We start from the raw sequence: 246,918 nt of genomic DNA, 5'->3' as shown, positions 1-246,918 counted from the left end.
AGTTGTGTCCAACTCTTTGCAACCCTATGGACTGTAGCCCGCCAGGCTCCTTTGTCCATGAGATTCTCCAGGCAAGAATACTGGAGTGGGTTACCATGCCCTTCTCCAGGGGATATTCTGGACCAGGGATCAAACCTGCATCTCCTGTGGCTCCTGCATTGCAGGCAGATTGTTTACTGCTGAGCCACCAGGGAAGCCCATAAGAATCTAACTATATTCCTGGTCAAAAGTGATAAAGAGGTAGTCAAGTTCTTGATCTGGGTAGTGACTGCATGAATGTGATCACTTATCAAGCTGTGGGTTTTTGTTTGCATGATGTATTTCAGTTAAAACCCTCTAACACAGTACTGAAAAATAGTGACAAAAGCATTGCAATCTCTATTCAGAACTCTGTTCACAAAGGCTTTATGTCACAGGCCTCTTCCCCTAGCTCTCCAGAGACATCCCTCAAAGGGAGCAGATTATTCTCTGGAGAAATTGAGTAGAAATTGAAAAAGAGAGGCTGAGGATTCTCCAGATACTGGAGAGGCCTCATGTGAGGTGGGCATACAGCTGAGAACAGAAGCATTTTGCTGAACTCAGGGATCCTTAGTCCCTTTTCCATAGCTGATCCTCAGAAGGATGACATTGGGGCATATTCTTCCCCATGCAGAGATTAGGAGACTCTTCGCTGGAGAAACTGAATTCAACCTAAAGAAAGAGACAAAGTCTGAAAAAACAGAGTGCTGCCTGATCATCTAAAGTGGTTTTAGAATCATGTTTGCAAATCCTTCCCCTTCTCAGAAATGTAGCTCATTTGAAGCTGGTAACTTCATAGTTCATTTAAAGCTATTACACACTTGATGAAGTATCTCCTCCTCTATACTGGGATTCAATTCCCTTTCAGCAGGGCTATTTGATTCATTTTCTACCTTGTACATGGATTTACCTTGATGAAGAAGGGCAAGCACTGAGTGGTTCTGAAGCCCCCTAGATATTAATGATGTTGCACCTAGTCCTCAGGCTTCCTCTTTACCTTCTTCTATCACTAGCAGATGAGTTATTTTCTAGCAAGAGAAAGCTCAGAGACTCTTCATGGAATACAAGAAGGCTTGCTCAAATCTGCCAAAAGATGAAACAAAGTTTTACATTTTTCTTTTTTTTTAAAGTTATTTTAATTGGAGGCTAATTGCTTTACAATATTGTGGTGGTTTTTGCCACACATTAACATGAATCAGCCATGGGTGAACATGTGTACCCTCGTCCTGAACCCCCTCCCACCTTCGTCCCCACCCCATGCCTCTGGGTTGTCCCAGAGCACTGGCTTTGAGTGCCCTGCTTCATGCATTGAATTTGCACTGGTCATCTATTTTACATATGATTATATACATGTTTCAATGCTATTCTCTCAAATCATCCAACCCTCACCTTCTCTCACATAGTCCAAAAGTCCGTTCTTTACCTCTGTGTCTCTTTTGCTGTTTCACGTTGTTGTCGTCTTTCTAAATTCCATATATATGCATTAATATACTATATTGGTGTTTCTCTTTCTGACTTACTTCACTCTATATAATAGGCTCGTTTCATCGACCTCATTAGAACTGACTCAAATGCATTCTTTCTTAAGCTGAGTAATATTCCGTTGTGTATATGTACCATAACTTGCTTATCCATTAGTCTGCTGACAGACATCTAGGTTGCTTCCATGTCCTAACTATTATAAACACTGCTGCAATGAACATTGGGGTATATATATCTCTTTCAATTTTGGTTTCCTTGGTGTGTATGGCCTGCAGTGGGATTGCTAGGTTGTATGGCAGTTCTATTTCCAATTTTTAAAGGAATTTCCACACTGTTCTCCATAGTGGCTGAACTAGTTTGCATTCCCACTAATAGTGGAAGAGGGTTCCCTATTCTCCACATCCTCTCCAGCATCTATTGTTTGTAGACTTTTTTTTTTATATAATTTATTATTTTATTCAAGGATATTTGCTTTACAGAATTTTGCTGTTTTCTGTCAAACCTCAACATGAATCAGCCATAGGTATACATATATCCCCTCCCTTTTGAACCTCCCTCCCATCTCCCTCCCCATTCCACCCCTCTAGGTTGATACAGAGCCCCTGTTTGAGTTTCCTGAGCCATACAGCAAATTCCTGTTGGCTATCTATTTTACATACGGTAATGTAAGTTCCCGTGTTACTCTTTCCTTACATCTCACCGTCTCTTCCCCTCTCCCCATGTCCATAAGTCTATTCTCTATGTCTGTTTCTCCATTGCTGCCCTGTACATAAATTCTTCAGTACCATTTTTCTAGATTCCATATATGTGTGTTAGAATATGACATTTATCTTTCTCTTTGTGACTCACTTCATCTGTATGATAGGTTCTAGTATTGTTTGTAGACTTCTTGATGGCAGCTATTCTGACCTGTGTGAGATGGTTCTCCATTGCATTTCTCTGAAAATGAGTGATGCTGAGCATCTTTTCCTGTATTTGTTAGCCATCTGTATGTCTTCTTTGGAGAAATGTCTGTTTAGTTCTTTAGCCACTTTTTTGTTGGGTCATTTATTTTTCTGGTATTGAGCTGCATGAGCTGCTTGTATGTTTTGGAGCCTAATTCTTTCTCAGTTGTTTCATTGGCTATTATTTTCTCCCATTCTGAAGGCTGCCTTTTCAACTGGCTTATAGTTTCCTTTATTGTGCAAAAGCTTTTAAGTTTAATTAGGTCCCATTTGTTTATTTTTGTTTTTATTTCCATTACTCTGAGAGATGGGTCATAGAGGATCTTGCTGTGATTTATCTCAGAGAGTGCTCTGCCTATGTTTCCCTCTAAGAGTTTTAGAGCTTCTGGTCTTATATTCAGACCTTTAATCCACTTTGAGTTGAATCCATTCTTGTGTATGGTGTTAGAAAGTGTTCTAGTTTCATTTTTTTACACATGGTTGATCAGTTTTCCCAGCAACAGTTGTTAAAGAGGTTGTCTTTTCTCCATTGTGTATTTTTGCTTCCTTTGTCAAAGATGAGGTGTCCATAGGTGCATGGATCTATCTCTGGGCTTTCTATTTTGTTCCATTGATTTATATTTCTGTCTTTGTGCCAGTTCCATACTGTCTTGATGACTGTAGCTTTGTAGTATAGTCTGAAGTCAGGAAAGTTGATTCTTCTTTCTCAAGATTGCTTTGGCTATTCAAGGTTTTTTGTGTTTCACATACAAATTGTGAAATTATTTGTTTCAGTTCTGTGAAAAATACCATTGATAGCTTGATAGGGATTGCATTGAATCTATCGATTGCTTTGAGTATTATACTCATTTTCACTACATCGATTCTCCCAACCCACAAACATAGCATATTTCTCCATCTATTTGTGTCATATTTGATTTCTTTCACGAGTGTTTTATAGTTTTCTATATTTAGGTCTTTTGTTTCTTTAGGTAAATCTTATTCCTAAGTATTTTATTCTTTTCATTGCAATGGTGAATGGGATTGTTTCCTTAATTTATCTTTCTCTTTGTTCATTGCTAGTGTATAGGAATGCAAGGGATTTTTGTATATTAATTTTATATCCTACAACTTTACTATATCCGCCAATTAGCTCTAGTAATTTTCTGATGGGGTCTTTAGGGTTTTCTATGCAGAGGATCATGTCATCTGCAAACAGTGAGAGTTTACTTCTTCTTTTCCAATATGGGTTCCTTTTATGTCTTTTTCTTCTCTGGCTGTTGTGGCCAAAACTTTCAAAACTATGTTGAAGAGTAGTGGTGAGAGTGGGCATCCTTGCCTTGTTCCTGACTTTAGGGGAAATTCTTTCAATTTTTTGCCTTTGAGGATAATGTATGCTGTGGGTGTGTCATATATGGCTTTTGTTATGTTGAGGTATGTTGCTTCTTTGCCTGCTTTCTGGAGCTTTTATCACAAATGGGTGTTGAATTTTGTCAAAGACTTTCTGCATCTATTGAGATAAACATATGCTTTTTATCTTTCAATTTGTTAATACGGTGTATCACATTTATTGATTTGTGAATATTGAAGAATCCTTCAATCCTTGGAATAAAGCCCTCTTGGTAATGAATAATCTTTTTAATGTTGTTGGATTCTATTTGCTAGAATTTTGTTGAGGATCTATGCATCAATGTTCATTAGTGATATTGGCCTGTAGTTTTCTTTTTCTGTGGCATCTCTGTTTGATGGACATGAGTTTGAGTGAACTCCGGGAGTTGGTGATGGACAGGGAGGCCTGGCGTGCTGCAATTCATGGGGTCGCAAAGAGTTGGACACGACTGATCAACTGAACTGAAATGAAATGAACTATTTGATTTTGGTATTAGGGTGATGGTGGCCACTTAGAATGAGTTTGGAAGTTGACCATCCTCTGTTATTTTCTGGAAGAGCTTGAGTAGGATAGGTGTTAGCTCTTCTCTAAATTTTTGGTAGAATTCACCTGTGAAGCCATCTGGTCCTGGGCTTTTGTTTGTTGAAATATTTTTCATTACAGCTTCAATTTCCGTGCTTGTGATGGGTCTGTTAGGATTTTATGTTGCTTCCTGGTTCAATATTGGAAAGTTATACTTTTCTATGAATTTATTCATTTCTTCCAAGTTATCCATTTTATTGGCATATAGTTGCTCACAGTAGACTCTTATGATCTTTTGTATTTCTGTGTTGGCTGTTGTGATTTACCATTTCCATTACTAATTTTATTGATGTTATTCTTCTCACTTTTTTTCTTGATGAGTCTGGCTAATGGTTTGTCTATTTTAGATATCTTCTCAAAGAACCAGCTTTTAGTTTTGTTGATCTTTGCTATAGTCTCCTTCATTTCTTTTTCACTTGTTTATGCTCTGATTTTTATGGTTTCTTTCCTTCTACTAACTTTGGGGTTCTTCTGTTATTCTTTTTCAAATTGCTTTAGATGTAAAGTTGGGTTGTTTATTTGATGTTTCTCTAAGTAGGCTCATATCACTATGAACCTCTCTCATAGCACTACTTTTATTGAATCCCATATGTTTTGGGTTGTTGTGCTTTGATTTTCATTTGTTTCTATGCATATTTTGATTTCCTTTTTGATTTCTTCCATGATCTGTTGGTTATCCAGAAGTTTGTTGTTTAGCCTCCATATGTTTATATTTTTTATAGTTTTTTCTCCTGTTCAGTTCCATTCAGTTCAGCCTCTCAGTTGTGTACAACTCCTTGTGATCCCATGGACTGCAGCATGCCAGGCTTCCCTGTCCAACTCCAGGAGCTTACTCAAACTCATGGCCATCGAATCAGTGATGCCATCCAATTATCTCATCTTCTGTTGTCCCCTTCTCTTCCTGCCTTCAGTCTTTTCCAATGAGTCAGTTCTTCCCATCAGGTGGCCAAAGTATCAGAGTATCAGCTCCAACATCAGTCCTTCCAATGAATATTCAGGACTGATTTCCTTTAGGATGGACTGGTTGGATCTCCTTACAGTCCAAGGGACTCTCAAGAGTCTTCAACACCACAGTTCAAAAGCATCAGTTCTTCAGTCCTCAGCTTTCTTTATGGTCCAACCCTCATATCCATACATGACTACTTAAAATACAGTATATTTGACTAGACTGACCTTTGTTGACAAAGTAATGTTTCTGCTTTTTAGTATGCTGTCTAGGTTGGTCATAGCTTTTCTTCCAAGGAGCAAGCATCTTTTAATTTAATGACTGCAGTGATTTTGGACATCTAATCTTACCATATTTTGATCAAAAAGATGCTTGAAATGATTTCAATTTTTAGAAATTTACCAAGGCTAGATATGGCCCAGGATGCGATCTGTCCTGGAAAATGCTCTGTGTGCACTTGAGAAAAAGGTGAAATCTACTGTTTTGGGGGTGAAATGCCCATAGATATCAATTAACTCTAACTGGTCCATTGTATCAATTAAAGCTTATGTTTCCTCACTAATTTTTTGTTTGGTTGAGTGGGGTATTAAAGTCCCTCACTATTGTGTTACTGTTAGTTTCCCCTTTCATACTTGTTAGCATTTGCCTTCCATATTGTGGTGCTCCTATGTTGGGTGCATATATATTTATAAATGTTATATCTTCCTCTTGGATTGATTCCTTGGGCATTATGTAGTGTCCTTATCACAGTCTGTATTTCAAAGTCTATTTTATCTGATGTGAGTATTGCTACTCCTGCTTTCTTTTGGTCTCCATTTTCATGAAATATCTTTTTCCAGCCCCTCACTTTCAGTCTGTATGTGTCCCTAGGTTTGAGGTAGTCTCTTGTAGACAGCATATATGGGGGTCTTGTTTTTGTATCCATTTGGCCAATCTTTGTCTTTTGCTGAGCGACTTCACTTTCACTTTTCACTTTCATGCATTGGAGAAGGAAATGGCAACCCACTCCAGTGTTCTTGCCTGGAGAATCCCAGGGATGGGGGAGCCTGGTGGGCTGCTTTCTGTGGGGTCACACAGAGTCAGACACGACTGAAGTGACTTAGCAGCAGCAGCAGCAATCCATTTACATTTAAAGTAACTATTGATAAGTATGATTCTGTTACCATTTACTTTGTTGTTTTGGGTTCATTTTTATAAACCTTTTCTGTGTTTCCTGTCTAGAGAAGATCCTTTAGCACTGGTTGAGGAGCTGGTTTGGTGGTGCTAGTTCTCTCAGCTTTTGCTTGTCTATAAAACTTTTGATTTCTCTTCCATATCTAAATGAGATCCTTTCTGGGCAGAGTAATCTTGGTTGTAGTTTTTCTCTTTCATCACTTTAAGTATGTCCTGCCATTCCCTTCTGGCCTGAACAATATCTATTGAAAGATCAGCTGTTATCTTTATGGGGATCCCCTTATGTGTTATTTGTTGCTTTTCCCTTGCTGCTTTTAATATTTGCTCTTTGTGTTTGATCTTTGTTAGTTTGATTAATATGTGTCTTGGGGTGTTTCACCTTGGGTTTCTTTTCTCCTGTTTGAGACTCTCTGGGTTTCTTGGGCTTGGGTGGCTATTTCCTTCCCCATTTTAGGGAAGTTTTTGACTATTATCTCCTCAGGTATTTTCTTGTGCCCTTTCTTATTGTCTTCTTTTACTGGGACTCCTATGTTTCAAATGTTGGGGCATTTTACATTGTCCCTGAGGTCTCTGAGGTTGTCCTCATTTCTTCTAATTCTTTTTTTCTTTTATCCTCTCTGCTTCATTTATTTCCACCATTCTATCTTCCACCTCATTATCCTCTCTTCTGCCTCAGTTATTCTACTGTTGGTTCCCTCCAGAGTGCTTTTAATCTCAGTTAATGCATTGTTCATTATTGATTGACTCTTCTTTATTTCTTCTAGGTCCTTGTTAAACATGTCTCTCATCTTCTGATTCTTTGTCTCTATTCTATTTATCTGTAACTCCATTTTGTTTTTAAGATTTTGGATCATCTTTACCATCATTGTTCTGAGTACTTTTTCAGGTAGACTCCCTATCTCCTCCTCTTTGGTTTGGTGGGTTTTACCACGTTCCTTCACCTGCTGAATATTTCTCAGCCTTTTCATTTTGCCTAGATTGCTGTGTCTGGGGTGCCCTTTCTGCAGAATGGAACTTTGTGGTTCCTCTTAATTGTGGAGTCTGCGCCCTGTGGGTGGGGTTGGACCAGTGTCTTGTCACAGTTTCTTGGTTGTGGGAACTTGTGTCTGTGTTCTGGTGGGTGGAGCTGGATCTTGTCTCTCTGGAGTGCAATGAAGCATCCAGTAGCAAGTTTTGGGGGGATCCATGTGTTTGGCATAGCTTTGGGGAGTCCATCTTTTAATGTTCATGATTGTGTTCCTGTTTTGCTGGAGAATTAGTTTGGTGTGTTTTTCACGGGGACTTGTTGGCTCCTGTGTGGAGCTTGATTTCAGTGTAGGTATAGAGACTTTTGGGTGAGCTCTTGTCTATTAATGTCCCCTGGAGTCGGGAGTCCTCTGATGTTCTAAAGTTCTGGAGTTAAGCCTCCTGCCTCTGGCTCAGTCCTTCTCTTACAGTAGACTCAAGACTTTTCCATCCATACAGCACAGAAGATAAGACCTCTATGTTAATGGTGAAATGATTCTCCACAGACAGTAACACCCAGAGATATTTACAGAATTATATAGAGAAGAGGGAGGAGGGAGATAGAGGTGACCAGGAGGAAAAAAAAGGAGTCAAAAGAGGGGAGAGCAATATAGCCAGTGATCAAATCCCTAATGGCTCTCCACAGCCTGGAACACTCAGAGAAATTCACAGAATTATATAGAAAAGAGAAGAGGGAGGAGGGAGATAGAGGTGACCTGGAGGAGAAAGGAGTGAGTCAAAAGAGGAGATAGCAATCAAGACAGTAATCAAATCCCTAAGTGAAAATGGATACTGAAGATTAGATTCTTAAAGGTACAAAATTGATAACAAATCTCAAAAAGCAAAGATTAAAAACCTAGAATAGAGGTTAGACTCTCAAAAATGCAATATAAAAATACAAAACAAAATCAATCACAAAAATTAAAAAATATATATGGAATTTGTTTTAAAAAATAGTTTTTTTGAAAGGTAATAGTAGGTTATAAAAATGAAAGTTAGAGGAGTAATAAAGAACTAAAATTTTTTTAAAAATTGAAAAGTGATAATAATAAAAATATGTCTAGGAATTTCTCTGGAGCTGTGGTGGGCAGTGTGGGGTTGGTTCAGTGTCAGATAGTCCTTTGTTCTGGCTTGTACTTGTTCTCAAGGTCTATAGGTGTCTATCAAATGTACCGTCTCAGCATTAACTTCAGGTTTTTAATCTGTTGCATCTGTCACTTCCAGAGTGGTTCCCCCTTCTTTGCTTATCTTGGCTTCCTCTTTTTGCAAGTCTCTTCAGTGTCTAATTTCTTCCCTGACACAAGGGAGCAAACATGGCCACTTACTTACACTCACTTGTTCAGTTGTGTTGTGGGGAGGGAGGGACACTACAGACAAATACTGCTGGTATGTGTGGGGAGTGCTTACAGTGGATGGACCACACTGGGTTTGCCACAGCCCAAGGCACACTGCTCAGGCTCCAGCCTGCTCTGCAAGGGCACTGTCCCAAGTGGACCCTGTGTCTCAAGCACTTACCAGCTCTAAGCTGTTCAGGTTCTCAGGTGCTCTGCAAAGGCACAGACCCCTATGGGCTGTGCATTTTGTGCTCTTTCCAGGTTCAAGCAGCTCAGGCGACTGGGTGCTTGTTGAGCACCCCATCCCAAGCGGTTCGTGCATCTTATACGCTCGCTGGTCCTGGCTGCTCAGTTCCCAGGTGCACCACGAGAGCACAGTCCCAGGTGTGCTGTGTGTCTTCTTTGGGGAGCTGATCTCATACTGTGACACTCCTGGCAGATGTGAACCGACTAGTATACCAGGAAGATGTGGTTAGCAACTGGCAACCTGCTCAGAGTTTGGTGGAAGATGCAGTTTCTGGGGCCAAGATTGCAGCAGCCTCTTGCTTTCCAGCTCTGGCTGTCACACGCCTGCCTTTCTGCCTCCAGGGAGGGAGGACCCTCCCTCTATGGCAGCCAGCTTGCTCTCCTTGGGTATTTGCTCACTCCTTTGTTCTGTGAGTGTGCCAGGGGTCACTGTGCAGCATGACAGCCTTTCTTAGAAAGGTCTTCTTTTTCTGTCTCTGAGGCGATCCCACAGTTTGGGTTGCTATCTCACATTAGCTTCCTCAGATAGCCCTCAGGGCATTTGGGCCCAGTCTTTAAGCTAAGGACCAATGATGAAGCCTGTGCCTCCCTGCCCAGCCCCTACTTGCTGGCAGTGGATGCGAGCATCAGTGTCACTTCTCTGACTTCACTAGTGGTTGTGGTTAGGTGCATATTCTGTGGGTTTTTTGGTTTTTGTTTTCCTCCAAGTTATGTTGCCCTCTGAGATTTCCAAACTCCCCACAGACACGCCTGTAAGAGGATTTCCTACTGTGTGGAAACTTCTTCTTCACAGCTCCCTCCCCAGGATGGGTGTCCACCCTTAAATCTTTTGTCTCTATTTTCATCTTTTATATTTTTTCCCACCTCCTTTTGAAGAGATTGGGCTTCCTTTTTGGGTACCAGGTGTCCTCTGCCAGTGTTCAGAAGTCATTTTGTGGAAGTTGCTCAACATTCAACTTATCTTTTGATAAATTTGTGGGGGAGAAAGTGGTCTCCCCATCCTATTCCTCTGCGATCTTGGGGCCACCCCCCTACATTTTTCTTGTTCAGTTCAGTTCAGTCACTTGGTCGTGTCCGACTCTTTGCGACCCCATGAATTGCAGCACGCCAGGCCTGCCTGTCCATCACCAACTCCCGGAGTTCACTCAAACTCATGTCCATCGAGTTGGTGATGCCATCCAGCCATCTTATCCTCTGTCATCCCCTTTGCCTCCGGCCCCCAATCCCTCCCAGCATCAGAGTCTTTTCCAATGAGTCAACTCTTCACATGAGGTGGCCAAAGTACTGGAATTTCAGCTTTAGCATCATTCCTTCCAAAGAACATCCAGGACTGATCTCCTTTAGAATGGACTGGTTGGATCTCCTTGCAGTCCAAGGGACTCTCAAGAGTCTTCTCCAACACCACAGTTCAAAAGCATCAATTCTTTGGCGCTCAGCTTTCTTCACAGTCCAACTCTCATATCCATATATGACTACTGGAAAAACCATAGTCTTGACTAGACGGAACTTTGTTGGCAAAGTAATGTCTCTGTTTTTGAATATGCTATCTAGGTTGGTCATAACTTTCCTTCCAAGGAGTAAGCATCTTTTAATTTCATGGCTGCAATCACCATCTGTAGTGATTTTTGGAGCCCCCCAAAATAAAGTCTGACACTGTTTCCACTGTTTCCCCATCTATTTCCCATGAAGTGATGGGACCAGATGCCATGATCTTAGTTAGGTAGGGTTTTTTGTCAAGTTAAATACATATGCCCTCTAATCTGTAACTTGTTCCCTAAAAGAGCACATCAAACTGCATATTCCATGAGAATTTGTACCAGTGATATCAAACTTTAAGATCCTGAAGAATTAGCACAAAGACTTCAGCTGGCCCAAGCAGCCCCACACCTAGCTCTGGTGTTGTCATGCACTTCAAACATCCCTCGTTCCCCTCCTGCACCCCCACTATTGGCTCTTATTACTTAAAACACTCTGAATTGTTTAAATGGCAATATAATTGGCAAATCCTATAAGTTCCTATTACAATAGTCTCCACTTTTTTTAATTAATAGAACATTTCTTGATCTCCTATCATGTACAAGGTATCATGCCAGGTGTACAGAGGATATGGGAGGAAAGATGGAGAATAGCAAGGTCCCAGCTCCACAGTCACTCATGACCTGCATGACTTTGACCTTAGTAATAACCCTCACTGAACCTCTTAAAGGCTCAGAAAGAGATTAGCAAGAACAATGTTACAGGAGAATGAAAGTACATAGAAATCTTTGGATTAAAAGAGGTAGCAACCCAAGGCAGAATGTGCTGAGGCATGACAGACAGAGGTTAGTGATCCAGAATGGGGAGGAGGGAGGAGGGTTGGAGGCTGCTGTTCCCTGAAGCAGCACAAGACCTCAGTGAGGGAGTCAGGGCTGGTGGGAGGGGGCTGGAGCTGGTTCAGTTAGAAAACATGGCGGGAACTTAAAACACAATAGCTAACATTTATTGCACACAGCAACACGTACCTCACGTGTAACATTTTAATGAATTCTCACAAACTCCCTATGAAACGTTATCATCCTCATTTCAGGATGAGGAAATTGGTGTAGAGTAGCAGGAGAGGGAAAGGTTTTCCAGCAAGTGGATCAGTTACTTGGAGCAAAGGGACAAGGCCACAGCTCAGTCCTGCCTGGTACTGGGTTCATTCTCCTGTGAGCAGTAGCCTAGGCTCTGAGCCTCCAATTGCACAGTGAACTCCACCCTTTTATTTTTTCAATAGTTTGAAAGTAGCATTTTGTATAGTGGGTTCTACCCTCTTACATCCTCTTCCTTTCAACATGGGGAGCACAACAGTACTCAGTGTGTCCTACGACATTTTACCACAGTCTGGTGATTTTATGGGAGAATGTCAGCATTTGACAATCACTTGCCACAGCATCTATTTGACCAAAGGCATAGCTCACTCTTCTGAACATTAACTGGAAGATTTTAATCTTTTCAAAGAATAGATTGGGACTAAATCCTCAGAGACAAACATACAGCCCTCTGTGCATTCACACATGAAGACTTTGAACAGAGTCTTTCTCCAACTTGGGAAATTTAAAAGCTCTAGGCTTTATGTGAGTTTAGGAGTTAGAAGTTGAGATAGGAATTTCTTTAAGTATTGCAGATCCAAGCTTTCCCAAAGGTTAAAATGTCTTTAGCCAGATTATATACAAGAGAGTAAAATACTAATTGTGTGCATGCTCAGTCACTTCAGTGGTGTCTGACTCTTTGCAACCCTATGGACTATAGCTCACCAGGCTCCTCTGTCCATGGGATTATCCAGCCAAGAATACTGGAGTGGGTTGCCCTGTCCTCCTCCAGGGGATCTTCCCTACCCAGGAATTAAACCTGGGTTTCCTGTGTTGGAGGCAGATTCTTTATCACTGACCTACTAGGGAAGCTCAAAATATTAATTAATTATAATATTATAGATACTAACTAAGCGTATCCTACACTCTCATTTTAATTATGATATTAACTTTAAGTTTTCAAATTACTACTTCAGCAAAATTAAAAATAGAAAATCTAGGAAACAGAGAATCCCTTGTTTTCTAGACAGATCTACATATTGTTTTTGTACTCTAGTCTTCATATTTATTTGTTTCTATCCCACATCAAGTGCTAAAAAAAGACAGCTTAATTCAGGTAATCTTAAAAGAAGTCTGGTCAGTAAATCATATAAAAATTCATTTGTACTGAAGTGCCTATTAATGAGTCTTTCTTTCTGATGGCTACTGGCTTAGAACTTTTTCTCTCCTTTCAAAGCATCTGTCTTCTCAAAAAATTGTGCATAAGGGGGAAATTCTGGGAAGCATTTTCTGAGATTTTATAGAAGATGCAAGTCTGCAGTGTGTGCATGTAGTGGCCACAATCATGGTTTCTAAAGTTAAAAGTCTGGCCCCATACATCCGGATTAACTTCACCTCTGAGACAATTCCTTCACATATGAATAGAAGAAAAAAAAAAAAAAAAGGCACTTACATTCCAGAGCAATAAGTAAGATCAAGCACAATTCACAGTAAAAGTTATCTAGTATGAAAAGATAATTAGAACATAAGTTGTTTAAAAATATTTAGCACCATTTTCAACAGTAGGTGTCACTCTACTCTTAGTTCAGACCCCTGTGTTCCAAGAGTATTAGGGAATGAAAGTACATGATAAAAGAATTCCCTTAGATACCTTACAACTAAACAGCATAGTTTTAGGTACAGCCTCAAAATTGTTGTTTGAGAGTTAAGAACAGACTTATTAAACACACACACACACACACGTTGGAGGAGGGTTGGAAAGTGACCCCCCAGGTCCGTAGGTGTCTACTATGCTACTGGGAGGAGCAGATAAATAGCTCCAGAAAGCATGAAGAGGCTGAGCCAAAGCAGAAAAGATGCCCTGTCTGTCTGGTGAAAATAAAGTCTGATGAAAAGAAAAAGTAAAGTCCAATGCTGTAAAAAAGATTATTGCATAGGAACCTGGAATGTTAGGGCCATGAATCAAGGTAAACTGGACGTGGTCAAGCAGATGACAAGAGTGAACATCGACATTTTAGGAATCAGTGAACTAAAATGGATGGGAATGGGCTAATTTAATTCAGATGAACATTACATTTACTACTGTTGGCAAGAATCCCTTAAAAGGGATGAAGTAGATCTCATAGTTAAAAAGAGTCTGAAATGCATTACTTGGGTACAATCTCAAAAACAACAGCATGATCTTGGTTCATTTCCAAGGCAAACCGTTCAAATATAGTAATCCAAGTCTATGCCCCAACAACTAATGCCGAAGAAGCTGAAGTCAAATGGTTCTATGAAGACCTACAAGACCTTCTAGAACTAACACCAAAAGAAGATGTTCTTTTCATCATAGGCAATTGAAATGCAAAAGTAGACAGTCAAGGGATACCTGGAGTAACAGGCAAGTTTGGCCTTGGAGTACAAAATGAAGCAGGGCAAAGGCTAACAGGAGTTCTGCCCAGAGAATGCACAGGTCATAGCAAACACCCTCTTCAAACAACACAAGAGACGACTCTACACATGGACATCACCAGATGGGTCAATATTGAAATCACATCGATTATATTCTTTGCAGCTGAAGATGGAAATGTTCTATACAGTGGGCAAAAACAAGGCCTGGAACTGACTGTGGCTCAGATCATAAACTCTTTATTGCAAAATTCAGACTTAAATAAAGAACATATGGAAATCCACTAAGCCATTCAGGTATGACCCACATCAAATCCTTTATAATTATACGGGAGAAGTGACAAAAAGATTCAAGGGATTAGATCTGAAAGACTGCCTGAAGAACTATGGATAGAGGTGAGTAATATTGTACAGGAGGTGGTGACCAGAACCATCCCAAGAAAAAGAAATGCAAGAAAACAAAATGGTTGTCTGAGTAAGCGCTAAAAATAGCTGAGAAAAGATGTGAAAGGCAAAGGAGAAAGGGAAAGATAGACCCAACTGAATGCAGAGTTCCAGAGAATAGCAATAAGAGATAAGAAATCAGCCATTAAAAAGAATTCATTTGAATCCGTTCTAATGAGATGGATGAAACTGTAGCCTATTATACAGAGTGAAGTAAGCCAGAAAGAAAAACACCAATACAGTATACTAACACATATATATGGAATTTAGAAAGATGGTAACAATAACCCTGTGTACAAGACAGCAAAAGAGACACTGATATATAGAACAGGCTTATGGACTCTGTGGGAGAGGGAGAGGGTGGGAAGATTTGGGAGAATGGCATTGAAACATGTATACTATCATGTATGAAACGAGTCGCCAGTCCAGGTTCAATGTACGATACTGGATGCTCGGGGCTGGTGCACTGGGACGACCCAGAGGGATGGTAGGGGGAGGGAGGAGGGAGGAGGGTTCAGGATGGGGAACACATGTATACCTGTGGTGGATTCATTTCGATATTTGGCAAAACCAATACAATATTGTAAAGTTTAAAAATAAAATAAAATTTTAAAAAAAATGAAAGAAAATAAACAAGACTACAAAACAAAACAAAACAAAAAAATAAGAAAGCCTTCTTAAGTGAACAATGCAAAGAAACAGAAGAAAACAATAGAATGGGAAAGATGAGAGATCTCAAGAAAATTTGAGATACCAAGGGAATATTTCATGCAAAGATGCGGCATGATAAAGGTAGAAATGCTAAGGACCTAACAGAAGCAGAAGAGATTAAGACGAGGTGGCACGAATATACCAAAGTGTACAAAAAAGGTCTTAATGATCCAGATAACCACTATTGTGTGGCTACAAATCTAGAGCCGGACATCCTGGAATGTGAAGTCAAGTGGGCATTACTACCAACAAAGCTAGTGTGGGTGACTGAATTCCAGCTGAGTTATTTCAAATCCTAAGATATTGCTCTTAAAGTGTTGTACTCAATATGTCAGTAAATCTGGAAAACTCAGCAGTGGCCACAGGACTGGAAAAGGTCAGTTTTCATTACAATCTCAAAGAAGGGCAATGCCAGAGATTGTTCAAACTACCATACAATTGCACTCATTTCACATTCAAGGAAGATAATGCTCAAAATCCTTCAAGCTAGGCTTCAACAGTATGTGAAACGAAAACTTCCAGATGTACAAACTGGCTTTAAAAAAGGCGGAAGAACCAGAGATCAAACTGTCAACAACTGTTGGATCATAGAAAAAGCAGTAGAATTTCAGAAAAACATCTACTTCCGTTTCATTGACTATGCCAAAGCCTTTGTGTGGATCACAACAAACCATGGAAAATTCTTCAAGATATGGGAATACCAGACCACCTGACCTGCCTCCTGAGAAATCTGTAGGCAGGTCAAGAAGCAACAGAACTGGACATGGAACATCCAACTGGTTCAAAATTGGGAAAGGAGTACATTAGGTTGTATATTGCTACTCTACTTATTAACTTACACGCAGAGTACATCATGTGCAGTGCCAGGCTGGATGAATCACAAGCTAGCATTAAGATTTCTGGGAGCAATATCAACAACCTCAGATATGTAGATAATACCAATTCAATGGCAGAAAGTGAAGAGAAACTAAAGAGCTACTCCTGATGAAGATGAAAGAGGTGAGTGAAAAGGCTGGCTTAACTCAAATAACTTAATTCAAATAACTAAGATTATGGCATCTAGTCCCACAACTTCATGGCAAATACATGGGGAAACAATGGAAACAGTGACACTTTTATTTTCTTGGGTTTCAAAGTCACTCTGGACAGTGACTGTAGCCATGAAATTAAGACGCTTGTTCATTGGTAATAAAGTTATGACACACCAAGACAGCATATTAGAAAGCAGAGACATTACTTTGTGGACAAAGGTCCATCTAGTCAAGGCTATGGTTTTTCCAGTAGTTATGTATAGATGTGAGAGTTGAACCATAAAGAAGGCTGAGTGCTAAAGAAACAATGCTTTTGAACTGTGGTGTTGGAGAAGACTCTTGTGAGTCTCTTGGACAGTGAGGTCAAACTAGTCAATCCTAAAGGAAACCAACCCTGAATATTCATTAGAAGGACTGATGCTGAAGCTCCAATACTTTGGCCACATGATGTGAAGAGCTGACTCATTGGAAAAGACCTTGATGCTGGAAAAGACTGAAGGCGGGAGAAGGGAGCAACAGAGAATGAGATGGTTGGATGGCATCATTTACTCAAGGACATGATTTGAGCAAACTCCATGAGATAATGAAGGGCAGGGAAGCCTGGCATGCCACAGTCCATGGTGTTACAGAGTGGGATATGACTTAGCAACCAAACAACAGCCAGAGTCTCAGCTGTAACTTTCTCAGTCCTTATTTGAACCTCTTTACTGTATAAGTATTAAAAAAAAAAACAAAAAACGGTGCATGTACATGTGCTCAGTCATGTGACTCTTTGCGACCCCATGGACTGTAACCCACCTCACTATTCTGTCCATGGGATTTCCCAGGCAAGAGTACTGGAATGAGCTGCCATTTCCTTTTCCTGGGGCTCTCTCCAACCCAGGGATTGAACCCATGTCTCCTGCACTGGCAGGTGGATTTTTTCCACTGGGCTACCTATTTGAAATTAAGTCAGCCCCATAAAGTTTGTCTCTATTCTCCCATCTGTATATTTTCTAAGTGGAGTAATGAGCTATTTCAGTATCCTCCATTTTATTAGGTCAACAGAATTTCCCACAATAGCCTGATAAATACATGTTGAAACTGTCAAAAAGTTTAAGAAATGAAGCATTTAAAAAGATAAAATTATTCCTTTTGTTACAAAACAATAATTTAGTGATTTTTATACTTTTCCTGATAAGAATAAATAAAAGGTGAAAAATGATGTTTTAAATTGGAAACGGAATAATCAAACAAAATCACATTTATTTCAATAGCTGCAAGTGCAAATACAGCAAGCCAGTACACAGTTTCAGGACACTGCTTTAAGTACAATGAAAACTTGATATACAAAAATGAAAGAGGAAATAGCAGAAATAAAGCTCGATTTTTTTAAAAAGTTGAAGTAACCTGAAAACCTTTAGACTAAAAGAGTCTTACATCAATTCATAAATGCCTTAATTTATAGATAACAGTGGTACATTGTAATCAAAAAGGACTTCCCAAAGAGTCATTTCGAACTGATCAGCTCCAGATAAGAAATTCCTGGCAGTGGCTACTCTGGGATTCGGCACTCACTCATACTGTACAGACTGGTATAGTTCAATCCATGGCATTTGATTTTTATTCAAATTCCAAAAAGGTAAATACCTTTTTGGTAAGTTCAATAGGAGGCCAACACCACTACCAAGAGTTCCTGAAATGGCCACTATATATTTAAAAGGTTTAAAGACCAATTTTGGCTTCAGGCCCATGGTACAATGTTGGGGGAAAGACTTCAATTAATACTCCGTTACTTAAATCCTTTTTGTAAGATTAGCAAAATGGCCCTTAAAGCTTCCTCAGGAAAACTGTATTTAAATATATGAAAGCTCCCACTAGGAAATTAATTAAAAGTTGTTAATAGTCTTTTTAATCACTTAGTGGCCAAGTCATATGTATATTTCTGCTCCCCAGAAGCAATGTTAGCTACTAGCTTCAATTCAGGAAATGCATATTTTCCGGAAGGTTTATATGACATGCTTATTCAGTCTTTTTCTCAACTTTCTTCATCTTTTCATTGTAGGCATTAAATTGAGAGTCTGTTCCAAAAATTCTGTCCCACCATGTAAATGTTGAAGCATAGTTTCCAATGAAGTTCATGTGGTGGAAATCGTGATGCCGAGAACCAGCATAGAAAGGAATGAGATTTAAAGGGTTGAGAGGAATGTCATAACCACTGAAATGAAAATGATAAAGATTATTAAGGAAGTAAGTACACCTTCAATAATTAACTTGTTCATTGACCATAATATGCTTGTTAACCATTCAAATAACATTCCACTGTACCTAAGTCACTTATTTCTGATGTGTACAAAAGTTCACAGCAAATGGTACATACTCTAGAAACCACTTTCAGTAATTAAAGAAAAACTTGAACAATTTATAGAATATTAATGTAGTATTAATGTAATATTAATATTTTAATATTGATATTACAATCAGGAGATGAAGGAAGGATTATAGTAATGAATTCTTAGACACAGATTTTCATGAATTTTTTCTCTTTTAGAGGAATTTGCTTACCAAACTTGTAACACCCATACTACTACATATGTCTTTTAGGAAAAGTTGTACAAAATTAGCACCAAGCATTACAAAGGTTAAATCTGAGGATTACTGTTTGCAACTTCTTTTTAGAGTACCTGTCTTTATTTCTAACTACAAGTCTAAAATCTGATATCTATAATTATACCAGTCTGAATCACCCCAATCCTTCCCTCCCTTGAGCAGGCTGAGAAGGAAGGAAATAGAAAGGAGCAATGGAAAGAAAGAAAGAAGGACACATCATCTACCACTTCTCTGCCTAAGACTGCTGCTACTGCTAAGTCACTTTAGTCGTGTCTGACTCTGTGCGACCCCATAGACAGCAGCCCACCAGGCTCCTCCATCCCTGGGATTCTTCAGGCAAAAACACTGGAGTAGGTTGCCATTTCCTTCTCCAAAGGGTCATTACAGAAGAATAAAATAATTGCTGGCCTGAATTATACTATTTAACCAAATTTTTTATTAAAACCACAAATATATTTCTTTCAACAGTGTTTCAGGAACATTAAACCTGCTTTTCAATCAAGGCATGAAATCCAAAAGCCAGAAAAAAATAAAACTGATAGATTTTACTATATAAAAATTTAAAACTTCAGTACCGTAAAAGAACCATCAAGAGTTAAAACTGAAATGACAGATGGAAGAGAAAATATTTACAACATATGTAACAAAGTTACCTACTTTGTAATTTCATGTAATAACCATGAAATTAAAAGATGCTTGCTCCTTGGAAGAAAAGCTATGAGAAACCTAGATGGCATATTAAAAAGCAGAGACATTACTTTGCCAACTAAGGTCCACCTAGTCAAAGCTATGATTTTTCCAGTAGTTATGTATGGATATGAGTGTTGGACCATAAAGGAAGCTGAGCCCTGAAGAACTGATGCTTTCGAACTGAGGTGTTGGAGAAGACTCTTGAGAATCCTTTAGACTACAAGATCAAACCAGTCAATCCTAAAAGAAATTAGTCCTGAATATTCAATGGAAGGACTGATGCTGAAGCTCCAATACTTTGGCCACCTGATTCAAGAACTGACTCCTTAGAAAAGACCCTGATGCTGGCAAAGATTGAAGGTAGAAGGGGATGACAGAGGATGAGATGGTTGGACGGCATCACTGACTCGACGGACATGAGTTTGAGCAAGCTCTAGGAGTTGGTGATGGACAGAGAAGCCTGGCGTGCTGCAGTCCATGGGGCTGCAAAGAGTCAGACGTGACTGAGAGAACAAACTGAACTGAACTGAACAAAGCTTACACGTGAACCAAAATGTTATAAGTCTCCCTGGTGGCTCAGGTGGTAAAGAATCTGCCTGCAATGCAGGAGAGACCTGGGTTCAATCTCCGTGTTGGGAAGATTCCCTGGAGAAGGGAATGGCTACCCACTCCATCCCTCAATATTCTTGCCTGGAGAATTTCATGGGCTGAGGAGACTGATGGGCTACACATCATGGGGTCACAAAGAGTAGGACACAACAGAGTGACTAACACTTTCACTTTTTTCATAATAGGTTATAAAACATATAATCTAACAAAAAGTAGGCAAGGGAAATAAAAGCTAATTCAAGGAAGAAAATAACTGTTGTCAACAAGCACACAGGCGTGCAGCCTCACCAGTCCCTGGGGAACACAGATCACAGCCCTGAAGGTTCTCTGCTCTCCTAATAACCAAGATTAACGAGACTGTAATGTCCAGGCTGGAAAAGGTATCAGAAGCAGGGAAAGCATTCTTGCAGGCTCCTGCTGGGCATGTAAAGAGGGGCCCTTTGGAGAGCAGTTTTGCAGCACTTCCAAAAACTTTGTTTCATTTTCCCAAATAATACATGAATACAATCTCACCATAAAAATGACAACAGTTATAGACAAGAATGCAAAAAAAAAGTCTATTATTTGAATTTGTCCCAATGATTATGTTCTCCTGTTTTCTTAAAAACAGTAACATTAACAATGTTTAACTTCTCTTACTATTAGTCTACTTAAAAAACATAATCTATGACATTGACTATGAGTGTGTAAAATGGGTGAAAGTGGTCAAAGGTATGAACTTCCAATTGTAAGATGAATAAGCCTTGGGCATGTAATGAAGAGCATAAAGGCTGAAGTCAACAGTCCTGTGAATTTGAAAGTTGCAAAGAGAGTAAATCTTATAAGTTCTCATCACACACACACAAAAAATTATAACAATGTATAAAGATGGATCAGCAATATATATATCAAACCATTACACTGTATACCTAAAACACAATATGTCAATTACATCTCAATTAAAAAAAAAAAGAAAGATAATCTATGACCATGAAGAAAGGATATTTTATGATACCTTCTACCTGAATAGAAACCAAACCTTACCTATGGACATCAATAGTCTCTATCAAACGAACAGTCACCCAGGCCCAAAGAAGAATAACATGATCACATAAAAGCATGATTCCAATGAAAAATCCAGTTCCAAGAATTATGGTTTCCAGAGGATGTGCATATTCAGCTTCCATTCCAAATGGAGCCTAAAATAAATAAGAATTGCTTAATATATTGTGATGGTTAATTTTATGCATCAACTTATCTAGGCCATGGTGCCCAGTTGCTTGGTCAAACACCAGTCTAGATTTGGTGTGAAGGTCTATTTTAGATGTGATCAATATTTAATACTTAAATCGGTAAAGAGGATCCTCCATAATGCAGGTGGGCTTCATTCAATCAGCTAAAGGCCTTAGAAGCAAAGACTGAGGCTTCCCAAGGAAGGAAGGAATGCTCAAGACTACAGTACAGAAAACCTGTGTGCTTTCCAGCCTGTTGCCCATAGGAATTCAGATCCAGGCCTGCAACATCAAGTCTCTCCTGCATTTCCAGTTAGCTGCCCTATAGATTTCAGATTTGCCAGCCCCCACAACTGCATGAGCCAGTTCCTTAAAATAAATCTGTGTGTATGTATCTCCAATTGATTCTTGGAAGAACCCTAATATACATAGGTATTTTTAATTTATTTGTGCATATCATTTTATAATACTATATCCCTTCTATATGTTATGATAATACAGTCATCCCTCAGTATTCTAAAGGGATTGGTTCAAGGACCTCCATGGACACCGAACTTTAATGAAAAGGCAGTATTTGGCAGTATTTGCATATAACCTATGCATATCCTCTCATATACATCATCTACAGATTACTTACAAGACCTAATACAATATAAATGCTATGTAATTGTGTAACTGTTGTAAACACAATTTAAATGTTATGTAAATAGTTGCCCATTCAAGGCAAGTTCAAGTTTTGCCTTTAGGAACTTTCTGAAATTTTTTCCCCAAATATTTTCAATGAGGGTTTCCAGAGGATGTGCATATTTAGTTGGTTGAATTCATGGATTCAGAACCCATAGATACTAAGGGTCAACTGTATATCTAGTCATACCTATATAAACATTAACAGTAATTCTCAATAAAGATATCTCTCTGTTTTTACCAAACATTAAAAGGGCTAGGGATGTCCTTAATATGATCTATTTTAATGGTTTGAGATAAAGGCATTAAAACAACTGGCTTGAATTCTACATTTGGTTTATGCACCTGAATTTGTTCTGTCAAGATAGGGATATTTGATTTATCATATCAGGTAATCAGGATCAATGCAGAACATACCAGCGTAACAAATCTGACAAAGCTAACAACAAAGCAGTTCTGATTAAAAAAAAAAAAAACAAAAACCCTGTTTTGTGGGAAGAAGTTAGCAATGAGGTGGAAAAGCATTAAAACTAAGTTGAAAATTGTTTTAGAAATTTAATAATTCAAGGTTTGTTGTTTTGGGGTCCCACTTAAATAATCATAACAGCATTAGAGCCTCCATCAAACTGCCAGGTACCCAGCTGTGTGAGTACAGTGCTCTGAACCAAAATACAAAAATGAATTATTTTTCTTTCAGGCCTCAATTTACCACAAAATCAGGATACTAGAAAAAAATCTGTAGAACTAGCTTTGTGTTCATGTTTATGTGTGTATGTATTCTAAACAATCATGCAAAGGAAAATGAAATAAAGACATCACTGACAATTTTTTTTAAGTTCAGATTCTTTAAAAAAAATAACATTTTTGCCTCAAAGAGTAAAAAATATATTAAATATAATTCGAACATACCTGAAACTCATGATGAACTTTATGAATGTATTTATATATTCTTTTGTGATGTAAAAGCCTATGCAAGAAATAGTGCCAAGTATCCTCGATCACTGCACAGCCAAAACATCTTGCCAAAAGCATGTACCTTTAAGATGAAAATACTGTAATGAGGATAAAATAACTTACTAAAACAATCTAGACTTTTACCTAGGATCACTGCTGGACACTGCATAAAATCAAATACTATCTTGACTTAACTGGTTATATTGATCAACAAATTCTCAAAACAATACATATAGATACAAGCTAGATATATGATACCACCTGAAGAAGGGTTAAAGAGGCTGACCACCATACCAATTCTATTATAAAAAAAAAAAAAGTTATAAAATCAGAGCTAAGAAAGAAAACTCAAAATTTCTAGGCAAAGAGTAACACTGATAAAGGACTTACTACTCATAATAGTAAAATCACTTTCTTCTGCCAAAGAGAAGCATGTAAGTGCAATAGGCAAAAGTATTTTATTTATATAGGAACAAATACACAAATTCTCTTATATGTTGCATATAGAGTAATAGGAAAAGCACATATCTATATATTGTACATCTGTATTCAGGTTTCGTCAGAACAGAAAGCTAGAATACAAAAATTATTTGAACATAAATATGCTCAGATAATATACATACATATATATATGTGTGTGTGTGTGTGTGTGTGTGTCTATATGGACACAATTTTTATAAACTTTACCCTCACTCATTTTTTTCATTCATTTTAGACTTAAAATATATTTTTTCTTGCTATAAGCCCCTGTATCCTGTACATAATCATATAAAGGATGCCATGGAAACTTCTGATGTAAGAAACTCACCCTCCAATAAAGATATTAAAATATAGAAACACATAAAAATGGGAACATTTCAAGTTTCTACTGTAGTTTTCTATATTTTATTTACTTCAAAGTTAAGAGCAAACATTAACCAAATGAAGAAAGAAGGTAATACTAAGGATATTTTAATTGGATGATAAACCATAACTGAGTATAAAAATCAAATCTTTATCTACATACCATCTTGGCATTGTTTCCCAATCATAGGGAATACTGAAATACTCTGTAAAATAATAAGTTCCACAAATCAACGGAAGCTGGATACAAAAGTGATTAAAGAGAAGCACTTTAAAACATTTCCATTGGTTTTCCCATGTTTCTGGTTTATCCTATGGAGAAAAAAATTAAAACGTTTAGTATTAGCCTCTGCTATCAGAAGTTTCACCTGAAAACTAAAAGTAAATTCTTAGATTTTTCTCTAATGTCTATATGGGACCTGGAATTTATGTTATTTAATTAATCTTATGTTATGTAGATTCTGTATTATAATTGCTAAGTTACAGTAACTAAGGCCCAGGAACTATAACACTCACTCCCAATATTCTAAATTCTTGACAGCTATTATCACTACTATAAACAGATGAAGAAATTGTCAAAACTCAGGCCCAGGCATAATGGTCCGAATGATCTTTAAGCAACACTACAGAATAAGTAAGTCTTGTTTTTGCTGCCCACGGATCATTTACTTTTATCAGGAATTCCAGAGATGAAGACATGTAGATGTGTCATGCTACAATCACAGCTGAGTTCTCCCAAATGCTGAGGGAGCTATACACACAGCATTGAAAGCCTTACTACACAGGCAGGCAACACCATTCAGTGGTTTTCATTCCCAGAAATAAGTGCATTTTTCTTCATACACATTGACAGAATTAGAAACTCTCTGAGCTGAAAGAACTCCAGAAACAAATGTGTCCGGTGGTTCCCAAAGAATGGGAACAGATGAAGTTCACAGATTAAAGTCAAATGAGGAAGTGATCAATGTAGAGAAATGTTCACAAAACCCCATCAGGATTATCAACTTGCTCAGCAAGCCATAAAGAAAAGTGAATATGTATTCAATTCAAAGGGCTGTACTTAGTTAAGAAGTGCTTTTGGCTTTACAAAAAGATAGTAAATAATAAACAGTCATTGCTCTTTTAAATGTCCTTACTCCTAAATTCAGAAATCTACAATGGAAACCACTGACCTCAGCAGAGGCCCAGAGGTCAACCATCTTGCCCAGATCACACAGGCAGTTATTAGCAGAACTTGTGACGAACTAAAATCTAGGGTTCCAGTATTGTTCCTGAAATTCTTTAGAAGAGCTTCCTTCCCTGACAAAAAAGGAAGAGTTCAACTGGTAATCAGAGTTGATTCTAACCTCAGGGTCTCTGTGAAGCTCATATCTCAGTCTCAACAATAAAATGAAGGAATTAGGCAAGATTACTTTATAATTGTCTATTTCTGCTCTGAGCATGATCTGACCTTTCTCCTCTGAACTTCCAGTCTGTGACTGGGGACAAAATAAATGAAAGGTTCTGGCTTGGGTGGGAAAAGCCACTCTTTTCCCCAAAGAACTATGTTTAAGTAACTGGTGATACCTTGGCTAGAATCTAACACTGATGTCAGTTATAACTACAAAGAAATCACATGGTTTACTATTTACGAGGGTCATAGATTTCAGAAAGAATGTTTTTAATGTATAAATCCTTGAGGAAAGTTCCTAGAGAATTATTAAGATGTATGACATAAATAAAAAAAAATCCTGCAAGGTCCATTTCTTTACTTTCACAGAAGTGAATATCACCCTTCCCCCTAGCAAGCATGTACATTAACTGTCTATTCTATTTCAAAGCAGAATTTTTGGTGTTGTTCCACCAGTGTCAGTGTTTCAGGGTATCTGCCTTCAAAATGCATAACTCTGTAATTAACTTATACTGACTTATTGGCTTGTTTTTAAATCCCTTTATATTGTGAAAACTTGTATTGATTAATCTTCAGTTAATTTTATTATTAAAAAATCTCAAAGCAGGGACTTTAATGGTTGCAAAACTCAAGAAACATATGCTAAGCACAGACTTGAAGGCTTTCGATCTGTTTATAAGTAACTAGTTGTAAACTAGATTATTGCTTGTCCTTTCTTTTGTCACATTTTTCTCTGGAGTCTTCATAAAATCTTAACTGAAACAGGCCTTTCTCTCTGAAAAAGTTACCACCTCTGACCAGTGAGTCAACTGTAGAGGGCAGAAGGCAGAGAGGGATAGTTTGGCCTGGACAGTCAGTCATACAACCAACCAATCAGCCCCATAAATAATGCAGTGGGTGACCCACTGCAGTCCAAATTCCAAACATGCATGAGAATTCCAAACACGCATGAGAACTTAAGACACTCAAACACAATTCTGCCTTTCAAAGCAGGCCTTTTTATAAAAATCATTTCGGAAATGTTGTGTCCTTTATTTACAGTAACAGGATACTCTTCTTTAGGCCACAGCCCTTTTAATTCCTCCCTTTACTCTTTGTTCTTCCCTCCTTTGACCTGGAGTCTATAAGCAGCTGGCCCCATGCAGTATCCCCAGAAAGGATCAATGTTAATAGTTGCTTAAAGTTGAGACTCACCAGGAGAGGCTACGAAGTGAAGAGACTGATTACAGAGGATGTGTGTATTGACTGCCATCAGACATGAACTCAATGAGTGCAACCAGTCTGCTTTAGATGAACATTCCCAAAATGCCTACTTTACATCAGGACTGTGTGCCTGAGTCTGAGTTTGGCATCACTTTTTGAAAAAAAGTTAATAGTAAGCATTAGAAACTATTATAGGTTTACCAAGTGTTGATAAATTCTTTCTTTGTCTAACAATATGGTACAGACTCCTTCCTGAGAACTGTGTCAAACTCTTTAGTTAAAAGAGTTCATTATTTTCCCTATGTTTAAACTGAGAAGATGTACCATGTATGCAAGCTCTCAAGAAACACTTAGTGTACTGAAGCAAATACTGAGAAGTTAGGAACATCATCATTTTTGGGAAGATGACATGAATGCTGCAGAAATACCATGCTATATTTGGAATAAAAACAAAATCTTAACAGTCTTGATCAAAGTCTTAACATATTAACAACACTGAAGAGTTGAGACATCAAGAATCGTAGTGAACTGCAAAATAATACTCACGAATCCCCATAAGATTCCCTTCTAGCTTATTCAAAAATTACAATTTACATATGATAAAACTTCTCCATAAAGTGAGTATAAAGGGAGCATAGCTCAACATAATAAAGGCCACAGATGATAAGTCCACAGCTAACATAGGTCAATGGTGAAAACCTGAAAACATTTCCTCTAAGATCAGGAACAAGATAAGGATGCCCACTTTTATTCAACATAGTACTGGAAGTCTTAGACACAACAATAGGACAAGGAAAAGAAACAAAAGGAATCCAAATTGGAAAGGAAGAAGTAAAACTGTCACTGTTTGCAGATGACATGAAAAATCCTAAAAACACCACCAGAAAACTATCAGAGTTTATCAATAAATTTGGTAAAGCTGTTGTATACAAAATTAATATATAGAACTCTATCAATAGATTTTTATACACTAACAATGAAATTAAGGAAACAATCCCATTTACCATTTCAGCAAAAAGAATACCATACCTAGTAATAAACCTACCTAAAGAGATGAATGATCTGTACTCAGAAAACTCTTAAGACACGGATGAAAGAAACACAAATGGATAACACAAATGGAAAGATACATCATGTTCTTAGATTGGAAGAACTGTTATATTGAATTGAATTATTATTAAAATGATCACACTACCCAAGATAATCTGTATAGTCAATACAATCCCTATCAAAACAACACTGGCTTTTTTTTTAGAACTGGGACAAATAATTTTAGTATTTGTATGGGAACACCTGTCTCCTAAAGCAAAGGAAACAAAAGCAAAAATGAACAAATGGGACCTAATTAAACTTTAAAGCATGTCTTCACAGCAAAGGAAACTCCTGACAACACAGGCAACTATTGAATGGGACAAAATATTTGCAAGTTATTTAATTTGCAAGACTGATTAGGGATTAATATCTAAAACATAAAAATAGCTCATATAATTTGATATAAAATTAGCATAAGACTTGAACAGACATTTTCCCAAAGACATACCGATGGCCAATACACACATGAAAAAATACTCAACATCACAAATCATTAAGGAAATGCAAATAAAAATCCCAATGAGATATCACCTCACACCTGTCAGAATGGCTATTATCAAAAGACTACAAATACAAATGTTGGTGAGGATGTGAAGAAAAGGGAACCTCAGTATACAGTTGGCATGAATGTAAACTGGTGCAGATACTGTGGACAGTATGGAGGTTCCTCAAAAGACTAAAAATAGAATTATCTTATGACCCAGTAATTCCACTCCTGGGTATATTTCTGAAAAAAAAACAAAAAAAAACTAATTAGGAAAGATACATGCACACCATACATTCATACCAGCATGCTTTACAATGGTCAAGATATGGAAGCAATCTAAGTGTCCATCAACAGATGAATGGTGGAAGAAGATGGGTTATATATACACAATAGACTACTCAGCCATTAAAAAGAATGAAATTTTGCCATTTGCAACAATGTGGATAGACCTGGAAGGTCTATTATACTAAGTGAAATAAGTCAGAGAAAGACAAATATGTATGTTATCACTTAGATGTAAGAAAAAAACCCAAACGAATGAATAAAACAAGACATAGATTCAGATATAGAGAACAAACTAGAGGTTACAACCAGCAGGGAGAGAGAAGAGGGAAGGAGTGAGATAGAGGTAGATTAAGAAGTACAAACTACTACATATAAAATAGTTAAGTAACAAGGCTATTACTTCCTTGTTACTTCCCTGTTATTTGTTATTTTCCTTGTTAGCTTTCCCTGGTGGCTCAGATGGTAAAGGATCCACCTGCAATATGGGAGATCTTTGGGTTGGGAGGATCCCCTGGAAGAGGGCATGGCAACCCATTCCAGTATTCTTGCCTGGAGAATACTCATGGACAGAGGAGCCTCAAAGGCTACAGTCCATGGGGTTGCAAAGAGTTGGACACAACTGAATGATTAAGCACAGCAAAAAAGGATAGCATAGGGAATATAGCCAGTATTTCATAATAATGTTAAGTGGAGCATAATGTACAAAAATTCTGAATTGCAATGCTGTACATCTGAAACTAATTTATTGTATATCAACTATAACTCAATAAAAAGTTCTTTTAATTAAAACTTATAAACTCAAATTAGATAAACATCACATCTATTGAAGGCACAATTCAACCAATTCTTTCTGAAACCTTATCAGCAATGACCTAGGGTTGTGCTGTGTATATGGTAGCAACTAGAAATGTGGTGAACATTTTAAATACACCTAGTCTTGACTGAGATGAGCTGAAATTAGTGTAAAATATACACTAAATTTTGAACACTTATTGTAAGAATAAGATCACAATATATCCCATTAAATACTTTTTAATTTTGATTACTTACTGAAATATAATTGAGATTTACTGGATTAAACTAAATACATTGTGAACATGGTTCCCCCCCCTTTTGTTACTTTTTAATATATTCTAGTAGGAAATTATGTATGTGGCTTCATTACATGTCTATTGGACAGCCCTGAGGTACAGTCTATTTTCAGTTACAAATTATATTTACTTTAAAAATATTCAACAAGACTAATGATAATATTCCAATGTAAGTCCATTATACTCACCTTTTGAATTTTGTACTTTTTCATGTAAGGTATAAATTGAAACAAAAATCCAGGTAAACAGAACAAGAAATAAAGGACCTCATGAACTATGAGAGATCCCCACGTTGCAATCTGGAACTTTGTATAATTATTCAACATATAGTTCCAAGCATTTTTAAATGGTTCCTGCAGAGGATTGTCAGGCAAAAGTGAATCTACATATTCCACAGCCAAGGATGCTGAACTAAAGACGCTGATACTTTCATTTGTTGCCATTTTTCAAATCTTTGCAGACAGCCTTATTATTCTGTAAATATAAATAAATAAGTAAATAAGCAAGCTAAACAACAAAAGTATAAGATAACAGTTTTTAAAATGCTTCTGATTAATTTTTAAATTGCTAAAGGAGTGCCAATCTCTCAGGTCATCCTAACCCCATGATTAAAAACACCAGTCTACAGGATGTCATCACCGCCTCCATTTGTAGATAGGATTTAAAAGCCACATGTTAACGTTCAACAGCAGCATCTAAAGAATAGTGGAATAAGAAATTTCAAGCCATCTTTAAGGAGATTTATCAGTGTGGTCTCCCAGGAAAAACTTGTAATTTCAAAGAGCAATAGCTGGGTTGAAAAGTATCACTTAAGAACTTATTTAGAAAAAGTCTGCCAAATATGACTACATAAATACTAAATATTTATAACTGGGAATACAAAGACAACCATAAATAAAGTCAAAGATCAAACAACAAACTGGAAAAAATATTTCCAAGAATTATGACAAAGGCTACAATGAGTGCTTTAGAAAAAGCCTAAAAACCCAATAGAAAATGACAGACTACTCACAGAAAGTTCACAGAAAAATACATACAAATACTAAGCAAATAAACAGCTCAGTTCGACTCAAATAGGAAATGCATCCTAAAACAAAAATTTAGTTTCACACTGCGCCTTAGCAGTAACAGTTTGGGGAAACCAGCACCACTGTACATTGTTGATGGGAGGATTAGTTTATTCTTTAAGGAAAAAAACCACAGTATTTATTACAATTCAAAATGAATACACCTTTTGATCCAGCAGTTTTCTCACTTAAGTACACAAAGATGAGCACACTAAGACTGAAGGAAGCATTGCTCACAATAGCAAAAACAAAGGAAAATACAGCAAGATGTTAGGGCCATCAACAAGAAATGAATTAAATAAATTCTCTCAGGTCCTTCCCAAGACACTGCCACCTAGGAGGAAGATCTACATATTCTACATGGAAAGACATCTAAGTGAAATAGCAAGTTGCAGAATGTATAGGAAGAGCCTCACCTATGTTTTTGGGAAAAGGTTATGTCTTTATCTATGCACTTTACACATATATACATAGGAGAAACACACAAACAGAAAATGTACAGAAAATGCATATGCATACATGGTAGGGAGGGGTTATGAAGAGGAGAAAAAATTTACTTTCCATTTTATACCTCTTATAATTTTAATTTTTTCATGAGTATGTTTTACTTATAAATAACCTTAATAGGTCACCAAATCAAAAAACAGAGAAACTTATGAAGAATGTCACTTTCCTAAAAATATTTACTGCTGTCCCTAGTTTATAAATTATGATGGGCCACTCTAAAAATAAATATATTAAGCCTCAAAAGCATTCTTAATATTGTTTAAAATGCTCCTTTGTCCTTGTGCACCACCCCATAACCCACTCAACTATGGCCAACCCTTCAATAACACAGCTTTGAACTGTGCAGGCAGGTCCACTTAGACTTAGGTTTTTTTCAAAAAACAAATTGGAAAAACTTGGGGAGATTTGTGACAATTTGAAAAAAACTCACAGATAAACTGCATAGCCTAGAAATATAAAAAAAAATAAAGTTAGGTATGTCTTGAATGCATAATATATGAAACTGTGAAAGTGTTAGTCTCTCAGTCATGTCTGATTCTTTGTGATCACATGGACTGTAGTGTGCCAGGATCCTCTGTCCATGGAATTCTCTAAGCAAGAATCCTGGAGTGGGCAGTCATTCCCTTCTCTAGGGGATCTTCCCAACCCAGGGATCAAACCTGGGTCTCCTCCATTGCAGGCAGATTCCAAATCTAAATGTTGAATCAACACCACTTACTAGCTGTGAGACCCTGAGCAAGTTAAGTAACTTCTCTAAGCCTCAGTTTTATTATTTGCAAAATGTAAAGAATAATAACAATAAGTAGATTATGGGAATCTTTTCATGATGTATATCAAATTACCACAATGTACATTTTGCTAACAGAACCTCAATAAAGTTGAAAAAATAAGGAATAACAATTATAGTTCTTCTAAAGAGTCCAAGAAATGATACATGTGAAGTACTTATGTTGAGGTGACACATAAGCCAAAAGAAGCTAACAATTATTAAGTGCTTTATATACACCAGTAACTTCTAAGAGTGTCACATGCTCTCTCTATAGTATAGACTTTACTCCTTACCACAGCTTCAAGGTAGGCACTTTTATTATTTTCATTTTACAGACAAAAACTGAGGTTTAGAAAGATTAAGTAACTTTCCCAAATTACAAAACACTAAGTGGGGGAGTCTGTGCTCTCATCCATTGTATCATACTGTGATCCTAAATAATAAAGCACACAATAAATAGTATAGTAACAGGGGAATAATTCTCAAAGTTCACCCAAGCCTCCTGAAAGAGTATTCCATATAGGCTGTCTTCATTTTCAGATTTCACATCCATTCTCTAGCAATTAAAATCAGTTTTGTATTCTAATCAATGCACTGAATTTATTCTTACTAAATAAAATCATTAAGTTTCCCAGCTGCCAGAACCAACAAAAATATTTTGGAGTTTATTTTATCTGGCCCTTATGGAAAATTTGATACTTCTCATCTTGATATATCTGCCTTTCTCGCTTCTTGGGATTCACATGTATTCACTCTGATTTAACTAACATGTGGTACTATTTGTGGCGACTGCACTTCCTGCTGCTCTCACCCTTGATAAATAAATATGATTTATTCAAATGATAAAATAAATATTATTTATTCAAATCATAAAATAAATATGATTTATTCAAATCATAAAATCTAGGGAGGAATACAAAGAAGTAACAAGACTGTCACAACATCTGCGATAAGAACAATAAGAGGTTGGAAATATAAAACAGAGAGGCCCAGGGAACAGATCCTAGAGAAAGAGGCATGTAAACTCAAACCTGGAGTGTGGAGGGAAGGCAGTTAAATCTAATTTAACTAGATTAAAAGAGAGTAAAGTAGGCTGGATGGGGTCGATGGGTGGTTTTGAGCAGAAGAAATATCAGTTCTAGAGACTCAACCAGGAGATAAGAAAGGATACAGCAGTTTCCCATTTAGTATGTCTGTGGTACAACTTTTGAGAAAGAAAGGCTCAAGAATTGAGGCTGAACAGTTTCCCAGAGATGCCTGATTTACTCCTTCCAACTATTCTAGATTGTCAGGAGTGATCATATCTACTCCCTGTTGTGAGAATATGCTGATATCCTCTCTCTCTCTCTAAAACCCCAGGTTCTGATTATCCAAAAGTATACTGGCCATCTCCAATGTAGGCAGTTTGGAGGCATGGCAAAGTCAACATGTCCCAAAATTCGGTCCTTACTGCTTGCAACCCTGCCTACATACTCCCTCCCGCCTACTTTAACTTTGTGAACTGATGCCACTACCTAGTCATCTAGGGCAGAATATTCCGGATCTCTATCTCTGCTGCCTGGATAGCACTTCCCAACTTAGAAACAACTGGTTGAATTAACACTCAGGACTTTACTCTCTAGATTTAAGGGAGGGAAACGGATACACTACTGCCAACCGAACAAAAGCAAAAAATAGGTACTAAGGAAGAGAGGAGAGGGGAAATAACGAGCGAATTTTCTTTCTTTTTCTCATCCTTGCACAACTGGATTGACTTGAGGCAGACTCAGAAAAAAAGAAATGTAGTTGTCTGTGTATCACCGCCCCGCCCCCCCCACCTCCCTCCCAGAAACTTTGAAGTTTCCCTGTCTCTGAGACCTGCCAGCAGTGCCTGGCCTTTGCCCGGCCCGGACGCCTGGCACCTCCATGTGTGCCCTTCTTAAACCCTCCCTCTAAAACACGACGCCAGCATTCATGCGAACAGCAGACAGGGTTCAGCCCTTCTTTAGACCCTTACAGTGTGAGGGAGCGCCTCCCCACAAGATGAAACACCTGGGCCTCTGCTCTCCTTTACTCTCACACTCCGTATTGACGCACCAAGGCCTCTGACTGTCCTCCGCTTCGGGCCTCTCTGGCCACGAAACAGCATCTCTTGCTGGTATAGTTCTCGGCCCAATTGCTATTCATCCTTTAGAACCCTCCCAGGGCGCCCTTCCCACCCGCGCGCCCCGCCGCGCATACAAACAGATCTTGCTTCTTCCTTCTGTAGAATTCTGGTCACTCTGTGCTGTGACCACTGCCTGGTTCCGACATTAAGAGATTTCACTCGTTTTCACCCATACCTGCCGCCAGGCCGTCCGTCCCGGCCTCTACACGCGGGAGCCAACCGAGGGCCACTCCACCCCAGTCCCTCACCTTGCGCGCCACCCACTGCAGCCGCCGCCTCCAGAGCTGCGCTAGGCGCTACCACTCGGGGTCGACCGGCTCCTCCGCTGGTATTGGCTTGCATTGGCTGCGTTCCGCCTTCTGAGAGCCGTGATTGGCCTACGCATCTGCCGGCATCGTGTGACTCATGAGAACGCGGAACTGGAAGCGCGGCCATTGGCTGCTCAGATGGAGTGAGGATCGTGAGAGCTAGGCGTCCGGCCAGTAGCTGGTCCGCCAGCCGGGCTAGGCTGACGCAGGGCCTTGAGACGTCGCCTAGCAACCTCAGCCCCGCCCAGCACACGCGACCCCTTCCAGGAGCATGCGAACTCGGGGAGTTTGCAGGCGCACCGGCTCTGAAATCTTTACTATGAGCTGTATTCACTGGCGCCCCTTTAACGCTGTTGCGCCGAAAGTTTAGACCTCTTTCTCGTCCCAACCCCAGCGTCCTTTGAGAACCCCTGTATGTACGTGGGAAATGGGGAACTCCAAATGCAGCGCGATTCCTGTTTGAGGACAGAAAGCCAAGAGTCGGAGGTTTAGAAGAGACAACGCGCAGCAGTTGGTTTTGCTGCCAGGGTCGGCCGCCTCGCCCCTACGGGGATGCAGAGGTGTGCACGGATGGGGGGTAATCCACGAAATTAAGCTTTCGCTTAAGAGAGCCTTTTAAAATTTGCACAAGGGCACTACTTGCTCTCGTTTAAGGCACTTTCTATGCAGGACTTTGTGCAAACGGGACGCTGTCGCTTCTCATGGCTGTGATCAGACTGACTCTCATGCCTAACAGGCCAGGTGCCATCTGCTTTAGGAAATCCCTCAACCCATTCATCTAACTGTCCCATGTATTTGACACCCACGTTCTTTGTAAAGTATCACGACAGAAAAGTCATATCAAATGGATAGAAATGGGATCTGTCCCTTGCGTGCTCAGAGCTCTGTCTTCAGGAGGCCTGTGGTATCCTGGGGTAGATGCTGTGTGTCTCTTCAGGACTGAAGTAGGCCTTCAGTAACCGAGTATGGGTAAAGCCATTTTCCCATGAAGCATTTTTCTTCCCAGGGGGAGTATAAAGGCCCAGACCCGCAACCTAATTTAGGATTCCTTTGATTGGCCAGCTTAGCTCCAGACCACCACTACCCACAGTCCCAGTGACTGAGGTTGTGGGTGTAACTGGGAAGCAGCCTATTTTTCCCTCTGTTTAAACATGCTGCACTCTTTTAAGGGAGGATTAAGAGCATATGCCATGGGGTGAGACCTACCAAGCTTTGCCACTTATTAGCAGTGTGCTCTTAGATAATTTACTTCTCAAAATTTTATCCAGTACTTATTAAAGTGGGTATTATAACAGTTTGTGACAATAAATGTGACTATGTATGTAAGTCCTTTGCACAGTATCTGGAATACAGGAAGTGCTCAGTAATACCAAGTCGGTTATTATCCCTGATTTAAGAGTCCTACTTACTACATTCAGTTCAGTTCAGTTCAGTCGCTCAGTCGTGTCTGACTCTTTGTGACCCCATGAATAGCAGCACGCCAGGCCTCCCTGTCCATCACCAACTTCTGGAGTTCACCCAGACTCACGTCCATCGAGTCAGTGATGCCATCCAGCCATCTTATCCTCTGTCGTCCCCTTCTCCTCCTGCCCCAAATCCCTCCCAGCATCAGTCTTTTCCAATGAGTCAACTCTTCGCATGAGGTGGCCAAAGTACTGGAGTTTCAGCTTCAGCATCATTCTTTCCAAAGAAATCCCAGGGCTGATCTCCTTCAGAATGGACTGGTTGGATCTCCTTGCAGTCCAAGGGACTCGCAAGAGTCTTCTCCAATACCACAGTTCAAAAGCATCAATTCTTTGGTGCTCAGCTTTCTTCACAGTCCAACTCTCACAACCATACATGACCACAGGAAAAACCATAGCCTTGACTAGACGGACCTTTGTTGGCAAAGTAATGTCTCTGCTTTTCAATATGCTATCTAGGTTGGTCATAACTTTCCTTCCAAGGAGTAAGTGTCTTTTAATTTTATGGCTGCAGTCACCATCTGTAGTGATTTTGGAGCCCAGAAAAATAAAGTTTGACACTGTTTCCACTGTTTCCCCATCTATTTCTCATGAAATGATGGGACCAGATGCCATGATCTTCGTTTTCTGAATGTTGAGCTTTAAGCCAACTTTTTCACTCTCCACTTTCACTTTCATCAAGAGGCTTTTTAGTTCCTCTTCACTTTCTGCCATAAAAGTGGTGTCATCTGCATATCTGAGGTTATTGATATTTCTCCTGGCAATCTTGATTCCAGCTTGTGTTTCTTCCAGTCCAGCATTTCTCATGATGTACTCTGCATATAGGTTAAATAAGCAGGGTGACAATATACAGCCTTGACGTACTCCTTTTCCTATTTGGAACTTATTACATTAAAGATATATTATTTTTGATATTAGAGAAGATGCAAGTATGTGAAAGGGTCAAATGATTATTTTAAATCTTGGAGATTTAAAACTGAAAGGAAACATAGATATAACTCCAAAAAACAAAACAGAACAGAAATATGCTCAACCCAGTTCCTTCCAGTGAAGAATTGGGAGGCTTCTTCAAACAGAAGGTAAGCTCAAACAGGGGCTTTGTATCAACCTAGAGGGGTGGGATGAGGAGGGAGATGGGAGGGAGGTCCAAAAGGGAGGGGATATATCTATGGCTGATTCATGTTAAGGTTTGAAAGAAAACAACAAAATTCTGTAAGGCAATTATCCTTCAATAAAAAAATAAATTACAAAAAAAGAAATGGGCAGTTCGGAGAACTTCAACAATAGTGGTAATTTATTGAAACACATCCCTTTGCTGACAAAGGTCCATATAGTCAAAGCTTTGGTTTTCCCAGCAGTCATGTACAGCTGTCAGAGTTGGACCATAAAGAAGGTTGAATGTGGAAGAATTGATTGCTTTCGAACTGTGGTATTGGAGAAGACTCTTGAGAGTCCCTTGGACTGTAAGGAGATCAAACCAATCAATCCTAAAGGAAAGCAACCCTGAATATTCATTGGAAGGCTGATGCTGAAGCTCAACTTTGGCCACTTGATATCGAGAACTGACTCATTGGAAAAGACTCTGATGCTCGGAAAGATTAAAAGCAGGAGAAGGGGACAACAGAGGATGAGATGGTTGGATGGCATCACTGACTCAATGGACATGATCAGATCAGATCAGTCGCTCAGTCGTGTCCGACTCTTTGCGACCCCATGAATTGCAGCACGCCAGGCCTCCCTGACCAACACCAACTCCCGGACTTCACTCAGACTCACGTCCATCGAGTCAGTGATGCCATCCAGCCATCTGATCCTCTGTCGTCCCCTTCTCCTCCTGCCCCCAATCCCTCCCAGCATTAGAGTCAACTCTTCGCATGAGGTGGCCAAAGTACTGGAGTTTCAGCTTTAGCATCATTCCTTCCAAAGAAATCCCAGGGCTGATCTCCTTCAGAATGGACTGGTTGGATCTCCTTGCGGTCCAAGGGACTCTGAGTTGGAGCTAATTCTAGATGTGGAGGAGTGCTGATAGAGAAAAGCCTGGTGTGCTGCAGTCCAGGGAGTCTCAAAGAGTCAGATACAATTTAACTGCTGAACAACAACATGGAGGGTCTTTGGTATTTCAAGCACACTACTATCCATCATTTCTTTCAAACTCCACAATAACCTTGTAAGTGATACACTTTCATTGTTTTTTTGTTGTTGTTGTTGTTGTTATTCAGTTGAGTCCACTTCTTTGGATCACAGAGAAAGCAAGGAATTCCAGAAAAACATCTGCTTCACCGTCTACACTAAAACTTTTGACTGTGTGGATCACAACAAACTGGAAAATTCTTGAAAGAGATAGGAGTACCAGTCCACCTTACCTGTCTCCTGAGAAACCTGTATGCGGATTAAGAGGCAATAGTTAGAACTGGACATGGAACAGACTGGTTCAAAACTGGGAAAGGAGTATAACATGGCTATATATTATCACCCTGCTTATTTAACTTATATGCAGAGTCCATCATGCGAAATGCCAGGCTGGATGAATCACAATCTGGAATCAAGACTGCTGGAAGAAATATCAACAATCTCAGATATGCAGATGATACCACTCTAATGGCAGAAAGTGAAGAGGAATTACAGAGCCTCTTGAGGGTGAAAGAGGACAGTGAAGAAGCTGGTCTGAAACTCAACATTAAAAAAAACTAAGATACAGATACTTATGTTGCCATTTTAGAGAACACAAAATAAGGGTCAGAGGTTAAGAAATGTGTTTAAAGTTACAATTAGCAACTGACAGATAAGTTAATTGCTCAGTTGTTGGGACTCTTTTGTGACCCCACAGACTGTAGCCTGCCAGGCTCCTTTGTCCATGGAATTTTCCAGGTAAGAACACTGGAGTGGGTTGCCTTTCCCTTCTCTAGGGGATCTTCCCCACCCAGGGATTGAACCCAGGTCTCCTGCATTGCAGGCAGTTTCTTTACCATTTGAGCCACCAGAAGAGCCAGTAACTGAAAGAAGGGGATGCAAACTCAGAGCCATCTGATTCCTATGCCCATGAGCCCTGCAACACTTACACTGCTTTTTTTCCCTTTAGAATTGTGAAGCCAGAATTAGAATGCCAGAAACTTGATTCAAAGTGTGATTCTACAGTACCATCTAGCCTTCTCTCCGAAATCAGACACAGTCAGCCATATAAACCAGTAGGAGGGAATCTGTTCAACAAACTGAAACAACAGGCAGGCTAATCCATTATATCACTATGTACTATGCTAACTCATCTACAGCTGAGATTATAAATACATGGGCCCTTAGGCTATCTTTAGGGATGGTAATAAAAACCCGGAATCATATACCAGAGTTCATGGGAAGGGAAGTGAAAATATACACATCATTTATCTAAACCCAAATCATCACTGCTTTTAGTTACGAAGGTGCAGAGTCAAGTGGAGCAAGGAGCAGAGTTGCTTTAAAATGTATTTTCATGGAACTAGCCTTGAACTCTGCTCATATCTGGTGGTTCTCCTGGCAGGATAATACTTCTGACCTCTTTTCTGGACAATAATCAAACAAGCCAGGAACACTTGTATAAGCTTGAAGAGAACAAAACAAGATGTTTCAAACTGGAGAGATAAAGACTGGCATAGAGGGGAGGGGAATAAATTCAAATCCTTTGAAATCAAGAGTTATGAATCTAGTTACTAAACCTTGGCAAACTGTTTTATGGTATAGCTGTAGAGCTTATTAAATCTTTAAGGAGAGAAAAGATAAAGAGGTATCTGACATGCTAAGTATTTAGAACTTTGTCACCCTAGGAGATTGTATTTTAAGAAAAGCTTTAAAAATTTTTCGATAAATCGTTAATTGACTAATTCATGGAATATTAGTGTTTGGAAGTGATCAGGAGAGATGACTCTTTTTTTGGTGCCACTGTCTGAAGTACTTAACAGTGCTCCAAGTTCATTAGATCCTCAACATGTTTGTTGACTACGGATGTGCATGGAGCAACACTAATGCAGAAATTTATTTTCATAAGGTGAGCATAGGCTTTTGCTTTTCCTAATTATTTATAATTCCACTTACAATGGAAAATTCAACTAAGTTGGTAATAATAAAATAAAGGTGGTTCTATGTTTAAATGCGACTCTATTAACTACACAGAACTTTCATCACAGGTATAATTCTCTCCTCTTATTGACTGTTCTGGCAAGAGCTCAGGTCTACTACCTTCTAAATCCCCGAGGAACAGCCACCATATCCCATCACCCCATCCCATCTCCTCCTCCTGTGTTCAGCACCTCAGGTATCCACCCAACTTCCCTATGTCCATTTCCTCAATTCCTTCAATTTGGTATCAAAACCACAATTTATTTCTCAGTTGTGTCAGAGTAGATATTTTTCCTTTGGCTTCCTTTTGATTCAGTGCTATTTCTTTTACTTTTATCTTGTGTCCTGCCCATATTAGGGAGAGAACACTATGAAAACTTTAAGTTTTACCAATCCTTGGGAGATGTTCTCCTTGATAATTAAGGTAGTTTTTTCTTGGAGAACAGTTTTCAGTGACTTTAGTTCAGTGACTTAACTGACTTGCCCTGTAGGTTTCTTTGACAACAAATTTTAAATACTGATTTATGAAGTAGAAAATGCAAATTTTATAAAAGAATACAAGAAGTGAACAGGCAACTTTCTTAATAACAAACTAGATAAAAATCAAGGACAACGTGAAACAAATAATATACAAACTTTTATTCAAAGTTAATTCAATAAAGACATATTTTGGTCATTTTGAAGGTGAGATTAATTGAAGATCTCAGAAAAACTATCTTATCAATGCATATGGCTACTCACAGAAAGTTCTCTCTTCTGTTAATAGCAGCTAAATTTATACACACACAGAAAAAATCCTTAAGAGCATGCAAATTCAGTTGAATTCCATACATTCATTATATTCATCAAAAACCTGCAATAATGTTCATGCCAAAGTGTTAAGAAAAAAAATTTGAAATTCACACCAAAACATGACCAATATTAAACCAAAGAAAATAATAAATAAGCATAATTTATATTTTATTTTAAAAAGTTTGGCATCACACAAGTATTCAAGAGTGTTACACCATGTTCATTCCTCAGAAGTGGCATTTTAAAGTGTTAAGCATTGTTAAATATCAAAAAATACAACTCTGTTTTACAATGTAGTACTGGCATAATTCAAAGTACTGTGCCAATTATAAATAGTATAATCAAGTTTCAAACATCTTTTCAAACATATTTAAAGGAAAGCATATAGACACACATTTATATGCATACAATTTATTATACTCATGTAATCAAACATATTTTATAAAAGCAAATGGTTTTATCCCTCAACTAGTTTATATACTTACACAGAGTTTAATACCTGTTCAAAGATTTTCAGTTCCTGTGCATACAGATTTTCAGAAGAAGGAATAAAGATAAAATTTAATTTTACAAGAACACATATTACTTTATCCCCCTTCACAAAATAATCCATAGTTATTCAAGGTTGATAACTACTCTTTGTGAAAGCAACCGTTGTCCAAAGACTACAGAATAATACTGCAATCCAAGTTTCTTATTAAAATTCAGTCAGCTGCTGCTCACTGCAGAAAAAGCCTACACGGTGCATCTACCAAAAATAATCTTCAGTATCTGAGGCCTAGAGAGGCAGATGATCTTATCCTCTGCAGAGACTTAACGTGCAGCTACAAGTGGAGAAGTGCTAGACTCTCAGTAACTTCAGAAGTACTTGTTGAAGTCTGCTTCTCATGTGTAAATGCGCCGAAAATGTCCTTTAGGCTCATAATGGTTTATCAATAACTGTGACCCCTGAACAAAGAAACAAAAAAAATAAAACTGAAGTCACAGGAAGCATTCTCTGAGAATATCTTGAATTTTTTTATGTTATAACTTAAGTGACAAGGACTGAACAGATCATGATGTTTCAAAATCTCTAAGAAACTTTAATATTACTATCATTTTAATCTAAATGACAATGAAATCTTTGTTTAAAAATTATGTACCAAAACTATGTCAGACTATTTAATCCAGAACTCATCTTTTGCTCTTCACAGTTATATAATGAAGAGAAAACAATTTTACTCAAGAAATACTAAGATCCACCTAATACTAAAAGGGACACAAAGAAATTTGTGAGAGTGATGAATATTCATTATCTTGATTGTCGTGATGGTTTCATACATATGTCAAAACTAATAAAATTGTACACTTTAAATATAAGCTATTTATTCTATATCAGTTATATCTCACTAAAGCTGTTTTAAAAAATTTTACATAATTTTGATGAATGCTATCCTGGAAGCTTACTGTATATAGTTCTATTACATGTTGTTTTGGATGATACATAAATAACAGTGATGGTTAATTAGTATAAATTTCTTTTTTCTCCAGTAGTAAATCAGTATTAGAATGTTACTGAAACATTCTAATATTTAAGGCAATATAAATATAGATACCAGAAAATTCATATGCAATAGTTTTAAAGGCTCATATTATAAGAGTATTACCATTTTTCTTATGAAGAGAATGGACCAAAATGATTATTTTATAATTCAATCAGTGCTGTGCTTAAAAAAAATTACTCTGTAGCCTCACCATAATACCATCACATGGAGCCCTGCAAAGGGAGATTTCTTTTAGCATGCGTGACGAGTTGCTCAGTCACGTCTTGACCCTTTGAGACCCTTTAGACTCAGCCGATCAGGCTCCTCTGTCCATGGGATTTTTCAGACAATAATACTGAAGTGGGTTGCCATTTCCTCCTCCAGGGGGATTTTCCCAACCCAGGGATCGAAACTGTTTCCTGCATTGCAGGAAGATTGTTTACCCCGTGAGCTATCGGGGAAGCTCCCATATCTTTTAGATATCTGAGTAATTAAAGCCTTGCTACATAGTTAATTCCCTTCTACAATGGAAATATTTGTAATTTTGAATACAAATGACCGCTGCTGCTACTGCTGCTAAGTCGCTTCAGTTGTGTCCGACTTTGTGCAACCCCATAGACAGCAGCCCACCAGGCTCTGCCGTCCCTGGGATTCTCCAGGCAAGAACACTGGAGTGGGTTGCCATTTCCTTCTCCATTGTGTGAAAGTGAAAAGTGAAAGTGAAGTCACTCAGTTGTGTTCGACTCGTAGCGACCCCATGGACTGCAGCCCACCAGACTCCTCCATCCATGGGATTTTCTAGGCAAGAGTACTGGAGTGGCTTGCCATTGCCTTCTCCGAATACAAATGACTACAAAATGACAAAAGAATACTAGTACCTTATTTTAGAAAATACATATCTGACATTAATTATTTTGAGAATAAGAAGTAAGATATACTTTGAGAAAAGACTTTCTTCTTATATGAGAAAACCATTCTTAATGGAAAAATCATAATGATTTTGTATTATAATAGAAGACTGTAAGAAAACTGAACAATCATTACCTGCATAACTTCTCCCTGTGCTCATACAAGATGATACAACTGTCCATTTATCAGTTGTTGGGTTATAATATTCTACTGATGCCAAGTTACAGGAACCATCATCCCCTCCAACTACGTATAACAGACCATTAACTGCACAAACTCCTTTAAAAAAATTAAACAGAGAGAAAACAATTATTTAAAAAATTCGGATGACTATAAATGGCTCTGAACATGTCTGGTCAAGTGATCCAGATATACTTACTTCTGTGTAAGAGGCAGGAAAAGAAGATGGGGGAAGCTGAAAAGAATTGCTTTATGCAAGGAATTTCTCTAATATCAACTGTAAGCTTCTATTCAAGTTACTTATACAGCAGTTGCTCTATATATGCATTATTTCACTTAATCTTCACAATAACCTTTATAGGCCAGAAACTATTTTATTTCCCACTTTATTAAAAACAGTAGAAAATTTAAAAGTCAAAGAAGTTTAGTAATTCTCCCAAAGTCAGCTTCTAAGGAAATCTTAAGGAAAAAGAGAAAATAATAATATATATATTCGTAGAAGGTAAAAATGATTCTGAATTTTATTATACTGACTAGCTAATTATTTTATCTTCTTTAAAGGGAGAACAGTATTATTTATTTATTATGAGAATACTATGTTTTGCTCTTTTTTGGAAAAATTCAAAACCCCTAGAAAAGTACAAAGAAGAAAAGACCACCACTAATCTTATACCACTTGGAATCCCGATCACTGAAATTTTGGCTCTTTTCTATGCATATATTCTCAGACTCTTTTTTAACCCCAAAGTAGTTCATGCTACATAAGCTACTTTTTACACACTCACACCAAACAATATATACCTGGATATTTCCTCAAGTTAATAAATACAGATTTATATTATTTTTAACGGCTGCACGGTATTCCATGTATGCTGCTGCTGCTGCTGCTAAATCGCTTCAGTCGTGGCCAACTCTGTGCGACGCCATAGACGGCAGCCCACCAGGCTACCCCGTCCCTGGGATTCTCCAGGCAAGAACACTGGAGTGGGTGGCCATTTCCTTCTCTAATGCATGAAAGTGAAAAGTGAAAGTGAAGTCGCTCAGTTGTGTCCGACTCTTCGCGACCCCATGGACTGCAGTCTACCAGGCTCCTCCATCCGTGGGATTTTCCAGGCAAGAGCACTGGAGTGGGGGGCCATTGCCTTCTCTGATTCCATGTATGATACTACCATAATTCATTTGTCTTTTATTTTCAGCTTTCTTGCTCTTGTTGCAAATGAATTTCCTAATCCAGGAAGCACAAGCACATATGCTTTTGTAACTTCACATGTGCTGGGGCCCAGATTTGTGGGGTTTTACTAGTTTTGGACTATCCATAGCTGAGAGAGCTTTAGTACTTCACCTAGTACCACTGACTGGATGAAGTACAAGAGGTCAAGTGAATTATATATTTTGTTCTGCTGAGTGAGTTCTTGGAGTCCCACATACTTATCTTCCTTAGTGATCCCATTTAAAGTAAAGAGAAATAGGAAGAGCATTTCTGGGGTGATGGAGGGTGCATCTTGCAACATCAATCAATGGTACACAGTGATTCTGAGAATCATCAGGATTATTTTGGATTATAGGACCTGGCATGAAGACAATGGCATTTTTAAGAAGATGAGCATTTCCCCAAAAGACTATCTAGCTATCCTGAATCTATTTTCCTATTTCCTATTTCTATTTCCCTTCCATGGATTTTCTTTTTAAGATAGTACTTCCCTGGTCTTGAAGACCTCAGGTTTCTTAAAATTGCTGTCGTTGTTGTTTTAGCTTTTCCATTCTCTAGAAACCCTGAACTGTATTAAATTGTGGTTGCCTTCTTTAGGCTTCCCCTCCAGATTCAGATAAACAACCAGCTTTTTAATCTAGTATAAGTATTTACTTAACTAGACTAAAGTCCCTGAAAACTGGACTCCAAAATATGATACAGGCAGACATTCAAAAATGTCTGTGGTACAAAAGAATGAATTCAAGTATCACATAGAGTTCTTTTTCTAACTTAGTATTTATGGTCATCACCAAAAGGTAAGCTCTGATGGAAGGATGACATTAAACCGCATGCCCCACATCATGCTTGGCATTTACTGCCTATGATCATTGTGAGTTTCTGCCTTTACAGGGCAAATCTATTAGGAACTCAGATCAGTAGAAGAACAACGGAAATACACAGTGATATCAGTAAAACTCTGAATACAATTCAATACAAATTTCATAATCTTAAATTAGATACCTGCATTTCTTCTGCACATGTTCATATCTGCAACCTGTCTCCATGTGTTGGTGGCAGGATCATACACTTCAACACTTTTTCGTACTAAAGGGCCATCATGACCCCCTACAGCATACAATAAGTTGTTTAACACACCAACACCTATAAAACACACAAAACCAACCTATAGTAGTAGAGTAAAAGGGTCGGGAAATTTGTAACATTTTAGGGTTTATTCAAATGACTTGTAAATAAAATTTCTGAAATTATTCATATTAAAAATCAAGATTAAAGCATTCAACCTAGAAAACAGAAATGAAAATAATTACAAATGAGAATCTTAGTAAGAACTATTGTTATGGTCAAATACAATAAAAATAATGTCTAGGTGAAAACAGAGGGAAGTCCTTTACAACAAAACCCTTTGAAAACAACTTTCATGATAAAAGGAAATCAGTATTAAGAGTATTAAATCTGTAAGAAATGGATATGAAGGGAGTTGATTATTAAGCAAGTTCTCCAATAAGCACTAAAAACAAAAACCTAAAAGTAATGCCAAACAATATGAATAATTAAATGAAACTGAAGAAGCCTTTAATATAGCACATGAGAAATTTTACAAAGTGAATTTAAGTGCATCTACCTACCACTCCACCTGTATAATGCAAAAGACATTTTAACAGTGTCACTAGAATCAGTATACACTTTCTGATAATATAAAGAGATGTCATTATTTCACTTGTTTAATTCTTTTCCATCATTTTTGTGTTTCAATTGCTGAATGAGGTTCCTATTCACCTGCTCCACTCCGTCTAGTGCTCATTTCCGCTATATAGGTCCACTCATTTGCCGTGGCACTGTAGCATTCTACTGTGCTGAGACACTGACGTGAAGCTCCATCATAACCCCCAACAGCATAGAGCAGACCTAAACATGGAATCACAAAGAAAGTCAAATTCATAAACAGCTATTTTTCCAAGTCATGAAATGTTGAATTTTCCTCCATGGTAGCAGAGTTGACCTTTAAAGTATTACTGATTTTTATGAACTATTTAAAATCTTGCCTAATGGTGACAGGTGGAGTTACCAAATCACATTATAAAGATCTGTAGAATATACATGATATTAATTTAACACTTTCATCAATAATCTGACAGAAAAGAAAGTACATTTATTATATCTTTGGATAACACTAACTGCTAAGTGAACAATATCCTAGAAAACCAAATTAAATAGCAAAGTTATCTTGTATGTGTGCGTGTGTGCTCAGTTGTGTTTGACTCTTACAACCTCATGGACTGTAGCCCGTCAAGCTCCTCTGTCCATGGGATTTCCCAGGCAAGAATACTGGAGTGGGTTGCCATTTTAAAAAAGTAATATTAGGAGTCAGTACAGTATACAATGAAATTATTATTTGCTAATAAAAAGAAATGAGGTATTGGTAAATGCTAAAGCACGAATAAATCCTGAACATTATGCCAAGTCAAAGAAGCCAGCTGCAAAAGGACAACATACTCTATAATTTCATTAATATGAAAATGTCCATAAGTGGAAAATTTATACAGAGGCAGGAATGTAGGGTAGTGTTTGCCAAGGGCTGGGAGGATATGGATGATAACTGAGGGCAATAGGGTTGCTTTGGGGGTAATAAAAATGTTCTAAAATGAACTGTTATGACAGATGCACACCAAATTGTACACTTTACTGAGTGAAATGTATTGTATGTGAATTAAAATACAATACATCTGGTTTAAAAAAAAAGTCAGTGCAGAGAATTATACCCACCATGGAGAGGTAGGTGGGAAGCCACAAATCTGCCCAACAAGTAAAAAAAACTCATACTTACAGCGCTAATTCTTTGGGGGAACAAAGTAGCATATACACAAATAACTGTGGCAACCCATCACTTAAAAGTTAAACAGCCCTTCTCTAAATGTAAAACTTCATATTCATGCCATCTGGTTTGCTTCCCAAATGATTATACTAAGATCAGTTAATAATTTTACATACGTTATACAAAGAGATGAGAAAAAGAGGGAGGGAGGACAGAGAGAGGCCAGGGGACAGGCAAAAAAGGACGACTAACATTTCATAATAACCACTGTATGTTTCCCTTTTAAAATCATTTGCTTGCCCATTTAGAAAACTGGGGTCTGGGTTACTGGAAGAAACACTCTTAACCACCAGAAGGTTGCCCGCACCTCCAACAACACCGACACCCACACTGCTCCTCCTGGTGTTCATGGGAGCCACGTGGAACCACTCGTTGGACTTGATGTTGTATGCTTCCACGGAGGACAGCCCTGTAATGAACAAAGCACAATGTGCTTCATCTCCTCCTCAGGTTCCTTATATATACATTAGGGAAATACTTCAGTTGCATTAAAATGGGCTAACATCCAATTATATGATGAAGAGAATTAATTTCTTTTCTAGAGAACACCTACACAAGCGACTGACATTCACTGGCTTTTTAAACTTGAGAAGATGACTGATACTGAAGCATGAGAAAAACATATACTCAGCACTCTTAACATCATTTAAAGGAATTCTGGATGGAAATTTTAAACTTATGGTTATAATACCTAGTAAAACACTCAACTCACTCCTAACTATGCCAGGCCTTGTTCCATAAATATGATTGCTATGTTAATTTCTAACAGTAATTTAGAAAAGATGAAAGCAAATTGCCTGTACTCCCGTCAAAGCCTCCCACCGCATATAACAGTCCATTCAACACAGCAGCCCCCAGAGTGCTTCTCCGGTCTCGCATGTTAGCAACGCTGGTCCACTGATCTTTCACAGGGTCATAAGAATCCACAGTGCGGACCCTCAAGGAACCATTAAAGCCACCAACAGCAAAAACGAGTCCAGCCATGTAAACCATCCCTGCAAAAGAAAAAAAGCAGTTAATAGTGAGTGTGCAACTCAACTGCTGCTGCTGCTGCTGCTGCTAAGTCACTTCAGTTGTGTTTGACTCTGTGCGACCCCATAGACAGCAGCCCACCAGGCTCCCCCATCCCTGGGATTCTCCAGGCAAGAACACTGCCACCACCTAAAGACTGCATTCCAAACAGTCTAAAACTGTTGTCAGATTTTAAGTTCCCCTAAGGAGAAGCTTGGCTGAATAGGTCCTAAGAAACACTATTCATTAGTGAGAATACAGAACAATAACTAGATTGTGCTCCTTTCTGCTATGAAAAAATGCAATGGCATGGGGTGAGGTATTACTTTGACTCCTGACTTTTTCAAAGATATACACAGACTTAAACAATGAGCAAGAATTTTCCAACCAACTGAACATGTTTATATTTAATTTGCATAATGTGCTTCTAGTTTATCATGTTAGTGGGCTAAATCTGGGGTTAGCAAATTATAGCCAGTAGGCTATTTCAGTAGAAGCTCACTGAGCTGAGAATGATTTTTACATTTTTAAATGGTTGAAAAGCAGTCAAGAAGAAAAGAATATTTCATGATACACAAAAAGTTACATAAAATTAAAATTTTAGTATCCATAAATAAAGTTTTATTGGAACACAGCTCCAGACATTCATCATGCTGCTTTCAACTATGGTGGCACTTGATTAGTTGTGACAAAGATTATATAACCCACAAAGCCACAAATATCTGCTCTCTGGTCCTTTAAGAAAAAGTTTGCTAGCCCCTGGGCTAGTGAGGTGCTGGGGGTCCCTAGGTGGAGAAACTAAATTGCAGACTCTGGATTTCACCACTTCTTCACCTTCCCAAACTTTTTCGTGCTGCTGTCCTGTTCTGAGAAGCTCCTCTTCAAGTTGGAAATCCCAATGAAAGTTACATATTTTCTATGAGGCCTTCCCCAAACCACTAATCCTGAAGGGATTATCACTAACTCCTGAACCACCAGAGCAAATAACATCTATTTCAAGGTCAATAAATCTTACACATTTTGCAGTATCATTGTAAAACATTCTTCAAAATATCTGATCAAGTGCTCTTCAAAAGGGCATGAAAATACAGACAGACTATGGAACTGTCACAAGTCAGAAGAGATTAAGAAAACATGACAACTAAATGCAATATTACAAGGATCAAAATGGCAAAGCAGGAGGAAATGGAGCTCATCTCACCCACAAATGCATCAAACATGCATCTACATGTGGAACAACTCTCACAGAAAACTCACTGGAAACTGGCAAGAGATCTCTTTTACAACCAAAGCTGCAAGGAAGGTTTCCATGTAACCAAGGAGGATGGGGGGGAAAAAAGGCATTCAGAACAGGCCTAGCACACCTGAGAGGGAGCTGTAAAGAAGGAAAGGTTCACATGGGCAGGACCTCGTCCTAGGGAGCCCCCCTTGCTTGCTGCAAGGTCTGCTAGGACAAAGAGAGGGGCTGGAGGTGTTACAGATGTGGGTTCCTGGACTCTCTAAGCAACAGAAATTGATAAGAGGCCAGATCAGGAATTCACGCAGGCCTGAATATGTGGGATATGTGCTTAGCAAAAGGGAGCAAAAACAAATAACAGGTTTCCTTGCTCACTCCCTGAAGAGAGGAGAGCTGATTTCTTAAATGGTGTGAAGGTGAGAGAGGATTGGTGGGCTGCACAGGGCATGTGACTTAGATGGTCTGCCCACCCCTTGGTAGTGTTGTGTACAGGACCCTGCCTTTGCTCCCAGCATGTCAGACGTGGCAGTTGTGTTTTAGCCTTGTTCATAAGTGCCCTGACTATGCATGTGTGAAGTGGGCTTCCCTCATAGCTCAGTCAGTAAAGAATCTGCCTGCAATGCAGGAGACCTGGGTTCTATTCCTGGGTCAGGAACATCTCCTGGAGAAGAAAATGGCAACCCACTTCAATATTCTTTCCTGGAGAATGCAGGAGGAGCCTGTTAGGCTTCAGTCCATGGGGTCGCAAGAGTTGGACATGACTTAGCAACTAAACTACCACCAGAGTTTCTTTATATTCTGCTGCTAAGGGTGTTTCCAGATATAAGGACTACAGAAAAGGATGCCATGTCCCAGGTCCCAGTCTGTCTCAAAGTGGCCTGGTCTTTGCTCTTGAGGAGTGTATGGGTGCTGGTTTACTAGCAATCAGAGCAGAGACACCCTGGAGCTGATCACTGCAACCTCACCATGCTTCCCTGTCTAAATTAAAATGCACAATGGGTGGGGATGCCAGTATGCACAGCAGCTAGATGCTGAATCTTGGGCAGATGGGCCCAGGTTGAGGACTCAGTCTATCTGCACGGAAACAGCTTGGAGGGCCTTGTGTATGGCCTTATTGAATCTCAGAGCCCACTGTCAGTACTCACACAGTGAGGGCAGGTCCAGCCCCAGCGGATACTCTTGGTGTATACACTGGGTGACACCACAGAAACACATGAAACAGAAACAGTCCCTGGGGAGGAGTACACAGGGGTTCCTTTTCTGGATGGAGCACTCTGGTTCTGCCCATCTGACACTGAAGCTTGGAGCCAGATCTAAAGCAGATAGGTCCTGGGAGAGGCCTGTCACAGAGGCAGCCCAAGTATCAGCAGCAGCACAACCATCTTGATTCCTGCAGCTACAGCACCCTGGCCCCAAGCACCAGCCTACCCCATACCACACACCATAGCCTAGCAATAGATCTGGGATGAACGCCATGGAGAAAGGGACATGACCATGGGCTGTTTCTAGGCAGAACCACAAATGACTGCACAGGGGTTCACACTGTGACCGTATGATCCTCACTTGCTTCTAGAGCTCACTTCCTTTGGGACAGAGCAAGGGCAACGGTGCCATATTGAGCCTGAGACTCAGGGCTTCTACTCAAACAACGGGGAGGGGGGCAGATCCAGCCCCTGACAAGGCTGTGACAGCCAAGAAGAAAAGAGGAGGCCCCACTCAACATCTAGAGCAGGTTCTGGACACAACAACTCCAATCACATCTCCTTATCAAGGGTTAACAGCCAGCACATTCTGAGGAGAGATGTGGCTGGCATACAGACCAGAAACAGCCCTCACACCAAAAGTATTGGACTTACACAGTCTACACAGGGATTTGACAGCTCTCTGTGTACGTGCTTCATTGCGTTCGACTCTTAGTGACTCCACAGATTACAGCCCACCAGGTTCCTTTGTCCATGGGATTTTCCCAGCAAGAATACAGGAATGGGTTGCCATTTCCTTTTAGGGGATCTTCCCAAGCCAGGGATTGAACCTGAGTCTCCTGCATGGCAGGCAGATTCTTTACTGCTGAGCCACTGGGGAAATCCTAATAAGTACATACCTATCAATAATTACTTCAAATGTCAATGGGCTAATCAAAAGACATATAGATTGGCAGACTGAATGACAACAATAAAAAATATAACAAGAAATTACACTGTATTGCCTACAAAGAGACCCACTTCAGTGTGAGGGACACAGAGATTTAAAGCGAAAAGATGAAAAAAGATACTTCATGCAAATGGAAATGACAAGAAAGGAGAGGTTGTAATACTCATATAAGACAAAATAGACTTTAAAAGTTCTAACAAAAGACACAGAAGGACATTATTTAATAATAAAGGGATCAATATTGGAAGAGGATACATGTACCCAATATAAAATTAAAAAAAAAAATACTAACAGGCATAAACGAAGAAATTGACAGGAATATAATAATAGTAGGAAAATTTAATACCCCACTGCTATCAATGGACAGACATTCCAGACAAAAAAATTAATAAGGAAAGAGGGACCATAAATAATACAACACATTAGTTGGATTTAACTGATATCTATAGGACACTACATCCAAAAATACCCAAGATATACATTACATTTTTTTGAAGTGTGCACAGACCATTCTCTAGGATACACCATACACTAGGTCACAAAACAAGCCTCAACAAATTTAAGAGGACAGAAATTATTTCATGTATCTTTTCCGACCACAATAGTGTAAAACTAGAAATCAACTACAGAAAGAAAACAGAGGAAAAAACATATGGAGATGAAACAACATGCTACTAAAAAACCAATGGGTCAATGATGGACTCAATTAAGAAATCAGAAAATGCCTTGACTTCAAAGGACAATGATAACAGAACCTTACATCCTATGGGATGAAGTAAAAGCAGTTCTACAAGAGAAGTTCATAGCTATAAAGGCATTCCTCAAGGAAAAATTCAAACAGCCTAACCTACCAACTAAAAGAATTAGGACAAGAAGAATAAACAAAACTCAAGGTTAGCAGAAAGAAAAACAACAAATGTTAGAGAGGAAATAAAGAAAATGAAGATTAAAAAGAAAAACAACAGAAAAGATCAATAAAGCCAAGAGCTGGTTTTTAGAAAAGAGAAGCAAAAATCAACAAACCTCTAGTTAGGCTCCACAAGAAGAGAGCAAATCCAAATAAACAAAGAAGTAAAAGAAGAGAAATAACAACCACAGAAATACAAAAAAATAAAATAAAATCATTAGAATACTGTGAACACTTACATAATGACAAACTGGACAGCCTAGAAGAAATGGAAAAGTTTCAAGAAACGTGTTGCTGTTTAGTCGGTAAGTCATGTCCAACTCTGGTGGACTATATGTAGCCCACCAGGTTCCTCTGTCCATGAGATTTCCCAAGCAAGAATACTGGAGTGGGCTGCCATTTCCTTCTCTAGGGGATCTTCCCAACACAAGGACTGAACCCACGTCTCCTGTATTACAGGTGGATTCTTTACCACTGAGCCACCTGGAAAGCTCAGCCAAAACTGAAGGAACAGATAACAATAGAATCTGTAATAAAAACAACTCCCTGCAAGCAAAAGTCCAGGACCATACAGCTTATCTGTGTTCCTCAAACTATTTCAAAGTGAGGAATACTTCCAAAGTTATCCTATGAGGGCACCATCATCCTGATACCAAAACTAGACAAAGATACTACAAAAAAGAGAAAACTACAGACCAGTATCTCTGAAGAATATTGATGCAAAATTATTCAACAGAATATTAGCAAACCAAATCCAGCAATACAGAGAAAGGATCATATTGATGTTGCATTCATTCCAGGTTAAAAAAGATGGTTCAAGATAAGTAAATCAATCAATATGATACACCATTTAACAAAAGGAACCAAAAAAACTAGATGATCATATCAACAGACACAAAGAAAGTATTTAATAAAATTCAACATCTACTCATGACAAAAAAATCTCATTAAAGTGGGTATAAAGGGAACATATCTCAAAATAATAAAAGTCATTTATGACAAATCCATAGCAAACGTAATACTCAACAGTGAAAAGCTGGAAAACTTACTGCTAAATTCAGGAAGAAGACAAGGATGCCCACTTTTACTGCTTCTGCTCAATACTGTATTGGAAGTCCTAGTCTTATCAGTCTGACAAGAAATAAAATGTATCCAAATAGGAAGAAAAGAGGTAGAACTGTCATTATTTGCACATGATGTGACATTCTCTATAGAGAACTCTTAAGACTCCACAAACAACTATTAGAACTATTAAATAAACTCAACAACATGGCAGGATACAAGATTAATACACAGAAATCTGTTGCATTCCTTTACACAAACAATGAAACATCAGAAAAACAAAGTTTAAAAGATAAGTCCCATTTGAAATTCCAACAACCTAGGAATAAGCGTAACCAAGGAGGTGGAAGATCTATATGCTGAAAACTATAAAACAACAATGAAGGAAACTGGAGATGATTCAGAATTGGAAAGAAATCTCTTGCTCTTACAAAAATAATATTGCTAAAATGACCATACAATTTACACGTTAAATGTAATCTGTAATACTCAGGACAGTTTTCAGAGACTAGAACAAACAATACTAAAACTTATATGGAACCATAAATGACCCAGAAATGCCAAAGAAATACTGAGGAAAAAGAATAAAGCTGGAGGTATAACTCTTCTAGACATCACACAAAACTACAAAGCTACAGTAAACAAAACACTATGGTAATGGTAAAAAACAGACATATAGATCAATGGAAGAGAACAGAGAGCCCAGAAAAAGCCACATACCTATGGTCAATTAATCCAACAAAGGAGACAAGACAAAGCAATAGAAAAGAGACAGTCTCTTCAACAAGTAGTGTTGGGAAAGCTAAACAGCCACATGTAAATCAATGAAATTAGAACACTCCCTCATATCACCTACAAAAATAAACAAAATGGTTTAAAACCAAAATGTAAGACATGTTATGCCTAGAAGAAAAAACAGGCAAAACATTCTTAGAAATAAATCACAGCAACATTTTCTTAGAGCAGTCTCCCAAGGCAAAAGAAATAAGAGCAAATAACAACAACAGGACCTCAGTTCAGTTCAGTTCACTCGCTCAGTTGTGTCCGACTCTTTGCGACCCCATGAATCGCAGCACTCCCTGTCCATCACCAGCACGACCCCATGAATCGCCAGGCCTCCCTGTCCATCACCAACTCCCGGACTTCACTCAGACTCATGTCCATCGAGTCATTGATGCCATCCAGCCATCTCATCCTCTGTCGTCCCCTTCTCCTCCTGCCCCCAATCCCTCCCAGCATCAGGGTCTTTTCCAATGAGTCAACTCTCTTTGCATGAGGTGGCCAAAACTTAAAAATTTTGATTTTTAAGGAATCAAAGGAAACCATCACAAACACAATCACAGCAAAGAAAACCATCAATGAAATGAAAAGGCAACCTATGGAATGGGAGAAAACATTTCCAAATGATGCAACTGACAAGGGGTTAATATCTCAAATATACAAACCACTCATACAAGTCAATACAAAAAGAAAAAAAAAATCAACCCAGTCAGAAAATGGGCAGAAGACCTAAATAGACATTTCTCCAAAGATAAATAGATGGTCAACAGGCACATGAAAAGATGTTCAACATCTGAGATTATCAGAGAGATGCAAATCAAAACCACAGTGAAGTATTACCTCACAGTGGTCAGATGGCTTCATCAAAATATCTACAAATGATAAATGCTGGAAAGGATGTGAAGAAAAGGGAACCTTCCTACACTATTGGTGGGAATGTAAATTGGTACAGCCACTGTGGAAAATGGTATGGAGTTTTCTTTGAAAAACTAAAAATGCAAACTACAATATGATCCAGCAATCCCCATCCTGGGCATATATCTGGAAAAGATGAAAATTGTGATTTGTAAAGGTACAGGCACTCAGTGCTCAGAGTAGCACTATTTACAATAGCAAAGACATGGAAACAAACCAAGTGTCCACCAATAGATGATTGGTTTAATGTGTGTTACATATACAGCGGAATATTACTCTGTCATAACAAAGAACGAAATACTAGCATTTGCAGCAACATGGATGAACCTAGATAATATCATACAGAGGTAAGTCAGAAGACAAATACTACGTGACATCACATATGTGGAGTCTAAAACATGATACAAACAAATCTACATACAAAACAGATTCACAGACACAGAAAACAAACTTATGGCTACCAAAGGGGAAACGGGGAAAGGGATAAATTAGAAGTGTGGGATTAACACATACATACTACTACACATAAGGTAGATAAGCAACAAGGATTTACTGTATTCAATATCTTGCAATAATGTATAATGGAAAATAGTCTTAAGATAAACATAAGTGAATCATTTTGCTGTATACCTGAAACTAACACAATATTGTAAATCAACTATATTTACTTCAATTATAAATACATGCATGCATGCAATGTGAGGTCTTGAAACAGAATAGAAACATTAACACAAAAAATTGTAAAATACAGTAAGCCTGTAGCTTAGGTAATAGTAATATACCAATACTGATTTCTTAAGTTTTGAGAACTATCACAGCTATATATTAATACTACGAATTATACACACAAATAATTTTTAAGTAAGACTTTTCTATACAAGAAAGAAATCCATAAGTACAAGGACAAAAGTCTAATGGTACAGGAACACATAGAAAGTAATAGTGTTACATGGCAAAAATAACACAAAAATAATGCAAATAAAGTCAAAAGATTAATACAAATAAATATTCACACCGCAACTGACAGGAAAAAAGGGCCATTCTCCTTAACATATCAAATCAATAATAAAACAATGGCAAAAATCATGAAACCATGAACTGACCATTTAGAAAGATGTTTAACTTTCCTCAAAATAGAAGTACAAACTAGATGTGAAAGAATTTTTCACCTACCAGCTTGCAAAACTCAAACATTTAATTATAAGGTGTTACAGGGGCTCCCCTGATAGCTCAGTTGGTAGAGAATCCACCTGAAATGCAGGAGACCCCATTTTGATTTGTGGGTTGGGAAGATCCCCTGGAGAAGGGATAGGCTACCCACTCTAGTATTCTTGGGCTTCCCTTGTGGCTCAGCTGGTAAAGAATCCACCTGCAATGCAGGAGATTTGGGTTCAATCCCTGGGTTCAATCCCTGGGTTCGGAAGCCTGGAGAATTCCATGGACTATATATAGTCCATGGGGTTGCAAAGAGTTGGACACGACTGAGTGACTTTCACTTTCATAGGGTATGTAGGGAAATTAGTACCTTCATATTTACTGTTAGTGGAAGTAATAATTAGCATATCTTAAGATACCTTTTTAATAATTATTCCATTTCTAGAGTTTTATCCAACTTAAATCTATTAGCACACATACATAATGATATATGTATAAGGAATTGCAGCACTGTTCATAAAGATTAAAAACAATTTTAAGGTTCAATTAAAAACTAGTAAAAATTATACTACATCCAGAACCCCTCCTCCCACATACTAGACAGCTATAAAGGAATGAGTTAAATCTATCATCTTATATAACAAGCTCCAGGATGTACTGTTAAAGGACTACCACAATAGAAATGTTCTGTTACGCTTACAACTCATTTTGCTATGAGAGACATGAATTTACAGATCCAGGTTTGAGTCTCAGAAAGAATTCTTAGAAACTGCAAACGTCTTTTTCTGATTGCAGTTTTGGCTAAACTAAGGTCCATTTCAACAAATGCTTGAAAAGCAGATGCCTGGAAGAAAGCAACTGTGGCTTATAGCTAAGTTAGGAATTTCTTAGCAATAAGTGTCCCAAGCTAAAGAACTGCTTCTCAATACTTCAATAAAGGTAACTAGGAAAATATCCAGCAAATTGTTAGCTACTCCACCTTACATTAGAATCAGAAAAATATGTAAATTAAAGAAAGAAGCTGCTAACTTCATCAATGTCTTGTGAGTTGTATGAGGCTCCTGAATCACTGTTTAATCACATAGCTATTTTAATCAAAGTTTTTCCAATAAAGATTCTTCTAGTTAGTAAGATAAGACCTGAGAGGAAACTCCCAATGACCCAGCAATAGGGCAATGATCACAATGCATCATGCTTACCTGCCCTACATCTCCTAGAAGGCAATTCTGCTACTTGGTGCCATCTCTCTTCTTTGAAGTCATAGCATTCCACACTTCGAATAGCCTTTGGTGCTTGGCCCCCAACCACCACCATTAACTGGAAGGGCAGAAGTATAAGCACTTGAACAAATAACTACTGCATACTCAGGGATTTAAAATGTCTTACTGACACAAAGACAATGACATGGAGAGTATTAGGATGAAGATGGTAGGGTGAGCTGGGGGAAAACAACCACCTAATAAACATTTAATAAACATCACCAAGGGGGCACACATATGTTAGAACTACAATTCTATTTTCTAGCACATTTAGTCAAAAATAAGGATATCAGAAACTAAAATAAGTTTCTGATCCTTCAAGCAAAAGCAGTATTTAAGCCAAAAACAGCAGGCAATCAGCACTGGCAAGGCTGCAGTATGTCATAGGGCTTGCTAAAAACTAGATCCCAGCTTTGTAATGACTAGGGATTAGATCTCCACAACCTAGGAGAGCAGACAAAAGTGAAATTTATGTTAGTGGGTAGATGAGGTGAAGAGGACAGTATGGTATTAAAAGAAAGATGGAAGAAGAAAAAAAAAAAACTACTGAAAAAGGAGCACTAATTAAATTTAAATTCACGAGAGAGTACAGATTCCTAGATATCAAGTAAAGAGATCTCCATGGATGTCCCACAAATAAAACAAACAAGAGGCCAGATAATGGAGATACTAGAAATCATAACAAATGAATGAGCAGAGAATAAGTGAGTTCAACTCAATTCACCAACTATTCATTAAGTGTCTATCATCTGTGTTTAATCAGAACTGTGCTAAGGTGTTCTACATAAGAAATATAAGACATGGTCTCTATCCCTAAGAGCTTATAGATTTCACTAGGGAGACAAGATTCTAAAGTAGTTCAAGAATAATATACAATTATATATGATTATAGACATTAACTGCTATTCCTGATCAGAAATGTAGCCATAATTTAGTAAAAACTTCCTGGAGCGGGGAGAACCTTTAGAGATAGATGGGACTTAGCAATCAATGTGTTTGTGTTTTAATGAACATAAATGAGCACACTGAGTACTCTTTGGATAGCTGTCAATTCAGAAGAATGTAAAAGTTAATGATGTCACAATTAGAACACTGTAAAGAACGGCAGGGACATTTCAAGCAGAAAGTTAGATAAGCACAGGAAAAAGAATGTTCAAAAGAAACACAAACTCAAACAGAAGATGGAATGTTTCATAGACACAAAAAGGGGAAGTTTGCACCTTGACTGAGCAATGGTCTACTTGTACTTAAAACTATAGAAAAGATGGGTACACAGAAATCAAAGTAAGTCCTATTTCCAAAAAGAAGCTTATTCTAGTAATTTACAGGAAAGGAGAAAGAATTTTAAAGGTCTTAAAAAGAAGATCGGATACAGCACAAATATATAAGATTTTTCAGACCTGTCATTCCCCTAGTGTTGAATGCAAATAAATAAAAGGCAGAATTAACGAAGAAAATCTGCATTACCCTTCCTTACTATTCTTAAAGGAAAAAGAGGAGGGGGAGAAGTTGTGAAATCACAGAGGTGCAACAGACAGTAAGATCAATCCTGTATCTAGGGATCTATAGAAGATCTATCTGTGCTTAAACTTTTAAACTCTGCCCAGCAGTTAAACAATAGTTAGAAGAGGCTTGGTTAACATCTGATGAAGATCAGTTAAAAAAAAATCTCTAAAGGGAATACTTTTCAAAAAATCCTTGAGAAACATAATAGTTGAATAGATTTCATGATTTGCAACTATGAATCTTATGATTTCCATGCAACATTTCACTTCTTGTAGATCAAAATGGGAAGGGAAAATGTGCTACTGATTACAGAGAAAGGTAGTAATATCTGTCCTTTACTCGCCCAAGAGAAGTAAAATGGGTTGAGGATTTGGAACTCCAAAAATCAGAGATAACCAGGAAAGGAAGAATGTATAATGGGAAGACGAGAGCAGGGATATTTGTATGAGATCAAGAGACAGTGCCACTATCAACAAAAATGTGTCATGACTCTGACATCCCAATTGTTTTTAAGAGACAGCTGGTTTCACATGAGAAACACCATACTTATGCTGCTGCTGCTAAGTCACTTCAGTCGTGTCCGACTCTGTGCGACCCCATAGATGGCAGCCCATCAGGCTCCCCCGTCCCTGAGATTCTCCAGGCAAGAACACTGGAGTGGGTTGCCATTTCCTTCTCCAATGCATGAAACTGAAAAGTGAAAGTGAAGTCGCTCAGTCGTGTCCGACCCTCAGCGACCCCATGGACTGCAGCCTACCAGGCTCCTCCGTCCATAGGATTTTCCAGGCAAGAGTACTGGAGTGGGGTGCCATTGCCTTCTCCGACTTATTATGCTAATATAAAGGAATTGAAAACTATGAAGACATGTGTATGGAAAAGTTAAATATGACATATTTAAGGAAGGTAAGAAGTAGGGAGTTAGTTATACAAAATCAAGTGAGCATTCTGAAATGTAGATCAATTAAACTTTGTTCTTTCATTTTCTTCACCTATTAAATATTAGTTTAGTTTAAATTGCCTCCTGAAATATCAAATTTAGATATCCTGGGTAAAATAAGGAAAAATAGAAATAACATGATAGCATTTACAAAAATACAGATTCCAAATAAAAAAAGAAGCTAACAATAACATGTGGTGTTATAGTTAACCCTGGTGGTCCAGTGGTTATTGTTAAGCCTTGTCGTCCAGTGGTTAAGAATCTTCATTGCAATCCAGGGGATGTGGGTTTGATCCCTGGTCAGGGAACTAAAGTCCCATACGCTAAGAAGCAACTAAGCCCACACAACACAACTACTGACAAACAGTGGAAACAGTGACAGACTTATTTTGGGGGGCTCCAAAATCAATGCAGATACTGACCACAGCCATGAAATTAAAAGACGCTTGCTCCTTGGAAGAAAAGTTATGACCAACCTCGACAGCATATTAAGAAGCAGAGACTTTGCCAACAAAGGTCCGTCTCGTCAAGGCTATGGTTTTTCCAGTGGTCATATATGGATGTGAGAGTTGGACTATAAAGAAACCTGAGCACCAAAGAATTGATGTTTTTGAAATGTGGTGTTGGAGAAAACTCTTGAGAGTCCCTTGGACTGCACAGCGATCCAACCAGTCCATCCTAAAGGAAAGCAGTCCTGAATATTCACTGGAAGGACTGATGCTGAAGCTGAAACTCCAATACTTTGGCCACCTGATGCGAAGAACTGACTCATCTGAAAAGACCCTGATGCTGTGAAAAATTGAAGGCGGGAGGAGAAGGGGACGACAGAGGATGAGATGGTTAGATGTCATCACCGACTCAATGGACATGAGCTTGAGTAAACTCCGGGAGTTGGTGATGGACAGGGAGGCCTGGCGTGCTGCAGTCCATGGAGTAACAAAGAATCAGACACAACTGAGAGACTGAACTAAACAATAACATATAGTAGCAAAACATACACAGTTTTTCATTATACTGTCCAAATCCATGAGTGCCTTACACAACCCCAAGATAGTTTACTGAAGATACAAAACTAATGTCTGAGTTATAAAAAGATTTATCTTATGCAAATAAGTATGAGTCCACAGAATCAGAGACTAATAAGTCACTGTCATAGTAGAAATATTATCTGTTATTCCAGGACTGCTACCACATTTTGTCTGATGTGTCTTATTGTGATTATAATAAAGTGCGTCATTACTGTTAATCATGTTGCCTCATTCTTAACTATCTAGTTAGAATTAATCTTGAATATAGACCCTCTAAAATGACAAACAGTGCTATTGTAAAAGCATCCAGTAGAAGCACTTTTCAAAACTATGTGCAGATAAATAAACTTTCAGGATAGACTATGCAAATACAAAACTAACAGCAGTATATCTCCCTGCTACCTGTCAGGTCTGCCGCCCTACTCTCCAGTCACCCTGAGAGAGCAGAAGAGAACCTTCATGGATTGGCATACCCACCATGAAATCAAAGCTAAAGAACTGAGAAATCCAAAGTTTAATACAGTTGGGAGGGCCATCCAAACCCATTGGCAGAGAAGAGCCCAGAGACAGTGTCAACTGAACAGATGATCACAAAAGAGAAAATAATTGACAGGATTTCACCAAGAACTCTTTAGAATGTTTTTAAAAGTAGCATGCTTATTACAGAAATTAGAAGAGAATTAGTTTTCACTCTAAAGGTTAAGGCATAGCTAAAGACAGCAAAGCTAAAGATGCCAGCTAAGGGAATATACAGGTTAAGAAGAGACCTTTTAAAAATATGAAATGTTTAAAAAGTATTAAAGATAAGACAAACCTTTTAGAAGGAAGTTACAAAGACCAGCATAAAAGAAATAATAATTCAAATGGGCTAAGGCTATAGATGGCTTTTATAAATCTGTATTTTTTGGTAAGAACAAAAACTGACACCAAACAATATGGACAGATATGAAGTAATGAAGACTTAATAGAGATGACTTCTTATAAAAGGAGGTAAAAGGTATTTGGAAAATGTAAACACTTATAAAATCAGCAGACCCAGATGGCATGCATACTAAGGTATTAAGGGAACTAGCTAATGTACTTACTGAGCCACTTACAATTATTTTTGAAAAATCTTGGAGAACTGAGGAGAGATCAGAAAATTTAAAAACGGCAAATACCAATTTTCAAAATAGGGTAGGAAGTGAGTGCCTTGTAAATATCTTTTAAGTGACAATAATTTTCACTAAAACTTTAGAATATTTTGAGAAAAGCATTCAAATTTCTAGGAGCCTATGAAAATGATGAGTAACACACAGAGGGACATTAAAAAAAAAATCATGCTAAATTTGAATCTATATGATCCTAGATCTCATCAGATGCTATTTGCCAAATTACTTGTTTTGGTTTAGATAATAAACACAATAATATGGACTGACACTATAAATGGACTATAAATGGACTATATTGCTAAGTGGGTATTTCTAATGAGGAATCACCAGGAAGAGTACTGAAGTCCATTTTAAATTAAAATATTTACTAATAATTTAGAAAAAAGGAGGGAGTAGCACTGGTAAAATATAGTCAATTCTAAATTGAGAACTCTTAACACTGGGCAAAACAGAAAAACACTACTAATATGAATTTGAAGCAATTAAAATGTAGGCTCAAAAAAAAAAAAAACTTTGAAAAAATACTAAATAAAAGTATTAAAGTGAAAGAATATAAAAGATATAATTTAATGGAAATATAAAAACAACTAAAGATGATGTAAGAAAACAGTAGACAACAGATTAATTATAATTTCTTAATCCATCATTGCCCCCAAACACACGAGAGCTAGAAATCAATACATAAATAAAAGTATTATATTATGTATGGATCATTTTGATCAACCATACACAAAATGGTGCTTAAAGTGCTGGCCTCCTAGTACTATAAAGATGCACACAGAGCAGAAGAAACTGCAAACAGAAAGACAGAAATGAGGGGTTATTTGTAAAGAAAATTTAATCAGTAAGAAATGAATGGCTTCAACTAAAAAGATAAAGGTAGAATACAAACTTTCACATAGGAAATTTAGGAACACTGGAGATCTGGGAAGACATCTGGGAAATCTACACTGAAATGGCTATGTATGATGTGTGAGTGAACCATCAAACTGTGTACTATTTGTACACAACAGACAATAGGAGGCAACAAAAGGAACAAGCTAGCATCCTTAGTTGTAAGCAATTCTGTGAAACTACTCAGTTTTCACTTATCACCCAAATATGTAGCTTACAAAGAAATTGATCTATACTCTGATTTCTCTGCTGTTAACTAGAGCTGAAGAAACTCAGAAGGGATAAATACCAGTGGCCTCTGTTCCAGAAGAGCAGTATCATGTGGTTTGTAAAGATTAAATGAGTCAAACAACACCCACCCTCCACAGACAAAATCAAAAAAGAAGTTGAATTACATATACTACAATGAATTCCTGGATACATGGAAATTCAGATGAGTAAAATAAATTAAGAGCCTCATTATGGGCCTTTCAGATGAGATAGTAACAGATAAGAACAGCAGATCCTACTTTGGGAAGGTTCATGGGTGTCCTCAATCGGGTCCGGATGCTCTTCATTAATATACGCTGCTCTGTAGGTAGCAGATGGTACTTCATAGCTTCAATGAGGTAATCTTTGCAAGCACTGCTATTCTTCACCAGTGCTTCTTCCTCAACCCTCTGAAAGAAGAAATCAGACTCACCCTATGAGGGGATAGCTAATTCATGATAAAATGACAAAGAAACAAGAATAAGAAAAAAGAATAACTATCTTCTGATTCAATCTAAAAGTTTCAGAGGCAAGTTTATAAATATCACTAAAAAAATGCTTGACTATCTGGTCTACAGAGAAAAATATATAAATAATAAAGAAGAACTGCAATGAAAATCATATACTTCAATGTCAGTTATAGAATAATCTTTAGTAGTACTATGTTCATCTATTTGTTATCTTTAAGCCAAATTAAGAAATAGTTTAGGCCAAACAGTAAGAAAAATTAGAAAATTGAGATAATGAGTCCTTCAAGCAGGGGACGTAATATTATAAAGACAACCTTTTAAAACTTGAAAAAAAAAAATCCAGTAAAGGGATTCAAAATACTTTATAACAATGTACCTATACCACAAATAAATCTTGTCCCTCCTATCCCTATCCTCAAGTGCAGGATAGGTTTCTTGTTTTCTTTTTTTTTCTGTTCGTTTTCTTAAAGGCAGAGTACCAGTGATTACACATATGACAACAAGTAAACAAGCTTCAAACAATTCTAAAATGTTCAGATCTAATGCTAATAAAGAAATGTTTCTTCATATTGATAAATGGCAGAAACTAACACAACACTGTAAAGCAATTATCCTCCAGCTAAAAACAAATAATTAAAAAAAAAGTTTCACTGGATGGCTTTAATTATAAATTAAAATGTTGAAATGACCCTAATATAAAGGAATGCTAATAATACAACAGTAAATTTAAAATTTTTCAGAGACTACTAAAGATCCATTTATTGCTATTTGTTTCAAATAACCTGGTTTTCTTCAGCTTAGAATTCCATTCTATTCCATTCCATTCACTAATTAGAGGAGGCTATTAGAAGGAAGGCAAAAGAGATGCAGAAATGACACAGAACTACAGATGTGGTTTCTGCATGTACTCACATCACCACAGACAATGCTTCCACAAGCCCCAGTACTTGCTTATGCAAACCAGATACTGGGGAGAAGCAAACTTTAAGACCAGGAAGTAGCCCAAGAGGTAGCAGTTGCCAAGGACATCAGGTATATTTACTGCCCTATGCCCGGTTGCCACTGTGTAACGAGAATCTACACACTGTTGCCCCAGGGACATGGTGCTAGTGCATACTTATGTGTTATGCAAATACTTTTACCTGAACTAAATATTCCCGAGGAAGCAAAGGTAACCGTACATGTTCCATCAGCCGAGCCATAAATTCTTGCCTTACATCCTTGTCATGATTCACCCAAGCTATTACTGCTTCAAATACCTTGCAGAGAATATGAAGGAAAGAAAAGTAATGAGTTATGTACCAAGGTATCTGAATAAAATATAAGGAGATTACATTTTATATAACACTCTTGCTAAGACATCCAAGTTTTATCAATGGTTGAAGTTTTTCAAATCATGACTATGCTTTTGCTGTTCAGTTACTCAGTTGTGCCCAACTCTTTGTGACCCCATGGACTGCAGCACACCAGGCCTCCCTGTCCTTCGCCGTCTCCCCAAGTGTAAGCTGCAGGGGCCAGTCTAGAGGAAGAGGCTCAGTGTGGAACCTGTTAAACTTTGCTCAAACTCATGTCCATTGAGTCAGTGATGCCATCCAACCATCTCATTCTCTGTCATCCCCTTCTTCTCCTGCCTTCAATCTTTCCCAGTATCAGGATCTTTCCCAGTGAGCTGGTGCTTCATATCAGGTGGATGGCCAAAATACTGGTGCTTCAGCATCAGTCTTTCCAATGAATATTCAGGGTTGATTTCCTTTAGGATAGAATGGTTTGATCTCCTTGCTCTCCAAGGGACTCTCAAGTCTTCCCCAACACCACAATTAGAAAGTATCATTTCCTCAGTGCTCAGCTTTTCTATGGTCCAACTCTCACATCCATACATGACTACTGGAAAAACCATAGCCTTGACTAGATGGACCTTTGTTAACAAAATAATGTCTCTGCTTTTTAATATGCTGTCTAGGTTTATCATAGCTTTCCTTCCAAGAAGCAAGCATCTTTTAATTTCATGGTTGCAGTCACTGTCTGCAGTGATTTTGGAGCTCAAGAAAATGAAATGTCCCTGTTTTCACTTCTTCCCCATCTATTTCCCATGAAATGATGGGAATGGTTGCCATGATTTTAGTTTTATGAATGCTGAGTTTTAAGCCAGCTTTTTCACTCTAGCACCACTCTATCCATGCAGCCACTGACAGGGTAAAAGGCAGGAAGGCCAGGGGTCTCCAAACTAAGGAAATAGCCTGCAAGTGTCAGACATTTTTATCTCTCTTAAGCGGCAGGAGGAAACAAACTAGCAATATTTTTTCCTTCTCTATACAAATTTAAAAGGAGGTTTCTCTTAAAATACTGTGTTGCCATAATGATACCTGGTTTCACCTGAAGTTAACTATTCTCAAACGTAGAAATAACCAATGCCTTTTACTTATGGAAATGTTTGTCTTAAGCTATGGCAATGGCACCCCACTCCAGTACTCTTGCCTGGAAAATCCCATGGATGGAGGAGCCTGGTAGGCTGCAGTCCATGGGGTCTCGAAGAGTCGGACACGACTGAGTGACTTCACTTTCACATTTTCACTTTCATGCATTGGAGAAGGAAATGGCAACCCACTCCACTGTTCTTGCCTGGAGAATCCCAGGGGCAGGAGAGCCTGGTGGGCTGACGTCTATGGGGTCACACAGAATCGGACATGACTGAAGTGATGCAGCAGCAGCAGCAGCAGCATGCTAATGTACTATGCATTTACCCCCAAACTCTGTCTTCAAGTTGGTTCCGCCTGTTGGCTCAGAACTTACTTGACAAACCAGTATGTTATACTCAGATGTTGTTTCCCTAATCTATATAAATGAAACTATTTGTATGGTGATCTGCCCTTCTTCAAGATTCAAATTAATCATTTTATGGCCCAGGATGAAACATTTGGTGCCAAGATTATCCCAAAATACATCTTATGGGTGAGGGGCCTGGTGCCATGCTGAGTTTTAAGACATTCCTTTCTTTCATTAACAGACTGCTAGTGACTATATAACATCCAACTGAAGACTAGCTGGGGGGTACTCTTTCTGCCCCCTTGTGATGCCTATGTCAGAAGCTTTCCCTATCTCCTTTATACTTTAATAAAAAACTTTATTACACAAAAGCTCTGAGCAATCAAGCCTCGTCTCTGGCCCCAGATTGAATTCTTCTCCTCCAGTGGCCAAGAATCCCGGCGTCTTGCATGATTCAACAACAACCTTTCACCACTGATGGACATTCAGGTTGTTTCCAAATCTTGGTTATAGTAAAAAATGCTACAGGCAAAGGGGAATGTAATATCTCCAAGACTGTTTTCATTTCCTTTGGATATATACTCAGAAGTGGGACAGCTGGATCATATGATAGATCTACTTTTAATTAAGTATGTACTTTAATAACTATGCTTAGTACTTTTACATATTTAGTGAGTACTTTTTGCTGGGTAGATAGAGTGCCTGATGAACTATGGAATGAGGTTCGTGACATCGTACAGGAGACAGGGATCAAGACCATCGCCATGGAAAAGAAATGCAAAAAAGCAAAATGGCTGCCTGGGGAGGCCTTACAAATAGCTATGAAAAGAAGAGAAGTGAAAAGCAAAGGAGCAAAGGAAAGATTTAAGCATCTGAATGCAGAGTTCCAAAGAATAGCAAGACGAGATAAGAAAGCCTTCTTCAGCAATCAATGCAAAGAAATAGAGGAAAACAACAAAAAAGGAAAGGAAAAAAACAAAAGAATGGGAGAGACTAGAGATCTCTTCAAGAAAATTAGAGATACCAAGGGAACATTTTGTGCAAAGATGGGCTCAATAAAGGACAGAAATGGTATGGACCTAACAGAAGCAGAAGATATTAAGAAGAGATGCCAAGAATACACAGAAGAACTATACAAAAAAGATCTTCACAACCCAGATAATCACGATGGTGTGATCACTGACCTAGAGCCAGACATCCTGGAATGTGAAGTCAAGTGGGCCTTAGAAAGCATCACTACAAACAAAGCTAGTGGAGGTGATGGAATTCCAGTTGAGCTCTTTCAAATCCTGAAAGATGATTCTGTGAAAGTGTTGCACTCAATATGCCAGCAAATTTGGAAAACTCAGCAGTGGCCACGGGACTGGAAAAGGTCAGTTTTCATTCCAATCCCAAAGAAAGGCAATGCCAAAGAATGCTCAAACTACTGCACAATTGCACTCATCTCACACGCTAGTAAAGTAATGCTCAAAATTCTCCAAGCCAAGCTTCAGCAATATGTGAACCGTGAACTTCCAGATGTTCAAGCTGGTTTTAGAAAAGGCAGAGGAACCAGAGATCAAATTGCCAAATCCGCTGGATCATGGAAAAAAGAGAGTTCAAGAAAAACATCTATTTCTGCTTTATTGACTCTGCCAAAGCCTTTGACTGTGTGGATCACAAGAAACTGTGGAAAATTCTGAAAGAGATGGGAATGCCAGACCACCTGATCTGCCTCTTGAGAAATTTGTATGCAGGTCAGGAAGCAACGGTTAGAACTGGACATTGAACAACACACTGGTTCCAAATAGGAAAAGGAATACGTCAAGGCTGTATATTGTCACCCTGCTTATTTAACTTCTATGCAGAGTATATCATGAGAAACGCTGGGCTGGAAGAAACACAATCTGGAATCAAGATTGCCAGGAGAAATATCAATAACCTCAGATATGCAGATGACACCACCCTTATGGGAGAAAGTGAAGAGGAACTAAAGAGCCTCTTGATGAAAGTAAAGTGGAGAGTGAAAAAGTTGGCTTAAAGCTCAACATTCAGAAAACGAAGATCATGGCATCTGGTCCCATCATTTCATGGGAAATAGATGGGGAAACAGTGGAAACAGTGTCAGACTTTATTTTTCTGGGCTCCAAAATCACTGCAGATGGTGACTGCAGCCATGAAATTAAAAGACGCTTACTCCTTGGAAGGAAAGTTATGACCAAGCTAGATAGCATATTCAAAAGCAGAGACATTACTTTGCCAACAAGGTCCATCTAGTCAGGGCTATGGTTTTTCCTGTGGTCATGTATGGATGTGAGAGTTGGACTGTGAAGAAAGCTGAGCGCCGAAGAATTGATGCTTTTGAACTGTGGTGTTGGAGAAGACTCTTGAGAGTCCCTTGGACTGCAAAGAGATCCAACCAGTCCATTCTGAAGGAGATCAGCCCTGGGATTTCTTTGGAAGGAATGATGCTGAAGTTGAAACTCCAGTACTTTGGCCACCTCATGTGAAGAGGATTCATTGGAAAAGACTATGATGCTGGGAGGGATTGGGGGCAGGAGGAGAAGGGGACGACAGAGGATGAGATGGCTGGATGGCATCACTGATTCGATGGATGTGAGTCTGGGTGAACTCCGGGATTTGGTGATGGACAGGGAGGCCTGGCGTGCTGCAATTAATGGGGTCGCGAAGAGTTGGACATGACTGAGCAACTGAACTGAACTCACCAAGTACATTATCTAATCTTCTTGAACTTCAGTAACAGAGGTGATAATTTGAAGATATATGACCTAATTCATTGTTGACAACCTTTCCAAACTGAACTTGCTTCTACTAGATTAAAATCTAAAGTCCCTTTTGAATAAAGCACCCAAAATAATAAAGCAAAGTGATACCTGTAATAACAATCATCTACTCTTAGCATTTTTGGTTTTCCTCTGGGTTTGCAAAATGCTGGACCACATACTTCTAAATAATCTGCAGAACAGATTAACTTTCTTTCATCATAATAGTAGAATGTATTAAATGTGATATTTAAAATTTTAAAAATCTAAATAATGACATTAAACATATACCTATGAAAAAGTTAATGAGCTATTAAGAAGATGGTATTTAACCACATAATTTCCTTCCAGATTGATGAGAATATAACCCAATAATCTTTAAAGGGTTATAGAAAATGTTTGATGATATGTAAATGAATAACTGGAGAGCAAAAATTAGGTTATTGTACTGCAAGTATAGAGCAAGACACTAAAAATAATCTACACTATAATTAACATGCTTCTTCAATTCATTCAGTCCACAAGTACCTTTATGTGCCAGATGCTAGAGATTAAGAGGGTCTTGCCAATTTTATCTGCTATTTCTTGGTTCTGTTCTCTCTTCTCCACCTCTCTTTCTGCCACCCTACACCAAACAGATCTTACTGCACACTGGTAACTTCAGCATCCTCCCATCTGATCCTCACCCAACTTCTGATCTATTATGTATATCACCATTTTAGAGTTAGTCTCTAAAAATGGTCCCTAGTAAAACCATTTCTCTAGTATCCGTACCTTATATAGTAACCTCACACACAGGAATCTAAGTTGGCCCCGAGAAACCAACAGGGAAGGTTGTGGAGGCAGTATTATGGAGTCATATTTGTTCTGGTGTCTTGAAATGCTCCTTTGAGGGGAAGCCAGATGTCATGTAAGAAGTCTGATTACTGGTGGTGAGATGCCATGAGAGATCCAAGCCAGTTACAAAGAATAAGTGGGTAGAACAATACCAGCCAACAATCGGCCCAAGAGCCATACAAGTGAGTGAAGAAACTATCCTGGGTGTTCCAGACACATAAGATGCCATGTGCAAAGGGACTGAAGCCTCAGGAATGTGGCTCCAGTTAGAACCATGCCACCTGTCAAGACAACCCAGCTGAAGCCCCAGGCCCTGTAGAGCAGAGACAAACTGTCCCCATGTGCCCTGGATGAATTCTGTTCGCAGATTGTGAGCCTAAGAAAATGGTCGGTGAGGTTGTTATATAGTAGTAGAAAACCAGAATAGTATCCATGACATGTTTGCCGCTAAGTCGCTTCAGTCGTGTCCGACTCTGTGTGACCCCATAGACGGCAGCCCACCAGGCTCCCCTCTCCCTGGGATTCTCCAGGCAAGAACACTGGAGTGGGTTGCCATTTCCTTCTCCAATGCATGAAAGTGAAAAGTGAAAGTGAAGTCACTCAGTCGTGTCTGACTCTTCTCGACCCCATGGAGCACAGCCTACCAGGCTCCTCTGCCCATGGGATTTTCCAGGCAAGAGTACTGGAGTGCGTTGCCATCGCCTTCTCCAATGACATATCTACAGAGTAGGTATTATGGCATTCTCCTACTGCTAAGAACTCTTCAGATGCTCTTTATCACCAAGATAAAGTCAATTTTCTTTAACAAGGCTCAGGAAGTATTTTATGTCATCTCCCATCTTTTCTCTAGTCACTGTGCCTACACACACACACTCTGGGCCTACACACACACGCACACACCGTACCTACACACACTCACACTCCGTGCCTGCACACACACACACACACACACACACTCCATGCCTGCACATACACACACTCCGTGCCTACACACACACACTCTCTGTGCCTACACACACACACTCTCTCCGTGCCTACACACACACACACTCTCTGTGCCTACACACACACATTCCGTGCCTACACACACACACTCTCTGTGTCTACACACACACACACACACACTCCGTGCCTACACACACATACACTGTGCCTACACACATACACGCACACAATCTGTGCCTATACACACACACACACACACACACACACTCTCTGTGTCTACACCCACACACACCACTCTGTGCCTACACATGCACACTCTCTGTGCCCACACACACACACTCTGCCCACACACACACACAAACTCTGTGCCTACACACACAAACTCCATAGTGCATGTGCACTATGCTGCTGCTAAGTTGCTCCAGTCGTGTCTGACCCTGTGTGACCCCAGAGATGGCAGCTCACCAGGCTCCCCCATTCCTGGGATTCTCCAGGCAAGAACACTGGAGCGGGTTGCCATTTCCTTCTCCAATGCATGAAAGTGAAAAGTGAAAGTGAAGTCGCTCAGTTGTGTCCGACTCTTCGCAACCCCATGGACTGCAGCCTACCAGGCTCCTCCGTCCATGGGATTTTCCAGGCAAGAGTACTGGAGTGGGGTGCCATTGCCTTCTCTGGTATAGACACTACAGTATAAACTATAAAGATACACTATAAACTCTAATCTTACTAAACCAACCAAATGCAATCAATCTTTCACATCTCTTTATATTTGCATATTCTTTTCCCTCTACCTGGGCTTCCCTTTTCACTCCCACCCATCCTATTTCCCTGGAAAACTCATACTCACTTTAAAAAAACTCAGATCATACACTGGAGTCATGCTAAATGCCAATCTTTATCCAAGGAATGACTACCTGCTCCTATTGGATCTTATACAGCATTCTGTGATCATGTATTACCTCACTGGTTGTTCTGCTGGTCATAACTAAAGAATTTTATGTTGTCAATCTTCTTATATCCAGAATTCCATAGCAATATCTGGTACACAGTAGAAACTCAACACACATCTATTAAACATGAATAGCAGTGTCTTCCTCTATATTTCTGGGATGTTAAAAGATTATACATTTCACGACATTCATGTATTTTTTCATTTGGTAACTATTATGAGAAATGTGTCTTGCCCCCAAGCAGGATGAATATCCTTGAGGAAGAGAACTAAAGTTTATACAACAAAGCATATAAAAGAAAAACTAAAGTTTTACTTCATCCAAACACAGCCTGTGCATAAACTTCCGTGCCCTGATTTGCACAAGGTATAAACCCTATCCAAAGAATAAAAGCCACTGAGAAGCTTCTCTCTCCACAGATATGAAAGGTGCAGGTGGCTGACAGAGGCGACTTCCAATTTGGAGAGACAGGCTATACAGCCAGACAAAGGAACTGTAGATGGCTCTACAAGGGGAGGGGGGAGAAAACGCAGGGAGAATACTCTGTAAGCTGCAGGGCCCAGTCTAAGGGAAGAAGCTCAGTGTGGAACCAGTTAAACTTTGCCACCTGGGTGTCTTCCAACTCACAAGATGATGAATTCAGTTTGCTTCGAGAATATTATGTTTTAGATCACAATTATTCCAGGTATCTATCTAAGCTGTGAGAAGAAATCCAGTTCCCAAAATGTCCTTTGTTTCAGATAGTTTAATGTGTGCAAGCTCTTACTGTGGGGTCCAGTACAAAACTTCAGTGTCTAAACAGTTAGGTAAGCTCCTATGGAATAAGAAGACAGTCATTTACACAACCAACAAGTCAACTAACTGAGTTTCTCAACTTCTGATCAAAGATAACTGGCTGTCACAAAACAAAGCAAAAAAAGGAAAAAGGAAAAATACTGTATCACTGTACACCAGAAAAAGAAAAATACACATACCTTCTCTTCTGAAGAAATGGTAAGTTTGTCACTTGAGATTAAGCTGCACACTTGTTCAATGCCAAGGTTGAGAAATTCTTCACTGAGCACGACATCTGCAAAATGTTGCTCTGTTTGGAGGTTACAAAGAGAATTGATTCTATTATCATAGTTTCAAACTACTTAGAGAAGAAGAGGTTTTTCTTAATCTAACCTATGAATGAGAAAACCAAGTGCATTTCATAAGTGAGAACTAGTAATTAGTAACAACTCAAACAAACTTAGTGGCAGCCCGGGCAAGAACGCTGTCTGACTGTACACTCAGATGGACTATTTTTATTTTATTCAGTTCAGTTCAGTTGCTCAGTTGTGTCCGACTCTTTGCTACCCCATGAATCGCAGCACGCCAGGCCTCCCTGTCCATCACCAACTCCTGGAGTTCACCCAGACTCATGTCCATCGAGTCAGTGATGCCATCCAGCCATCTCATCCTCTGTCGTCCCCTTCTCCTCCTGCCCCAATCCCTCCCAGCATCAGAGTCTTTTCCAATAAGTCAACACTTAGCATGAAGTGGCCAAAGTACTGGAGTTTCAGCTTTAGCATCATTCCTTCCAAAGAAATCCCAGGGCTGATCGCCTTCAGAATGGACTTGTTGGATCTCCTTGCAGTCCAAGGGACTCGGCAAGAGTCTTCTCCAACATCATAGTTTAAAAGCATCAATTCTTCGGCACTCAGCCTTCTTCACAGTCCAATTCTCACATCCATACATGACCACTGGAAAAACCATAGCCTTGACTAGACGAACCTTTGTTGGCAAAGTAATGTCTCTGCTTTTGAATATGCTATCTAGCTTGGTCATAACTTTCCTTCCAAGGAGTAAGCGTCTTTTAATTTCATGGCTGCAGTCACCATCTGCAGTGATTTTGGAACCCCAGAAAACAAAGTCTGACACTGTTTCTACTGTTTCCCCATCTATTTCTCATGAAGTGATGGGACCAGATGTCATGATCTTTGTTTTCTGCATGTTGAGCTTTAAGCCAACGTATTGACTCTCCTCTTTCACTTTCATCAAGAGGCTTTTTAGTTCCTCTTCACTTTCTCCCATAAGGGTGATGTCATCTGCATATCTGAGGTTATTGATATTTCTCCCGGCAATCTTGATTCCAGATTGTGTTTCTTCCAGCCCAGCGTTTCTCATGATGTACTCTGCATAGAAGTTAAATAAGCAGGGTGACAATATACAGCCTTGATGTACTCCTTTTCCTATTTGGAACCAGTCTGTTGTTCCATGTCCAGTTCTAACTGTTGCTTCCTGACCTGCATATAGGTTTCTCAAGAGGCAGGCCAGGTGGTCTGGTATTCCCATCTATTTCAGAATTTTCCACAGTTTATTGTGATACACACAGTCAAAGGCTTTGGCATAATCAAGAAAGCAGAAATAGACGTTTTTCTGGAACTCTCTTGCTTTTTCCATGATCCAGTGGATGTTGGCAATTTGATCTCTGGTTCCTCTGCCTTTTCTAAAACCAGCTTGAACATCTGCAAGTTCATGGTTCACATATTGCTGAAGCCTGGCTTGGAAAATTTTGAGCATTACTTTACTAGCGTGTGAGATGAGTGCAATTGTGCAGTAGTTTGAGCATTCTTTGGCATTGCCTTTCTTTGGGATTGGAATGAAAACTGATCTTTTCCAGTCCTGTTGCCACTAGGGAGTATTTTAGAGTTAAACATCTATTCCTTATGTGTTAATAAGACTATCAGTATTGAAATATGTAAAACCTTTTGTAAAATCAGATGAACAGCATGATGTATTACACATTTGAATGTATTATGTAAAATATCAGAGGGCTTTAGAACATAATGATGTAAGGAGAGGAAGCTGTTTTATTTAAAAACTAAAGACTAAACAAACACATCTTAAAAGCTGATCAGTCTGAATATAAGACCATTATTTAAAAAAACAGAATTAGTTTATGATATAGATAGCTCTGGGCTATCCTGGTGACTCAGATGGTAAAGAGTCTGACTGCAATGCAAGGGACCCAGGTTAGATCCCAGGGTTGGGAAGATCCCCTGGAGGAGAGCATGGAATCCCATTGCAGTATTCTTGCCTGGAGAACCCCATGGACAGAGGAGCCTGGCGGGCTATAGTCTATGGGGTTGAAAGAGTCAGATAAAATGGAGTGACTGTCCTTTGGACTGCAAGGAGATCCAACCAGTCCATTCTGAAGGAGATCAGCCCTGGGATTTCTTTGGAAGGAATGATGCTAAAGCTGAAACTCCAGTACTTTGGCCACCTCATGTGAAGAGTTGACTCACTGGAAAAGACTCTGATGCTGGGAGGGATTGGGGGCAGGAGGAGAAGGGGACGACAGAGGATGAGATGGCTGGATGGCATCACTGACTCGATGGACATGAGTCTGAGTGAAGTCCGGGCGTTGGTGATGGACAGGGAGGCCTGGCGTGCTGCGATTCATGGGGTCGCAAAGAGTCGGACACGACTGAGCGACTTAACTGAAGTGAACTGAACACTTTTACTTTCATAGATAGCTCTGAATACTATGTAAGCAACTTATTTGGGGATCAAGTTATATACTATTTTATATCCTCATCTCCATTCCAGAAACCAGTGAGATTAACAATTCTTAAAAAACCAAAAAAAAAAAAACCCAAACAAAAAAACACCTTTCTTTGATTTCACAAATATACTCATTCCTCCAAAGGGGAAGAGAGGACTATTAGCACAACCAGTAACTTAAAAACTTAAAAGTAAATAAATAAATAATCATTTACAAAGTATCCTTTCCTCCACACCCAGCTCTCATTTTAAAGTGTGAACTCACAAGGAAATGTGGTTTTCAAATCCCAGCTCTGCCATGTGCTAGCTTGTAAAACCCTGGGCATGTTTTGTAATTTCTTTAAGTCTTGGCTTCCTCAACTGTAAAATGGGGATAATAAAAATACTTTACATAAGAAAGAATGCTGTGAGAATTAAATACCTTAATAGCTTATAAATAAGCATCTATAAAAGAAATGGCAACCCACTCCAGTATTCTTGCCTGGAAAATTCCATGGACAGAGGAGCCTGGCTGGGCTATATACAGTCAAAGGGATCGCAAAGAGTCAGATAACAACTGAGCATGCACACATGCGCATGGTAAATGGTAAAGATCCGATAATTCAGCTCCTACTGTATTGTGATACCTATGTTCTAAAGTAAAAATCTGCCAGGAATTGTAGGTATTTTCTAGGTCTTTACAATTAATTGTATGCTACTAGCAATTTATTTCAAAGGTTTTTTTAAAGAAGATTCAAGTACATGTTTTAACATACCATAAAAATGAATAGTTGGCTTCCCTTGTAGAAAACACAGGGCAAACCATGTCCCCAAGACTGAAGACATTAAAAGGAGAATACAGGGAAGTGCAGTTGATTGGAGCAGAGACTCACAAGTGGAAACCGTATGGGAACTGGTGCAAGTGTAGGAAAATCTCAGTGTGGAAATTTAAGCATTAAAAACACCATGGGGACCCAGTCACAGGGGGAGTCTACAATACCGGGAGATTTCCTCCAGAAGCTCAAACGTTTCCACAGTAAATATGAGACAAGAACCACCTGTAGCTTCTGTAGGGAGAGGAGAAATGAAACGATTTTGAAATACCCAATGTATTGTGTTCTTAATGTTACCGAATCGCTAAGTCTGTGTGTCTGATGCACAGAGACACCTATCAATACTAAAACATTAAGAGTTTGGAACAAAGAAAGGTTTTTTACAGATTCATACAGGGAGATGGGTGGCTCACACCCTAAGAACCACAAAGTTACTGAAAGCTTTTAGCAAGCCCCTTTAAAAGCAAAAACTGAGGGATGGGTAGTTAGTTGTTGCAAACTTCTTGGTGTCAGATCCTTTGCTCTTGAGGTCAGGTCATTGTCTGGTAACAATTTTCCTGTAAATGTCTACCAAACGAATGTTATTTGTTTATTGTTAACAGAATAATGTTACTCTGTCCTGACGATAGCAAAGTCCCAAAGCACAACTTTCACCCTCCGAGGTCACAATCATGGCTAAGAGGAGGCAGAGCTCAGCTACAGCTCCTCAGGGCCAGGTTCCCCACACACTGCCCACCTGTCACCCCTGAGGGAGCCGGGTATCCAACCAATCTGGCCCTCAGTGTCCTCAGGCTGCCCAAGTAGGGGAGACCAGGTCTCACAGACTGTGACCCAGACAAACGGACACTGCTATTAGGTCACAGACGGGTTCACTGCTGCCTCAAGGCCTGGGCCTCGGCGTGGAGGGGCTGAGTGAGGGCTCTGGAGCCCTGCAGGATAGAGTGTCCAGGTTGCTCCCTGGGCCCACCTGCTCACCCGTTGGCCCAAGGCTGGGTAAGCTAGAGGGCCTCCAGGAGAAGGCCTGAATCTGTCTCTTACCTCACTCTCCACCTGATGACCACCACACCACTGAACCTGGCTGAATCGCTTCCCTAATGGTCCCTCATTGACAGTTCCTTGTGGGCAGGGCCCACTGTGCTGCTGACCAATAGCTGGGCAGGACAGTTGGTTGCTTGGGGTGGGGAGGGGGCAGTGAGGTGGCACCAACCAATGGCTGAGTAAGACCTGTTGCCTAGTAACAGGGTGGGGAATAATGACAACAGCAATGGCTGCCTGCTAAGGCCTGTGCTCATTCTGATCTGTTACATTAACAACATCTGCCCTCAGGAGAATCCAGTTAACCAGAGCCTAACTGACTGAAGTTAGAGAAACACCCAACTCCAGCCCACTCTGCCCAACCAGTTCCACCTAGGAGGGAGAAAGAAACCAGAGAAACACTTGTGAAGCTCAGTCCAGAGCCAAAAGCTCACTAACAAACCCTTCTAGTCATATATAGAAGGGTTCTTTCCCCACATCTCACTGCCAGATCTCTAAAGGCCTGTTTATAGCAGTTCACTGGGTACGTCACAAATGGCTATCAAGAGAAGAATTATGAGGCATTTCAAAAGGCAAAAGACACAACTTGAAGAGACAGACCAAGCATCGGAACCAGATATGGCAGGGATGCTGCATTTATCAAACTGGGAACTTAAAACACAATTTAACAACTATGATAAATTCAGGGTTTCCCTGGTGGCTCAGATGGTAAAGAGTCTGCCTGTAATTCAAGAGACCTGGGTTCAATCCCTGGGTTGGGAAGATCACCTGGAGAAGGAAATGGCAACCTACTCTAGTATTCTTGCCTGGACAATTCCATGGACAGAGGAGCCTGGTGAGCTACAGTCCATGTAGTCTCAAGAGTTGGACACGACTGAGTGACTAACACTTTAACTTTCACTATCATGATAAATATGCTCAGGGCTCTACTGGATAAAGTAGACAGCATGAAAGAATAGATGTGTAATGTAAACAGAGAGATGGAAATGTCTAAGAAAAAAATCAAAAAGAAATGCTAGAAAACAAAAACACTATAAGAAAAATGAAGAATGTCCTTGATGAGCTTATCAGTAGACTAGACAGGGCTGAGAAAAGAACCTGTGCCTTTGAGGATAATGGTGGATACATGTCATTATACATTGTCAAAACTCACAGAATATACAACACAAAGAGCAAACTATAATAAATACTATGGTCTTCAGTTAATAATAATGTATCAATACTGGCTCAGAATCTATAACAAATACACCACACTAATGTAAAATGTTGAAAATAGCAGAGGCTGTAAGAAGAGAGAGCACACAGGAAGAACTCTGCTCTGCCCCTCTCTGTCTATAAACCTACAACTGCTCTAACAAATTTTACCGAAAAAAGAGTGCACTAATAAAGAAAAACAGAAATGAATACTTTGTAACTGAATCTGTAATAAATCAAAAGTCAATGGAAGAAAGTAAAATTGGTATGTGAAAGACTACAAACTAAAGATTAAACTTAAATACCCAATTTGAAGAGATACCTAGTCTTTATAGCATATTACTTCACAACAGTACTTCAACACCTAGCATGAAATATTTAATAGGGTTAAAGATTTTAATAAACTATCATGATTAATTACAAAGATCATTTCTACACCTAAAATAAAATCCTAATTTTCATGATCTCAAAAGAAATTGACACAAAAAAATTACTTCAGAAGTTTTTATACTTTCTTTTTAAAGAAATGAGGAAAACCTTTTTTCAGTGGTTGGATCTGTGTTTCAAAGAAAAAAAAAGCACAGAGAGATCCTTTGTATTTAAAGTTCCCAAATAAATTCATTTTAGCGGAAAATCTGGCAAATAGCATATAAACTCATATAAACTTTCAAAATGCTTGTGATAACAAATTTGAAGTTCAAAGATAAATGTGTTAACAGCTACTGAATAAAAGACAAGTGAATATAAGCCTCTTACTTCCTAATCATAAAATATTTCACTTCCAAATACAGGTCTGCAGTGATTTTACACTAAGTTCCTTTTATAATTTTAAAATCTGAATCAAAGAAAGAGGTTACCTCTACATACTTTTGACATGGGAAAAAATCCCTAATGAAAGTGAAAGTGAAGTTGCTCAGTCGTGTCCAACTCTTTGTGACCCCATGGATTGTAGTCTATCAGGCTCCTCCGTCCATGGGATTTTCCAGGCAAGAGTGCTGGAGTGGATTGCCATTTGCTTCTCTGGGGATCTTCCCGACCCAGGAATCAAACCTGGGTCTCCCACATTGCAGGCAGACGCTTTACAGTCTGAGCCACCATGGGAAAAAATCCCTAATAGTAACAAATATATTACTTTTCCAAATCATGACTGCACGGGTTACTCTAGCCTCTGCCTCACCAATCAAAACAATGGACTTGCTAAAAAATAAACCAGGTGACTTTTTAAAAATAAATAACTATTCATTAATAAATTTTGAAGCAAGGGCACTAGTAACCTATCCAAAGTCAAGTTTGGGCTCTGAATTCATCATGTACTCTTCATCAGTAGTACCCAAGACAGTCTGGTCATAGTGAAGAGTGCCGACAAAATGTGGTCCACTGGAGAAGGAAATGGCAGCCCAGTCTAACATTCTTACATCGAGAACCCCATGGACACTATGAAAAGGCAAAAAGATATTTCAACACAATATGAGTCTCCCCACCCCAGTTGGAAGGTGTCCACTATGCCACTGGAGGGCTTCCCTGGTGGCTCAGAGGGTAAAGCACCTGCCTGCAATGTGGGAGACCCGGGTTCAATCCCTGGGTCGGGAAGTTCCCCTGGAGAAGGAAATGGCAACCCACTCTAGTATTCTTGCCTGGAGAATCCCATGGATGGAAGAGCCTGATGGGCTACAGTCACAAAGAGTTGGACACGACTGAGCGAGCTCACTTCACTTCACTTCAATTAAGAATGAAGTGGCTAGGCCAAAGCGGAAACAACAGTCAGTTGTGGATGTATCTGGTGGTGAAAGTAAAGTCTGATGTCGTAAAGAACAAAACTGCATAAGAACCTGGAATGTTAGGTCCATGAATCACGGTAAATTGGCTGTGGTCAAGCAGGAGATGAATGAACATCAACATCTTAGGAATCAGTGAACTAAGGACAGGAATGGGCAACTTTTATAATAATTCCAGATGACTATTATATCTATTATTGTGGGTAAGAATCTCTTAGAAGAAATGGAGTAGACCTCATAGTCAACAAGAGTCAGAAAGGCAGTACTTGGCTGCAATCCCCGTTCGCAAGGCAAACCATTCAACAACACAGTGTGTATTAAGCCACTTCAGTCATGTCCTTTCGATGCTATGAACTATACCCTGCCAGGCTCCTCTGTCCATAGGATTCTCTAGGCAAGAATACTGGAATGGGTCTATGCCCTAACCACTGATGCCAGAGAAGCTGAAGCTGATCGGTTTTATGAAGACCTACAACACATACTAGAACACCAAAAAAGATTCATCAAAAGATTCCTACAAAGTAGGAAGTTAAGAGATACCCACAACATGCAAGTTTGGCCTCGGAGTACAAAATTAAGCAGTGCAAAGGCTAACAGTTCTGTCAAGAGAACACACTGGTCATAGTAAACAACCACTCTACACATGGACATCACCAGATGGTCAATACTGAAATCAGACTGATCATGTTCTTTGCTGCCAAAGATGGAGAAGCTCAGCAAAAAGAGCTGACTGTGGCTCAGATCATGAGCTCCTTATTGCAAAATTCAGGCCTAAACTGAAGAAAGTAGGGAAAACCATCAGGGCATTCAGGTAGGAGCTAAGTCAAATCCCCTATGATTATACAGTGGAGGTGACAAACAGATTCAAGGGACTAGATTGGACAGACAGAGTGCCTGAAGACCTATGCATAGAGGTTCATGACACTGTAGAGGAGGTGGTGACCAAAGAAAAAGATATGCAAGAAGGCAGAGTGGATGTCTGAGGAGGCTCTACAAATAGCTGAGAAAAAAGAAGTGAAAGGCAAGGGAGAAGGGGAAAGAAAAGAAGTGAAAAGCAAAGGAGAAGGGGAAAGATATACCCAAATGAACAAAGAGTTCCAGAGAACAACAAGAAGAGGTAAGAAGGCCTTTTTAAATAAACAGGGCAAAAAACAGACGAAAACAATGGAATGGGAAGACTAGAGATCTCTTCAAGAAAATTAGAGATATCAAAGTGTCACGCGAGTGTATGTTCCTCGGTTCTTTGTCTCGTCACAACAAAGATTTGGAGCAACGGACATTAAAGCCCTCGGGTGTCACAGCTCTTGGGTCTTGGACAAACAGTGCTACAGCTCTTAGGCAAATCAGTGTTACAGCTCTATTTTATTTAGAAGATAGCAGGAGAGTGAGAGAGAGAGAGAAAGAGAGAGAAAGAGAAGAGCGCACGTACGCAGGAGAGAGAGGGTCCATGAGAGAGCGCTTTGGCTCCTCCTTTCATATATTTTTTTCCTCCACCTGGGCCTGCCCTATGCAAATTGGGCTTAGCCAGGAGTGCTGTTTGTTCTGCCTGAAGTCTTCACTCTGGTCCTTGGACCTCCCTTTGACTTTCCTTTTCTTTTAGCCACCACCAAAAGGACTCCTTTTCCCTATTCTACCTACCTAACATACCCCCCTCAAGAGATGGGAGGCCCAATTCTTTGGGAATAGGGGCGTCGAGGTCTTTCTGGCTACTTCCTGCTGAACTGGGGCGGCGAGGGGTATTGGGCCTCCCCCTCTTGCTAGTCTCAAGCCTCAGAGTACCCCCTCGTGAAGGCTCACCTCCCACAGCTCCCGAGTTGTCTGGTGCTCCTTCCTCGTACCCAAACGTGCCCCCATATCCGGGAGCACCTCCTCTGCAAAAGCCAGCTCGAGTATGTCCCTTAGTTGAAACTGGAGGAGAATTCGGACCAACCTGGGTCCATAAGCCCTTCTTCCTCTTAGAACTAAGGCAGATCAAACAAGACCTGGGAAGTTATACAGATGACCCAGGCAAGTATATAGATACATTCCAACATATTACCTTGGCCTTTGACTTGATGTGGAAAGACATCATGGTCATATTTAGTCAAACTTTATCTGATCCTGAACATACCAGGGTCTTAAAGGAAGCCCGGAGGTATGCAACAGGACTCCACATGTCCAGTGATAGATACCCAGTAGGGGAAACTGCAGTCCCCTCGTCTGATCCTAATTGGAATTATAATGACCCTGAGCACATCTGGGAAAGAGATAATTTTCTAATCTGTGTGAAGGCAGGACTGAAAGCAGCCCAACAAAAAGTAATTAGCTATGCCCGGGTCTCAGCAATAACTCAGGAGCCCAATGAGAACCCCACTGCCTTTCTGGAGAGGCTAAAGGAGGCACTCCAAAAGTTTACCAACCTGGACTTAGACTCTTACGAGGGACGGGTGATTTTAAAGGACAAATTCCTGTCCCAATGTGCATCAGATATCAGAATTAAGTTACAGCAGCTACAACAGCAGGACCCTGCTGCCTCTTTAGATGAGATGGTCCAGACAGCCACCAATACCTTTTATAACAGAGAACAGGAGAGGGAGGCCAAGGCCCAGGAGAAGGAGAGAAAGAAAGAGACAAGGCATGCCCAGATGCTGGCCGCCCTCCAGAGAAGCCCTATGGCAAACCCCGAGTCCTTGAGGGATAAGGCACAAGACAGATGCCTGATCTGTAGACAGGCGGGGCATTGGGCCAAAGAGTGTCCAAACCGTGACAAGTCTCCTAGAACAGCTTGCCACAAATGCCATCAACTGGGACACTGGGCGGCACTCTGCCCTCGGGACCCAAGAGCCTCAAGGTCAAGCGCCAAGCCTACCCTCACGATGGTTCAAGAGGACTGAAGCGGCCCACTCCAGCCAGCCTGCCTGTCACAGATAACCATCACGGGGCTGGAGCCGAGGGTGCAACTGGATGTGGCAGGTAGGTCCAAGAATTTCTTGGTTGACACAGGGGCTACCTACTCTGTCTTGATCTCCTACTCCGGAGCCTTCTCCTCCCAAACCTGTACCATTTTGGGTGCTACAGGAAAAGCAACTACTAAAAGATTCACCTGAGCACTTCTTTGTTGCTGGGATGGACAAATATTTTCCCACCAGTTTCTGGTGGTCCCTGAGTGTCCTATCCCCTTATTGGGAAAAGATATACTCACTAAACTGGGGACCACCCTTGTGATGGGAAGTTTTTCAGCCCCTAGAGCTCTACAGCTCCTGGTTACTACTGAAGAACCCATTACACCTTCAATAGAGAGGGACCAAAAACTATGGGAAGACAAAATTAACCCCCAGGTGTGGGATCAGGGGATTCCTGGACGAACCCACCAAGCTGAACCGGTCATCATTGTCCTCCGAGATCCCACTCGGTTTCCTAACCGGAAACAATATCCTCTCAAAAGAGAGGCTCGGGAGGGACTACAGCCTTTAATAAATAAATTCCTTGCTTGTGGGCTACTGGTCCCTACCAGTTCGCCACGTAACACCCCAATCCTCTAAGTAAAGAAAAAAGACGGAACCTGGTGAATGGTTCAAGCTCTCCGGATCATAAATGAAGCTGTAGTCCCCCTCCATTCCACAGTACCCAATCCCTATGTAATCCTGGGAGAAATCCCACCCAGTGCCAAGTGGTTTACAGTCTTGGATCTCAAAGATGCATTTTTTTGCATACCACTGGCTAAATAATCCCAATACCTTTTTGCCTTTGAGTGGGAAGCCCCAGGAGAAAAACACCAACAGATGACTTGGACAGTATTACCTCAGGGGTGCAGAGATAGCCCCCACCTGTTTGGACAGGCCCTTAGCCGGGATCTCCTAGATCTAGACCTGGGACCTAATGGGAAAATATTACAATATGTAGATGACTTACTAATCTGCTCTCCAGATGAGAAAAGTGCCCAACAACATGCAATTCAGGTTCTAAACTTCTTGGCAGAAAGGGGATATAAAGTCTCCTGTGCTAAGGCACAGATGGTCGAGATAAAGGTCACTTACCTGGGAGTTCATATTACACACGTGTCCAGGAGGCTATCCTCTGATGGGGTACCAGGAATCCTCCAGTTGCCCTCCCCCACTACTCGAAAACAATTGCGAGCTTTCCTGGGGCTAACTGGTTATTGTAGAATCTGGATACCCAACTATGGTCTAATTGCCCAGCCTTTATATGAAAGCTTAAAGGGACGAGATGATTCAATCCCACTGATGTGGGGAACTCCTCAAAAGGAGGCAGAGGCTACACTAAAACAGGCCTTAACTCAGGCACCTGCCTTGAGGTTGCCAGACCCAGAAAAAGCATTCCAACTTTATATCCATGAAAGAGAGGGAATAGCCTTGGGAGTGTTAACTCAAAGGTTGGGATCTGAGCCCCAGCCTGTAGCTTACTTATCCAAGAGGCTCGATCCAACTTCCCAAGGTTGGCCCCCCTGCCTTTGAAATCTTGCAGCTATTGCAATCATGATAGAAGATGCTTTAAAACTCTCCTTTGGGGGCAAACTATTTTTTACCAGCCACCAAGTAAAACAACTCCTAAGTGGGAGAGGCCACTTATGGATGTCTGATCAAAGAATCCTCAGCTATCAAGTAATGCTGATGGAAAATCCAGGCCTCACTATATCCCCTTGTGAGGTTCTTAACCCAGCCACCCTCCTACCTACCCCTGAGGGCTCTCTCCCGTTTCACTCTTGTCTAGAAACCTTGGACCACTGAACAAAACCCCAAGAGGGATTGTCAGAAGATCTTCTGATCAATCCTGAGGAAATCTGGTACACTGATGGAAACAGCTTTGTCTTGGATGGAAAAAGAAGAGCCGGGTATGCAGTAGTCTCCAATTTTGAGAACACAGAGGCTAAGCCTCTGCCACCAGGTACTTCAGCCCAATTAGCTGAGCTCATAGCCCTGACTCGAGCTTTAGAGCTGGGAAAAGGAAAAAGGATAGCCATTTACACTGACTCCAAGTATGCCTTTCTGGTGCTACATGCACATGTGGCTGTTTGGAAAGAAAGGGGCCACTTGACCACCCAAGGGTCCCCAATCAAATATGGTGATCAGATTCTTCGACTCTTGGAGGCAGTCCATCTGCCCACTGAGGTTTCAGTCTCCCACTGTAAAGGACACCAAAAAGGGAACACGGAAGTGGCACGAGGGAACCAAGCAGCTGATCAGGCAGCTAGGAGAGCAGCATTACAGAACCAAGACCTAATAGGGATTGTCACCTTAGTTCCACAGACTAATTTGCCAGAAACTCCTTCATATACTGAAGGTGAGACTCTTAAAGCTAAGAGCGAGGGCTTTCAAGAAGATCATATGGGGTGGTTCCAAAAGGAGGGACTCCTTTTTCTGCCTGGAAACCTCCAATGGAAGTTGGTTAACTCCTTACATGCCACTACTCATTTAGGAGAAAAGGCCCTCCAAATATTACTAGAAAGGTCCTTCAGAGGAACAGGCCTCCAAACAACTATAAGACAGGTGGTCTCCTCTTGTCCCATTTGCCAAATAAACAACCCCCAAGGAGCTCGAAGACCCCAGCTGGCCCAGCCCATCCAACGAAGTGGGGCCTACCCAGGAGAGGACTGGCAGATGGACTTCACCCAGATGCCAGTTTCTCAAGGATATAAATACCTATTAGTTATGATAGATACATTCACAGGATGGATTGAAGGCTTTCCCACCTGGACTGAGAAGGCTGAGGAGGTGGTAAAAAAACTGCTCCATGAAATCGTTCCAAGATTTGGTCTGCCCAGGTCATTACAAAGTGACAATGGGACATCATCTACTTCTAAGGTCACCCAAGGAGTCTCGAAAGCATTGGGCATTACTTACTATCTCCATTGTGCCTGGAGGCCTCAATCTTCAGGAAAAGTAGAAAGAGCCAATCAATTCTTAAAATCAGCGATAAAAAAGATAACCCAGGAGACCTCCCTGGGATGGAAGGAGGCTTTACCAATAGCTCTCCTCCACACCTGCATTGCTCCTAAGGAACAGGTTGGTCTTAGTCCTTATCAGATGCTATGTGGGAGACCTTTTGTTTATGTCAATGACCTCTTCCTAGATCCAGAGGTTCAGACCCTCCAGTCTTATCCCATGGCCACTGGGCAATTCCAACAGGATATACGCTTGTGGGGGTATGAACCAGGACCCAAAAGATTCTAAAGAGTCACCACTATATGCTCCAGGAACTCAAGTCCTAATTAAAGTCTGGAAAGATGGGTCCCCAAAGGCTCAACTCCAGCCCACATGGAAGGGCCCCTACCCTGTAATACTTTCTACCCCCACAGCAGTCAAGGTACCAGGAAATGACTCCTGGATCCACTACTCACGAGTCAAGCCATGGAAGAAAACAGAAGAGGACACTCGATACACCTGGGAGATCTCAAATACCTATTCAAAACTACCAATGAGTGCCATTGTAATGAAAACCCCCAAAATATGGTTTCTGGGGATAAGATTTCTCAGGATAACTCTAAGGAGCCAACACAGCTTGACAGAGACCGTACTCCAAGACAGACAGGAGATAGATCTTCTGATCCCTGAACAAGGAGGGACTTGAGCTATCCTGGCGATGTGAATTTAAAATTGACCAATGTCCCTACTAGTCCTTGTCATGCTATATTGATGATGCTTATGATTATTCCATGTACTGTCAATTGTATAACCTATTTTGTCTCTGCCCAGGTCAACCAGCTACAACATGCAGTGTCAGTTCAACAAAGATATAAAACTACAGCTGACCACGGAAAATATCACACACCCTTGGACACCTCTATAAGGACTCTGAGGATTGAGACTAGCAAGAAGGAGAGGCCCAATACCCCTCGCCACCCCAGTTCAGCAGGAAGTAGCCAAAAAGACCTCGACGCCCCTATTCCCAAAGAACTGGGCCTTCCATCTCTTGAGGGGAGAATGTTAGGTAGGTAGAATAGGGAAAAGGAGTCCAAAATGGTGGTGGCTAAAAGATAAGGAAGGTCAAAGGAAGGTCCGAGGACCAGAGTGAAAACTTCAGGCAGAACAAACAGCACTCCTGGCTAAGCCCAATTTGCATAGGGCAGGCCCAGGTGGAGGAAAAAACATATAAAAGGAGGAGCCAAATGCTTTCTCTCGGACTCTATCTCCCACGTGCGCGCACGCTCTTTCTTTCTTTCTCTCTCTCATTCTCCTGCTATTTCTAAATAAAATAGAGCTGTAACACTGATTTGCCTAAGAGCTGTAGCACGGTTTGTCCAAGACCCGAGAGCTGTGACATGCCGAGGGCTTTAATGTCCGTCACTCCAAATCTTTGTTGTGATGAGACAAAGAACTGAGGAACATACACTCGCGTGACAAAAGGAACATTTCATACAAGGATGCGCACAATAAAGGATAGAAATGGAAAGGACATTAACAGAAGCAGAAGCGATTAAGAAGAGGTGGCAGGAATACACAGATGAACTATACAAGAAATGAGCTGGATAACCACAATGCTGTGGTCACTCACCTAGAGCTGGACATCTTGGAATGTGAAGTCATAGGCCTCAGAAAGCTTTACTATGAACAAAGCTAGTAGAGGTGATGGAATTCTAGCTAAGCTATTAAAATTCCTAAAAGAAGATGCAGTTAAAGGGCTGCACTCAATATCCTAGCAAATTTGGAAAATGTAGCAGTGGCTACAGGACTGGAAAAGGTCAGTTTTCATTCCAATCTTAAAGAAGGGCAATGCTAAAGAATGTTCCAACTGCCATACAATTGTGCTCTGTCAGGAGGCGCATTAGGCATTACTGACAAAATGGAGGCACGGTCCCCAGCCCCCTCTCCTCATTCCGCAGGCACAGATTCCAGGATGAAGGAGTTAGGCCTTGTAATTCTGACTTGTCTTTTCCTCTCCTCGGCTGAGTAGACCGAAAAGGAATACTAAAGGTGCTTATTGTTCTTGAGAGGAGCATGAGAAGGCACAAAGCCTTCTGCAGCATTGATAATTGATAATAATTCATAAAGTTAATCATTGACATTTGTTCAAGGACTTTTACAAAAGAGTGTTCCAGGATAAGCACATAGGCCATAGCTTGAGGCCATGGGAGGGATTACTATCTGAAGCTTATTTGTGAGGAAAATGTTTATGGCAAAGGAGTTTACTGAATTTAGGGCTTAGAAATAATTAAAATACTTAGAAGTTAAAGATTTAAGGAATGTTGTAAAGTTAGCAAAATTTACTATAGCTTATAGAAGTTAGGAATTTTTAGAGACACTATAGCTAGAAGCCTTTTTTAAGAGATAGTGAGCTCAGGATGTTAGGGGCGAACAGGACTTAGGAAGATAAGTAGTAAACTGAGGAATGTAGCATGAGTTACAATGTAATCACAAGTTAACTATAGGACACATTAGAAGAGGTAGATAATAGATGATAAGGCTGATTCCCAGAGAATCACTGAAGCAGGAACTCTGTTTGAAGAGCAACAGCGATTTATGGAGATAATAAATCTGGGAGAGGGGGGAACTGAAAATGTCAAACCTCTGGCCTAAAGTTCTTGTAAAAGTATAAAAGAGAATCTTAAACTTGAAATAAACAGGCAGTCCATAGAAAAATGAGAGGCTGTCTCATCGCCGACACCATTAATCTTTTCAGGTTGAATCCCTGGCTACTGGAGTTGGACTCCGGCAGTGCTCATTTCAGATGCTAGCAAGATTATGCTCAAAATCCTTCAAGCTAGGCTTCAGCAGTATGCAAATCCAGAACTTCCACATGTTTGGAAGTTCTGGAAGCAGGGTTTGGAAGAAACAGAGGGATGAGAGATCAAATTGACAACATTCATTTGATCATGGAGAAAGTAAGAGAATTCCAGAAAAAACATCTACCTCTGCTTCATTGACTACACTAAAGCCTTTGACTGTGTGGATCACAATAAACTATGGAAAATTCTTAAAGAGATGGGAATACCAGACCACCTGACCTGTCTCCTGAGAAACCTGTATGCGAGTCAAGAAGCAACAGTTAGGACTGGACATGGCAACAGTGGACTTGTTCAAAATTGGGAAAGGAGAATGACAAGGCTGTATATCATCACCTTGCTTATTTAACTTATATGCAAAGTACATCATGAAAAGCTGCAGGTTGGATGAATCACAAACTGGAATCAAGACTGCCAGGAGAAATATCAAAAACTTCAACACGCAGAGGATATCAATCTGATGACAAAAAGTGAAGAGGAACTAAAGAGTTTCTTGATGAAAGTGAAAGAGGAGAGTGAAAAGCTAGCTTAAAACTCAGCATTCAAAAAATGAAGATCATGGCATTGGTCCCATCACTTCATGGCAAGAGAATGGAAAAAAGTGGAAATACTGACAGATTTTATTTTCTTGGACTCCAAAATCACTGTGAACAGTGACTACAGCCAAGAAATTAAAAGATGCTTGTCCCTTGGAAGGAAAGCTATGACAAACCTAGGAGTGTATTAAAAGGCAGAGACATTACTTTACCAACAAATGTCTGTATAGTCAAAGCTATGGTTTTTCCAGTAGTCATGTAGAGATGTGAGTTGAACCATAAAGGATGAGCACCAAAGAACTGATGCTTTTGAACTGTGGTTTTGGAGAAGATTCTTGAGAGTCCCTTGGACTGCAAGGAGGTCAAACAAGTCAATCCTAAAGGAAATCAACCCTGAATATTCATTGCAAGAACTGATGCTAAAGCTGAAGCTCCAATACTCTGGCCACCAGATGCAAAGAGCTGACTCACTGGAAAAGATTCTGATGCTGGGAAAGATCAAAGGCAAGAGGAGAAGAGGGTGGTAGATGATTAGATGGTTAGATAGCATCATGGGCTCAATGGACATGAATTTGAGCAAGTTTTGAATTGTGGTGTTGGAGAAGATTCTTGAGAGTTCCCTGGACTACAAGGAGATGGAAACAGTCCATCCTAAAGGAGATCAGTCCTGGGTGTTCATTGGAGGGACTGATGTTGAAGGTGAAACTCTAATACTTTGGCCACCTGATGTGGAGAGCTGACTCATTTGAAAAGATCCTGATGCTGGGAAAGATTGAGGGCAGGAGGAGAAGGGGACGACAGAGGATGAGATGGTTGGATGACATCACTGACACAATGGACATGGGTTTGGGTGGACTCCGGGAGTTGGTGATGGACAGGGAGGCCTAGCATGCTGCAGTTCATGGGGTCGCAAAGAGTTGGACACAACTGAGTGACTGAACTGAACTGAACTCTATTTGACAGTATCAGTCTTCAAATGTTCTGCTGTATTAATTGGCAGGCAGCATGACAGAACTCTTTGTGAAATACACCACATGTGCCCAGAAACACTAGAATACTGGTGTAGTCACTGAAAGGCACTCTGGGACACTTTAAATGTCTTTGGTTACAAAAGTTTGTCCTGTGAAAAATATTTTTAATTTAATGTCATCTAATGTGAGGATTTACTGATCTTTCCCACTAAACTTGAAGATTCCACTTACCTACCTACAGCAATTTACACAATTTGTCTTGCCTGATCATCCCACAGGCCAACAGGACTTGGGGATATCCTAGGGCCACTATCCCTGACACAATCTTCACTAAACTGTTTCCAAAACAGCTTATACTTGACATTGCCAATAATCTGCTACTTTATATATTCTGAAGCCTTGGTCTCCAGTTCCTATCGGGATTTTTTGTTGTTCCTCATTTGTGCTTTGAAGTCCTTTTTTTTTTTTTTTTAAATATTTGTTTATTTTTGGCTGTGTTGGGTCTTTGTTTCTGTGCAGGCTTTTCTCTAGTTGCAGTCCACAGACTTCTCATGTTGGGCTCTAGGGTGTGTGGGCTTCAGTAGTTATGGCTCCTGTGCTCTAGAGCACAGACTCAATAGCTGTGACACACAGGCTTAGATCTCCAAAGCATAGGATCTTCCTGGACTAGGGATTGAACCTGTGTCTCCTGTACTGACAGGTGAATTCTTTATCACTGAGGTGCCAGGGAATCTCCATATTGTTTCTTATCAGGCCATGTTTGCTCTGGATGATCCTACCAACCTTAAAAGTTTAACCAATTTATTCAGTATCAAGCTAAAAACATTGAAAGCATCCATTCTTTATGATGTGATGGTATTAATAAGGACTTCAGCTGAAAGTGAAGCTCCAATACATCAGCCATCTGATGTGAAGAACCGAATCATTGGAAAAGAGCCCAATGCTGGGAAAGATTGAAGGCAGGAGGAGAAAGGGATGACAAGAGGACGAGATGTTGGATGGCATCACCAACTCAAAGGACATGAGTTTGAGCAAGCTTAAGGAGATGGTGAGGGACACGGAAACCTGGTGTGCTGCAGTCCATGGGGTCGCAAAGAGTTGGACACGACTGAACAACTACAAATGTACTATTGGAGTTGGTTGGGTAGTATTTTGCTGAGGATTTTTACATCTATGTTCATCAGTGATTTTGGTCTGTACTTCTCTTTTTTGTGTGTGATATCTTTGTCTGGTTTTGGTTTCAGGTGCCCTCACAGGATGACTTTAGAAGTGTTCCTTCCTCTGCAATTTTCTGGAACAGCTTGAGAAAGACAGGTGTTAACTCTTCTCTAAGTGTTTTATAGAATTCACCTATAACGCCATATGGTCCTGGACTTTTGTTTTCTAGAAGTTTTAAAAATACTGATTCAATGTCATTACTTGTAATTGACCTGTTCATATCTTCTATTTTTCCCTTGTTCAGTCTTGAGAGATTATACTTTTATAAGAACGTCTGCATTTCTTCTAGGTTGTCCACTGGATTGTCATATAGTTCCTTGAGGTAGCCTCATAATGATTTTTTTGCATTTCTGTGGTGCTGGTTGTAACTTCTCCTTTTTCATGTCTGATTTCATTGATCTGGGTCCCTTCTCTTTTTTTCTTGATGAGTCTGGCTAAAGATTTATCAGTTTTGTTTGCTTTTTCAAAGAACCAGCTTTAGTTTCATTGATCTTTTCTATTTTTTTCCTTTAGCCTCTATTTTATTTATTTCTGCTCTAAACTTTATGATTTCTTTCCTTCTACTAACTTTGGGTTTTGTATGTTTTTCTTTTTCTAGTTCCTTTAGGTGTAAGATTGGGTTGCTTATTTGAAACTTTTCTTGTTTCTTGGGCTAAGATTGTATTGCTATGAACTTTCCTTTAGAATTGCTTTTGCTGTTTCCCACAGGTCCTGGATCACTGTGTGTTCATTTTCACTTGTCTTCAGATATATTTTTTTAAATTTCATCTTTGATTTCTTCACTGATCCATTGATCGTTTAGCAGCTTACCATTTAGCCTCCATATGTTTACATTTTTTAGTTTTTTCCCCTGTAGTTAACTTCTAATGTCATAGTATTGAGGTCAGAAAAGATAAGGAGATAAAAGATCTGTACTTGGAAAACTATAAGACACAGATGAAATAAATGAAAGGCAACACAAACAGATGAAAGATATGCCATGATCGTGAATTGGAAGAATAGTGCTAAAATGACCATACTACGCAAGGCAATCCACAGAGTCAATGCAATCCCTATCAAAACAAAAGGGCATTTTTCACAGAACTAGAATAAATAATTTTAAAATTTCTATAGAAACCCAAAAGACCTCCAAATAGCCAAAACCATCTTGAGAAAGAAGAACAGAGCTCAAAGAATAATGTTCCCTGGTTTCAGACCACACTACAAAGCTACAGCAATCAAAATGGTATGCTAATGGCACAACACACAGAGATCAATGGAACAGAAGAGAGGGCACAGAAACCCACACACTGATGGTCAATTCATCTATGACAGAGGCAGGAATAAACAATGGGGAAAAGACAGTCTCTTCAATAAGTGCTTCTGGGAAAATTAGACAGCTACATGTAAAAGAATAAAATTAACACTCTCTAACACCACATACAAAAATAAACTCAAAATAGATTAAAGATCTAAATGTAAGAAACGACACTATAAAACTACTAAAACAAAGTAGGCAGATTACTCTTTGACATAAATGGCAGCAATATTTCTTTTTTGATCTGTCTCCTAAAGCAAAGGAAGCAAAAGCAAAAACAAAAGGGACATAATTAAACTTGAAAGCTTCTGGACAGCAAATGAGACCATCAACAAACTAAAAAACAACCTTCTGAGTAGGAGAAAACATTTGCAAATAATATGATCAATAAGGGGTTAATATCCAACATATATAAACAGTTGATACAAGTCAACATCAAAAAGACAAATCCAATTAAAAATGGGCAGAAAAACTGAACATTTTTCCAAAGAAGACATACAGGTGGTCAATAAACACATTAAAAATACCCAACAGTGCTAATCATCAGGAAATGCAAATCAAAACCACAATGAAGTATCAGCTCACACTAGTCAGAAAGACTATCATTAAAAAAGAACACAAATAACAAATGTTGGCAAGGATGTAGAGATAAAGGAATCCTTGCTCACTGTTGGTGGAATGTAAATTGTATATTGGTGCAGCCACTGTGAAAAACAGTATGGAGGTTTTGCAAAAAATTAAAAACAGAACTACCATATGACCTACCATAGGACCTAGCAATTCTGCTCCTCGGTAAATATCAAAAAAAAAACAAAAAACAAAAAACAAACCTCAAGAACACTCATTTGAAAACATCCATGCACCTCAATGTTCAAGAGTGCATCATTTACAATTGCCAAGGTATGGAAGTGACCTAAGTGTCCATCAACAGATGAATGGATGAATATGTGGGGTGTGTATATATATATCTATATATTTGTATGTATACACACACACACACAATGGAATTTACTCAGTCATAAAAAAGAATGAAAAATTTCCATCTGCAGCAAAATGAATAGACCTGAAAGGCATTATGCTTAGTAAAGTAAGTCAGAGGAAGATAAATTTTATATGATTATCACTTATATGTGGAATCTAAAACATACAACGAACTAGTGAATAAAACAAAAAGCAACAGACTCACAGATTTAGAGAACAATCTAGTGGTTATCAGAGGGGAGAGAAAACAGGGGAAGGGTAGGGAGAAAAAGGTTATTATATAAAATCATTTGTGGGAAACTTTTTGTATGTGTGTGTGAATGTGCACATGTGTGTTACTTACAGTTTTATTTTATTACAGCAAAAGGATAGCGATTAACGTCAGCCAAAGGAAAAAGCATATAGGGAAGAGTCCAGAAAACTAAATTCAGAGCTTCCAGTTGTCTTTTTCATAGAATCAAGACAGCATGATTCTCCTGGTAATGTGAAAAAAGCATGAACTGTTGCCAAACAGGAAACCCAACCAAGCCTTGGTGTCAAGAGCCTTAAACATCTTGCATGCATAGTTCCCTGCCCATCAGGGCTGATCTGACCACCTCAGCTTCCAATCCTGAGGAAATCAAGCTGCAGGACTGAAAGCCCACACCCTTCATTAAGTTGTGGGTGTGGCTCTGAGGCCCCAGGCAAAGTTGCATAATTACTATCTGACTATCTAATTACATAATTACTATCACAAGGCCTTGGAGTAAACGAAGACATTCCTATCAGCATAACATTCCAAGGGTCTAGAGATTACCTCCTAGAAACTGAGGCAAAGAAGAGATATTTCTCTGCCTGAGGTTCGAATCTTTACTGCACAGGCTGTACCTGGCCTTTACCCAAGGCTCTTTCAGAGCAAAATATATTTGTCTGGGAATCTACTTTCAGTATAGCATTTATAGGACATAACAACAGTAAAAAACAAGCCTATCTTATAAAGCCATTACATACATTTTCGTATTTTTATACCAACTTCTTTGATCTACCTCTATTTGTACTTCATAATAAACTTAGCTGATGGTTAGCTGAATCAGTTTTCCCTCAAACTACTCATTTGCCATCACTTTATGATATCTCTTGGCTCATTGTTGAACATTATGGATTGTTCCGGTGAACTGAACTGTGTCCCCCCCAAATTCATATTTTGAAGCCCTAACCCTCAATATGGTTGTATTTGGAGATAGATCCTTCAAGGAGGTAATTAAATTTAAATGAGGTAACAAGAGAGCCTTAAATGAATAGGACTGGTGTCGCTATAAAAAGAGGGACATGCACAGAGAAAGTGCTGTGTGAGGACACAGTGAGAAGCCGGCTATCTATAAGCTGGGATGAGAGGTCTCACCAGAAACCAACCCTACTGGAAGCTTGATCTTTGACTCCTAGTCTACAGAACTATGAGGAAGAAAATTTCTATTGCTTAAGTCACCCAGTCTATGGTATTTTGTTATGGAAGGAAAACTTCTGAAAACTATAAAGCATGACAGAATTTAAAGAATCTTTTATTAATTAAAAATAAACACTTTTAAAATTTGTATGGAAACACAAAACACACCAAATAGCCAAAATAACCTTGAGAAAGAAAACTAAAGCTGGAGGAATTAGGCTCCCCATACAAGCTCTACACAAACAAGATGAAAAGGCAATCCTCAGAATGGGAGAAAATATTTGCAAAGAAAGCAACAAACAAAGGATTAATCTTTAAAATATACAAATAGCTCATGGAGCTCAACATCAAAAAAATAATCATCTCAAAGAATGGGCAGAAGACCTAAATAGACATCCCTCCAAAGAAGACTTACAGATAACCAACAAACATATGAAAAGATGCTCAACATCATTAATTATAAGAGAAATGCAAATCAAAACTACAATGAGGTATCACCTGACATGGATCAGAATGGCCATCATTAAAAAGTTACAAACAATAAATGGTGTAGAGGGTGTGGAGAAAAGGGAACGCTCTTACACCACTGGTGGGAAGGCAAACTGATACAGCTACTGTGGAGAACAGTATGGAGGTTCCTTAAAAAACTGAACACAGAACTACCCTATGACCCAACAATCCAACTAATGGGTATATACCCCAAGAAAATAATAATTCAAAAGGTCACATGTACCCCAATCACTGCAGCAGTATTTACAATAGCCAAGCAATGGAAGTAAGCTAAGTGTCCATCCAACGACAGACAAATGGATAAAGACAATGTGGTATATAAACACAATGGACTATTACTCAGCCACCAAAGGAATGAAATAGGGTCATTTGTAGAGACATAAATGGGCCTAGAGTCTATTATACACAGTGAAGTAAGTCAGAAAAAGAATAACAAATATCATATATTAATGGATATATATTCCCTGGTGGCTCAGACAGTAAAGAATCTGCCTGCAATGTGGAAGACCTGGGTTCAGTCCCTGGGTGAGGAAGATCCCCTGGAGAAGGGAATGGCAACCCACTCCAGTATTCTTGACTGGAGAATCCCTTGGACAGAGGAGCCTGGTGGGCTATAGCCCATGGGGCCACAGTCAGACACAGCTGAGCAACTAACATTTTCACATAGAATCTAGAAAAATGGTATAGATGAACCTATTTCCAAGACAGGAATAGAGACACAGACCTAGAGAAATGACATGTGGCTAGGGGAGGGAGGGTAGAGTAGGACAAATTGGGAGGCTGGGATTGACATATACACATCACCGTATGTAAAGAGTGAGTGGGAAGCTGCTATAAAGCACAGAGAGCTTCACCTGGTGCTCTGTAAGGACCTGGGAGGGGTGAGTCAGGGAGTGGGAGGTTCAAGAGGAAAGGGAGAAATGTAAACATACAGCTGGTTTACTTCATTGTAAAGAAGAAACTAACACAACATTATAAAGGAATTGTATTCCAATAATTTTTAATATCTACAAAAAAAGTATGTGAGCCTATTATATTATTTTCAAAAGCATATAACATGTCTCTCTACTTCTTTGCAACCCTTGCACTATAAGAAAAAAATTTTTTTGTGAAAAACAGTTTGTTGATTCAAGCTTCTGACAAAGTATGACTGGAAACTAAGAACAGAGGAGGGAATTAATTATTACTCAGTTAATGAGAAAGTACTAATGAATGGCCAAGAGAACACATACAGAACATCTAAATAATGTACTAATAAACTCTTCTCTAAACTACATTAGGGTGTGCTTTAATCTACTACCTTTACTATGTGTGTGTGTGTGTGTGTGTGTGTTTGTGTATAAAGTGGCTTCAGTCACGTTCAACTCTTTGTGACCCTGCCAGGCTCCTCTGTCCATGGGATTCTTCAGGCAAGAATACTGGAGTGGATTGCCATGCCCTCCTCCAGGGGATCTTCAAGACCCAGGGATTGAACCTGAGTCTCTTACATTTCCTGCATTACCACTATCTCCACCGTCATTCGCAAAGCTTATGCTGAAGATGATAGTTCCACTGTTGCCATGAAACCATCCTTCTTTTTGATCGTGGGTTAGGACAAATATATATAGAGTAGTAGTATCACATGCAAAAGATGTGCAGAAAAACGGCACATCTGTCCAGGTGCACAGACATATGCATACCACAATGGGTTCAATAGCCTTTTCCAAGGAATATTCCTGACCCAGGGACTGAACCTGGGTCTCCTGCATTGCAGGCAGATTCTTTACCATCTGAGCCCTGTTAGCTGGCCACACTTCACCACAATTTAGTTTTATGCCTCAAAATGCTTTAGAGTAAGAAGAATCAAGAGTAGTTTGTTTTAAAGTACCTATAACCAATTATCTGGAACTAAAGTAAAGCAAGCCTTGTCATTTGAATAGAAAAGTTTAATTCTGTATCTGGTGAAGAAAAAAACAAAAACAAAAAACCTGTTGTCACACTTGAAAGAGAAAAAGCAGCTTTACAAAGTTGTTACAAGAACATATAAAATCCAAACCACACTTATAAAGGGAGTCTCCTGGCCATCTCAAAAGGAAGAGCTTTGGGTGAGACGATCACAAATGTTACTCAGCTAATGCTGAGAGCTAATTGTTAGGTAGGCTGATAAAGAGTCTGGGGCCCTCAAGGAGGTAGGGGTCCAGAGCTCTCAAGATGGAGAAAGGGCAAATTTTTTTTTTTTTTTCCTACACTGCTTTCCCTTAATCACATGAGATGTGTTTTTCTTAAACTCTAAGTTGTAGTGACAACAATCTTTAAGACTAACTTTCTTTAAGACCAGAGTGATAATTACACAACAAAACAACTCATCTTAAACTATGTAACAGAAAATTGGATTAAAGATTTACTAAGCATGGCCATGCCCATCAGAACAGTTTCCCCCTCAGTCAGTCTCTCCCACCCTGAAGCTTCCATAAGCCTCTTATCCTTCTCCATCAGACAGACTGAAAACCACAATCACACAAAACTAACCAATCTAATCACATGGTCCACAGCCTTGTCTAACTCAATGAAACTATGAGCCATGCCATGTAGGGCCACCCAAGACAGATGGGTCATGGTGGAGAGTTCTAATAAAATGTGGTCCACTGGAAAAGGGAATGGCAAAGCACTTCAGTATTCTTGCCTTGAGAACACCGTGAACAGTATGAAAAGGCAAAAAGACAGGACACTGAAAGATGAACTCCGCAGGTCAGTAGGTGCCCAATATGGTACTGAAGATCAGTGGAGAAATAACTCCAGAAAGAATGAAGAGACAGAGCCAAAGCAAAAATAACACCCTGTTGTGGATGTGACTGGTGATGGAAGCAAGCTCCAATGCTGTAAAGAGAAATACTGCATAGGAACCTGTAATGCTGGGTCCACGAATCAAGGCAAATTGCAAGTGCTCAAACAGGAGATGGTAAGAATAAACATTGACATTTTAGGAATCAGTGAACTAAAATGGACTGGAATGGGTGACTTTAGCTCAGTTCAGTTCAGTCGCTCAGTCGTGTCCGACTCTGCGACCCCGTGAATTGCAGCACGCCAGGCCTCCCTGTCCATCACCAACTCCCGAGTTCACCCAAACTCACAATCATCAAGTCGGTGATGCCATCCAGCCATCTCATCCTCTGTTGTCCCCTTCACCTCCTGCCCCCAATCCCTGATAGCATCAGAGCCTTTTCCAATGAGTCAACTCTTTGCATGAGGTAGCCAAAGTACAGGAGTTTCAGCTTTAGCATCATTCCTTCCAAAGAACACCCAGGACTGATCTCCTTTAGAATGGACTGGTTGGATCTCCTTGCAGTCCAAGGGATTCTCAAGAGTCTTCTCCAACACCACAGTTTAAAAGCATCAATTCTTCAGCGCTCAGCCTTCTTCACAGTCCAACTCTCACATCCATACATGACCACAGGAAAAACCGTAGCCTTGACTAGACGAACCTTTGTTGGCAAAGTAATGTCTCTGCTTTTTAATATGCTATCTAGGTTGATCGTAACTTTCCTTCCAAAGAGTAAGCGTCTTTTAATTTCCTGGCTGCGATCACCATCTGCAATGATTCTGGAGCCCCCAAAAATAAAGTCTGACACTGTTTCCACTGTTTCCCCATCTATCTCCCATGAAGTGATGGGACCAGATGCCATGATCTTCAGACGACCATTATATCTACTACTTTGGGCAAGAATCCCTTAGAAGAAATGCAGTAGCCATCACAGTCAACAAAAGAGTCCGAAATGCAGTACTTGGATGCAATCTCAAAAACGGAATGATCTCTATTCATCTCCAAGGCAAACCATTCAATATCATGGTAATCCAAGCCTATGCCCCGACCAGTAATGCTGAAGAAGCTGAAGTAGAATGGTTCTATGAAGACCTACAAGACCTTTTAGAACTAACATCCAAAAAAGATGTCCTCTTCATTATAGGGGACTGGAATGCAAAAGTAGGAAGTCAAGAGACACCTGGAGTAACCAGCAAATTTGGCCTTGGAGTACAGAATGAAGAAGGGCAAAGGCTAATAAGAGTTTTGCCAAGAGAATGCATTGGTCGTAGCAAACACCCTCTTCCAACAACACAAGAGAAGACTCTACACATGGACATCACCAGATGGTAAACACTGAAATCAGACTGATTATATTCTTTGCAGCCAAAGATGGAGAAACTCTATTCAGTCAGCAAAAACAAGACCAGAAGCTGACTGTGGCTCAGAACATGAACTTTTTATTGCCAAATTCAGACTTAAATTGAAGAAAGTAGGGAAAACCACTAGACCATTCAGGTATGAAATGAATAAAATCCCTTACGATTATATAGTGGAAGTGAGAAATGGATTTAAGAAACTAGATCTGATAGACAGAGTACCTGAAGAACTATGGACGAAGGTTCATGACATTGTACAGGAGACAAGGATCAAGACTGCCCTCAAGAAAAAGAAATGCAAAAAAAAAAAAAAAAAGGCTGTCTGAAGAGGTCATACAAATGAAGAGAAGTGAAAAGCAAAGGAGAAAAGGAAAGATATAGCCATCTGAATGCAGAGTTCCAAAGAATAGCAAGGAGAGATAAGAAAGCTTTCCTCAGAGATCAATGCAAAGAAATAGAGGAGAACAATAGAAAGGGAAAGACTAGAGATCTCTTCAAGAAAATTAGAGATACCAAAGGAACATTTCATGCAAAGATGGGCTCAATAAAGGACAGAAATGGTATGGACTTAACAGAAGCAGAAGATATTAAAAGGTGGCAAGAATACACAGAACTATACAAAAAAGATCATCATGATCCAGATGATCACGATGGTGTGATCACTCACTTAGAGCCAGACATCCTAGAATGTGAAGTTAAGTGGGCCTTAGGAAGCATCACTACGAACAAAGCTAGTGGAGGTGATGGCATTCCCATTGAGCTATTTCAAATCCTAAAAGATGATGCTGTGACAGTGTTGCACTCAATATGCCAGCAAATTTGGAAAACACATCCATGGCCATGAGACTGGAAAAGGTCAGTTTTCATTCTAATCCCAAAGAAAGGCGATACCAAAGAATGCTCAAACTACCACACAATTGCACGCATCTCATATACTAGTAAAGTAATGCTCAAAATTCTCCAAGCAGGCTTCAGCAATACGTGAACCGTGAACATCCAGATGTTCAAGCCTGTTTTAGAAAAGGCAGAGGAAGCAGAGATCAAATTGCCAGCATCCACTGGATCATCAAAAAAGGAAGAGTTCCAGAAAAACATCTATTTCTGCTTTATTGACTATGCCAAAGCCTTTGAAAGTGTGATCACAGTAAACTATGGAGAATTCTGAAAGAGATGGGAATACCAGAGCACCTGACTTGCCTTTTGAAATCTGTATATAGGTCAGGAAGCAACAATTAGAACTGGACATGGAACAACAGACTGGTTCCAAATAGGGAAAGGAGTCTGTCAAGACTGTATATTGTCACCCTGCTTATTTAACTTATATGCAGAGTACATCATGAGAAACGCTGGGCTGGATGAAGCACAAGCTGGAATCAAGATTTCTGTGAGAATTATCAATAACCTCAGATAGGCAGATGACACCACCCTTATGGCAGAAAGTGAAGAACTACAGATCCTCTTGATGAAAGTGAAAGAGGAGAATGATAAAGTTGGCTTACAGCTCAACATTCTTATGGCATCTGGTCCTATCACTTCATGGCAAACAGATGGGGAAACAGTGGAAACAGTGGCAGATTTTATTTTTGGGGGCTCCAAAATCATTGCAGATGGTGACTGCAGCCAAGATATTAAAAGACACTTACTTCCTGGAAGGAAAGTTTTGACCAACCTGCTGCTAAGTTGTTTCAGTCGTGTCCGGGCTCTGTGCAACCCCATGGACTGCAGCCTACCAGGCTCCTCTGCCCATGGGATTTTCCAGGCATGACCAACCTAGACAGCATATTAAAAAGTAGAGACATTACTTTGCCAACAAATGTCTGTCTAGTCAAGGCTATGGTTTTTCCAGTAGTCATGTATGGATGCAAGAGTTGGACTATAAAGAAAGCTGAACACTGAACTGTGCTTTTGAACTGTGGTGTTGGAGAAGACTCTTGAGAGTCCTTTGGACTGCAAGGAGATCCAACCAGTCCATCCTAAAGGAGATCAGTCCTGAATATTCACTGGAAGGACTGATGGCTGAAGCTGAAACTCCAATACTTTGGCCACCTGATGCAAAGAGCTGACTCTTTTGAAGAGACCCTGATGCTGGGAAAGATTGAAGGCGGGAGGAGAAGGGGACGACAGAGGATGAGATGGTTGCATGGCATCACTGACTCAATGGACATGAGTTTGAGTGGACTCCAGGAGTTGGGTGATGGACAGGGAGGCCTGGCGTGCTGCAATCCCTAGGGTGGCAAAGAGTGGGACAGGACTGAGGGACTGAACTGAACTGAAACTACGTAACAATGTATCCTGCTGGAGGACTTGTTTCTCCTTCAGAAGAACCTTCTGACTAATCCTGTTATCTTAAAATGTATGTTGTGGGAGTGGGTCCTATTGTTAGTTCTAATCTTGTTAATTTAAGATGTATGCTATGGGAGTGGGTCTGTGAAAGTACATAAGGCCTTGATAAGACTAGTTAGTGGGCCACTCTCTGTCCCCCTTCTCATGTCTATGTCAGAAGCTTTCTCTGTCCCTTTTTGTACTTTAATAAACTGCTACATAAAAGCTCTTGAGTGATCAAGCCTGGTCCCTGGTCCTGAAGCTAAATCTTCTTCAGAAATCACAAATCTGACATCATTCACTGTAAGTTATCAGTGCTAGACAATAACAATACAGCAAGCTATTTCTCCAATATATATATATATTTTTTAAAATAATATGGTTTCCTAACAATACCTTTAACGAATGAATAAAATCTTGCAATATGTTTCTAAAACATTGAAATAACATAAGCCTGGCATGACTGACAGTAGCAGTTCTAAATTTAATGATTCTTATATGCATATTCAAATTTCTAGGCACCAAAAGCAACTGAAAACATGTTTGGGTAGAAATATGTTCAAAGGAACTCTGTAGGAAGAAAGGCAAGAAAATGGTTAGGGCTAACTATTTGTTATTTTATATTCTTTAGAAATTTTTTCTTAGATATGACAACAAAAGAACAGGAAACCAAAACAAAACTAGACAAATGGGACTATATTGAACACAAAAATGTTGTGCATCAAGACACAATAATCAACGTGCAAAAGCAACCTACTGGAATGGGAAAAAATACTTGCAGATCATACATCTGATTAGGTGTAATATATTAAAAATATAAAAATAACTCCTACAACAGCAAAAAAAAAAAAAATCTGATTAAAAAATAGGCAGAGGATCTGCACAGATGTTTTTGCAAAGAAGATATACAAATGGTGAACAAGCACAGGAAAAGATGCTCAACGTCATTAATCATCAGAAAATATAAATCAAAGCCACAATGAGATATCACCTGACAACTGTTAGAATGACTACTATCAAAAAGACAAGTACTGATGAAGACGTGGAGAAAAGGGAACCCTCCTGCACTGCGGATGGAAATGGTAAACTGGTGCAGTCACTGTGGAAAACACTATGGAGGTTCCTTAAAACATTAACAGTAGAACTACCATATGATCTAGCAAACCCACTGCTGGTATATATTTGAAGGAAATGAAATCACTACTTGAAGAGATATCTATATTATCATGTTCACTGTGGTGTTATTCACAATAGCAAACATATTGTTGTTGCTCAGTCGTGTCCAACTCTTTGCAACCCCATGGATTGCAGTACGCAATCCTTACATATCCTGTCTCCCAGTTTGCTCAAACTCATGTCCATCAGGTCGGTGATGCCATCCAACCAGTTCATCCTCTCTTGTCCCCGTCTCCTCCTACCCTCAATCTTTCCCAACATCAGGATATTTTCCAATGAGTTGGCTCATTGCATCAGGTAGCTAAAGTACTGGAGCTTCAGCTTCAGCATCAGTCTCCCAATAAATATGGAAACAACCTAAGAGTCCATTAGCAAATGAATGAAAAAGGATGTGATACACACACACATACACACACACACCTACACACACACATTACTTATGAAGAAAGAAGAAAACTGTGCCATTTGTAACAACTTGGATGGACTTTGAGGGCATCATGCTAAGTGAAATAAGTCACATGAAGACAAATATCACTTATATGTGAAAGGTAAAACAGTCAAAGCAATATAAACACAGTAGATTGGAGCAGTTACCAGGGCTTGGAGGGGTTAGGTCAAAGGGGACAGTCTTCTAGCTAGAAGGTGAATAAGTTCTGGGGATCTAACATATAGAATGGTGATTACCATTAACAATAAGACATTACACAGCTGAAAGCTGCTAACAGAATAAATCTCATGTACTCAAAAAATCAACAGTAATTACGTTTTGTTACTGGATTGTATGAGATCATCATATAATTTAGATATCAATCCCTTACAGATACATGATTTGCAAATACTTCCTCCTACCTTGTAGGTTGCCTTTTCATTTTGCTGATTGTTCCTGTTGTTGTGCAGAAGCTTTTTGGTTTTTATAAAGTCCTATGTAGTAATTTTTGCTTTTTTTTGCCATATCTGAAAAATTGCTATCAACACCAATGTGTTTCACAAAAACTCTCTGTTTTCATCTAGGAGCTTTATGGTTTCAGGTCTTATGTATAAGTCTCTAACCTATTTAAGTTAATTTCCTTAAGTGATGTAAGATAGGGGTCCAATTTTATTCTTTTAAGTATCCAATTCTTCCAACACCATTTACTGAAGACATGTGATATCCCTCATTGAATATTCTCTCACTCCTTGCCAAATACTGGTTGGCTATATATGAGGGGGTTATTGCCACGTGCTCGATTCTGTTCCATTGGTCCACATGTCTATATTTATGTCACTATCAGCCTGTTAGAGTGCCACACTCAATATGCCAGCAAATTTGGAAAACTCAGCAGTGGCCAAAGGACTGGAAAATGTCAGTTTTCATTCCAATCCTAAAGAAAGGCAATGCCAAAGAATGTTCAAACAACTGCACAATTGCACTCATTTCATGTGCCAGCAAAGAAATGCTCAAAATTATCCAAGCTAGGCTTCAAGAGTACCTGAACTGAGAACATCCAGATTTTCAAGCTGGTTTTAGAAAAGGCAGAGATCAAATTGCCAAGATCCAACTGATCATGGAAAAAGCATGAGGATTCCATAAAAACATCTACTTCTGCTTTATTGACTATGCTAAAGCCTTTGACTGTGTGGATCACAATAAACTGTGGAAAATTCTTAAAAGAGATGGGAATTAGGCACCTTACCTGCTGTTTAAGAAACCTGATTGCAGATCGAGAAAAAACGGTTAGAACCAGACATAGAACAATGGACTGTTTTCAAATTGGGAAAGGAGTACGTCAAGGCTGTGTATTGTCACCCTGCAGAGTACATCATGAGAAATGCCAGGTTGGATGAAGCACAAGCAAGACTCAAGATTGCTGGGAGAAATATCAATAACCTCAGATAAGCAGATGACACCACCCTTATGGCAAAGTGAAGAGGAACTAAAGAGCCTCTTGATGAAAGTGAAAGAACAGTGAAAAGCTGGCTTAAAACTCAAGATTCAAAAAACTAATATGGCATCCAGTACCATCAGTTCAGTTGAGTTCAGTTGCTCAGTCGTGTCCGACTCTTTGTGACCTCATGAATCGCAGCACGCTAGGCTTCCCTGTCCAACACCAACTCCCAGAGTTCACTCAAACTCATGTCCATCGAGTCGGTGATGCCATCCAGCCATCTCATTCTCTGCTGTCCCCTTCTCCTCCTGCCCCCAATTCCTCCTAGCATCAGGATCAAGTGGCCAAAGTATTGGAGTTTCAGCTTCACCATCACTCCTTCCAATGAACACCCAGGACTGATCTCCTTTAGGATGGACTGGTTGGATCTCCTTGCAGTCCAAGGGATTCTCAAGAGTCTTCTCCAGTTCAAAAGCATCAATTCTTCGGCGCTCAGCTTTCTTCACAGTCCAACTCTCACATCCATACATGACCACTGGAAAAACCATAGCCTTCATGGCAAATTGATAGGAAAATAATGGAAACAGTAAGATACTTTATTTTCTTGGGCTCCAAAATCACTGCAGATGGTAACTGCAGCCATGAAATTAAAAGAATTAAAAAAATTCTTCCTTGGAAGAAATGCTATGACAAGCCTAGACAGCATATTAAAAAGTAAAGACATTACTTTGCCTGCAAAGGTCCATCTAGTCAAAGTTATGGTTTTTCCAGTAGTCATGTATGGATGTAAGAATTGGACTATAAAGAAAGCTGAGAGCCAAAGAACTGATGCTGTTGAATTGGTGTTAAGAGAAGAGTCTTGACAGTTCCTTAGACTACAAGGAAATCAAACCAGTCAACCATAAAAGAAATCAGCCCTGAATATTCATTGGAAGGACTGATGCTGAAGCTGAAGCTCCAATACTTTGGCCACCTGATGCAAAGAACTGACTCACTGGAAAAGACCCTGATGCTGGGAAAGACTGAAGGTAGGAGAAGGGGTTGACAGAGGATGAGATGGCCAGATGGCACCACTGACTCAATGGACATAAGTCTGAGCAAGGTCCAGGAGTTGGTGATGGACAGGGAATCCTGGCGAGGTGCAGTCCATGGGGTCACAATGAGTCAGACACCACTAAGCCACTGAACTGAAATGATAGATTTTGGTATGGTCCATTTTCATTTGCTTCAAGATATTTTTCAATTTTCTTTTTGATTTCTCCTTCTTTAGCTGTTTTCTTTAAATTTCCTTTTGATCTACTGGTTGTTCAGGACCGTGTTGTTTAATTTTCACACATTTGTGAATTTTTCAATTTCCTTCTGTTAACGATTTCTAGTATTATACCACTATGGTCAAAAAGAATACTTGTATGGTTTTAATTTTCTTAAATCTGTTAAGACTCACTTTATGGTCTAGCCTATGGTGTATCCTGGAGAACATTCTGTGTGTGCTTGAGAAGAATATATCTTTTAGGTCCATTTGGTTTAAAGCTTGGTTGAAGTCTAGTTTCCTTGTTGATAATCTAGATGATTACCCATTGTTGAAGGTGGGGTAATGATGTCCCTGAAAATTATTTTATTGTTGTCTGTTTCTCTTTCCAGACCTTTGAGGATTTAATACATTTCGGTGCTCCAAAATTGCGTATACATATATTTATGACTGTTATATCTTCTCAATGAATTGAACCCTTTATCATTATATAATGACCTTTTCTGTCTCTAATTACCATTTTTGACTTAACATCTGTTTTGTCTGACATCAGTATAGGTACCCCTGTACTCTTTTGGCTTTCACTTGCATGAAGTATCTTTTTCATCTCTTCACTCTGAGCCCGTGTGTGTGTCATCAAAGCTGAAGTGAGTCTCTGGTAAGTACCATATATTACTTTTTGTTTGTTTGTTTTTTAAATCCATCCAGCCACTCTATGCCATTTGACTGGAGAATTCAATCCATTTATATTTAGCAAAATTATTGACAGATAAGATATTACAAATTCCATCTTACAGTTTTCCGGCTGTTTTTAGTTTCTTTGTTCTCTCACTGTCTTCCTTAGTAAACTAATGGTTTTCTGTGGTTGTGCATCTTTTGTGTATCTAGGTTTTTGCTTTGCTTTGTGGTTTCCAGGCTTACATAAAACACCTTATTGATGTAACAATCTATTTTATGCTGATGACAAATTTAATCACATACAAAAACTACTCTTTTACTCCCCTCTACCTTTAATGTATTTTGATGTATGGTTTACCTCTTTTTATATTTTATATTCATTAACAAATTATTATAGCTAGTTAATTTTAATACACTTGTTCTTTAATCTTATACCATCATTTTAGAGTACTAGAGTATTCTTAATTTGATTATATACTTACCTTTACCAGTGTGTTGTATTTATATTTTTATACATTTTCATGTTATTTCATGTTATCATGTTAGTTGTATGTGTATTTTAATGCATTTTCATTTTATTAATTAGCACCCTCTTATTTCAGCTACAAGAAATCCTTTCAACACTTCTTTTATGGCAGAACTAGTGGTGATGAACTCCTTCAGCCTTTGTGTCTGAGAAATCTTTCTCCTTCATTTGTGAATCATGGACTAAAGAAGGAAGGTTTCTCCTGGCACTAAGCTGTGCTGCCACATGGTGAGGGGACACAGGTGAAGTCAAACTGCTTTTTTCAGCCTCTTCAGTGTGTCCAAACATGTGTTGATATTGTTTTTGCTCCAATGGAATGCTAAATCGTCTCCTCTGGAAACCCAGATTTCCACAGAAGCTCCCTCATCTGTGGGAACAGTCTAGATCAGTGTTCTCTGGGTGCTCCCAGACTGCAGTCAAGAGGGGCTAAAACTGGTTCACAGATCACTTGAGAGCCACAGCCAGGACCAAAGTCTGCCTGCCTATTGCCTAATGCACAGTGGGCAAGGCTCCTTCTGGGTCCCTTAATGTATGGTGATGGATCCCACAGCTGCCACAAAGACACTCATTTGTGGGTGGATACAGGATATTTGGTGCATAGAGAGGGAAGACAAGAATGAGGGATGTGTTAAGCTCATGACTAAAAAAATGTTTTTAACCGTGTGAAATATTTTTGATTGAAATTTTAAAAACAAAAGGAAAAAAAAGTCACCTAACTAAGCCTAACTACTTTCTGTCCCCAGTGAGAAAGATTAAGTGTTGGTACAGAGAATTAATGCATTTTATTGTGTTCACTTCAGTGACCAAACATCTCCTATCCTCCCCTACTTGGGCCACTGCCCTACCTTGCTGGCCTTCACACCAAAATTCTTTAGGGCAGACCTTAGTACTGACGCCTACATACTGATGCACACACACCTTTTTCTGTGGTAATACGGCCTCTGGCCCCCTTTCCCATCAAATTGTTCTTTGGAAGTTCTTTTATTGAGATTAGTATCATCTGTCTCAACCCTTGTGCAGTGTTTCACCTAAGAACTCTTTCTCCTAGCCTGGATTCTATAACACTTCTTTCTACCTTTCTAACTACTCTGTCTCTAACAGTTCCCTAAAACTAGATGTTACCTATGGTCCTGCCTGCCCTGACATCCCCTTCCATTCTCTGTTCAATCTCCTTTAATCATTCCATCCACATTTGTGTGTGTCCCAGTTATTGTCAACTTGTCACCCCAGTATGGTTGTTCCCAGACTCAACCTCTCTCCCAAACCCCAATAAATGAACTTCCAGCCATCTTTAGTCTCTATATGATCTGTCTAACTGTCATGGCTTTTTTAAACAAATAGATCCACCCCTATATCATGCACCTGCAACATATAAAAGCAGTTTTCTAAGATTCACATTATTCACTGCCATAGATCACTTATTTTCATCTGTTTTGAGTTCTGTGATGTTTTTTAATCATTATGCATCTTTCCATTGATGGCACTGCTTCACTTCTTGGCTTGAAGCTCAACAAAGATGCTCTGGCTGAGTCTACTGATTGTCTCCCTCAAAACAAATCAAGGTCTTCTGCTGGCCAAGCTGTCTTTGGCTACTGCTAATAATCTTGCCAAGTGTGAGAACCTCTAAATTGATAACACATTTCACTGCTGACTGGCCCTTGAGCAATCAAGACTAAAACCCATCTACACGTTCCTCCAGACACCTGCCTGATCTCTTGTGTTTCTTTTGGGTATCAATGGCTTCGTTACCCGCACTGACTCCAAATCTAAATTGTCTCAGTCACAGTTGATTCCTCACTAGTCCCTCCTCTTTTTATTATAGTAAAAACATAAGACAATTTACCACCTTAACCATTTTTCAGTTCAGTCCAGTCGCTCAGCTGTGTCTGACTCTTTGTGACCCTGTGAACCGCTGTCTAGGTTGATCATAACTTTCCTTGCAAGGAGTAAGCGTCTTTTAATTTCATGGCTGCAATCATTATCTACAGTGATTTTAGAGCCCCCAAAAATAAAGTCTGCCACTGTTTCCCCATCTATTTCCCATGAAGTGATGGGACCTCATGCCATAATCTTTGTTTTCTGAAAGTTGAGCTTTAAGCCAACTTTTATCAAGAGGCTCTTTAGTTATTCTTCCCTTTCTGCCTTAAGAGTGGTGTCATCTGCATATTGAGGTTATTGATATTTCTCCTGGCAGTCTTGATTCCAGCTTGTGCTTCATCCAGTCCAGCATTTCTCATGATGTACCCTGCATATAAGTTAAATAAACAGGGTGACAATATACAGCCTTGACGTACTCCTTTTCCTATTTGGAACCAGTCTGTTGTTCCATGTCCAGTTCTAACCGTTGCTTCCTGTCCTGCATACAGGTTTCTCAAGAGGCAGGTCAGGTGGTCTGGTATTCCCATCTCTTTCAGAATTTTCCACAGTTTGTTGTGATCCATACTGTCAAAGGCTTTGGCATAGTCAATAAAGCAGAAATAGATGTTTTTCTGGAACTCTCTTGCTTTTTTGATGATCCACCAGATGTTGGCAATTTGATCTCTGGTTCCTCTGCCTTTTCTAAAACAGGCTTGAACATCTGGAAGACCACGGTTCATGTACTGTTGAAGCCTGGCTTGGAGGATTTTGAGCATTACTTTACTAGCGTGTGAGGAGGACAACTGTGTGGTAGTTTGAGCATTCTTTGGCATTGCCTTTCTTTGGGACTGGAATGAAAACTGACCTTTTCCAGTCTTATGGCCATTGCTGAGTTTTCCAAATTTGCTAGCATATTGAGTGCAGCACTTTCACAGCATCATCTTTTAGAATTTGAAATAGCTCAACTGGAATTCCATCACCACCACTAGCTTTATTCGTAGTGATGCTTCCTAAGGCCAACTTGACTTCACATTCCAGGATGTCTGGCTCTAGGTGAATGATCACACCATCATGATTATCTGGGTTGTGAAGATCTTTTTTGTACAGTTCTTCTCTGTATTCTTGCCACCTCTTCTTAATATCTTCTGCTTCTGTTAGGCCCATACCATTTCTGTCCTTTATTGAGCCCATCTTTGCATGCAATGTTGCCTTGGTATCTCTAATTTTCTTGAAGAGATCTCTAGTCTTTCCCATTCTATTGCTTTCCTCAATTTCTTTTCATTGATCACTGAGGAAGGCTTTCTTATTTGTCCTTGCTATTCTTTGGAACTCTGCATTCAAATGGCTATATCTTTCCTTTTCCCCTCTGCTTTTCGCTTCTCTTCTTTTCACACCTATTTGTAAGGCCTCCTCAGACAGCCATTTTGCTTTTTTGCATTTCTTTTTCTTGGGGATCCCTGTCTCCTGTACAATGTCACAAACCTCCGTCCATAGTTCATCAGGCACTCTGTCTATCAGATCTAGTCCCTTAAATCTAGTTCTCACTTCCATTTTATAATCATAAGGGATTTGATTTAGGTCATACCTGAATGGTCTAGTGGTTTTCCCCACTTTCTTCAATTTAAGTCTGAATTTGCCAATAAGGAGTTCATGATTTGAGCCACAGTCAGCTTCTGGTCTTGTTTTTGCTCACTGTATAGTCATATTTACCCACTTTTAAGTATGCATATAGTTCAGCAGTGTTATGTATGCTCACACTGTAAAGTCTAAAACTGTGTACCCAGTAAACAACTCTTCTCTTCCTCCATCCCCTCCTCTCTATAACCTCTAAAATAAATTGCTTCTCAAATCCTGGGAATCCTCAATAGTAACTCTGGAAAGTCATAAGATTTAGTGATACAAGGGACCTGACCACAACTTCCGTATGAAAGAGTAATCTCTAAAATGTTCACATTCAATGGGTATCTGGCTATCGTTTGCAGACATGAGCAGAGAGCAAAGCAGCCACATCACCCTTGAGCACTCACTACAAGCTTCTTTATGTTGCACTAAAATCTTTCTCCTTAATTTTTAACACTGATTCTACTTATACTCACCACAGAACAAGGTTAAGCTCTTTCTCTCATGAAATTCCCTCAAACTTTTACAGAGAACATTATATTCTCCAGAATTTTACAAATTCTTTTGACTACTCCTTGTAAAACATAGTTTCAGGTCTTCAACATCATCCTGGCTCTGAATTCAGTGCTTCAGTTCATCACTCTCTCTTAAAACATGTAATTGAAAATGAGCTCAATTTCATAGATATAATCTGACCTGGGTGGAAGAGAATGAGATAATCACCTTACATCTTTATAGATATAATTACATTTCTGATTGCTATTGAATCCACGATCAACAAAAACCCTAATATCTTTGGACTGGTTTGGCCAATACAAGCCTAATACTTGTCACAAGGGCTTCCCTGGTGGCTCAGATTGTAAAGAGTCTGCCTGCAAACTCTTTACCATGAAATCTACAAACCCAGAGACCCATGTTCGATCCCTGGTCAGGAAGTTCCCCTGGAGAAGGAAATGGCAACCGACTCTAGTATTCTTGCCTGTAGAATCCCACGGACGGAGGAGCTTTGCTGACTACAGTTCATGGGGTCACGAAGAGTTGGACACAACTGAGCAACTGAGCAACTTCACTTCCTTCCTTCCTTCCTTCCTTCCTTGTCATAAAGCTGAGATAAGAGATTCTTCCTTTTCACTAAATGAATTGTTATTCAGATTTCTGTATCTCAGTAAGGTATAGTAAAACTGAGCAGCTACTGCACATTGGCAATACATATGCACCCACTGAAATGTACCTACAAAGCTTTACCTAAAATGTAATGCTGAAGGGCAGAACATTTCAGTCTAGTCTGTTTCCTGTACTTATATCCAGGGTCAGTTCCAAGAGCCACAACCTTCTCTCTATCTTCACTACCCTAATTCTGTTACCAACCTTACTTACTCTTTCCAGTCCTCCCACCCATATGTTAACAGAATATTCTGTTTATGGCACAGAGCTTTTATTGTGGTATTAGTGATTTGCCTCTACTAGTTTCCTCTGCCACTGAGTAAAGCCAACCAGTAATCACACTGCCATTTGATGACCAGTTCCTTCTCTCTAAAAGAGCATGATTCCCAGCAGTATTAACTATGCTATAGCCATGCAATACACATTAAACATATATATTATACATATATAATGTACACAAGCATTCTTCCTTATATATAAGAAATCTCTTCACTCTGTAGAGCAACTGAATTTTCCTGTTTTATTCCCTCCTACAAATAAAACTAGTTTGTCAGAAATGAGAGATACTCACTAGGACTTATCACACCAGGTCTAAAAGGCTCAAGTCGCTCATCTCAAATTAAGCTGATGAAGTCAACAATACAAGCCCAAAGTTCTTTTTGTTTTGCACCCTCTGATAAGAAACAAAGTAGTCTTCATACCTGATTTCTACACAACAAGAACCTTTTTGATCAAAATTAAATACCAAGAGGGGTTCATATAATTCCTCTATACTCCATCTAGGGCAGAATCCTATCTGAAAAGTGAGGTTAAGTGACTGGATAACAACAGTATTTTAAGTCCACAAACAGCTTACCTCTGAGAAAGTGTTCTGGGGAAAATAAAGATATCTCTAGTCTTCATTTTCTTAATTAATACAATTAAAGTGTTAGACTAGATAACTGCTAAGTTCCCAACTAGTGCTAGCACTCCATGAGTCTTTCATTCTGAATACTATTAGTTTCTGCTGCTGCTGCTGCTGCTGCTGCTGCTAAGTCACTTCAGTCATGTCCGACTCTGTGCGACCCCACAGATGGCAGCCCATCAGGCTCCACCGTCCCTGGGATTCTCCAGGCAAGAACACTGGAGCAGGTTGCCATTTCCTTCTCCAATGCATGAAACTGAAAAGTGAAAGTGAAGTCGCTCAGTCGTGTCCGACTCCTAGCGACCCCATGGACGGCAGCCTACCAGGCTCCTCTGCCCATGGGATTTTCCAGGCAAGAGTACCAGAGTGGGGTGCCATTGCCTTCTCCAACTATTAGTTTCTAGGGGTGAAAAAACCCATATATGTATCTCCAGCAGCCCCATTAACACACAATTTGGTGAAACCTGAGAACAGCTAACTCATGTCAGCTAGAAAAACTGTCAACAAAGCAAAACAGACTGCGTATAGTTAACTAGGACATAAATGAGGACTATAATGAATTTAAGAATATAAAAATGATTAATTCTTTTAAGAGCTGTCATTTAAGTCAGCAAACAATCAAGCAGCAGCAGCGGTGCACATCAAATGCTTTCATTATCTTCCAAAGGAAGAATTTTCTTTAGTAGTACATTAACATAGCAATAGACTTTCAATAAACAGCATCTACTCTTTATTATGAATATCACAAAGTCAAGGCTGGTGACACCATTATTAGAACCACTCTCTCAAGTTTCTTTCAAGAGGGCTGTTTCCAAAATCATGAGTTTATTTTGACAGATGTTTACCCCAAGTAGTGATTCCTAGCCTAAATTATAGGAATGCAAAAATGACTAATGGAAACTGACAGCAGAAGAAAATGTCATGGGATGAGCTCTCACAGAGAATAGAGCATAATCTGGATATACTAAAATTGGGTGTGAGTTGACTATTACTGGCCAATAAACTCCTTGGAATCAGGGGTTAAATCACACTGAACCTGTTATCATCCACAGCAGTTCAGGCAATACCAGGCACACAGATGGTAGTTTTGAAAGGACTGACTACTGGGTCTAAGCTCAGCAGCCAAGAGATAACTAGAAGAATTGGGACCAGAGAACACAGATTTATGAAGAAATAAAAGAGCATGAGGGCAGGAAATGCTCAGCATCGGTAGTTTATGGTCCCCAGAAAGGTTGATACCTTGGAGCTCCAAATGGGAACAAGGTTCAAAATGACCTAGAGTTGTGTGAAAAATGGGTTTATGGAAGGAAGACAGTAGTCACAAGGAGGTAGGAAGAGGGAGTCTCAGTAGAGACAACAGTACAGATTTTGAAGTTGCTGGCAGCAAGAGAAACAAAGTGCAGAGGGAAGGAACAACGGAGGCCTGAAGGCGTAGAGAGAAAATAGGCTGCAGAGCGAGTGCTGCAGACTGACAGCGAGCCAGTGCAGAACTGAGGATGGTGACAGTGAGAGAGGAACAGTCTGGAAGTCTACCCTCCTACCCACCTTCCTGGTGAGTCACTCTCTTTAAGGGGGAGTACCACTTAAAGAAGTTTGCCCCCAACAAACAGGTAGGGGAAAAAGCAAAGTTTCATTTACGATAACGGGAGAGAGGGCACACATGAAAACAGCTGGCACATAACAATGCTTGATCATCGCACAAGCACAGTGGGAAGGCTAAAGTAGGGCAGTATGGGGTTCATGGACAGGCCTAGGATATACAAACAGATAATAGGGTTAAGTGCAAGGAGAATGAGAAATAAACTGAAAGCATGTCAGAGACAGGAGAAAGGGACTTCTTCACAGGTAGCTTTATTACAGAGGAATGCCAGGTTCCTCAGAGTTTCAGCTGGTTTGAAAATGAGAGTAAATATTTCCCCAAAGGTCAGTTAGAATCTATATTAACCAGCTTCTCAGATTTTTAGTGTGGTGAGTGTTGAGATGTTGGAATGACTAAGAATCTGGAATTTATTGCTTCCCTTAAATTTGTTAGAAATTCTCACAATTCAACCACTGGTAACTTTTGTTTATCAACAAAGAAGGCTGAATAAAATTTGTATTTCAAATTAAAATCTAACTTCCAAAAGCATCTTTTACTGAGACTATTAAAATGCACCTGAAGTTGTAAGTTCAGTTTTTATCTCCTCTATATTTTCAGTCCAGCAAAAATGCTCAAAGTCTTAATGATTTGGGGAATGAATTAAATATAGACATCACTCAAAACACATCAGAAGAGTCCACAAACCAGCATTCTCCAAACAAGTCCACACTCTTAGGAGATGTGAAAGTTTTCATTTTTAGGTATACAGCAAAAATAATTTCATACAGCTTTTTAGCTAAGAAAACCACCACTCAAGAACATAACAAAGGTTGATTACAGTCCAGAACACCAGGCTTCAATATGCAGGTCATTTTGCCTGGCTGGTCTGGTGACCCTTGATTGTTCATGGTTTGAGGCTCTTCACAACCCTAGAAAATAGCATGGGCCAGGGCGTGGGGCTGGGACTGAAACCAAGGGAGGGGGGCACCAGGCTGGGCAGAGCAGACTCTCCTGCACTGCTCAGACCTCCTACCTTCTCCACCTGGTTTCCCACATTTTTTACTTTTTCTAAAGATGCTGATACTAAGAAAAACAAGCACCACTCACAGAGATTCCCATAGAATATCTTCACTCTTCTATTATACCTGCACAATTTAACTATAATGAATACAACAGAGCTCATTCCCAATCTCCAAGAGAAAGGAATGATGCAGATCTTGTGCCCAGAGCCCTGGTGAATTTTCAGAGGATAAGGATGCTCCAGTCTCAACACACAGTTATACCTTAGATCAGAAAGTACGCTGAGGTCATGTAACTTTCTTCACTTTCCCACCCTCTCTCTCAACCTTCTTTCTCCCCTCTCCTTCTTTCCATGTATGTATGGACTTCTATATGCATTAACTTGTCTATTGCTCTTTATTTCTTCCTTTCTTTCTTTCTTGCTTGTATGTCTCAGACCCTACTTAAAAGCCTAGGAGAGGGGAAAAAAGTTAAGATTTTAACTTCCATCTATTACCATTTTTATGGAAATACCTTCACTCTCCTAGATCTATTCACATGTTCTAATTTGAACTTGAAAGCAATTTAGGTGTCTGGGTAGGCCTCTGGACACATAAGTACTTGAATTGTAAAAATAAACGAGGAAGGGATTGAAAAACAATAAGGCAGAAAAAGAGAACTCTAGGTATTTTCCTGTGTTGACTCTTTACCTTCTGTTTGCTTAAGATAAAAACAACATTCAGATATTTTCATTATGAAGAACTACTTTAGTATTATACTGGATTATTTATTTTAGAAAGAGCATCCCAGGTGGCTCAGTGGGTAAAGAATTCTGCCTGCAATGCAGGAGACATGGATTTGATCTCTGGGTTGGAAAGATCCCCTGGAGGAAGGCATGGCAACCCATTCCAGTATTCTTTCCTGGAGAATCCCATGGACAGAGGAGCCTGTGGGTTGCAAAGAGTTGGCCATGACTGAAGTGACTGAGTACACACACACATTTATTTTAGAAAGTTTCCTGCAGCTAGTTATCAATACACCAAAGTTATGGAAACAGCTTGACTATATGAAATTGGTCACTGCAATTTTATTTCTTTATAAGTATAAGAAATATGTAGATGAAATAATATGACTGAATTGCTCCAAAATAATACAAGAATTCAAAAATTCATCAAGCTGTAGATGTCTAATTTGCATACTTTACATGTTTACTAGTCTGCACTAAAAAGTTTACAGAAAAAATTATAACATAGGAAAGAGAAGTCAAGAAGGGTGTAGTTAAAATAAAATTATTCATGAATTGACAACTCTCAGTGTTGGGTAGTGAGTACTATTCCATTTTTGCATGGTTGCAACTTTTCATAATAAAAGATGCTGTAAAATGTTACTTAGAAATGAGCAATTTTAAGATTCAGATGCATGGTATGAGATGCAGTACATCTTTTAAAATAAGACTGATTATAGTGTGTAAATATGATAAATCAAATTTTATTTGTAATTTTGTTGAACGTGATAATTTTTTCATAAAAAATTCTTGGCATAATTATGTAGAAAGAGTCTGTATACTAAGATGTAGAGGTGTTGTAATTCTAGTAGAAAATTGTTGACATTCTGTCATAAACTACAATAAATTTAAAACTGTAAAGAAGAGAAAGAAATAATAAAATATTATTGTATTCTAAAACACAGTAAGTGAGTTTGTTCTGATGTGAGTAAAACTAAGAGTTCTACCACAGCATGAGAACTATGTATGGAAATTTTTTGCATTAATCCTACTTTATTCCTTCTCTTTCTATCTCTTAAAACTCAGTAACATTGATCAAGTATGAAGGACAACTAGCAGTCCAAGAAAGATATTAACTAGAGATTGCTTTATGTAGAAAAAACTATCCAAAAAAACCGCACAAAGCCTCTTTGGCTTTCGTAATATAAATCACTTAGAACAGGTGCATTATGTCTAGCAATTAACAGGTCTAATGGATTTCTATTTAGCTGAAGAACAGAATTGGCTGCACTGGAGAACGCATCAATAAATACAAATTTGTGTTTGGTTTTCTTAAAATACCTCATCCCCCTCAAAAGAACTATATGAATATTGCTACATGTTATAATGTATTGTCCAGCTTACAGAAATTACATTCTAAAAGTTTACCTGTAATTAAGCATTCTGGGACTCAGATCACATTTTCCCACTGAAACAATTTTACAAAGGGTAGTTAAGCCAATCAGGCCACCCCAGAGAAATCTATAAATTTCAAACTTACTGGACCTGGTATGGTTTATTGCAGCACTTTTTTTCCCCCAACTAACCCCTTTGTACTACTATTACTTTGATCAACGCAATAGGGATTCTAGGAATAAAGCTCCTGTCAGATACTCTGCCTTGCATGAATCTATGTTCCTTAGTTATCAGAGTAGGCAGAGTGGAGGAGAGTTTAGATGAGGGGCTTTTGCATTTGAAGGGTACAGGAAGTTGGGGCCCTACAATTTACTAAGGGGCAGCAGTCTTGGAACGTTCTTGAGTAACCTGCTTCTACTGGGTCTCACAGATACAGGGTGGAGATGTGGACTGTATCTTTCACCAGGTTTATCATCTAGAAAATGTTTTTTTTTTTATTAGAAACTTTTTAATAATCATTTTTAATATGAGTTTTTTAAATGTTTATAAACTCAGAGCTAAATAAATTATAGGTTACTCCTGTGTACTTTAGCTACACCCAAAGCTGTGACAATAATCTGCTCCGTGACTGGACAGCCACAGGCCTCTGCCCACTATAAGGAGAGGATGCCACCAGGAGGTCCTGAAAACCAGCATTTACTCTAAGCAGAGGGCTGCCTCTAGTTGAAGTCAACATTTCTCCTCTACTCACAGTCAACTAGATTTCATTGCTTTGAAAATGTTTAAGCCAAAATCATTGCAAATGGTGAATGCGGCCATGAAATTAAAAGACGCTTACTCCTTGGAAGGAAAGTTATGACCAACCTAGATAGCATATTCAAAAGCAGAGACATTACTTTGCCAACAAAGGTCCGTCTAGTCAAGGCTATGGTTTTTCCAATAGTCATGTATGGATGTGAGAGTTGGACTGTGAAGAAAGCTGAATGCCGAAGAATTGATGCTTTTGAACTGTGGTGTTGGAGAAGACTCTTCAAAGTCCCTTGGACTGCAAGGAGATCCAACCAGTCCATTCTGAAGGAGATCAGCCCGGGGATTTCTTTGGAAGGAATGATGCTAAAGCTGAAACTCCAGTACTTTGGCCACCTCATGCGAAGAGTTGACTCATTGGAAAAGACTCTGATGTTAGGAGGGATTGGGGGCAGGAAGAAAAGGGGACAACAGAGGATGAGATGGCTAGATGGCATCACTGATCTCGATGGACATGAGTCTGGGTGAACTCCAGGAGGTGGTGATGGACAGGGAGGCCTGGCATGCTGCAATTCATGGGGTCGCAAAGAGTCAGACACGACTGAGCGACTGAACTGAACTGAACTGAAGCCACAAGTTGTTTTCTTGGATACAAGAAAAGGTTGCAAAAAGCAGGGATAAAATGACTTAATTTCATATGTAAACACTTTTTTAAACCCTATTAATTTGACAGTGTGAAAGAAAAACATAGAGATTCAATATTTGCATAAAATGATCTACTCTATCATTTAGGCCTAATATCATGTACTTCTGCTGCTGCTGTTAAGTCGCTTCAGTCGTGTCTGACTCTGTGCGACTCATAGATGGCAGCCCACCAGGCTCCCCCGTCCCTAGGATTCTCCAGGCAAGAACACTGGAGTGGGTTGCCATTTCCTTCTCCAATGCATGAAAGTGAAAAGTGAAAGTGAACTTGCTCAGTCGTGTCCAACTCTTAGCGACCCCATGGACCACAGCCTACCAGGCTCCTCCATCCATGGGATTTTCCAGGCAAGAGTACTGGAGTGGGGTGCCATCGCCTTCTCCGAATATCATGTACAGTTTATGTTTTTCTTTAAAATTCAGAACTCTATGAGTATGCTTCAATTATGCAGTGCTATAATACCAGTATAAGATTTTAAATGTATTTTTTTAATGTGCAGATCTAAAAACATGAGACAAATTTCCAGAAATCACTATAGAATCATATTAGAAATCAAGAGTTTCAGATTCTTCCTGTCTCAAATTCAGTCAAGATTTATTCCACTTGCCTGCATAGGTGTTGGCCTTGTTTAGGAGGTCCGTGCATGCGTGCATATCAGCAAAAGCCCGGATTCCTAAGCAGTTGACAGGGTGAAGCTGAGATTCCAAAAATTCACAGCAAGTCTTCTTCACATCCTGTAACTGTAACAGACCAGCTGCTGGGAGAAGTACCTGTAACACAACAAGTGAGCATGCTTATCCGACTGGCTAGAAGTTTACTCTTCATTCTTCAGGGATTCAGCCACAGCTCAATATCTGCACCCAGACCCCAGCATCCCATAGAGAAGTAATGTAACTATTATTTGCAAAAAGGATGATGCCTCCTTCCAATCTCCGTAATATCTATGGAATCTTTCAAAGGTCTCTTCTTGGTCACAAGAATATAAGAGACATCAGATTATACTAGATTAACAATTCTTTTCATAGATCTAAACAACTGTTCCTTTGAATTTTAAAAACATAAATTATTAGACTGCTAGGGGGTGCCATGGTTCCATGAAAATGATTTTCTTCCCTTAGAGTAGTCATGAGATTCAGTGATTTGTGAAGAAGGGGTGAGCACAGAGTAATAATACTAGAGTGGCTTGCCATGTCCTCCTCCAGGGTGTCTTCCTAACCCAGGAATTGAACCCAGAACTCCCACATTGCAGGCAGATTCTTTACTGTCTGAGCCATAAGGAAAGCCCACACCAAAGCTTCATCTTTTTGTTATTCCACTAAGTAACACCACAAACTACTTTCCTTAGCGGGGTAGAACGATTTAAAACTCAACAGTCTAAATGCAAGCAACTTCTTTGAAATATATGTGCTAAAAAAGAAAACAAAAGGAGTAATTATTTAATAATAACTTTTTAATTTATATTTTTATTTCAGTATCTCCATAAGACTCTGTATTAATTAGGTTATTCTTTGGGATTTAATCAGTGTCTTCACTATAAATATGATATCCAACACAATTACTTTTCAAATAGGCCAATAATGGAAACATTTTTATTTGTACGTAAATTAGTACAATGCTATGTAAAGGACCATACTGGAAAGTCAAATTGGAAAACTTTATAAAAAAGAAGCTGGCAAATCCTTCTATAAAAGCCAAAAAGGTGTGTGTGGGGGGGGGGGGAGGGGACTATTAGAACAACAGTCAATTTTAGAAAAGGTAACCTGGGCATATTAGCATAAAAATTAAGTTAAGTTCTAAGTTCCTTCAGGAACTGATTTTCATATATTCCAAGCTGCGGCCCAGAGAAAATGAGAAAAGAGAGTAGTTTTAAATATCCTTCAAAATTTTCCTAATGTATGCAGTAAGTCCTAAATGTAGAAGAGAAAAAGTGCATCTTTTGTCTTTCTGTAATACAAACTGCTTTATTTTCTTAAAGGAACCATAGCAGCTTTAACTCTCTCAGCTAAAAACTGTGTGTGTGTCCACATATACAGTCAAATAGTCATGAATCAAGGATGAAGAGGACAACTTTTTGTGTTTTTTAATTCAACTCCACCAACTGAGTAACTTTTCTCTGAAAATTATGAAAACAGTATTTGGTGATAATGCCTTTTCTTTCTGAATAGGAGAAATAAAGTGCAAATAACTCTGTTTATACTCAAATCTTTTATATAATATGGATAGTGTGCTTCATTATGTTATGGGAATGAATCTCCATGGAAGGCTGACAATTTGCAAACTGGAGTTTTTCTACAGTGGTATAATTATGCTCTGAAGCAATGTAAAGTACATTACATGACGCTTAACTGTGCAGCCATTTAATTCAGCAAATACATATATTAAGAAAGTGGTCTTCTGTGTAAAATTCAATCTCTGTGAAACTTGTAAAAATGGTAATGATCACCCATCTAATCAGCATTTTCCCAGAGACACCATAGTGTAATATAGTATAATGCAAACTGCTTTGTAATACAGAAAGATGGGAATCCTTGAGGGGGAAAGCAGTCAAGAAGAAGCAAGTTCACCCACACATTATTGGCAGACGTGTACACTGGTTCAATCTCCATGAAGAGCAATTTGTCTATTTAATCAAAATTACAAATGCATATATCCTCCAATACAGCAATTTAACCTACAGATACACTGAAGAAAGAAAGTGAAGTTGCTCAGTGGTGTCCGCCTCTTTGCGACCCCATGGACTATAGCCCACCAGGCTCCTCTGTACATGGAATTTTCCAGGCAAGAGTACTGGAGTGGGTTGCCATTTCCTTCTCCAGGGGATCTTCCCGACCCAGGGATCAAACCCGGGTCTCCCACATTGCAGACAGACGCTTTACCATCTGAGCCACCAGGGAAGCACAGATACCTAACATATGCACAAAAGCTCACACATACACACCACATTTATTACAGTATTATTATGGGTAATAGCATAAGTTATAAAAAGCCTAAATGCCCACCATAAGGAGATTGGTTAAACACTGGTGTTCATCCATTCAATGGAACACTCTGTATACATTAATGAGAAAGCTATATGAATAGGACAATTTCTAAGATTTATTCTTAAATGAAAAAATATCAGCAACTGGTTGATACTATGCTAACATACAGGTTTCCCAGGTGGCTCAGTGGTAAAGAATCCAGCTGCCAATGCAGGAGATGCAGGTTGGACCCCTGGGTTGGGAAGATCCCCTGGAAGAGGAAATGGCAATCCACTCCAGTATTCTTGCTGGGAAAATTCGATGGTCAGAGGAGCCTGGCAGGCTACAGTCCATGGGATTGCAAAGAGTCAGATGCAGCTGAACACACAAACACACATGGTAAACTATACATAGCCACTCACATTTATATATACATCTATTAAAAAAAAAAGCAGCTATAGTAGACTTATAAAAATTTATTTTGCTTCCCCAATATCAACTTCATGACTACCAAGACTAGACCTATCCAACAGGAGACTGAAACTCATAAAACTGTTGAATCCCAAATCTGGAAAGGATATAATAAGTCATGTAGGCCAGGGATATAAAAGTTAAATTGTTGCCCACATGGCTAGAAATTCACATGTAGTTATTATGGTGGCAATACACACCATAAATGTTAGTAAAATGTAGAAAATCAATTTCTTTATATTTTCCTTTTATCAATAAATCCATCAAAATGCCTCAGTTTTATGATACAATTTTACTAGGACTAAACTTCAATAGAGAAGCAAAAAGCAAAGGAGAAAAGGAAAGATATAGCAGATATATGCAGAGTTCCAAAGAATAGCAAGGAGAAATAAGAAAGCCTTCCTCACTGATCAATGCAAAGAAACTGAGGAAGACAACAGAATGGGAAAGACTAAAGATCTCTTCAAGAAAATCAGAGATACCAAGGGAACATTTCATACAAAGATGGGCTCAATAAAGGACAGAAATGATATGGACCTAACAGAAGCAGAAGATACTAAGAAGAGGTGGCAAGAATATACAGAAGAACTGTACAAGAAAGATCTTCATGACCCAGATAATCACGATGGTGTGATTACTCACCTAGAGCCAGACATCCTGGAATGTGAAGTCAAGTGGGCCTTAGGAAGCATCACTACGAACAAAGCTAGCAGAGGTGATGGCATTCCCGTTGAGCTATTTCAAATCCTGAAAGATGATGCTGTGAAAGTGCTGCACTCAATATGCCAGCAAATTTGGAAAACTCAGCAGTGGCCACAGGACTGGAAAAGGTCTGTTTTCATTCCAACCCCAAAGAAAGGCAATGGCAAAGAATACTCAAACTACCACACAATTGCACTCATTTCACATGCTAGTGAAGTAATGCTCAAAATTCTCCAAGCCAGGCTTCAAGACTACATGAACCATGAACTTCCAGATGTTCAAGCTGGTTTTAGAAAAGGCAGGAACCAGAGATCAAATTGCCAACATCTGCTGCTGCTGCTAAGTTGCTTCAGTCATGTCCGACTCTGTGCTACCCCATAGACGGCAGCCCACCAGGCTCCCCCATCCCTAGGATTCTCCAGGCAAGAACACTGGAGTGGATTGCCATTTCCTTCTCCAATGCATGAAAGTGAAAAGTGAAAGTGAAGTCGCTCAGTTGCATCCAACTCTTTGAGACCCCATGGACTGCAGCCCACCAGGCTCCCCCGTCCATGGGATTTTCCAGTCAAGAGTACTGGAGTGGGGTGCCATCGCCTTCTCCGCCAACATCTGCTGGATCATCAAAAAAGCAAGACAGTTCCAGAACAATATTTACTTCTGCTTTACTGACTATGTCAAAGTGGATCACAACAAACTGTGGAAAATTCTGAAAGAGATGGGAATACCAGACCACCTGACCTGCCTCTTGAGAAACCTGTACGTAGGACAGGAAGCAACAGTGAGAACTGGACATGGAACAACAGACTCGTTCCAAATAGGAAAAGGAGTACGTCAAGGCTATATATTGTCACCCTGCTTTTTTAACGTATATGCAGAGTACATCATGAGAAACGCTGGGCTGGATGAAGCACAAGCTGGAATCAAGATTGCTGGGAGAAATATCAGTAACCTCAGAAATGCAGATGACACCACCCTTATGGCAGAAAGTGAAGAGGAACTAAAAAGCCTCTTGATGAAAGTCAAAGAGGAGAGTGAAAACACTGGCTAAAGATCAACATTCAAAAAACCAAGATCATGGCATCTAGTCCCATCACTTCATGGCAAATAGATGGGGAAAGAGTGTCAGACTTTATTTTTCAGGGCTCCAAAATCACTGCAGATGGTGACTGCAGCCATGAAATTAAAAGACGCTTACTCCTTGGAAGAAAAGCTATGACCAACCTAGACAGCATATTAAAAAGCAGGGACATTACTTTGCCAACAAAGGTCCATCTAGTCAAGGCTATGGTTTTTCCAGTAGTCATGTATGGATGTGAGAGTTGGACTATAAAGAAAGCTGAGTGACAAAGAATTGATGCTTTTGAACTATGGTGTTGGAGAAGACTCTTGAGAGTCCCTTGGACAGCAAAGAGATCCAACCAGTTCATCCTAAAGGTAATCGGTCATGAATATTCATTGGAAGGACTGATGTTGAACCTGAAACTCCAATTCTTTGTTCATCTGATGCGAAGAGCCGACTCTTTTGAAAAGACCCTGATTCTGGGAAAGACTGAAGGCGGGAGGAGAAGGGGACGACAGAAGATGAGACTGTTGCATGGCATCACCGAGTCTATGGACATGAATGTGAATAGACTCTGGGAGTTGGTGATGGACAGGGAGGCCTGGTGTGCTGCAATTCACGGGGTCGCAAAAAGTCGGACACGACTGAGCGACTGAACTGAACTGAACTGAATTTGTCTGATGAAGAAACTTAATCCTAGAGAGGCCAAAAGATCTGACCAAGTTCCACAGCCTATCAGAAGAGAGCTAGTGCGTGCTGTAACTGCTTAGTCGCCAAGTCATGTCTCTTTGTAATCCCATGGACTGTAGCCGGCCAGTCTTCTTTGTCAATGGGATTTTCCAGGCAAGAATACGGAGTGAGTTGCCATTTCCTCCTACAGGGGATCTTCCCAACTCAGGAATTGAACTTGCATCTCGTGCATTGGCAGACAGGGTCTCTACCTCTGCGCCATCTGGGAATAAGGATATATTCAAATTCACTAACTCTTTGGTCTAGTATTCTTTCCACTACCTTCATACCCATCTGTAAGTAGGAAGTGCTTGTCTAATTTCGAAATCTGCAATACTGCTCTTTTCGGTAGAATAAAGATGATGGGCTTCCCTGGTAGCTCAGTGGTAAAGAATCTGCCTGCCAATGCAGGGAACGTGGGTTTGATCCCTGGACTGGGAAAATCCCCTGGAGAAGGAAATGGCAATATATTCTATTATTCTTGCCTGAGAAATCCCATGGACAGGGGAGCCTAGCAGGCTATAGTCCATAGTGCTGCAAAAGTACAGGACACAACCACAGCAACAATAAAGACGACAATCACTTCAATTGCGTTCTTGCAGTTGCTTCCATTTACTGAGTAATTACTACGTCAGGCACTTGACAGGCAACAACATCTCACTGAAATGCTATGTGAACAGCTGCCAACAGAAAGCTTCTTAGAACTTCCTGAAATTGGTTTTGTTTTGCTTTTTCAAATTTTGAACCTGTGGTTTGTTGGATCAGCAGATGTGGAACCTGAAGATATGAAGGGCCCACTGAATTACAAGAGATGAATAGTTAATGACTAGGACATTTGTTCCTGATACATTTAGTGTAAAAAAATCTAAGTTTAAACAGTTCCCTTTTTGTAAGCACACACATACATGATTACAAAGACAGTACTAGAGGAATAGTCCACAATTGTTATTTGGGATTACCTGTGGTTAACAGTAGTATGGAGGCTTTTCTATTGTCTTCTTTTGATTTCTATTTTCTAAAAGTTCAATAATATACCTGTACCATTTAAATAGTCACATGCTAATGAAAGTCAGGGAGAAACAAGTAAAGAAATGCTGTTCTGGGAACTTCCCTGGTGGTCCCGTGGTTAAGAATCCGCCTTCCAGTGAAGGGGTTCAATCCTGGGTCCGGGAACTAAGGTCCCACATGCCATGTAGCAACAACTGAGCCTGCGAGTCACAACTAGAGAAATGCCTGCGTGTCGCAACTAGAGAATCCTGTACAGAGCAACGAAGATCCTACCTGCCACAACTAAGACCCAATGCAGCCAAAGAAAGAAATGCCTTCCTGGATCTCTAGAATTCTAGCCAATCTCACAATTGTAAGGGGAGCTGTTTATTTAGTGACTACGACACTCACCAGGGACTACCACAGTTTGGCCTGTCCTCTGAGTATTGTGAGGCTGAAAGACCTTTAGTCTTTCTCAAGCTAGTGTTTTGTAGAGCCATAAGAGGTTCTACACGTTCCTCTTCTTGTCCATATGAATAGCATCTCTTTAAGTGCTCAGAGGAATATGATAGCTGATTAAATAAACTTAACTTCATATGTCACCGTTTTGTTAAGCAGAAAAAAAATTTTCCATCTAGATATGTTGATTTCCAGTATATGGAGACACATAAAGCCTAAACATCTTATACTGTGGAGATGTTTTCTTTAACGAACAAAGAAGTAGGGGGAAAGCTACCAATGATTCCTGAAGACAAGTGGAACATCAGACATGGAACACACCCGAGCCAAACAATAAGCACCCAAATGACATCTTACACCAGCTGCACATTTTAAAGTAAGAAGCTTCCATCCTACTTCACATATCTGACAAGCCAAATTACATATAAGATGTCTTGCTTAGACAAGTACACGCCTTCTGCTTGGCTATTAGGATATGCAGTTTATTTTTAGCTTGGGCACCTACTCTATAGAGTGAAATAATTTATGTAGTAAATCTTTTAAATCTTGAGCCTTTAAGGGATGTTTATTAGAAGACACTACCACAGGGTCTGATTATTCCATAGATGTAAGATTTCCAGATGTCTGAGAATGATGCTTACGTGATGCTCACAGCTCAGTCACTGTTAACATTACAGTTAGTGCACTGCCAAAAAGCAAATTTTTATTAATTTTGCAGCCATCTTATAACCGTATCAGAAGAACCTGTTTGTTTTAAAGTGCCAGGGCCTTGTATGCCAGGAATAATGTGAAAACAAGGAAAACAGCTATCCAAAGGGCATGAGCAGAGGGTAGAAATTATCCCCAAAGTTAAAGAAGCTATGTATTGTTAGACTAAAAAAGCCTCATTATGAAATATAACCTATAACTTTCATTAGCACACCTCTTCTAAAATCTGGGATTTCCCTGGTTGCCCAGTAGTTAAGGTAGTGGTTAAGGTAGTTCCCCTGGTGGCGTCTATCTGCCTGCAATGCGGGAGACCCGGGTTTGATCACTGGGTCGGGAAGATCCCCTAAAGAAGGAAATGGCAATCCACTCCAGTACTCTTGCCTGGAAAATTCCATGGACTGAAGAGCCTGGTTGGCTACAGTCCATGGGGTTGCAAAGAGTTGGACACAACTGAGCAACTTCACTTTCACTTTCTTTCCAATGTTAAAGAGTCTGCTTGCCAATGCTGGAGACATGGGTTCCATCCCCAGTCTGGGGAGATTCCACATGCAGCACTGCAACTACTGATTCTGTGCTCTAGAGTCCAGGAGGTACTACTGAAGCCCACGCACCCTCGAGCCCTTGAGCCCATGCTCGGCAACAAGAGAAGCCACCACAATGGGAAGCCTGTGCATTGGAACAAGGTAAACTTGACTGGCTGCAGTAAGAGAAAGCCCCATGTGCAGAAATGAAAACTCAGCACAGCTGAAAAATTAATAATAAAAATTTTAAAATAAATAAAAATTAAAACCTCCCTTTAGTCCCCAAGTTACAAGTAAGTCATATGCCACAACTTTATTTTTGTAATTGGATATGTGACACACCTTGCACATTTACTCATAGAAACAGTATTACAAATAGTTACAAACCAAAATAGCAATGAACACAGTATTACTTATTGATGGCTATGACCTCAGGGGGCAGTAGGTGCAATGAAGAAAGAAGAAAGTTTCCTTCCTCTTTGTGGGATGTAGGCCTGGCTGGGGACAGAGTTTTGAAATAGGAAATGTTTGTCTCTGGCATCCTGCCACCTCATTCGCACTGTGCTGTGTGTGTGTTCAGTAACTCAGTCGTGTCCAACTCTTTGCAATCCCATGGACGGTAACCCACCAGGCTCCTTTGTCCATGAGATTCTCTAGGCAAGAATACTGGAGTGGGTTGCCATGTCCTTCTCCAGGGGTTCTTCCCCACCCAGCAATCGAACACACGTCTCCTGCGTCTCCTACATGGGCAGGTGGATTCTTTACCACTGAGCCACCAGGGCTTCCCCTCATACACACTGCTATGTCTCAAAGCCCTAAAGCTGGGTCACAGGCAGCCAGCTCTCTGCTCTGTGCACCCAGCTATGATTTTACACCCCAATCTGTCTTTCCTGCTAAGTGTTTCATTTCATTCTCTAAGTACACCTACCTCACCCCCCAATACATCCCATACCCAAGCTTCATCCCTTGGGATAGCTACTGCCAGGAGGGTCAAAAGAAAAACATCTTATTATTAATTCATATTTAGAGTTAATAACATATCACCTTCCAGGAAAAATTTCTTCCAGAGGTAAAAGCTTTACAAGCAGCTGACCCTTATGCAGAACATATTTGTAATTGATGTCATTTCCAGTGATATTATAAATGAGGGGGAAAGGCAAAGGGAGCACACACACAAAAAATATGGGAGCAATACAGCTTTCAGACAGAATGAAAGTCCCTCTTATACTACCCTTTTCATAGCTGCTGGCTCAAATTTACAATGAAGACAGCATCTGCCTGCAGAGTTATTGAAAAAATTTTAAAAATTGGTCAACCATTCAACACTGCCTGACACATGACCAGAGTAGCACATTAGCGCTGATTCAAGGCTTCTGTTATTTGAACATTCAGTCCCATTACAATGAAATACCATAATTTATTCTCCCTCACAAGACGACATTCTATGCCAGATCATTCACAATAAACATAAAATTGCTTTCTTTTCATATCAAATATTCTAAAAGTAAAAGATATAATCAGGGACAATTTGGAAAAAAGCAACACAATATACAAAAATAGGAAATACATTTGATACCTCACTAGTCATCAAATAAATATAAATTAAAATGAAAGTATTTTATGACTATTGATTAAAAATGATTAACATCAAACATTCAAGTCAAAGTATAGTAAGCCTTGGCCCCTAGCTCATTTCTGCTGTCACTGTAAACTAGTCAGTTCTTTTAGAAAGGAAATAGGCAATAGTCATCAAGAGTTACCAAAAAAATAAAAATTTAAAGTCTTTGGCCCTGAAAGTATGTTCTGGGATTCTACCTTGAGAAACAGTTCAAAAAATGAAATAGGCTCTACGTCCATGAATTCTACTTTAGCATTTCTTATTAGAGTATGGGGGAAAAAAGCTAAAGGTTTAATAGTATGTCAATTTACTAAACTAGGCTACACTCACGTAATGAAATATTATAATCAACGACAATGAAGACTAATAATGATTGAACACACTAATATTTCTAAAATATTTGCAATAAGATACAATCATATTATAAAAGTAAATGAATATACAGCTTTAACCTACAGTCACATTAAAAAGAGTTTAATAGACATCAATTACATTTGCTTTGATCTCAAGGAACATAAGACAATGCTGAACAAACAAAACACTGAACATTCCCACATGATTCATTTTTCCTGACACACAGTGGAATAAATAAAGAGGGCCTTCCAATGCCAGCTTGCCTTCCCACCCTTGCATCCATCATTTGCATAACTGGCAGCTTTGGATCTGAATCTAATCTTATCTCTAAGCAGAGAGAATGTCTTAGCTCTAATTAAGCAGCTCGATCCACTGGACATTTATTTCTGCCCACACTGATGTGGCCCTGGACACTAATGCTCTGCTCTCCAGACCTAGTTCTAGTTCACGTGCCCCTTGATGCCTCTATCTAGGGTTGTTATCCCAGTGGACCCTACATTACTATGCACTGACCACTTCTCCAAGAAACTAAAATCGTGCTCAGAAGATACAGAATGGTTGTTCTCAGGTACCTTCCTCCTGTCCTGCCAGGACTTCTTGCTTGTCTCAGCAGCCTCTATTTATCACACAGGGCCAGCCTATCTTACAGGCGTTCCCTCATTATTCTCTGACGATTGTTTATCAAGCTTCTAATTAATACCAATCACTAGTCTAAGTTCGGGGGATTGGGAACTGATCAGCCCCTCTAGAACCTGGATTCTAAAAGGGAGTGCTTACATTTAGTAGGGGCATGTGGAGTTGCCATCACTCAAGTTCTTCTGCCCTTCACAGTGGTCTCTGGATCTCAGAGTCTAAAGTTCACAGGTATGACAGCACTTAGGAGCCATAGATATTAATCCCCAATCTGTTACTGAGTTCCTGTACAGCTTCAGGGGCAGACTGGAGTTATATGAAAAGAATGGAGAATGGAAACTACTCACAAGCTCCAGAGTCAGAGAGCTCTGGCCTTGAAGGGTGTATGAGCAACATACTCACTGTGTCACCCTAGAAAGTCAAACCAAAGTTGCAAATTATTTGATGTGTAAAAAAAGAAAAAAAACAACCCTCTGTTTAGGATATTACAAAAACTAAATGAGGTCAGCATTTCAGCATTTAGCAAAGTAACTGGAACACAGAAGGCAGGTAACCCCCTCTTCCAAAATGAATATTTCATTCCAGTTTTCCTATCATTACTCAGAATTAATCCACTTCAATCTCCTTTCCTTTAGTCTCTCCTCTCTAAAATCAATACAAACAAAAAAACATGACTGCTGATCTCTCAAAAAACTGAATGTATGTTTTACTCCTATAGGTCAAAATTCTCTTCTGTATCTCCATCTGATCCTCCAAGATTCTTCCTTTCAACAACCTCAGAATTTCACAAATAATTACCTGCAAAACCAGAACTTAAGCTGGTTAAATCATGGCTGTGAGGTTGAGGCCTCAAGTTACTATCTAAACAAGAAAATAGGAATTGACAAGTGCCCCCAGTGGGCCTCAAAAAAAATTTTTTTTAATTAAAATAGAAACAAGTTTAAAAGGCCATGATTATCAGTTAACTCAAAGAACAGACTATCTCTTAACATCAGGGACTAAGGACAACTCTGACTTTTCAAAGGTGCTGCATATATTTACAACTATGAATGATAATCACCAAATTAACTGCCAAATATAACTGTCAAAACAGTTTATATTCATTGTCTCTTTTGTGTGTCAGTCATCTGGCCTACAAACAAATAATCATCCAAAGCATTATAAATACAGGATTGGGTTAAACTTTCATTCAAACGTGCTTGAAAATTGGAAAATTTTTAAGTGAATAAAGAAAATCTCAATATGATCCATTTGAGAAGTCCTTTAACAAGGGTTCATTATTTTTCCACCAACAAATATTTCTTCCTTGTTCCAAAATCTATAATGTTGATTAAAATGGGAAAGTATTTTATCCAACCATCACTGTTCAGTAGGTTCCACAAAATAGTTAATGGGGAACAATTTCACATGTGTAATAAAATAAGTAAGGCCTTAAGCAAGATCTCTGTCTTAAAAGAAAAACGGGGTCATGTGATGGCACAGCATGACTCACTTATATACTACACCCTCCTCCTCTCCTTCTTGCTCCTTTTGTCTATGCCTATTACTTTTCCATCGTCTTTGTAAATTGTTTTATGATCCACAAATTACCAAATTTATTTCAATGGGATTTTTTTTCAATGATGAAGAGATTGCTAATTAAAGATTTTTTTGGTTTTGTTTTTTTTTTTTTGCTAAATATAATGCTAAATCAAAACTCTCTCCCACATAATACACTCTTATTCCTTAAATAAATAACTTTTTTCAGGTACATGTTATTTTTCATCAGAAATTATTCTATACTCTCTCCTCTCAACTCCGTCTGCAATCAATATTCATACATCCTATCTCAACTTTGTTTCTCAAAGCCTAGACATAAGAAGAGATTCTAAGATAAAATTAAATTACTGTTGGAGAAGGAAAAGGGAGAAAATACATGATAAGAAAACACATGTGAAGCAAACCAAAGAAAAAAATAAAAACATATTTAATAGGCAATTAAGTAACATCATCCATCTTAATCACAGCTTCTACCTGACCCCAAATAGCACTTAAATTGTAGCATTATTGTTAATGTTCCTTATCAGAGTGCTTTAAGTTTTCTTCATAACAGCCAAAAAACTTTAAACATATATTCATAAACATAGTGAAAGTGAAGTGTTAGTTGCACAGTCGTGTTCAACTCTTTGGAACCCCATGGACTGTAGCCCACCAGGCTCCTCAGTCCATGGAATTCTCCAGGCAAGAATACTAGACTGGTAGCCATTCTCTTCTGCAGGGGATCTTCCTGACCAAGGGATGGAACCCAGGTCTCCTGCATTGCAAGTGGATTCTTTATCATCTGAGCCACCAGGGAAGCCCTTACCTGTATACATGGAAAACTGCAATAAATACACACAACAGAATACTCGGCATATTTATTAAGAGAAACAAACTACTGGAATGTGTGCTAATATAAGTGACTGTCACAAATATTATGTTGTGCCAAAAATGTCACCCTCAGAAGAGTACATTCTGTGTGACTCTATTTATATGAAGTTCAATAGGCAAAACTAATCAATTATAATAGAAATCATATCACCCTAGATTTGGGGTGAGGGATTTACAGGGAAGAGGCTTGAAGTTATAAATGCTCAATATCTTGATCTGGGTGTGGTATATGCATTTGCTAAAACTTAGCAAAATGAAAAGTTAAAATCCATGGAATGTAAGCTACAGCCCATGAAGTGGTGGAAAATGATTGCTTTAAGCAAATGCTGAAATTAACCAAAGGTCAATGGAAGGTTTCTATAAATTATGAAACACATTTAATGGAAAATAATAATCCTATCTGATAGAATCCAAAGTAAGAATGTAACCCCTCCCCCCAAATCAAACATATTTTTATGACCAAATTTCTACACTAGTCATTATAAAGTTAATTTAAAACAGCAGCTTATAAATACATGTTAGTGACACAAAGTAAAATAATTGTAACTTATACATCCCAGAGGAAGGCACAAGTACACTTAAACTAGAGGAGCACATTAATTTTACTAACCTGACAAGGGATTAATCATCAAGGTTCAAAAGGTAAAAAATTTTATGTAAATAATGCTAGGGTTTATAAGACCTTTGGCTTATCTCAAACCAAATATGCCAGAATCACAGATAAATTAAGAACTCCAGACTAAGCACTTAAACTGGTTTGGTGAGACAGACTCTTCCCTCACACTTGCCACATGCCTGATGCAAACGTGCTATCTCCCATGCAGGCTCCATACCTAAACATGAGGCAAAGATCAAGGGAAAAAAACCCACATGATAAGGATTTTGACTTATTTCTAATTTTTCTCATCCCTGCTCAAATTATTCAATATTGTTTATAAGATGCTAAATCATAATCAGGGTAGACTTATTTTTTATTCATCAAGATATATACCTCATATATACCACATGAAGCTTCTTGCAACATGAACTGCAAAATGATTCAACTGTCGACATCTTCAAAGATTATATATTTCAATGATATGAAGCTATAATAAGTAACATAATTACTAATGCTTCTGGAGTAACTAGCTTTTCTCCAAACAAGAACTTAACCACTTCAAGTGTGATGTCCATCTAGTTCTATAGGATGTTCTTATAATAAAGCTTCTAGATTTTCTCAAACTAGCTGACCCCAGTGATTTTTTCCATATTAAATTTTGAATAAGTTCTTTATCTGTTCTGTATCTTAACGTATATAGAGTAAAACATAATTTAACTGGCATGACTAAAAACTGGATATTCTCACTAGTCAAATATTTTGATTAAAATTATGAGGCTTACAGAGTTCTAACTAAAAACACAATAAAATATAACTAAGATCAGACTCAAGCTTCCCTGGTGACTCAGATGTAAAGAGTCTGCCTGCAATGCAGAAGATCTGGGTTTGATCCCTGGGTTGGGAAGATCCCCTGGAGAAGGAAATGGCAACCCACTCCAGTATTCTTGCCTGAAATATCCCATGGATGGAGGAGCCTGGTGGGCTACAGTCCATGGGGATGCAAAGAGTTGGACACAACTGAGCAACTAATACATAAGCTCAAAACTCAACTGTAAGTAATTTAAAATTTTACATTTTAAATTCACCATGTTTTGCCTCTAGATAATAATAATAAACTAAAAGTATCACTATTCCAGTAAAGTGATAAAATACTAAGTTAACAGATTTCTAGGTATTAGAATATCAGATAAATTCACTCCCATAAGACTTCCATTGCTATACCATAAACAACCACTAACCCTAAAGGTATGATTCAATGCATTTTTACTATTTTTTAAGTGTTAACCATGTTTTCCAAGCATATCATCTACCAAAAATCCTTTTAGACACAAGGCACTTACTCTCTATTTCCTAAGAGAAACAGAACTTGAATGGAAAAACAGCAAGCGTTCCGTAGATTCTGCTATAAGTAACTCCAGCCACCATAGTCAAACCAATGGAAAAGGCTGTTATAGAAAACAGTACCGCAATCAATACCAGAGTGCTATCTCCAAACTAATCCAAATATATAAGACTTGTTGGGTGGAGAGGAAGCAATAGCAAATTATGATTCTTTATTTGAGGGAATCACAGATAATATATGCTGATTATAAAGAGTGAAAATATAAAGAGTAAGGGAAAGATGACATGAGCGCTTTTTATACAGTGATCCCAAACAATCTCAAATGAGTTTCTCCTCAAGGACTCAAGTCCTTTACTGCTGTCGCATTTTCTGGCTAACATCCACTGTTGTTGTTGTTTAGTCACTAAGTCTTATCTGACTCTTTTGAGACCTCAAGTATGTAGCCTGTCAGGCTCCTCTGTCGATGGGATTTCCCAGGCAAGAATACTGTAGTGGGTTGCCATTTACTTCAGCACGAGACCTTCCCAAACCATGTCTCCTGCATTAACAAGCAGATTCTGTACCACTGAGCCACCTAGGAAGCTTAACTAACATCATAGAACATCTTAGTGTTTTTAGAAGTGTTAGCTGTGACATTTTACAGCATTTCTATGAGGTAGTGAATCATTATTAGCCTCATTTAATAGTTGTACATCAGACAGAAAATTTAACGTCTTACTCAAAGCCATTATTGAAGTTGATAGTGAGTTCATGATTTCAGCTTTGAATTCTAATAGGACAACAACTATCAAGAGTCTACTGACTCATGAAGTTTCCAGCAGAGAGTCAATCTACAGGTTTCTTATTATCTTCTAAGTTGTTCAATGATAATTTAAATATGCAGCATTATATACTCACTAAATAATTTTATGCTAAAATGCCACTGTCAACATCTGGTAAACTATTCAGTAGATGTTTTTTCACCTTGGAGACGAACCTTCCTTTACTAAACTCCTTTGGTATTCGGACAACTTCTACATGTGGGGCTGAGAATGGAAAATGATCATTCATTCAAAATAACTAAGGGCAGATCTCAAACATGACTGTAACCAAGCTTACACCATGATTACGAGTATAGTTACAGTCTCTCTCAAAAGAAATTATTTTAGAAATTATTTTGACATAAGGCACAGGAACAGTATGAAAAGGCAAAAAGATAAGACACTGAAAGATGAACTCCCCAGGTCAGTAGGTGCCCATTATGCTACTGGAGATGAGTGGAGAAATAACTCCAGAAAGAATGAAGAGATGGAGCCAAAGCAAAAACAACACCCAGTTGTGGATGTGACTGGTGATGGAAGTGAAGTCCGATGCTGTAAACAGCAATACTGCATAGGAACCTGGAATGTAAGGTCCATGAATCAAGGCAAATTGGAAGTGGTCAAACAGGGAATGGCAAGAATGAACATCAACACTTTAGGAATCAGCAAACTAAAATGGACTGGAATGGGTGAATTTAACTCAGATGACCATTATATCTACTACTGTGGGCAAGAATCCCTTGGAAGAAATTGAGTAGCCATCATAGTCAACAGAAGAGTCTGAAATGTAGTACTTGGATGCAATCTCAAAAACGACAGAATGATCTCTGTTCATTTCCAAGGCAAACCATTCAATATCACGGTAATCTAAGTCTGCCCCAACCAGTAATGCTGAAGAAGCTGAAGTTGAATGGTTCTATGAAGACCTAGAAGACCTTCTAGAAGTAATAACCAAAAAAAATGTCCTTTTAATTATAGGGGACTGGAATGCAAAACTACGGAGTCAAGAAATACCTGAAGTAACAGGCAAATTTGGCCTTGCAATACAGAATGAGGGATTCCCTGGTGGCTCAGACGATAAAGCATCTGCCTGCAATGTGGGAGACCCAGGTTCGATTCCTGGGTCGGGAAGATCCCCTGGAGAAGAAAATGGCAATCCACTCCAGCACTCTTGCCTAGAAAATCCCATGGACGGAGGAGCCTGATAGGCTACAGTCCATGGGGTTGCAAAGAGTCGGACACGACTGAGCAACTGAAGCAGGGCAAAGGCTAAAGGAGTTTTGCCAACAGAACACCCTGGTCATAGCAAACACCCTCTTCCAACAACACAAGAGAAGACTCTACACATGGACATCATCAGACGGTCAATACTGAAATCAGACTGATTATATTCTCTGCAGCCAAAGATGGAGAAATTCTAGACAGTCAGCAAAAACAAGACTGGGAGCTGACTGTGGCACAGACCATGAACTCTTTATTGCCAAATTCAGACTTAAATTGAAGAAAGTAAGGAAAACCACTAGATCATTTAGGTATGACCTAAATCAAATCCCTTACAATTATACAGTGAAAGTGAGAAATAGATTCAAGGGGTTAGATCTGATACACAGGGTGCCTGAAGAACTATGAATAGAGACTTGTGACACTGTATAGGAGGCAGGGATCAAGACCATCCCCAAGGAAAAGAAATGCAAAAAAGCAACATGGCTGTCTGAGAGGCCTTACAAATAGCTGTGAATAGGAGAGAGCGAAAGGCAAGGAGAAAAGGAACGATATAACGATTTGAATGCAGAGTTCCAATGAATAGCAAGGAGAGATAAGAAAGCCTTCCTCAGGGATCAGTGCAAAGAAATAGAGGAAAACAACAGAATGGAAAAGACTAGAGACCTCTTCAAGAAAATTAGAGATACCAAGGTAATATTTCATGCAAAGATGGGCTCAATAAAGGACAGAAATGGTATGGACCTAATAGAAGCAGAAGATACTAAGAAGAGGTGGCAAGAATACACAGAAGAACTATACAAAAATGATCTTCAGGACCCAGATAATCATGATGATGTGATCACCAACCTAAAGTCTGACATCCTGGAATGTGAAGTCAAGTGGGCCTTAGGAAGCATCACTATGAACAAAACTAGTGGAGGTGATGGCATTCCAGTTGAGCTATTTCAAATTCTAAAAGATGATGCTGTGAAAGTGCTGCATTCAATATGCCAGCAAATTTGGAAAATGCAGCAGTGGCCACGGGACTGGAAAAGTTCAGTTTTTATTCCAATCCCAAAGAAAGGCAATGCCGAAGAATGCTCAAACTACCACACAATTGCACTCATTTCACATGCTAGTAAAGTAATGCTCAAAATTCTCCAAGACAGGCTTCAACAGTACATGAACCATGAACTTCCAAATGTTCAAGCTGGTTTTAGAAAAGGCAGAGGAACCAGAGATCAAATTGCCAACATCCTCTGGATCATTAAAAAAGCAAGAGAGTTCCAGAAAAACATCTATTTCTGCTTTATTGACTATGCCAAAGCCTTTGACTGTATGGATCACAACAAACTGTGGAAAATTCTTAAAGAGATGGGAATACCAGACCACCTGACCTGCCTCTTGAGAAATTTGTGTTCAGGTCAGGAGGCAAGAGTTAGACCTGGAATGGAACAACAGACTGGTTCCAAATAGGAAAAGGAGTACGTCAAGGCTGTATATTTTCACTCTGCTTATTTAACTTATATGCAGAGTACATCATGAGAAACGCTGGGCTGGATGAAGCACAAGCTGGAATCAAGATTGCCGGGAGAAATATCAGTAACCTCAGAAATGCAGATGACACCACCCTTATGGCAGAAAGTGAAGAGGAACTAAAAAGCCTCTTGATGAAAGTCAAAGAGGAGAGTGAAACACTGGCTAAAGATCAACATTCAAAAAACCAAGATCATGGCATCTAGTCCCATCACTTCATGGCAAATAGATGGGGAAAGAGTGTCAGACTTTATTTTTCAGGGCTCCAAAATCACTGCAGATGGTGACTGCAGCCATGAAATTAAAAGACGCTTACTCCTTGGAAGAAAAGCTATGACCAACCTAGACAGCATATTAAAAAGCAGGGACATTACTTTGCCAACAAAGGTCCATATAGTCAAACCTATGGTTTTTCCAGTAGTCATGTATGGATGGGAGAGTTGCACTATAAAGAAAGCTGAGTGCCGAAGAATTGATGCTTTTCAACTATGGTTTTGGACAAGACTCTTGAGAGTCCCTTGGACTGCAAGGAGATCCAACCAGTGCATTCTAAAGGAAATCACTCCTGAATATTCATTGGAAGGACTGATGTTGAAGCTGAAACTCCAATACTTTGGCTACCTGATGCAAAGAGCTGACTCTTTTGAAAAGACCCTGAAGCTGGGCAAGACTGAAGAAAGGAGGAGAAGGGATGACAGAATATCAGATGGTTGGATGGCATCAACAACTCGATGGAAATGAATTTGAGTAAATTCTGGGAGTTGGTGATGGACAAGGATGCCTGGCATGCTGCAATCCATGTGGTCGCAAACAGTTGGACACAACTGAGTGACTGAATGAAGAATAAGAACTTTTCCCAACAATTCTTACAATGTTATTAATTATAGAAACATTATTTAATTTCCATCTGGAGACAGATAAGAGTTCAAAAATACTAGTCCTCTACCCTCTGGTTGGAATTTTGGCCTAAGTAAGAACTGTGGCTGGTATACCAAATTGGCCACATTTTCAAGAGTGTGAGGGTAGGAAAGACAACTACTAGAATATCAAATGTTCAGAAATGGGCTATCTGAAGAGAAGTTTTCTGGATATCACACAAGGTGGAGATACATTAGACTTGATGGCACTGAATCAATATTCCTTACTAGAAATGTATGTTTGATAGTGGGATGACAATTCATTACAGCCCTCTCTTACCCATCAGAAGTAACTCCCACGCCCCCCGTGACTTCTCTGTGATTCCACATTAACTACACAATCCTCTGATTACTAATGCTATCACTAGGGACCTAGATCTTAGAAGTGATGTACACTGGACACTACACACATCTATAGTCACTAGAAACACTCAATTAGCTGTAAAGTAATAGGTTGTTTAAGGTTCTCAGGACAGGAGCCTTGTCTGTCTTGCTTGGTATTGCATCACCAATTCCTGGAACATTATCTGGCATAAAATAGATGTTCCATAGATTTTTAATGAACTATTATTGAAAACTGAAATTTATCAGAATCAATACCAGCAGTGGAAAATACAAGCAAGCTCAAAACCTTAGAAGAATGAAAAGGGAAGAGCAAGTCATGCATGAACAGCAGTAAAATGGTTATTAATCTGTATATGAACTAGCCTGGTCTAGTTGCAGACCGTAAAAGGCTTAGATCTTCAACTTCAATCCTAAACTAATCCTGACCAAGACTGCAAAATTTATTAGTAACCTAATCAGTGAGTATGGTCTGTCATTAAACTTGCTGTTCTAAATACAGAAGGCTCCCCAACACACCCTCAGGCTTACTAAGCCACGTGTGGCCCTAAAGCCCCATAGGACTGAGCATAGTCCCAGACTCTAGGTTTACAGTCTGTTCCCTAATGGGAATACGGACATGACAATACCAACCTACTTACCTCTGGTAATAATAAATGCCTAGCCCTTACTAAGCCTCTTTCCAGACAAGCTAGAACCCAGAAGCTTCAGGCTTAAATCACTGTTCACTCAGGGCAGCTCTTTCTGGATCATCAAAGACACTGTCATCAGTCTAACAGCAGGTATCACCACCACAAGACCCCATTGCCATTCATCCTGTGGCACCTCATTTATAGCTGAATTTATCACTCAATCTTGAACATTTCAATTTGGAATGCATACCACTCTCAACTTCAAGAGATATTTATCGAGTACTTGCCCCTGTCCCACCCTGGATCAGCACCCTTATTCCTAGCTCCATTCATTTCTGGCTCAAACCTCAATCCAAACTGGACTTTTAATGAAGTCCCAGCATGTCTCACCCCTATATAAACCAGTTATCCAACCACGATGTTCCACAAGCTCTTACATAAGAAAGAACAGAATCATGCCCTCTTTGCAGACAGGCTCAGAGAAGTTAAGGACTTTGAACAAGGTTACACAGTGTTTAAATAGTAAAACCAAGATTCAAATCCAGCTTAAAGTCTATACTCTATTATTCTTGTAGCATCAGAACCATAAGCACAGGCCAGAGTACTCAGCAGATATTCCGTCAATGTCTGTTTAACTGACAGGATATCTTCAATGCCCATTTTAAAATAAATTTTCATCAACGGGCATCTCATCTCAGTGTTGATCTATCCAATGCAGAAATATAGAAAGAGTATCCTTTACCAACCCCCACTTAACTAGTGGCCTGACTGACCAACTCTTCCAGTCCTCTGTGCACTCGAACAGGCTTGCACACTTCTACCTCTCCTCTTAGCTGACACGCAATTCATCAACATATGCATGTTCTTAGATATGTTTGGGACATATGCACTTGTTACTGAAATAATTCAAACAACTATGTAATCCAATGAAATGTGAGTATAAAAAGAGTGCTTTTATGTGAAATCTAACTTGATTGCTTTAGAATGGTTTGATCACTATGTTACCACAAAAAAAAATTTTAATCAAATTAGACGTGTAAAGAAAGTCAGAGAAAGTCTATAGTCCGAAGATGACTTTGCACTGAAATTTCTTTTCAAGTGTCTCAGTTCTTTTTCTAACTTTAATTTAATTTTATTTATTTATTTTTGGCCATGCTAGGTCTTCGTTGCTGTAAACAGGCTTTCTCTAGTTGCAGCGAGTGGAGGGCAGTGCACAGGCTTATCCTGTTCCAGAAACATTACTTTGTCAACAAAGGTCCATATAATCAAAGCTATATTTTTTCCAGTGGTCATGTATGGATGTGAGAGTTGGACCATAAAGAAAGTTGAGCACCGAAGAATTGATGCTTCTGAAGTGTGGTGCTGGAGAAGACTCTTGAGATTCCCTTGGACTTCAAGTAGATCAAACCAGTCAATCCTAAAGGAGATCAGTCCTGAATACTCACTGGAAGGACTGATGCTGAAGGTCCAAATCTTTGGCCACTTGATGCGAAGAGCCGACTCATTAGAAAAGACCCTGATGCTGGGCAAGATTGCAGGCAGGAGGAGAAGATGATGACAGAGGACTAGATGGTTGGATGGCATCACCAACTCAATGGACATGAGTTTGAGCAGGCTCCGGGAGATGGTGAAGGACAGTGAAGCCTTGCCTGCTGCACTCCATGGGGTCGCAAAGAGTCAGACACGACTGAGCAACTGAACAACAACATCATCCTGTTGCAGGGCATAAGCTCGAGGGCGAGAGGGCTTTGGTAGCTGCAGCAGGCGGGCTCAGCAGTTGCAGCTCACAGGCTCTGGACTGCAGGGTCAGTAGTTGCGGCACATGGGCTTAGTTGCCTCATGGTATGTGGATCTTCTCGGGCCTGGGAAGGAACCTGTGTCCCTGCACTGGCAGGCAGATTCTTAACCAGTGGACCACCTCTGTTTCCCAGAGGTGAGGAAACTTGAGGAAGCCCTCAAGTTTCCCAGTTCTTGCTGTACTTTAAGAACAAGCATGTGTCTCTCCAAGCAGCTGGCTGTACTTAATTCTACAACAAAATACTGGCATAATTTATAAAGTAACATGTTTGGGGTTAAATATTTAGGGTAAACAAGTACTCTTTAATAATTTCTCCACTTCGACAGCCTTTTTTTTTATTAAGTGCTCAACTGTATCAACAGGCATCCTACCTACCGTGGAAGCCCTTCCTGTAATATCCTCCTTTTGGGAGCCCTCAAGTAAAAGGCTCGACAGTGACACACCACTGACACTTCTGATCTCAAACAGACATCCTAGTCTACACCACCAAGAAAATGGACACAACCATGTTCAATTTTCTATTGTACTGCTGCTGCTGCTGCTGTTAAGTTGCTTCAGTTATGTCCAAGTCTGTGCGACCCCATAGACAGCAGCCCACCAGGAACCCCCGTCCCTGGGATTCTCCAGGCAAGAACGCTGGAGTGGGTTGCCATTTCCTTCCTCAATGCATGAAAGGAAAAGTGAAAGTGAAGTTGCTCAGTCGTGTCTGACTCTTAGCGACCCCATGGACTGTAGCCTACCAGGCTCCTCCATCCATGGGATTTTCCAGGGAAGAGTACTGGAGTGGGTTGCCATTGCTTTCTCCCTCTATTGTACTGAGATTGTGTTAAACATTCCAATGTGTTTCTCTTAAAAAACTCTTGCTTAAATTCTGTTCCTTTTGAAAAGGGATGAGCTTTTCTATCTCAAATAATTTCAGTTTATGCAACACACAAGTTTCATGAACTGTTTAAAACCAATCCATTCAAAATTATATCAGATGCTTCTTAAATTCTGGTATGATAAAAGTTTTATTGTAAACAGAACCTGCAGACAAACTCTCATAATATTAATTTGGGAACAAAATCATTTACTTACATTGGTACTGAAAAACTCTTATCTACCTTTAGCAAGTCAAAACAAATATCCAAAAGCTGAGAAGTAAAAATGCATATAACAAAATGAAAAATTTAGCAATAAAGTAAATGCTTTTAAAAATTCAGTATCCTTTAGGATTCTTCAACATGTTAATCAACACATCAAATGAAGAATACAAAACCTTCAATAATTTGGGGGATACAAAAGGTTTTTTTCAGTTATAAATGTGCTTTTATTTTTGAATTCACAAACTTTTTAAGTAACACTAGTAGTTAATGACAACTTAATAGGTGTTGTGTGATGCTGAACTAATTACTTAACCCTCCTGAGCTTCCTCATTTGAAAAATGGAGTAGTAATACCTATCTACTATGCTGATGAATATCAACAAAGACATGTAAAATGCCTAGCATACAACTGAAAATAAACCCATGTAAAAACCCTTCATACACACACACACACACACACATACAGAGTCAAGTATTTTCAGTGGGGGAGATAAGGGGAGACAAAGTACAAGAATTCTCTGAACATGTATGCAAAACTCTGTGCATATATGCTTTAGTGCACTTGGGAAAAAGTTCACAGTTTTTCCTCAGCTTCTCAAAGATTCCATGACCCCAAAAAAGTTTAAAAGCCTTTGGCTTTATTTTCTGTTCCTAGATTTATAAAGTTTATAAAATTTGATTGGATACTCTAGACACAAGTAATTTAAATTATTCAACAGCAACAACAGCAAATAAAAGTTCAACTAAAAGTGTGGTCATGGTAAAATATTCTCCTTCTATTTCTCTTAAAAAAATTCACTTGACTCAAATTATTAAAGCAACTACTCAAAGTCAAAATCAAAATTTGAAAACCTAAACAAAAAACAATAGCAATACCAAAAAAACCTTAAACAGTCAAAATTTAAAACCCTATTATTAATACTTATAATAATAAAGTGACATTTATTCCTCCTTTAGAATTAATTTTTCAAACTACTTAATTCCTTCATTCCAACTCAAAGTTAACAACCTTCACTTCAAACAGCTTTTTTGTATATTTTAAATTTGCATAATAAGGAGACTGTATGGTATCAGAGAAGTGACCCTTAAAAGTAGGAATCAGGGAAACCAGGATTATGGTCCTGCTCTGTCACCAGCAGACTCTATAAAGACAGCTGTAAAGAGTCAGTTGCTCAGCATTCTATGGCACTAGGTATGATTCTATATGAAACATGCAATCCCAAAGTAGAATACTAAGATACCTGCTATCCTAAGACTATATTACTAAAAGAGAAATGTACAAAAGGAAGTTTACCTACCTACCTGACAAAAGATATGATTCTAGGTCTCATGAGAAAATCTGTCCACAACAATAAACCTTTGAATTACAGAAAGTTCTGTCCCCACTGCTAGCACTTTCAAGGCAGATATACTCAGAGCAGGGCTTCTAGTTAGGACCATTGAAAACTCCAGCTTCACATGAATAAGAACACCATATACCTCCCCAGAATTGTTTCTTTCCTTAAGGTGAAAAGCATCTAGAAGAAAGATCTCCAAAGTGCAGACAGACAAAAATACACAAAATAGAGGAAACTGCAGTTTAGCATATCTCAATAGTTAAGCCCTTACTTTGTACTTTATTTTTAAAAATACTTGTTACAGAAAAGGTAGCTTATTTTAACCAACTTTATTTCCAAACTGACTTTTCCAAAACAAGTATTTTTCAATGGAGCGTAAAATAAGGCTTTATATACCAAGATACCCCTACATCACTCTTCCAAAAAACAACAAAACAATACAACCAAATACAACTCTTTGAATGTATTCCTCTAAGAGTCAGCAATACACACAAAGGCAAATTAGCAGGACAAAAGGTTTTCTGAGAGGTGTGATGACTAACACTTCAGGACTGGAACGTGACAGCTATTAAAAGAAACATGAAAGGCGTTCCCAGTTCCTCACAGGCCAATGTCTTTATTGCAAGAATTACTACAAACAGCATTCAGGGCTGAATTCACACAGTCCAGTCTTCTAGGCCTAAACCAGCTTTTGTAATTTTACCCAGGTGACACATTATGTGAATCAAAGAAACCAATCAGTAACTCATTTACTAAAGGACAGATACAGGGCACAATGAGACTCTGCACTCAAACTAACACAAAGAAGGGACAAAAGAAACCCAAGATCAGGGTTCTTGTTGAAATAATGCCCCAGAATCCAGCAAATAGCATTACTGGTACAGAAAAGATCAGAATGAGATAACATGTACCAAACATTTCCTCCATGTTTAAAAAAATGTTCACAGAGCATCTGATTCACACCTTAATATATGACTTCAGGCTCAACCAAGGCTTTTCAAATGCTTTACCTTATGAATGGGACTTCCAAACAGAGGTTTACTGAGGCTATCTAGGAAAGATCAGAAGGAGGCCTTACCACTGCCAATATTTAAAACTTAATAACACCACGTCCTAACAAGTTAAAATGCAAAGTTTTCAGTCTCCCAACTCAAATATTCTGTGGCATATTTCATATGCCATGATTACATAGGGACATAATTACAAGGAACAAAAAAGATTTCCTATTTGTGCAAGTAAAATTTAGAGAGATTATTTCTTAAGAAGTTAGCCCTAGTTCTTTTTACTATCCTCAAAACACAGTCAATCTATTGGAAGGAGTATCAATAAATACAAGCTTTTAGATGGCAGTCTGGCATGTCTATGAGAAATCAAAACATGCACGTACTTTTTGATCCAGCAATTATACGTTGAAGAATCTATCCCATGAAATTTAATGCAAATATAAAAATGCTCATTCACGGCAACATTTTTTGTAAAGGTGAAAAATCATGTAGCTAACTAACACATGGGACATCCCACCAAAGAAAGGAGCTGGACCCATATGTATTGACATACAAAGAATTTCAAGACACCTTGCTCAGTGAAAGAGCAAGTTACAGAAAAGCAGGTATAGTAAAAATACACTTTTGTCAGGAAACTTGTGTATGCGCGTGTGTGTAACCGCACAGAAAACAGTCTTAAAGATTAACAGCAAACAGAGCCTAATCTTTAGGGAAAGAACGTAAATCACAGAGTGGGATGGGTAAGTACAAAGAGAAATATAGTTTTAAACAGGGACTTTTACTTTCTACTTCACTATACACCTGTATTAAACATTTGCATCATACATATAAAACATTGATTCTTTATAGAAAGTAAGAGAGATGCAATGTCAAATTTTAGCTGAACTGTAGAATCACTAACAGAGGATGCTGAAATTGTCAAAGAAGTAAGAAGGCTCTTGGGCATCAGAAACACCCTTTACAGACTTAACCTTCCAGGAAATAATGGAAAATGTGGGCAGCACTGACCAGTACTTATGAATGAACATGTCATGTTTTCATAAAAGAACAAGCATCATTCAGAGAACTAAGGGCTTTGTGTCTTAGAACTTTAAGAAAAGATACTGAAATCAGAAACATTATTAAAAAGCTATAATCATTCTCTTAAAAACACAGTTATAACAACAAATTCTGTTACTTTGGTACTGTTGACTACAAAATATAGTCAGAACCTCAAATAGAGTTATTTTATTTGGTGGGAATATTTAGGACTTGGAGTATAGGAGGCAGCGTCTCAGTAGCCCTGAGAGAGTGCTCCAAGGAGGCAGGAGGGAGAGAGTCAGGCTATCTACAAGTTTGCCACAAAGGGGCAGGCAGTCTGAACATCAAAAGATTATTGGTAAGTAAGAAAAACCAGATATCAAGTTAATGAATTTAGCATTCTTCTATGTAGGGAAGGTGCAAGAGTCCGAGATTATTGAAGTCATGCCTTTCATACGCATCTCAGCTATCTGGGGTCAGCATCCAGCATATTTACAGAGATCTTTTTCTCGCTCTTGAATTCCCTTGGGGCCTTCTGGTTCACACAGGAGGGCTGTAATTGCTGATGACTGTGACATCCTTAAGTTCCTTGTGCAGGGAGTGGGGCCGCTTGTCAGGAAGCTCAGGAATTCATGGCTGCTGCTTGCCGGCATCACTTAGAAATTCACATTAGAGGGCCAGAATCTCAAATAGCTGTGGCACTGTTTACTGATATGGCAGGGGACATTCCACTTCACAATACAAAGTATCTATGTATAGGTATGCTTTTTTGCATTAGAAAACTGTCATGTGTGAAGAACCAAATGGTATAAGCTGTCACCCTTACCTGTACATTCTCTTCTGTCACCTGAATCTCTGCCGTGTAAACATAGTCAATCAGCATCCTCAGGGTCCAGCCATCCACCTCCTTGATGCGAACTCTCTTTGCTCGGCTCTCACTCATCTCACCTAAAACATAAGGAGCATTGTTGACACTGCACCAGACACCCAGAAGGAAGACCAAGGCCAGGCAGATGGCCAGCCACTCACTGTACTCAGTAGGCAAAATGGTCAGCACCTTCAGCAAACCTACAACATTCCCTTGCTGCTGCTGTTGCTGTTGCTGCTAAGTCGCTTCAGTCATGTCCGACTCTGTGCAACCCCACACACGGCAGCCCACCAGGCTCCCCCGTCCCTGGGATTCTCCAGGCAAGAACACTGGAGTGGGTTGCCATTTCCTTTTCCAATGCGTGAAAGTGAAAAGTGAAAGTGAAGTTGCTTAGTCGTGTCTGACTTTTAGCAACCTCAGGGACTGCAGCCTACCAGGCTCCTCTGTCCATGGGATTTTCCAGGCAAGAGTACTGGAGTGGGGTGCCACTGTCTTCTCCAACAACATTCCCTTACCTCCCGTAAAAGCTTACCTGAACAAACCATACAAGGTACCTCTGTTACCCACTTATACCTGAAAATTACATCATGGTGATGAATATGCCACATGTCCAACTGCATGAACTCTTAACACCTGTGGCATTATAGATTCACAGCCTGATCTGTCCATGCCGTTTTTTGGTCCATGCTGTGGATAAACAATGTCATCTGCCGTACCAGTCAACAAAGGATGTTGCAGCCATCAGTCACTGCAGGCCACCCCAGACTGTACGCCATGAGGGAATTCATAATGGGGGGAAAAAAAACAGGCAAACGAATATAAAGGAATTATTTCCATGAGCCCAGACTCGTGTATCTTCTCATACATAGAAAAGCACTAAATTGACTTGTCTGGTTTTTCATTTTTAGATGTTCCGACTACCTGGGTTTTTTTTTTTTTTTTTTTTTTTTGCAAAAACTCCTCCATATCCTGGCTCCTCTCTTATTTTTTCAGATCATTCCCTCAGAAAGATCTGAGAGGCTACCCCCTGGGCTCCAAAAGTCCAATGAATAAAACATAATCTTCAACTTCTAATGTGTGCATTTTTTTAGTTGACAATGCTTTAAAGCAGTTTCTTTCCCTTTTGAATTTCGACTCATGAGTAGAACACAGTGTTACCTAGTCCCATCAGTTCATGGCAAATAGATAGGGAAACAATGGAAACAGTGACAGACTATTTTCTTGGGCTCCAAAATCACTGCAGATGGTGACTGCAGCGATGAAATTAAAAGACACTTGCTCCCCGGAAGAAACCTAGAAAGCATAATAAAAAGCAGAGACATTACTGTGCCAACAAAAGTCTATCTAGTCAAGGCTATGGTTTTTTCAGTTGTCCTGTAAGGATGTGAGAGCTGGACCATAAAGAAGGCTGAGGACTGAAGAATTAATGCTTTTGAACTGTGGTGTTGGAGAAGACTCTTGAGAGTCCCTTGGACTGCAAGGAGATCCAACCAGTCCATCCTAAAGGAGATCAGTCCTGAATATTCACTGGAAGTGAATTCACTGGATGCTGAAGCTGAAGCTCTAATACACTAGCCACCCGATGCAAAGAGCCAACTTGTTAGAAAAGACCCTGACGCTGGGAAAGACTGAGGGCAGAAGAGGACCACAGAGGGCAAGGTGGTTGGATGGCATTGCCGACTCGATGGACATGGGTTTGAGCAGCTCCAGGAGATGGTGAAGGACAGGGAAGCCTGGCGTGCTGCCGTCCACGGGGTCATAGAGAGTTGGACATGACTGAGCAACTGAACAACAACAATTTATTACTAAAGCCGGATGCCTTCTACATCACTGCACTAAAGACTTAGTACAAGACCTCCTTCCTACTACCCATTGAACTAGTTAAGCATTCAGGGATCCTAAGTAAGATGCTCTCTTATGGAAACAAATGGAGAAGCAGAAAAGAGAAGAGATTGCTTCTAAACCCAGGGGACTTATGAAGAGTTAGAAGCAGGCTTGGGCACACATGCATGGACATATAATGGCCCAAGAATAGGAACACATAATCACTGGTGAAAGAAAACTCAGTCAAAAACAAGACAGTCTAAAAATAATGTTGAGCACTAGGGGACACCTTGGCAAAAAGGTTTAGTTCTACATTTATCAGGTTTTGATACTATGCAGGGTCCTGTGGGGCTCCTGGTCACAAGGCCTTTTTGTCCTCCATTTCTTTCATTATAGACACAGCCTTTATTCAGCCTCCATGACTTTCCCTGAGTTCCAATGGGAAGATTCAAGCAGTTGTTAATTATGGAAAGGAGGTGAAACAGTCAACAGCAGCCTTGGGGCAAGGTCCTATTTCCGCATCAAAGGATACACACAGCAATATTTTTTAGCTATTTTGCAGATACTGAAATTCCCTCCGGATGACAGAGGTAGATGATTAACGATGGTACGTCGCCCACAAGCATGTAGATCCCAGGCCAGTTGAACCTGAAGTTTGATGATGCTGACTCCTACTAATCTCACTATCAACCCATCAGAATATCCACTGATAATGCCCTCTTTGAACAATTATTACAGAACTTCTCCCTTTCCCAAGAAGGGACACGTGGTTTTGCAGGCATGAGGCCACCGTGTCATCCTTTGCTGGCAAAGCAATAAAGCAATTCTTCTCTACTTCACCCAAAACTCTGTCCCTGACATTTGATTTGGCACCGCTGTACAGAGAAGCCAAGCTTTCAGCATCAAAGATAAAAGAAGTATGAAAACAATGCCATCATCCCTTGCCTGTTAGAAAAACAACACAATGGTTTCCAGATTTCTTGAAAATTTGTTTCTTTTTCAGGTACAGTATACTGTACCATCTTTGCTTAAGTCTAGTCAAAGCTATGGTTTTTCCTGTGGTCATGTATGGATGTGAGAGTTGGACTGTAAAGAAAGCTGAGCGCTGAAGAATTGATGCTTTTGAACTGTGGTGTTGGTGAACACTCTGAAAGTCCCTTGGACTGCAAGGAGATTCAACCAGTCCATCCTAAATGATAACAGTCCTGAATATTCATTGGAGGGACTGATGCTGAAGATGAAACTCCAATACTTGATGTGATGTGAAGAACTCACTCATTTGAAAAGACCCTGATGCTGGGAAAGATTGAAGGTAGGAGAAGAGGACAACAGAGGATGAGATGGTTGGATGGCATCACCAACTCAATGGACTTGAGTTTGAGTAAACTCCGGGAGTTGGTGATGGACAGAAAAGCCTGCCATTCTGCAGTCCATGGAGTCGGAAAGAGTCGGGCACAATTGAGCAACTGAACTGAACTTATACTGTACTGTAAACTATCACAAAAGCCTAGAGAAATCCATAATTATACAAAATTCTTTTGCAAACTTAAACACTAGAAAGAGATAGGTAGTAAAGGAACAGTAGTAAAGAAGACAGTAGTAGAGAAACCGCCTGCCAATGCAGGAGACACAGGAGACCCAGGTTCTATTTGTGGGTCAGGAAGATCCTCTGGAGAAGAAAATGGCAACCTACTTCAGTGTTGCTGTCTTGAAAATTCCATAGACAGAGAAGCCTGGCGGACTACAGTCCATAGGGTCACAAAGTGTCAGACACAACTGAGCACAGTACACATATTTAACTACCTGCTTCCTTGGAGATTATCTCTCACAAGATCTCAAAAAATAGCTGTTCTCCTAAGAGCTAAAATATCTGAAAAATTACTATGTTACCTCCTGGAGTGAAACATCCAGTGGTATTATAAGGGAAGAGAGAAAGTTAATGATATGCTTCTGTTACATACTAAATGCCAGGAAGACAAAGTATTGGGCTATGTGTCTGCTGCCTCAGCACTTTTTTTCCTTTCCAGAAAAGGAGGAAAGCAAAGAATACGGAAACATAATTCTTAACTTACATATAAGGTACCTTCCTTTGTCCTACTCTCTCTGGACCTTGTAGCTAGATAGGATTTGTGTCATCTAAAAGTTCTTTTGTGACAAACATGAGAATACTTTCCTAATTCCTACTTGGACTTTAACAAAAGGCCATTCTTAATTCACCTCTATGGCCCCAGCGATGTGCAAAAGCCCACAAGGCCTGGTGTCACACAAGCATAAAGCCGTGTACTTAGTCCTCAAGGAGTAAATTCATTCCTCAGGACTCGGGCACAATTTAGACAAAAGCCAATTTGACTTTAATTTATATGTATGATTAAAAAATTATCAGTTATCTGCAAGCTGTTTTTCATATTATAGTTTCTAAGGTGTTGCTGTAAGATGCACCCCACACCACTGACTGTGATGCTCAAAGCCTCCAGCTCCTCCCATTTAAACCATGCAGGCCCTGTCCACGTTCCACCCCTGCCTCACCATCTAGTCTCCTCTCTGCCACTTCCAGTCTTAATTTATATAAGGAAGGAACTTTGTATAGCTCTCCACACACATCTAGCAACTTCCTACCTTACTGTCTTTGTCAAGCTTCACCATCCGTCTCCTCTAGTCCCTCATTCCCCAGGCTAACTCCCACAGAGTCTTCAAGACTCAGCTGGAACCTCTCCAAGTAGGCTTATCCGCTGATAACCCAAGGCTAGGTTAGGCTCTTACCCTAGGTTACCTCCTACAAATCCACTGTCATACTAACATCTGGTTCTCCCCACCTGGATTCTTAAGCCTCTTGAGAGTACAGATAATATCTTTCTTACCTCTGTATCCACAACACCTGACCTATGGCAGATATCCAGTAAGTAATGGCTGGAGACATAAAAGACTAGAAAAGTGAGAAGTAAAACAAGTGCCAATTTGAAGTGCAGCACCTTTCAACACAATTAGCACTGGGTTGGCCTAAAAGTTTGTCCAGTTTTTTCAGTGAGCTGGCTCTAGTAGCACTTAGTTGTCTTTAACTTCATTTGAAAAATTTTGTTAGCTTGTATTATGTATTGCAACCCACTCCAATATTCTTGCCTGGAGAATCCCATGGACAGAGGAGCCTGGCAAGCTACAGTCTATGGGGCTGCAAAAGTCAGACATGACCAAGCACATACAGTACAGTACAGTATTGTGTATTGTATATGTGATATCATATCAGCATGCATTTTAAAAAACATTAAAATTGGTGAATTATTGTATAGCCATTTTAATACTGAAAAAAGGAATACTTTCAGCATACTACTGCAACTGAAACACAACTAAAAATGCAACTAAAAAAAAAAAAGATTTTTGCAATGTATAGAGAAAGTGTTATGACTCAGCAAATATATCAAAAGTGATTTGTGAAGTTTTGTGCTGGAAATTTCTCGCTGGACTATGTCTCACAGTTGGGTAGACCAGTTGAAATTGATTGACACATTAACTGAACACAATCAATATTACATCACATAGGAGATAATCAATATACTCAAAAATATCCAACCTAAGCACTGAAAACCATTTGTACCAGCTTCATTATATTAATTTTTTGATGTCTGGGTCCCACATAGTTAAGTGGAAAAAAAAACCCTTCTTGGCAATATTTCCACCTGCAATTTTCTACTGAAATGTTAACAAAAACGTTTCAATTTTAAAACAAATTGTGATGAGTGGTGAAAAGTGGATAATGTACAAGAATGTGGAATGGAAGAGATCATAGGGCAAGAGAAATGAACCACTACTAACCACGCCAAAGGCCAATGTTCATCCAAAGAAGGTGATGCTGTGTATATGGTAGGACAGAAAGAGAATCCTCTATAATGAGCTCCTTGGAGAAAACCAAATGATTAATTCCAACAAGTACTGTTTCCAACTAGATGGGAAAGTGAAAGCAACACTCGAAGAAAAGCATTTGGAATTAGTCAACAGAAAATGCATAATCTTCCATCAGGATACTAATACATAAGCGTGTGTTTCTTTGATGACCAGGCAAAAACTGTTACAGCTTGGCTGAGAATTTCTGATTCATCTGCCATATTCATCAGATATTGCACCTTCAGATGTCCATTTATTTTAGTCTTTACAAAATTTTCTTAACTAAAAAAATTTCAACTCCCTGGAAGACTGTAAAAGGCATCTGGAACAGTTTTTCACTCAAAAAGATAAAAAGTTTCCTGAAGATGGAATTATGAAGTTGTCGGAGAAATGGCAGAGGATAATGGAACAAAAAGTTCCAGAGACTAGCAAGGAGAGATAAGAAAGCCTTTTTAAGCCAAAAATGCAAAGAAATAGATGAAAACAAAAGAATGGGAAAGACTAGAGCTCTCTTTAAGAAAATTAGAAATACCAACCAAGAGAACATTTCATGAAAAGGTAAACAAAATAAAGAACAAAAACAGTATGGACCTAACAGAAGCAGAAGATATTAAGAAGAGGTGGAAAGAACACACAGAAGAACTATACAAAAAAGATCTTGATGGCCCAGATAACCATGACGGTGTGAACACTCACTTAGAGCCAGACACCCTGGAATGCAAAGTCAAGTGGGCCTTAGGAAGCATCACTACAAACAAAGCTAGTGGAAGTAACGGAATTCCAGCTGAGCTATCTCAAATCCTAAAAGATGATGCTGTCAAAGTTTTGCACTCAATATGCTAGCAAATTTGGAAAACTCAGCAGTGAGCACAGGACTGCAAAAGGTCAGTTTTCATTCCAATCCCAAAGAAAGGCAATGCCAAAGAATGTTCAAACTGTTGCACAATTGCACTTATTTCATATGCTAGCAGAGTAATGTTCAAAATCCTTCAAGCTTCAACAGTATTTGAACCAAGAACTTCCAGATGTACAAACGGGGTTTAGAAAAGGCAGAGGAACCAGAGATCAAATTACAAACATCCAATGGATCATAGAAAAAGCAAGAAAATTCCAGAAAAACATACTTCTACTTCATTGACTATGCTAAAGCCTTCGACTGTACAGACCAAAACAAACTGTGGAAAATTCTTAAAGAGATGGGAATACCAGACCACCTGACCTGTCTCCTGAGAAACCTGTATGCAGGTCAAGAAGCAACAGTTAGAACCAGACATGAACAGACTGGTTCAAAATTGGGAAAGGAGTATATCAAGGCTGTAATTGTCACCCTGCTTATTTAACTTATATGCAGAGTACATCATATGAAATGCCAGACTGAATGAAGCACAGCTGGAATCAAGATTGCAGGGAGAAATATCAATAACCTCAAATATACAGATGACACCACCCTCATGGCAGAAAACAAGAGGAACTGAAGAGCTTCCTGATGAAAGTGAAAGAGAAGAGTGAGAAAGCTGGCTTAAAACTCAACATTCAGAAAACTAAGTTCATGGCATCCGGTCCCATCACTTCATGGCAAATAGATGGGGAAACAATGGAAACAGTGAGAGACTTTATTTTCTTGGGCTCCAAAATCACTGCAGATGGTGACCACAGCCTTGAAATTAAAAGGACGCTTGCTCCTTTGAAAGAAAAGCAATGCCAAACCTAGATAGCATATTCAAAAGCAGAGACATTACTTTGCCTACAAAGGTCCATCTAGTCAAAAGCATCGTTTTTCCAATAGTCTTATATGGACATGAGAACCAGACAATAAAAAAAGCTGAGTGTCTTTGAACTGTGGTACTGGAGAAGAATCTTGAGAGTCCATTGGACAGCAAGATCAAACCAGTCAATCCTAAAGGAAATCAACTCTGAATATACACTGGAAGAACTGATGCTGAAGCTCCAATACTTTGGCCACCTGATGCGAACAGCTGACTCATTAGAAAAGACCCTGATGCTGGGAAAGATTGAAGGCAGAAGAAGGGGACAGCAGAGAATGAGATGGCTGGATGGCATCACCAACTCAACAGATACAAGTTTGAGCACATTCCAGGAGATGGTAAAGGTCAGCAAACCCCAGTGTGCTGCAGTCCACAGGGTTACAAAGAGTAGGACACAACTGAGCGACTGAACAACAGCAATGGAACAAAACAGTGATGACATTGTTCATAAAGTTCTTGGTAAAAATGAGAAATGTGTGTTTTATTAGGTTGGCCAGAAAGTTCATTCAGGCTTTTCCATAAAATCTTAACAGAAAAATCCAAACCAACTTTTTAGCCAATCCAGTATTTTTACTTAAAAACCAAAGGAAGTTTTTGGCCAACCCAGTAACACTTAAGTTATTGTGTTCTGGCTTTGAAGGATTTCAGGCATCAAACATTTACTGAAAAGTTACTATACAGGTTGAGCTAAGCACTTTGACTAGTGAACACTGTACTTTTCTTGAGAAAAGAAATGAAGACCTCCAAATTGTAAACGTTTACGGACACACGTATGGACGTAAACATTTCCATCTCAAGGACCATAATCGGGACTCCTGAAGCCCAGAACAAACTGATAACTGTGTTTACCCATTCTGAAGTTCTAAGAAGTGAATAGATATAAGAGGGCAAATCCTAGGATCAATAAAAAGTGCATATGATTCTAACTTTAGTTACTACCTAGCACACAAAAACTGAAAAAATAGTAAAAGTATAATACAGACTTTATACTATGCTGAAACACTAAGACTTGAATGACAAATTACAGCCACATTTAATAAATAAAATGTATTCCATTACTCTTCAAGTTACATGTGTCAACCCCTCCAATCATTATTGCTCTTTAGCTTTTAGGTTACAAAGACACTACCAACATATTGGTATCTTCCTTCTGGCAAGATGACCCGAATGGCCCTGCCAGGCACTGGCTATGGTGGTATGATACAAAATTCCCCAATTCTATAACTAATCTAAGGCAAACATGGTACCTGCATTTCCCTGCCAATTTGGCTCTAGTTTGAATAACTTCTGGAACAGGTCTCCTACTTCCTAAAAGAAAACAGGAAAGAGATAACCCTTTTCCTTCCTTGAGATATTAGTCCACTCTAGTAGGCATCTTGCATTCATGGGGGAAGCAATTAAAGGATAAAATTTTTAGTGAGTACAGCTTGGTGATAACACAGACAGATGAGGATCCTTGGTGACCAGCTCACTTTCTAGTTATGAGAGAATGTATTTCCTTGCTATTTAAACCACCTTAAGGGGAGTTCTCTGTCATATGCAGACTAAAGACATATGCACTTTATGTGCAATACCCTATTTAATGTTCTTTACAGCAGTCAGCAATATAAGAAACTTTGTTTCCTCTCTGTCTAACCTTTCTTCCTTTCTGAAAGACTAGGATAACACCCAGCACACAGAAGGTGCTCAATGAGTACTCCTTGATGAAGGAAAGCACAAATCTTAAGACAAATATAACATGCTTGCAACTTTTAAAAAAACTCACATCTTACACAAATGATAATCTCTCTTCCTATTCTAATTTACCTTACTAAATGATGTTCAATGTGACAAAAGAAAATGATCAAAAAGCACTCCCCAAAAAGAAGAATGAAAATAATTTCCTATTTCCCACTAGATTTCAGATATTTTAGCCTGTGGCACAAAAGAAGCCTCAAATACATGTGTTAAGGAAAAGGGCATTCTAAATGTCACATCTGTACACAAGCAAGTAATTTTAAAACACAAAAACCCAGGATTTCCCTGGTGGTCTAGCGGTTAGGACTTCACACTTTCACTACAGTGGGCATGGGTTTGATCCCTGGTCATGGAACAAAGATCCCACATGCCACCATCAACCAAAACAAAACAAGCAAAAAAAGATAGATAAATGAATAAAAACACAAGAAATCAATTTGATATATTCTTTTTCAAGTAACAGTTAAACAACCTGGCCTTAATCTAAACTTCACAAAAGAAAAACCGGTGATACATCACAAAATTACTTTTCACTTCCCTTCTTCTACCAGAATACTTGGAACTAAGAAGAGTAATAGAATTCTTTTTTAGGTGATATAATTTGAATGAAAATTTTTCTGAGTTTAAGGGAGATGAAAAACAAGGGCCAAAAAGAGTATCTGCAGAGTCCCCATTTCTAAATAGGCAAATCACAAGGAACAAGAGGAGTACAAGGTAGCCCTGTGCCACTGCAGACACGTCTGTGTATAGCTGATCACTGAGCCAGAGGACTCAAACATCACAGCACGTAATAGCATGGAAGCACGCCAAGGTCTACTTGTGGGCCTCCTCATATTTTTTATGAAAGATAATATAAATACAGTAGGACTTCAGACAGGAAAACAGACAAACAATGGGTTCATAGTCTAGCAAATCTTAAATACATGTACACTAAACCCCCCAGACCAAATCTCCATGTCTTATTTTACCTAATCTTTGCCAAACTGCTATTTAGTGGATTCAAAAGAAGAAAATAAACAAAGATTGCCAGAAAGGTAAATAATATCTACTACCAAAGAACCATAAAATCCTAGCCTACCAAGTACATGAAAAGATGCTCAACATCATTAGTCATCAGGGAAGTGCAAATGAAACTATAAGAGATGCCACTTCACATCCATTAGAATGACCACAACTGGAAAAAAAAAAAAAGAGTAACAAATGTTGGTAAGGAAGTGGAAAAATGGAAACACTTATACATAATGTAGGAATATAAAATGATGCAGTCACTTGGGGAAATAATATAGCAATTTTTAAAAAGTTAAATATAAATTTACCACATAACCAGACATTCCACACATATGTATCTATCACCATGAGAAATAAAAATTTGTGTCCACACAAAGAACTACATGTGAATGTTCATAGAAGCATTAGCTATAATTGCTAGAAACTGGAAACAATCTAAATGTCCATCAGCTGGTAAATATATAGTCAAAATTTGCTGTTTTCATACAATGGAATCTACTTAGCAATAAAGAGGAACAATCTGATGATATATACTACAATATGGATGAGTCTCAAAAATAATACATAGGGACTAAAATGCTATAAAGTTGATTTATGGTGATGGCAGTACTACTGAGTAAATTTATTAAAAATCACTGAAAATTACAATGTAAAATATGCCTCAATAAAATTGTAAAAGTCACAATCAAGGTACTCAATTCATATTTTATATGTGCCAGAAATTAACATAATATTCCCATTTTGCACCGTTGCATAGCAATCTAAGATTTGACCAAGTATTCTCAGGCAGAAACAGGCTGAACTGCAAGAAGTACCCAGCTACCAGTTAACTGAGACATTAGGAATACTTATAGAATCAAAACATCTTCAGGGTCCCATCCCCATCGTTACACATAATTCAAAAATTGCATGTCAACTAAAATATGAAGAGGTGAGAATCATTAGGTTAAAAAAAAAAAAAGGAAGGATGAAAGAAAGAAAGAAATGAGGGAAGCTGAAATGTAGTTTAGATTAAAAAGTAAAGAGGGAAGAAAAACAGAGACATAATGAGATCTCCTATCACCAGCATCCATGTCTCTGCATGTCAAAGGCTCAGGGAGTTTCGAGACTCTTAAGTGTTATCTTTTGAAGGGAAAGGAAACCAACTCTGATCTTGTAATTTTAAATTAATCATTACATTTTGTAACTGGAAAATAAAATCTTTATCAAAAGAAGTCTACTTTAAGACATTTTCAATCTTTTACCCTTACAACAACCTTTAGGAATTGAGGGTAAAAAATAATAATGATAACCACGAAAATGCCAATATTAATTGAACATTTTCTATGTGTCAAATAAAGGACAAACATACATGATCTCATATAATCTTTATAAGAATCCTAGGAAGTAACATTATTATGCTCATTTTCCAAAAGGGAAAACTGAGGCCAAAACTGAAGAAGAGACTAATGATCCCAGATTCAGTAATTCTAACAAAGACTTGAAAGAAGGCACTTTACTAGGGAACTCCTAAATTAGGCCAACACAAAGCAGATCAAATACTGCTTTTACAAGCCTAGAAATTCTGTTTGGAAAAAATCTCCAGGAGTAATAAATAAGACAGTCATTGAAGTGAAATTAGGACATAAAAATGTGACTAGTCCCTCTATAACTTTTCTAATCAGCCTCAGTTAAAGGCACCATCCCCAAATCACTTGCCCAATATGGCTCACAACCCCTCTACTGTTTTTCCTACATTTGTCTTTTTTATAATTAATTAATTTTATTTATTTATTTATTTATTTTGTCTGAGCTGGGTCTTTGTTGCAATGGGCTTCTTGTTGTCCTGGCTCCTCTTGTTGCAGAGCACAGGCTCTAGGTGTGTGGGCTTCAGTAGTTACAGTGCATGGGCTCAGCAGTTGCAACACACGAGCCCTGGAGTATGGGCTCGGGAGCTGTGGTGCTGAGGCGTCACTGCAGCATATAGAATCTTTCCAGACCAGGGATCAAATCCATGTTCCCTGAACTGGCAGGCAGATCTTAACCACTGGGCCACCAGGGAAGTCCCCTTTCTTACATTCTTGATTATTTAACTCAGTTCAGGAACAACAAGAATGTAACAGGCTGAAAAGTGAGGTGGTCTCCAGAGCCCTCACTACTCTCAAAACACCAAGCCTATTCTCTCCACATTGCCTCTGCACTTTTTTTTATGTGTATAAACCCTTGGTACTCATTACATTTCAGGAAATGTCAGATCCCCATCTCTCAACACTGTCCATCATAGTCCTCACCATCTGTATTACTGCTCTGAACAGATCTTCCACAAACTATTATGTATTTAAAGGGTGCACATCTATTAATACATGCCATGCTGTTAGTCTGCTTGGATTGTTCAACACTTGCACCTTGACCACTCTAATAAACCATCCTTTAACAAAAAGCAAAAAAGCATAAAAATAAAGTGTGTACAACTCATTTCTCCAATGATATTAATAAATTACTGGTACAAAAAGTGTGCTAATTTTGTTTATTACCCCTTAAAGTATCTAGCAAAATGTTAGACATAGGAAATATTTAAGTTTCTAAAGTATGAATAGATTTACATTTGGGCTTTCTTCTATAACTATGTATTTACAAGCATTTGTTTGTTCTATCAATAATCTAAGACTATAAGCTCATTGTTGGAAAAGATAATAACTTTATTTTCTTCAACAGTACTATACTGGATGTTTCGATTTTGTTTTCTTAAGAATGAAGTTAAGGGAGGATGTAGCCAGGTGGCAGAGTAGGAAGACCTGGAGCTCACCAGCTCCTACAGACACATCAAATTACAACTACTCACAGAGCAACTATAAATGAGAATGACCTGAAAACTAGCAGATATCTCCCACATAAAGACATAGAGAAGGAACCACAATGAGAAGGGTAGAAGGGACAATGACAAGACCTAGTCAAGATCTAACTCACCTGAATGAGCAACCCACAAACAAGAGTATAATCACAATTACAGAGGTTCTCCCCAAAGAGCAAGGGTTCCGAGCTGCACATCAGGGTCCCCAGCCCAGGAATCCTACATCAAGAAGACAAGCCACTACAACATCTGGTTTTGAAGGCCAGAAGGGCCTGCGTGCAGGACAGCAAGAAGGCTGTGGGAAAGACTCAGCTGTTTCAGGGATGTGCAGAATCTCATACACTCAGAGACCCAGGACAGAAGCAGCAGTTTGAAAGAAGCCTGGGCTAGACCTACATACTGATCTTAGGCTCCCAAGAGGCAAGAGATCACCCTGAGGGCACCAATGCTGGTGGCAACCATTCTGAGGATGTCATTCTACCACAAGGACACTGGTGCTGGCAATGCCATTTTGGGATCCACCCGATAGACTATTAGCTCCAGGGGCTTATCTGCACACCAGCAAGCTGGCAGCAGCCCTGTGCCCCAACCAGGGTCATGCAGACAGTCTCATGGGAAGCCGACCCCAACCTCCAGCCTGACTACAGCCACTACGCAGGGCACAGTCTTGCAGCCAACCGGGCCAGAAACCAGGAATCTGCCTACCAGACTGCCCATAGGACTCTTCCCACCACAACAGAAGGAGTCACACGGTCCTTATAGGGGGCACCCTAAGAACATATAGCTCTGAAATAGGAGGGGAGCAAGCTACTGGGCCCTACAGGATGTCAACCATATAAGGCCACTTCTCCAAGATCCAGAAATATAACCAATTTACCTGATAAATACAGAAAATTTGGCAAAATGAGGAGAGAGCAAAATATGCTCTACACAAAGGAATAAGACAAAGCTTCAGAAAAAGAACTAAAAGAAATGGAGGCAGGCAACTTACCTGATAAAGAGTTCTCATTAACGATCATTAAGATGCTCCATGAATGTGGGAGAAGAATTAGATGAACACAGTGAGAATTTTAGGAAAGTTAGAAAATATAAAAATAAACCAAACAGACATGAAGATAAAATACCCAGAAAAAAGAAACTGGAAGGAAAAGTATTTTAGATGATACAGAGAAGTATAATAGCAACATGGAAGACAGAGTAGTGAAAATCATCCAAGGTGAACAGGAAAAAAAAAGAATTTGAAAAAAATGAGAATATTTAAGAGACTTCTGGGACAACATCAAGCATACTAACATTCGTATTATAGGGGTACCGGAAAAAGACAGCAAAGGGCAGAGAAGTTACTTGAAGAAATAACAGGTGAAACTTCCTTAACCTAGGGAAAGAAAGAAACATTCAGTGAGAGGAAGCAAAGAATCGCAAACAAGAGGAACTTAAAGAGGTCCACACCACAACACGTTGTAATTAAAATGGCAAAAATTAAAGATAAAGAGAAAATCTTAAAAAGCAGCAAGAGAACACCCCAGACTGTCAGCTGACTCTTCAGCAGGGACTTTAGCAGGCCAGGAGGAGTGCCATGATATTCCAAGTGATGAAACAATAAAATCTACACCACAAATGTTCTACCTGCAAGGCTCTCATCCAGATTTGAAGGGGAAGAGGAAGAGTATTCCAAATGAGCAAAAGCTAAGAGAGTTCAGTACCACCAAACCAGCTTTGTAAGAAATGAATTCAAGGAATTTCTCTAAGTGGAAAAGACAGACTCCAAACAGAAACATGAAAATTCTTACATGAAAAGGCAAACAAATAGTAAAAGTAGTAGATAAACAACTTAAAAGCTAGAAGGAAGGTAAAACGGCAAAAATAGTAAAATCATTTATAGCTATAATAAATAGTTAAGGGGTATACAAACAAAAAGATGTAAAATATGACAAAAAACATTAAATAAAAGGAGGTAGAAATAAAAATGCAGGGCTGTTACAATGCATTAGAACTGCAGAGATCTTCAATTTGAAATAATCACATATATACACGCACAGGTTGTTATATATGAACCTTATGGTAATAACAAAAGAGAATCACCAGGGATTCCCTGGTGGCTTAGTGGTAAAGAGCCTGCCTACCAATGAAGGAGACACGGGTTTGATCTCTGGGCCATGAAGAGACCTCAGATGCTGTAAAACCACCCCACATGAGCCACAACTGCTAAGCCCATTTGCCACAACACCTGAAGCCTGCATGACTTAAAGCCCGTGCCCTGCAACAAGAGAAACCACTGCAACGAGAAGACCTCTCACAAAAATTAAGAGCAGACCTCACTCGCTGCAACGAGAGAAAAGTACACACAGCAGAAAAGACCAAACAGCCGAAACAAACAAATAAATAAATCTTTTAAAATTAATTAAATTACATGATATTTTAATAGGAATATTAAAGAAAAAGGAACAAAAGAAAACCATAAAAATGACCATAAAACAATTAACAAAATGGCAAGAACTACATATACATCAATAGTTTAAATGAAAATAAACAAACTGCTCCAATCAAAAGACAGAATGGCTGAATAGATTTAAAAAATAAAACCTATCTGTATGTTTCCCAGGTGATGCTAGTGGTAAAGAACCTGCCTGCCAATGAAGGAGACATAAGAGACGTGGGTCCAATCCCTGGGTCAGGAAGATCCCCTGTGGGAGGACATGGTAACCTACTCCAGTATTCTGGCCTGGAGAATCCCCATGGACAGAGGAGCCAAGAAGTCTACAGTCCACAGGGTCATACAGAGTTAGACACAACTAAAGCAACTTACCACACATATATGCAACCTACAAGAGACTTACTTCAGATCTAAAGATACACCCAGACTAACAGTGAAGAGATGGAAAAAATATTCCACATAAACCCAAATGAAAAGAAAGCTGGGGTGGCAGATGTATATCAGACAGGACAGACTTTAAAACAAAGATGTTATCAAGAGACAAAGACAGGCATTACCTAACGATCAAGGGATCAATCCAAGAAGATATAACAACTGTAAATGTATACACACCCAACATGCATGCCTGCATGCTAACTCACTTCAGTCATGTTTGACTCAGTAGCCCACCAAGCTCCTTGCTTCATGGGATTCTCCAGGTAAGAATACTGGAGTAGGTTGCCATGCCCTTCTCCAGGGGATCTTCCCAACCCAGGGATTGAATGTGCATCTCTAATGTCTCCTGCACTGGCTTCTTTACCACTAGTGCCACCTGGGAAACCCAACACAGGAGTACATAAATAAATTAAGCCAACAGGATTACAATAATAGTAGGGGACTTTTAACACCCCATTTATATCTGCAGACAGATCATCTGGAAAAAATATCAATAAGGAAACACTAGCCTTAAATAACACATTTGACTAGATAAATTTTCTATGTATATACAGAATACGGGCTTCCCTGGTAGCTCCGATGGTGAACACAAGAGACCTGGGTTCAATCAGAACATAAGCAAAAAGCAGCAGAATACACATTCAAGTGCACAAAAAACATTCTCCAGGATATGTTGCCACAAAACAAATCTGAATAAATTTGAGATGACAGAAATCATACCAGTAGTATGAGAAGAAAAATCAATAGGAAAAAAAATGAAAAAGCACAAACACATGCAGCCTAAACAATATGCCACTGAACAACCAACAGGACACTGAAGAAATCAAAAGGAAATAAAAATCTGGAGACAAATTAAAATGAAACACAATCCAAACATGATACAATAATCCAAAGTCTATGGAACACAGCAAAAGCAGTTCTAAGAGGAAAGTTTACAGTCATACAAGCCTACTTCATGAAATAAGAAAAATCTCAAAGCAATCTAACCTTATACCCAAAGGAACCAGAAAAATTAAAATAAACAAAACCTAAAGTTAGTAGAAGGAAAGAAATAATTAATATCAGAGCAAAAATAAATAAAGACTAAAAACCAGAAAGATAAATGAAAGAGCTAGTTCTTTGAAAAGATACACAAAATTAATAACTATTTAGCTAGACTCATAAAGACAGGGCCCAAATAAACAACTGAGAAATTACAGGTGAAACCACAAAAATACAAAAGATCCTTAGAGATTACTGTGAACAAGTATACATCAACAAAATGGGCAATTTAAAATAGATGTATTCCAAGCAATATACAATCTCCAAAGACAATCAGGAAGACACATAAAATATGAAGACTGGTTACCAGTAATGAAACTGAACCAATAATTGTGAAAATTACCGACAAAGAAAAATCCAACACCAATAGGTGATATTCTATCAAACGTTTAAAGAGTTAATACCAACTCACGCTATGCCAAAAAACTGAAGACAAAGGAACACTTTGGAATGCATTCTGTAAGATCAGCATCACCCTACCAAAACAGGCAAAAACACCACCCCAAAAATAAAATTACAGGCCAGTACCATTGATGAACACAGGTGCAAAAACTCTCAAAATATTAGTAAACTGAAATCAACAATGCACCAGAAGAATCATATACCGTATCAAGTAGACTTTATCCTAGAGATATATGATTAAAGATGATTTAATACTCCACAAACCAATCAATGAGATATACCACTTTAACACACTGAAGAATAAAAATGATATGATCATATCAATAGATGCACAAAAAGCTATTCATAAAATTCAATATCCATTTATGATAAAAAAAAAACTCTCTAGAAAGTGAGCACAATATATATATTGTGAACCTACCTCAATATAATAAGGCCATATATGACAAGCCCACAGTTATCATACTCAATGGTGAAAAGCTGAGAGCATTTCTTCTAAAATCAGGAACAAGACAATGATGTCCACTCTTGCCACTTTTATCCAACATAGTTTTGGAAGTTCTACCCACAGCAAACAGAGAAGAAAAATAAATAAAAGGAATCTAAATTGGAAAAGAAGAAGTAAAACTGTCAATGTTTGCAGAGGACATGACCATATATAGAAAATCCTTATAATGCTACCCAAAACTATCAGAATTAATTTAATACATAAACTCAGTAAAGATCTAGAATAAAAATGTAATATTCAGAAACATGCTGTGTTTCCATACACTAATAACAAACTATCAGAAAGAGAAATTGATCACATTTACAATTTCATCCAAAAGAATAAAATACCTTGGAATAAATACAACCAAAGAGGCAAAAAAACTTGTACTTTGAAAGCTATAAGACATGGATGAAAGAAACTAAAGACAACAAAAGCAAATGGAAAGAATACTATGCTTATGGGTTGGAAGAATTAATAAGGTTAAAATGATCATAAATCCTAAAGGTAATCTATAGATTCAATGCAATCCCTATCAAAATACCCATGATACTTTTCACAGAACTAGAACAAATAATTCTAAAATTTGTCTGAAAACACCCCAAACAGCCAAAACAATCTTAAGAAAGGAGAACAAAGAGGGAGGTATCATGTTCCCTGACTTTAATTTATATTACAAAGGTACAGTAATCAAAATAGTCTAGTATTAGTACAAAAAAGAAAAATACATGGGTCAATATAACTAAATAGTACAGAAATAAATCAAAACTTAAATGGTCAATTAATCTCCAACAAAAAAGGCAATGGGGAGTAGACAGTCTCTTCAATAAATGATACTGGGAAAAGTGGACAGCTACATGCAAAAGAATCCAACTGGATTGCTGTCTAATATCATGCACAAAAATAAACTCAAAACGGATTAAAGACTTAATATAATACCTGAAACCATAAAATTCCTAGAAGAAAGCATAGACAGTACGATCAAAGCAATATTTATTGGATTTCTCTCTTCAGGGAACGGCAACAAAAGCAAAAATTAACACATGGGACTACATGAAACTAAGAAGCTTTTGCACAGTGAAAACTATCAACAACTAGGAAGGCAGCCTACCAAGTGAAAGAAAGTATTTCCAAATGAACCATCCAATAAGGAGTTTCCATCCAAAATAAACAAAAAACTCATACAACTGAACATCAAAAATAAAAATGGCCAGAGTACTTGTATAGACATTGCTCCAAAGAAGACATACAGATGGCCAACAGGCATATGAAAAGGTAGTCAGCATCACTAATAACCAGGGAAACACAAATCAAAATCAGAATAAGATCTATATCATACCTGTCAGAATGGCTGTTTTCAAGAAGTTAACAAATAAGAAATATTGGTGAAGATGTAAAGAAAAACACTTGTGCACTGTTTGCAGGACTATAAACTAATACAACCACTATGGAAAACAGTATGCAGGTGCCTCAAAAAATTAAAAATACAACTACCATATGATTCACCAATTCAACTTTCTTCACACCTGAAGAAAACAAAAACAGTAACTGGAAAAATATGTGCACCTCTACATTTATTGCAGCACTGCTTACAATAGCCAACATATAAAAGCAACCTGTGTCCATTGATAGATAAAAGGATAAAGAATATGTGGTATATATACAATGAAATATGAATAGGCATAAAAAAGAATGAAACCTTACCATTTTCAACAACACGGATATATCTAGAGGATATCATGCTAAGTGAAATAAGTCAAACAGAGACTACAAATATTACATGATTTCATATGTGAAATCAAAGATAACAAAACAAACAAAATAAAGTGAAAACAGAATCAACAAACACAGAAAACAAACAGGCAACTGACACAGGTGAGCACGGTGGAAAGGGGGAGAATTAGGTGAATAGTTAAGTGATACAAACCTATAATTATGAAAAGAATAAAGTCATGGGGATGTAATACACAACATAAAGACAGTGATACTATAGTGATTCTGTGTGGGGATACGTGGCTAAAGGACTCATATAGTGATCATCTAACCATTTCATAAAGCATGCAAATGCCAAATCATTAAACAGTGCTCTTAAAACAAAATATTGTACATCAACTGTATTTTTTTAAAGGGTTTAAAGACAGAAAAATGAATTTAACGGCTTCTAGTGTGGCATTAGTAAACTACTTTTTTTTGTCCGAAATACTAAAATTATTCTACGTATTTTTATAACTAAGTATCCACTCTATTTTCTTATATTGCTGAATCAAAAGGCATTTACTAAACATTTATTTGTTCACTATAAACAGTGATGAGGCAAATGTGAAAATCCTTTGAAGAAATGCAGAACAGTAAAAGCAATTTACTTTCGTCAAAATAAGAAAATGCTAAAAGCTCTTATAAACTGCAGGGAGGCAAACTTAGCCAGTATATACAAATATAAATGCAAAAGGGGGAGGCTGAGCACAAAATTGTACTTGTATGTAATGTACACATGTATGTACACAACATGGTAACAATAATGAAAAACAAAGATGAAGAGTAATTTAAAACAAAACAATAGCATTTTCTTCTACTACAATGCTTAATTTCATAACAATAAAATGTTAATAAGAAAAGAAAATGTGGGACTTCCTGGTGGCACAGTTGTAAGAATCTGCCTGTCAATGCAGAGGACAAGGGTTTGATCCCTGGTGCGGGATGATTCCACATGTTATGGAGCAACTAAGCTCACGTGCCACAACTACTGAGCCTATGCTTTAAAGCCTGCGAGCTGCACCCACTGAGCCTGTGTGCCGCGACTACCGAAGCCTGCGTATCTAGAGCTTGTGCTTTGCAACCAGAGAAGCCATCACAATGAGATGCCCGTCACTGCAATGAGAGCAGCCCCTTCTCACCACAACCAGAGAAAGCCCTCGTGAAGCAAGGAAGACTGAGTGCAGCCAAAAATAAGTAAATATAAAAAAAGAAAATGTGGAAAGAAAAGCCCAAATCTGTATACATTTTATAAACGTCCATAACCAAAACATTTCATACCTGTAAACATGGCGTGAAAGTAAGGACTACAGGCAGCCAGCACCACTCTATGAGCAGAAATTTCCATGTCTTCGGCCACAATCGTGACATCACACAGCAAATTCTGACTGTTTATGAGAGAGAGAAAAAATTTAAATGATAACAACAATAAATGTACTGAACATCCTATGCAAAACCTTTACAGTGAAGCCCCAATTTTCTGAAGACTTAACTAAAAACTGCCATCCTTAAAAATGAGTTCCCAAACATGAAGCACAAATAAAACAGCCATGACATAGGCCAACATGCCTTTGCCCTCACTCAGAATTTTGTTTGTGTTATCTCAACCTAATGAAAGTTACTGGCAGCAAATTATCAATGGAGTAGGAAGGGGAAGTTGTTTATATTAAGAACTGCATCAGCAGAAGTGGCAGATGGTGGTATGACACTAAGACAAGACAAAATAAAACACACATAGAAAACTAAATTGGGTCAAAGTACCAAAACTATACAGACACAGGAAATGTCCTGGGTCATGAAGCAAAGGTAGAGTTATATTCAACTACTTGCTGCATGAAAGGCATTTGAGCATTTGAAGTTTAACTTAATGAGAACATTTTCCAGTGCAAAACATCTCATTCTTCAATGTCAGAAAATATTATCACACATAAAATTAAAAAGAATTTTGTTACCTTAAAAGTTATTCAGTACATATAATTACACTTCCAGTTCTAAAATATCCATTTTAATGGATATGCATTTTAATGCATTCAAAAACATGCAGTAAACACTTTTCACAAGCTATATAAGCTGCTAGATGAAATGCTCCAGCTAAATAAGAATGTCACTGAGTATCTTTTTGGGGTAAAACTTTGCTGGCACTAATTTCAGAAAAAAGAAGAGGACTCTACCAACCTTACTGGCAATCACGTCACTAATGACTGAAACAAGGTGTGATGAGCCGAAAGTCCTTTCTGCACGTCAAATATCCTGACACTGAATTCATGAGTATAGTGTACCTAGGTGACACTAGGCCTCCTGCTAAACTATCCCCATTCCCCACAAGGGTGCCTACCAGCTTCTGCAATTTCTAATAACTTACAAGAAACATTTTCACAGGAGCTTAACCCAGTCGTTGAGTGTTCCATTTCCCACACCACTTTCAAACTTCTTTCTGTGCTGTGCTATGAGCACTCAGTCGATTTAGTCATTTTCAACTCTTTGCAACCCTATGGACTGTAGCCCACCAGGCTCCTCTGACCATGGGATTATCTCAGCAAGAATAGTGGAGTGGGTTGCCATTTCCTCCTCCAGGGGATCTTTCCAATCCAGGGATCTAACCTGCGTCTCCTACGGTTCCTGAATTGGCAGGTGGATTCTTTACCACTGAGCCACCTGGGAAGCCCTATCTCTGTGGAGTTCACACCAAAACTTCTGAAGATCCTACTGGTACTCACATTCCCTCCAAGTCTAGAAGAAACTGTAAGAAAAGGGGCCAACCCAGCCACAGTGAGGACAGCATCCCAGAGATAAGCTCACTGTGCCCTGTAAGCTGAAGCATGGGTGAGACATGATGAGACATAACCTGTTAGGCTCCAGATGTGGCACATCACTCTCTGAAATTCCTCCAGATCAATGTGGAAAACTGACAAAGTCCACAGTACACTCTGAGCAGTTGAAACCACTCTGCAATTCTATGAATTCCATGGGTTCTCAAGTAAGCAGGAGGAAGTCAGTGGTTTTTCGGGAAGATGTTATGCGGGAGCTCCACCCACATGTATAATTTCACTTAGACCTTATCAATATCTTATGCTGCTGCTGCTGCTAACTCACGTCCAACTCTTAGCGACCCCATGGACTACAGCCTACCAGGCTCCTCTGTCCATGGGATTTTCCAGGCAAGAGTACTGGAGTGGGCTGCCATTGCCTTCTCTAATCAATATCTTATGAGGTTCATGTTATTGTAATTTCTACCCTTAAAATGTATAGCTGGGGAAACCAAGGTAAAGATGAATAAGCAGTCTAAAGTCACCACTAGTGGCAATGCCAGGATTCAAATCTAAGGAGTCTGGTTTACAAAACCATCTAAAGTTATGTGATTTTAAGACGTGTTAAAGCTTGAATAAAACAGGGAATAGAAAGTATAAACAACAGCCATTTTTTATTAGACATACTGTACACCAGATACGATGCAGAATTCTTACGTATAGTTTACAAAAGGCCCAGTTTTAGTGGGTTTTTAGCACTACCACTACAAAAATAGTTAGAGAAGTCAAATTCAACAAAGCACTGAAAGATCTTCTCTGCCCTTAAGGAGACTAGCAGAAAGGTCTGACAATGCAAGGATTACAGAACAAAGTAGAAAGTGCCAGAGGGAAGACGCTAGGAGAACAGGAGAGCATCTAAATCAGACTCGGGGTCAGAAAAGGCACCCTGCAGCTACTGTACTTAGCTGAGTTCTAATCACAGATAAGTGTTACCTGGATGGAGAGGAGCAAGAGAATCTCACACAGAGAGAAGAGCAGAGGCTACTGGATGGAGACCTTAAGTAGCAAAGTACTATGGGGAGTGTGGCACAAAAAGAGCATGTGAGAAGAGGGATGCTGGGGTGAGCAGAGCCATCCAGGTTTCCCACCATAACCATCTCCACACAGCTCAAACGTGAGTCAACTGCATCTTTATGTCTCTTTTCCTTTTGTCAATAATCCTTCCTAGTGCTCTAGTTTCAAAACGGAACTTAAATGGAATTACACTGAACACCTCAAAATCCCGTAATTACACTCAGCTTCAATTATAATTACTCATTGATCCAAACCTTTTATCACATAATTATCTTGGCCTTACTGGCTACTGGTAAGATAATTAATATAAATTAGTTGCTCAGTTGTGTCCAACTTTTCAACCCAATGGAGTATAGCCCACCAGGCTCCCCTGTCCATGGAATTCTTCAGAAAAAATACTGGAGTGGATAGCCATTCCCTTTTCCAGGGGATCTTCCTGACCCAGGGATCAAACTGAGTCTCCTGCATGGCAGGCAGATACATTACCATCAGAGCCACCAAGGTATAATAGTAGCTTATTAGCTGATGTTAATTAACTAGTAAGATAAAAACAAAGGCAAACCAGTATGAAGTCACACCCTGGGATAGGTCACATGGAGTGTAATGCCACATTATAGATCAAAGACATGCTTAGTTTTAGTATTCAATTCCAGCAATAACATATTTTTAAAACAGTACTTGCAGACAAGAGAGATTTGACCAATCTTCCTATCATTCAGCCAGTTTGTGTCTACTGAATGTAGACACATTCTTATCTTTTCAAGTGTGCATGCTCACAAGAAGTTGAATGACTTTGGATGAGGAGAAGAGAGCTACAAATAAAACCCAGCAATAAAAATAACAGAAATTTGTTTTAGCCATCCATACCCAAAGTATACATGGTGAGTTTATATTTCTACTATGAGAAATGCTGGACTGGAAGAAACACAAGCTGGAATCAAGATTACCCGGAGAAATATCAATAACCTCAGATATGCAGATGACACCACCTTTATGGCAGAAAGTGAAGAGGAACTAAAAAGCCTCTTGATGAAAGTGAAAGTGGAGAGTGAAAAAGTTGGCTTAAAGCTCAACATTCAGAAAACGAAGATCATGGCATCCGGTCCCATCACTTCATGGGAAATAGATGGGGAAACAGTGGAAACAGTGTCAGACTTTATTTTTCTGGGCTCCAAAATCACTGCAGATGGTGACTGCAGCAATGAAATTAAATGATGCTTACTCCTTGGAAGGAAAGTTATGACCAACCTAGATAGCATATTGAAAAGCAGAGACATTACTTTGCCAACAAAGGTTCGTCTAGTCAAGGCTATGGTTTTTCCTGTGGGCATGTATGGATGTGAAAGTTGGACTGTGAAGAAGGCTGAACGCCGAAGAATTGATGCTTTTGAACTGTGGTGTTGGAGAAGACTCTTGAGAGTCCCTTGGATTGCAAGGAGATCCAACCAGTCCATTCTGAAGAAGATCAGCCCTGGGATTTCTTTGGAAGGAATGATGCTAAAGCTGAAACTCCAGTACTTTGGCCACCTCATGCGAAGGGTTGACTCATTGGAAAAGACTCTGATGCTAGGAGGGATTGGGTACAAGAGGAGAAGGGGACGACAGAGGATGAGATGGCTGGATGGCATCACTGACTCGATGGACGTGAGTCTGAGCAAACTCCGGGAGTTGGTGATGGACAGGAAGGCCTGGCGTGCTGCGATTCATGGGGTCACAAAGAATCAGACATGACTGAGCAACTGATCTGATCTGATCTGATCTGATGTGAAATCTAATGAGGCAATTGACTAAAAAAATTAAAGTCTTTCAGAATGAAGGTATAAATAAAGTTGCTAATTAGTAAAATCTGCACTTATTCACTCATTCATCAAATATCTAAAGTGCATACAGGGCACCAAGGACAATGTCAGTTAATTAACTAGTAAGATAAAAACAAAGGCAAACCAGTACGAAGTCACACCTTGGGATAGGTCACATGGAGTGTCATGCCACGTTATAGATCAAAGACATGCTTAGTTTTAGTATTCAATTCCAGCAATAACATATTTACCACATGTTCACCACAATAAATAAGACAATGCCCATGATAGTAAGGAATCTACCCTGGAGGCTGGGAAAGAGACAAGCTAACAGACACTTACAAAATGAAATGACAACTATTAGGGCAAGTGTGGGAGGTTGGAGTACACAGCACACAAGCCAAGCCCTAACATACAGGAAAGCTTCGGAAAGAGAATAACTTCTAAGGGCTCATGTCTGGAGAAGAACAGGGGTTACACAGGCCTCATATAAAACTCAAATGATACAGAAAAAAGATAGACACTCATCTCCCAAGTGAAACATCGTAACAAATGGTCCTTCTCAGGAAAAAACTCCTTTGAAAATAAATCATACCCAAATATATCAACACACTCTTTGGTTTTCAGGTATCAAAGGAGTGAATTCCTAAGACTGGAAAACCCTATTGTTTCTATATATATATATATATACAGAAGCCTTCCCTACACTGGGAAGGCATTCCAAGACCTTCAGTGGATCCCTAAAACCGCAGATGGCACTGAAACCTGTATGTACTGTTATTTCCATACATATATACCCATGATAAAGTTTAATTGATAAATTAAGCATAGTAAGAGATTAACAACAGTGATAATAAAACAGAACAATAACTATACAGTAATAACAGTTATGTGAACGTACTCTCGCTCTTCCAAAATACCTTACTATACAAATTTAATGTGTTTTCCATCTTAACTGAGCAGTTATCATGCCCTGTGGCTATAACTTTCACAGTTTGAGGTGTGACAGCAAAATTAGCACAAATTTCTTTTTCGTTTTTCACAATTTCACAAATGGAAGGTTTATTCTTACCACAGATCTTAGCAACCTCAGCATATGATGTTTTTTTCTTAAGAACATTTACACTTTTCACTTAAAGCTTTGGCATTTCTGAATTGCCAGGATCACTTCTCCTGCACTTGGGGCCATTATGAAGTAAAATAAGGGTCACTTGAACATAAGCACTGCAACAATCAACCTAACAACCAAGAGAGCTGCTGAGTGACGAATGGCTGAGACACACTGGGCAGAGGGGTGAGTCCCATTTCAAGCTGGAGCAGGCAGGACAATACCATCACACAACCAGAACAGTGCTCAACTTAAAACTTATGAATTTTGTTTCTGGAATCTTCTATTTAATATTTTCAGACTGTAGTTGACCACGGTAACCAAAACCTTGGATAAGAGTGGACTAATGTATATCTTCTTAAAGTTAGAATGTGCCATTAGGCTCTGAGGTATCTAAAATAATTGGTAGTTTCAGGAAACAAGAATTTACTTTCGACTGGAGGTGGGGGTGGTGGAGAGATTACATAGCATCTGTCCACCTTTCTTCCTCAGGTGCACAGGAAGAGGCAGACTTGGAGCTGGTTAAGCTGCTTCATCAAATGCTGGCTGCTTAGCACAAGAGGAGGTGAGATAGAAAAACAAGCTGTTTTAATTAAATCAGTCATATTTAACCAAACCTCCTATAACTGATAATGTCGTTCAACAGACAAGCGAGATGTAACCTAGCTAAAATGTCAATAATCTTGAAGAGCAACACAACTCCATAACAAGTGGTAGCACCATCAACTTTTTCTCCTTAAAACAATGATGGTTAGAATGGGAATTTCTGTAGCAGTGAAGCACAAGGAAAACCTAGCTGCTGGTTCACCACCACATTCAGAGTCCTGAAAAACAGCAGAGATTGTACCTGCTGAAATTTCAAAGCAAAATAAGAAAGGGTGAGGGCCAACTATGGTCAATGATTTAGAAAGTGCCTTAAACAATAACAGGATCCCAGAATAGAGAATTTCACATAGAAACATGTCACAAGAAGATGTGGCAAGAAGCACATTACTGAGTATTTGTAGAGAAGGGAAGGTAAAGAATCCAGATTTAAGGACTTCTAAGAATACTTGGTCATAGTTAAGAGAGAAAAAAAAAAAACACCAATAATTGGAAATAAAGTGAAAGAAGATATGAGCAACAGGGAAAAGATAATAGGGATGAAGCAAAGTGGAAACATGAGGATTTTACAGAGAGGAAACAGTAATGGTAGAAGTGAGTTCTGAACACGTGTGATGAAAAAACTACGTGCAGAAAAAGGAAAATATGTACAAGGAAAACATCTTCATTAAAAATTATTTTAAAAATCTGATGAAATAAAATATGAGCTAGATATCCTTGCTGTTACTGTTGATGCTGTTCAGTCACTAAGCTGTACCCAACTCTTTGCAACCCCATAGACGGTAGCACACCAGGCTCCTCTGTCCTCCATTATCTCTGGGAGTTTGCTCAAATTCCTGTTCACTGAGTCAGTGATACTATCTAACCTTCTTATTCTCTGCTGCCCCTTTCCTTTTGCCTTCAACATTTCCCAGCATCAGGGTCTTTTCCAATCTGAGTACACCTCATTGGAAAATGAGGAGTGCAGAGCAATTAGTAATAGCTCCAGAAAAGATGAAGCAGCTGGCCAAAGCAGAAATAGCACTCAGCTGTGGATGGGCCTGGTGGTGAAAGGAAAGTTGATGCTATAAAGAACAATACTGTATAAAAACCTGGAATGTTAGGTCCATGAATCAAGGTCCATAAATTGGACATGGTCAAACAGGAAATGCCAAGAGTGAACACTGATATCTTAGAAACCAGTGAACTGAAATGGATGGGAAAAAGCAAATTTAATTCAGATGACCATTGTATCTACTACTGGGAGCAAGAAATGGAGCAGCCCTTGTAGTCAAAAGGAGAGTATGAAATGCAGTACTTGAGTGCAATCTCAAAAATGACAGAATTACCTTGGTTCATTTCCAAGGCAATCATTCAGCATCACAGTAATCCAAGTCTGTGTCCCAACCACTAATGCTGAAGAAGCTGAAGCTGACTGGTTCTATGAAGACTTACAACGCCTTCTAGAACTCACACCAAAAAATATGTGCTTTTCATCTTAGGGGATTGGTATACAAAAGTAGGAAGTCAAGAGATAACCAGAACAGGCAAGTTTGACCTCAGAGTACAAAATGAAGCAAAGCAAAAGCTAACACAGTTTTGTTAAGAGAACATGCTGGTCATAGCAAATACCTTCTTCCAACAACTCAAGAGATGACTACACATGGACATCACCAGATGGTTAATACTGAAATCAGATTGACTCTACTCTTTGCAACTGAAGATGGAGAACCTCTATACAGTCTGCAAAAAGAAGACCTGGGGCTGACTGTGGATCAGATCGTGAGCTTCTTATTGCAAAATTCAGATTTAAGTTGAAGAAAGTTGGGAAAACCACTTGGGTATTCAAATATGACCTAAATCAAATCCCTTATGATTGTACAGTAGAGTTAATGAATAGATTCAAGGGATTAGATCTGGTAGACAGAGTGCCTGAAGAACTGTGGACAGAGGTTCATAATATTGTACAGGAGGCAGTGTCCAAAACCATCCCAAAGAAAAAGAAATCCAAGAAGGCAGAGTGGTTGTTTAAGAAGTCTTTATACAGATAGCTGAGAAAAAAAGTGAAAGTCAAGGAGAAAGGGAAGGATATTCCTAACTGAATGCAGAGTTCTAGAGAATAGCAAGGAGAAATAAAAAGACCTTCTTAGCGAACAATGCAAAGAAATAGAGGAAAACAATGCGGAAGATGAGAGATCTCAAGAAAATTGGAAATATCAAGGGAACATTCATATAAGAATGGGCACAATAAATGATAGAAATAGTAAGGGAACTATCAAGCAGAAGAGAATAAGAAGTGGTGATGGATACACAGAAGAACTATACAAAAAATGTCTTAATGACATGGGTAACCACTATGGTGTGGTCACTCACCTAGAACTGAACATCCTGAAGTATGAAGTCAAGTGGGCCTTAGGAAGCATTACTATAAAGCTAGTGGAGGTGACAGAATTCCAGCTGAGCTATTTAAAATCCCAAGAGTTGATACTGTTAAAGTGCTGTACTCAGTGTATCAGCAGATTTGGAAAGCTCAGCAGTGGCCTCAGGACTGGAAAAGTTCAGTTTTCATTTCAATCACAAAGAAGGACAATGGCAAAGAATGTCCCAACTACTGTATAACTGTGCTCATTTCACATGCTAGCAAGGTTATGCTCAAAATCCTTCAAGCTAAACTTCAACAGTACTTGAAATGAGAAATTCCAGATGAACAAGCTGGGTTTAGAAAAGGCAGAGGAACTAGAGATTAAATTGCCAACATTTGTTGAATCATGGAGAAATCAAGGGAATTCCAGAAAAACATCTGCTTCTGTTTTATTGACTATGCCAAAGCCTTTGACTGTGGATCACAACAAACTGTGTGACATTCTTAAAGAGATGGGAGTACCAGACCAACTTACCTGTCTCCCGAGAAACCTGTATGTAGACAAAAAATAACAGTTGGAACTGGACATGGAACCACTGACTGATTTAAAATTGGGAAAGGAGTATGAGAAGACTGTATATTGTCACTCTGCTTATTTAACTTATATGCAGAATGCATTACATGAAATCCCAGACTGGAAGAAGCATAAGCTGGAATCAAGATTGCCAGGAGAAATATCAACAATCTCAGATAGGCAGATGATACCACTCTAAAGGCAGAAAGTGAAGCGAAACTTAAGAACCTCTTGATGAAGGACAAAAAGGAGAGTGAAAAAGCTGGCTTGAAGCTCAGCATTCAAAAAACTAAGATCATGGTATCTGGGCCCATTATTTCATGGCATTTCCTTCCTCCTCATACCACACGCCTTCTGACTTGGGGAGGCTCATCTTCTACTGTCATATCTTTTTGTCTTTTCATACTGTTCATGGGGTTCTCCTGGCAAGAATACTAGAGTGTTTTGCTACTACCTCCTCCAGTGGACCACGATTTGTCAGAACTCTTCACTATGAACGGTTTATCTTAGGTAGCCCTGCAGAGCATGACTCATAGCTTCACTGAGTTACCTAAGCCCCTTCACCACAACAAAGTTGTGTTCCATGAAGAGGTGATCAGTTCAGTTCAGTTCAGTCGCTCAGTTGTGTCCGACTCTTTGTGACCCCATGAATCGCAGCACCCCAGGCCTTCCTGTCCATCACCAACTCCCGGAGTTCACTCAAACTCACGTCCATCGAGTCGGTGATGCCATCCAGCCATCTCATCCTCTGTCGTCCCCTTCTCCTCCTGCCCCCAATTCCTCCCAGCATCAGAGTCTTTTCCAATGAGTCAACTCTTCGCAAGAGGTGGCCAAAGTACTGGAGTTTCAGCTTTAGCATCATTCCTTCCAAAGAACACCCAGGGCTGATCTCCTTTAGAATGGACTGGTTGGATCTTCTTGCAGTCCAAGGGATTCTCAAGAGTCTTCTCCAACACCACAGTTCAAAAGCATCAATTCTTCAGCGCTCAGCTTTCTTCACAGTCCAACTCTCACATCCACACATGACCACTGGAAAAACCATAGACTTGACTAGATGGACCTTTGTTGGCAAAGTAATGTCTCTGCTTTTTAATATGCTATCTAGGTTCGTCATAACTTTTCTTCCAAGGAGTAAGCATCTTTTAATTTCATGGGTGCAGTCACCATCTGCAGTGATTTTGGAGCCCCCAAAAATAGCATGACACTGTTTCCACTGTTTGCTCATCTACTTCCCATGAAGTGATGGAACCAAATGCCATGATCTTCGTTTTCTGAATGTTGAGCTTTAAGCCAACTTTTTCACTCTCCTCTTTCACTAAGGGGTGATACTCTTAGCTATAATTCAAATGAGAAACATCAAGGTAAGATCTTCCAGTTTTCTGACTTTTAGGAGGGGAATCTGAAGGCGAACTCTGAAGCATGCTAGTGGGAAATCAGCAATGCCACAAAACAGAAGAGAAAAACAGAAGCAAGTTCACTTACTACCATCCATTCTTCACATCTTTGAAATGTTTAATGATTCTATCCATGGTCAATAAATACCACCTAATAGGAAATCTATCACAAGTGCTTAAGATACACTGTAGAAGATTATAAGCTAACTTGAGACTGTTAGCTTCAAAATGTCTCTTAAATTTTCTTAAATAAATGAGTTTGCTTGAGTTAGGGCTCTTCCCAACTACTCTATCCTTCAAGGAATGTTTTATATTCTACTTTAGTACAACAAGAAAACAAAAGAAGCTAATAATGTTTTACTATAGAAACATATGTATATATACACACACATATAAGTTAGGAATTAAAAAAAAAATTCACACCCTGTGCAATTTCCTAAAACCTTTTAAAAAACAGTAATATGCAATATAAAGCTATGAAGTGAAAGAAAGCCAGCCTCATTTCAGTTTATTGTTTAATTCACTTGTGACCTAAGAAACAAAGTACAAATAACCAAAGAAGAGCCAAAACTCAGTGTTTTCATAGATGCAAAACAGATACAATCTTAGTAGTGATCTGTGTCCAGGATGTCTCAAGTCCTAAGGGAAAACTACAATAAGCAATCCCTTAAGACAGACCTCAGGCTCTTATGTTTATCCTATCTTCTAGAATGTAAAACTGTTATAACTGAACAATTAAATATTTACAACTTCTGTGTGATATACAGGCAAACATTCAAACTTCTTCAATGATTTACTAAAAAGTTTCAACTCCTAAATGTAACTTAAGGATCAATATTTGTTGCTGTTATTTAGTCACCAAGTCATGTCCAACTCTTTTGAGACCCCAAGGACTATAGCTCACCTGGCTCTTCTCTCCATGAGATTTCCCAGGCAAGAATACTGTAGTATATTACCATTTCCTCCACCAATGGATCTTCTTGATTCAACGATTAAAGCCACATCTCCTACTTAGCAGGTGGATTCTTTACCACTGAGCAACCACAGAGGCCCAAGGATCTATATTAGCTTCCTTCTCAACAAATAATAGGTTGGCTCCCACTAATACTCTTTGAAACTTTTAAAATTCAAGTCCAGTCTTATCCCATATCCTAGAAGACAGTCGGGAGAAGGCAATGGCAGCCCACTCCACTACTCTTGCCTGGAAAATCCCATGGGCAGAGGAGCCTGGTAGGCTGCAGTCTATGGGGTCACTAAGAGTCAGACATGACTGAGTGGCTTCATTTTCATTTTTCACTTTCATGCACTGGAGAAGGAAATGGCAACCCACTCCACCGTTCTTGCCTGGAGAATCCCAGAGACGGGGGAGCCTGGTGGGCTGCCGTCTATGGGGTTGCACAGAGTCGGACACGACAGAAGTGACTTAGCAGCAGCAGCAGCAGCAGCAGAAGACAGTCATTTTTGCTTTCTTTATTTTAAATGCAAAACGTTAAATCCAAGAGTTCTCTTCTGGTTACCTCAAAAAGCTCACAGTGTAATGTCCTCAAGTAAAGGTGTACTGGGGATACAGCCTGTTTCTTTGTCTACTTTGTAGGCCCAATACACTCTGTTGCATATGTTAAGCACTCTGTAAAGGTTACTGCTTTGCTTTTGAAAATGTTAGTGTGTTAGTGCTTTGAAAAACTCCTCCCTTTGCCAAGCCACGTCTAGGAAATATACAGAGCTGACTTCCCCACCAGAGATGTGTTTTTGTACCAGACTCGCTCCGGTACTCTTGCCTGGAAAATCCCATGGATGGAGGAGCCTGGTGGGCTGCAGTCCATGGGGTCGCTAAGAGTCGGACACGACTGAGTGACTTCACTTTCACTTTTCCCTTTCATGCATTGGAGAAGGAAATGGCAACCCACTCCAGTGTTCTTGCCTGGAGAATCCCAGGGACAGGGGAGTCTGGTGGGCTGCCGTCTATGGGATCGCACAGAGTCAGACACGACTGAAGCGACTTAGCAGCAGCATCTTTCACTACACTGAAAGGTTGTTCCTCTGACATCACTAGCTTTACAATGCTACACCCTGTCTCAGAAACCTTCACTGATTCCCACTGCCCTGGGAATTAAGTCCCAATAAATCATCATTTAAGCCTACCATAATTTTGACCTTTTCTACAGACTCCCCAACATGAACTATTTTGATGCACGTTACCAAACAAGATACATTTGGCCCGTCCCTAGTTTGTGCAATTATCTAGACCAGGAACTGCCTTTCGTCTCCAGTACTTTTTATGAATCCTACTGCACCCCTATCAGGCCCAGCTAAAATCATTTCTGTGAATTTCTCTTGTGAGAACCCTCTTCAGAACCCACATTTTGCACACAATCTTCCACCACCTAATTCTCTTCTCTACATCTCCTGCACAAAGGGCATGGGCAATGTCAGACACTGGCTCTGCTGGCTCCCACACAGCCTTCCAGACATGCTAGCTGACTTCAAAGGAGAACTAGATATCTATAAGTACTTATTGAATACACTGTTTAGAAGTGACCTCAGGGTTTTTAAACAAAATAATTTTGAGTTATTCAAGCTCATATTGAGATAGGACATAGAGCTATATCTGGGCCTCTGAAGTAAAAGAAATGAAAAACTAGTTTAAAGAAAAGGTAACACTTCACTTTTATAAGCTTAAATCATAATTCTTAACTTAAATTAAAATTCTATAACTTACTCCTGGTCCTTCTATTTCCACAACCATACCTTACGCCAAGTATAATTAGAAGAATAGTGAGGTGACTTTTACTTCTAAAACTTCACTTTCATCAGTCAAATGTTCATAAAAACACCCCAGTGTACAGCTGATATTCTACCCATTAGAAGTGACAGCCCAAAAGCAGAATGGTGAGAACAAGAAGCTCTCCCTTCCCAGAAGTCAGGAAACTACTCTCAGCTACCCATTTCTGGCAGCAGGAAGTTGATGCAAGAATAGGAAATAACTAAAGATTTTCAGCTGTACAAGCAATAGACCTCTTTAGAGTTTTTTAAAGAATTACATAAAATTTGCAATAAGGGGTAAAAGAAAAGCGAATGACATTTTTTAAAAAAAAATTTCTAACGAGCCCCAAAGAGAGTTCATTTTTTAAAACACTAGTGGTCAGTGATTTCATTTAAACAATCCTTGTTGTGGACCTGGCAGTGAAGATTCAGCTATTCAAAGCTTATCTTTCTTTCTGAAAACCAGTACCAACTATTAGCCTGCTTGTATGCTAGCTACTGAAATGGTACAACACAAAGAACCAAAGCAGACTGTCCACAGCCACACAATTCACGGCCAAAATGGGACAAACAGTTGAATGAAGGGTAAAGCTAAATAATCCTTGAAAGAGACAAGGGCACCATACAACCTGCAGGGAAACAGGAGAAAAACCTCATAGGCTAAGAAAATGTCAGGGAAGCAATGAAACTTAGACTACATTCCTTCCACTCCCCTCATAGTTATGGCTCAAAGAGGTAAAACAACTGGCAAGGCCAAAGACTTCGTCCCAAAACTTGGGTCATCTTCCTCAGGGGAAGGTGAGCTAGTGTGGCCTTCCCAGTAGTTAAGCGAGTCAGACCTTCATCAGCAGGGGCCTACACATACATAAGTGAAAAACCAGGCTACCAATTCCATAGAAGCTGGGGGAAAGGTAAGAGGAATAGGCCTATTAAAAGTCAACCTTTACAGACTTTTCAAAGAAAAAAATGTCTCAACATAACCACACTATTTTTCTTACTTTTATTTCAATGTCACTTAATAACTACCACACTTTACATCCCAATAACTATTTTTCCAACCAGACTGACTGAAACAGCAGGGCCAGACCTGCTGGATTATTCCAACTATGTTTTCTCCCCAAAACTAAATGAAAACCTACTGATTGAAACTGATGTCAGAGCAGCACTAGGAAACAAATCAAATATCCAATATTCAGTTTAACTTTCCCTCATCTTTCTCTCTCCAATCCACTCTCCACCCAGCAGCCAGTGTGTTTTGTTCAAAATACAAATCTGATCATGCCATATCCCTGCTTAAAACTCTACAATGGCTTTTCCCATGGCAACTCCTGATAAAGACCAAAATGCAGAAAGCTCTAAGAATGCTGGCCTTCACGAACCCACTCAGCCTCCTCTCTTGCCATGATACCCGACCCATCTGACTCCAGCTACGCATTAGCCCCAGTAGGAGGCTGGCTCTCTCCCACCACAAGACTTAGATATTGCCATTCCCTATGCCTAACTTCATTTCCTAATTTCTCTTTTCCTTCTGATGACAGCACAATTATTCTTATCCTCTCAGGGAGTATTTCCCTGACCACTGTTATCTATCTTCACAACCCTCACTGTAGCAGTTACTGCCATTAAAATTTGCAGTAAATTATCTGTATGATTGTTTCATTAATGCCTGCTTCCTATAATCAATCATAAGCCCCATGAAGGCAGCAGCCATGTCTGTTTTGGCTCACCACTGTTATCTCTAACACCCAGCAGATGAATATTCATTGAATCATGAGCTTAATTAAAGAAGCAGCAAACAAATGATGGAACAAAACAAAGGATCACCTTTCAAAACACAACACAAGAGATTAAAGGAAAGTTTAAGTCACTCCCTTCTTAGCCCAAGCTTTCAAATATATGTGCTTTCACAAAGGAAATGATGGGAAAACATATACCTTTCACAAAATGCTAGGAAAATAATACCAAGACGGTTCATTCATACTTCAGTCTTCTAATTAAAAAAGCTACTCACTTTTCATTCAACACTTAAAGTCACTCTTTTCATTGCAACGACTCAAGTATTTGAGGATACTTTAGCAATGGGCAGGTCACTACTGCCTAAAATCACTAACACTACTACCACCATCATTAAAGAGAGAGTTATATTTTTTTCTATCTAAAAACTTTCCCATATTTCATGCAGTGGAAACAAGTAACAGGGGTAGAAAGACTGATATCAGACAAAACAGACTTTAGAACAAAGTCTATAATAAAAGACAAAGGATGGCATTATATAATAATAAAGAGATCATTATAAGAAAAGAATGTACTACTTATTAACATATATGCACCTAATGTAAGAACACTTAAATATATAAAGCAAATATTAACAGACACAAAGGGAGATATGATAATAATACAGTAACACTCAATTGACATCAGTGGACAGATCATCCAGACCGAAAAATCAATAAGGGAACAGCAGTCTTAAATACCACATTGGACGTAATGAGTATCTGAAAGACATTCCATGCAAAACACCAAAATGCACATTCTTCTTAGTGCATTTAGAATGTTCTCCAGGATAGATCACATGCTAGGCCACTAAACAAGTCTTAAAACTCTGGCAAGATACAAACCCAACCAAGCAATCTTTCTAACCAGAACAGTGTGGCACAAGAAATCAAATACATGGGGAAGGAGGTGGGAGGTATATTCAAGTGGGAGGGGACATGGGTAAACCTATGGCTGATTCATGTTGATGTTTGGCAGAAACCAACACAATACAACTTCCCAAAATCTATAGAAGGCAGTAAAAGCAGTTTTAAGAGGGAAATTTATAGTGATACAGGCCTTACTCAAGAAAACAACCTACTCTACACATAAAGGAATTAGAAAAAGAATTACAAAGCCCAAAGTCATAAGGAAAGAAATAGTAAAGATCAGAGAAAATATTGAGTGAAACAGAGACAAACACACACACACACAAACCAATGAAACCAAAAGCTGGTTTTGGGTTTTTGGGGGGTTTTTTTGGTTAAAGAAAAATAAAATTGATAAACTTTCAGCCAGGCTCACTACCAAGAGAGAATCCAAATAAAAAATTAAAGTGGAAAAATAACAATCCATAACACAGAGATACCAAAAAATCTTAAGAGAATACTAAAAGTAGTTGTATACTAACAAATTAGATAACCTAGTAGAATGGACAAATTTCTAGAAACATACAACCTTCAAAGACTGAATTAAGAAAAACCAGACAATTTCAACAGTGAAACTGAATCTGTGAAAAAAAAAAAAAAAAAACTTTCTGCAAAAAAAAAAGTTCAAGACATGATGGCTTCACAGAAGAACTCTACCAAATATATCAAGAAGAAAGAGCTAATACCTATCCTTCTCAAATTATTCCAAAAAACTGAAAAGAAAGGAACACTCCCAAATTGATTCTATGAGGACACCATTACCCTGATAACAAAACCAGAAAAAGACACTACAAAAAAAGAAAATTATAAGCTAATATCTCTGATGAATATAGATGAAAAATACCCTCACAAAGTATTAGCAAATCAAATTCAACAATATAAATAGGATCACACACCATGATTAAGTGGAATCTATTCCAGGGATGCAAGGATGGTTTAATATCCATAAGTCAATGTGATATACCACATTAACAAAAGGAAGGATAAAATTCACATGATCACCTCAATAGATGCAAAAAAATATATTTGACAAAATTCAACATCTATTCAATATAAAAAAATCTCAGCAAATGTGGATAAAGAAACATATCTCAACATAATTAAGGCCATTTATGATAAATCCTCAGCCAATGATTAAAGCTGAAAGCTTCTGTAAAATTAGTGACAAGAATGTTCACTCTTGCTACTTCTATTTAACACAGTATTGTAAATCCTAGTCATAGCAATTAGACAAGAAAGAGAAATAAAAGGACTCTAAATTGGAAGGAAAGAGGTAAAACTGTTACTACCTGCAGGTGACATGATACAATACATAGAAAACCCTAACATCTCAACACCAATAAAACATTAGAACTAATAAATGAATTCAGTCAAGTTGCAGGAAAGAAGACATCTCTATTGCTTTTCTATACACTAATAATGAACTATCAGACAGAGAAAGTAAGAAAATACACTCATTTAAAATCACACCAGTCTCCATTTAATAAGGACACCAGTCATACTGAATGACTGGTCCTTCCTACCCCAGTATCTCAGCAACAGCCCTGTTTCTAAACAAACACATTCTGAAGTACTGGGCATTAAGATGTTAACATATGAATGTGTGTGTGGGTGATGGTGGGGGGGAACCTGAACACAAGACAGTGCCATACCTCCAGTCCAAATACAGTTGAGGGGGTTACTTTCAAGATGGCAGAAAAGTAAGATGAGACCACCTTCCTCCAGACAAACACATCAAAAATACATCTGCATATGAACAACTCCTTCAAAACACGTTCTGAACCCTGGTAGAGGAACCCAGACTTCACAGCTCATCTTCACAGAATGAGGCAGGGTAAAAGACAAAAGAAAAAAAAGAGACAACGGAATTTGGGACAAGAACCTGGGCCTTGGGGAGGGAGCATAAAGAAGGAAAGGTTTCCACACACATGGAAACCCCCTCTCAAGTACAAACTAGGAGAACTTCAGAGCCTCAGAGGGGAGTGCAACAGCAGGCGCTTAAAAGGCAAAACAGAATTCAGCACAGAGATCAGTGCTGACCAGCACTTCCCAGCCTGAAATATATGTCTACATGGCCACTGGTGAGAGGAGGCTGGGTACTGAGGGTTAAGTTTCAGGGGTCAGGTTCCAGGAAGAGGACTGGAGCTGACTGCTGTGAAGATACTCTGAAGAGGGTAGTATAGCAAAGCTGAGAATCCAGGGAAAAGCCTCAACCTGCTGGAGAAGCAAGGGATCATTGTCACAGGGACACAATAGCTCTGCCAGCACAAAGACAGGAGGACTTGGTCTTGGCAAGTGTCACAGATGGCACAAGCCATGGCTATGAACTGCAACCCCAGAGGTAGAAATGTTGACTACCTGACACCAAAGAAGAGCACCAGAGGCAGAACTAGCCACAACTTCAATTTGTAATCCCAGAGGAGGAATGCAGGCCACTTGGCTACCACCAAGAATACCAGGGCCAATGGAAAAGACATCACTGCAGTCCCAAACCACCAAGCTATGAGCAGGCACAGGTCATTATCCACACATTCCTGGGAGCCTATGCAGATATGCTCTGCCAAGGGACCCACAACACGGGGCCAATTGCCCTGAGGGAGCGCATGACCTGCCTCAGAATGGCAAATTCCCCCAGGAATCAGCAACAGCAGGCACATCCCACAAAACCCAATTGTGTCTCTTGCACCCCTCCATCTCCTCAGCCCGAGTAAACAGCTGAACCCTAGTAAGTAGCAACTTTCGGCCCCTCTCATACAGGCAGGAAACAGTCACAGGAGGGCAGCCTACAAGCAGAGGTGGGTCCAAAATCAAAGCTGAGCACCAGGGGCTGTGTGATCTAAGAGGAAAGGAATTCCTCCCTCCAGCCACAGGTACAGCAGATTAAATCCCCAGGATTAGTTTGAGCCTGTGGACTTTGGGGCCAATTGTAGACTTTGGAAGCAAATACAAGCTGTCGTAAGACCAGATCTAAGTCTGAGTTGACCCCACAGCACCCACAGCAGGTCCAGAGAACTTCCTAGAAACACTGGAGAGTTCCTGAGTTGGCAGATTGGCAGGAACTCACTGTGTAATGAGGACAGTGGAGGACATTCCTCTTACTACTACTTTCTCTCTGTATATATAAATAATTTTTCTTCTTCATACTGTTCCATTGTTAACTCGTTTTCATTATTCCTTTAATTTTGGTTTTACTTATTCCTCTTAAATGTGTCCATCTTAAAATCATTTTATTTCTATTTTTACAGTACTCTCATGATATTGCATTTTTACCCATGTTTTTGGTTTGGTATTTTTGCTAGTCTAATTATAAGTACTTGTTTTCACTTATGGATTTATTGACTTAACTGTTCTCTTTCATTTTTTGGTTCCTGTTTACATTCTTTTTTCTCTCTCTCCCCTGTTCTCCTTGTGAGTGTATGTTTATAAGTGTGTGAGTTTATTTAGCAATTTCTTTGACCATTTCTCACAGGGTTTTGTCTGTCTGTTCCTTGTATGATTGTTGACTTTCTTTTGTTTTATTTTGTTTTCTTTTTTCTCTTCTTTCTTTTCTGTTTTTAAGTCCCTTTCTTTCTTCTTCTCTTCTATGCTGTGCAGCTTGCAGAGTCCTAGTGCTACAGTAAGGCATTGGTTCTAGACCTCGAAAGTGGGAGACCCAAATCCAGGATGTTGGACCACCAGAGAACCCCCAACCCCGTGGAATATTAATTGGCAAGAGCTCTCCCAAAGGTTTCCATCTCAACACTAAGACCATGGCCCACCCAAAAGCCAGCAAGCTCCAAAGCCAGATGCCTCATATCAAATCATTACCAAAACAGGACACAACCCTGCCTATTAGCAGATAGGCTTCCCACAGACATACCAAGCCCACAGATATCCCAAAACACAACAATGGAAACAGCACTGCCCTTCAGAGAGACAGTATCCAGCTCAAAGCACTAGAACACAGGAACTAGTTCACTCAACCAGGAAACCTTCACAAAAGCAGAATAAGTGAGGAAGAAGAATGAGTAAGTGAATGAATGAATAAGTGATCTGGGAGACAGAATAGTGTAAATAACTGAAGCATAGCAGAATAAAGAAAACCAAATGAAAAGAAGACAGTCTCAGAAACCTCTAGGACAACATTAAATGCACCAACATTTGAACTAGAGGGATACCAGAAGAAGACAAAAAAAAAAAAAGAGAATGAAAAAATATCTGAGGAGATAAGAGTCTAAAAGTTCCCTAACGTGGGAAAGGAAAATAGCCACCCAAGTCTAGGAAGCTCAGAGAGTCCCATACAGGATAAACCCGAAGAGAAACACGCCAAGACACATATTAATCACACTCACAAAAACTAAACACAAAGAAAAAATATTAAAGCAGAAAAGTAAAAGCAATAAATAACATATAAGGGGATCCCCATAAGAATAACAGCAGATATTTCAACCAAACTCTGCAGGCCAAAATGGAGTCATAGGATATACTTAAAGTAATGAAGGGAAAAAATCTACAACCAAGATTACTGTACCCAACGATGATCTCATGCAAATTAGATGAACAAATCAGAAGTTTTACAGATAACCAAAAGTTAAGAAAATTCAGCACCACCACATCAGCTTTAAAACAAATGCTAAAGGAACTTCTCTAGAGAGGAAACACAAGAAAAAGAAAATACAAAAACAACCCAAAACAATAGTGAAAGGGAAAAGTGAATAGTGAAAGGAAAAAATATATATCATTACCTTAATGTAAACGGATTAAATGTTCCAACCAAATGACACAGACTGGCTGAATGGAAACAGAAATAAGAAGTATATGCTGTCTACAAGAGACCCACTTCAGAGCTGGGGTCACATACAGACTGAAAGTGAGGGACTGGAAAGATTCCATGCAAAAGGAAAACAAAAGACAACATAGCACCAATACTTGCATCAGATAAAACAGACTTTTAAACAAAGGTCAATACAAGAGACAAGGAAGGACATAATCATCAGGAATCAAGCAAAAAAGAAATAGGAGCACCACAATACATTAAAGCAAATGCTAACAACTATAAAAGGGGAAGTAAGACAGTAACACAATAATACTAGGGGGCTTTAACACCCCACTCACACCAATGGAGATTATCCAGACAGGAAATTAATAAGGGAACACAAACATTAAATGACACATTGGACCAGTCAGACCGAACTGACATCTACAAGAATTTCATCTGAGAATAACAGAATTCACTTTATTCGGATTACATCTTGGATCACAAATCAAGTCTGGCTAAATTAAAAAAAACTGAAATTATATCCAGCATTTTTTCTGACTACTATACTGTAGGGTTAAATATCAACTAGAGTAAATAAACTGTAAAACACAAACACATGGAGGCTAAACAATATGCTTCTGAATAACCAAGCGATCACTGAAGACATCAGAGGAAATCAAAAAGTACCTGGAAACAAATGACCATGAAACCATCACAACCGAAAACCTGCGAGTGAAGGCAGTGCTGAGAGGGACATTCACAGCAATACAGGCCTACTTCAAGAAACAAGAGAAACATCAAATAGACAACCTAACCTCGCACCTACAGGAAAAAAAAAAATAAAAAATCTCCCTTTTAATAGAAGGGGAAAAATCACGAACATTAGAGCAGAAATAAATGAAAAAGAAATGAAGGAGACAATACCAAAGGTCACTAAAACTAAAATGCGATTCTTTCAGAAGATAAACAAAACTGACAATCTATTATCCAGACTCATCAAGAAAAAAAGGGAGAAGACTCAAATCAATAAAATTAAAAGTTAAAAAGAAGTTACGACAACACAGAAATACAAAAGATCATAAGAGACTGCTACAAGCAATAAAATGGACAACATGGAAGAAATGGACATATTATCAGAAAAGTATATTCCTCCAAGACTGAATCAGGTGGTCGTGGTGGTTTAGTCACTAAGTCGTGTCTGACTCTTGCAACCCCATGGACAGTAGCCTGCCAGGTTCCTCTTTCCATGGGATTCTCCAGGCAAGAATAATGGAGTGGGTTGTCATTTCCTTCTCCAGACTGAATCAGGAAGAAATAGAAAATACAAAAGATGAATCACAAGCACTGAAATTGAATCTATCGTCAAAAATCTTCCAACAAACAAAAGCCCAGGGCCAGACGGCTTCACAGGTGAATTCCACCAAATATTTAGAAAAGAACTAACATGTACCCTGCTCAAACTGTTACAGAAAATAACAGGGGAAGGAAAACTCCCAAACTCATTCTATGAGGCCACCACCATCCTGATGACCAAAACCAGACAAAGATACCATAAAAATATTATAGGCCAGCATCACTGATGAACATAGGTGCAAAAACCCTCAAAAAAATTCCTGCAAACAGAATCCAACAACATGTTAAAAGGATCATACAACATGATCAAGTGGAGTTTATCCCATGCATCCAAGGATTTGTCAATATACACAAATCAATCAACATGATACACCATATGAACAAACTGAAAGATAAAAAACACATGATCATCTCAATACATGTCGGAAAAGCTTTTGACAAAATTCAACAAGCATTTATGATTAAAAAAAATTTTTCAGAAAATTGGCACAGAAGGAACCTACCTCAATACAATAAAGACCATATAAAACAAATCCACAAAAACATTATTCTCAATGGTGAAAAACTGAAAGCATTTCCTCTAAGATTAGGAACAAGACAAGGGTGCCCACTCTCACCAGTATTATTCAATATAGTTTTGAAAAGTCCTAGACACAGCAATCAGAGAAGAAAAAGAAATAAAGGGAATCTGTATTGGAAAAGAAGAAGTAGAACTCTCATTGTTTGCATGTGACATGACACTACACATAGAAAAACCCCACGTTTGCAACCAAAAAACTACCAGAGCTAATCAATGAATATAGTAAAGTTTCAGGATATAAAACTAATACAGAGAAATCCCTTGCATTCCTGTATACTAACAATGAAAAATCAGAAAGAGAAATTAAGGAAACAATTCCATTCACCACTGCAACAAAAGAGTAAACTAGGAATACACCTACCTAAAGAGACAAAAGATCTATATACAGAAAACTGTAAGACACTGATGAAAGAAATCAAAGATGATACCAACAGATGGAGAGATATACCATGTTGTTGGATTGGAAGAATCAATATTATGAAAATGACTGTACTTCTTAAAGCAATCCAGATTCACTGCAATCTCTATCAAAACGCCAATGGTATTTTTCACAGAACTAAAACAAAAAATTTCACAACTTATATGGAAACACAGAAGACCCCAAATTGCCAGAGCAATCTTACCAAAGAAAAATGGAGCTAGAGGAATCAGGCTTCCTGACTTCAGCCTATACTACAAAGATACAGCAATTAAGACACTATGGTACTGGAACAAAAACAGAAATACAAACTAATGGAACAAGATAGTAAGCCCAGAGATAAAGCTACACACCTATGGGCACCCAATCTTTGATAAAAATGGCATTAATATACCAATGGATTAAAGTTTCTTCAATAAGTGGTGCTGAGAACACTGAACAGCTACATATAAAAGAATGAAATTAGAACACTTCCTAATACCATATACAAAAATAAACTCAAAATGTATTAAAGACTTAAATGTAAGGTCAAAAACTATACAGTTCTTAGAGGAAAACATAGGCAGTGCACGCTTTGACATAAATCATAGCAAGATCCTCTTTGACCCACCTCCTAGGGTAATGGAAATAAAAACAAAAATAAACAAATGGGACCTAATTAAACTTAAAATCTTTTGCATAGCCAAGGAAACAATAAATAAGATTAAAATCAACCCTCAGAATGGGAGAGAATAATTACAAATGAAGCAACTGGCAAAAGATTAATCTCTAAAATATATAAGCAGCTCATTATCAGAAAAACAAATAGCCCAATCAAAAAGTAGGCAGAAGGCCTAAACAGACATTTCTCCAAAGAAGACATATATATGGCCAATAAACACTTGAAAAGATGCTCAACATCACTCTTTATTAGAAAAATGCAAATCAAAACTACAATGAGGTTATATTACCTTACACCAATCTGAATGACCATCAGCAAAAAAAACTAGAAACAATAAATGCTGCAGAGGATGCGGCGAAAGAGAAGTTTCTTGAAGTGTTGGTGGGAATGCAAACTTACACAGCCACTATGGAGAGCAATATGAAGATTCCTATAAAACTAGGAATAAAATTACCATATGACCCATCAATACCACTACTGGGCATATATCCTCAGAAAACCGTAATTCAAAAAGACACATGTGCCCCAATGTTCACTGCAGCACTATCTACAGTAGCCAGGACATGGAAGCAACCTAGATAGGACGTGGTACATATATTTAATGGAATACTATTCAGCCATAAAAAAAACAAATTTGAGTCAGCCATAGTGAGATGGATGAACCCAGAGCCTGTTATACAGAGTGAATTAAATCAGAAAGAAAAAAACAAACATCATATATCAACACATATATATGGAATCTAGAAAAACAGTACTGATGAAGAACCTATTTATAGAGAAGAAAAGGGGATGCAGATGTAGAGAACAGACTGGCAGACACAGTGGGAGAAGGAGAGAGGGCAAACTGGCAAAGCAGCACTGACATATATACAGTATTACGCATAAAATATGTAACTAGTGGGAAGCTGCTGTATTAAAGACGGCCCAGCCTGGTTGGTGCTCTATGACCATCTAGAAGGCTGGACTGAAGGTTTGAGAGAGGCTCAAGAGGGAGGGTGCACATATATATGTGTATATATATAATATATATGATTATGACTGAATCTCGTTGATGTACCACAAAGACCACCTCAAGACTGAAAAGCAATTATCTTTATTTTTAAAGATAAAAATAAATTAATTAAATAAAATCACACCAAAAAAATAAAATGCCTAAGAATAAACTTAACTAAGGAGGTGAAAAGGTTATACTCTGAAAATTATAAAATACTGACAAAACAAAAAGAAATAGATGATACAAAGAAATAAAAGATATCCCATGTACATAAGTTTTGAAGAATTAATATTGTTAAAATGTTCACATCATCAAAAGCAATCTATAAATTTAATTCAATCCCTATCAAAATACTCATGACATTTTTCACAGAACTAGAGTATATAATCCTAAAATTTACATCAAACCACAAAAGACCCTGCACAGCCAAAGCACTCTTGAGGAAAAAAAAAAAGAACAAAACGGGAAGTATCACACTCCCTGACTAAAAGGTTATCATCATCAAAACAGCATGGTACTAGCACAAAATCAGACACATAGATCAATGGAACAGAATAAAGAGTCCAGAAATAAAGTCGTGCATCTGTGGTCAATCTACAACAAAGGAGGGAGGAATACACAAAGTATAAAAACCAGTCTCTTCCACAAGTGGTGCTGGGAAAACTGAACAGTTAACATGTAAGAGAATGAGATTAGAACAGTTTCTCACACTTCATACAAAAATAAACTAAAAAACAGAGACCCCAAACCATAAAACTTCTAGGAAAAAACATAGGCAGAACACTCTTTGACACAAATTGTAGAAATATTTTTTGGATCTGTTTTCTAAGGCAAAGGAAACAAAAGCAAAAATAAATGGGATCTAATTTTACTTAAAAGCTTCTGCACAGCAAAAGAAATCATTGACATATGATAAGACAACCTGCTGAATGGGAGAACATATTTGCAAATTATACATCTGATAAACTGTTATCATTTATATAAATACGTAAACAGCTTATACAATATCAAAAACCTGATTAAAAAATGAGCAGAAAGTCTGAATAGATTTTCCAAAGAAGATATACAGATGGTCAAAAGACACATGAAAAGATGCTTAACATCTGTAATTTTCATAGAAAAGCAAACCAAAACCACAATGAGATATCATTTCACACCTGTAAAAATAGCTACCACCAAAAAGTCTACAAATAACAAATGTTGACAAAGATGTGGAAAAAAGGAAACACTCCTACACTGTTGGTAGGAATATAACTTGATACAGTCACTATAAAGAACACTATGGAGGTTTCTCAAAATCTTGAAAATAGAACTACCAACAAGTCCACTCCTGGGTACACATCTGAAGAAAATGAAAACACTAATTTGAAAATGCATGCATTTGAATGTTCACAGCAGTATTACTCATAATAACCAAGACACAGAAGCAACTGAAGTGTCCATAACAGTTGAATGAATAAAGATGTGTTTTATCTATACAATGGAATACTGGATAGTGGTGATATATATGTGTGTGCTCAGTCACGTTCAACTCTTTGCAACCCTCTTTGTACCCCACCAGGCTCCTCCATCCATGGGATTTTCCTGGCAAGAATTCTGGAGAGAGTTGCCATTCCCTCCTCCAGGGATCTTCCCAACCCAGGGATCAAACCATGTCTTTTGCACTGCAGGTGGAATCTTTACTACTGAGCCACCAGGGAAAACCCCACAATGGAATACTACTCAGTCATATAAAAGAATGAGATTCTGCCATTGACAACATGGATGGACCTAGAGGGTATTATATAAGCTAAGGGAAGTAAGTCAGACAAAGAAAAATATTCTACATGGTTGGAAAAGACTCTGATGCTGGGAGGCACTGGGAGCAGGAGGAGAAGTGGACAACAGAGGATGAGATGGCTGGATGGCATCACTGACTCGATGGACATGAAATTGAGTGAACTCCGGGAGCTGGTGATGGACAGGGAGGCCTGGTGTGCTGCAATTCATGGGGTCGAAAAGAGTTGGACACAACTGAGCGACTGGACTGAACTGAACTGAACTTATATGTGGAATCTAAAAAAGAAAACAAACTAGTGAATATAGCAAAACAAAAACAGACTCAGGTACAGAGAACAGACGCGGTTACCAGTGAGGAAAAGGAGGGGAGAGAAGGGACTGAGGTGGGGTATGAGAAATATAAACTAGTATGTATAAAATGGGTAGAAATGCAAAAAAGCAAAATGGCTGTCTGGGGAGGCCTTACAAATAGCTGTGAAAAGGAGAGAAGCAAAAAACAAAGGAGAAAAGGAAAGATACAAACATCTGAATGCAGAGTTCCAAAGAATAGCAAAAAGAGATAAGAAAGCCTTCCTCAGCGATCAATGCAAAGAAATAGAGGAAAACAACAGAATGGGAAAGACTAGAGATCTCTTCAAGAAAATTAGAGATACCAACGAACATTTCATGCAAAGATGGGCTCGATAAAGGACAGAAATAGTATGGACCTAACAGAAGCAGAAGATATGAAGAAGAGGGGGCAAGAATACACAGAAGAACTGGACAAAAAAGATTTTCATGACCCAGATAATCACGATGGTGTGATCACTGACCTAGAGCCAGATATCCTGGAATGTGGGTCAAGTGGGCCTTAGAAAGCATCACTACAAACAAAGCTAGTGGAGGTGATGGAATTTCCAGTTGAGCTATTTCAAATCCTGAAAGATGATGCTGTGAAAGTGCTGCACTTATTTGCCAGCAAATTTGAAAAACTCAGCAGTGGCCACAGGACTGGAAAAGGTCAGTTTTTATTCCAATCCCAAAGAAAGGCAATGCCAAAGAATGCTCAAACTACTGCACAATTCACTCATCTCACATGCTAGTAAAGTAATGCTCAAAATTCTCCAAGCCAGGATTCAGCAATACATGAACCGTGAACTTCCAGTTGTTCAAGCTGGATTTAGAAAAGGCAGAGGAACCAGAAACCAAATTGCCAACATCCGCTGGATCATCGAAAAAGCAAGAGTGTTCCAGAAAAACATCTATTTCTGCTTTCTTGACTACACCAAAGCCTTTGACTGTGTGGATAACAGTAAACTGTGGAAAATTCTGAAAGAGATGGGAATACCAGACCGCCTGACCTGCCTCTTGAGAAATTTGTATGCAGGGCAGGAAGCAACGGTTAGAACTGGACATGGAACAACAGACTGGTTCCAAATAGGAAAAGGAGTATGTCAAGACTGTATATTGTCACCCTGCTTCTTTAATTTACATGCAGAGTACATCATGAGAAACACTGGGCTGGAAGAAGCACAAGCTGGAATCAAGATTGCTGGGAGAAATATCAATAACCTCAGATATGCAGATGGCACCACCCTTATGGCAGAAAGTGAAGAGGAACTCAAAAGCCTCTTGATGAAAGTGAAAGTGGAGACTGATAAAGTTGGCTTAAAACTCAACATTCAGAAAATGAAGATCATGGAATCTGGTCCCATCATTTCATGGGAAATAGATGGGGAAACAGTGGAAACAGTGTCAGACTTTATTTTTCTGGGCTCCAAAATCATTGCAGATGGTGATTGCAGCCATGAAATTAAAAGATGCTTGCTCCTTGAAGAAAAGTTATGACCAACCTAGATAGCATATTGAAAAGTAGAGACATTACTTTGCCAACAAAGGTCCATGTAGTCAAGGCTATGGTTTTTCCAGTGGTCATGTATGGATGTGAGAGTTGAACTGTGAAGAAAGCTGAATGCCGAAGAATTGATGCCTTTGAACCGCGGTGTTGGAGAAGACTCTTGAGAGTCCCTTGGATTACAAGGAGATCCAACCAGTCCATTCTGAAGGAGATCAACCCTGGGATTTCTTTGGAAGGAATGATGCTAAAGCTGAAACTCCAGTACTTTGGCCACCTCATGCGAAGAGTTGACTCATTGGAAAAGACTCTGATGCTGGGAGGGATTGGGGGCAGGAGGAGAAGGGGACGACAGAGGATGAGATGGCTGGATGGCATCACTGACTCGATGGACGTGAGTCTCAGTGAACTCTGGGAGTCGGTGATGGACAGGGAGGCCTGGCGTGCTGCGATTCATGGGGTCGCAAAGAGTCGGACACGACTGAGCGACTGAACTGAACTGAACATATTGTACAGCACAGGGAAATACAGTCATTACTCTGTAGACTTTAAATGGAGTATAATCTATAGAACTGTTGAGTCTCTATGTTGTACACCTGAAACTAATAACATAAATTAACCATTCAATTTAAAAATTTTAATAAAAGTTTTCTTTTCATATGCTTTGCAATGATAAGTTAGAAACCCTAGACTAGCCAGTCCAACAGAAATATAATGCAAGTCAGAATTTTCTAGTAATCCCATTTAAAAATAAACAACTGAAATTAATTTAATAGAATTAAGTAGAATTCTATTTAACTCAAAATATCCAATATTATAAAATAATAAAAATCATTTCTAAATGTAATATTTTTAAAACTTATATTTTACATTTTTTTTGTAATAAGTCTTGAAAATCCATTATGTATTTTCCATTTACAGAATATCTCAAACAGACTAGCCGAATATGACTAGTGGCTACCATATTGGACAGAGCAGCCTTATACCATTCACACCTCTGATAAATTACTTGCTCTTTTCCTTCCTTTAAAAACTCACAGAAAAAGCTTTAAATGTTCTCTGTAGCAAACAAAGCAATCATGAGGGACAGGGAATATATTCACTATGTGCTATATGCTAAGTTGCTTCAGTCAGTCTGATTCTGTGCAATCCTATGAACTGCAGACTAGCAGGCTCCTCTGTCCATGGGATTCTCCAGACAAGAATACTGGAGTGGGTTGCCATTTCCTTATTCAGGGGATCTTCCTGACCCAGGGATTGAACCCACATCTCTTAAGTCTCCTGCAATGGCAGGCAGGTTCTTTACTACTAGCACCACCTGGGTACCCCTATACACAACTGAAAAATAAAAGTATGTTAAATAATACCTTCTTAGTTCATTCATGACTTTAAAAGCTTTCTTCATATGCCAAGGATTCACTGTCACCGGGCAGTGTTTTTCAGTATTATCATCTTTTGAATCGAGAGACTTCTGATGACCCTGATTTGTGCATCTGTTCGTAAGAGAAAATAACAAAACACAGAAAAAGATCTTATTAAAGATAGTTTAGTTCAGACTTATCAGGTTACAAGAGATACAATGATCACACCTCTCCCCCACTTACTTAGAGGAAGTCTCACAGTACATTCCAACATAGGACTAAACAACAATTCAGAACACTTTCTGATGGTCACTGTGATTTTAACAAAAAAAGTAGGTAATTACCTCCCTGGTGTCAAAACTCTCTCAAAGATGAGCACAGAAAATTCAGTAAAATGGTTCAGCAGATACCTTCAAAAGAAATGCTGAGAAATGATCTTCCCTGTTGGAAATTAACCTGCTTTTTACATTCTGCAGTAGGCCTATTTACAAACCAAGACAGGAACTGGTTCATATTTTATACATACTTCAGAAGCTTAGAATCTGAACTGAACTTTGTTCTCTATTGCAAGGTTATTTACCACATGTATTTCACATCTACTTTAATTCTTTACTGAGTATTAACTTATAGGCAGGCTTTGTACTCTATTTTGTTTCTTTAATCCTCATAACTCTGTAAGCTAATTACTATTATCACCAAAAAACATAAAAAGAGACTGAGGCAGAAAATAATTTGCGCAACTTGGTAAATGGTAGAGCTGGATAAGAGTGTGGCCAGTTTGACTCTCAAGTCCATTCTTTTCACTAATGTTAGATACCATTTCCTGCATTAAGCAGTGGATAGTTAATTCCATAGTTATATGGAATTTGTTAAGAGTACAAAGCTATTAGTATGGCTGTGTAAATTATTATTTCAAGATCTGGGAACCAAAAAAATTAACAAATAAAATCAGGGTGCCATTGTGGGGAGGGTTTACCACATATGGGCAGACACAAGGAACTTTTTGAGATGGTTGCACAGCTCTAGAAATTAACTAACAATTATAATGGCTGAATTTTACAGTATGTAAATTATACCTTAATAAAGCTATTAAATAAAAAAATTAGGATACTAAATTAAGCCCAAAAAAATACATTCTTGTATATACATCACACACAGAACAAAAGGCAAACATCATTAGTATTGCACCATTTCTCTTCATGCCACTTCTTTTCCTAACGATAACTCATTCTTTAAATATTATTTTATTACTTCAGCATCTAATTTTTGGCACTATGTACCGAGCACTATTCTAGGCACTAGGCCCTAGGAACCTTTCAATAAACAAAACAAAAATTCCTGTCTTCATGGAATTTGTAGCTGGGGGCGGGGGCGGGGGGGTGGGGGTGGGGTGGGATAATTATATACACAACAGACCAGTAAACAGCATGTTAGAAGATAAGAACTATGGAAAAAAGAAAATGTGTCGGGTAAAGAGAGTCAGGAATAAGGGGGTGATGGAACTTATAGTATTAAACAGGGTGATCAGGGCAGGCTGAATTGAGAACTGAGATTAGAACAAGGACCAGGAGGTGGGAAATGGCCAAGACGGAAGAAATAACTAGAGCACAAAGGCCACTATGCACTTCATGTGTTCCAGGATGTGAGAGCAGGGCTGGAGAATGGAGCCCAGATTGTGTGTCTACTCCAAGGCCTCGTATATGTGTGTGTGTGTCTACTCCGAGGCCTCATATATGTGTATGTGTGTGTGTGTCTACTCTGAGGCCTCATGTATGTGTGTGAACACACAGAGGGATGAGTTACACCTGGCCTAAGAGAAAGAGCTAGTAAGTCTAGAAGCCAAGAGAGAAAGAACATCTAGATCTGACAGAGGAAAGCGGGAACACTCCTAATAGTATGAGACATATTCTCATAATGCCATTTCTACCACTACTTCATTAAGAAAACAGTAGGAAAAGGGAAAATTATGTAGATACATACAACCTACACAGACTTTCTTACCATGTAACACTGAATACCCACATACGTAGCAAGTTGACGATATTTATATATGCTTCAAGTTTAATTACTTAAGCTTACAACAGAGGGAAAATACAATATTGAAGACTGGCAAAACTATCACATAAGGCCTTTCAATGCTCACAATGGAAACAAAAGCAACTCTGCCATACAAAAAATATCATTAAGAGTCATGAGTATTTATATTTGCTAAGAAATTGGAATTAAAACTTACTGCATTAAACAATTCACTTTAAGACAGATACCATTCAACAACCAATGTCTATATTGCTGTTTTCTTAAAGCTATTTTTAGCTCTTGCTTTTCTAATGTACTCCAGAAACTCTGCAAAGAAAAGATTCTATTCAAAACCTTAAAAGAATAACACTGCTTCTTTTAAGTATTGTCTGTATTGAAAGTCCCTTTCAAATGAAGAACCCTGCCAGAGGTCTACATTTCTGACACTAAACTCCTTTCCACAATTTTCTAATTCCTATTTGATTTTGTGTCAGATGGTCTCTGGTTCAGAAGCAGAACTGAGTAACAGAAAACAACACAAAATGTCTAAAACTACAAATGCAGAAGAGGAACATCCACTAGGAAGCAGTCAAATAGGAGGGAAAGGTTTACCTTTTAAGTTACATTATAAGTGCAGTTGGAGTAGGAAATAACAACCCATTCCAGTATTCTTGCCTGGAAAATTTCCATGGACAGAGGAGCCTGGCAGGCTACAGTCAGTTCAGTTCAGTTGCTCAGTCGTGTCCGACTCTTTGCGACCCCATGAATTGCAGCACGCCAGGCTTCCCTGTCCATCACCAACTCCCAGAGTTCACTCAAACTCATGTCCATGGAGTCAGTGATGCCATCCAGCCATCTCATCCTCTGTCATCCCCTTGTCCTCCTGCCCCCAATCCCTCCCAGCATGAGAGTTTTTTCCAATGAGTCAACTCTTCACATGAGGTGGCCAAAGTACTAGAGTTTCAGCTTTAGCATCATTCCTTCCAAAGAAATCCCAGGGCTGATCTACTTTAGAATGGACTGGTTGGATCTCCTTGCAGTCCAAGGGACTCTCAAGAGTCTTCTCCAACACCACAGTTCAAAAGCATTAAATCTTCGGGGCTCAGCTTTCTTCACAGTTCAACTCTCACATCCATACATGACCACTGGAAAAACCGTAGCCTTGACTAGACGGACATTTGTTGGCAAAGTAATGTCTCTGCTTTTCAATATGCTATCTAGGTTGGTTATAACTTTCCTTCCAAGGAGTAAGGGTCTTTTAATTTCATTGCTGCAGTCGACATCTGCAGTGATTTTGGAGCCCAAAAAAATAAAGTCAATGGGGCACAAAGAATCGGACACAACTGAGCACACACACACAGAAGTGCAGTTACACCTTCTCCTTGCTTCCCTTGAGAAGCAAAGTGCTAACCTTTTCTAGAAAAGCTCCTCACTATGAAAACCTTTAAAGTATCTAAAGGAGATACTTTTTGAAAGTTCTTTCACTTTTAAGTCTTTCCCCCAACTCTACATCCCATAACCAGTGTTAAAATTACCCAGCAGCCTGTTGTTACAACACATACTCTACAGTTGTTGAGGTCTCAAGGGTTTGGATCCCAGAACACTTCTAACAGGCAATCCTGAAGCCTTCCTTCCATGACTAACTTTTCTACAAACTCCCAGTTGTAGGCAAGCTTGGCTTCTCAGACCACCTTTCTAGCTCTGCTTAAGAACATACTACTACTAATAACTGATTCTCAGAGAGGAAGCCAATAAAGACTTTTATATGGGTTGTCTTCTTCAAACAGTCAGGATTCCACAATCAAACAAAGGTTTAAGCCTACTGCAAAAATTTTGAGGAAATCTGTGAAATAACATAGTTTCCTTAGATGCATATTATTTGTTCTGGAATAGCACTTTCCAGGGAGAAGGAAATGGCAACCCACTCCAGTATTCTTGCCTGGAGAATCCCATGGACAGATGAGCCTGGTGGGCTGTTGTCCATAGAGTCGCACAGAATCGGACATGACTGAAGTGACTTAGCGGCAGCAGCAGCATTTTCCAATGGAGGATGGAGGGGATAGAAGGACTACATGACCCAGGCAATTTTTCTAAACTACACATAATCACCCTTCTTCCTGTGAAGATTCAGGCAAGTCCCTTTTACAGGTCTAAGTATACCAGAATGACAGCATCTCCAGGAATAGAGGTGAAAGGCAGCTATGTATAATTAAAAAAAAGGGGGTGGGGGGAGTGATGTAATATGCTCCACCACCCACTTACCTCCTACCACAGGACAATCATCTCAGATTGAGAACAAACACATTAGGAAACAGTGGTTGTTTACGCTTTCAAGGTTTTCTTGGTGGAAATAAGTCTGTAAGTCATGTGAGTGATGCAGCTGAAAAATTTAACAGTGGACCAGACATTTTCACATTCAAGACAAACATTCAGCTCCTGGGTGGCCACTATCTTTGCTCTTTCCTTTGCCTGTTCGCCTCAAAAGCTGCAAGATTCCCCTGCCTGCAATGTCACCCACCATTACTCACAAATTTCTGCCAAGTTCACGTCAGAAGCTGTTGTTTTCAAAGTCACCATCCGTGATGTACCGCTATGAAGTTTGTCCATTACTTTATATCTCTTCTATTTTCTCTGCTGTCTTCTAAGTACACTTGGATTCAGAAGCTGATTACCGTAAGAACACTGCTCCCATAACAAGTCCAGGATATGAGAAGTAGAGACGCAACCGTAACTCTCATTTTAACATGTGTTATGCCACCTATAGTTTCCCAACAAAATACCCTCACATCCTTCACCTCACCCAAATAAACACCATGTTACTTAGAGGCTGTAAAAGTGGAAGGCCTTCTCCACCGGAAACATTTTGGTTTGTGGTAGAGTTGTGCTTTCAGATTTTGCAATTAGGTACAGGCAAAAAAACATGCTCTGCAAATTTCCTTCAAGTGCTTAGAATTTAAACTTTTATTAGGTACACACCCAGCAGACTATCCATAATCTATGAACATATGCTTGTATTACCAAATAATGTTAACATCTGCCCTACAGACATCTAAGAACTTGAGTTAGACCTTCAGGACGGAGACTTTTAGAACTGATTATGAAGCATCATGTGATTAAAAAACACCTCCCATCCAGCCACAGAACACCTTACAGACGTCATAACAAAGGCACTGAATACATTAGCATAGTAGATACACTGCTAAAAGTTATATTTCCAATTTCCCAGAGGAAGAAAGAAAAAGTCTAGAAAAGCTGACAATGCCCAATTTTACTAAAATGGCTTACCACTTAAAGCAAAGTGCTGACCCTTCTGGAGGACAGAATGGAGGCTTACACACCGCCCTGTACTCCCCCAGGATGTGGTGTGCAAAACACCCACATGATGTGAATGGGACTCTTAGGTGGAGAGATGAAGGAAGCTCTCAGATCAAATGACAGTAAGAGCTGTAAAATGCGCTGCTTCAGTTCAACCTTGCTCCCTCTCCCACTTTCCCTCTTACCTACATGACAAACAAGAGAACAAGCAAGCACTTTTTGTCCCTGACAGTGACTACTACCAGAAAAGTGACCAGGGTAAAAAGCCCTGCCTTCTGCAAGATCAGTCTTATTTTAAATAATGTATTAAAAACAACTAACAAAGTTACTGTCAGAGTGGCATATATGTGAGATACTAAAATTGGGAGGAGTTTGATGATCCATTTCAAACATTTCCATGTCTTTTATCACTCATATTTCTGACCTATCTTTTGCAATGTTTCTCATTACCATCACTTGGTTGGTAAGAGGGCAGCAATATGATTTGGCAATTCAGTTGACTGGGCTACATTTTCCAACATTTGACTGAAAAGGCACTAGAAGAGGAGCAACATCAGCTGGAAAACATGAACCACAGTCCTGGCCTGTGCCAGATACTAACCAAGTGACCTTGGATTAGTCACTTAGCCTCTCTGGGCTTTAGACTGTGTACTTAAAAAATAAGGTTTTGTTATTCTACAAATCTGTCTAGTAAACATCATATGGAAGTCGAAGATAGTAATACCTCACCTATAAGCCTCAGGGAGCCATATAAACACTAAACACTATGTGAAAATAAACACATAGTTAAGAAAAATGTTGGGGTTAGAAACTAAACTAAGCATGAGATATATTTTTAAGAATTTTCTTGGCCTTCCTCATTCTTAATTGTAACACTAAATTAAAACTTACTGACAATACTCCAAACCACACCACCACTGTTAATAAATCAAGCAGGGAGGCACTGCCTAGACACCCACTAATGCCCTATACTAGGCAGAGTGAGAAATACAAAAGATGCCAAACACAGATGCCTTCTCCAGTTACCAGCTAAGACAGGAGACACTTCAGAAACCACCAGAAAACAGCACGAAGTCAGTACACAAGTGCAAGATTATGGGCTACCAATTATAAACAGTATAGGAATTGCAAAGAGGAGCTACAATGAGCTGGAGTAAACATGGAAGACTTTGTGAACGGGACAGGACTCCACCTGGGCCTTCAGTTCAGTTCAGTCGCTCAGTCGTGTCTGATTCTTTGCGACGCCATGAATCGCAGCACGCCAGGCTGTCCATTACCAACTGTCCCGAGTTGTCACCCTGTCCATCACCAACTCCCGGAGTTCACCCAACTTAGAGGATTTCTAAGTTGCTTTTCTAAGGAAAATGCTGGAAACTTCTGGCCTATGATAAGGCAGACTTTACTCTAGGAGGTTAAGGCACAAAATAATTTTGAACATATAAGATAAGCCAAAATGATGGAGGGTTGAGACTTCCTGGCCTCAGTCTTTGCAATACCTGGTTTTGTAAAGTCTTTGACTTGACTCTAGATGTTAGACGGTCAAAACAGTAGGTGAACTGAAAGGTGATGAGAGACAATCCAGGTATCAAGGGATGAAATCCTGAGTATCATCAGAGTATCAGCAATCAGAATGGACACTTGAAACCAATAATGTACAGTTCCTGGGAGCTGATAAAATGTGGAGGATAATTAAAGAAAGAGAAATCAAAGACCATTTCAAGGCTTTGGGTATCCAGGACCAAAAGAATGATTATTCCATTGAATAAGTGGAGATGTTATAGACGGAAGTCAATTTGAGAAAAAGATTATGAAAACTCAGTTTTAGACATGCTGAATTTGATGTATGCGCTAAGGATAAGTGTACAGTAAGAAGCTTAAAATTCAAAACTGAGGCAAAGATCTAGAGATCAGGCTTAAGATACAGAGCCACAACTCAGTGATAAACAGTTGATTGAAAAGAAGAACTGGCCAAGGTCTGTATCTGTGAGAAACAGTTACTGCCAATGAACAGAAGCCTTCTAAGCCAAAACAGTGATGAGAGAGAAATTAGAGTCACAGTCTCTCCTCTATTTGATAAGCTTAGGAATGTAACTTAACCCCTGAAAAGTAATGAGATCTACTTAGTAAAAAATCCTCCTGCAATGTGGGAGACCTGGGTTCGATCCCTGGATTGGGAAGATCCCCTGGAGAAGGGAAAGGCTACCCACTCCAGTATTCTAGCCTGCAGAATTCCATGGGCTGTATAGTCCATGGGGTCGCAAAGAGTTGGACACGACTGAGCAACTTTCATTTCCACTTCACTTCCACACTTAATAAGCTAGGCTACTGACAATATTAAATGAAATAAAGTAATAAAATTAAGTAAATCTCATTTAACAACCTAAAAACAAGAGCAGGAAACCAAGAAAAAGTAGTGTCAGAGGGAGCAAGGGCCTGTTTTTCAAGACAGGATCAGTGATCAAAACAATACTGTAGCAAATGCCCACAGCCTGAAATGTGAGAGAGAAAAGCACATAACACAAAGTACTCAGAGTCCCCCCTCTGGAGTAATTGTATCATATATTTGTTTACTGTCAGTTTAAACCATGAGGAAAAAGACTGGTTTGTTTTCTGAGATATTTCTTTGGGAATATTTACTGGGTGCTTGGTCACCAAAGGCACCCAATAAATATGGGGAAAAAAAAAAAAAAACCTCCCTCAAGTTGTTGTAGTTTAGCCGCTAAGTCATGTCTGACTTTGCAACCCAATGGATGGTAGCCCACCAGGCTCCTCTGCCTGTGGGATTTCCCAGGCAAGAATGCTAGAGTGGGTTGACATTTCCTTCTCCAGAGGATCTTCCCAACCCAAGGATCAAACCTCCATTGGCAGGAGGATTCTTTACCACTGAGCCACCAGGGAAGCGTCATAAAACCAAATGTATTCAATTTAAGAAGCATCCTTTAGCCTGAGATTATGTCCTTCTTTGTCTTTGGGGAGAAGCACTAAAACGTTCTTTCTTTTACAAAAAGATGATAGTTGATAATTATAACTTTTTTTTTTTAACTTGACAAAACAAAAAACTTAGCAATTCTATGTCGGACTCTAATTTTTTTTTTTTTTTAATTTCTCAGTCAATTCAGTCGCTCAGTCATGTCTGACTCTTTGTGACCCCATGGACTGCAGCACACCAGACCTCCCTGTCTATCACCAACTCCCGGAGATTACTCAAACTCATATCCATTGAGTTGGTAATGCCATCCAACCATCTCATCCTCTGTCGTACCCTTCTCCTCCCACCCTCAATGTTTCCCAGCATCAGGGTCTTTTTCAACTAATCAGATCTTCACATCAGGTGGTCAAAGTGCTGGAGTTTCAGCTTCAGCATCAGTCCTTCCAATGAATATTCAGGACTGATTCCTTTAGGATGGACTGGTTAGATCTCCTTGCAGTCCAAGGGACTCTCAAGAGTCTTCTCCAACACCACAGTTCAAAAGCATCATCTTTCTTTATAGTCCAACTCTCACATACATACATGACTACTGGAAAAACCATAGCTTTGATTGATGGACCTTTACTGGCAAAGTAACATCTCTGCTTTTTAATATGCTGTCTAGGTTGTTCATAACTTCTCTTCCAAGGAGCAAGCATTTCATGGCTGCAGTCACCATCTGCAGTGACTTTCGAGCCCAAAAAATTAAAGTCTGTCACTGTTTCCCCATCTATTTGCCATGATGTGATGAAGCGATGGGACCAGATGCCATGATCTTAGTTTTCTGAATGTTGAGCTTTAAGCCAACTTTTTCACTCTCCACTTTCACTTTCATCAAGAGGCTCTTTAGTTCCTCTTCACTTTCTGCCATAAGGGTGGTGTCATCTGCATATCTGAGGTTATTGATATTTCTCCCAGCAATCTTGATTCCAGCTTGTGCTTCTGCCAGCCCAGCGTTTCTCATGATGTACTCTGCATATAAGTTAAATAAGCAGGGTGACAATATACAGCCTTACATACTCCTTTCCCAATTTGGAACCAGTCTGTTGTTCCATGTCCAGTTCTAATTGTTGCTTCCTGACCTGTATAAAGATTTCTCAGGAGGTAGGTAAGGCGGTCTGGTATTCCCATCTCTTTAAGAATGTTCCACAGTTTGTTGTGATCCACACAAAGGCTTTGACATAGTCAATAAAGCAGAAATAGATGTTTTTCTGGAACTCTTGTTTTTCAATGATCCAATGGATGTTGGCAATTTGATCTCTGGTGCCTCTGCATTTTCTAAATCCAGCTTGAACATCTGGAAGTTCATGGTTCATGTACTGTAGAAGCCTGGCTTGGAGAATTTTGAGCATTACTTTACTAGCGTGTGAGATGAGTGCTATTGAGCAGTAGTTTGAGCATTCTTTGACATTGCCTTTCTTTAATGGCACCCCACTCCAGTACTCCTACCTAGAAAATCCCATGGATGGAGGTGCCTGGTAGGCTGCAGTCCATGGGGTCGCTAAGAGTCGGATACGACTGAGCGACTTCACTTTCACTTTTCACTTTCATGCATTGGAGAAGGAAATGGCAACCCACTCCAGTATTCTTGCCTGGAGAATCCCAGGGATGGGGGAGCCTGGTGGGCTGCCATCTATGGGGTCACACAGAGTTGGACATGACTGAAGTGACTTAGCAGCAGCAGCAGCAGCAGCAGGACTGGAATGAAAACTGACCTTTCCCAGTCCTGTGGCCACTGCTGCGTTTTCCAAATTTGCTGGCATGTTGAATGCAGTATTTTCACAGCATCTTCTTTTAGGATTTAAAAAATTTCAGTCAGTGAAGTCCAAAAATATGAGAACCTCTGCTCTAATTCAACTAATTTTCTGGCTTTCCAAATCCCTCAGAATACAGTCAACAAGATGGTAGTCTGCCTATGCTGAACATCTCTAATGTTCAAGAGCTTCCAGTGATGTGGAATCAACTGAAAAAAGATACAGTTGTATATCCGAGGCATGTTTACTTAGCTTCATGAAGAAAAAGCAAAAAACCAAAGCCTGTAGGGAGAAAGCTAACTTGTGAAAGAAGGCCAGTAGAGAAACGAAGACCAAGAAAACTTTTTAGTAAGTTCCAAAGGATGCTTCTGTACTATACTCATAGTCTTCCCTCAACTTAGTGATTATGAAAATCTTCACAAAAGTAACTATAAAGGCTAAAAATGTATAAAACACTCCTGAGGTCAGGGGTGATCAGCTTACATTTGTTTTTCACACATCTCAGTACTGCCTGAGACAACTCATTTGCTAACCTATATAAATTTTACTTGAACACTTTTCAGGTTCAATCAGAGGCAAATATCCCATGGTTTTAATATTGCCCAGACCCAAAAATATAACAGAATCTAAAAGACACATATACTCAAGGATGCAAAAAACAACAAACAGAGATATAAAGTCCATGACAATCAACATGAGAATCAAAGAGGATGAGAAGAGCTTGAAGGCAAGGAGTAGAAAAAGAAAAAAAAAAAACCTAATCTCAACAAGCCCATCTAAAGGAACCAGAGACCTGGATACAGTCGCCTCCAACCTTCCAAGACGTAACAGGCTGAAAAGGAGCAAGGTGGGATTTGAAAATGATGCAAAACTGGTTGTTAAAAAAAACCACAAGCAAAAGTATAATACTCCAGTAGAGACAGGCATTTCAACTATTTGGAGAAACAAATATTTGCACAAATAAAAAGACATTCATACAAAGAGGATGTGAGTCCCCACTTCCAACCACATCATCCAAAGCACATAGGTCCCCATCAACCAACTTTCTTTGCACTTCTGCTCAGGCTAAAAATTTAACCTTATGAAAAGCTGCGCCCTCTCAATAACCCACACTGGCCTCCTAGCCCAGTTCTAGCACAGCGAGGCCCAGCAAAGTTCCTTCCCTAAAAATTGTCATTTCTCAAATCCAGCACCCATGAGTCAGTGCCGAAGGAAAAAACAAAGTTATTGGGAGCGGAGGCAAAGAGGCCAAGGGTGGGAAGAAAAACTATTTTTGATGTACAGAAAGGTAAAAAATCCTCCTGCTAAGTCGCTTCAGTTGTGTCCGACTCTGTGCAACCCCAAAGACAGCAGCCCACCAGGCTCCCCCGTCCTTGGGATTCTCCAGGCAAGAACACTGGAGTGGGCTGCCATTTCCTTCTCCGATGCAAGAAAGTGAAAAGTGAAAGTGAAGTCGCTCAGTCGTGTCTGACTCCTAGAGACCCCATGGACTGCAGCCTACCAGGCTCCTCTGTCCATGGGATTTGCCAGGCAAGAGTACTGAGTGGGTTGCCATTGCCTTCTCTAAAAACACTCCAGTTCTGGAATTATAGTATTCCTAGATAGACCAAATGAAAATAAAACCTATTTCTATTTATCATTAAATGAACAGAAATAAATGTCTACCAACTTAAGCCACCAAAGACTGAAAGGAGTTTTTTGGTTTTCTTTAACTTTCTTTCACCCCTGGTTTTCCATTACATCTCAGCCTCTCATTGTTGCAGCACTACTGATGAAGTCTTAATAGCAAAGAACTATGCTGGACACTAAAATTCTGCTTGGTTGATCTGTATTAGATTCAGTTTATCAGTATTTGCACGCACACATTTATTTCATTTTTCATTACTTATATTTAAATGATGTGTAACGTTCTCTTTTCCTCCCTTCAGAGCCTGCTTTCCCACACCTTTTTCTCATCTGCATTCTAAGGTACTCCTTTTCTTTCCTTTAGTTCACTTTGCTTCCGAAGTAAAACAGGGTCTGCAGGGAACTGATAAAAACGGGGCAGGTTTACGGCAAATAATACCCTACCTAAGATATCCTCTATACCATGTGTTGTCTACCATCAGGTAGCAATTCCTTTCATGCCTCTGAGCCTGAGCAGAACTCATGTGCTGACGCTATGCTCACATTGTTGATGCTAACAATCACCATCATGTTTCCTAGAGGTTCAGGAGTGTTCCCAAACCTGCTGAAGAACATGAACAAATCACAAAGCCCTCAAAGCCACAACCATCATCAAGCAACTGAGCTCCTGTTCCTACAAGTCCAGGAATTCAAGAGTCTCAGGTACTCCTTAATCCCCATGACCTGGTTCTACTAAAGCTAAAAATTCTGTAAGGCATTTTTATAAACTGTAGTTTCAGAATTCTATTAGCTCTCCCAAAAGGACTCAACACCAAACAAACTTCCAGCCCAAAACAAATTTGGCTGACATTCTGTCAAATAGCTATAAAAGGCTGCTGTCATACAACTGCCCTGAAGTGAAGCTGGCCAAATGTAAATGAAAAATGATAAAGCTCCAAGAATAAGCTGTCATAAAAAGATACATGGTTCCTCAGAAGAAATTTGCTGGCGGTTTGAAACGTCAGATTCAAAGGGCTCTTGTCCCTTTATAAAGATTAAACTAAAGTAAGTAAATCAAACTTGAAATGTTCAAAATTCCTGGGGATTAATAGTCCATTTTTAACAAAATGCTAAAAGAAAAATCTTGTATTCAATAATGCAGTTTCTTCAATGTCTCCCAAGTAACTGTTCAGCTTATTTTGGAAGCAATTTTGTTGCAGGTCTTGAATGTACTTGGGTACCAAGGAAAAGACACCTGTGCCTGGCAGGTCGTACACTACTAATTCGCCCAAGGTGCCAGAGAAACAGAAGATGCTGTGATTTCTAGATACGATTGTCTGCAATGCCAGGTAAAAGAGATCACATGCCCTGTACAGCCGCGGCTCAGCTTTTTCCGAGCGATGTGCAAGCTCCTCGGACAAAATTTTGCTAGGAATTCGGAGAAACAGGCAAGCTGAGAGGAATTCCTCTCGGCACCGGTGTCTGTACTTTGCAGCTTCCTTTTCCGACGGCCTCGCGCTCATCCTGTGTCTCCATCCCGCCGATGCTCGGCCCTCCCTGGGCTCCAGCTAGCCAGCAGAGGACCCTCCCTACAGCCCCTCGCGGCGACGCCCCGCCCGCGGGTCAGCTGGGTTCCGCCTGCCGCCCGGCCCGGCCGCTGCGGCCCCGCCCGCTGCCCTTCCGCTCACTCACGCGGGAGGCCGCGGCGGCGTCTCCATGGCGGCTCCTCTCGGGCTTCAGCTCTACGGCGCCCGCCGCCGCCAGCACCATTCCAGCTGCGGACGCCTGCCCCGCCCGCCCGTCGCGCCGCGTCCCATCCGCCCGGGCGTCAGCCCTCCGCCGCCCGGCACCCGCGCCTGCACCGGCACCCGCTCCAGAAGCGGCCCCGCTAGCCGGCCCAGCTCTGCAGCCGCACTTCACGGGCGCTCTCCGCCTGCCGGCGATGCTGGGGGCGGAGCGGCAGGAGGGCACTTCCGGGTGTGACGCGCCCTCGAGACCCCGCCCCGCCTCTTCCTGCCGCCGCCGAGTGGGTTCCCAGGGTGGGTTCGCCCGCCCGAACCCTTGAGCGGGAGACGTGAGGGCGGGGTCTGGCCGGAAAGCGCGTGGTCCCGGCTTTTGGCGTTTCTGACTGCTCCACTCCACAGGCGCGTTTGTTTTGTCCTCTAGCAGTTTGCCGCCAGGGAGGCGGGAGGAGTGGGCGTAGCCGATCCTTCCTTTACAGATAGTGAAACTGAAGCAAGAAGAAATGTCTCGCCTGTCCAGAGTCCCAAGCAGGATCTGGAGCCTCCCTTCTCAGGCTGTGATCCCCTCGTTGCACTTACTGGGAGAGATCTGCAGCACTGTAATAGGATGCAGAGAAAAATTGGGTATCCGTGCCCGCGCACCTGCCTGCCATGAAAATACCGAATAGTCAGGTGAGGAGACCGAAATGGTGGCCAAGGAGTGAAGTCGCTCAGTCGTGTCCGAGTTCTTTGCTATCCCATGGACTGTAGTCTTCCAAGCTTCTCTGTCCATGGGATTTTCCAGGCAAGAGTACTGGAGTGGGTTGCCATTTCCTTCTCCAGGGGATCTTCCTGACCCAGGAATCGAACCCAGGTCTCCTGCGTTGCAGGCAGACGTTTTACCCTCTGAGCCACCAGGGAAAGGCCTCTCAAAATATGTCATATAGAAGAGATGGAAGAAAGCGAATCTTGAGAAAGCGAATCAAAGAATGCTCAGGGCAGAGGGAAGAGCAGTGCAAAGACTCCTGGACCTTGAAGAAATGAAAGAGTACAGTGCAGCTGATGTTTCCCCCAAGTATGCCGCTGTGCAGTGGTAGGATCTGGGAACTTGTTAGAAAGGAAAATTCTCGAGGCCCATTTCAGATCTGAATCAGAAGTTCTGAGGATGAAGACCAGCAGCCTGTGCTGTGACAAGCCTTCCAGAGGATACTAAAGGTTTAAGGACCTCTGTGGTATCTGAAGCAGTCAGGACAGGAGACAGTGGAAGGAGATGGTGTCCCATGTGTAGTGACAGATCAAATAGGCCTGGTAGGCCTTTGAACTCCACTCCAGTACTCTTGCCTGGAGAATCCCATGGACGGAGGAGCCTGGTAGGCTACAGTCCATGGGGTCGCTAGGAGTCGGACACGACTGAGCGACTTTACTTTCACTTTTCGCTTTCATGCATTGGAGAAGGAAATGGCAACCCACTCCAGTATTCTTGCCTGGAGAATCCCAGGGACAGAGGAGCCTGTTGGGCTGCCATCTATGGGGTCGCACAGAGTCGGACAGACTGACGCGACTTAGCAGCAGCAGCAGCAGGCCTTTGAAAAGATTTCAGCTTTTATTGAAAAGAGAAATAAATGCTGTGAGCAAGGTGATCTGATCACTAAAAGGATGACTTTGCTGGGATTTGTTTTAAAATCCTCCACCAAAAAAGGGAGGGTAGGGAATGGAAGAAAGAAGATGGCAAAAAATGTTAATTTTTGTTGCTGAGTGATGAGTGCACAGAGTTAGTCATTTATGTGTAAGCTGAATCTTCTGTTGCTATATGAGCCACAGATGCAAAAACCTGCTGGGATGATCACAGTGATAGAAGTTTATAGATTCTGATTTTTCTGAAAATATAAAGCAGATCAGAATTACTGATAGATTAAACATGAATATAAGAGAGCAGAGTGAAAGATGATCTCAAGTTTTGGTCTGGGCCCTTGGGAGAGTGGAGTTGACATTTACTGAGATTGAAAGATGAAGAAGAAACAGATTTTCCGTTAAGTATCCATGTGTAGATAGGTGTAGACATTTAGATACCTGGAGTGGGCATAACTGTGGGCATTGTCACTATATAGATGGTGTTTAAGGTCTGATTAAGATCAACTATATAATATAACTAGAGAAAAGAAAAGACCAAAGAGTGAACCTGGGGCCCTCCAACACTAAAACAATAAGATAAGGCGGATTTAGCAAAGGAAACAGAAAAGGGAGCAGTAGTGAAGTAGGAGTAATGTCTTGGTAACCTACTGATATGTGCTAGGAAAACACTGTATCTAGTAGAGCTCACCCCTCAGTAACTTGGTGGCATTGTTGACCCACCATGAGGAGGGCATACGTAATTGAGTTATTTAACTAGTGTTAGTAATGGTTTTCTTCAGATCTAAAATAAAACTTCCTGCTTTATAAGGTCATTGTAAGAATTAAAATAATCTATTTTAGGTATATGGCACTGTATATAATGGAGTCCCTTCATAAATGTTCATTGCTATCATTCATTTCAGTTCAGTTCCTCAGTCCTGTCTGACTCTTTGGGAGCCCATGGATTGCAGCACACTAGGCTTCCCTGTCCATCACCAACTCCCGGAGCTTGCTCAAACTCATGTCCATCGAGTTGGTGATGCCATCCAACCATCTCATCCTCTGTTGTCCCCTTCTCCTCCCAACTTCAGTCTTTCCCAGCATCAGGGTCTTTTCTAAGGAGTCAGTTCTTCACATCAGGCGGCCAAAGCACTGGAGCTTCAGCTTTAGCATCAGTCGTTCCAATGAATATTCAGGACTGATTTCCTTTAGGATGGACTGGTTGGATCTCCTTGCAGTCCAAGGGACTCTCAAGAGTCTTTTCCAACACCACAGTTCAAAAGCATCAGTTTTTCAGCATTCAACTTTCTTTATGATCCAACTCTCACATCCATACATGACTACTGGAAAAAAACATAGCCTTGACTAGAAGAACCTATGTCAGCAAAGTAATGTCTCTGCTATTTAATACACTGTCTAGGTTTGTCATAGCTTTTCTTTCAAGGAGCAAGCATCGTTTAATTTCAAGGCTGCAGTCAGCATCTGCAGTGATTTTGGAGCCCAAGAAAATAATGTCTGTCACTGTTTCCATTGTTTCCCCATCTATTTGCCGTGAAGTGATGGGACCAGATGCCATGATCTTAGTTTTTTGAATATTGAGTTTTAAGCCAGCTTTTTCACTTTCCTCTTTCACTTTCATCAAGAGGCTTTTTAATTCTTCTTCACTCTCTGCCATAAGAGTGATGTCATCTGCACATCTGAGGTTATTGATATTTCTCCTGGAAATCTTGATTCCAGCTTGTGCTTCATCCAGCCAGCATTTCACATTACATACTCTGCATATAAGTTAAATAAGCAGGGTGACAATATACAGCCTTGTCGTACTCCTTTCCCAATTTGGAACCAGTCTGTTGTTCCATGTCCAGTTCTAACTGTTGCTTCCTGACCTGCATACAGATTTCTCAGGAGGCAGGTCAGGTGGTCTGGTATTCCCATCTCTTTAAGAATGTTCCACAGTTCGTTGTGATCTACACAGTCAAAGGCTTTGGCCTAGTCAATAAAGCAGAAGTAGATATTTTTCTGAAATCCTCTTGCTTTTTCTATGATCCAGTGAATGTTGGCAATTTGATGTCTGGTTCCTCTGCCTCTTCTAAATCCAGCTTAAACATCTGGAAGTTCTCAGTTCATGTACTGTTGACACCTATCTTGGAGAATTTTCAGCATTACTTTGCTGGTGTGTGAGATGAGTGCAGTTGTATATTAGTTTGAACATTCTTTAGCTATCATTGCTATCATTATTTCTACACATTTACGTGACTATCAGTTATACTTGATTCAGTTGGGAACTGAAGTTAAGTGCTAGACCCAAGAGATACATACTAACTTAGATTTGATCAAACCTTTGGTCTGACTTTTTTCTTCTACATGCAAGTAGAGTGAATAGGACTGTTTAATCAGCCATTTTAGGAGCTGTCTCAGGACAAAACAAAAACAAAATTCTTCTAATGCTTGTGTGTCTTCCCACCAAAATAATGTTATAGGTACAAATAAATACTGAAAAGTGAGGCTATATCTATCTGACAAGTGAGCACACAACTCCAAACCATAGCCAGTTTCACATCCTCCCCTGGATTATGTCTGGTACAATTCTGTTTAGTCCAGTACAATTTTATGGTTCTTAAGGGATCCAATTCAGATAGCATGTGAAATGTTTACTCAAACCTTTTCTTTTTCACACCCATCCCTAAATTCATAGGCCTGAGAAAGAGTACTTTTTTTTTTTTTATTCTCAAGCTTGCTAAGAGTTAAAGATCAGCCCACATGCTCTAGTATTCCTAGTGTGATGGTCATTGTGCATTTTAAGATGGTCCATTTTCCTAATTCAATTCTCTGCCCTGACTCCACTCCCTGCAGAGAAGAGAAAGAACCAGGTCCACAGCTCAATATCTCATCTGTGAGTCTTGAAGCAATTTGAAAATTTGTTGGTTTATACTGAACCTTTGTTGTTTTCTGAAAAGACAAAAGTGATAGGACCTTTGGCTTTCAGACATAAGCATACCTGTTTAAGAAAAGTAGCAATTTATGAGCCCAGTTTCCATTTTCATCTTTGTATGGGACAAGTAACTGCACAAAACTGGTCCTTGGACAGATACAGTCTCAACAGTTAACCTCATCTCACCAAACACAAGAAAAACAAACAAACCTTGGCAAGATGGGCACAAATCCATCTGTCGGGGAGAGGGGGGAGACTTTTATTATGTCTTCCTTTATATGTCAGTTTCACCATTTTCTGAAGTAAAAGATTATGAGGCCACCAAAGACTTCCAAATGCTTTGGAAGGAACTTTAAAACTCTTAGAGGAAAACATAGGCAGAATACTTGATGACATAAATCAAAGCAATATCCTCTATGATCAACCTCCTAGAGTAATGGAAATAAAAACAGAAGTAAACAAGTGGGACCTAATTAAACTTAAAAGCTTTTGTGCAGCAAAGGAAAATATAAACAAGGTGAAAAGACAACCCTCAGAATGGGAGAAAATAATAGCAAATGAAACAACTGACAAAGGATTAATTTCTAAAATATACAAGCAGCTCATATAACTCAATACCAGAAAAACAAACAACCCAATCAAAAAGTGGGAAAAAGACCTAAATAGTCATTTCTCCAAAGAAGACATACAGATGGCTAACAAACACACAAAAAGATGCTCAACGTCGCTCATTATTAGAGAAATGCAAATAAAAACTACAGTGAGATATCACCTCACACCAGAAAGAATGGCCATCACCAAAAAGTCTACAAATGATAAATGCTGGAGAGGGTGTGGAGGAAAGGGAACCCCCTTGCACTGTTGGTGGAAATGTAAATTGATACAGCCACTATGGAAGACGGTATGGAGATGCCTTAGAAAACTAGAAATAAAACCACCATGTGACCCAGCAATCCCACTCCTAGGCATATACCTTGAGGAAATCAGAATTGAAAGAGACACTTGTACCCCAATGTTCATTTCAGGACTATTTACAATAGCTAGAACATGGAAGCAACCTAGATGTCCATCGACAGATGAATGGATAAGGAAGTTGTGGTACATATACACAATGGAATATTCAGTTCAGTTCAGTTGCTCAGTCGTGTCCGACTCTTTGCAACCCCATGAATCGCAGCACGCCAGGCCTCCCTGTCCATCACCAACTCATCCATAAAAAGGAATGCATTTGAGTCAGTTCTAATGAGGTAGATGAACCTAGAGCCTATTATACAGAGTGAAGTAAGTCAGAAAGAGAAAGCTAAATATCGTATACTAAAGCATATATATGGAATCTAGAAAGATGGTACCGAAGAATTATTTTTTGGGCAACAATGGAGAAACGGACATAGAGAACAAACTTATGGACATGGGGAGAGGGGAGGAGAGGGTGAGATGTATGGAAAGAGTGACCTGGAAACCTACATTACCATAAGTAAAATAGATAGCCAACGGGAATTTGCTGCATGTCTCAGAGAACTCAAACAGGGGCTCTGTATCAACCTAGAGGAGTGGCATGGGGAGGGAGATGGGAGTGAGGCTCAAAAGGGAGGGGACATGTATACCTATGACTGATTCGTATTGAGGTTTGACAGAAAACAAAATTGTAAACCAATTATCCTTCAATTAAAACATAAATAAAATTTATTTTTTAAAAAAAGGCCAAGACCACCAAAGACTTCCTATCTCCATTTCCATTGGCATAAGAACTAATTGGACATGCTGAAGTGTTTGACTCCCTTCTCAGGTTATTAGCTCCAATCATCTACCAGTTTTTATTGAGATGAGCTCTTGACTCCCCCACAGAGGGATGTGATCTTATTAATTTAGAAGTCTATTCACTTATTACACTGTTGAAATAGAACAGTTGCTGTATTAGTATTCATTACCTAAAGTGAATGGAAGTAATTAGAATATACCACTGGTAAATATGCCAGCAAATTTGGAAAACTCACCAGTGGCCACAGGACTGGAAAAGGTCAGTTATCATTCCAATCCCAAAGAAAGGCAATGCCAAAGAATGCTCAAACTACCGCACAATTGCACTCATCAAACACACTAGTAAACTAATGCTGAAAATTCTCTAAGCCAGGCTTCAGCAGTACATGAACTGTGAACTTCCAGATGTTCAAGCTTGTTTTAGAAAAGGCAGAGGAACCAGAGACCAAATTGCCAACATCCGCTGGATCATGAAAAAAGACCATGAAAAAAGGAAGAGAGTTCCAGAAAAACATCTATTTCTGCTTTATTGACTATGCCAAAGCCTTTGACTGTGTGGATCACAAGAAATTGTGGAAAATTCTGAAAGAGATGGGAATACCAGACCACTTGACCTGCCTCTTGAGAAACCTATCTGCAGGTGAGGAAGCAACAGTTAGAACTGGATATGGAACAACAGACTGGTTCCAAATAGGAAAAGGAGTATGTCAAGGCTGTATATTGTCACCCTGCTTATTTAACTTCTATGCAGAGTACATCATGAGAAACACTGGGCTGGCAGAAGCACAAGCTGGAATCAAGATTGCTGGGAGAAATATTAATAACCTCAGATATGCAGATGACACCACTTTTATGGCAGACAGTGAAGAGGCACTAAAGAGCCTCTTGATGAAAGTGAAAGAGGAGAGTGAAAAAGTTGGCTTAAAAGTCAACATTCAGAAAACTAAGATCATAGCATCTGGTCCCATCACTTCATGGGAAATAGATGGAGAAACAGTGGAAACAGTGTCAGACTTTATTTGGGGGGGCTCCAAAGTCACTGCAGATGGTGACTGCAGCCATGAAATTAAAAGACTCTTACTCCTTGGAAGAAAAGTTATAACCAACCTAGATAGCATATTCAAAAACAGAGACATTACTTTGCCAACAAAGGTCCATCTAGTCAAGGCTATGATTTTTCCATAGGTCATGTATGGATGTGAGAGTTGGACTGTGAAGAAAGCTGAGCACCGATGAATTGATGCTTTTGAACTGTGGTGTTGGAGAAGACTCTTGAGAGTCCCTTGGACTGTAAGGAGATCCAACCAGTCCATTCTGAAGGAGATCAGTCCTGGTGTTCTTTGGAAGAAATGATGCTAAAGGTGAAACTCCAGTACTTTGGCCATCTCATGAGAAGAGTTGACTCATTGGAAAAGACCCTGATGATGGGAGGGATTGGGGGCAGGAGGAGAAGGGGACAACAGAGGATGAGATGGCTGGATGGCATCACCGACTCGATGGACGTGAGTTTGAGTGAACTTTGGGAGTTGGTGATGGACAGGGAGGCCTGGCGTGCTGCAATTCATGGGGTTGCAAAGAGTCGGACACGACTGAGTGATTGAACTGAACTGAACTGAAAGTGAAAGTGAAAAAATTATTTAGTCATGTGTGACTCTGTGACCTCATGGGCTGGCTCTATAGTCCGTGGAATTCTCCAGGTCAGAATCCTAGAGTTGGTAGCCTCTCCCTTCTCCAGGGGATGTTTCCATCCCAGAGGTTGAACCCAAGTCTCCTTCACTGCAGGCGGATTCTTTACCAGCTGAGCCACAGATGCAACCATGCAGAGGAACAAGTCTGCGACGCTAGCTGTTAAGTCAAATCAGATGGTTCAGTGGAACTAATGACATGACCTGGCAAGCACAAACGTCACATGGCAAGAATCTGGAAGCGAAGAATTGCTCCTGTAAAGACTTAATTTCACCAAAGGATATAAAACAGTAAGAGTCCTTGTAATTCCTACCAATGTAATGGTAGCAAGATGAAAAGCATCACTCATTCAAAACTGATATTACGGAATTCCCTGGTCATCCAGTGCTTAGGACTGGGTTCAATCCCTGGTCAGGGAATCAAGATCCCGCAAGCCACATGGACAGAAACAAACAAATAAAAGGCATATTAAAGAAGATGGAGACATTCTAAAAAGTCTTATTTTTTATCCTAAAGAGTTAGTCTAAAATGCATTACTTGAGTTGCTTTTCTAATTTTAAATCAGGGTTTTGCTTTTATTCTTTTGATTTGGAAGCAGCTTAGTGTACAGAATATATTATGAGGCATTTCAAGTTATTTTTGTCAGACTTTGCTATATTGCAAATGGATTTTTCAATACATGAAGGTATTTATTACAGGCTTTGTGGTGTTAAATGGGGGTAATGTTAGTCTGCTCGAGACCAGTAGAAAATCTTTAATTGAAGGAACCTTTCATTGCTATAAGTCCAGTTTATTCTACAAATGTCACTTCCTTGTTTTTGTAATCTTTAAGATACAAATCTTACTTCCAACACAACACACCTGCCTGTTATCCTGTATCAGACATTCCTGGAAAAATGAAAGCAAATTGTTTTCTGTAAAGTACAGGAAATATCCCCAAATAGACTTCACACTAATGTATATCGGGTAAGAAGTTTCTCTGCACTTTTTTAAGAAAAGGAAATTTGCTTAATCTATTTTTACTTGTATATAGTTATATGGTATCTATTTATATAGTCTGGTGATGTAATACCTCATTATAGAATTACCCAGGACTAAACATCATAAAGGTCCATCTAGTCAAAGCTATGGTTTTTCCAGTAGTCATGTATGGTTGTGAAGTTGGACCATAAAGAAAGCTGAGCACCACAGAATTGATGCTTTTGAACTGTGGTGTTGGAGAAGACTCGCAAGCCCCTTGGACTGCAAGAAGATCAAACCTGATCCTAAAAGAAATCAGTCCTGAATATTCATTGGAAAGACTGATGCTGAAGTTGAAGCTCCAGTACATTGGTCACCTGATGCAAAGAACTGACTCATTAGAAAAGATCCTGATGGTGGGAAAGATTGAAGGCAGGAGGAGAAGAGGACAACAGAGGATGAGATAGTTGGAAGGGATCTCTGACTCGATGGACAAGAGTTTGAGCAAGCTCTGAGAGTTGGTGATGGATAGGGAAGCCTGGCATGCTGCAGTCCGTGGAGTTGCAAAGAGCCGGACACAACTGATCAACTGAACTGAACTGAAACACCACAAACCTCCTTCTACACAGTCAGCAATGCTGGAAGAAGAAAAAGCAAGTAAAAGCACTTGACAAATTATACAAAGCATTATGAGCTTGGTGTCATTAATCTCAAGTTATATACATACACATACTCTTCTACACACAGTTTCTGTTTATCCATCACTTATAACTGTTAATAGCATGGAGCCTAAGCTAAATTGTGAAATAAGAGGTATTTTTGCCATTCTCCTTTTCCCCAGTGTTCCTTTTTTTCCTTTTGGCATCTGTATATCTATCATTTGTGACCCTCACCATCTGCAGGACTCTACTATCTTCTCTTCATCCCTAATCAAACTTCGAAGTTATCTAGTATCACTTAGAATGATTAGTGGATTACACTATAACACAAAGGGGTAATATTGGTATTGTTTCATGTTGTTATTATTTTAGCCAAATGATATGTTTATACCCTATCCCCTAGTCTTATTTCTCCTAGAATTCTTTCCAGTGCATTCTACATTATTTCAATAACAACATTTTTGACAATAAAGTGTATGTCCTTTGCATTAATAGAGGTATTTCTGTATAACATTGTCAAAGGAATGCTTTAATAAAGGACCACTCTGAGAGAGAGGAAAAATATTCTTCTTAAACTCTAGACCTTTTGAGACCAAATCTCTAAGAGCCTGTATTTTTTTGTTGTTGTTCAATTTGTTCATATGGTAATGTGAAAAGAAAAGTCTTGAGTTTCCACATAAATCCTAAAATTTGAGCTTAGCCCAAGTCTTGGAATTATTTTTGCAAGTAAAGATCCTTTGCCAAGAAATCCTTTTTCATTCTTAATCTGGTACTAGTCAGCTTCTGGATGCAGAGAAGCATGTTTAATGCAGGATCTAAGTAGTTAGTCAATTCCTGAGGCAACCATATTTCTTCATTTTTCTTCTTAAGATCTTGGTAAGGATCCAACCCAAGGAACAGAATTGAATCCATGCTGCATGTATATGAGAACTATTCTTCATTGAACTAAAAATGAACCTAAGGTGCCAGTTTGAAGTCTTTGTTAAAAGCCAACTAAAATTAAGTCAAGAGAAAAATATTCCTAGTCATATTTTCTGAGGCAAAATGATTCAGGCAATCTTATGTATTATATCAACTTATTTTCTATGCAAGTCAGGGGAGATACTGATGACCTGTTTTAAACTTCAGCTACCTCTGCACCAGTACTCCCTAAATTCCTTTCCTGTTTTATGTTTCCCCAAAACTGTTACTGCCACTGGATAAACTATGTGTTCTACTTATTTTTTTTTTTTCATTTATTGCCTAACTTCTCCCTTGGAATGTAATATCTATGAAGCATGGATTTTGTCTTCTTAGTCATTGCTAAACCCACAGGGCCTGGAAGAGTACTGCAAATAGTATGTCCACAGCAATACTGTTGGATGGACAAACTGGCATGGTTGTGTACACCAACCAAAAAGTTTACCTCCAAAAATATACATTTTAACTCAAGTTCATGCAATGTGCATTTTAACAGCTATAAACTACATGTATGTGTTAGTTTTCTTTTTACTTTTGGAAGCATAAAATCAGTGCTCCCTGGAAATAAGGAAAGTGAAAGTGAGAACTATTCTCACTCAGTCATGTCTCTATATAGGTTGGCATCCCAGTATTGCTTACTTAACTTTTAAGTTTTAAAGTTGTGCAAATAATACATGATTACATTCTTATAGTTAAAATTCAAACCGTAAAGTGAAAGTATCCATCTACCTCTCCTCAAATCCTCTATGTAAACAGAAATTACACATATTAACAGTTTTATGTATCTTTTCAAACATTTTTCAACACAGTTACATACATGTGTGGTACATATAAAAATACATGGGTTTGTATTTGTTTGCTTCACATAGGTGGAATCATGCTGTGTGGTACCATTTAGCCTGTTAGCACCTGCTAAGGAAACCTTACTGCCAATTTGCTGTAGCTTTGGGACCCAGGCAGGGAGAGCTGAGCTGCCAGCTGCCAGTGCATCCAGGATTTTAACTGATGCTAATTTCAAGCATCAGTGAACAGGAAGATTGTGAACATCAGAAGTTTGGCTGATGAATCAAATAGTACCCTGCCAGATAAACACTCCATTGCATCTTAGTACCACAGATAATTTTCTCCTCTTCTCTCACCAAAGCAAACATACTCTTTTGGAAATTTCATTTTTACTCTAATCCTGAGGGAGCAAGATTCAAAGTCACTACTTCCTCAGTATAAATTAGTTTTTTAAAATTAGATTTACATTTCCAGAAATCTTGAGTGTTTCTAGATTCTCCATTTCTTTTTTCACATCTTTTGTTTCAATCTGTAATTTCTCTCTCCATATTTTTTCATCCCATTACATCATCTAAAAAGAAGGCTTTCTCTTTCAAATTCAGGATGTGAGGAAGGTCTTGAAGAGATGAATTTGATGAATATCTGTTCATTTTATGTTGCTCAAGAGCCACTGAAATTTTTTTCTTTTGTGTTTTGGTTCCTGATTAAACTTCCCTAAAACTCAAGTAATAACATGCCCATTTATAATGTTTACTTTAAAGCATATTTAAATATTGCAGTAACTTGCATTTTATTTAGCACAATCTACTTTTAAAGTTCTAACTGTAAGAAGCTATATATGTTCATAATTACAGTTTATTTGAATGTGTAGTATTTTGGGAACAGTGAAGTACCATATTTTGGGGAGGTGGAATGAAAACAATTTATGTATTTTTAAATGAACTAAAGTTTTTTTAATGTTCACTGTCTAGAGTAATTTTAAAATTCATTATTTCTATTTTATATCATAATCTGTGAATTAAAACATCTTTGTACAATAGAATCTCACTAATGTGGTTTTCAAAATCCGTGTCATATGGCCACCACTAACTACTTTGTAATTGTTGTGATTAAATCGTCATTGAGAGATTTCTCTTATACTGAATTTAATGCCAATTAATTTTTGCAAATAAGTGAAAATGTCCTTCAAATGACTAGCTAAAAATTATTTATATTTCCTCAAAAACTTGTTATAGTCATGTTATTAGGAAAAGATAGCTGAAGCCATTTTGAAAACTCACCAGATTTATTCATCCAATTTCATATGGGAGTATGACCAGATTGAAAGGCATTCAGGCAATATTTCAGAATTTTCTCCAGTAACTCATTCTATACTTTTATAGTCCTTTTTAAGATTCAGCATCTAGCTCTGTTTGCTTTGGGGATATATTCAAAAAATAACCTGTCTGGGAATAGCTTGCCCACCCTGAGGAAATGAGATATACATACTTAAAATTATAGGGGAATATGATTCATGAGTGAAAAGATAATTTGGGGGTGAAATTATCCCAGAAGCACTTTCTGGAAGAGGTATAACTTGAACTGGGTTTTGGGAAATATATAGGATTTGTATTAGTGGAGAAGAAAGGAAGCAATTTCCTCATGTGCTGTGTCACTTCAGTCGTGTTTGACTCTATAGACTGTACCTTGCCAGGCTCCTCTGTCCATGGGATTGTCTAGGCAGGAATACTGGAGCAGGGTGCCATTTCCTACTTAAGGGGATCTTTCAACCCAGAAATCAAACCCATCTCTCTTCCATCTCCTACATTGGCAGGTGGGCCGTTTACCACTAGCACCACCTGGGAAGCCCAGTTTCCTCATACAGGGAAGGAAAAAACAATTGGTGGATCTGGCAGAAATATCAGATCTGCCCTAACTGGAATTGAACCTAGATAGCATATTAAACGGAGAAGGCAATGGCACCCCACTCCAGTACTCTTGCCTGGAAAACACCATAGACAGAGGAGCCTGGTAGGCTGCAGTCCATGGGGTCACTAAGAGTGGGACAGGACTGAGTGACTTCACTTTCACTTTTCACTTTCATACACTGGAGAAGGAAATAGCAACCCGCTCCAGTGTTCTTGCCTGGAGAGTCCCAAGGATGGGGGAGCCTGGTAAGCTGCCGTCTATGGGGTTGCATAGAGTCGGACACGACTGAAGCGAATTAGCAGCAGCAGCAGCAGCATTAAAAAGCAGAGACATTACTTTGCCAACAAAGGTTCATCTAGTCAAGGCTATGATTTTTCCATAGGTCATGTATGGATGTGAGAGTTGGACTGTGAAGAAAGCTGAGCACCAAAGAATTGGTGCTTTTGAACTGTGGTGTTGGAGAAGACTCTTGAGAGTCCCTTGGACTGCAAGAAGATCCAACCAGTCCATTCTAAAGGAAATCAGTCCTAGATGTTCATTGGAAAGACTGATGCTAAAGCTGAAACTCCAATAGTTTGGCCACCTCATGCAAAGAGTTGACTCATTGGAAAAGATTCTGATGCTGGGAGGGATTGGGGGCAGGAGGAGAAGGGGACGACAGAGGATGAGATGGCTGGATGGCACCACCGACTCGATGGACATAAGTTTTAGTGAACTCCGGGAGTTGATGATGGACAGGGAGGCCTGGCGTGCTGCGATTCATAGGGTCGCAAAGAGTCGGACACGACTGAGCAACTGAACTGAACTGAGATGAGGTTGGACAGGTAAAGCAAGGTGTTTTCCCAAATCCTGAGTTGGGGTGTTTTAAAATTGATCTAATAAGCTAAAAGACACTGAAGCTCTTTAACAAGGAAGTAAAATATGCAAGCATTACTTTAGTGAGATTTTTTTCAGCTGAAGTGGAAAGACTTGTTGGGAGATTTTAGAAGGAATGGCTTTGTCTAAGATATGTTACACATGCATCAAAAATAGATATGTCCTGTAATGGCAATTCTACTCCTAGGAATTTATCCTAAAAAAGTTATCACAGATGCACATAGTAAGTCATCTGTCAGAATATTAAATCAGTATTTCATACAATAATAAATTGGAAATTTAAATTGACCAAAGAGTGACTGGCCAAATACTATAATACCACCATATTATATAGGACTATTAAAATTGTTACAAGATAAGACTATTTAATGTTGTAGAAAGATGACACTGTTGGAAGGAAAAAGGAAGTTACAAAATATTCTGTATCGTATGAATCTAGGCATGTGCAAGGAGAAAAATGTGCACATGTGTGTTGTGTTGTGCATGCATCCCTGTGCATAATGAGTAAATTGAACAAATATGAAACAGTTTAATTATATGGAAAATGCAATTTTTGTCCTTTTCTCCTTTTCAATATGTTTTCATTGATATTATCTTTTCTTGCCAGAACATGAAGCATTAAACAGGCTCATCACTCTTAGAAAATAAAAAAAACCGTTGAGTCAATCATAGTTCTAGCAAGCCACAGCTCAGTCTTAAGTAATACTCAAAATTCCAATTTTAGCTTTGTGTTAATCCTTCTTCCTTCCTCAACCTTCAACAACTTCAGTCTGAAATGTTGTAGGGAAGAAAGTTGAGGAGGGGGTGAGATACCTTTGTAAAATGCCTCAGATGACTCACCAGAAAATTTGAATTTTAGAACCATCTCTACAGCCCAGACTAGTAATTCAACCTCTCCAATGTTTCATTACATCTTGTGAAAAATGGAACTAATAATACTTGGCCTACCTATATCTGAGATTTATTATGAATATCAAATTATATCATAGAAGCAGCATTATTTTGAAGAGTCAAAGACTGTTTTAATAGTGTATAATCAAATGCCAAATTCAGACTTAAACTGAAGAAAGTAGGGAAAACCACTAGACCATTCAGGTATGACCTAAATCAAATCCCTTACAATTATACAATGGAAGTGAGAAATAGATTCAAGGGATTAGATCTGATACACAGAGTGTCTGAAGAACTATGGACAGAGATTCCTGACATTGTACAGGAGGCAGGGATCAAGACCATCCCCAAGAAAAAGAAATACAAAAAGGCAAAATGGCTGTCTGAGAGGCCTTACAAATAGCTGTGAATAGAAGAGAGTGAAAGGCAAAGGAGAAAAGGAAAGATATACCCATTTGAATGCAGACTTTCAAAGAATAGCAAGGAGAGATAAGAAAGCCTTCCTCAATAATCAATACAAAGAAATAGAGGAAAACAATGGAATGGGAAAGACTAGAGATCTCTTCAAGAAAATTAGAAATACCAAGGGAACTTTTCACGCAAAGATGGGCACAATAAAGGACAGAAATGGTATGGACTTAACAGAAGCAGAAGATATTAAGAGGTGGCAAGAATATACAGAAGAACTATACAAAAAAGATCTTCATGATCCAGATAATCATGATGGTGTAATCACCAACCTAGAGTCAAACATCCTGGAATGCAAAGTCAAGTGGGGCTTAGGAAGCATCACTATGAAAAAAGCTAGTGGAAGTGATGGAATTCCAGTTGAGCTATTTCAAAACTTCAAAGATGATGCTGTGAAAGTGCTCAATATGTCAGCATATTTGGAAAAATCAGCAGTGGCCACAGGACTGGAAAAGGTCAATTTTCATTTCAATCCCAAAGAAAGGCAATGCCAAAGAATGCTCAAACTACCGCACGATTTCATTCATCTCACACACTAGTAAAGTAATGCTCAAAATTCTCCAAGCCAGGCTTCAACAGCACATGAACCATGAACTTCCAGATGTTCAGGGAAGATTTAGAAAAGGCAGAGGAACCAAACGTCAAATTGTCAACATCCGTTGGATCATTGAAAAAGCAAGAAACTTCCAGAAAAACATCTACTTTTGTTTTATTGACTATGGCAAAGCCTTTGGCTGTGTGGATCACAACAAACTGTGGAAAATTCTTAAAGAGATGGGAATACCAGACCACCTGACCTGCCTCCTGAGAAATCTGTATGAAAGTCAGGAAGCAACAGTTAGAACTGGACATGGAACAACAGACTGGTTCCAAATTGGGAAAGGAGTACGACAAGGCTGTATATTGTCACCCTGCTTATTTAACTTCTATGCAGAGTACATCATGAGAAACACTGGGCTGGATGGAGCACAGGCTGGAATCAAGATTGCCGGCAGAACTATCAATAACCTCAGATATGCAGATGACACCACCCCTATGGCAGAAAACGAAGAAGAATTAAAGAGCCTCTTGATGAAAGTGAAAGAGGAGAGTGAAAAAGTTGGCTTAAAAGCCAACATTCAGAAAACTAAGATCATGGCATCTGGTCCCATCACTTCATGACAAATAGATGGAAACAGTGACAGACTTTATATTTGGGGCTTCAAAATCACTGCAGATGGTGACTTAAGCCATGAAATTAAAAGATGCTTGCTCCTTGGTAGAAAAGTTATGACCAACATAGACAGCATATTGAAAGCAGAGATGCTACTTTGCCAACAAATGTCCATCTAGTCAAAGCTATGGTTTTTCCAGTAGTCATGTATGTATGTGAGAGTTGGGCTATAAAGAAAGCTGAGCACCAAAGAATTGATGCTTTTAAACTGTGGTATTGAAGAAGACTCCTGAGGGTCCATTGGACAGCAAGGAGATCCAACCAATCTATCCTAAAGGAAATAAGTCTTGAATATTCACTGAAAGGATTGATGTTGAAGCTGAAACTCCAATATATTGGCCACCTGATGCGAAGAACTGACTTATTGGAAAAGACCCTGATGCTGGGAAAGATTGAGGGTGGGAGGAGAAGGGGACAACAGAAGATGAGATGGTTGGATGACATCACCGACTCAATGGCCATGAGTTTGAGCAAACTCCAGGAGTTGGTGATGGACAAGGAGGCCTGGTGTGCTGCAGTCTATGGTGTCGCAAAGAGTCGGACATGACTGAGTGACTGAACTGAACTGAACTGAATCAAATGCAACCCACTCGTCTAGCAATCTAAAACGCAAATGCCCACAGGCAGCCAGGAAGTTAACCTAAATGAGCAGATGAGGCCAAGGGTAAGATAATAGGACCTGGCTTCTGCCCTTGATACAGAGTAACAATGGTAGGAAAGATGGAGAACTAAAGACGGAGCACTCAAGAAGTTCCTCCTTGGATCTGAGCGGCTATTGCCAATGTTTCTATATCCTCTCATATTTCAAAGGAAACCCCAAATTCTGATTTTTATGTGAGATCTTCTCATTTTCCATTGTTAATAACTAATTTAAATATCAAATACCACATAGGCCAACAATGTGTAAGTTGAACTAATAATGAATAAGGGCTAGATTCAGTCTCTAGGATATTGCTTCATCATTCTGAACAAGTCTGTAAACAACTTGAAGGCAGATACCTTGACTTTTCCCTCTGTGGTCTCAATATTTCATACAATGTCTGATATATTTGGTGCTTAAGAAATGCTGGTAAAACTATGGATGCATGCTGCTAACTATTTCTGCAGGTGAAGGTGTCTAACAACTCAACACTGCCTTTGGCTTTGTGCATAGGGTTCTTTAGTTTTTCCTGAATTATTTATTCATTTATTTATTTTGGGTTGCCCTGGGTCTTCATTGCTGTATGTGGACTTTCTCTAGTTGCAGTGAATGGGCTTCTCATTGCAGTGGCTTCTCTTATTGCAGAGCACAGGCTCTAGGAACATGGGCTTCATTAGTTGCAGCATATGGGTTCAGTAGTTGTGGCACACAGGCTTACTTGCTCCACAGCATGTGGAATCTTCCCTGGCCAGGATTGAACCTATGTCCCCTGCATTAGCAGGTGAATTCTTAACCATTATACCACCAGGGCGGAGAAGGCAATGGCAACCCACTCCAGTACTCTTGCCTGGAAAATCCCATGGACGGAGGAACCTGGTAGGCTGCATTCCATGGGGTTGCGAAGAGTTGGACACGACTGAGAAACTTCTCTTTCCCTTTTTACTTTCATGCACTGGAGAAGGAAATGGCAACCCACTCCAGTGTTCTTGCCTGGAGAATCCCAGGGGTGGCGGAGCCTGATGGGCTGCTGTCTATGGGGTCGCACAGAGTCGGACATGACTGAAGTGACTTAGCAGCAGCAGCAACAGCAGCAGTACCACCAGGGAAGTCCAAGGGATTCTTTATGTATGTACATTTAACTGTAACAATCCTTCTTTGTATTTTTTCCCAGTTTGTCAAAGTAGAGTAGGAAAAGGGCATAGAAGAAAGCTAAAGGAATAGATAGAAAATAAGAGACCAATGTGAGCAAAGAGAGAAGTTTAAATAAAACCATAAGATATTTAGTTATTTCTGGTGCTGTATCCTATAAGGAGGTTAGACTGGTCTGATTGAAGTGAATGGATTTAACTAACTTTAGATCAATGAGAAGAAAAACAGCACCTTATTTAGGGGGTGTGAGTGTCTCTGGGGTGATGGACAGCAGGTAGTCAGAGAAGACTTCCTGAGGGTGTGATGTTATTTCATTGAATGAATGCTTATTGAATATTTACTGTGGAATACATCAGCAAGCAAAACAAAGGCCTCTCACCTTCATGGGATTTATCTTTAGTACAGAAGACAGACAATTGACATAAAAATTAGAAAATTATGTGACAGTTGGCTAGGGTATAGTCCTTAGTTATATGGTTTCCTAGATAATCTGGGTAAGGCTGATTCAATTAGTTGAAAGACCACGAGAGCTGAACGGAGGTGTTCCTAAGAACATGAAATTACCTTAATGGATTGCAGTTTTGGCTCATGTGGGCAAGTTTTAGCCTGCCCTTCCTGACAGCTTGCCCTGTGGATTTCAGACTTGCCTAGCCAACCCCCACAGTTGCAGAAGCCAGCTCCTTAGATATATTTCTCCTTCTGGTTCTGCTCCATTAGTGGATCACTGACTGATACAAAAGGTGGTAGGATCCAGGGGTGAGTGGGAGTGTGACCTGATAGGTAGGAGCAAGTTGCAGTATTACGAGATTCAGCTTAGGTTACATTGAGAAAGTGAGATTTGAGCAGACTTGGTAGAGGCAAGCATTGTTACTTTGAGACAACGGTTCCAGGAAGAAAGAACTGCTAGAACAAAGTCCCTAATATAGGCAGCTTTGAAGAAGGCATCCAGTGTAGCTGTTGCAGAGTGTAAGCATAGCAGGCAGATGAGAGGATGTCAGGAGGTAAGGGTTGAAAGCAGAGGGCTTAGACATTTTAATGACCTTACATTTTACTTGGAGAGACCCAAGAACAATTGCCCAGTTTTGAGAGAGGGGTGCATAATCTGACTTATCTTTTTAAAGGATCATTTACATTTTAAAAGATGACTCTGTTGAGAACAAACTACTGGATGGGGAACATGAGAGCAGAAACAGGGGAATCTGATGAAGTGCTCTAGTAACTCAGGCAGCATGATGTTTGAACTGAGATTCAAAGACAGTCTTGACATTCAAGTGGTTCACCGTTGATTGCTTGCTGCCCATACCATACCAGTTCTTAAACATTTTTAATATCCCTCTGCTCAAGGGACAAGGAGGAAGTAGGCAGTCAATGAAAAGTGAAACATGAAAGTTTTAGTCATGTGCAAAGGCACAGGAATATAAGAAGGCTAAGCGCATTCACAAGTCTCCAAGATCACCATTATGGCTGGAACCATTGATAAAGAATAATAAATAACTACTGACATAAACACAAACTATCCCACACACTTCTCTAAATACCTTTTATGTACCATAGAAAAACTCATTTATCTTTGTATCAGCTAACTATTGTTACATAAGAAATTGCTCCAAAACTGAATAACTCAATCATCACTTAATTGCTAAAGATTCTGTGGGTTGGCAATTTGGATTTAGTTGGTAAAATTCATCTCTGCTCCATATAGTGTCACCTGGAAGCATTCATGTGTTTACAATCACTTGGCAAGTTAGCCAGACTGACTAGTTCCAAATGGCCTCATTTACATGTCTAGTAGTTGACCAAGGGAAGGTGGGATGGGGGTGGGTTAGCTGAACAGTTGTCTCTCATCAACCAGCAAGTCTACCCAGGCTTCTCCAAGTGGTGGCTGCATTCAAAAAAGCAGCAAACGAGAGAGTGTAAAAACACAATGTTCACACACTGATCAAGCCTCTGCTTCTGTCTTTGCCCAAAGAGGCCACATGGTGAAACCAAATCAATATCACAGGGGATCTCACAAGGGCATGGGTTCAGGGAGGCATGACTCACTGGGTTTGGCAGTACTTCAGCACCGAAGAATTGATGCTTTTGAACTGTGGTGTTGGAGAAGACTCCTGACAATCCCTTCAACTGCAAGGAGATCCAACCAGTCCATCCTAAAGGAAATCAGTCCTGGGTGTTCATTGGAAGGACTGATGCTGAAGCTGGTACTCCAGTACTCTGACCACTTGATGCGAAGAGCTGACTCATTGGAAAAGACCCTGATGCTGGGAAAGATTGAGGGCAGGAGGAGAAGGGAACGACAGAGGATGAGATGGTTGGATGGCATTACTGACTCAATAGACATGAGTTTGGGTGGACTCTGGGAGTTGGTGATGGACAGGGAGGCCTGGCATGCTGCGATTCATGGGGTTGCAAAGAGTCGGACACGACTGAGAAACCGAACTGAACTCAACTGAACAGCGATCTACCAGTCTTCATTAAAAGCCCCAAGAGGTATGTCTTGTTAATATATCCATTTTTCAAATGAGGAAACTGAAGCCAACACGTGTTGTATACCCCATACCCAGCAGGAAGCAAGGCCAAAGTCTGGACCCAGTCTAGCTCCAGAGACTGAGGAGAAACCAGGCAGTGGGTCCAAGGGGTGATGGGTCTGGAACACTCTCCAGGTCAGTGTGACTGTGATGGAGGTCTGGGCTGCAATGACCAGAGGACTTGCAGGTGGGATACCTGAGAAAAAGGAGAGAATAAAACTTTAGCCAAGAAATGGAGTCAGGGTTACAGACTGGGAGAAGAACAAATCTCAAACCAAACTGTAGAGGCAGGTGATGGCATAAATGGAAGCCAGCACCAAGGAAGGTGAAGGGAATAGAGTGAGAGCAGAATGTTCTTTATGTGTCTCATTGTTCTACAGACAAAAGGGGTACACTTAAAAGTGATGTCTGTGTGTTAATTTTATATCCTGCAACTTTGAGGAGGGATGTGGGAGAGGGGTTCAGGATGGGGAACACATGTACCCCCATGGCTGATTCATGTGAATGTATGGCAAAAACCACTACAATATTGTAAAGTAATTCACCTCCAATTAAAATTAATTAATTAATTTTTAAAAAATAAAATAAAAGTGACGTCTTGTTTTATAGCAATTTATCTGAGTCATGGTCATCAGAGTAGAAATAAAATTCTGCTTTACTCCTTTTTATGAGGGTGTGGGTATATGTAAAAACTGGGAATAGTGAATGTACTGAAATACCAGTGAGCAGCTCTGAGCAGCTCTGAGTGTATTTATAGATGTCAAACACACGAAACACGCCCACACCACACACCCGCTTCCAGGGATCCAGAAGGTGGGGAGATTAATACCAAGTGTACATGGGCGGGCTGTGCCCCACATGGCTGTGCAGGGCATCATCACTTAAAGATCCTCTAGAGTACCCTTTCAGGGTTTAGCAAAGCCATATGATGAATGATTGGAAGGCTTGAAAACAAAATTATTTTGAATACAAGGTTTTTCTTCCTTCAAACACAGGCCCTGTCATAATCTGCTGAATATCTTAAGACATGTTCTTTGTGACCTCAGATGAATGGATAAATAACAGGATGAGAAAATTCTCTATCATCACTATTAACAATAAAATATGTTGATTTTCTCATCATGGATATTTTATTTTTAAAAAAGTAATAAGTTCTCTAGACAGAGCTGCCTGGATCTGCTGGTGTGAAAGGCAGAGGTCCATAACAGGAACAGGAAGAATGAGCATTCAGATCAGAGGGTGCTTCCTGACTTCCGATGCTCCAAGGTTTGAGAATAAAACCCTTAAACTTGAGAATAACTTCTAACCAATAGTAGTCTAACCAATAGTAGTTAGACTACTTACCAACTAAATAGTTGGTAAATAGGCAATTTACCAACTAAATCCAAATTGCCAACCCAATAGTAGGCATGAAAAATAGAGGCCCTGCTGACCTTTTGATTTGTCATCATTAGTGACAATGAAGACATTGTTTGCCAGAGAAGTTGTCACTTTTTCATTGCAGAAAAAGAAGGGAAATAAATTACTGTGAGACCCAGGCTTAGGATAGTACAAAAGACTGAGGGCATCTGCTTTTCTGTGAAGTGCCCAGAACAGAAAAGATTGGCAGAAACTCAGAAATGCTTGCTATGGAAGAGAACACAGGCATGTCCTAGCCTTTCCTAGACCAAGTGTGCCTCAAAGATTTTGATGCACTAGACATCTACTGAATGCCTCCTTTCTGCTGCCTAGCAAACAAGGAATTCACCGGTGAACAAAAACACAGCTTCTTCCTCAAGGAAATGATAATCCAGCTTTTCTTTCCAGGACTTTGCAGCAACTAAAGCATATTTCTTGGAATCAGATCTGCTCATTTGTTTTATTCTCATTTTTGTCTGTCACTTTTCTTGAAGGAAAGTTACACAGCTCAAAATAGCCTGGAGTTAAAACTCCCCTTGGGGTCTTCCCCACCATTCTATGCAAAACAAAGAACTCTCTCACTTGAAGAAAAAAATGGAATTAAGGTTGATTATGCCCAGCTCCCAGCCGGTCCCAGCCTCTGGCCGATCTCCAGAATTCCTTGCCCCAGCTGTTTAAGAGATAACTAATCCGAACAACCTTGGAGAAGAACATGCCCCCTTTAGACAGTAGATTTCCATATATATACTTCCTCTTTTCTTGGGTTAGTGCAGCAGCTCACTAATCTGACTGCTGCCCCTTCTCACCTCATTAAAGGTGATCTGTTCCTGTAAAGTGCCCGTCTCATTCTTCGAACCTCACTTTCTCTAATTTCCTTACCCTACACTTCTGCCACTAGTTTCTTCAGAAATTTGATAGGTGGTGGACTTGAGTTTTTATTTCTAGTCTCTCATGTCTAATTTCTCGGGAGAAGAGGCAGATTAACAATGTTACCTCTTAGGACTTTTCAGTGACTCACTTGTCAAGGTTTCTAAATTCACAAAGGCTCAGTGACAAGAGAAGACATCTCATTTTTATAATTCCTCCTTTAGGTATAAGCCATCTTCTATTTAAACATGATTTCATAATGAGTCCTTTTTAGCATAATAATAATAGGAAAAAATTATAGATGCTTCTTTATTACCTTTAAATTCCCTGTCAGTCACTACACATGACTGCTGTGGCCCTGTGACACGAGCAGTCATGCTATGTCTATGACTGCCTGTCACTCAAAGGGGAAACCAGAGAAACGCTGAATGCATCTGGCTTCTGGTCTCCTGTACATCCTGGGATTTCATTTTATTTTTTTCCCTTTTTTGATCCTCTGAGGGAAAACCTTAAGCTTCTGGCCAGGTTCATAGGAATAGAGAGACATTTATGAAAGTCATTTACTGAAAAGAAGGAAAAAGGGATGGGGCCAAGATACATTTCATTATTTTTCTGGAGCAAGACAGCCCTCTATGTAGAACAGCCTTCCTGTCTGCACAGACATCGGTAGCGTCCTGAAGGAGATGTAAGGTTCTCTCCTCCAGCACCAGTGGGCCTCAGGGGAGAAGCAGCCCAGGACAAGGGGAAAAAAATGACAGGATGCCAGGACAAGCAACACAAAACTGTTGCTCTTCTAGTTTCAGAGTCCAATCATCTGTGGAGATTCAGAGGTGAAAGAGAAAGGAGGAAGGGATGGTTTTTGAATTGAGCCTTGAAGGATGGATGGTGTTTCCACTCAGAGATGATGAATGGTGAGAGATAAAGATCTGCTTCTGCTGTGGTGTGAGCTTGTGACTTCTGTCTCCCCAAGATGCAGTATCATCCACTCTTAAAAATGAGGACTGGGACTTCCCTGGTGGCCCACTGGTAAAGAAAAATCCACTGTTCAGCTTTCCTCCGCTGCCGTTAAGGTGTTCAGTCCTTCCAAGGAAGCTTCCACCATTTTAGGGTGAGGTCCTCACGTCAACTGGCGACTAGCACTGCACCTGGCAGTCTCCAGCTAGCACTCACCCACACCATGGTCCCGGTCTTGGAGCTCGCCTGCATCTATTCAGCCCTCATTCTGCACAACAATGAGGTGATGGTCATGGAGAATAAGATCAATGCCCTCATTAAAGCAGCTGGTATAAATGTTGAGCTTTTCTGCCAGGCTTGTTTGCAAAAGCTTTGGCCAATGTCAACATCAGGAGCCTCATCTGTATGGTAGGGGCTGGTGGACCTATCCTGTCCACCACTGCTGCCCCAGCTGAGGAGAAAAAAGTAGAAGCAAAGAAAGAAGAATCTGAAGAGTCTGATGATGACATGGGCTTTGGTCTTTTTGACTAAACTTCTTTAGTAACACATTCAATAAAAAGCTCTTAAAAAAAAAAAAAAAAAAAAGGAATCTGGCTTCCAGTGCAGGACGTGGTTCGATCCCTGGTCAGTGAACTAATACCCCACATGTGGCAGAGGCAACTAAGCTCTGTGGAACACAGCAAACCAACTCAGTGCTCTGTAGCCAGCAGGACCAACTAGAGAGCCTGCACATTGCAACTAAGACCCGACAATAGTCAAGTAAATAAATAAATGTTTAAAAATAATGATAAGTAAGTAAATAAAGTAAAAATGAGGAGTGGAGAGTATGGAAGGTTTTCCTCAGCTCAGCTCTTGTTCCAGTGTGCCATTCAGATTACAGCTGCTGCTGCTGCTAAGTCGCTTCAGTTGTGTCAGACTACGTGCGACCCCATAGATGGCAGCCCACCAGGTCTCCCGTCCCTGAGATTCTCCAGGCAAGAACACTGGAGTGGGTTGCCATTTCCTTCTCCAATGCATGAAACTGAAAAGTGAAAGTGAATAAGCTCAGTCGTGTCCAACTCTTAGCGACCCCATGGAGTGCAGCCTACCAGGCTCCTCCGTCCATGGGATTTTCCAGGCAAGAGTACTGGGGTGCCCTTGCCTTCTCCACAGATTACAGCTAACCATGCTTTTTCCCACCTGCCTTCCATTTTATGCCACATTTTGTCTTCCTCCGTTTGATCCCATTTATCCTCTTTATGTTAATAATGAAATGATTACAGCTTATGTAAATGTATGTGGGGGAGCTGCTCAAGCCTGTGTTTTACTGGGTGGTTCCCGTACCTGCTCCAGCCTTACTGAGCTCTACCTTGTTCTCCTCACTTCCAAAGAACGTTTTGGATTCTTACCTTTATCTACACCATCTCCCAATACAGTGCTTATGTGGAGAAAGAATCAGATCGCGGGCAGCAGCGCCCATGGTGGGCAGAGGGGTGGGGGTCACAGACTTGAGCTAGCCGCTGCCGCCTGGGCTCGGGGTGTTCCCCTCTTGCCGGCGGGGCCATGTTGGTCTGGATGGCACTCTGTGGGCGTGCTGTCCTCTGTGGCCCTCACTGGCTGCAGGAACTTTTTTGGCTCTAGGTCGTGGGGTGCAGCGAGGAGAGTGCAGGGCGCAGCTGGTGGCGCGGAGGCGAGAGCTGGCTGGGGGGCACTGAGCGAGTGAGTGTATGCACCGCGGACCTGGTCTCTGGGGGACTGTGACATGACAAATTAGTCTGTCCAGGATCCAAATCGGAAAATCTGTGTCCTGTGGAAAAATACAAGCATACCCTTGCCCATAAGTTAGCAACACATCTGGCCCTTTTCATTCTCTGGTAAGGAAGTCTTTTCACTTGACCAGGGGCCAAGTCGAAACCCTTTCAGGAATCTAGTGTCTCATCATTGTAGTCTGCCCCTGTGTGTCTACGTTTAAATGATTAATTACAAACAAAGCATGGTGTAGAACATGATGTGAAGAGGAATATTTAAATTTTTTTATCTTAATTTAGCTATCTGATTTTTTAAAGTCTGGTGTGTCCTTTCCATTATGGTTTGACCTTGGGGAATGTTAAGTATTCTTGTTGAATGTACTATGGAAAATTGTTGACAAAATGTCTTAAAAGCAGCAGAAGTATAAGCTGGGCCATTATCTGTTTTTATCCATTCGGAGAGTCTTATTTGGGAAAAGCATTCAAACAAGTGTTGAATTACATTTCTTACTACTTCATTTGATCTAGCAGAGGCTATAATAACACGAGAAAGGGTACCCACGGTAACATGCACAAAGGACAGTTTTCCAAAGGCCAGGATATGAGTTACGTCCATTTGCCAGAGAACATTAGGCCTAAGGCCTCCGGGATTTACTCCTAATGGTGGAGATGGATTAAATATTGGACATAACTTAACTATTTGTCTAGCTGTTTCCCTAGAGATATGAAATTCATACCTTAAACCAGCTACATTTTGATGGTGAATTTTGTGAGAATTTTTGGCCTTGTCAATCTTTTTATGTAAGTTTAAAGCAATTACTTTAGTCAATGCATCTGCCAAAGCATTTCCTTCATGTAAAGGGCCAGACAAGCCAGAATGGGCTCTAATATGTCCCACAAAATATTTTTTATCTCTGTGTTTAATCTCTTTTTGTAAATCAGATAACAAGGAGAAGATAGTAGTTTTATTTTCTGGAATATTAGCAGTCTCAATATAAGGAAACAACCCTACAATATATCAGGAGTCAGTCAAAAGATTGAAGGTGTGGTCTCTTAAATGTTGAAAAGCCTAAATAACTGTTTGTAACTCAGCCCTGACACTTTATTTCTTTGATTTAAAAGATCTTTTAAAGGCCTTGGAGCTGTAATTTCCTGCACCTAAAAGGCTAGATCACTAGATCCAAATGCTCTGTGGCCCCTAGCTTGAGAAGTCGTTTTTTCCTGTCTGATAATAAGGTAAAAGCAAAAGCTGTGTTACTCTTTGACCTTTATTAATTTGCAGTTTTGGTAGCCGGCGAGATCAAAACTTTAATTTCCCCAATATAATCAGAATCTACTACACCAGGCACCACCGAAATTTCTTGAAAAGAAAGTGAGGTATGCCCCAGCACAAATCCTACAATGCCCTCAGGTAGGGGGCCAGCCACTCCCATTGGAATTGGAGTAACCAGCATGTCAGGGGTTAATATTGTTGCTAAATCCCCTTACCGTTTTGCTTCTTTCCTAGCCTGGGTGAGGCCCCCTCTGAGGGGATTTTCTCTAAGGAGCACGCTCTGCATATTGTGCACTCTTCTGTTTTAAAAGTTCCTTTGTTCAAAAAACTTTTTATCTTCCTCAGCCTTAGGCAATGCTTCGGGAGGCTTTGGGGGCAAAGTGGGTAACTCCTGGGCCCTGGGAAGCGCTAACGGAGGTGGCGGCGATTGCCTTAACTCAGAAAGTGGTGGATAAGTTTTTAAAGGTTTGCTTGGGGGGGGGGGGGGGGGGGGGGGGCTCACCAGGGTGCCCAGCCGCAGCGTCCCGCAAGCCCTCTCCTTCCTCGGGAGGTAGAGCACAGTCTCCCTCCTTTTCTTTGTCAATGGCAGAAAATATGATCTGCGCAGAAAGTGGAGACCCACCACCACCCACCACTATAGCCTCCCCCATAAGCTATCTAACAGCCCCATGACGGGGTCCAGGACATTTTTAATCACATTCCACAGAGCAAAAGCATCTACAGGAACCCTTTCTGGCCCAAGTAAAGTATAAAACAAACGTAGAAATTTAGACAGTCTTCCTGTGCCTTCTTTAATGCCTCTATGGGCTAACATGTGAAGTAATATTTCAAAAACATTTGTCTATTTTTAGATGCAGAGAAACCCATTTTTCTAGAGAATATTCTTATTCATTTTGTACACTCTTCACCCTGCCAGCAGTTAGGCAGGTACGATCCCAACCACCCCGCATTATGGTCTCAAATTATTTACCCTTCAGATTCATGAGCAGGATCTAAAGCGTCCCTAATCATGTTCCATAGAGAAAAGGTGTCAGTGGGGACTTTTTCTGGGCCATGCAAAGTGTAATAAGTTTTTAGCTGTTTTCCTACCTTTTCCCAAGTATCTAGGTTAACAGTGCCCTCTTCTGGAAACCAAGGACATTGCTCTTGTACAAACGTAAAAAAGGGTTGAACACTAGCTTTCTTAACTTTAATCCCTCTTTTATTTAACAAATGCAAGATTACTCCTAGAAAGAGTTGTTCTTTTGATTCGTTGTTACCCGTGTCAGAAATTTCTGTCTCGTTTTACTTCTGTTTATGCAAAACGATTCCACTACCCACTCCTCCTCACCCTACCTATCTTATGCAGGGGGGGTCTGCAGCACCCTGAGTGGGGTCCTAGCCATCCCGAAAATTGAACAATGGGGAGACTTACCTTCGGGAGCCTGTTCCGGGTGCCACTTACCGGGGTCCGGCCCCGGCAGGATCCAGGAATACCCTCAGGATGACGGTGTTGGCAAGAGAAAGAAAAGGAGAGAAAAAGAGGCTTGATCTTCCTTGGTTTACACAGAAAGACAATAAAGCTCCTGACACGGAACTTGCTTTGTTCACAGAGGCCGCAGGTGCCCTCTTGGTGGGGTGAGGACGCAAGACGCCCTCTCCCCCGTGAAGACGCAGGGTGCCTTCCCAATTGGGTTTTAGAAGCCCAGGCAAAAAAGTGAACTCAGAGGGTCTCTGTGCTCCACGGAGTCAGCCTGAAAAAAGAAGAGAAAGAGAAAGAGAGAAGAGAGAAAAAGAAAGAAAGAATGACATGGGGAGACCAAGCTTCGGTCAGCAAGGCCCACAACTTTATTTTCAAAAGGAACTTTTATACCCTCAGTTGTACATAGATGAGAATGTAGGGTGCAGAGTCATGCAGGGTCAGCCGCCCTGACCCTTGTTGAGACCAGGCTTTCTTTCTGCAAACCTATCCTATACAAAGGCTTTATGTGATTTACATCATCTTCTGGCCAGGAGGCCTGTTAACATTTTATAACTCTTTGTTCTGATAAAGGTTAGTCAACCAGAAAACTTATTTTCTCTAAGAGTAATTTTTCTAAAGTTTGGCGCCACTCTCCAAAAGCACTAGATAAAGTTGCATTCCTATAGGGCAAAGGTGCAGTGGGGTATAACAAGGGAAGAATTTATTACCTCAAGGGTCTAAAGTTGTTAACATCAAGGCTTCTACTTATTTTTCCTATATACCAACCATATTAATTAATATACTCCCAAGGACACAATGGGTAAGGAATAAGGAAACTTGGCAGCAAGCATTGGCTCACCAATGAAATCCTTCACCAGTTCTATTCTAATAATTTTAACTCCTTGAAAGGCTCTATATTTTTAGAATGTTTTAAGCTTCCCATGCCTCTCGTGGTTGGGAGGCTGTAAACAATCACATGCATAGTTGTAAGAGTCCAGATAAACCTGTCAGGCAAGTTAGAAAGCCATCTGAGGGGTTTGGATTGAACACTCCTATTATGCCCAGGAGACTTAATAAGTAGAACTCTAAGTTGATTTCCTTCAGGGAAAGGTGGTCAGGGATAGCCCCATGTTAATGTCAGAGGAGTTGGTAAAAGTCATAAAATAGTAAGACAGACAGATTCTGGTTTTGGGGTAGATGTTCGAGCAGGTCCAGGGGTCCCTTGAGTCCTGATTCGCCTTGCCCATCAGGTCTCTTCCGCATGACCTTGTCATGGGTGGGATCTCCCGTGCTGGCTCCCGGCATCAGATAAATATTCATTAGGACTTCCCTTGTGGCTCAGCTGATAAAGAATCCGCCTGCAATGTGGGAGACCTGGGTTCGATCCCTGGGTTGGGACAATCACCTGAAGAGGGGCAAATATACATTAGCAAAATAAACCCACAAAGTTTTCCCAAATCTTGTTTAATATTTCAACGAATATTCTAGAATTAGCTAATCAAATTGTAAGGAACTGCCATTTGGACTGTTTTCCACCAGGTTTGTAGACATGACAATAACCATTCTTGTGTGATAAAGGTAATAAAGAGGATACCAGTAATATCTCCTTAAAGAAATCTAGTGTTTAAGAAGATGAAATAATTCTATAATGGCAAGGTCACAACCTTTGTACTTTTTCTGAAGAAAGTGTGTGCTAAGTAAATTATTAGTGAAAAAAATTCCAGAGGGCACTATTAGCCTTCCTTCAGAAGATGCAACACCCTTGATATTGTGTGGCAGCACTTATTTGCATGTTCAATTCAGTTCGTCCAGTTGCTCAGTTGTGTCCGACTCTTTGCGACCCTATGAATCCCAGCACGCCAGGCCTCCCTGTCCATCACCGACTCCCAGAGTTCACTGAGACTCACGTGCATCCAGTCAGTGATGCCATCCAGCCATCTCATCCTCTGTCGTCCCGTTTTCCTCCTGCCCCCAATCCCTCCCAGCATCAGGGTCTTTTCCAATGAGTCAACTCTTCTCATGAGATGGCCAAAGTATTGGAGTTTCAGCTTTAGCATCAGCTATTTGCGTGTAAATGATAGCAAATTAAAAATGACTTTTATCTGTGTGTTAAAGAAATTCCCAAGAACACCTTCCTTGGAAGTTTTGTGGAAATTAGCCCATGTTCCAGGGGACCTTTAAAATACAAACTTGTAGATCTCAAAAATAACTTTATAAATCAGACTTTGATTCACTTGAGTCTTCCAGATGACATTTCTGAATAACTATGGTAAGTAACTTTACCCACCTATGAGTGATTTTTAATGGAGCATATTTGAACCTAAATAAGTCATCCCTGACAGGCATCACTGTACAGTGACCCAGCTGTACCACATAGCCTGCAAAGCAAGGTCATGAGAAACCCAAAAGATATGAGGATTTTCCTTTTAGAAGTGACTCTTAAAGTGTGTTCCTCTGTGGGATATAGGCATAGAGTCCCTGTTTATTCTCCAAGGACTGTATTTCTCTAGCAGTTCAGAGAAATTGCTGTGAGCGTGAAATGTGTGTGTGCCTGCTCTGCTGCTTGTCTCCAAATAATACATGCTTTTGGACACTGTTTGTAATTCTAGTTTCTGGCAGCTGTAGACTTGTTACCTTAAAGTGCTAAAGTTCTGTGCATTATAGTGAACAGTGTTTTTTATTGATTACTATGGCACCCCACTCCAGTACTCTTGCCTGGAAAGTCCCATGGACGGAGGAGCCTGGTGGGCTGCAGTCCATGGGGTCGCTGGGACTTGGACACAACTGAGCGACTTCATTTTCACTTTTCACTTTCATGCATTGGAGGAGGAAATGGCAACCCACTCCAGTGTTCTTGCCTGGAGACTCCCAGGGATGGGGGAGCCTGGTGGGCTGCCGTCTCTGGGGTCGCACAGAGTCGGACACGACTGAAGCGACTTAGCAGCAGCAGCAGTATACACTTAATTGTATTATGATCTATTGTTAAAGATTCTGTGTTTCTTCATAAATGTAAAATTTAATACAAATTTTTAATTTTCTCTCCCTGTCTTCTAGAGCTTGATTGTTCTCTTGCACAGAGCTGTCCCCATTTCCACCTCTTCTCTCTCTGCCTCTCTTTGTTTCTCTTTCTCTGTCTGTCCCTCCCTCCCTCTCTCATTTTGTCATCTTTACTTTCCCAGTCACCTTTAGGCACATTTAAAACCCTCAACCTTTTGTAATCACCACTTGGCAAGGGTTATGTTTCTGTGTTTCGGATCTGAAGCACAGTGCCATGATTTCAACTGAACTTGGCCTTGATTAAAGCTAATCAAGTTGCAGTTCTGCCTTCCAAATTCACAGCTTGCTGTGAGCAGACAGGCGTGGGAGGGGAGGAAACTGGAATGCCGGGTACTGGAGATTTCCCCATTGCTCTGTCACCTCTTCTAACAAGAAAGTTTTCTTAAGATTCCAGCTAAATGACCAGTTCTTTTAAAACCTTCCTTCTTTGACAATAATGTTCATTGTTGGGACTTCGGTAGTGGTTCAATGAAACTGCCTACAAATGTGCACATGGGTTTGATCCCTGGTCTGGGAAGATTCCGCATGCTGTGGGGCAACTATGCCCCTGCACCACAACTACTGAGCCCGCATGTTGCAACTACTGAAACTCACAGGCTCACAGGCTCTAGAGCCCAGGCTCTGTAACAAGAGAAGCCACCACAATAAGCCCTCAAACCATAGCTAGAGAGTAGTGTCTGCTCACCACAACTAGAGAAAGCCCTTATGCAACAACGAAGACCCTGCACAGCCAAAAATATAAATAAATAAATAATGTTCAGTATTTGTTAATGCTTCTCAAACTTCTAAAATCTATACACCTAGTTTTTCCAGAGTCTTACCTTCTCTAGTCTTATTTAAAAAGTAGAAGTATTTTCCCCAAATATAAAATTATAATTGAATTTCCCCCCCCACTTAGATACACCTAAAGCTTCTCAGCTAGCTCTGAGTGAAGAATGTGGAGGTTGACTGTCTACCCTCCCACATGGACCTCTTTGAGAATCACTTGTTGCCGCTCTGCTGCTCCCTGGAGCTTGATTAGTAAATCTGCCAAAACTGAAAAGAAATTCTAAGGAGTAAATTGTTGTAGATACCTCAAACTGCATTGAACCAAGAGCTGGGGCAATAAAATAGGAACTTAGTTGGTCCCTGGGGAACATGTTCAGATTTCTTAGATGCTCTGCAGTTGGTACTAGAACCTTGCAGTAATGATTTTCAATTTGTAACTAATAAAAAATAGCAACCCACAATAATCCTTGTGTTTCTAGTCGAGCAAAATGGAATTTAGAGAGCTCTTTGGTTAGTCTAAATGATTTTTCTATTTTCAATCCCTTTTCCAAAATATGTGGTTCTGCATTTCAGTTTTTATAGTAAACTGGCTTATACATATTTCTAAAAAAGTGAGACCCAGAAGTTAGTGACTAATGGATAAGACTGAGCAATATTGAAACAAAGTGGTAAGGTTGCCTTCCTAGCATTCATATGACCCTGGGAATATTGGTGTTTCTAAAGCTGAGTTTTTTTTTTTTTTTTTTCCTTTTCTTTTCTCACCTTTCTTGGTAAAGCATATAAATTGAATTTGTCTATGAATTCAAAACATTGAAAGTATTTAAGTTTACACACGCTTTTTGTTTGTGGGGTTATATTTTTCCTTTTATTTATCAATATGCAATAAGCACATACATAGCATTTTCCTCCTTTCCTAAAAATGATTATCAGTTATGTCATTAACCCTTACTGCCCCCCTGTGGAGTAAGGCAATTCTCTTTTATTTTTTAATTGGACTGACCAAGTTCTAGAAATAAGAGTATGTCCAAACTAATCAGTGAAATAGTGCTGAAACTGGAAGTAGAAATCAAGACATCAGGAACCTAGAACTTCTCAAAGTTGTAATAGAATGTAAAGTTTGACTCAATCTATATAGTGTCAAGGATGCTTAACACAAGATTTTCTTAGAGGATGCCTGTTGGCATCATTACATGAAAAAAATTCCCAAATAAGTATGTGTGAACCACAAAGCATACATTTATTGTTTCCAATAGTATGGAGATCTTACCTAATAGCTGTTAGTGTTCAGAAATGCTTCAGGTCAGGGAAGGGAAAACCAAATCTACTTCTAAATCTATTCTATTTCCTCTGGAACATAATACCCTCTTGAAATATATTTGATACTTCTATTACCAAATACTGTTTCTGGCAATGTTGTGCTATGTATTTGGCCTCACCCAATACTATTTCCTGATACTGTTTTATTGTTCTCTGATACATTTGTCCTCTGACTGCAAATGTAAGTTTCCTTCATGAGAGGCAGTGATGCTTTTCCTGACCTTGTTTTTAGATATTTTACCACAGAAATATGTACCAATTCAAGAGATTTAATTTGAACAGTGAATGTCACTTTTGAGAATAAATGTGATAATTTGGTGATAGACTGTTTTAAAGGGATACGCAGATGCTGGGTGAACTCTCTGAAGCTATGCTGTTGAATATAGAGTTGGACTTGGTACAAACCACTCTGTACTAAATCCCTCCCAATATCTCTTCTACCCTGTGCGCTTTTTCATACTTTTCTTTAGACTAAGGGTGTTTTTTAAAATTTATTCTTTAATTGGGATAAAATTGCTTTACAATGTTGTGTTGATTACTGCTATACAACAATGCAATTTGGCCATAATTATACCTATATCACCTCCCTCCTGAGCATCCCACCCCTATCCTCTCACCCCTCTAGGTCATCACAGAGCACCAGGCTGAGTTCCTTGTGTTATACAGCAACTTCTCAGCAGCTATCTATTTTTACACATGGTAGTGTGTATATTAGACTAAGGGTGTTTTAAAGGAGAAATGTATTGGATTTAATCACTGCTTCTATACCTGTGCAGACTTCTAACACATGCATGCCATGCTGAAAGAAGTTGCATTTATGGTCAATATATGAAACACTAGCTTACAGTTTTTAAAATGATACATGCTCATGTATCAACAAAATTCAAACATGATAGAGATGTACAAAGAAAAAAAATTTAAATATACAGAAAAAATTAAAATATACAAATTCCCAGAGAAAGCATGTGACATCAAGGGACATGCAAGTGTTTATATCTGATAAAAAGAGTGCCTAAAGAACTATGGATGCAGGTTTGTAACACCATACATGAGGCAGTGATCAAAACCATCCCCAAGAAAAAGAAATGCAAAAAGGCAATGTGCTTGTCTGAGGAGGCCTTACAAACAGCTGAGAAAAGAAGAGAAATTAAAGGCAAAGGAGAAAAGGAAAGATATACCCATATGAATGCAGAGTTACAAAGAATAGTAAGGAGAGATAAGAAAACCTTCCTAAGTAATCTAAAGAGCCTCTTGATGACAGCGAAAGACAGAGTGAAAAAGCTGGCTTAAAACTCAGCATTCAAAAAACTAAGATCATGGCATCCAGTCCCATCACTTTATGGCAAATAGATGGGAAAACAATGGAAACAGTGACAGACTTTATTTTCTTGGTCTCCAAATTCA

At 39.6% G+C, this 246,918-nt stretch overlaps 2 protein-coding genes and 1 pseudogene across 7 annotated transcripts; 1 reads left to right on the top strand and 2 right to left on the bottom strand.

Annotated features, from left to right (window-relative positions):
• Nucleotides 1–17,450: 17,450 nt before the first annotated feature.
• On the bottom strand, nt 17,451–34,146 carry MSMO1 (methylsterol monooxygenase 1). Of its 4 annotated transcripts, none has more exons than XM_005217426.5 (6): nt 33,917–34,146; nt 29,542–29,827; nt 23,969–24,117; nt 22,918–23,044; nt 21,137–21,291; nt 17,451–18,422 (listed from the first exon to the last, which is right to left on the bottom strand). In XM_005217426.5, exons 2-6 carry the CDS (start codon nt 29,794–29,796, stop codon nt 18,227–18,229), a joined length of 882 nt encoding a protein of 293 aa, XP_005217483.1. In that variant the 5' UTR covers nt 29,797–29,827; nt 33,917–34,146; the 3' UTR covers nt 17,451–18,226.
• Nucleotides 34,147–40,326: 6,180 nt separating this feature from the next.
• Nucleotides 40,327–211,907, bottom strand: KLHL2 (kelch like family member 2). 3 transcript variants are annotated; one of them, XM_005217427.4, is made up of 15 exons: nt 211,662–211,907; nt 198,318–198,443; nt 168,791–168,897; nt 147,876–147,997; nt 120,433–120,595; nt 73,135–73,244; nt 65,046–65,162; nt 63,694–63,843; nt 57,609–57,726; nt 47,989–48,186; nt 47,499–47,600; nt 46,096–46,224; nt 45,319–45,459; nt 43,062–43,205; nt 40,327–41,442 (listed from the first exon to the last, which is right to left on the bottom strand). In XM_005217427.4, the coding sequence occupies exons 1-15, from the start codon at nt 211,685–211,687 to the stop codon at nt 41,414–41,416; spliced, it is 1,782 nt and encodes a 593-aa protein (XP_005217484.1). In that variant the 5' UTR covers nt 211,688–211,907; the 3' UTR covers nt 40,327–41,413.
• A 24,190-nt stretch (nt 211,908–236,097) lies between these two features.
• LOC100295562 (large ribosomal subunit protein P1-like) lies at nt 236,098–236,470 on the top strand (annotated as a pseudogene).
• Nucleotides 236,471–246,918: the final 10,448 nt, after the last annotated feature.

This window comes from Bos taurus, chromosome 17 (genome assembly GCF_002263795.3).
Source record: "Bos taurus isolate L1 Dominette 01449 registration number 42190680 breed Hereford chromosome 17, ARS-UCD2.0, whole genome shotgun sequence".
NCBI lineage: Eukaryota > Metazoa > Chordata > Mammalia > Artiodactyla > Bovidae > Bos > Bos taurus.
The sequence above is the reverse complement of the archived record's forward strand: the minus strand, read 5'-3'. Positions and strand labels throughout refer to the sequence as shown.

Coding starts and splice junctions, on each gene's coding strand:
- MSMO1 (XM_005217426.5), bottom strand. CDS start 29,796: ATGGCAACAAATGAAAGTATCAGCGTCTTTAGTTCAGCATCCTTGGCT. Junction 24,118..29,541: donor AAAAGTACAAAATTCAAAAG/GTGAGTATAATG, acceptor TTTTCTCCATAG/GATAAACCAGAAACATGGGA. Junction 18,423..21,136: donor GAGACTATTGATGTCCATAG/GTAAGGTTTGGT, acceptor TTTTCATTTCAG/TGGTTATGACATTCCTCTCA.
- KLHL2 (XM_005217427.4), bottom strand. CDS start 211,687: ATGGAGACGCCGCCGCGGCCTCCCGC. Junction 120,596..147,875: donor TGACAGAAGAGAATGTACAG/GTAAGGGTGACA, acceptor GTTGTGTTACAG/GTACTTCTCCCAGCAGCTGG. Junction 47,601..47,988: donor AGGCTTTGACGGGAGTACAG/GCAATTTGCTTT, acceptor TGTTCATTACAG/GGCTGTCCTCCGTGGAAGCA.